Here is a 250,491-nt window from a genome sequence, read left to right as displayed (position 1 = left end):
ACAATTGACATTGTCGCAGAGCAGCTTTATGGCTCCCAGTGTCATGAGAAAAAAAAGTGACGTCAAACGCTTTCCTTTGTGCAGTCCTACTCCTTGCTGAAAAAAAGAGAAAGAAGCCTCATAAATAACTTTTATGTCCGACTCTGAGCAAAGAATATATATTTAGTAAACTTTGAGCGTGATTCCTATGAGTGATTATTAAATACTGACCCAGATACTAGAATTAGACCAGATTAGTAGTGGAGCTTTAAAGTAACACACTACAGTCATGAGGAAACAGAATGTACACCCTCCTTCAGTTCTACTGTATGTGTTTATTTCAGAAACCACAATGCTATTTCTGTTCCACTGAGCGCTGCTGCAGTCAGTAACACTTCTACAAATGTGTTAAGAGGATTTTTACACTCGGCCAGAACACTTCAAACCCTCTTCATGGTATTGCATGTAGGAAATGTTTGTGGAAACCAACCGAGACAAGACGTCTATGCCTTTTTGTTTTTTTATTATTATTATTTTGTGTATGTGTGTTGTTTATCATACATCCCTGCTTTAATAGGCAATAAATGTAACAAGATGAATTTGTATAGCACATGAAGTGATTGTACTGTAATATACATCTTACTAACATTAAGGCAGATATCCTTATACACGGGGACCTACATTTTTATCTCCCTATACATCTGTGTGGTTGAGGTTTAAAGGACTCGTTCAAGGGCACAACAGTGGCAAGTTTATGGCTGTGGGGTTTGAACCTGGGACCTTCTGGTCAATAGTCCTACATACTGTACATGTGTATGCATGTGCACACACTCCTGCTGGCACCTTTGTTTACTGAAGGCAAGTTCTTAAACACATAGTTCTTTTATGTATTTTCTCATTTGGCAGCAGAAATCACTAAAAAATGTCAATGCTGGCCATGATAGAAGTGTATCAGAACACCAAGTGCATCACAGAGCTCAAGGTTGTTGACTCATGGAATGTACCGGATAAACAAGCCCGATCCACAGAGGCTCCGCCCCACAACCCACAGCACTCAAAGGATCCATCTCTAATGTCCTGGGGCCAGACATCACATTTTGCCCTGAGGAGCCAAAAATGCCCGGGAGGCACAAGGGGAACCTACACAATACTGAGCATTATGTTTTGTGTTATAATGAAAGGGGCTGATTGGTGTTTATTAAACTGCTGGAACTTAGTCACAGTATTTACGCACTCGATATCGCTTCTTGCTCACTCCTCACTCAATAGATTGTTGGCTTCCGTTTTTGCAGGTGTGCAAAGGAGCGGGGCCACGGAATTAGGCACAGCTGATGAGGCATCGCCGCTAATGGTCCCGGGCTTCTCCCTGTGCTATAAAACACAGCAGGGAGTGTAGCTTAGGCTCTGTTGAGCTACTGGACTTTACTACACGGTGTAAGTGCGATGCGCGATAAAGCCAGAAGAGAGGCATGCAAGCAGGGCAATGGAACAAGCCCCAGGTTCCTCAAAGAGGTGCGCACGCCCTTGATCGCCGCGATGAGGACAGCCGCGAGATTAGGGTGACTTTGCTGCCAAAGAGGAAAAGGCCGCAAGGAGGATCACGTCATGGCCCATTTTCCCAGCCGGGAAAAGCTGCCAAGTCGCCGGACGTCAGAGAGGACTCCCGCCTGAGGCCAGTAATAATAATAATTATTTGGTAAGCTTTTCTGGTGCCAGGAGAGACTCATTTAAACACACACACACGTTGTCTGTCAGAAAGGTTTCTGTTTATTAACAGCAAAAGATGGGATTTTTATATGTTTGACCAAACGCCTGTGCCATCGACATATGTTACTACAAAGAACATGAACCATTGTAAATGTCCTGGTGAGATCCTGAAAAATCAAAGGAGAGGAAGACAGAGGGGTGTCTGTCCAGAGACGAATCACGAGATGTTGGCTTGAGTTAGGAGGAGAGAGGGAAGGAGAAAGAGGGAGAGAGAAAGAGAGAGAGGGGGAGAGACATAAAGAGTGTATGGAAAGGTGAGTGTGGTAGCGTTCACACCTTTTAAGTACAGATGCAAGAGGAGACAGGAAGATAGCAGCAGGAAAGATTTCACACGTTAATATCAGATCTATAAGGTAGAGAGCAAAAGATTAGAATTAACTCCTTTATACAAGGTGACACAGAATAACAGGAATTTTTGAAAAGCTTATTGGTGTCAAGAACTAACCTGAGGTGACCAGAAGACCTAGCTTTAGCGGTTAGCCCTTTGTAGCGTGAATGGTAAACCCAAATGCGGAAGAACACGAGTAGGCAGGATAATCACGCTATTTAATCTAAGGACTCTCACAAATGGGGAGCGAGGGAAAGACACAATCTAACCCGCGTCCTATAAATGCACACTCAATCAGAAAGCAAGACCAGTAAAGTGAGTACTCACGATTCGACGAACGATTCCGACGAGACATGGGCCAAACTCAATGACTGAGCAAGATGCTATGGTTTGTTTACTCCTTTTATACTTCCTGGTTCGCGACCGCTTCACTTCCGGGTCCTAGTGCCGGTCGCGTTCCGAGTGTGCATGACAATTGGTAGCCATTAGCATGTGGTAGCACTGCGGGTTAGTGACATTTAGAAAGTAAACACTCCGCCATTTTAGTAATCATGGATCAGTGGAACGGGCAATAAAATTTATTTTTTTTTATCACTTCTAGTTTTATTGGATTGTAAAAAAGTTCCCGTTTTTTGTGTCACCCTGTATATATAAAATAATTCTAACAATATATTAACTCAAATGACCATAAAATTAAAACATTGTCAGGACATTCGTCAGGAGATGTCGATGTCATTCAGCCCTGCTTGTGTTTTTGCGTTATTATAAGAATGAAATACAGTAGGCTGTTATGATCATCATAATTTCGGAAGGTTTTGCCAGGAGTGATACAGAGCAACAGGGGTTATTATTCTAAAATACAAGTTAAACATAAAATGAATTTACAATCACAGTACTAAAATTACAGTACAGATTTAGAATTTAAATTAAATATAGGCATTTATTATTTGCATCAAATTTAAGCGAAGTAAATGTATACCTTTATATCTAGCCTTTAGATTATATCATGTGTAACACTAGCGTATAGGCAGAAAACTGACTCTGGGTGTGTATCAAAAAAAGTTTGCCAGATTCATGTTCGAAAAAGATGTAAAACTATATAATTTACTGTACATAGCCTTTATAAGACTCCACTTTTATTCAAATGCACTCAATGACACAAACACAAATAAAAAAAATGATTTTGTAAAATAATGAAGGCAAACAGGGTGCGCTATTCTGTATTGTCAATCTGGACTCTCTGACCTATCCATCCTTGTCACTCCCAAAGGGAACCTCAACATCTTCAGCTTTGCTACCTCCAGCACTGCCTCCTGTTTTTTCTTCAGTTCCACTATCTCGAAGCTGTAGAGCATTGCTGGTCTCACCACTGTCCTGTACACCTTTTCTTTCATTCTCGCTAATACTCTTTTATCGCACAACACACCTGACACTTTTCTCCACCCTTTCCAACCTGCCTGTACCTGCCTTTTCACCCTCTACTCTTGACCGTTGACCCTAAGTACTTAAAATCCTGCAGCTTCTTTACCTCTGCTCCCTGTAGCCTTACCGTTCCTCTCGGGTTCCTCTTATTCACACACATGTATTCCATCTTGCTGCGGCTAACCTTCATTCCTCTGCTTTCCAGAGCATACCTCCACCTCTCCAAATTTTCTTCCACCTGTTCCCTGCTCTCGCTACAAAGCACAATGTCATCTGCAAACATCATAGTCCATGGAGACTCCTGTCTAAACTCATTTGTCATCCTGTCCATCACCAGAGCAAACAAGAAGGGGCTTAGAGTCGATCCTTGATGCAGACCCACCTCGACCTTGAACTCACACCTACAGCACATCTCACCACTGTCTTACAGCTCTCATACATGTCCTGCACCACTCTAACATACTTCTCTGCCACGCCAGACTTCCTCCTACAACACCACAGCTCCTCTCTCGGCACCCTATCGTATGCTTTCTCTAAATCTACAAAGACACAATGCAACTCTTTATTACCTTCTCTGTACTTCTCCACCAGCATCCTCAAAGCAAATACTTTGTTCTCTTTCGTTTTCCTCATTCATCAACTCTTTAAAATACTTCTTCCATTTTCCCATCATCCTCCTGGCATCTGTCATTTCCATCACTATCTTTAATCGGTCTAACCTGCTGCACATCCTTCCCATCTCTATCTCTCTGCATCGCAAACCTGTACAGATCCACCTCTCCCTCCTTACTTTCCAGCCTAGCATACAAGTCCTCATATACTCTTTGCCACCTCTACCTTCACCTTACGCATCTCCCTGTACTCCTGTCTACTACTAGACTAGCCTCTTTTCATTTATACACTTCTGGACTTCCTCATTTCATCACCAAGACTCCTTGTCCACTTTTCCCTTACCTGATAATACACTAAGTACCCTCCTACCTGTCTCCCTGATCACATTGTTGTCCAGTCAACTAAAAGCACCTCCTGACCACCCATAGCCTGTCTCAACTCCTCCCTAAAGACTACACAACATTCTTCCTTTCTCAGCTTCCACCACTTTGTCCTCTGCTCTGCCTTTGTCCTCTTCACCTTCCTCACCACCAGGGTTATTTTACACACCACCATTCTGTGTTGTCTGGTTACACTCTCCCCTACCAACACTTTGCAGTCACTGATCTCTTTCAGATTACAACGTCGACACAAGATGTAGTCCACCTGAGTGCTTCTGCCTCCACTCTTATATGTCACCCTATGTTCCTGCCTCTTCTGGAAGAAAGTATTTACTACTGCCCAGTGGGGAAAATTTTTCCTGGTGGGGCTGATGTGACAAAATATTTCTTTCCTTAGTCCAATATAAGAATTAAAATCAACAGTCAGACGATGATTACAATTAACAGTAATGATTTAATCTCCTCCTCAAAATCACCAGTTTCACAGATAAAGTAAATGAACAAATTTCCATTGTATAATACGCCATGCATGCTTAAGAGAGTATCAAATAAAATAATCAACATCAAAGGGTATGATCAGCTGGATCACCTTTCAAGCAAAGTTGCATCTCAAAGTGGTTCACACAAAGAAAAACAGTTTTAAAAATGCAATTTAACACAACAGTCTAAAACGGGTATATTAATAAGGATCTCACCGAATTTGGTGGAAACTGCTCTTCACTCGTTAAGTTCGCCATCATTACTCTGATTGACCGCGCCTCAAAAGAAAAAAAACTTAAATCTCGCAGTATTTTCTGCTGCTTGGGCGGAATTTTCAGCGCCCCAAGACCATAAAATTCTGAGAAACTGATTGACCGCATATTTATTAATTTACCCTAGCAACAGTACATGACGGGCTATTTGGCTGCACTCAGGGGCGCTTTTTCTCAGCGCCCCATGACAGAAACGATACAAGTCTGTCTTTGGAAATTCACTGGTGAATGAATGTCATTAGGTGGGAAATATTGTATATGTTATTCATATCGCATGTAGGCACATACTGGTGGGTAAACCGAATTTAAAAACTTAATTTGTAAAAATATATTTTACATTTTTAGCCCCTCTTATCAGGGAGGGCGGTGCCCCAGCGCCCCCTATGGGCCGGCCGCCACTGCTACTGCCATTTCCATCCTCTTTGCAAAGTCCACCAAAGTCCTTCTACATTCCTGTCAACCTTATGAAATACAAGTTAAACATTTACAATCATAGTACTAAAATTACAGTACAGATTTAGAATTTAAATTAAATATAGGTGTTTCTTATTTGCATTAAATTTAAGCAAAGTAAATGTATACCTTTATATCTAGCCTTTAGATTATATCATGTGTAACACTAGCGTATAGGCAGAAAACTGACTCTGGGTTTGTATAAGAAAAAGTTTGCCGGGATAATTGGTCAAAAACGATATAATAAAACTATATACGCTACATAGCCTTTAAAAGATGCCACTTTTATTAAAGCACTCTCACAATGATGCCCAAACATTATGATTTTGTAAAATAATGAAAGTAAACCGGGTGCGCTATTCTGCTCTATACAAGGCTGTATTTAGTTTGTTTATATTCAGAGTAACACCTTCCAACCACCTCTCATAGTCTATTGTTAGTTTTAATGATTTAGCAGAGACTAATTCTATACATGCAACAGAAAATGTAGATGCAGATTCCAAATGTATAAGGATGCATGCTATATATATATATATATATATATATATATATATATATATATATATATATATATATTAGTGCTGTCAAAATTAGTGCGTTAACGCATGCGATTAATTTGAAATATTTAACGCATAAAAAAAAATTAACGCAATTAACGCGGTTGTAGTTTTTTTATTTCCTGTTGTGGCCGACGTGTGTTCAACGTGCAAAGAAGTATGGATAAGACCAAGGAAGGACTTTTAGACGGAAAGTTTCAGTATAAAACTCTGCCGGATGGTTCTGTGGATAAAACAAAAGTAATCTGTACATTTTGCAAAGCCGAATTTAAATACCAGAGAAGTAATTCGTCTTTGACATATCACTTAAAAGCAAAACACCCCATCGAAACAATCTCTACAGGGCCTCGCCAATGTTAATTGCATTGATTGTTTTGAAATTCAAATGACACAAATGGCACATACCTGTGTTTTTATTTCTGTAATAAATATGGCTTTCAAGCCAACAGTTAATTTGGAGAATATTGATGGTTTATTGCAGGTATGTTGTTTACATGAGAAAATCTGTGTTACAAGTTAAACAAAAATTCCAATAAACAATCATATTTGAATTTAAATAGTTTAATTGTCTTGAGTTTACATTAATTATTTACATTTAAATATCCAAAAAGTTTCAGTCTTTTAATTGTGATTAATCGCGATTAATTGCAAAAAATTGTGCGATTAATTAGTTAATTTTTTTTAATCGATTGACAGCACTAATATATATATATATATATATATATATATATATATATATATATATATATGTGTGTGTGTGTGTGTATTCGATGCATGCTATATATATGTGTGTGTAATCGAGGCTGGCTCTATTCAGGGGCAAGAGGGGCAGCGCCCCCTCAACTAAATGTCTGCACATGTTAATATATTCCTAAACTTAATATATTACAAGTTGATAAACTGATCTGCGGTAGCAGAGAAATTCGCTGAAAAAGGGACACTACACAATAAGGTATTAGATGTCCCTCATGTCTCTGTCCCTCTGCTGTGCGTATTCATTCACAGGCTGCAGCGCGCTCACACACACACACAAACACACACCTCCCCTGAAGCAGTTGCAGCGTTTTTCAGTTACAACAAGCACAGCGATGAGTATAAGAATAAAATAAGGTAACAGTTTGGTCTGTGTAGTTCGTGCCCTTGTATAGAATAAATAAATGAATAACACTCCAACCACCTCTCAAGAGAGTGCCATAGTTTTGCAAAAATACTTGCAAAACATCAGCATACATTGGAGGGAACTTCTGAGGTGGTCAGTGATTGGTGGTCAGAGTCTGCCAAATGCCTAAATGTAAATGTAAATGTAAATGTGATTGATGGCACGGTCGTTCGGAGGGGGTTGTGATCACACCTACAGTTCTTTTTTTCTAAGCTGTCGGTCAAATATCTCTCCACTTGAAATGGAAGCACAAAATAGAGGGGCAACATGCAAGGGATTTCAGCATCTCGACGCACAGTATAAGCTGTTTATAAAGAAGACAGTTTTTTTCATTTTGGAATCTTTTTCGTGTTTACCTTGTACTGTACAATGCATATTATTTTTTTAATGAATTGCTGTACTACATATGCAGTTGATTTACCAGAAAGGACTTTTCAGTTTTTTTGTGTGCTAAACTAAACTTCAGGGTCAAGTAATAGCGATTTTATTTGATATATATATATATATGAGAGAGAGATTAAGAAACACACTGAAGCGGAATCTGAACGAAACAATGTTGATAAGTTCAAGCTTAGATTAATATATAAACTGCTTTAAAGTCTTTTCACTCTGTGACCGCTGAGTGTGGATACAGACAAAAAAATATATATATAGATGTAGGGAAGATGTAATATTGTCTTCCACACACTAGAGGGAGCTGTGTTTATTTTTTGTAAGTAAATGTGTGATGAGGCCCCTTCTCTAAATTGTTGAGCTTGTTTAGCCTCAGTTGTTTTTGTTCTTATGAGAAGGTGAGATGGCAGTTCTTTTTGTGCTCATAATAATCTGTATCTTTGTGCTATCTAGGGTATCCATCTACATTATTTAAAGTAATTATTTTGATGATGGAATGTTTATTGAAAGAGATGTAGCATTATTTTTATCATTTTGAGAGATCTGTGTGGTTTAATTTGAATTAGTATAGTTGTGGCTGTATTTGTGGTATTTTGTTTTACTATTTTGTTGTACTTGCATTCTATGCTTAATTGAAAGAAAATTGCTTCAGTTGTTTTGTTCTTATGTGAGTTGTTTTTGTTCTTATGAGAAGATTGCCTGTTTGTCAACCGAGGCCTGGTGTGGGGAAAAAGCAACTAAATAAAAAGAGAGAGCTGCCCTGCTGTCGATCCAGCCACAAATGGTGTCCTCCCTTCTTCTTAATACACCTAACACAACGCAGAGACTCGTTTGGGAGCACATAAAGAGGGTTACATATATATATATATATATATATATATATATATATTGTGGCGTGGGCGGGGCGGCGGCTGACGACCAGCATGCCTTGCGGGAATGTCGGTGTGTTCACCATGATGGGGAAAGGTGTTTGGGTTGGTGGCTTCGGCCCTGTTTGTGTGTGCGGGGGTGTGACGTGTGAAATGTGCTCCAGTTCAAGCTAGTGCTGAATTGGATGTAGGCTCCTGAGTGAAGGTGCTGCTCATGCCTTACATGCTGTGTGCTTAATAAAGTACTTCCAGCCATTGCATTGGGTAGCAAATAAGCTCACTCGTCTCTCCAGCATTCTTCCCGGCGTAAAAACGCTACATTGGTGTCAGAAGTGGGATGGAGAATAACGTTTCGCGGCGAGGCGACGGCGCGGGTGACCGTAAGGAGGCGCTGCGCGAGGTCGAGCGCGCTGAGCCCATAATGGCGGCACATCACGGCGAAAGAGCCGAGCGACCGCCCGCAGCTCAGTGGCGCTTGGTAGGTGAACCTAGCCGGGGACAGGGCTACCCGTTGCGGCTAGGCCTCGACACCGCTTCCGAGATTCCGCGACGACGCCGAGGCCAGGGACCGCCGGACTACCACTGCAACCTTCTCAGGCCTGAGGGACAGCCGGACTACCGCTTCAACGTTCTCAGGCCTGAGGGACAGCGTACACCAGCAGCCGCTAAACTAGCGCCGGGTGGACGGTTGGGGAGCCCCGCGGGGCTTTACATCGACTGTGTGCCGGACGGCGTCTTACTGCGGGCGCTCGTGGACACTGGCTCCACTGTTTCCCACGGGTTGTGGAACTGTGAACCGCTTATCGCCAGGCAGAAGGGCTCCACCCAGCGCTCGCGGGCACCGCTGCAAGACTTTTGGGTGGGGGCATCTATGGGTCGAATGGGCGTGGACACTCACAGCCAGCTCGGCTCTCCGATGTCATCTACCGGGTGCGGTTGGCAGGGCGGGCACGAGTTTTGCTCCACCGGGACCGTCTTGCGCCTTACCAGCCGCACGCCGGGGAAACATCGAACTATGTGAAGGCCGGACCGCCTCAGGACTACATTCGCGTTCATCCCTCACCTGCCAAAGGACGCCGGCATTCCCACCGCCAGCGCTGACCGCCTCCACGCCTCCAAGGCAAAGTTCGTCATGGTGACCAGGGACGGTCACAGCTCGGGTGGGGGCAGTGTGGCGTGGGCGGGGCGGCGGCTGACGACCAGCATGCCTTGCGGGAATGTCGGTGTGTTCACCATGATGGGGAAAGGTGTTTGGGTTGGTGGCTTCGGCCCTGTTTGTGTGTGTGGGGGTGTGACGTGTGAAATGTGCTCCAGTTCAAGCTAGTGCTGAATTGGATGTAGGCTCCTGAGTGAAGGTGCTGCTCATGCCTTACATGCTGTGTGCTTAATAAAGTACTCCCAGCCATTGCATTGGGTAGCAAATAAGCTCACTCGTCTCTCCAGCATTCTTCCCGGCGTAAAAACGCTACAATATATATATATATATATATATATATATATATATATATATATATATATATATATATATATAGCATGCATCTTTATACATTTGGAATCTGCATCTACATTTTCTGTTGCATGTATAGAATTAGTTTCAGCTGAAACTCATGATTAATGGTGTTGGGGTACTTATGTAGTGATAATTAGTTTCTGCCAAATCATTAAAACTAACAATAGACTATGAGAGGTGGTTGGAAGGTGTTACTCTGAATATAAACAAACAAAATACAGCTTTTTTCTCAGAGGTAAACGAAAAAGTGAAGTTGTTCAGCTGTTTATTGTCACTATGTCATAAACAGTGAAACAACGTGGACTCATCGCTGTGCTTGTTGTAACTGAAAAACGCTGCAACTGCTTCAAAGTCTTTCCTCTCCGTGACCGCTGAAATCCGACACGACACCACGTTAGGCTACGTCTTGACTCATTTGCATATCGACGGTCATTAAGTGTTGACCGAGGGCTCAGGGGAGTGTGTGTGTGTGTGTGTGCGCGCGCGCGCCTACTTCGTGTACTTTTATAAACATATTGTAGCGTTTTTTACGCCCGAAAGGATGGTGGAGAGACGAGTTAGTTCACTTGCTGCCCAATGCAAATGGCTGGGAGTATTTTATTCAACTCACACAGGTGAACCAGCAGCATAACAACACACACACATCACACATATCCTGGCTGAAGCCACTAAACCAAATACCTTCTCCCAACAGGGTGAACACATAACAGCCCCTCCCGCAAAGCATGATGGTTCCCAAGCGAAACCCCGCCCCCGTCACACTGCCCCCACCCGAGCTGTGACCGTCCCCGGTCACCATGGCGCACTCAGTCCAACAGGCGTGACGGTGGTCGGCGCCGGCGTTGGGAACGCCGGAGTCTGGTTGCGGAGGAAGGGGGCCCGTCGCCCTCCTCCTGAGGCGGACTGGCCTCCACAGAATCCGACGATGCCCTGGCGTGGGGCTGATAAGGAGCCAGACGATCCCGGTGGAGCACGACCAGTCGCGACCGCCCCGCCAACCGCACCCGGTAGACCACATCAGAGAGCTGTGCGACGACCGTGCAGGGGCCCACCCAGTGCGACATAAGCTTAGGTGAGAGCCCCCTTTTCCTTCCGGGGGAATACACCCAAACCTGCTCCCCAGCAACAAAGTCTCGCCCCCGGCTGTGCGTATCGTACACGCGGCGCTGCTTAACCCCGGCGTCCGCCAAGTGTCTACGCGCCAATTCGTGGACACGGAACAGTTTGTCTTTTAATGAACAAAAATACTCCACACCTGGTTTCGTGGGTAAATCCACTTGTGGAGGGGACCCGAACACTAGATCCACAGGCGTGCGCAACTCGCGACCGAACATCAACGCAGCTGGCGTCAGTTGCGAGGACTCCTGCACCGCTGTACGATACGCCCAAAGCATGAGAGGCAAATGCTCGTCCCAATCTTTTTGCCGGTCGCTGGTAAGCACGGCGAGTTGGGTGGTGAGTGTTCGGTTGAACCGTTCCACGAGGCCGTCACTTTGTGGATGCAGGGGCGTGGTGCGGGTCTTTTTCACCCCGAGGCGCTCGCACACCGCCGCAAACACCTCCGCCTCGAAGTTACGCCCCTGATCGCTGTGCAACTGCTCCGGGGCGCCGAATCGGCTGAACACCTCATCCACCAGCACTCGAGCCGTGGTGGAAGCGCTCTGATCCGGAACAGCGAACGCCTCCGGCCACTTCGTGAAATAATCCATGGCCACCAGCACATAACGATTCCCGCGATCAGAGATGGGAAACGGCCCCAGAATGTCCACGCCCATACGTTCCATGGGCGCCCCCACCCGAAAGTCTTGCAAGGGTGCTCGTGAGCGCTGGGTAGGGCCCTTCTTTGCCGTGCAGACATCGCATCTGTGAACAAAAAGTTCGCTATCAGTATGACAACCCGGCCAGTAGAACCGAGCACGCAACCGCCGCAGTGTCTTAGTTACCCCAAAGTGTCCCGAACCTGCGTGCCCATGAACCATCCCCAGCACACATGCCCGCAAAGTCCGCGGCACCAGCAGCTGAAAAGATTCGCCAGCGCCACACGGCCGTTCCCACTGGCGGTAGAGTAAACCCCCCCGCAACGCTAGTCGGTGAAACTGCGAGTGGAGAGCTTTTTCTTCTGGTCCCAGGTGGGCAATGGCGGCAAAATCCGGTCTCTGGCCCGCGTTAACCCAACCTAATACCCGCTGCAGCGCCGGGTCCTTCTCCTGCTCGACCATTAGCTGATCGCAGTCCATCCGAAACGACCACCGGCGATGGTTTAGGTGCCGCAGTGACTCGGCTGCACGCCGGCTCGGACGGCCGATTACCGACGGGGGCTTCGGAAGACTGCGCAGGGAGAATGTTCTGGTTCCCGGGGGTCGGGGTGTGTTCGATGTCGTGACCACCCACACGCTCTTCAACCCGCTCGCAGTGTCGACAACCCTTTTTGCTGCACGGCCGGCGGGATAACGCATCGGCGTTAGCATGCAATTTTCCCGCTCGGTGCTGAACGGTAAAATGATAGTCCTGCAACCGCTCGAGCCAACGCGCTAACTGCCCCTCGGGCTCTTTAAAACTAAGCAGCCACACTAGCGAAGCGTGATCGGTCCGCAGCAAGAAGGATTGCCCGTATAAATACGGCCTAAAATGCTTAAGGGCCGCGACGACCGCTAGCAGCTCGCGCCGCGTGACGCAGTAATTCTTCTCCGGCCCAGACAACGCGCGGCTGAAGTAAGCGACAACATGCTCTTTGCCCCCGGCAACCTGAGACAGGACGGCCCCCAGCCCTACATCGCTCGCGTCCGTGTCGAGAATAAACGTACGAGCTATATCAGGATATTCGAGAACGGACGACGTAACCAGAGCTTCCCGTAACCGAGTAAACGCACGCGCGTGCTCCGGGCTGGCGATCGTAGCAAAATCCCTCACGAACCGGCGATAGTACGACGCTAACCCGAGAAAAGTGCGTAGCTGCGACACATTTGACGGCTCAGGCCAATTCTGTACCGCGGCAATTTTGGCTGGATCGGTGGCAATCCCTCGAGCGCTAATGACGTGTCCCAGAAAGACAGTTTCTTGCCGCAACAACTGGCACTTTTTGGGATTGGGCCGCAAATTCGCCCACCGGATAGCTAGAAACACCTCCCGTAGGTTAGCTAGCGCGACCGCAAAATCCTTGCCGTGCACCAATAAATCGTCTAAGTAGACGACACAACGGTTGCGAGGGATCTCTGCCAATACTCTCTCCATCAACCGTTCGAACGTAGCTGGAGCGTTGCAGAGGCCGAACGGCATGCGCCGAAATTGCCATAGCCCTTGTCCGATCGAAAACGCGGTTTTGGGTCGTGCTTCCGGGGCGAGCTCTACTTGCCAGTACCCGCTACGCAGATCCAACGAGCTAAACCACGCCGAGCCCGCAACGTGTTCCAGCGCATCATCTATCCGCGGCAACGGATAAGAATCTTTACGCGTCACCTCGTTTAACCGCCGGTAGTCCACACAAAACCGCCACGATTCGTCCTTTTTACGCACAAGTACAACGGGTGAAGACCACGGTCCGGATGCTGGCTCTATGACGCCCGAGTCGGCCATCTCACGCAGCTGCTGCTCGGCTATAGCTCGTTTAGCTAACGGGAGGCGTCTCGGATGTAACCGAACAGGAGCGGCGTTACCTGTATCGATATTGTGCTGCACCAAATCGGTATGCGTGCACTCGCGCTCATCTACTGCGAAAATATCTGCGAACTCGTGCAAAAGGGACTTCACGGCGTCGGTCTGCGTCTGATTTAGCCCCACACTGCTACGCTGCATCAGCTCGGCCATTATTCTCGCTCGGACATCTACCGGATGTTTACATGGCGCGTCCACCGGAAGTTCCGCCCCCCTGGTGCGTGCTACTAACCCGTCCGGCTGCGCTTTGGGCACTAGCAACCTAGCTAAACCGAAACTACCACGCAGAGTCCCGTCCGCGAGAATCAGTACCGCACCCCACCTTTCCAAAATGTCTAATCCCAAGATACAATCATCCTCGATATCCGCCACAAAGAATGGGTGAAAAAGAATGATTGCACCTACTTGTATTCGCACTGTGCGACAGGCCCGTATCCTCAGATAACTCCCCGACACGGTGCGAATGTTCACGGCCGGGTCCGGCAGCACACGACCGCGCTCTCCACGCTCCAACAATCCCCCGCGCAGCAGCGAAACTGTAGAGCCGGTGTCCACGAGCGCCCGCAGCGAAACGTTGTCCAGGCCGCAGTCCACATAGACCCCCGCGCGATTTCCGACACGTCCCGACCGGAAGTTAAATCCGGCAGTTGGGGAAACAAAGATGGCTGTGGGAGGCGGTTTCCCCTCGGCGCCCCCCGAAGCTAGTTTAACGGCTGCTGGGGTACGCTGTCCTCCGGCCGGAGAACGTTGCAGCGGTGGTCTGGCGGTCCCTGGCCTCGGCATCGTCGCGGAAACTCGGAGGCTGGGTCGAGGCCTAGCCGTGACGGGTAGCCCTGTCCCCGGCTAGGTTCACCTACCCAGCGGCCGCGAGCCACCGAAGATCGGGGTGCGCTCAGGTAGACTTGTAAGAAGTTCCAGTCCTGAACTATCGAACTGTCAAGTCCCCAGAGAAACAGTTGCCAACACCAGTCAAGGCCAGAACCATTTTCTAGGTAGAGAGAGAATTATCCCCAGACACCAGACGCATCCCAGAGAAACACACGGGGCATCCATGTGACGAGATCTTCAGCCAGAAGCGGGGCACCAGGATGGGTCAGACAGGTCCGGAGGGCAGAGGGAGTCTGGATCACTGGCAGCTCAGGAACGACATGTGTAGCTCGACAGAGAGAGAGAAAGAGTGAAAGGGGGAGACAGGAGGAGAGAGGAAAGAGAAAGAGGGGGGAAAGAGAAGAAGAGGAGAGATGGCAGTTAGGTATGGTCACAGTCACACAATGTATAATGTGAATGTATATTAACTGTAGAGTGCAAGCAGAGACTCCGGCAGGACTAACTATGACATCATAACTAAAAGGGAGAGCCAGAAGGAAACACAAACATGAGGGCTTCCTAAGATGTAAAGCAAACAATCACCTCACCGTCAGCAAACCTGAGTGATCAATGAGAGTGAGGAACACAGCATCCAAACATACCAGTTCACCATAATACTCTACGTCCATGAGTCCCCCAGATCTGCTCCTTTACCTATGGCAAATCTATTTATAAGAATGCTTGGCTAAATAAATAGGTTTTTGGCCTGGACACTGAGACTGTGTCTGAGTCCTGAACACTATTTGGAAGACTATTCCATAATTTCGGGGCTTTGTAAGAAAAAGCTCTGCCCCCAGCTGTAGTTTTCATAATACGCGGTACTGACAAGCAGCCTGCATCCTTTGATCGAAGTAGGCGTGGCGGATCGTAAGACACTAGCAGTTCACTCAGGTACTGTGGCGCGAGACCATTTAATGCTTTATATGTCAAGAGTAGTATTTTAAAATCAACGCGAAATTTCACACGGAGCCAATGCAGTGAAGATAAGATAGGGGTGATGTGCTCATATCTTCTGGTTCTAGTGAGGACTCTCGCTGCTGCATTCTGGACTAGCTGAAGCTTATTTATGCATCCAGCTGAACAACCAGACAGTAAGGCATTACAATAATCCAACCTAGAGGTAATAAAAGCATGAACTAGTTTTCCTGCATCGTTGAGCGACAATAAATTTCTTATCCTGGCAATATTTCTGAGGTGAAAAAATGCTATCCTGGTAATATTATCTACATGTGCTTCAAATGAAAGGCTTGAATCTATTACACCGAGGTCTTTTACTGTTGCACTTGATGGAACAGAAAGGCCATTTAAAATCACAGTGTGATCAGAAAGCTTACTTCTAGCTGCTTATGGTCCTATAACTAGAACTTCTGTCTTATCAGGATTAAGCAGAAGGAAATTAATTAACTACCAATCTCTTACGTCCTGCACACATTGCTCAACTTTAGTAAGCTGTTTTTTTCTCATCTGGTTTTGCTGAAACGTATAACTGTGTATCGTCAGCATAACAATGAAAACTAATACCATGTTTACGAATTATGTTGCCTAGAGGAAGCATGTAAAGGGAAAAAAGCAGTGGACCTAAAACTGAACCCTGCGGAATGCCAAACTCCACTAGAGAACATGCAGAATAATCACCATTTAAGTCTACATACTGATAACGATGGGTCAGATAGGATCTGAGCCAGGAGAGGGCTGTACCCTTAATTCCTACTACATTTTCTAATCTGTGAAGAAGAATAGTGTGATCAACGGTGTCAAAAGCTGCACTGAGGTCGAGTAATACAAGCATAATTACACAACCCTGATCAGAGGCCAATAGGATGTCATTTACTACTTTAACGAGTGCTGTCTCTGTGCTGTGATGAGGCCTAAATCTTGACTGATACAGTTCATGTATGCCATTTCTATGAAGATATGAGCATAGCTGCTCCGCTACTATCTTTTCCAGAATCTTAGAGATAAAGGGGAGGTTTGATATTGGCCTGTAACTGGACAGCTGACAGGGGTCGAGGTCAGGTTTCTTAATTATTGGTTTGATAACTGCTAATTTAAAAGATTTTGAAACATAACCAATGCTGAGTGAAGAATTAATTATTCTCAACAGGGGTTCTGTTATTGCTGGTACTATCTGTTTAAGAAAATGTGTCGGTACAGGATCTAATATACAGGTTGATGAATTTGAAGAAGAGATGAGTAAAATTAGTTCATTCTCTTCAAGGGGAGTAAAGTATTCTAGGTTCTGATCTGACATGACTAGATTAACATCTGCATCTATTACATTGTTCGGTTTCAAAACCTCAATTTTATGCCTAATATTTACAATTTTATTATTAAAAAAAGTTCATGAAGTCCTCACTATTGCATGATGTTGTTGTGGAGATTTCTGCAGTGGTCTTATTTCTGGTTAATTTGGCTACAGCATTAAATAAGAATCTAGGATTATTTTTGTTATTTTCTATAAGAGTGGAGAGATATGTTGATCTAGCTACACTAAGAGCTTTTCTATAGTTCAGGATGCTCTCCTTCCATGCTATTTGAAATACTAGTAATTTAGTTTGACGCCATTTACGTTCTAATTTCCGAGCGGTCTGTTTTAAAGTGCGCGTGTGATCGTTATACCAGGGAGCAAGTTTCTTATCTCTAATAATTTTTCTTTTGACTGGAGCTACATTATCTAAGGTATAACAAAATGTCGACTCTAAATATTCAGTCGCCTGATCGAGTTCTGTGGGGTCAGACGGTGATCTAATCGAAGTTGGGAACTCTGGGAGATTACTGATAAAACTCTGTTTGGTAGTTGATGTGAATGTACGTTTCATACGGTAGCGCAGCGCTGTGTGTACATTATTATTGTGACACACTTGAATTGAGACAAGATAGTGCTTTGAGATAACTTCAGATAGTGGTATTGTGAATAAATTTCTTATACTTAATCCAAATAATATTATTAAATCTAAAGTGTGACCTGCTTTATAAGTGGGTCCTACTACACACTGATTTACTCCTATCGAGTCCAGTATAGACATAAATGCAGTTCTCAGAGGGTCTTCTGAGTTTTCAAAATGAATATTAAAATCTCCAGCAATTAACACTTTGTCTACAGAAACGACTAGATTTGAAAGGAAATCTGGAAATTCACTAAGAAATTCAGAGTACGGCCCTGGAGGTCTGTAAATGACAATTAGCGGGATCGACTGAGCTGACTTAATATAGTTAAATACACTTATGTTACTATAAAGAATTTCAAATGAATTAAATTTGTGTCCGTGTTTTTGTACAATAGTCAAATTATCATTGTGAATAACTGCGAATATCTACAATAGACATGTGAGACTCCACACTGGACCATGGAGCAATAGAAGGTCTCTGATAAATTATATTTTTTACATTGTGGTTGCTGAGTGCATGCAAGTCAATAATCTGTACAAGAGACGGGACCAGGATGCATTATGGGAAGTAAGACAGTGTTTCTTAGTCAACACATCTCAGCTGTCACAGGTGTAGGTTCAGGACAGGACTTTCAGTTTAAACACACTTCAGTAACTGAAGCTTTAACCAGAAATGTTCTAATCACTGGATTTATAACAGTCTAACATCTCTTACAGCCCTGATAAAGAAAGAATCAAACTCTTTAGTTTATATCTCTCACTTTAAACCACAGTGCTGTTTCCATTAACACTGGCACACACTCTCTGGTGTGAGATGGAAACTAGAGGACACACGTCTTAAACCAAACAGCAGTGTGAGGACATTAAGGTTTTTACCACATCAAAGGAGCTGAAACTGTCGGACTCATAGACTGCAGCAGCACTTTGTCTAAATGCTTTATATAAATACTTCTGAATCTGTTTTATACAGGTTAATCAAAAAAATATATATTTATTAAAAGGTGTGAGATTATACTTTAATGCCCATTATTTCTCTGTTGTTGTGTTCTTTATGGTGGATAACAGGCCTCACACAGATAGAGCACAGTCTCTAGTACAGTTTGAATAAATAGTCTCTCAACATTCTACATGATATTTTTAGAGACATTTTCATTAATGAACTCCAGCTCTTTTGTGTTTTAGTCTGAGATTCTAACATAAAGACATTCAGACTGTTGAAGTGACCCAGAATAAGTCAGTGTGAGCTGCTGATTAAACACTCAGTCTCAGAAACTCAGAAACCACAATGTTATTTCTGTTCATCTGAAACAACTGCATGATGTGAGAGAGCGCTGCTGCAGTCAGTAACACTTCTACACATGTGTTAAGAGCGTTTGCACACTGGGCCTGAAGACTCGAGTCCACTCTCATGACTACTTCTAGCCTTTTTTGGGGGCGGAGCTTATAACCACAGATTTGTTTTCACACAGAGGATTTAATCCGGAGCCATGGATCACTTACAGGGTCAATTCCATACATCACGTATGTGTACGCAACATGGTGGGAAGCTCATCCTTTTAATTATATATTTATATATTTGTTTTTAATTTAGTTCCAGCACTCAAGCAGCATGTCATCAGGAATACAAGTAAACGAGGTGTAAGAAGATTTTAGCCCAGCATGAGAAAGTCTGTTTTTATTTATCAGTAAAGATCCACAACCTCAAACACGGTCTGAAATTTACTGTAAAACCCTTTATTTAATATTTCTAACTTAGACAAATGATTAGTGAAAGGTCCGTACTGAAACTGTACAGCACCCCTCCCCCACAGCAGGATTCCACATTATTCCTCTTTGGGGTTGTTAGATCTGCTGACCTAAAAGCACTTCATTAAACTTCTTCTATCAGAGAGGTTCCAGCACACAGGACTGATAGAGCTCCAGTAGATCATATCTGTAAAGTCATGTGACTCATCACAGCATCAGAATAGACAAGAATTCACTGTGAGCTTCACATCTCATTACAGCTAATGGACCAATCAAATCAGTCCACAGCTTCAAAACATCCAATCAGGTGTGAGTCTGGACCTGGTTTTCTACTGAACACACAAGTTCATTACCTCACTATCACTTTGTCTAAACAGGAACGATGATCACACTCTTTGTGGCTCTTTACTCTCTGCTTTGTCTCTGCACAACTGGTGAGGAACATTTTAAACTTTAATCTAAAATAGTAATTTTCCACATTTCTATATTTACTGACATCATTAAACATTGAATATGAAACACTTTATTACAGGAAACACTTCTGACATCAAGGAGCCTCACGTAAAAACAGTAAAGCTGGGAGAAAATGTAACAATGGAGTGTAACGTTAGTGGGAATAAAGATAATGTATTTTGGTACAGACAGAGATTCGGAGAAATGCCTCAGTTTATGGCGAGAACATACAATAACCCTCAGGGCTACACATTTGCAGAGGAATTTAATGATAGACGCTTCAGTGTTTCTGTAAATGGCAGTAAATTTGATCTCAACATTAATGGAACAAATAAAAGTGACAGAGGAGACTATCTCTGTGTAAATCTTGACGGAACTACACCAAAGTTCACATCTGGAACACGTCTGCAGTTTGAAGGTAAACAGTTTTACTCTGATAACCTGCTAATTCCAGATCAACACTTTAACCAGAATTATGTGTACATGTGCATTAAATGTTGAATATTTCACATTATTCATATTTAGTATCATTTCTGTTTATTTGCTGCTTTTCCAATTTATTTGTAAAGGTGAAGAGATGAAACCCTGTCCTACACCTGGAACACTTAACAAGAACACACACTCTGTTACACACCAGGGTTCAAACAGCAGAGATGAAAAAGGTAATAACAGGATTTTAATAAATTGTCTTTAATTTCCTCAGGGGTGGACGATGTACACAAATCCTTAAATGCTTAAGTACAAGTACTCGCTTTTATTTTTTTCACTTATTAAAAGTTTATTGTAAATAATTATGGCTCTAATTGTATATTATTATTTTGATTGATTATTCTCTTGTTCTCTTTGATGAATATAAATCAGTGTTTCATGTGTTTGGTGTGTAATAGATGGACTGAGACACTGGAGTGTTTGATAGTTTAGCAGAGGTTATGATCACAGCCAGTGGAAGCTGAATCTCAGTTGGTTAAAGTAGAACTCCACTCCACCTGCTAACTGTTTTAAACATTTTAAGCATTTTATTTGTCACATACACAGTATTTTATGCAGTGATATGCTTATGTGAACACTGATGACCAAAAAATAAAATATTTTCAAATAAGAATGTAAATAAGAATATAAATGTACAAATATAGAAATATAGAAAGGGTGGCACGGTGGTGTAGTGGTTAGCACTGTCGCCCTGCACCTCCAGGGTCTAGGTTTGATTCCCGTGTGTGTGTGTGTGTGTGTGTGTGTGTGTGTGTGTGTGAAGGCAAGAAAAACCGTTGGCTCTGTTGTGATCACGTGACGCTTGGCATCAAAACAAGAAGCGCATGTGTGATACATGATACTCGCAAACCGTGTTACTTGCAATCCGAGGTTCCACTGTAAACCCTTATTGGCGAGCTTCCTGTGTTTTAACTTTACCCATCAGTAAGAAGGAACGACATGTTAGTGGAGTATAAATTATAATATTTTAAATGGACTGAAGTTAAAATAAAAGGAATTACTCCTGTGAAGTAGAGATACTTTAATCATTACTTAAGTACAGTAGGGGATTTACATTTACTTTGTTCCTGTCCACCACAGCACATTGTATAACAGAATTTTCTATTAAATAATCATTATTCTGTGAATAAATCTTTTTAATTCTAAAGGTAAAGAGATGAAACCCTGTTCTACACCTGGAACACATGACACCACACCTACTGGTGAGAGTTTTAGTCAAATAAGCTTCTTATCTCTTCTATGTCAGGATTTCCCACTGGTAAAACCTTTATAAATAAATTGTGGTAATAATTTAATAAAAGGTTAATAATTTTTAAGTGTTTTAGCTTTTGATATTTAATTAAAAACATGTTTTCCATACAGGTTACAGCTCTACTGATCAGATGCGTGTGCTGTTCTGGCTCTCTGTTTCTAGAGTTGGAGTTCTTGTCTTTATTATTTTTCCAACGATGCTGATTGTTTACAAATTAAAATACAAATTTTTATAAAATGGAAGAAATACTGATAGTCTGTTAGATTTAACTAAATCATATCACTTTAATTGGGTGGATGTGTGTTCTCTATATATGATTTGATAATCTGGTGTTTACAATAGACTTAAAAATACAAGACTTCAGTGTGAACCTGCAGAATACCTGTGATTTATTTATCTTTTTTATTTTTTAATAAAACCTTTTAAGCCTTTTTTTTTTATTAAGCAGCAGTATGATTTTGTGTCTTAAGCATATTAAAAATAATAATTCAACTTTAATGAGTTGATAATGTGCACTTCATGTGAAAAAAGTCATTTATATACTTTACTGCATCATCCAGAAACAAGTATTTGACATTTTTTTTTTTAAATCTCCATTAATTGATACAAAGGGATGTCTGAATTACAAAATAAACATTTCTTCATTAATAACTTGTACAGTTGTAGAGGATAGCAGCCAAGTTATCTCACAGGAACATAATAACCCACATGGAAAGAACCTATATGAGGATATATGTGCATATATGAAACCTATATGCAGTATATATGCGCATTTATCCTCACCTATATGAGGATATATGAAGCCTTTATGCAGTATATATGCATATTTATGATAATATATATGCTGCATATAGGCAAAATTGAGGTGCATATATGTGCATATACAGGCCATATAGGTCTCCTGTATTGCTTCTTTATATCCACATATAAGCCCTATATGTACATACAAGATATGTCTCCTATACAGCTCATGGCAGGATCTGGTCATTTTAGCTCATATCTCACTTTGGCAACTGTCATACATGATGCGCTCATATTTTCTATTATCAAGGCAATAACTAAGAACTAACAAAAAAAAAGCAAAAAACTTATGTGCAAACACGTGAAATTGGTATCACATGTAATTGGCATGTTATGGAATTTAACTATAGTTATACACATTTTAGAATTTCTGTCGCACTTCATTATCTGCTAATGACCCGAGGCAGGACACGCCCACACGCCAATCACACGGAAATCAGTCCGGCTAATTTACATACTAGGCCACGCCCCCGGACACCGGCATGAAACACACACACACAAAGACAGGCTTGAGTTTACACACAGATTCAGTTTTCTGCACGTTTGGAAGATGACACGCGCTACTACACATCCAAGGAAACTCTTCAGAATGTTCTGGAAAGTGGGAGGAGTTTACATTTACCTCAGAAGAAGACTGTGTGGCCCTGACGACGAACGGGAGCATTTTGAAGAGAGAATCCAGGAGGACACACTGGGTAAGTTATTAAGTCTTATATAACTCTTATTCTGATAATATTAAACTAATATTAGTAAATATTTCCCTCACTTCAGCTAGCTCTTGTCAGCTTGTGTGACACATTGGCTTTCAATGCATTTACATAGTTTAGGTAAATCATGCTAACATGCTGTCTGTAGCACAAACATGATATTTCCCGGTGGCTAAGCTAATGCCTTATGGAGTTTACAGATGTTTATAAATGTTCTAATGTATTTCACCTTGTTTTGGATAGCTTTAGATTATGGTTGCTAATGTCACGATTCGGGTGTATCGGGCTGTTGGTACGCCGTGGGCTTACAAAGGGCAGGCATAAATGCAGAGGGTTCTTTTCAAAATAAAGAGTTTTTATTGACAAACAAACTAATCACATGAAAACTAAACAAACAAAACACTGGCTCTGGAAAACATCACACTGAGGTATTTAGAAAACATACACAGACTCAATAACTCAAACTCACTTGAGGATTCCATAAAACAAATCACATAGGGATACGAGAAACCTTTAACACTCCACATTAGCCCAGAGTGGGGACAGAGACTCTCACAGTCAGGCTCTAATACCCGAGACATACACACACTCGCTCCGTGTTGTGAGACAGGCTCGAATACACACAGGCTCTAATACCCGAGACATACACACACTCGCTCTAGGCTAGACATTTTACCCTAATAGGGCTGTGATAAAGGCTTAAAAAAAACACATCTTATATACACGTAACCCAGGCCCTTGCCGGTGGAATAAAACCTCGTCTGCTACTAAGAGCGCCACACAACACAACCCGCGCTCCTACGAGCGGCGCACACACCCCGCGCTCCTACGAGCGGCGCACACACCCCGCGCTCCTACGAGCGGCGCACACACCCCGCGCTCCTACGAGCGGCGCACACACCCCGCGCTCCTACGAGCGGCGCACACAACCCGCGCTCCTACGAGCGGCGCACACACACACACACACTCCTGCACATCCTACCTACCTCGAAGAGCTATACACACACCTCCACACACACCCGCGGACTCGTAGAGCAGACCCAGGCTTTAGAGCTTAGATTAAACACAGGGAAAACTTCCAAAGAAACCGGGTAAAGACACTAAATACATACAGACGAAATAACTAGGACTGACTGAAAACAAAAGGACACCAGTCACATAATTAACACTCACAAACGACAGCAAAACCAAAAATACACTTAATCACATTTAACATAAACATGCCCTCAGAGCCAGTTCAACCCAAAAACTGAATTCAAACAAAATAAAACAAAAGCCCACTAGACATTATTAATGCTCAACCCAGTTTCCCAGAACTAACAGCTTTTTATAATGTCCCTAATGAGCCACCTCGGTTCAGGTGAACTTCGTCAACACCTGACCGAGGTGCCTTCTGGGAAACTGGGTCTTCTAACAAAACTACACACAAAAAACAAACATAGCCACAGTGCCCCCTAGGGGCAGTCCCTTACAGCTAATATGTATTTGGCTCCGTTTTGGTTAGCTTATAACACTGTTTCATATCTTTATCATTAATCTGCATTTATGCATAAAATCCTATTAACTATTGGGAAGCAAGAATCAGTATAAAACATGAAAAAGTTTCTAAAAGTTGCCAATAAATTAATATTGTGATGTGAAATTATTTTTCAGATTGAAAGGGCTCTGGGGTGTTTTGCCAGGCAGAAGCGTGGAGAGCAGCCCGCCTTGCCACCTCTGCTACTGCCATGGTGCGGAATCTGCTGCTGGGCACCTTCGACTCGGAGACTTTGCTGCAACCTGAATGGTACAAAACATGTTCCTAATCTCTTCTGTCCTTGAAAAGAAAAAAAAAAAACAAGTCAGTCATATTCTGTGGAATAAATTATGTTTGTGTGCGGGCCATCGCTTTTTTACTTGCCATTTTTGTATTTTCTTGGACCTCAAGAAAACGTGATGTGTATATAAAAAAACTCTTGCTTTCTCCACCTTCATTTTACCCCCTTTAATAATAATTTTGAAATATTACTTTAAGGTGGAAAGCCAACCAAAGGGGATGGGGAGCAGCTGGTCGCGTTTATTAGGCATTGGAGACTGCATAAGGTAGGGCACCCATTATTGTTACTGTATCTGCTTGGAACCTATATACTAATTCATCGCTTGCTCACTTCTTAATCCTACTTTTCCTCTTCTAAAGTCACATTTCTGGGGTATTCCGGCAGTCACCCGAGGGCAGACAGGCACATCTATCAATTTAAAGCTCACGGAGCTGAGAAGGTCCTCAAAATATATTTTTTTCTTCCTGTTGAGTTTTTTGTCTTATTTTTGTTCTTGTACTATATTTTTTGTTCTTTAACTATTTGATTGTTCTTAAGAAAATAAATAAATTAAATTTCTACATTTTGGGCTTTTATTTATGTTGTCTAGCAGCTATGGATTTTACTAATTTTACTAATATATAGGTAAAACATATAGGTGAATATATACACATAGGTACATGTATGCATGTATATATGTGTGCATATATGCACCTATATGTTTACCTAGATTTCAGTAATGCGTACATATATGTGTACATATATGCATACATATATACGTGCATATATGTACCTATATAGGTACATATATGCACGTATATATGAACACATATATGTACACATATATGTACATATAATATAGGAAAACGGCACATATATTAAAAACCTATATCAAAACCTATATTAAAACATATATGTTTATATAGGTTTTTTCCGTGTGGAAAAGACTGTTGTGGTGAAGTATTCATCACTACCTGAATGAAACATGCTCAAAAACATTGCTAACAGCTTCTGACACATGTTAGAAAGCATGAAGCGAATACCCCTGTTAGCCTGTTCATATCTGCTAATTCAGTGAAGCACATGGATGTTAGCTCCTTTTAAGCTAACATCAGTTTTATTTAGAAAAAAGATATGTACATTTTAGCTTGTGATATAGTTAGCTGTATGTTAGCCAGCTAGCTAGCTGGGATTGGTGCATGTGATGATGATTTAATACAGGACACTAAAGTGTAATATGATCCAAATTTAACAAACTGTACAATGTTCGGAAACATGTGGAGATTTTAATACCCAGGGTCATTCCCTGTAAATATTCATTAACTTTTTCCAAAAAAACATTAAGAGAACCGCTGTAACCCTCAAATCACATCAATGCCAAGTTTGGATGCCACAGTGTCTCATGTCATCATTTTACATCATTTTTTTTTTTTTTAAGTTTGAACAATGTTTATATGAATATGATGTAATTTGGTTCTTTAGTAATCATGGGCTACTTGTATTTATGAGTTTTACAGAAAATAACTTGTATGTCAACTTATCCAAAGAGGACGATGGTCAGTGTAGTCCTGCATGTGCATGTCAGTGGCTTCACAGGTGCTTTGGGAATAAGATCCATTTCTTTTTCAACCTTTTACTTTTTGCACGATTCTTGTCATGAGCTGCATCTCAAGTAATAAACCCATCACTGTATGTTAAAAATATATTTATTAAATCCAGAAGTGTGGCACATTCTAGAATATTACATAATATACATAATAAAAGAAAATTGTTAATGTTATCACTTAGTAATGGTCTAGAATAGTACAGAAGTATGTAATTTAAAACATAGTTTATTTGTTAAATTTTTTACCACACTGTCACATGTTCCTACACTGTCACTCCTGTCTTTATGGTCTTTTCACACCAAGTGCACATGTCATGTTAGTTGTTGAGTAAAGCCTTCGCACCAAATAACTGTAGGATAAATATAGCAGTTTGGGCTGCTGTCAGGGTTGCCAGATCACAGTGACATAATCCCACCTATGCAATGCTTAATACCAACCAAACTTGGGGTTTTATGAGCAGAGCGTTTGGTGTGAGTGAGTATTATAGCCGCAGAGTTTTGAATATATTGTAATCTGGAGATGGAGCTGGCAGGTAGACCAATAAAAGGCCATTACAAATATTAATGCATGATGATATGAATGGATTTATGCGTAGTTAAAAAAAAAAGAAGTCCCTCAAATAAGGCCACAAAACACATTTATAACATATATATACAAGACTTTTGTGACCTGGATCTTGTAACCTGGAGTTTTATTTCAAAATGACGTGACCATATGTGAGGAGGTGTGAATGATAACGACTGTGTAGCGATTCACAGTTCAAATCACATCATCAAGTTTGCTGATGACACGACCGAGGTGGGTCTCATTAGCAAGAACGACGAGTCAGCATACAAAGAGGAAGTGCAAAGGCTAATGGACTGGTGTAAAGACAACAACCTGTCTCTGAATGTCGACAAGACAAAGGAGATGGTTGTTGGCTTTAGGAAGACACGGAGCGACCATTCTCTGAGCATTAATGGCTCCTCATCGACAGCACCAAATTCCTGGGTGTCCATCTGGAGGAGAATCTTCCCTGGTCCCTCAACACCAGCTCTTTGCACAAGAAAGCCCAACAGCGTCTTTTTTTCCTGAGAAGGCTGAGGAAGGTCCAGCTTCCACCACCGATCCTCACCACCTCCCACAGAGGGACTATCGAGAGCATCCTGAGTGGCGGCATCACTGTCTGGTTTAGGAATTGTGTCATATGTACAAGTTTTATAAAGCTGCCGATCTCCGTTTCCAGCCGGACTTCCTTCCTAAGTCTCTCCAAGTGAAGCACATGTAGAAAAGTATAACCCTTTAACTATTCCTGTACTGTGTCTGGGAAATATGGAGCAGTAATGAATATCTAGAGGGTTGGTCTAGAGGGTTTAAATTCAGCAGCACCTTAAGTAAATAAGTTAAACATTGGCAGTCCTGGTTGCTGGATGCTGTGTGTGTGTGTTTATGTGTGTGTGTGTGTGTGTGTGTGTGTGTGTGTGTGAGAGAGAGAGAGAGAGAGAGAGACACACATTGGTTGTGTCATTTATAGCAGCGCTGCTGAGTTGCTTTACACAGATGTGTGTTGAAGATTACCTCTTTCTGGAAGCGGCTCGTATTCCACAACACTCGTAAACCAAATTCAATTTTCCCATAAGAAATAATGGAAACTTAATTTATTCGTTCTACAGCCCAAAAAAAAGAATATATCAAAATAATTAATACAAAATATAAAGTGAAAATTAAACAAATTAACCTGCACTTTACCTTTCAAAAAAGTAAAAAATAAATGCCGACAGATAAGTGTTTCCGTTTGTGAACGCAGGCGCTGTGTATGTGTGTGTGTGTGTGTTACAGTAGGTTAAAGTAATTGAAGATTCTTGCTTTCAGCCCCTCCTGTCTCCCCCTTCTCATCTTACACATTAAAACCTTCTACTCTCATTTAAACACACACACACACTCATTAACGGAAAGACTATTTTTCTCTTCTAAATTATTAAAGCTTCTCCGCTTTATTTTAATGTTGCTCGCGACAGCGTAACAGCCTGTTAATCCATGCTCGTGTAATGATGAGATGGACAAACTGGTCGATGCCTGTTCTTTTATTTGCTGCATTGTCAGGTTATAGTACAAACTTTCGGGTGGATCCTGCACTTAAATCCAACAAAAAACCACTGAAGAACAAAACTCTATATTCTAGCTTACATCGCGTTCACACACTGCATTACCCACAATGCATCTCCCGCACTGGACTACACCTCCGTAAACAGTGGTCATAAATCAACGTCTCTCTCCCGCTAAACTGTTTTATCTGAAAATTAGCAATAAACATCGCTAATGACACTCGTGTGAGTGCAAACTAACAGAATCACTGCTGTAAAGTAAAACAAACAAACAAATGACCCAGCACCTTAACTCTGAAAAGATTTGTGACAGAGCAGAGTTTCTTTGGAGAGCAGAGTGTGTGTCTCTCGCCTCAATTTCTGTTCACGTGTGTGTGTTTATGAACGGGGCTTCACACACTCACATAGCCGGCAGAGTGTCAAATTACGCTTGCGCGCACACACACACCACGATAAGGAAGAAAATAGATTTTTAACCTCTGTATTGACAATTTATTTTGCTTTACTCGCGCGCACACACGTGTGTTATAAGATACAGTACACGTGCTGTACACACGCGCTTCCAAACACTACATAAAATATGTTTTGCACACACACACACGGGGTCACAGTGTTATAGTAAACAGCACACGCGAGCACGGATGTTGATTATACCAGTAAGAGACAAGCACTAAGACCCAGCGGGGGAGACGATTCCGCAGCGCAGGAGAGAGAAAAAACGTTGCCTCAGTTGTAATCACGTGACACTTGGCGTGAAAACAAGAAGCGCATGCGTGAAACATGATACTCGGTGCTCGTAAACCAAGACAATGCTCGTTTTTCAAGTCAAAATTTAAAAATACAGTATTTGCTCATCTTGCAGAACACTCGTAAACCGCATTACTCGTATACCACAGGACCACAGCCTAAATCCTGTTTACATGGAATAAACCTGATTCTGAGCAAGTTTAAGCTTACGTACCTATTCCTATGACAAGATCAGGATAAATCCACAACAATCAAATCCAGCTAACTGAGTTAGCGACGTATGAAGAACAGACCCCAGGGACTGGGATGAGGTTTACACAAAGACAGTAATAAACCACAGCTGTAAACAAAAAGACTAGACAGTGAAACAGGATATGACAAATATCACAATTAATGTCCTAATTAAAACACTCATACATCATTGTCTATACTGCTTTATCCTGTATTCAGGGTCGTGGGGGGCCTGGAGCCAATCCTAGGAGACGTGGTACACGTGGTACACCCTGGATAGGGTGCCAATCCATCTCAGGGTACACACACACACACACTGACTGGGAATCAAACCCAGACCCTGGAGGTGCAAGGTAACAGTGCTAACCAACTACACCAACATGCCACCTCCCAATTCAAAAACAAAAATCAACACCACCACAAAACACTCTGCCACAGAGCGCGCTCCAAGGGTTATTCCTGACAATACCATGTAATGCTTTTCACCTGTGGCTTGAGAAGCGACACCACACATGTAAGGTCTCAAATTGCTTTACTATTCACATGACACAGGACTAATGGTACATTTCAAGAAGGACAGCAGAGAAGCAACTTTTCTCCAGGAAAAACATTATGGGAATATATATTTTCTTTTGGTATTGGATGGCTGAGGACTGGAGTAAAGTCATTTTCTCTGATGAGTCCCCTTTTCGTTTGTTTGGGGCATCTGGAAAAAAATCAGTCCTGTGTCATGCCAACAGTAAAGCATTCTGAGACCATTCATGTGTGGAGTTGCTACTCTACCAAGGAGGCGGGCTCACCCAACTACTAATGCTTCATTTGAATATCTTATGATGGACATCACTGAGCTGAATGTAACTCAGGGTTACCAGAACTTTCTTGTTGTTCTGGATCTGGTAAATATGTTGAATGTTTTCCTAGCAGAGGACAAGGTGCACTTACCGTGGCAAAAGACCAGAACAGAGAGGCTGAGGAAAACATCGAACTTACAAGTTGTCAGTCAACTGAACATATTTTGTCAACAGAGTCATCACTTATGTAATCATTCTTTTTTGACAAAACTCAACATCTGCCTAAACAATCTGAATTCACAGGAGCTGTGGATCTGCCTAAATGAGACAACAAGACGGCCACATAAGAGTGAGCAGGGGCGAGAAATGCAAGAACCCACATGACACACCATGAGGAGACTAGTGGAGGAGAGTCTCATTAATAAGCAGTAATGAGAGTAGATTTAAGTGTCCAGGCCAAGATTAAGAACACTCTTACCGCATTTGTAGTTAAGAGTGTAACTGGTTTCAGCAAGGCTCTCTTACCCTCCCCCGATCTTTCCTGCCCTACTTCATCAATTGCAATACACTCACAGCAGGTTAGAATGGGTCCATGTATACAGAAGACACATCTTCATGACATTACTATGGATGTTACTTATTATGTGAATTATTGAACAGATAATAATTGCAACACAAGAGACTTTACATTAAAACTGGAATGAATTCTAAGTACAGACTCAGCGAGCAACCTTTTGGCTGTAGAGAGCTGAACACTAGCAGCACAACACACCCGTCACACAGTTAGGGGCAGTGAGTATGATCACATCATCATATTCACACACACACACACACACACACACTGATTGCTGTTATTACTTTTCTGTTCAATAGTTTGCACGTGTCACTTTATTTTTGACTGCGGAGCTAAATGTCTGTATTTTATGTGTCTATATTTTTCTCAGTTTTTATGACTTTTAGCTGCTTCTATTTTGATCTATACATTTCTGTTATTCTTCTGACTTATCCCTGAGCTTTGGCTATACAGATGTAAATATCTCATGTCAATAAAGCACCACTGATTCTTACATCTTGAATTCAGAAATGACTGACTGAATGCTGATATTCATAAACTCTTCATCAGCTCATAATTTCCTGTTAACACAACTGCACATTATAGTATAGTACAGGTCTAGATGAGAAGGTATTTATAATCACACTTATTTATATCTGTTGACACCCAGATGAGGATGACCTCTATTCTGAGTCTGCTTCCTCTCAACACATCACTGGCCACAGTGTCCGGGGACCACAAGGATGTTACGCCCCTGGATTAGTGATCAGGATGTAACATATTTATAAACATATTTATTAATTGAATATAAAAACCATGTCCACAATTTTAAAGATAAATACTAAAAAAAACATCCAAATGTTAGACATTTAAGGGAAAAAACAGGGTGTAGAACATTGAGTACAATCAAAGGTTGAAAAAGAAATAAAACAATCAAACAATAAAGATCTATCAGGTAGAGCAAATTAATACAAGAAAACAGTTTGGAAATAATAATGAACGTTTCAATAATGAAAATGTTTTTGTCCGAATAACACATCTGTGTACAAACTGGGATGATTACATTCATATTGTTTTTCAGTTCTGACTTGATTTCTCTTTATTTATTTTATTTTAACTTGTGCATAAACGTCTTGATGGCTCGTGTCTCTGGATGTTCTGGAGGATGAAGGTTTCTTAGCAAAACTCACAGCTGCATAGTTCAAGACATCTTCATCATCAGCCTGATAAAGAACAAGAGACGTTTAAAAAAACAAAGTGGATTAAAATAGGAAAGATAATGATTACATTGATATTCTGTAAATAGTTATCTATTAAAATTCTCTGTACATTGTGGATTGTAGGTCAGATGTGTATTTATTTAACAGAACAAGAATCACAATGAATAGAAGACTGGATTACCTGATTGGTGGGAGTTTGATGGTTGTTTGATGAAACACCTGAACAATAATACACACAAGTAAAGTTTAAATGAAGAAAGCATTTACATTTTAGTGGCAAAATTATACAGTAACTCTATAAATAATAAAAAACAACAACAATAATAATAATGATGATGATAAAAGTAAACAAACCTTTTCCTTGCAGTTTAAGTAAAATTCCAACCAGAGCCACAATTACAATAACAGATATTATATTGGTGGCTATTAAGGCAAAAATCTGACTTGTAACTCCTGAAATAATAATAAATGAAACAAATAACGCTTATAAAAATATTGGATTACACAGGGAAGGTTTAAAAAAAAATTCTAAAAGCAAGTTTATTTCATTAAAACTCTTACTATTTCCATTACCTGAAGCAGGATGTGTGATGTCCTGTGCTCCAGGTGTAGAACAGGGTTCCATCTCTTTACCTTTAGAAATTATATTATAATATTGATTTATTCACAGAAGAAGGTTTAATTTATAGAAAATTCTGTTATACAAGTGCAGTGGTGGACAGTAACAGAGTAACCTGTTACTGTACTTAACTACAGTTAAACCTTAGATTGCGAGCATTATTTGTCCCAGAAATGTGAAAATTTTAATCCAAAGCACTCATATATCAAAGTGTATATCACATTTACCCCATAAGGAATAATGCAAACTCTGATGACCCAAAAATATTCATATAAAAATAATTAATACAAAAATATGAAGTAAAAATAGAACAGATTACCCTGCACTTTATTTTTGAAAAGAATTGGCCTGACGTTAGGGAGAAGAGACGAGAAGGAGGAGAAGGAGGGGGTTAATGTATAGGACGCCTTTCACACACACACTAACTAATCGTTCTACACAATAACCTCCTTCTCCTCATCCTCTTCTCTCTCTCTCTCTCTCCTTTTTGTGTGACTTAAACAGTGAAACTCTTAAATGACCCTCGCGTTTGCCTCCTTTTGAGGGTTTGGTGGAAATGTGACGTTGTGTGTTGTCGTTAAACAGAATCATCTCCCGCACTCCTACAGACTTATTAACCTTTTACTTTACGGGGATCGTTATTGCAGTACGGTTACTAAAGAACAGTCACACGTGGTCACAGTGTTATAGTAAACAGTACACACACACTAATGTTGACTATACCAGTGACTCACGCACAATGAGACCGCACATGGGAGATGATTACCCACAATCTCACAGCCAAGAGAGAAAAGAACCATTAGCTCAGTTGTGATCACGTGACACTCGGGAGATGAAGCGTGTATGTACTACTCATATTGTAAGACCTCACTTGCTTTTCAAGTTAAAATTTATTTTTGATTTTGCAAAAAACTTGCGGACCAAGTTACTCGCAATCCAAGGTTCCACTGTACCTTTTTTTAAGTATCTGTTCTTTAGTTAAGTATTTTTATTTTGGGGGACTGTAAGGGCCATATTTCATTCTTGTGATTTGTTGTTATGTTTATCTTATTTCAGTTTATTAGTTAAGCATTAAGCATTAAGTATCATACATATAATTTGTATTGTGACATCATTTCATGTGTTGTTCTGTGACATCACCCCACAGTTATGCAGTTCCATGTCTATCACGCATGTTAGTTGTAGTTGTTGTTAAGACACGGAAGGATACAGAAAGGTGTGGAGCACACAAGCTTTTGACCGTGATAACGTGAGACAGTAAGCAAAAAGGAATACAGTAAAATAAGTTGTTGTAACTGTAATCTATCGAAGCTACAGAACACAGCAAGCGACTTGTCGTGACTACAGTGGATTTATGCAAGAAACTGTAACAACCGTTGTTTTTGATGTTGAAAATAAACAAGAGACAAAGAAATCAACGAAACGTCTGATGTCGTCAGTGACACTGTGTAACTAAAGACACGCGTCAGAACTTGTGAATAATATGCACCTACATTAAAGTCAAAAGCTTGGCTCCACCGCAGAAATGAAGATAAGTGATTTAAGATTGTGAAGAGCGCGCGTGCGACTTCAAAAACGCGCATCAACCGAAACCGAAAGCGAGAAGAGGACTTGCCTGCCTTAAACTTCACCATGTCACACGGCGAGGACAACGCCGCTATCGCCGAATCTGAGCAGGTGATGGTGCTCGACGAACTGAAGAGCGCCAGAGAAGGCAAGTGGAGTCAGTTGACTGTATTATACAATGAACTAGAGGCGCTTATGGACAATGCTTGTAATTTGCATGACGTTAAAGCCAAGCGCCGCCAATACAAAGCGCTGCTAAATGACTTTATTGAAAGTAATGTAACAGTGCGATCGTGCGCAAAGGATGAAGAGCGTGAAACCGATCAGCACCACTGGTATCACCCTAGATTAACGCGCTGCACAGAATTCATGATAAGAGTGGAGTCGTGGATCGCGGACACTAGTAATCGCTTTAAGCTGTCTCAAACAGTTGACGATGGAGTTTCGCCAAACGACAGTGTGTCAATGGCGGAGCGTAAGACGCCCGCCCCCCAAAGGCAAGGAAGCGTAACGTCAGCGGCATCTAAGAGGTCCTTAACGTCAGCAGCATCCGAAGCTCGACTAAAAAAGGCAGAAGCCAACAGAGCAGCTTTGCTGGCTAAAGCAGCAACTTTGAGAGATCGGCAGGCGCTGGAGCTGGAGGAAGCACAATTAAAGGCTGAGGAAGAGCAATTGAAAGCAAGACTAAAGGTTGAGGAAGCACAACTAAAGGCTAAACAAGCACAATTAAAGGCACAAAAGGAAAGGCTGGAAATGGAAACGGCGCTTGCAATGGCCGATGCTGAACTAAATTCTTACCAGAACCGCAAAAAACAACATCCTGCCAGACGGAGCGTGGTCGTCGAAACGAGTGGTGCACGCCCCTCGGAACCAGAGCAAAACGACCACTGCAACCACAGTTCGGCAACGGAATACCTCGAGCTGCCATCACGCCTCCGAGCAACCCACTTAAGCATCCCAGTGAGTGCCAAACCCATAATGTCAAGCACCCTAATGGAACGGCCCACCCAAGGTAACGAACACTCACTTTACAACACTGACATAGTGGAGCCTCAGGGTAGGATGCCACTTCAGGCAGATCTTACAGAAATGTTTGCAAAGAGTCAGAGGCAACATTCCTTACCCTCGCGCAACGTTTCTCCATTCTATGGTGACCCTCTTGAGTTCACGTCCTTCGTAAGAGCCTTTAAACACGCCATCGAAACCAACACTGATAGCAATCATGATAGGCTGTTCTTTCTCGAGCAGTATACTGAAGGACAGCCTAAGAACCTAGTGAGAAGCTGCCTGCTCATGCCAGAACATCGTGGCTACGCAGAGGCTATGAAACTGTTACATGACAATTTCGGAAATAGACAAATAATCGCTACAACGCTGATGCAAAAGGCACTCAACTGGCCGGAAATAAAGTCAGATGACGGAAAGTCGCTAAAAACTTTCTCCCTGTTCCTAGTAGAATGTTACAATACCATGTCAAGCATTAACTACATGGATGAGCTAGACAATGCTACCAACTTGAGAGGTGTTGCCTCAAAACTGCCCTACAAATTGCGTGAAAAATGGAGAAGCCACGTATACGAGTACGAAGAGCGCAATGAAGAAACAGCTAAGTTCGTGCAGCTGATGAAATTCGTAGAACGGGAAGCAAAGGCAATGTCTAACCCACTTTTTGGAGACCTGAATGTTTCGACTAGTGGTACAACGACTAGTGGTAAAAAGCACAGCAGCAAATCCTCTCAAGGATTCAAGCCAAAAACTGAAGAAAAGAGGGGCAGCAGCTTTGCGACCGGCGTAAAACAGGTTGGTAAAAATCATAGAGACTCAATCACAGTAAAGAGTAGTGGTGCATTAGTTATTAGTGCCTTCACTAAACCTTGTGCATCCTGTGAGCAAGATCATACCCTAGACGAATGCCACAAGTTTAACAATGAGACATATAAGGTCAAATTGGACTTTCTAAAAAAGAATGGATTCTGCTTTGGCTGTTTAGTAAAAGGACATTTAAGCAAAGACTGCACGAAGAAAATTACATGTCAGTTGTGCTCAAAGAAACATCCTCGCATGCTACACATTGCAGCAAAGGACACAGCTCAAGCGATCGTAAAGGCTGACGAAACCGAACCAGTTCAAACATTGCCCGTTGCAGCGAGTCACGAAACGAGTGCGTGTATCGGGGCTGGAGATGACTGTATTCTCTCCATAGTACCTGTTAAAATAAAGTCCAAAAAAGGCAACAAGACAGTAAAAGTATACGCCTTTATGGACCCAGGTAGCTCTGCTACATTTTGTACAGAGTCACTAGCAAGGCGATTAAACGTACAAGGTAAAAAAATTGACATCATGTTAAGCACCCTGAACGCGAAGAAACAAGTAAAAAGCTATGTGCTTACTGATCTAGAGGTTAGCAGTCTGGAAGAAAACACCTTTGTTGAACTCCCCAAAGTGTTCACACAAAAGAGTATCCCAGTCTCAGTGGAAAATATTCCACAACAGCACGACATTGATAAGTGGCCATACCTCAGCGAAGTAAAACTGCCTTACATTAATGCTGGAGTTGAAATTCTCATAGGTAACAAAGAGCACAGGCTCCTAGAACCATGGCGAGTAATTAACAGCAGGCACAATGGGCCATATGCAGTAAAGACTGCTCTTGGATGGACCATAAATGGACCTCTTCGAGAGTCGGTCGAGGAAGGCACATGTGACAATGAGCAAGTGAGCGTTGCAGTCAACAGAGTCTCCATCGAAAGTGTGGAACAAATGCTGATACAACAGTACAACCATGATTTTCCTGAACGGAACTGTGATGACAAAGCTGAGTTGTCACAAGAGGACTATCAGTTTTTAGACTCTGTAACTAACTCCCTGCAATTTACCGATAATCACTTCTACATCGGTCTCCCATTTAAGAAAGCAGCTATTCAAATGCCCAATAACCGAAGCGCAGCCATGCAGCGCGCACTGAACCTCAAACGGAAGTTTAAGCATAACCTCTCCTTTCACAAAGAGTATTTAAACTTCATGAATGACATGTTTGAGAAGGGTCATGCAGTCAAGGTCCCCACACCCCACCTAAGTCGACAAGACGGGCAGGTGTGGTACATACCTCACCATGGTGTGTACCATCCTCAAAAGAAAAAGCTAAGGGTAGTCTTTGACTGTGCTGCCAGCTATCAGGGAATATCATTAAATAGCGAGCTTCTGCAGGGACCCGACCTGACAAACTCACTCATTGGGGTGCTCGCACGCTTTAGACAAGAAGAAGTTGCCATGATGGCAGATGTGGAAGCCATGTACTATCAGGTCAGAGTTCCGGAAAAGGACACAGACTTGTTGCGTTTCCTGTGGTGGCCGAACGGAGACGTGAGTCAGGACTTGGTTGAGTATAAAATGGTTGTTCATTTGTTTGGTGCAAAATCATCTCCAAGTGTAGCTAACTTCGCCCTTAGGAAAACAGCAGAAGAAAACCGCAGCAATGCATCTGCCGAGGCAGTCAACACAGTACTTAAAAACTTTTATGTAGACGACTGCTTGAAGTCTGTCTCTAGTCATAGTCAAGCAGTTGCGCTATATAGTAATCTCACCAAACTGTGCGCAAGTGGAGGGTTTCACCTCACCAAGTGGGCAAGTAATAGTCGTACATTGCTAGCTTCCATCCCTGAGGGTGAGAGAATTAAAGACATGAGGGACTTAGATCTGAGTAAAGACGTACTCCCTGTTGAGAGGGCTCTAGGGGTGCTGTGGTGTATTAATTCAGACACGCTCAAGTTCAAGATTAGTTTAAAAGAGCGGCCTGTGACTAGAAGAGGAATCTTGTCAGTCACTAGTTCAATTTATGACCCCTTAGGCTTCCTTGCACCAGTCATACTGCCAGCTAAGATCTTAATGCAGCAGTTATGTAAAGAGAGACTCGCTTGGGACGATGACATTCCCGAACAATTTATAAAAAGATGGAGGGCCTGGCTACACGAGTTGCATCAATTGTCTGAGTTTAGTGTAGCAAGATGCGTAAAACCAGTTGACTTTGGAGTCACAAATACAGCACAACTTCACCACTTCTCAGATGCAAGTGAAATGGGATATGGAGTTGTCTCATATATTAGGTTAGTAAATGCTGATGGACTTACACACTGTGCATTCATGATGGGGAATTCTCGCGTAGCGCCCTTGAAACAAACTACTATCCCCCGAATGGAATTGACAGCGGCAGTGGTCGCCGTAAACAACGACAAAATGCTGAAAGGTCAACTGGAAATAGAACTGCTGGACTCTGTGTTTTGGACCGACAGCACAACTGTTTTGAGATACATTGTTAATGAAAAACTTCGCTTCAAAACCTTTGTCGCTAACAGAATCTCCATCATACGAGAGTCAACCAAGCCACAGCAGTGGAGGTACGTCAACACTTTAAAAAACCCAGCCGACGCTGCTTCCAGAGGAGTTTCCTGTGAAAAATTCATGAAAACCAACAATTGGATCCATGGTCCGCCCTTTCTTAAAACACCAGAGAGTAAATGGCCTGAAAACATTCACGATCTGTCGACGAAAGAGGATGACATTGAGATTAAACACTCAGCCTCAGCGAATCTCGTAAAAACTACAGAGAGCACAGATGCCGTGAGTAAACTGATTAACTATCACTCCGACTGGTATAAGTTAAAAAGATCCGTTGCCTGGATTCTTTGCGTTAAAGACATGCTTAAACAGAGAACGAAAAGGATTAAGGGACAGGCAAACAACTCAATAATAGAAAACCATAAGTCTCTATCAATTAAGGACTTAACAAGGGCAGAAAACGAAGTCATTAAGTTCGTTCAAAACCAAAAATTCAAAGACGAAATTTCCATGTTACAAAAGGGTAATGCTTCCGTAAAAAGAAACAGTTGTCTCTCCAAACTAGATCCAGTACTGCAGGATGGAGTGCTAAGAGTAGGAGGACGTCTTGGTAGGTCTGCAATGCCTGAGCATGCAAAACACCCTGTCATTATACCCAAAGACTCACACATTACAACTTTAATCTTAAGAAACACTCACGAACAGGTCGGACATTGTGGAAGGAATTATATGCTTTCAAAATTGCGGCAGAAATACTGGATTCCGACAGCAAATTCCCTTGTGAGAAAGTTTCTGTCCAGTTGTGTGACATGCAGAAAGATCAGAGCGAAGAATAGTGAACAAAAAATGTCAGAACTGCCACGCGATAGAATAACACCAGATCACCCACCGTTCACTAACGTAGGGGTAGACTATTTTGGACCCTTCGAGGTCAAACGGGGTAGAAGTAATGTTAAAAGATATGGCGTATTGTTTACTTGTCTGACAACAAGAGCCGTGCACATTGAAGTCGCGCAGTCATTAGATACAGACTCCTGCTTAAATGCTATTCGACGCTTCATGTGCAGAAGAGGCCAGGTGTCAGTTATGAGAAGTGATAATGGAACAAACTTCATAGGCGCTGAGACTGAATTGCGTAAAGCTATCCAACAGTGGAATCAGTCAAAAATTGAAGGCGTCCTCATGCAAAAGGGGATACAATGGATATTTAATCCTCCTGCTGGGTCTCACTTCGGTGGAATATGGGAAAGGCAGATAAGGTCAGTTAAAAAAATCTTGAGGTCTGTACTAAAAGAACAAACACTAAACGATGAGAGCTTGCACACATTCCTGTGTGAGGTGGAAGCTATAATAAATGACCGTCCCCTTACCACCGCTACAGACGATCCCACAGACCTGGAGCCCCTGACACCTAACCACCTGCTGCTGATGAAAAAACAGCCAAACTTGCCTCCTGGTCTTTTCAAAAAAGAGGACACTTACGCACGTCGCAAGTGGAAGCAAATTCAGTACCTTGCCGACCTATTCTGGAAGCGATGGGTGCGTGAATACTTGCCCTCGCTTCAGGAGCGCCAAAAATGGTCTCAAGTGAGAAAAAACCTCTCGATTGGAGACGTAGTTCTAATAATTGATGAGTCTTCTCCAAGAAATTCATGGGTCGTCGGACGGATCACGAAAGTGTTCCCTGATAAAAAAGGTCTTGTGAGACGTGTACTGGTCAAAACTAAAACCAGTACCCTGGAAAGACCCATCGATAAGCTGTGCCTGATATGTGAAATGGACTGTTAATTACCTTATAAAGTAGTCATGTTCCTTTCATTTGGTACGCAGCAATATGAATACCTTAAGTTAAACCGTTAAAAAATGTTTAAAGTGTTAAGAAAGTTAATTCTAAAGTGTTAAGAAAGTTAATTCAAATTTTAATCCAATAGTAAATGTTGTGGCCCAATTGTAAAAAAAAAAGAAAAAACAACAAAACAAAAAATGTGTGTAATTGTCAGTCCTCCTGCCTGTCAATTAGGGGCTGGAAATGTAAGGGCCATATTTCATTCTTGTGATTTGTTGTTATGTTTATCTTATTTCAGTTTATTAGTTAAGCATTAAGCATTAAGTATCATACATATAATTTGTATTGTGACATCATTTCATGTGTTGTTCTGTGACATCACCCCACAGTTATGCAGTTCCATGTCTATCACGCATGTTAGTTGTAGTTGTTGTTAAGACACGGAAGGATACAGAAAGGTGTGGAGCACACAAGCTTTTGACCGTGATAACGTGAGACAGTAAGCAAAAAGGAATACAGTAAAATAAGTTGTTGTAACTGTAATCTATCGAAGCTACAGAACACAGCAAGCGACTTGTCGTGACTACAGTGGATTTATGCAAGAAACTGTAACAACCGTTGTTTTTGATGTTGAAAATAAACAAGAGACAAAGAAATCAACGAAACGTCTGATGTCGTCAGTGACACTGTGTAACTAAAGACACGCGTCAGAACTTGTGAATAACATGCACCTACAGGGACTTTTTACTTTAACTCCACTACATTTAAAATTAAAATAGTAGACTTTCTACTTCACTACATTATGTTACATGTCCTTTCTTCATACTCATGAGTGGGAAAAACATGTGTAAATTGAAGCAGAGTAAACACACCAATTAGGATACAATGTGCTGTATTGTTATGATCTGATTTGCTTTGACCTGTTGGTTTCACCTATTAGACGTATCTAATTAACAAACACAGAACATTATTGTGATGAGATCAGTGTAACAGCCTACAATACTGAGCTTCTGGGAACATGAACAAAGGACATCCTGACTCCAACTCACCACTTTAACACTCATGGGCTTATTAGAAAAATTCAAGAAGAAAGAGTCTTTCCAAGCCAACACATAGACAGAAGCTTATTTTTGTGATGGTGATCATTTTCTTTAATGAGTAATCTAATGTTAGTGTGGTCGAGTGGATAAGTTCCCACTCCTGATTTAGAATGACAACCTGTCACAGCTTAGTGTCTGTTATATAACGACTGCAGTCTGTCTACCTGGGATGCGTCATTGCTAGCTCCGCCCTTGGTGTTTGTAATCAGTGGTGTATCGAGCTGTGGTTGTTTAGCTTATCAACACTATATTTTATTTGGTTATTATAAATTCAATAAACAGTTTTGTATACTGATTCCATGTCTCTGCCTCTGTGGTAACAAACTTGTGTGCCTGATTTCGATTAAGTATTTAGTTCCCCTTATTGTAAAGGTGTGGAATAATCAGCATTTACATATTTTCCTTAACGGTTTGGGTATTTATAGTGAGATTTGATCTGTGCACACAGCGCCTCGCCACATTAGCTCACTACAGTGAAATATTTCTTTGTGTCTGTGTCTTAATCCATCATTACCATGATTATGTTGTGACTCGCCAGTCAGTTAAGTAATTGGTAACTCTTACACAGTAAAACATCACTACACCACAACCCAATACAGTAACACAGGCTGGAGCTAATAATCAGTTAAAGTCTTATCCATTTCCATTAGCTAGCGAGCTGTACTACCTTAGTGTGTAGTGTTTAAAACTAATCAACCAATCTCATAGGATAAAACTGTTAACATTCAGTGGTAACACTTGGACTTGGGTAAATATTAATTAATTGTTAAATGTTATATTAAGAGATGTGTCCAGAGTGGCATAAGAGCCGTCTCAATGAGAAGATCAGGGAAAAGTCCACTTGTACTTAAATACAAATTTAAATAGAGGACTTCTACTTTTCTGGAGAAAAAAATACCTTAAATATCTAAGTACAGGATTTGTGTACATCGTCCACCACTGACAAAATTAAAGAGAGTTTATTTAATTAAAACCTTCTCCATCTCTCCTGTTTGAACCCTGGTGTGTAACAGAGTGTGTGTTCTTGTTAAGTGTTCCAGGTGTAGGACAGGGTTTCATCTCTTCACCTTTACAAATAAATTGGAAAAGCAGCAAATAAACAGAAATGATACTAAATATGAATAATGTGAAATATTCAACATTTAATGCACATGTACACATAATTCTGGTTAAAGTGTTGATCTGGAATTAGCAGGTTATCAGAGTAAAACTGTTTACCTTCAAACTGCAGACGTGTTCCAGATGTGAACTTTACTGTACTTCCCTCCACATATCCACAGAAATATTCTCCTCCATCATCTTCTCTTACTCCATTAATGTTGAGATCAAACTTTTGGTCCTTTACAGTAACACTGAAGCGGTTATCATTAAATCCCTCAGCCAATATGTAGCCAGGAGAGCCAGCGTACAGTCTCGCAAAAAACTGAGGCACTTTTCCAAAACTCTGTCTGTACAAAGCTAAACTATTATTGTTTCTGACCTCACTAATGTTACACTCCATAGTTACAGCTTCTCCATGCTTTACTGTTTTCACATTAAGCTCCTTGATGTCAGAAGTGTTTCCTGTAAAAAAGTGTTTAATATTTCATTTTAATGAATTAGTTAAACATGTAACATTACTATTATACATTAAAGTTTAAAATGTTCCTCACCAGTTGTGCAGAGACAAAGCAGAGAGTAAAGAGCCACAAAGAGTGTGATCATCGTTCCTGTTTAGACAAAGTGATAGTGAGGTAATGAACTTGTGTGTTCAGTAGAAAACCAGGTCCAGACTCACGCCTGATTGGATGTTTTGAAGCTGTGGACTGATTTGATTGGTCCATTAGCTGTAATGAGATGTGAAGCTCACAGTGAATTCTTGTCTATTCTGATGCTGTGATGAGTCACATGACTTTACAGATATGATCTACTGGAGCTCTATCAGTCCTGTGTGCTGGAACCTCTCTGATAGAAGAAGTTTAATGAAGTGCTTTTAGGTCAGCAGATCTAACAACCCCAAAGAGGAATAATGTGGAATCCTGCTGTGTGTGTGTGTGTGTGTGTGTGTGTGTGTGTGTGTGTGTGTGTGTGTGTGTTTGGGTGTCCTATAATACAAAGAATTACCTTTTTCCTTAAAGTGCATGCTCATTACTGTAAACTACTGTACACACACACACACACAATAGTTTTTAACACATTAAGCTTGACTATTAAATTTGATAATTATTAATTTGTTCTTCAAATCTATCAGAGCCAGATGTTTAATCTGTTAAATAACTTTCTAACGACAACAATTCACTTCCTTTAAGTTATTTGTTCAGTGTTGTTTCATGACATTAACAGCATTTGACATAGAAATTAGACACAGCAGTTAAGTACTTAGCATTTCTAGCTACATCACAGCATTTGCAATTTTTTACAAAGCTAAACATTAGACCCAGTATTGTGTAGGTTCCCCTTGTGTCACCAGGGCAGGTCCGTCTCCTTGGGGTGTGACTGCACAAGACCTCTGGGGTGTCCGGTGGTGTCTGGCATCGTGATGTTAGCGGTGAATCCTTTGTGTGTGTGTTGTGGGGTGAAGACTCAGTGTATTAGCTTGTTTGCCCAGCGTATCCCCTCTCCATGGGTCAGATGGAATTTAAAGACCGGATTACCATCTTAAACTCTTTCTTTGCTAAGCCCCAAACACGGGAGGCTGTGATGCACTGGGTGTTCTGATACCTTTCTACTGTGACCAACATTGACTGTTTTTTCCTGGGATTGGACCCATCAGCTGGCTAGTTGTCCCCATGAGTATAAGTGAGCTGTTCTTTGGGGTCACATGACCGTCTCTCCAGTTTGTGTGTATAGTTGGTGCTCAATGTTATTCACTTCACCTGTCAGTGCTCATAATGTTATGGCCATGTATTTATAAAAGCACATCATTTTGTTTTTTAATATCAGTGTTAGCAACATTATAAAGAACAGTTATGGAGGGAGGAGACTTTGGGGAAAAATAAATAAATCTTAACTAAACTACCACTAGAGCAGGAAATTCAAATTAAATCTGACTTCAGGCAAATGGAAGATCTAGAGCTGCGTATGGAGAGGAAGAAAGGAGGGATTCTGATGTCCACACTGAGTGGCTAACTGCTAACGCTAAACTTCAGCTGTTGTTTTGTTGTTGTTTTCTCAAATATATTTCACTGCACATGTTAGTTTACTGTAGTGGTTGTTTCACTCTGGTTGTTTACACACTTGACCTGCATTTGGTCTGGTTTTAAATTTTTAAAGTGTGGAAAATCTGTGTTTGTTAAGGTCATATAACAGCTGTTATTTTACATGAGAGTGGACTCACGTGTTCAGGCCCAGTGTGAGAACGCTCTTAACACATGTGTAGAAGTGTTACTGACTGCAGCAGCGCTCTCTCACATCATGCAGTTGTTTCAGTTGAACAGAAATAACATTTTTGTGGTTTCTGAGTTTCTGCAACAAAATGTTTAATCAGCAGCTCTGACGACTCTGATAAACATCCCATCATGATACTCCTGAGACACCAGTGATTTGGACCCTTCTGCTCTCTGGACCTGCCTGATCCATGACATTACTGTAGATGGAAGCAGATAGAAACCATAAACATGGCTGTAAGAACCTCAGGACTGCAAATCATACAAACTACTTTAACTCATGATAACTGCAACACCACAGACTTTAAGACTCTAATGAGTTCAGAAATGACTGACTGAATTCTGATGTTCATAAGTTCCTCATAAACTCGTAAGTTCCTGTTAACACAACTGCACTTTTTAACATTATAATGTACAGTTCTGGATGAGATGTTATTTATAATCTGCTGACACCCAGATGAGGATGAGTTCTCTTCTCAGTCTGCTTCCTCTCAAGGTTTCTCCCTCATATCTGCTTTATGACACTTTTTATCATTAAAATAATAATAATAATTAAAAGAGACTATACAAATCAAATTTTATTACTGAAGTAAAAATAATGAAGTTTTTGGAATGGCCAAGTCAAACAAGTCAAAGTGTTTGTGGTTATTTAAACAATATGGTGGAACCTGGAACTTAAAGTACCAGTGTGGGGGAGGAGGGGAGGACTGCAGAACTTCCTGTTAATGAGAAACAGGAAGTAGCAGTGTGAAGAAAGTGTCTATCTTTAAGTATCTGCTAAAGTGAAATATGAGGAACATTTATTAACTTTAGACTCGACTCTCAGTTTAAACTCCATGTTTCTCATTTCACTTTCTGCAGAACTTTTCACATCATTTCACACAATACAGACATTTCAGTGTTTAGGAAGAGCATATGTGTTTGAATGTTTCTTGTGTTGGCTTCATGAATGATCAACCTGGTATTTTCTCTGTAAAAGTCACTCTGTAATCTGATTAGATCAGACCTGGTAACATTTACAGATCAGTTTTAATCTCAACACAACTCTGATCTGCATGCAGTCACATTAACAAATAGTCACACACATAATAATGACTAGTGACACAGGATGGAGGTGTGTATAGTGGGCCTACTGGTCACGACACTCTAGGAAGTGAAGCTTTAAATGTTGGTCTTGTGGGACATTATTTGGAAGCCCCCAGTATGAATGTAGGGATGAATTGTTTTCTTGGACCCCTGAGCAAAAGCAAACACCAATTGATCTGTTAATTGATCCGATGTATTATACATTATACATCACTTGATGTACTGTAGGTTAGTACAGCAGATATCTTGTGTCCTGTTCTTAGCTGACAGGAGCAGCACCCAGTCTGGTCTTCTGCTGCTGTAGCCCATCTGCTTCAAATAGAAATGTCTTGTACATTCAGAGCACCTTCTTCAGCATAACTTGATTGTAATGTTATTTACCGTAAGGTACTGTTTCCTTTGTATAATTATGCACATGTGTGAATGCACCAAGTTGCTCCATGTGATTTGCTGATTAGATTTTTGTGTCATTGAGCAGTTGAACAGGTGTACCTTTTAAAGTATATATTATATATGAAGTATATATAATCCTTATGTTATTCAATGTGTTGAGGTGATAAACTGTATAAAACCTTAAATTATTATTACACTCAATACTGACGTCAATAGTAAAATGTGGCTCTGTAAAATTTAGAGTGTTATCAATATGTAAAGTCTTTCTGTCATTCAGACACTTTAGATTTATGTAAATGTTCCTCATGACTTCATTCAAACATTCCAACATCATGTGGGAGAAAGTACAGTACAAAACCTTTCCCTACAGTACATCACATGACGTTTAATATAACACAGGGTTGCCAGATCAGCAAAATCCCAGATTTTCTAACATAAAGACATTCAGACTGTTGAAGTGACCCAGAATAAGTCAGTGTGAGCTGCTGATTAAACACTCAGTCTCAGAAACTCAGAAACCACAATGTGATTTCTGTTCAACTGAAACAACTGCATGATGTGAGAGAGCGCTGCTGCAGTCAGTAACACTTCTACACATGTGTTAAGAGCGTTCTCACACTGGGCCTGGACACGTGAGTCCACTCTCATGTAAAAAACAACTGTTATATGACCCTAACAAACACAAATATTTTCCACACTTTAAAATTTAAAACCAGACCTAATGCAGGTCAAGTGTGTAAACAACCAGAGTGAAACAACCACTACAGTAAACTAACATGTGCAGTGAAATATAGTTTAATATTTGAGAAAACAACAATAAAACAACAGCTGAAGTTTAGCGCTAGCACTTAGCCACTCAGTGTGGACATCAGAATCCCACCTTTCTTCCTCTCCATACGCAGCTCTAGATCTTCCATTTGCCTGAAGTCAGATTTAATTTGAATTTCCTTCTCTAGTGGTAGTTTAGTTATGATTTATTTATTTTCCCCAAAGTCTCCTCCCTCCATAACTGTTCTTTATAATGTTGCTAACAGTGATATTGAAAACAAAATGATGTGCGTTTATAAATACATGGCCATAACATTATGAGCACTGACAGGTGAAGTGAATAACATTGAGCACCAACTATACACACAAACTGGAGAGACGGTCATGTGACCCCAAAGAACAGCTCACTTATACCCATGGGGACGACTAACCAGCTGATGGGTCCAATGCCAGGAAAAAACAGTCAATGTTGGTCACAGTAGAAAGGTATCAGAACACCCAGTGCATCACAGCCTCCCGTGTTTGGGGCTTAAATACAAAAGTTCAAGATGGTGATCCGGCCTTTAAATTCTCTCACACACACACACACACACGCTAAAAACTAAAACACACTGTCTTCTGTCACTATCCGTTATCACCCTGATGAGGATGGGTTCCTTGTTGAGTCTGGTTCCTCTCAAGGTTTCTTCCTACAGTATTACCATCTCAGGGAGTTTTTCCCTCAGCACCGTCGCCCTCGACTTGTTCATCAGGGACTATCTGATTATTTTGATTCATACACGTTTACATCTCATACAAACCCAAAAATTTTTTTGATTGTGTAAAACTGCTTTGCGACAACGTCACTTGTTAAAAGCGCTATAAGAATAAAAGTTAATTGAATTGAATTAAATACAGTCTGATCAGAGACGGACACGTGCAGGTCTAATTGGTCTATAACTTAAAGTATTAGATAATTAAAGCTGCCGTGTTGATTCGAGTAGTTACACAGAGACTCTGAGAACAGAAAGTTACAGAGGAGTTTACTGGAAGTGTGTTAAGATTTAGGAATAAAACCATTAACAACAGTAAATTCTACACTGTAAACTCTGTATTTAATAACAAACTACACATTTACATTATACTGATAATAATAATAATAATAATAATAATAATAATAATATAAACTAACACGTGATGAAGTTCTGTAGTTGTCTGAGTGTCATATTATTCGTATGTATTATTGTTATTTAGGGTCTAAAGCACTATAGGGTCCCAGGACCCTCTTGTTTTCTTAAGGATGTTTTTACCACACTTTTGGTCTTTTTGGGGCCTTAACATGCTCAAAATCATGCTCATCATACTCATGAAAATTGCCAGACAGGTTGGAATCTGCCTGACTTTGGGCCATGGGTGTGGCCCGAGGCCCTCAGGGGCCCTCACAAGAGATTTTTTTGCATAGCTCATACACACGTGGATGTATGCACATGAAACCCGGTACACATTTAGAGCTCAAACTGGGTCGATGGGATCTAAAGACATTGACACTGTAAAATTATAGAGAGATTTTTGATCTTAAACAGGTGAGACGTGATAATGTCTTAAATTTATGCTGAAAAGTGATTAATAACTTTCTGTGTGACATCATATTGAGTGACACATTCAGTGACATCACAGTCAGTGACATCATAGTACAGAGGAACATCATAGTGTGACTGCAACCTATTGTACACACGTACACCTCACACACACAAACACATACACACACACACACACACACACACACACACTTACATGCACGCACACATTAACACTTATATATCACACACATTACAAATGTTAACACTCACATCTCTCTCTCTCTCTTACACACACACACACAGGGTTGCTGACAAATATTTAGGGCCCGAGCTGACATCAGCCCCATTACATCATAGTGTGTGAAGTGTGTAAGTTGTGGCGCAGGGTGCTTGGGCCCGCTCATCGTTGCTTGCAACTATATTATTCTATTTGTGTTTAACAACTTTTGACTTTAATTACATTAAAATAGAAATAGGTGACTTTTATTGTAATACAGAAGAGTTAAATGTCCTGAGACAACACTTTCTATCTTTAATGTAATTAAAGTATTTTGTTGGAAGAAAAAAACGTGAATCGTGTGAGAGTGTCGTGATCTGAATTCCCACGGAGAAAAATCCTAAATTCACATTTTGTCAAGAATCGAGCAGCCCTAGACTAACTGATCATTTCACTCTCACAACTGTTTATATATATATATATATATATAACGAGATAAATGTTACACAAATATAAATGAGTTCTGAAGATCTGTAAGTAAATCCTGTGTTAATGTGAATGCGCTTCCTATTGGTTACGCCGGGGGCGCTGTTTCCCACCGTGTTGAACGGTCTGCAGCAGAGCTATGGAGAACTGCTGTGGGTAAGTTGCAATCTGTTGTAGCTCCACAATAAAAGTTAAAAATATAATTTAAGAAGAAATGTCAGGCACTGTTTGCAAGGTATTCAACAGCATAGGTACTGATTTGTCTGTCAAGTGTGTTTCCGTTCGATATATGTGGTATTTTGATACTTTTATTTCCGTTTTGATGTACCTGGTTTTGCCGTGTGCTAATGAAAGGCAACATGTTCTGAATAGGTGGAGCCATGGCTGGACTGGCCATAGGGCATACCGGGCATTTGCCCGGTGGGCCGATGGTGATTTTCGTCTTTTGTGGGCCGGCCGCCGATGTTTTTTTTTTGTTTTTTTTTGTAACGTTATAAACTATTAAAGGTGGCGGATTGGCCAATTGGTCATGATCGACTCTGGGCTGGACCAATTACAGCCGAGGAGGTCAGATGCACCCTCCCCCTTGCAACAACTCAGCAATCACATATCATTGTTGAACAAAAATGGAGAACAAAAAACGCAAAGCAGCAGGAGGAGCCGAAAAAATTAGCGCCAAAAAGAAACTAGCCCTTCAGGCAGATGCTGCCAAATGTGCTAAAATATCACAGTTGTTTGGTAGCTATAGTGGAGCTTCCACTTCAGTAAAATTAGCAAGTGATGGAGGCCAACAGCCGCAGGTTGAAGAGTAAAAGGGGAGGCAGGAGGAGGAGGAGAGACCCGAGGCGGCCGCCGGTCCAAGTGGCAGAACTGAACCTGAGGTAGCCTAAGTAAAACCAAGTAAAACCATAAAAAAAAAAACTTATAAACCAAGTAGGTGTAGCTTATTTTCGTTGTGCTTGCTAACTTTTTACAGTCAGTTACAATAACTCCTACTGTGTACTAGTTAGCATGATGACAGAGTTTCTATGCTGGTGCTATGATGTTACTGAGAGTGAATTATTGATAAGGTTAGTTAGTATGGGTTGCCAAACGTAAAAAACGTAATCGTCCCGTATTCAGAGAAAATATTACGCGTTACGTATTGAGGTGAAAAGGAGCGCGATTTGTCCTGTATTTCAGTTAGAATGAAAAAACAAACAAACAAAAAAAACACACATAAAGCTGGAGTTATCCTGTGTCTTTACGCTGCGCAGCAGCCTCGGCTTCTCTCATTCTCTCCCCCTCCTTCTCCTGTTGATCAGCTGATCGGTTTATCAGCTGTTTGCTGGAGCCACAGCCATAAAAGCTGCTAGTCATGATCGGTGTGGATATGTGAGAGAGAGAAACATAAAGGTGAAACCAGGAGATGTCCTTATTGAATCATCAGAGTTGAACAGGTGATGGAGAAACAGGTTTATCTTTTAGGTGACATGAATGAGTTGAAGGGAAGTTATGAACTGTTTCTGAGAGACAAATAACACCAGGATCCTTTTCTACATAGCTGACAGCTGGTAACTGTGCAGGGGCGGGTCTAGCAAAGTTTTGCCAGGGGGCCAGGTAGGGCATTAACAAGGAAAAGGGGGGGGGGGGGGGGCCCAAATAAATACTTTTCTTTCTTATTCTCATTTTAAATGTCTAGCTTTTAAATAATTATCTGAATCTTACAACCAAAGTGGTCATTTGATGTTAAATGTATAGAAATCCATTATCGTTTATAGTAAATATTAGGTCTAAAAATATTAAGTCTCTGTAAGCCCAGTAATCTTACCATCTGTGCAGTCTGAAATTATGTCGAAGAAAGATGTCGAATCTATTTAATTATTGTAGAAAAATAATTGATTTCTGTGCATTTGTGTTACGATTTAGCTGGTTGTGGCAGCTTCTTAACTTTCTTTCTCTGTCTCCTTTCACTTTTTAAAGGTTGCCATGTTTAAAAAAATATTTTGTGCTGCCATGCTGTTTGTTGATGTGGTAAATAAATCTTCTTCTTTGTCTTTCGGCTGTTCCCTTTCAGGGGTCGCCACAGCGAATCATTTGCCTCCATCTTACCCTATCCTCTGCATCCTCTTCTCTCACACCAACTAACTTCATGTCCTCTCTCACTGCATCCATAAATCTCCTCTTTGGTCTTGCTCTAGACCTCCTGCCTGGCAGTTCCAACCTCAGCATCCTTCTACTGATATATTCACCATCTCTCCTCTGAACATGTCCAAACCACCTCAATCTGGCCTCTCTGACTTCATCTTCAAAACAACCCAAAACATGGGTTGTCCCTCTGATAAACTCATTCTTGATCCTATCCATCCTAGTCACTCCCAAGGAGAACCTCAACATCTTCAGCTCTGCTACCTCCAACTCTGCCTCGTGTCTTTTCTCTGCCTCCTGTCTTTTCTCGCATCATTGATTTGGCAAATGTTTTACGTCGGATGCCCTTTCTGACACAACCCTCTGCATTTATCCAGACTTGGGACTGGCACAAGAAGACAGTGGATTGCAATAATACCTAGTGGGCCGGTCTCTAGTCAAAATGCCCGGGCCGATTTTTTGTCCCAGTCCAGCCCTGGGTGGAGCTGTAACATTTTCGAGCTTGCCATTTTGTCTCCTACTGCTTTGTGTGCAGGTAATTATTTCTTAATTATATAATATGCATAAAGTTTCTTTGCAGTATTCTGTGCATTTTCTTTGCAGTATTCTGTGGTTAAGCAAATGTTTGGTGCTATTAGTTTTTTTTTAAAGTACTTAAGAAATGTTATGTTAATTCTTATGCATACAGAGTTCTACAAAATAGATGATGTAAGCTGTGTAATTTATGTAGCATGCTCTACTTTATATTCAGATTTTTATTTTATTCCTGCATGATTTAAAATGTCTTATACGATCACAAAGCAATATTGAGAAAAGAGACTATGTTGAATTGGTTAGACAAAACTGTCCTGAAGAAAGTCACATTTCAGATTATTGTTTTATGTCTATTTATTTTGGTAATGTTAAGAGCAAAGCTATGGAGAACTGCTGTGGGTGGAGTTATAACATTTTCGAGCTTGCCATTTTGTCTCCTACTGCTTTGTGTGCAGAACTGCTGTGGAAATCAAATAAATTGCGACATCATCCAAGTCCTGAGTGTGTGTGCTGATGACGGGGTGGGACAAACCGGGTCAGGGAAAGAAAAATCAAGAAGGTCACATATTTATATAAGATTTATATAAGATTTATTAAAAACATTTAACATTTTTAAATATTGCTATAAAAGGGAAAATAAGCTTATTTTATTAAAACATTTTTTATCACTGCTGTTTGAACCCTGGAGTGTAACAGAGTGTGTGTTCTTGTTAAGTGTTTTAGAGGACAGGGTTTCGTCTCTGATGTAGTGGGTAATGCACTGTTGCCTTACACCTCCAGGGTCCGGGTTCGATTCCGGGTTCGTGTATATATATATATATATATATATATATATACAGTATATTCTTTCAGGTGTTCCCTTTCAGGCGTCGCCACAGTGAATCATCTGCCTCCATCTAACCCTGTCCTCTGCATCCTCTTCTCTCACACCAACTAACTTCATGTCCTCTCTCACTGCATCCATAAATCTCCTCTCTGGTCTTCCTCTAGACCTCCTGCCTGGCAGTTCCAACCTCAGCATCCTTCTACCGATATATTCACAATCCCTCCTCTGAACATGTCCAAACCACCTTAATCTGGCCTCTCTGACTTTATCTCCAAAACATCTAACATGGGTTGTCCCTCTGATGAACTCATTCTTGATTCTATTCATCCTTGTCACTCCCAAAGAGAACCTCAACATCTTCAGCTCTGCTACCTCCAACTCTGCCTCCTGTCTTTTCTTCAGCGCCACTGTCTCTAAGCCGTAGAGCATCGCTGGTCTCACCACTGTCCTGTACACCTTTCCTTTCATTTTCGCTAATACTCCTTTATCGCACAACACACCTGACACTTTTCTTCACCCATTCCAACCTGCCTGTACCCTCCTCTTCACCTCCTTTGAACAATCTCCGTTGCTCTGGACCGTTGACCCTAAGTACTTAAAATCCTGTACCTTCTTTACCTCTGCTCCCTGTAGCCTTACCGATCCTCTTGGGTCCCTCTCATTCACATAAATGTATTCCGTCTTGCTGCGGCTAACCTTCATTCCTCTGCTTTCCAGAGCATACCTCCACCTCTCCAAATTTTCCTCCACCTGTTCCCTGCTCTCGCTACAAAGTCAAAATGTCACTGAATATGACATATATGAATAAATTTAAACAAGACATTATAATTTAATAAGAAGATTCCTAACAGTAAGCGAGGAAAAGAATTAAGTGCAGAAGAAATTGTTGAGAAACATTACAAATGTAAGACTTTTACCACAAGAAAAAATGCAGGATGTAAGATTTTGATAAACACCTTTTAATCTAAATATATCAAATGAAACAAATCAGTACATGAATGATGTTGTCACCATGGAATCGTTAATAACACACAGCAATAAAAATGTTTTAGTCTGTCAAAGAAAAATACAGTACAGTTGTGTCCAAACTCTGTGAATAATTACATGTTGGTTGTTTATAAATCTCTTGATGGTTGGATGAAGGTTTCTCAGCAAAACTCACAGCTGTATAGTTCAAAACATCTTCATCATCAACCTGATAAAGAACAAGAGTCATTTATAAACCAAAGCAGATTAAAAGACTAAACATTACACTGTAAAATGTAACTGATGATCTAACTAATAAAATTAAGTGAAATTAACTTATTTTGATTAAGTTTGTTGACCTTACTAAGTTTAACCAAGTAATCTCAACTTTTTTGACCTAAATAGATACAAGTACTCTCTCTTTAAATAAAGGAGTATGTTTAAGTTTTCAAAATCGAGTTTCCTTTCAAAGGCTACACTCGATGCTACGTGAAAACGCTTTGGGAAATATCTTTTCATGTTGCCGGTTGTGAAGCATGTGTGTACCAAACATGCCAAATTTTACCTTATATAACCCCGGTCAGGTGACGTCATCTGATTAGATGCACCTGCAGGTTATAAATAGGAGTGAACCGGCAACATTCCTCAGATCTTTTTCTTCACCGCATTGTGCGTGTATGTGTGTCAGCAAAAGCAAACAGACTAAACAGACAGACCGTGCGATCGGCCGTTCTATGGCCTCCTTGGTGACCGCTGAAAGACACCTGTGGTTGAATCTGACAGGCATCAAGGACAAGGATCGAACATTCCTCCTTGATGCCCCTGTCTCACCTTCCGGCCTATTTGGCAACGCTCTGAATTCCGTCGCCACGAGGTCCCGAGAAGCTAAGCTGTATGAACAGGCTATTGGAAAATTTCTCCCACGCCATGCTCAAGAGTCGAGGCCCTCGGCCACCCAGCCTCGACCAGATCTGATTCTCGCCAGGCGAGAGGCGCAGAAGGAGAGCGTCAGCAGCCGGGCACCCCCCCGTAAGGAATGGTGTACGGCTCGTTGCCCCTCACAGGCTGCCTCCAAAAGATCAGATCGCCGCACTGTCTTCTTTCCAAGGACTAAGTCCTGAAAGCCTACGCGCCCAGGACTGTGGGGGTGATCCCGGGGAGCGGCACGCAACGCTCTTTCCTATAAGAGCATGCCCCTACCGGGCACCCCCAGGGGGTTGGTGTTCAGTTTCTGCCGCCTCTGGTGTTTCGGACGACACCGACCTCCAAAGATACAGTGGTGTGAAAAACTATTTGCCCCCTTCCTGATTTCTTATGCTTTTGCATGTTTGTCACACAAAATGTTTCTGATCATCAAACACATTTAACTATTAGTCAAAGATAACACAAGTAAACACAAAATGCAGTTCTTAAATGAGGGATTTATTATTTAGGGAGAAAAAAAATCCAAACCTACATGGCCCTGTGTGAAAAAGTAATTGCCCCCTGAACCTATTAACTGGTTTGGCCACCCTTAGCACCAATACAGATGTGGTCATTAAGACTGCGCGTGTTTTCCCGCGGGATGCCTCAATTTAGCGCGCGGCGCGCCGCGACTTGCCGTAAGCAACATTCGGGAATTTAAATAAATGTGTTGTGCTTCACTGAATATCCGCCAGATGGCGCATGGAAGGACTTTATTTAAACGCCGGACCAAGTACTGTACAACGAAGAATTGTGTATAATTACTTAGTCTAAAACAATATTGTTCCCAATGCTGAAGCAAACATGAATTTTATTTTGCTTTACAACAGATCTTTCATGATAAATTTGTGTATATGTGCTTCATATTATTTTCATAATGATAAAATGAGATGCCCAAATTCGTGCTTTAAAATTCCTAATAAGTTTCTTATATAGTTTTTATAATGTTTTAACAGGGACAAAACAGTAAAAGACATGGCAATGTCTCGGTTTACATGGTGTTGAAATTAATTAAATTTCCTGATAGTAGGTTATCTGATAGTCTTAACTATGCGAATGTCCTGATTCGTGAATATGCCAACATATCTTATTTAAAACGTAAAAAATGTGTCGACATCATCAGAAAACATGAATAAACTATATATATTATATTATTAAGTAAATATTATTTTTTGACCACGAGCTTCTTCTGGCTTTTTATAATAATCATCATATTTGCTGTTTGTAATTATTTCATACATTATTTAACCACGGCTGGAAATAATAGCTGGAATGTGATGTGATTGTGAATTCATGACTGAAATAAAGCAGTTTGTCTTTTGTAAAGTACTTTCACTTTACAAAAGGGAGCGTTTTTTCAAAAGGTTGATAAACGTGTGTTGTACAGTATATACACCGCGACAGCGTGCGTAGTTACTCACTTCTCACCTTTCATGTAGGTCTGCTCGGACTAATTTGTTTTAAACCCCTCAAAAATGTGTGTGTATACAGCCCCAAACCTCCATCAGTTATTAACAATAGCATCTATTTAGAAAAAATGCCCCAGTGATTTCGGAGCTTCAGGAAATCTCCCGGCTCTCTGCGCATAACACCGGACCAACTCATGTCGGAAAGAATTTATAAACGGTTTCTAAACGTGGGCTATTGTTTTTTTACTTATAGTATTTGTTAATTTAATTTAAATGAGGTTTGGGCTCAGGACTTCGATTCGGCATCGTGATTCTCCTCTTTAATTTACTCCATAGTTTTAATCAGCGCTCAGCCGCACGCATGGAGTTTTCCAGAGCTTCCAGTTTTCCAGAGCTTCCAGGCAGAAGTAGACTAATGATTATGAACGCGTCGGGAAAACAACAAGCAGACTGACTCTGACCATTTAAAAAAACGTTTGCGTTCATTTTCTGACGCGCTCAAGTTCACCAAAAACAATACAGAACAGCGCAGCTTATTTGCTTTCAAACATTTATAAAGACACGTTTTTTCGTTATTGTGAGTGCGCTTAAATAAAAGTTAAGTTTTATAAAGGCATGTAGTCTTATATAGTTTTATTATATAGTTTTTGCACATTAATCAGAGTCCTCATCTGTTACATTTTTGAGGACAATAGTTTTTTTTCAGCCTGTCACGGCGTGCGCCCAAATCAATATCGCTCCTCGCTCACTAGTTAGGCGGCCTCTCCTTCAGATATGCGAAGAAGCAGGGCTGCAGAATTAGCCACGAATGGTGAAGAAGAGCTCTCCTTGCTAAAGATCACGGGCTTCCAATCTGCGCTATAAAATACTCGGGGTTTGTTGGTTTACAGTGGATTTTACTACGCGGTGTGAATGAGACGCGCGCGCACAACGCGGAAGTGCGGCATGCAAACGGGGCAAATGGAACGCGCCCCAGGGACTTCAAAGAAGAGCAAGCGCAAGCGGACGGAGGCAGGAGCTGCTGTGCGCGAATGGCCGTTGTACTCGTATTTTATAGCGCAGGGTGCAAACCCGGGATCATTGGCATGGATGAGCTATGTCCAGCTCTGTACCAGCATGTCATGTGGGCATTATAAGACTAAAAAGTGGCAGCTGGCACGCCTAAAAATAGACGCAGGTTAATTTTTTTATAGTCTAAATTAAAATCCTCCTCTTTAGTGCCTCCTATTCCTATTAATCCTATTGTTTTTTTAGTGTCACTGCGTGTGCTTACAATGCCAGACAACATTCAAATGCAAATTATTCACTCTCCCCAAGTGTGAATCAGCTGTTCTCACCTATACATATTAACCTATACGTTCTCACCTAAAGTGTTTAGGTGAAATTCCACCTATACAAGTGTGACAAATATGAAAAGAAAAAAAAAATAGGAAGGGGCAAATACTTTTTCATGGCACTTCACATGTAGTCAGATTGTTCCACTGGGCTGAAACTGTGGCAGGTGAAGTTATAGCACTTTTCAAATCACACTTACTATACACTGATATAAATAACTTTGAATGATGAATGCTACGTTAATATGATCTCTGGCTTGCTCCACATTATAAAAGCAAAGCGCGGAGATGGAGATCAGGGAAGTACGTGATGTGGTGGAAAATAGGCAGTGGCGGTTCTACACTAAATTGCTCCGCGGGCGAGACTCCCTCCCGCCCCCCCGTCAGCGCCACTTCTAACCAACCAAACCCCCTGTCTGAAGTCTGCTCGGTCTTGTTAATTTGTTTTAAAACCCCCAATTCCTCGAATTCCTCCAGCAGCGAAACCGGTTTGATGACTTCACACCTGTTGTAAAGGTGAGATGGGGGATTACAGTAACTGTGGGTGCGCTTCACCTCGGAGCGCGCTGTCGCGTTGTATTCAATGAATAGACTAAAACTAAATCATGTTTGCTTCAGCATTGGAAACAATATTGTATTAGATTAACTTTATTAAAGATTATACACTTTTGTAGTCTTTGTCCACACACGTGGGCATCTTTAAATGTTTAGATATTGATCCTTTCTCGATGCAGCGAATTTTCTGAGCAAATTAATAATAATTTCCATGAATGAAAAGCAGGAAGAAGAAAAGATTACACGAAAATAAGAAAAAGCTTTAGAGGTAAATGCTGTGAAATGCTTCAAATGAACAGATACTGCCTATAACAGGTCAGGGACAATGAGGCTGGATCCAGCAGCGCACCACATCCCACATCATAATACATGCTGATGATGACCAACACGTCTCCCCTCATCTACCAGAGCCAAGTAAAAAGAATGGCAATCAAACAGAATAAAATTAGTAGCAGCATTAACTTGTGCTAGTTATTATGATGGTGGTCAATATAAATTGAAATAATGTTTCTCAGCATTATTTCGTGTTAATATTGACTACCATAATAATTAAAATAAGTAACAAGTTTACTAGTGTGAGCTACTGCTGCTACTGATTTTATTTCAGCTTACCTGTTCAGTTTTATTGCCATTCCTTTTAAAATATTGTCTTTATAGATTTATATGTTGTTTGTCTTGATGTTCCTTTTTTTCGTTTCTTTGACCCAATATATGTTCAGTGATGCTTCAAATAACATGTTTAAATAGTATTGATTTCTGTATTGTGTTATATTTTTATACTAGTAACTGGTGTTAAAAATGTATCTCTACATTAATGAGCCATTGTATTATGGTGTGGGCTGCTGTGGGCCAGGAAGTCCAGGGACACTTTTTGGTCCCAGTCCGCCCCTGTAATAACAAATGGAGAAAGCGCAGGGGATTCTGCGTTCCGCGAGGGCCAGTCATGAATAGCTGACACTCAGTGACAGCCAATGAAATTGAAGCATTTTTGCCGCTTTCCATGTGGTGTGGCGTTGCTTAAATAATATCCGTATAATATCCGTATATCCTATAAAATCGTCCAGACCCTGGTTCGAAACCCGCTCTGGGTGAAAATGTAATAAATGTGAATCCTTTGTTTTACACTTTTGGCTTATGATAATCATTAAATTATAGCAACTGTGAGGTGAGTGCTAATGTGTTTCATAGCTTAAGAAAAAAAAATTCTTAATTGCAAACATGTATTTAGTACTGAAGCATAACTTGATAATGTAATGGCTATATCGTGGCATTTTAGCAAATAACACCGGAATTTTGAGCACTGGCTGGGAATCGAACCCAGGTCTCCCGCATGGCGGGCGAATCACCTACCACTGAGCCACCAGTAACCATCTGCGTTTAAAGCGCATACATATAGGCTAACGTCATACATCTTTGTATTCCTTTTGCACACGCGCGGGTGCGTTACAATAATATTAATAATAATAATAAATTCTGAGAACTACTACTACTAATAATAATAATTCTGAATGAAAATGATGAATACATACATAACAGTTTGACCGTCAATGGGCGCCTAAGAGACATAAAATTTTTCGGCTTCAGTAGACACACAATACTTTAGACTGAAACACGACTGCCCCCTACAGGTATTGAAGGGGCATTTTCACAGCTTGCCGCGCGTAGTCGCGGCAAGTCGTGGGATCCCTTTTCCGAAAACGTGCGTTTTTAAAGGCCAGATCTGTAACTGCAATCAAGCGTTTGCGATAACTTGCAACGAGTCTTTTACAGCACTCTGGAGGAATTTTGGCCCACTCATCTTTGCAGAATTGTTGTAATTCAGCTTTATTTGAGGGTTTTCTAGCATGAACCGCCTTTTTAAGGTCATGCCACAACATCTCAATAGGATTCAGGTCAGGACTTTGACTAGGTCACTCCAAAGTCTTCATTTTGTTTTTCTTCAGCCATTCAGAGGTGGATTTGCTGGTGTGTTTTGGGTCTTTGTCCTGCTTTAGCACCCAAGATCGCTTTAGCTTGAGTTGACGAACAGATGGCCGGACATTCTCCTTCAGGATTTTTTGGTAGACAGTAGAATTCATGGTTCCATGTATCACAGCAAGCCTTCCAGGTCCTGAAGCAGCAAAACAACCCCAGACCATCACACTACCACCACCATATTTTACTGTTGGTATGATGTTCTTTTTTCTGAAATGCTGTGTTACTTTTACACCAGATGTAACGGGACAAGCACCTTCCAAAAAGTTCAACTTTTGTCTCGTCAGTCCACAAGGTATTTTCCCAAAAGTCTTGGCAATCATTAAGATGTTTTTTAGCAAAATTGAGACGAGCCTTTGCTTAAAAGTGGTTTGCGCCTTGGAAATCTGCCATGCAGGCCGTTTTTGCCCAGTCTCTTTCTTATGGTGGAGTCGTGAACACTGACTTTAATTGAGGCAAGTGAGGCCTGCAGTTCTTTAGATGTTGTCCTGGGGTCTTTTGTGGTCTCTCGGATGAGTTGTCTCTTGGGGTAATTTTGGTCGGCCGGCCACTCCTGGGAAGGTTTACCACTGTTCCATGTTTTTGCCATTTGTAGATAATGGCTCTTACTGTGGTTCGCTGGAGTCCCAAAGCTTTAGAAATGGCTTTATAACCTTTACCAGACTGATAGATCTCAATTACTTTTGCTCTCATTTGTTCCTGAATTTCTTTGGATCTTGGCGTGATGTCTAGCTTTTGAGGTGCTTTTTGTCTACTTCTCTGTGTCAGGTAACTCTATTTCTTGATTGAAACAGGTGTGGCATTAATCAGGCCTGGGGGTGACTACAGAAATTGAACTCAGGTGTGATAAACCACAGTTAAGTTATTTTTTTAACATGGGGGGCAATCATTTTTTCACACAGGGCCATGTAGATTTGGAGTTTTTTTCTCCCTTAATAACGTAAACCTAAAGATTGGTTTGTGACAATAGACTTAAAGGATGCATACTTTCACATAAAAGTTTTGCCACAACACAGGAAGTTCCTGAGGTTCGCTTTCCAGGGGAAAAGCTTACCAGTATCGGGTCCTTCCATTCGGTCTAGCTCTGTCAACCCGCACATATACAAAATGTATGGATACAGTCCTGGCTCCCTTGCAACTCCAGGGCATCCGTATTCTCGACTAATCCTGGCCCAGTCTCAGCAGCTAGCGCTCCGACATCACAATGTCGTCCTAGCTCATCTCCATTCGCTGGGTTTGAGACTCAACGCTACCAAAAGCGTTCTTGTTCCAGCTCACAGGACAACATACTTGGGTGTCAGATGGGATTCGATCAGTATGCGGGCACAATTGTCTCCCGCTCGTGTCGAATCCATCCTCAGCGCCCTCAAGGAAATCAGACTAGACCAGGAAGTGACTGTATATCACTTTCAAAAATGTTTAGGCCTCATGGCAGCTGCATCCACGGTAATACCTTTGGGCCTTCTGCACATGAGAGCTTTTCAGTTGTGGCTAAGAGCCAAGGGATTTCATACAAGGGGCAAATCCCCGAAGGCAAATAAGGGTTACGCGCGAAGGACGTTGTACCCTTTCTATGTGGTTCAGACCCCAGTTTCTCACCTTGGGTCCCACTCTAGGTCCGTCTTGTCGTCGCAAAATGCTAACGACAGACGCTTCCCTTACCGGCTGGGGCGCGGTCTTGGATGGTCGTCCTGCCCAAGGGCGCTGGAGTGGTCATCTTCTCGCATGGCAAATCAATTGCCTTGAAATGATAGCTCTATTTTTGGCCCTACAGCACTTCCTCCAGCAGCTAAGAAGCTACCATGTTCTAGTGCGGGTGGACAACACATCGGTAGTCTCCTATATAAATCGCCAAGGTAAATCGCTTGAATGAGCTATCGCATCAGGTTCTGCTCTGGGCACAGGACAAGTTCCTGTCCCTCAGGGCGATTTGCATTCCAGGGCACATAAATGTGGGAGCAGATTTACTGTCCAGACAAGCTGTGACACACGGGGAATGGACACTCCACCCCGACGTAGTCAGCCAAATCTGGGAAAGATTCTTTACAGCAGAGGTGGACCTCTTTGCCTCCCAAGAGACAGCACAATGTCCCCCCTACTACTCTCTGACTCATCCAGCTCCCCTGGGTCTGGACGCGATTGGCCATATGTGGCCCAATTTACGCCTTTATGCGTTTCCTCCACACTGAAAAAAGTAAACTGCTGTGTCATTGATACAAAGTAAGTTTTCTACATTGATCTGATGGGAAAAAAATAATTTCCTGCAGATGTGTCTAATCAGATGACGTCACCTGACGGAGGTTATATAAGCCAAAATTTGGCGTGTTTGGTACACACATGCTTCACAACCGGCAACATAAAAAGATATTTCCCATAGCATTTTAACGCAGCATTTCCTTCCCGCCTTTTCAGGGAACAGGGTTACAGCAAAGTAACCCAAGACGTTTTATGTAATTCGTTTGTAAAGCTGCTCTGACCTAAAATTTCAGATTTATGGAGGTATTAGAGCACTGTCATTATTGCATTATTAAAATACATTTATTCAGAATAATTTAATTCTATGTTTTAACTCCTTTTTCTAGAGCACTGTCATCACTGCTAAGCTCACAGCAGTTCTTCTTGGCCTCCCTCTCATCCTTGAAGAAGAAGCCTCTGACTTTTTCAAAACAATGTTGGCGAGTACCTTTTCCTGTGTCATTCAAAGATCTCAAACAAATCACATATAGACTGTGAGTTACACTTCTATTCAAGTTTTATCTTGGACCAAACTAGCAAAATCCAATTAATTAAAAATGATTTATTTAATTTTTATGTCATTACTTTGTATATTTGGTTATATGCATGTTCTGCCATAATTGGACTGTTCATTTTGTCCAATTTCTTTTCAATTTTAATCAACATTATTTATGTCTGTTATTTGTACATACAGCATAATATATTGGTTTCTATCATATTACATCTGTTAAATTTGTTGGTTTATTAGAAATGTAACCAGAATTGTAATCTTGCTGTTTTTTTTTTCATACCCCAGATATCTACCCCAGAATTCTGACTGTGTTGGCAGAGGACAGCCAGGAATCTTAACAAGCTGCATTTAGATGGTTTGCACTCAGCAATTATTCTTAAAGGAGTCGTTGTGATGGAGATTTATTTATTACATTAATAATAGCTTTAAATGAAAAAAAAACAGAAAAGAGTCTCTCAGGTTTCATTAAAGCCGTGGTTCTCAAAGTGTGGGGCGCCCCACTAGTGGGAAATACAGACATGACAGGTGGGGCACAATGACTGGGAGGGAATTAGTGAAAAATAATAGGAAAGTACCAATTCTAATTCATGCTTTTTTTTAATTGACAATAAAGATCGGACACTTAAAACTAAACAATTACACGCAAATAAATGGATCATTAATATAAGTAAATTAAAATAACATCAGAGAAAAAGTGGAACCATAGTGCAACAATAACGGTTTAACGTCGGCATGTTAATTGCAAAGTAACAATATATAAGGAAACATTCGGTATTATATATGTCATTTCATTTATTCCAATGTGTATTCTGATGTTTCTGTGTTTTTGTTAAACATTAATATTTTATCAGGCAGTACTAGTCTGGCATTTCTAGTTTCCAGTGTGGCAACAAAGTTGCTTTTTGATCCTTTAGGCGCTGAACAGAAGGGAAGATCAATATCGTTCTACACTTTTTGTTGGTGTGCGGCATTTTGCGATGATCCCTAAATCATTTGTTGTGCCGTAGAGAATAATGGTGTTTATGCTTTTAAACATGTATAATTTAAGGTGGATGTAGCTTAAACACACTGTAGAGAGGAAATATATGTGGGTATCTTATTTGCGGGTTTATTTACACAGCTATTGAATTCGGAGATGCGAATATCAAACTAACTTTACCGCGGACACAAACCGGGTCAGTAGCGTACTGTATGTAGTGAGCGTAATAACATCAATGGATACATTTGTTACATGGACCACAAAAAGCAGGTGATTCAGCATCATCAGTCTAATCAACCAAAAAGCCAGCCGAAAGAAAAACATGCTGAAGCCTATGTTGTGTTAGGATTCATGGGGGGTGGGAGGGATGGTGAGGGCAGAGGAGAGACCTGTGTGTGTTTTGTGTCTTAAACCGCTGGCAGCAGACAGCTTGAGACCGAACAAAGTATGAAGACACTCAGACACAACACACCCCAGTCACGTTAATACGCCACACGACTTCTTTGAAATAAAGCTCTAGATAAGTGACAAAGTTAGCCTGTGATAACAATTGCACGTGTATTTTATCTGTTTTGAACTTGGTGTTATTTGATCTCATTGGTTTAGAAATTAATATTTCAATGAATAGTAAACTTGGCTGATTTCGTTATCATTTTGTTGACAAGTGAGGCTTGAAAATTCACCCACCTTCTTAAATGGGGAATGACAGAAAATATTTGAGAACCACTGCATTAAAGGAATCTTTGTCTTACAAAGTCTAATCTTGTGGGTTTACAATGACATGATTGAGAGTAAATGATAATAGAATTTTCAGTTTGGGGTTAACTATCCTTTGAAGCTTGTGGTTGCACAAACATTTTTAAATTATTTTATTCGAAGTAATACATTGTTAAACCTTGGTTGAAACTTTTTTTTACAACTTTGATAGATTTTTTTTAAATAAAGTTTTGCATGAAGCTGATATTGATTTTTAAACTCAGTAAGTTTAAAAAGTCAACTTTTCAGTTATTTGCCACTTAAAGATTGTCACACCGCCTCTGAGTGGCGCATTGGTAAAGTGCTCGCCCTATCATCCTGGGAGCGCTGGTTCGAACCCTGGGTGATGCTGTTTTCCTCTCACAGCCGGAGGCACAGAGAGAGCTGATTGGCCGAGCTCTCTCAGGGGGGGGACGAGAGGTACTTGCACTTCCACATTAATCACGGCTCTACAGCCAATCAGGGGCGTCTGTGAGCTCGCGCACGCGGAAGGAGCGGCTAGCGCTTTCCTCCGAGTGTGTTACTCCGCCCCTAACGGTGTGTGAGCGAGCAGTTCGAAAAGATGCGGTCGGCTCGCGTCACGTGGTTCGGAGGAAACACGGGATAGCTTTCGCCCTCCCGACTGAGTGGTAGTAGTAGCCTTAATGTGGGAGCCTCCTAGTGACGGGGGCTACACGACTAGATTGGGTAGAAAATCAGGGAAAAAGAATTGGACAGGACTAAATAAAAAAAAAAAAAAAAAGATTGTCACACAGTCATTGACCAAGTTCCTTTTATATAGTTGCACTGGCATTGCACATTTTTGGTGCTTTTTCTGCTCCAAAAAGTATTAATCCTATGTTTGACAAACAGTATTAAGAATTTAGCAGCGCTCGGATGACATTCTTTGCTACAGTATACTGTTATAATAAAAAAATGTTTTGCAAAAGATCAGTTGTTGCTTTTTGTTCTTGCTTAACGTGTTTAGTTTAATTTTAAGGCAATCAGTTTTCCAATGTCTAGATACATCTAATATTTCTAGTAACATAAACAATAATAAGAAGTTAACACAACTAATTATTTTGAGATAACAGTACTTTTGCATACTTTATTAAAACGTTTCTGTACAAACTGTTTTAGGTAAACTTCAGTTGTGGGAAACAATCAGTTTCCTCAATTTTCTAACTAAACTATTAAAGCTATTACACTTCACAGTGGATGATTACATGAATATGTTGTAAATAATAATAATAATAATAATGATATTCTCTGTACATTGTGGATTGTAGGTCAGATGTGTATTTATTTAACAGAACAGAATCACAATAAATAAAAGACTGGATTACCTGATTGGTGGGAGTTTGATGGTTGCTTGATGATGAACCTGAACAATAATACACACAAGTAAAGTTTAAATGTAGAAAGGATTAAATTTTTTGTGACAGCTTTATATAGTAACTATGAAAAACAATAATAATAATCATCCTCAAAGTAAACAAACCTTTTCTTTGTTGTTTAAATAAAACTCCAACCAGAGCCACGATTACAATAACAGAGATTATATTAGAGGCTATTAAGGCAATAATCTGATATCCTGAAATAATAAAAACAAACAACGTGTAAACATATTGGATTTTTCTTACCTGGAGAAAGTTTTAATTACATTTTTATTACAAGGTGAAAGAAAGTGTATTTAATTAAAACTCTTATCATGTTTACCTCCACTGTTTGAACCCTGGTGTGTAACAGATTGTGTGTTGTTGTTAAGTGTTCCAGCTGTAGGACAGGGTTTCATCTCTTCACCTTTACAAATAAATTGGAAAAGCAGCAAATAAACAGAAATGATACTAAATATGAATAATGTGAAATATTCAACATTTAATGCACATGTACACATAATTCTGGTTAAAGTGTTGATCTGGAATTAGCAGGTTATCAGAGTAAAACTGTTTACCTTCAAACTGCAGACGTGTTCCAGATGTGAACTTTACTGTACTTCCCTCCACATATCCACAGAAATATTCTCCTCCATCATCTTCTCTTATTTCATTAATGTTGAGATCAAACTTATCGCCATTTACAGTAACACTGAAGCGGCTATTATTAAATCCCTCAACATATAAGTAGCCAGGAGAGCCAACGTACTGTCTCACAAAAAACTGAGGCACTTTTCCAAAACTCTGTCTGTACCAAGCTAAACTCTTTTTGTCTTTAACCGCAGTAATGTTACACTCCATAGTTACAGCTTCTCCAGGCTTTACTGTTTTTACATGAAACTCCTTGATGTCAGAAGTGTTTCCTGTAAAAAGTGTTCAATATTTAATTTTAATGAATTAGTAAAACATGTAAAGTTACTATTTTAAATAAAAGTTTAAAATGTTCCTCACCAGTTGTGCAGAGACAAAGCAGAAAGTAAAGAGCCACAAAGAGTGTGATCATCGTTCCTGTTTAGACAAAGTGATAGTGAGGTAATGAACTTGTGTGTTCAGTAGAAAACCAGGTCCAGACTCACGCCTGATTGGATGTTTTGAAGCTGTGGACTGATTTGATTGGTCCATTAGCTGTAATGAGATGTGAAGCTCACAGTGAATTCTTGTCTATTCTGATGCTGTGATGAGTCACATGACTTTACAGATATGATCTACTGGAGCTCTATCAGTCCTGTGTGCTGGAACCTCTCTGATAGAAGAAGTTTAATGAAGTGCTTTTAGGTCAGCAGATCTAACAACCCCAAAGAGGAGTAATGTGGAATCCTGCTGTGTGTGTGTGTGTGTGTGTGTGTGTGTGTGTGTGTGTGTGTGTGTGTGTGTGTGTGTGTGTGTGTCTGAGGGGGAGAGAAACAGAGAAAATAGAAACTGGAGTAAATTTATGTTTTACAAAAAACACATGACGCATGAGTTAAAGCTCATCTGTAATATTTAAGATATAAACATTAGAAAGCCATACACACACACACACACACAATAGTTTTTAACACATTAAGCTTGACTATTCAATTTGATGATTATTATGTTCTTTAAATCTTTTAAAGCCAGATGTTTAATTTGTTAATTAACTTTCTAATGACAACAATTTACTTCCTTTAAGTTATTTGTTCAGTGTTGTTTCATGACATTAACAGCATTTGACACAGAAATTAGACACAGCAGTTAAGTACTTAGCATTTCTAGCTACATCAAAGCATTTGCAATTTTTTACAAAGCTAAACATTAGACCCAGTATTGTGTCAGTTCCCCTTGTGTCACCAGGGCAGGTCCGTCTCCTTGGGGTGTGACTGCACAAGACCTCTGGGGTGTCCGGTGGTGTCTGGCATCGTGATGTTAGCGGTGAATCCTTTGTGTGTGTTGTGGGGTGAAGACTCAGTGTATTAGCTTGTTTGCCCAGCGTATCCCCTCTACATCGGTCAGAAGGAGATCTAGAGAATTTAAAGGCCGGATCACCATCTTGGACTCTTTCTCTGCTAAGCCCCAAACACGGGAGGCTGTGATGCACTGGGTGTTCTGATACCTTTCTACTGTGACCAACATTGACCCTTTTCCTGGGATTGGACCCATCAGCTGGCTAGTCGTCCCCATGGGTATAAGTGAGCTGTTCTTTGGGGTCACATGACCGTCTCTCCAGTTTGTGTGTATAGTTGGTGCTCAATGTTATTCACTTCACCTGTCAGTGCTCATAATGTTTTGACCATGTATTTATAAAAGCACATAATTTTGTTTTCAAAATCACTGTTAGCAACATTATAAAGAACAGTTATGGAGGGAGGAGACTTTGGGGAAAATAAATAAATCTTAACTAAACTACCACTAGAGCAGGAAATTCAAATTAAATCTGACTTCAGGCAAATGGAAGATCTAGAGCTGCGTATGGAGAGGAAGAAAGGTGGGATTCTGATGTCCACACTGAGTGGCTAACTGTTAGCGCTAAACTTCAGCTGTTGTTTTGTTGTTGTTTTCTCAAATATTAAACTATATTTCACTGCACATGTTACTTTACTGTAGTGGTTGTTTCACTCTGGTTGTTTACACACTTGACCTGCATTTTGTCTGGTTTTAAATTTTAAAGTGTGGAAAATATTTGTGTTTGTTAAGGTCATATAACAGCTGTTTTTTTTTTGCATGAGAGTGGACTCACGTGTCCAGGCCCAGTGTGAGAACGCTCTTAACACACGTGTAGAAGTGTTACTGACTGCAGCCGCGCTCTCTCACATCGTGCAGTTGTTTCAGTTGAACAGAAATAACATTGTGGTTTCTGAGTTTCTGTAACAAAGTGTTTAATCAGCAGCTCTGACGACTCTGATAAACATCCCATCATGATACTCCTGAGACACCAGTGATTTGGACCCTTCTGCTCTCTGGACCTGCCTGATCCATGACATTACTGGAGATGGAAGCAGATAGAAACCATAAACATGGCTGTGAGAACCTCAGGACTGCAAATCATACAAACTACTTTAACTCATGATAACTGCAACACCACAGACTTTAAGACTCTAATGAATTCAGAAATGACTGACTGAAAGTTCCTCATGAACTCGTAAGTTCCTGTTAACACAACTGCACTTTTTAACATTATAATGTACAGTTCTGGATGAGATGTTATTTATAATCTGCTGACACCCAGATGAGGATGAGTTCTCTTCTCAGTCTGCTTCCTCTCAAGGTTTCTTCCTCAGATCATCTCAGGGAGCTTTTCCCCACCACCATCACCTCTCATCTTCTCATTAGACATAAACTTAATAAACTTTATTTATTTATGTAAAACTGCTTTATGACACATTTTATCATTAAAATAATTATAAGAAACTATATAAATCTAATTTTATTATTGACTTCAAAGTCCAGACATCAACCTCTAGAAGTGTGTTTGTGTTTATCTCAGGGGAACAGACACAGTCTCAATATGGTGGAACCTGGAACTTAAAATACCAGTGTGGGGGGAGGAGGGGAGGACTGCAGAACTTCCTGTTAATGAGAAACAGGAAGTAGCAGTGTGAAGAAAGTGTCTATCTTTAAGTATCTGCTAAAGTGAAATATGAGGAACATTTATTAACTTTAGACTCGACTCTCAGTTTAAACTCCATGTTTCTCATTTCACTTTCTGTAGAACTTTTTACATCATTCCACACAATACACACATTTCAGTGTTTAGGAAGAGCATATGTGTTTGAATGTTTCTTGTGTTGGCTTCATGAATGATCAACCTGGTATTTTCTCTGTAAAAGTCACTCTGTAATCTGATTAGATCAGACCTGGTAACATTTACAGATCAGTTTTAATCTCAACACAACTCTAATCTGCATGCAGTCACATTAACAAATAGTCACACACATAATAATAACTAGTGACACAGGATGTAGGTGTGTATAGTGGGCCTACTGGTCATGACACTCTAGGAAGTGAAGCTTTAAATGTTGGGCTTGTGGGACATTATTTGGAAGCCCCCAGTATGAATGTAGGGATGAATTGTTTTCTTGGACTCCTGAGCAAAAGCAAACACCAAAGTGTCTGTTAATTGATCTGATGTATTATACATTATACATCACTTGATGTACTGTAGGTTAGTACAGCAGATATCTTGTGTCCTGTTCTTAGCTGACAGGAGCAGCACCCAGTCTGGTCTTCTGCTGCTGTAGGTCATCTGCTTCAAATATAAATGTCTTGTGTATTCAGATCATTCCTTCTTTAGCATAACTGGGTTGTAATGTTATTTACCGTAAGGTACTGTTGCCTTTGTATAATCATGTACATGCGTCAATGCACCAAGTTGCTGCCATGTGATTGGCTGATTAGATTTTTGTGTCATTGAGCAATTAAACAGGTACACCTTTTAAATTATATATAGAGTATATATTCTATATAAAGTATATATAATCCTAATGTTATTCAATGTGTTGAGGTGATAAACTGTATAAAACCTTAAATTATTATTACACTCAGTACTGACGTCAATAGTAAAATGTGGCTCTGTAAAATTTTGAGTGTCATCAATATGTAAAGTTTTTCTGTCATTCAGATACTTCAGATTTATGTAAATGTTCCTCATGACTTCATTCAAACATTCCAACATCATGTGGGAGAAAGTACAGTACAAAATCTGCCCTACAGTACATCACATGGCGTTTAATATAACACAGGGTTGCCAGATCAGCAAAAATCCCAGAGTTTCTAACATAAAGACATTCAGACTGTTGAAGTGACCCAGAATAAGTCAGTGTGAGCTGCTGATTAAACACTCAGTCTCAGAACCTCAGAAACCACAATGTTATTTCTGTTGAACTGAAACAACCACATGATGTGAGAGAGCGCTGCTGCAGTCAGTAACACTTCTACACATGTGTTAAGAGCGTTTTCACACTCGGCCTAAAGACTCGAGTCCACTCTCATGACTGCTTCTAGGTTTGTTTGGGGGCGGGGCTTATAATCAGAGGCCTGCCTTCACACAGAGGAATTAATCCTGAGCCATGGGTCACTTCTGCACTTCCACACATCACTGTGTATGTTTCTGCAACTTTGTTTGAAGTTCGTCTTTTTATTGTTTTAAATTGACATAATTTGGTTCCGGCTCTTAAGCAGCATGTCATCATGAAGGAATAACTGTGCCTGAGGAGCTGACATGAGACGTGTGTATTAGTGATGCGCGGGTCGTCTGGTAACCCGCGGGTCGGGTTGGGGCGGGTAAAAAAATTGTCAATTTATTTGCGGGGCGGGTTGGGGCGGGTCATTAAAAACAAAATTAAATAAAAAATCCATGTATGTTGCGCGCAATTCCCTATAGTCTATATTAAATATATGAGAATATCTATTTTTAGATTTTATTAAGTTCTTTGATAAGGTTACGTCACGTGACAAGTCACAAACACGCCAAGCAGCTAACGCTGCCAGTCACAACAAAAACAATATAGAAAATTAAATAATAGTGAAGATGGAAGACGAGGCGCGGGAGAAATTAAGGTCGGGAATTTACATCATAAAAAGAAAAAAAGGTCAGGCTGCTAATTCTAATGTTTTAGAATTCTTTTTTTGCACAGCGAACGTAAAAGCGCTAAATGAACATTTACGTGTGATAAATGAAAAAAAAAAGGTCAGTGGTTATTTAGCGTAGGCTGTAAACTGTAGGCCTGCCGTATACAAATCTAAAATAAAAAATAGTTTAGCCTAGGTTACAAACGCTGCTTTATAAATGTTTAAAATGTGTTTTATTATCTTGTTATTAATATGACCTGATTAATCGTTCATATTCATAATCATATGTTGTTGCCAGGTTACGGGGCGATGTTTGCAAGCATTTCAGGCTGAAATAAAAGCTGTTTTCATTTGAATAACAATGCCCAGTATGTCTATTTAATGGTTGCGGGGACGGGGCGGGGCGGGTTGTAAAAATAGATACAGTGGTGCGGGGCGGGCTGGGGCGGGCCAAATGATTTCATAAAAGCGGGACCCGTAAGTTGAAAAATACCCGACCCACGCATCACTAGTGTGTATTGTTCAGTGTTCTCAGTACAAACAGTCGCACCACAAGGGTGAGCTCATTACAGTAACGTTGCTCCAGGCATGGATTTTACAGAACCACATTTTACTACTGACATCTGTAACGAATGTAATAATGATTTAAGGTTTAATACAGTTTATCACCTCATCACACTGAATAACCTTAGTTCTAGTGTTTACGTCTTAATAACACAGACAAATTTTCTCCTGTCTGACTGTTAGTGTAAACTGGAACCCCCCACAGCAGGATTCCACATTATTCCTCTTTGGGGTTGTTAGATCTGCTGACCTAAAAGCACTTCATTAAACTTCTTCTATCAGAGAGGTTCCAGCACACAGGACTGATAGAGCTCCAGTAGATCATATCTGTAAAGTCATGTGACTCATCACAGCATCAGAATAGACAAGAATTCACTGTGAGCTTCACATCTCATTACAGCTAATGGACCAATCAAATCAGTCCACAGCTTCAAAACATCCAATCAGGCGTGAGTCTGGACCTGGTTTTCTACTGAACACACAAGTTCATTACCTCACTATCACTTTGTCTAAACAGGAACGATGATCACACTCTTTGTGGCTCTTTACTCTCTGCTTTGTCTCTGCACAACTGGTGAGAAACATTTTAAACACTTTAACTTAAAATAGTCATTTTACATGTTTAACTAATTCATTAAAATTAAATATTAAACACTTTTTACAGGAAACACTTCTGACATCAGGGAGCTTCAAGTGGAAACAGTAAAGCCTGGAGAAGCTGTAACTATGGAGTGTAACGTTAAAAACAAAAGTAGTTTAGCTTGGTACAGACAGAGTTTTGGAAAAGTGCCTCAGTTTTTTGCGAGACCGTACGCTAGCCCTCCTGGCTACATATTTGCTGAGGAAGTTAAAAATAGTCGCTTCAGTGTTACTCTAAAGGACCAAAAGTTTGATCTCAACATTAATGAAATAAGAGAAGATGATGGAGGAGAATATTTCTGTGGATATGTGGATGGATGGATACTAAAGTTCACATCTGGAACACGTCTGCAGTTTGAAGGTAAACAGTTTTACTCTGATAACCTGCTAATTCCAGATCAACACTTTAACCAGAATTATGTGTACATGTGCATTAAATGTTGAATATTTCACATTATTCATATTTAGTATCATTTCTGTTTATTTGCTGCTTTTCCAATTTATTTGTAAAGGTGAAGAGATGAAACCCTGTCCTACACCTGGAACACTTAACAAGAACACACACTCTGTTACACACCAGGGTTCAAACAGCAGAGATGGAGAAGGTCAGAGTTTTAATCATTTTTCTTTCACTTTGTCAGTGGTGGACGATGTACACAAATCCCTAAATGCTTAAGTACAAGTACTCGCTTTTATTTTTTTTTTTACATATTAAACGTTTATCGTGAGTAATTATATCTCTAATGTTATATGATTATCTCTGTGATTAGTCTCTTGTTCTCTTTGATGAATATAAATCAGTGTTTCATGTGTTTGGTGTGTAATAGATGGACTGAGACACTGGAGTGTTTGATAGTTTAGCAGAGGTTATGATCACAGCCAGTGGAAGCTGAATCTCAGTTGGTTAAAGTAGAATATTTATCATTTCACCAGAGAGCGTTCAGACCAGCTGATGAGTTATAAACACTACACACTGAGGTGAAACAGCTCGCTAATGGAAATGGATAAAACTTCATTAGTGATTATTAGCTCCAGTTTGCGCTGCTGTTGTTGTATTGGGTTGTGGTGTAGAGACGCTTCACTGCTCAAGAGTTATTAGTTACTTAGTTAACTACTAATCTACTGAAACTATCTGGTGAATCACACAACAGTATCATAAATTAATTTAAAACATAAACACAAAGAAAGATTTTGCTGCTGCAAGCTAACATTAGATAAACACTAGCACAAACAATGGGGTCACTGCTACGAGTTGCTCAGATTTAATGGATAATTCTTGTAAGAATTCAGTATTGTAGGCTGTTACACTGATCTTGTCACAGTAATGTTCTGTGTTTGCTAGTTAGATACGTCTAATAGGTGAAACCAACAGGTCAAAGCAAATCATCCTAATTATCATGGTTATTGTGCTTCAATTTACACTTTATATTCGTATATATACACTCCTGAACAAAATCTTAAGACCAGGGAAAATATTACACGTATTCACACTTCGCACTGGTGGATCGTAATCAGGTTGTAAGAACTTCTTCAAAATGCCAAAAGAAGAAACAAGAGCAAGAGACAAAAATAGAGAGGAGACAATTTATTGCAAACTGCATCATTTAAACTCAAACTCGCTGTTCATCAGCTGATCAAATGTTTAAGACCATAGACTTTAAAAGTTAAAATCTGTACAAAATGATGTCTTTAATGTCCTTGTCCTTCAGACAGTCACACTGTCATGATCTCCAGATGGCAAAAGCAAAAAGACTTTCTGTTTTTGAACGTGGCAGGATTGCTGAGCTGCACAAGCAAGAGCTCTCACAACACACCACTGATGCAGAGGTTGGACGCAGTAAGACTGTCATTTAAATTTATTAAAAGATCCTGAGAATTATGGGACAAAAACAATCAAGTGGTCGACCCAAAACAAGTGTCACCTGCACCGTGCGGAGGATCCGAGGGGCTGTCCATGATGACCCAGGCCGATCCTCGACCCAAATTAAAGCCCTAACTGATGCTGACCTCAGCCCAAAAACCATAGGACGGCGTCTGCAAGAGAAGGGCTTAAAGAACAAAAACGTCTTCAGAAGTCTTATTGAACACTTTTAGTTATGTTGTGGGTATTTTTGAAACTAAAGTATTAAACATTTGATCAGCTGATGAACAGCCTGTTTGAGTTAAATGCAGTTTTCAACAAAATGTTGCTTCTTTTATCATTTTGAAGCAGTTTTAGCCTTCAGACAGAGAGATTCCTCCTCTCCTCTCACTTTAGCTTCATACACAAACACACACACTAGAACCTTGGATTACGAGCATAATTTGTCCTGGAAGCGAGCTCGTATTTCAAAACACTTATAAAACAAATCTAAGTTTTTCATAAGAAATAATGAAAACTCGATGAATTAACAAAAAATTATAAAGTGTTGCCGTTTATGCGCGCAGTGTGTGTATGTGTATGTGTGTGTGTATACACGCGCTGTACACACACACATACAGACACAAAATATGTTTTACAATAAAAGACGTTTTACACACACACGTGGTCACAGTGTTATAGTAAACAGTACACGTGTGCAGGAATGTTGATTATACCAGTAAGAGACGAGCACTAAGACCCAGCAGGGAAGACGATTACCCACAATTCCACAGCACAAGAGAGAGAAAAAATGTTTTATATATTTTTTTTTTTTCTCCCCACTTCACTGAGTAAGAAAGAACGACAGACGCCATAAAGTAGTGGAATATAAAGTATGATGTTTTACTTTTGAAATGGAGTTGAAGTTGAAGTCCAAAAAAATGGAATTACTTAAAAACAGTAACAGATTTATATTTTCTTTGTTACTGTCAATTACTGCAATTTGTATAAAAGAAATTTAAATAAGTTAAAACTTCTTATGTTAATTAATGATTTTAATTTTATAAAGGTGAAGAGATAAAACCCTGTCCTACACCTGGAACACTTAACAACACACCTCCTGCTCCAGGTGATGGAAATAGTAAAAAAAAAAAAAAAAATTTAAATTTTCTTTCAAGTGTTTAAGCTTTTGATATTTATTAAAAACATGTTTTCCATACAGGTTCCAGCTCTACTGATCAGATGCGTGTGCTGTTCTGGCTCTCTGTTTCTAGAGTTGGAGTTCTCGTCTTCATTATTTTTCCAACGATGCTGATTGTTTACAAATTAAAATACAAATTGTAATAAAATACTTTAATGACTGTCAGATTTGACTATCATGACACTATAAATGGGTTAAAATGTTTTTTTTATATATGATTTGATATATACAGTGGTGTGAAAAACTATTTGCCCCCTTCCTGATTTCTTATTCTTTTGCATGCTTGTCACACTTAAATGTTTCTGCTCATCAAAAACCGTTAACTATTAGTCAAAGATAACATAATTGAACACACAATGCAGTTTTTAAATGAAGGTTTATGTTATTAAGGGAAAAAAATAATTCAAACCTACATGGCCCTGTGTGAAAAAGTGATTGCCCCACTTGTTAAAAAATAACTTAACTGTGGTTTATCACACCTGAGTTCAATTTCTGTAGTCACCCCCAGGCCTGATTACTGCCACACCTGTTTCAATCAAGAAATCACTTAAATAGGAGCTACCTGACACAGAGAAGTAGACCAATAGCACCTCAAAAGCTAGACATCATGCCAAGATCCAAAGAAATTTAGGAACAAATGAGAACAAAAGTAATTGAGATCTATCAGTCTGGTAAAGGTTATAAAGCCATTTCTAAAGCTTTGGGACTCCAGCAAACCACAGTGAGAGCCATTATCCACAAATGGCAAAAACATGGAACAGTGGTGAACCTTCCCAGGAGTGGCCGGCCGACCAAAATTACCCCAAGAGCGCAGAGACGACTCATCCGAGAGGCCACAAAAGACCCCAGGACAACATCTAAAGAACTGCAGGCCTCACACAGAGAGACTGGGCAAAAACGGCCTGCATGGCAGATTTCCAAGGCGCAAACCACTTTTAAGCAAGAAGAACATTAAGGCTCGTCTCAATTTTGCTAAAAAACATCTCAATGATTGCCAAGACTTTTGGGAAAATACCTTGTGGCCCGACGAGACAAAAGTTGAACTTTTTGAAAGGTGCGTGTCCCGTTACAAAAACAAAATGAAGACTTTGGAGTGGCCTAGTCAAAGTCACACTGATTCCATGTCTCTGCCCTCTGTGTGTAGTGTTTAAAACTAATCAACCATCTCATAGGATAAAAATGTTAACATTTAGTGTTAACACATGGACCTGGGTAAATATTAATTAATTGTTAAATGTTATATTAAGAGATGTGTCCAGTGTGGCATAAGAGCCGTCTCAATGAGAAGATCAGGGAAAAGTCCACTTGTACTAAAATACAAATTTAAATAGAGGACTTCTACTTTTCTGGAGAAAAAAAATAAATAAATCCAGGATTTGTGTACATCGTCCACCACTGAGGAAATAAATTAAATTTTATTTGATTAAAACTTTGACCTTCTCCATCACTGCTGTTTGAACCCTGGTGTGTAACAGAGTGTGTGTTCTTGTTAAGTGTTCCAGGTGTAGGACAGGGTTTCATCTCTTCACTTTTACAAACCTTACAAAGTCTATCAAAGCCACGTGTTTAATCTGTTAATTAACTTTCTAAGAACAACAATTCACTTCCTTTAAGTTATTTGTTCAGTGTTGTTTCATGACATTAACAGCATTTGACATAGAAATTAGACACAGCAGTTAAGTACTTGGCATTTCTAGCTACATCACAGCATTTGCAATTTTTTACAAAGCTAAACATTACACCCAGTATTGTGTAGGTTCCCCTTGTGTCACCAGGGCAGGTCCGTCTCTTTGGGGTGTGACTGCACAAGACCTCTGGGGTGTCCGGTGGTGTCTGGCGTCGTGATGTTAGCGGTGAATCCTGTGTGTGTGTGTTGTGGGGTAAAGACTGAGTGTATTAGCTTGTTTGCCCAGCGTATCCCCTCTACATCGGTCAGATGAAGATCTGGAGAATTTAAAGGCCGGATCACCATCTTGAACTCTTTCTCTGCTAAGCCCCAAACACGGGAGGCTGTGATGCACTGGGTGTTCTGATACCTTTCTACTGTGACCAACATTGACTGTTTTATATACAGATACAGAGAATGATCTGAAAAAGAGACAATGTCCTGTGAGCAGCAGTCCTCTGGTCAAACATGCCTTGTTGATGCCAGAGGTGAGTGGGCAAACTTTAAACATTACTACATTGAATGTGTTTATGGAACTAGAACTGATCAGATACTAGAATTAGACCAAATGATTAATGAAACTCCAAATGAACAGACTACAGTCATGAGGGAAAAGAAAATAAAGGGCCTAAATAATAAATGTGTGGTCATATCACATATCAAATATGGCATATCAAAGGAGACTTAGGGCATGAGGTGGGGTACAACCCAGATAGGTGCCAATCCATCACAGGGCACACACACACATACATACTGTAGTGTGTGAATGAAATGTCTTATTCAAACAATACAGGCAATTTGGAAATTCAGTCTAATCTGCATATCTTTGAACTGTGGGAGGAAACCAGAGCACCCAGTGGAAACCCACCAAGCACAGAGAGAACATGCCAAATCCATGCACACAGACCTGAGGTAGGAATCAAACCCGGACCCTGGAAGTGCAGGGGCAAACCACTAACCCATCATGCTGCTAGGTGTGGTCCTCACCAGCTTCTTTAAACAAACACATGATCCCAGGAGACACAAAAACGCAACAGATTTCAATATGTACTCATTTTGCCCAGCAAGTAAACCTTTTTTTAGATAAACCTGTCACGAGCCAGCCACCTCCTGCTAACACCTCACAATCCTAACTCCACCCCGGAGTGTTCAGCACGCCCAGCGTTCATCACGGCACACCTGGATCTGATTACGGATCACCCCTAGGCTTTAAAAGCAAGCTGAGCGCACCTGTTGGTGCCGCAGTGTCTCGCTCGTGTGCCTTACGTCTTGTGAGTATTATTTGATTTCTTGGATTTTGTCTCGTTGCCGACCCAGCTCCCCTTTGGACTCCTCTTTCGTCTCGTCCCTTCTGCTTATCTTGCCTGATTCTCGGACTGATTCCCGTGTATGACCCTGCCTGTAGTAGTTTCCTGATTTCTGTCTCGCCCTTTGGATTTGTTTTGTTCACGCGGCTGGATTTACTGGTTATCGACTCTTACCTGGTTAAAGACGCCGATTGTGTTCTTCGGTCCACGGCCAGTGACGCACCCCGCCGCGGCGCAAGAAGACTTCCGCTTCTTCGGAGGACCCCCCTCGACGCGCGCCGTGCTCATACTTCCCACGGACGTAAGTCGGAGCCCCCTGCACCTCTATCCTCGACCGCAACGCGGACCCACGTCAGGAATCCGCATAGCGCTTGGCCCCTCTCTGCGCTACATCCGAGGATAATTCGTGCGCTCCCACTTCCGGGTTCACGGAGGATCCCCTGACGTCGTTGCCCGGACTCCCGCTACGTCACAAGGTATTTCCCAAAGCATCTTGTGCACGCCTTGAATGACTCTCTCTCACACACACACACACACACACACACACGCGCCGCCCCCTGCTGCGCGCTTGCTCTCTCTCTCACACACACACACACACACACATACTCGTGCCGCCCCCTGCTGCGCGCTGACTCTCACACACACACACGCACTTCCCCTGTGGCTGTAACTTAACCCTTTAATCCCCTAATAAAATCCCTTGAGAGTATCTGTGTCTGCTATTGGGTCTTTTTCCCTCTCCTGCCTTTTCCCCCTCCGTGACAGTACACTGCGGCCATGGCAGACCCAGCAGACACTTCTTCCCCCAGGGCGGGCCTCCGCACCAGACTCCAGTCCAGGACGAGTAACCGATCCGAGGCTAGGCTTCGCCAGACCGTCGCCCAACAGGGTGCTCTTATTAATTCTCAGCAGCAAAGCCTCCAACAGATGTCACAAAGTCTGTCACAGTTGTCAGCCCAGTTTCAGCAGGTCTGTTCGGTTCTCCCAGCTACACTCGCACCCCTGGCTCAGCATGACCGCCCAGCACGGCACGAACCTCGCCTACCGAACCCTCAACCCTACGGCGGAGACCCTGGCACCTGCCGCTCATTTTTATCACAATGCTCTCTGCTACTTGAACTCCAACCCTCGGCTTTTCCTACGGAGCGCTCTAAGGTGGCATACATAATCACCTTGCTTACGGAGAGAGCCCGGGAGTGGGGAACGGCCATCTGGGACGCTAACGACCCTTGCTGCGCCACCTTCAGCGCCTTCACAGAGGAGATGAAGAGAGTGTTCGACCGCTCCCATGTGGGAAGGGAGGCCGCTAGGCAGCTCTTGGAGCTTCGTCAGGGTCCCCGATCTGCTTATGACTACGCCATTGAGTTCCGAACCCTGGCAGCCGCCGCTCAGTGGGACACTCAGGCGCTTTACGATACCTTCCTGAACGGGCTCTCTGAACCAGTTAAGGACCAGCTGGTGTCACAGCAACTTCCTGGAGACCTGAATGGGTTAATGGACCTAGCAGGGCGAGTGGACTCACGCCTCCGACGTAGGCACCGCACTTTTAGCCAGACCGGGCAACGGGTTGGAACTTCCTCACTGACCATGCCAGTTGCCGCCCCTGCGGAGCCCATGCAGATCGGACGTACCCGGATCTCACCAGAGGAACGGCAACGCCGTATGCAGGCGGGAGCATGCCTCTACTGCGGTCAGGTTGGGCACTTGCGTCTGCAATGCCCGGTAAAAGCCAGGCCCCCCCAGTGAACCTAGGCACACTGGAGGGGCGCACCCAAGAGCAGCTGCCTAGAGGCCGTCCAGTCCTGCCCGTCACACTTTTCCTGGGCAATCAGCCCCGCGTAGCCCATGCCCTCGTCGACTCCGGTTCCGACCAGAATATGATCAGCGCCACAAGGGTCAAGGAACTATGCATTCCTACTCTTCCCCTGAACATCCCATTGTCCGTCCACGCTCTTGATGGAACGCCACTTCCTCCTATTACCCGACGCACCACTCCGGTAACCCTAAGGACCTCTGGGAATCACTCGGAAGAGATCTCCTTTCTCGTTATGGACAGAGCTCAGTGCCAGTTGGTGCTTGGTCGTCCGTGGCTTGTTCGTCACAACCCGCGCGTGGACTGGAGGAACAATACCATACTCGAATAGAGCCCTCTCTGCCTGGCCTCTTGCCTGAGATCTGCTCTTTGCCCCACTGTAACATCAGGACCTCCTGAGGACTTTCCCGACCTTTCCGTGCTCCCTCATGACTACATCGACCTCAAGGCTGTGTTCAGTAAATCCCGGGCCGTCTCTCTTCCACCTCATCGTCCGTACGACTGCGCAATTGACCTCCTGCCTGGCACTACCCCGCCCCGGGGCCGTCTCTTCTCACTTTCACATACTGAAAGGAGGGCCATGGACCAATACATCTCTGAGTCATTAGCCGCCGGCATCATTAGACCATCTTCATCACCCGCTGGGGCGGGGTTTTTCTTTGTGGCCAAAAAAGATGGTACCCTCCGTCCTTGCATAGACTACAGGGGGCTGAATGACATCACCGTAAAGAATCGGTACCCCCTGCCACTGATGTCCACAGCCTTCGACCTCCTGCAGGGGGCCCAATTCTTCACGAAATTGGATCTTCGCAGCGCCTATCACCTGGTCAGGATAAGAGAAGGGGATGAGTGGAAGACCGCCTTTAACACCCCGTCGGGTCATTACGAATATCTGGTCATGCCGTTTGGGTTAGCCAACGCCCCGGCCGTGTTCCAAGCTCTAGTCAATGACATCCTTAGGGATTTTATAAACGTCTTTGTCTTTGTATACCTAGACGACATCCTTATCTTCTCGCGTTCCCTGGAGGAACACAAGATACATGTCCGTCAGGTTCTCCAGAGGCTGCTTGAGAATCAGCTGTTCGTCAAGGTCGAAAAATGCGAGTTTCATAGTAGCACAGTCTCCTTCCTGGGCTTCATTGTTGCCCCGTCTAGGATACAAATGGACCCTGCCAAGCTGAAGGCAGTCACGGGCTGGCCTGCCCCAACAACACGCAAGGAACTTCAGCGCTTCCTGGGGTTCGCAAATTTTTATAGGCGGTTCATCCGCAATTATAGCTCAGTAGCCGCTCCACTCATCTCGCTAACTTCAGCCAAGGCCCCATTCATCTGGTCGGAGGAAGCGGCTAGGTCCTTTCAGGATCTGAAGAGGCGATTCACTTCGGCTCCTGTTCTACTTCAACCGGACCCACGCCTTCAGTTTGTGGTTGAAGTGGATGCCTCCGACTCGGGTGTTGGAGCAGCCCTGTCTCAGAGGTCGCCCAAGGATAATAAACTGCATCCGTGCTGCTTTCTCTCCCACCGACTTTCTCCGACCGAGAGGAACTACAGTATTGGCGACCGGGAGCTGCTGGCGGTGAAACTCGCTCTGGAAGAATGGAGGCACTGGCTAGAGGGCAGTGAAGTTCCATTCCTGGTTTGGACGGATCATAGGAATTTGGAATACCTCCGTACCGCCAAACGCCTAAACTCTCGTCAAGCAAGGTGGTCCTTGTTTTTTTCACGTTTTAACTTCTCCCTATCCTACCGTCCGGGATCTAAGAACACGAAGCCGGATGCCCTCTCTCGCCAGTTCTCTCCTGCCAACGATCTGGCACCTGAAGCCACCATCCTGCCCCCTCATTGCCTCGTGGGAGCGGCGCTACTGGAGGTTGAATCGCGGGTCAAGAACGCGCTTTATCAACAGCCGGGCCCTTCACAGACACCAGAAGGCAAACTCTTCGTTCCAGAGGCAGAACGGTCCCACGTCCTGGAGTGGGGACATAGCTCGAGACTGGCCTGCCACCCCGGCGCGGCACGCACGCTGGCCCTGGTTCAGCAACGATTTTGGTGGCCCACCATGAGAGAGGACACTCGTCAATTCGTTAACGCCTGCGACTCTTGCGCCAGAAGCAAGACCAGCAATAAACCCCCCGCTGGCTTCCTTAGACCCCTTCCGATTCCTCGCAGGCCCTGGTCCCACATCGCCCTCGATTTCGTCACGGGACTCCCTGACTCGGAGGGTAACACCTGCGTGCTCACGGTGGTGGATCGCTTTTCCAAGGCAGCCCATTTCATCCCACTATCTGGACTCCCTACAGCCAAGGAGACAGCCGAGCTCCTAATCATGCACGTTTTCCGGCTTCATGGACTCCCCACAGACATCACGTCGGATCGGGGCTCCCAGTTCACCGCCCGGTTTTGGTCTGCTTTCTGCAGATTAATTGGCGCTACCCCCAGTCTATCTTCGGGCTATCACCCACAGACCAACGGCCAGGCGGAGCGAGCCAACCAGGATCTTGAAACAGCCATTCGGTGCATGGTCACAAAGGAACCCCATTCCTGGAGCCGGATGTTACCATGGATCGAGTACGCCCACAACTCCCTACCCACATCAGCCACGGGTCTTTCCCCCTTTCAGTGCTGCCTCGGTTATCAGCCTCCTCTGTTCCCGTCCCAGGAGGTGGAGGTGGAGGTTCCTTCAGCCCAAGCCTTTATTCGTCGGTGTCGGAGAACGTGGCTAAAGGCGAGATCTAGGATTCGCCGGACCGTTTCAGCCGTCAAACAACAGACCGACCGGCGCCGCTCCGGGGCACCGTTATACCGCGTGGGTCAAAGAGTGATGCTGTCATCCCACTACATTCCCCTTAAGACGACCTCGCACAAACTGTCTCCTCGATTCATCGGCCCATTCACTATCACCAGAATCATCAACCCCTGCACCGTCAGACTTCATCTGCCTTCCACCATGCGTCGGATAAACCCTTCCTTTCATGTATCCCAGATAAAACCCCTGGCCTCATGCCCACTGAATCCACCCACCCGCCCGGCTCCTCCTCCCCGTCTTATCGATGGTGGTGAGGCCTTCACTGTGAGCAAGCTTATGAAGGCCAGACGACGAGGCAGAGGCCTCCAGTACCTGGTAGATTGGGAGGGATATGGCCCTGAGGAGAGGAGCTGGATTCCTTCCAGATTCATCTTGGATCAGTCCCTTATTGATGACTTCCACCGCCAACACCCCAACGCACCGGCCATTCCGCCAGGTGGCGTCCGTAGGAGGGGGGGTACTGTCACGAGCCAGCCACCTCCTGCTAACACCTCACAATCCTAACTCCACCCCGGAGTGTTCAGCACGCCCAGCGTTCATCACGGCACACCTGGATCTGATTACGGATCACCCCTAGGCTTTAAAAGCAAGCTGAGCGCACCTGTTGGTGCCGCAGTGTCTCGCTCGTGTGCCTTACGTCTTGTGAGTATTATTTGATTTCTTGGATTTTGTCTCGTTGCCGACCCAGCTCCCCTTTGGACTCCTCTTTCGTCTCGTCCCTTCTGCTTATCTTGCCTGATTCTCGGACTGATTCCCGTGTATGACCCTGCCTGTAGTAGTTTCCTGATTTCTGTCTCGCCCTTTGGATTTGTTTTGTTCACGCGGCTGGATTTACTGGTTATCGACTCTTACCTGGTTAAAGACGCCGATTGTGTTCTTCGGTCCACGGCCAGTGACGCACCCCGCCGCGGCGCAAGAAGACTTCCGCTTCTTTGGAGGACCCCCCTCGACGCGCGCCGTGCTCATACTTCCCACGGACGTAAGTCGGAACCCCCTGCACCTCTATCCTCGACCGCAACGCGGACCCACGTCAGGAATCCGCATAGCGCTTGGCCCCTCTCTGCGCTACATCCGAGGATAATTCGTGCGCTCCCACTTCCGGGTTCACGGAGGATCCCCTGACGTCGTTGCCCGGACTCCCGCTACGTCACAAGGTATTTCCCAAAGCATCTTGTGCACGCCTTGAATGACTCTCTCTCACACACACACACACACACACACGCGCCGCCCCCTGCTGCGCGCTTGCTCTCTCTCTCACACACACACACACACACACACATACTCGTGCCGCCCCCTGCTGCGCGCTGACTCTCACACACACACACGCACTTCCCCTGTGGCTGTAACTTAACCCTTTAATCCCCTAATAAAATCCCTTGAGAGTATCTGTGTCTGCTATTGGGTCTTTTTCCCTCTCCTGCCTTTTCCCCCTCCGTGACAAAACCTAGGAAAAAAAATTATCCCCGATAATTCAGTCAAATGTAGAATGACATTTAACTTAAAGTAAACTTTTCTGCAGCTGTTTATTAGTCTCTCAGATTGGTTTAGAGAAATTTTGTCCTACTCTACAACACAGCTCTTATGAAGTCCTCCTATGGCATATCACTGGGGTTGAGGTCTGGACTTTGACTTGACTATTTTAACAAATTAATCTGTTTTAGTTCAATAAGTACTAATTTTATTTGTAAATTGTTTTTAACAATTGTTATGACCTAATGGTCAAACCAGAGGTGTTGGTGGTAGGGAAAAGTTCCTGTGATCATATGGGGAAGAAGTCTTGAGAGGAAGCAGACTCAGAAGAGAACAAATCCTCATCTAGGGGTCAGGAATTATAATAACCTCTCATCTACAACTTCATACAACAATGTCCAAAAGTACAGTTGTGTTAACAGGAACTCATGAGCTTACATGAATGCTGCAGTCAGTAAAACGTCTATAAATGGCTTAAAAGCATTTTTACACTTGCCCAGAATATGTAGTCATTTAAGGGAAAAAAAGCTGTCCAAAAGTGCCTGACCCTGTGTGAAAAAGTAATTGTCCTGTAAACCTAATAATTGGTTGTGCCACTCCTGAACTTGAACGTGCGTAAGTGATCAATCTAAGTTTGAGAACGCGTGTAGAAGTGTTACTGACTGCAGCAGCGCTCTCTCACATCATGCAGTTGTTTCAGTTAAACAGAAATAACATTGTGGTTTCTGAGACATCAGCAGGGTGAACTGACAGCCAACATCCAGCTTTAACTTAAATTATTAAACAGATGATGTTTTTGTTAGAAGTCAAAAATCATTTAATATTACACTATAAATCAATGTAGTATTTATTTGAAATGAATTAAGGTGTTTTAATTATTGAAATGAAATTCAGACTTCAACCCCATTGGATACCCTGGAGGAATCTTAAATAACTGTGGAAAAATAATAAATAAATAAATAAATAAATAAATGCCCACGACTTCAGTAAAGGGAACTTGTAATGTAAAAAGTGGACAATTTCTCCAAACCAATAAACAAAAAAAAAAAAAAGTGTTTACTTCAAGCTATTTTTGCTGTGCTTCAAAAAAAAGACAACATACTGAAATCAGTTTTTGTTGTCTGAGGTCAGGTGTTTTATTTATAGAAGCTGGTAAGAATCACACAATTATTATTTAGGGCCTGATAAATAAAACATAAAAATGAAGGAGGGTCTAATTGTTTTTTTCTCATGACTGCAGTGTGTTCGTTTAGTGCTCCACTATTCATACTTGCAACACTTGTTTTGGTGTAAAACGATTTTATCCACAAGGTTAGACTCTATAATTTTCAATGTTCTCAGTACAATCGGTCATAGCACAAGGGTGAGCTCATTACAGTAACATTGCTCCAGTCCCAGCATATGTGGTTTTATTCATTAATAAAGCATTCTGTCTTCTCCAATGACAATAACAATGCTTTTCCCACATCAGCAAACTTAAAAATGGAAGTGTTCTGTTCTCACTCCTCCACATAATAACCCCTGGACCACGACGTGATGTTATAGTCTTTAATTTGCATGAAAAGAGTAAGACATACATACAGAAGCATCAGTAAGTAATTGGAGCACAATCATAATTCACCCACTACATTCATGTATGTTCATGTTTGAAATGCTCGGTCTTAACTACCGTGAATAATTTACATAACAAATTCTGTTAATGTCATTAAATAACACTGAACATGAAACTTAAAAGGAAAAGTGCATTGCTGTTATTAGAAAATTAACACATTAAACATGGCTTTGACAAGAACAAGCTATTTAATTTAGCTTTAGAATTACTGATCACGCACATTGTATAGAAACTCTGGTCCTGTATGTGTGCGTGTGTGTGTATGTGTGTGTGTATATACACACATCATGTATATATAAATATATTTAGTTTTAATCAAATTAAAATTGCACTTCCAATTTTACCTTGTATAACAGACTTTTGCAATTGTAAAACCTTTTACTTTCAACAAATCATAAAAGTTTGTTTTATTTTCCTACTAGTGTACACTATTGTACATTGTGTGTGTGTGTTTAAATATACATGTTTAACATACAGGTAACAGCTGTACTGGTTAAATGCGCGTGCTGTTCTATCTCTCTGTTACTAGAATTGGAGGACACGCCTTCATTATTTTTCCGATGATCAGGATTGTTTTAAAATTAAGACGAAAATAGGAATTAAAATGAAAATACTATTAATTTAAAGAGAAAATGAAATGTGTTAGATGTAATAAAAGCTAACTGCTAGAAAAGGGAAAATGTAAATTTTTGTATTTTGATATGTTTCGATACACAGTGTGTTATGTGATAGGAGTTTAAAATATAATACAATGAAACATTTGATGATAATTCTGTTTAGCGGCAGAACACCGTTTTCGTTTTTTTTTTTTTACAGACACTGACTTAAATATGCAAAGAACCACACATGCAACAGAGGAAAAATATAATTAAATTGTGGTATGAAATGGATGGTTATCATTTAGTGTACATTTGCTTATTTCTAGTCAAGAGAATAAAAGCAATGAAACAAAAAATCTCACCTGCGCTGCTCATGTCCTCAACTCCTCTACTGCCTGTTACTGTCAGTAGGTGTACACCTGAAGTACCCTGCAAAATGCACTACACAGAGTCTTCGGCCATGTTACGTGTTATTCCAAATCACAGGGAGTGAAAATGTTCAGTTTAAAGGGAACTGAGGACGGTGTAGGGAACAAGTGAACAACAGGTCTTCACCTCAGCAGAAAAAGGAATTAAAAAATTCCCATCATTCCATCTTACTGGAGCGTGAATAAAATGGAGCTTATTTTTTTAAATTATTATTATTATTAATAATAATAATAATAATAATAATAATATTACTGAGGTTGACGTATTAATAGGACAAAATAATTTATAGCCCATTTTAATTTAATCCAGACATTTGCAATATTATATAAGCTAATAAAAATCTGTACATCTTTAATCGATTATTATTATTAATTAATAATGTATTTACAAGTTATACACATTTCAATAGTATGTTTTATAATGGTAATCAGTTTTTGTTTTAATAAATATTTAATGTTTAATGTCTGTAGTGTGACAGACACTGTAGTGTGAATGTCCAGCAGCAGGAACAGGTATCTGAGGTGCTTATTGTCACGATTGGAGTGTAATGGTGGATGTTGATCGCCGTGGCCGGAGAGAGCAGGCATAAAGGCAGAGGGGTTGTGTAACCAAAAGAGTCTTTTAAAAAAAATGACAGTCACAGAAATAATAAAGACACAAAACAAACAAAGGAACAAACTCAAATAATACTCAATAACATGGGGTTAAACATGGACTTTCTGGCAGGACACAGACTAAGGGACACCAACAGGCTCTAATACCTGTTACACTACGTTTAAGCTCTGTAGCGAAACACAGGCTGTAGGACGAAACACGTGACAGGACACACAAACTACGCGTGGAGCTGAAACCCGACCAGACAGGAGACAAGGAGAGACAGGACTAGGGCTAAAGACATGGCAATCAGCTAGACATGGCTATTAGCTAAACATGGTTAATAGCTAACCATGGCAGTTAGCTACACATTTATCCAGCTAAACATGTCTTTAGCCCAACATGCACTAAGCTACACTTACCCAATAGCTCAACACAACACTAGGGAATCGGGGCACAGAAACGAGGGATACCCAGTGGCTAGGCTAGGGGACACGCAAAGGCTAGGCTCACTGGGAAACTAGGGAGGCAGGAAACACAGAACAGCTAGAGACACAAAGGGGCTATGGCTAGAAGCATGACAGTTAGCTTAACATAGATTTTAGCTAAACACGCTCTTAGCCAAACACACACCTATCTACTTACCTGCTCTAGCTAAACACACAAGAAAACAGGGAGACAAGAACCATAATACTCACATACATATGAACTTCACCACACTTAACATGACTGAATCCACGAACATAGACACACAGAACATATACAGAAAATATTGCCAATATGAGAGCCCAACTCAACATAATATCAAAATACAAACTGAACAAAAACAACACAAAACACCCACATAAATGACAGCAGTGTAACTGATAATGCTCGACCCAGTTTCCCAGACTAAACAGCTATTTATAGATTGATTGATGGCTACCTCGGCTCAGGTGTGTACTCGCATCACCTGACCGAGGTGCCTTCTGGGAAACTGAGTCAGCCAACAAAAACTACAAAATGACAAACAGCGACCTCTAGTGGTGGTCCCTTACACTTGTGTTAGCATGGAAATGCACGGAGGAAGTCACGTCAGCGCTGGTGACTTTGCAGGGTGTTTCCAATGGTGGAGTTTTGTCATTCTCTCATGCAGTGGAGAGAATAGCAAAGAGACACACATTTCACCCTGAGTTTAGGTGTTATTTAAATAGCTCCTGTGGTCCAGTGACACGGTTATTAATTTAACCTTATAATTATTTAAAATAGATGGAGCTCTCTGTGAATAGCCCCGCCCCCTGTGATGCCCACGCTCATGAACATACAACAGTTTGTCAAGTTAAATAGTCAGGTTTTAGAAAGTTTTAAACAACACCAATTAGTTTTGTTACAAAGTTTTGTTGCTATAAAAATGCATGGGGTGGAAGGCTGCCCTAGTAAAAAAAAAGTATGCTAAGTATACTAAATCCTAGCATGCCAAAGCATACGTAAATGTACTTGCAGCCAGACTAATGACTATTATACTTGAAGTTTGCTATTTTGGAACAACTAATGTGTATTTAAGTTGTAATTAAATTGTAGAAAAGCACAATTTTACGTGTATTAAGTATACTTTTATGTGCTAAAGTGGAACAACTTTAAGTATACTTAGTACACTTAAAGTATATGGCTGTGTGTGTACTAGTGTACATACCTGAAAGTATTTAATGAAACTAAAGTATATCTTTAATGTATTCTAAGTACATTGTGCTACAAATACACAAGTAATATACCATTAATATATTATTACTGCCAAAGTACCATGTTGTTATACTTCTGTCCAATTACAAATACTAAAAAAGTACATTTTGTAGTTAATAAAAATATACTTTGTTACATCATGTAGTAGACACAACCTTCTATACTACTGTACTACAAATGTGTTACCGGTACACTAAAGGGTTTTAGGACCTTTTACACATCCTAAATTAATTTTCTAGACTATAACACATTTATTAAGCCATTGAAACACATTAAATCAATAATGACGAAGGAGATTTTATTGGAGGTAATTTTTTTTTTTTTATTAAACGCCACATGGTTTAAACAAGAAAAAATTAGGTGACCACGTTCCTAAACAAGATAACTTGTTGCAATTAACCTTCACATGAGTTGCACATTGCCTAAAAATTTAAACAAACGTTTATCACACAATGATTTGTTCTAACGTTCCATAAACAACTGGCCCCTTAAACACACACTCTACACATTAGTAGCATTTTTTTGGATAAACTGCTCATTATTACACTTGAGTCTGATGGCTGCACGTACATCAGAGGCACTTGTCAGTGGAAACTCCTGAAGAACAGCATCTGTTAACAAAATGCATAAGAGATCATGTCACAGGGTATATTCATGCAACATTTTCTTCCATTTTGACTACATTAAAGGAAAACAGTGGACATTTTCTAAATGAATATTTTTTTCATACATTTGCTAAATCCAGCAATAATTACTCACAATTTGAAGTCTGTAAGCCTGCAACCTGGATTAGTTTATTCATCTTTTCTGATTAATATTCTAAAAACAATTCTTAACCACATGCTTTGAAATGAGGGAACATGTCACCCAGTGAAGCAGGGCTTTTGGGAATAATGGCGGTCTATGGCACAGATGGATTAGCCATTCCAGGTTGCGGACTAATAGACTTTAAACTGTGACTACAAGGAGATTATTGTTGGTCTCATTGTCAAGATTTTGAATATAAAGTTAATCTATAAAAAGTAAATCTTTAAAGAACAAACTTTAAGAGAAGTACAAGGATTAAACAGTACAGTGCTATCCAAAAATTGTAATGTTTTTTCTTTTGTTATTTAATTTAAAAAGTTAAACTTTTAAGTATAATGAAATATTTCAAAATTCAAAATTACGATAATTAAAATATTATGAAATTTCTTATAGTGAATAAAAATGTATTTACAATACAGAAACTTGAAAAATGATGTTCATTTAAATGCACTGCACTCATTTTTAATTGTCAAAATTATAGGAATTATAACAATTGCTGGTGATTTGTTTCCCATGTGTATGTAATCCAACTTTTTCTATTAAAACCAATGGGGCTTTTTAAGTAGACAAAATGTAACATAACAAGTACCTACCTGTTATGGCCTGCACTTTGGCAACGTCCAGCTGTCTTTGTCGGGCTCCCCCCTCCCCAGATTTGCCAGTTAAAGTGGACTGCGCAAGGACCTCCTTTGTGAACACCAACACAGACAGCTCTTGGGCAAAAATTGTCATGCGTGTGCGGTTCAGACACAAAAAGTCCCTTTTAGGAACTGTAACTGTGCTGCCAGCCAAGTGGTGCTGAATATGAGAGAGAGATAGTCAATTAAATTCATATCAACATGGGTGCTTTCCACCTACCTATGAGAAACAGACATTATCCAACAATAGAAATAAAGTAATAAAGTCACAATGGTGGGATATACAGTATGTAGGTGTAAGATATGTGATACACATAACCTATTAAACCATATAACTTTAATACTGACCTATTTTACAGTGCAAAGCACCAAGCTATGACACCAAAGTGATGTAAATTCATAGTTCTATGCAGTACATACATGAATGAACAATGACTAATAATAAATAGATGGTTTTATCAGTTAAACATACCATTTTAGTTTCATAGTTCACTGATAAAGATGACATTGAGGGTGTGGATGAAGGGGTGCCTCTGGGTGAAGGCATCAGTCCCCTAACACACTCTAAACACTCCTTCATTAATTTCATCAGTTCTAAGTTAATGTAACAAGGGAAAAGAGCAAACATTGATTGATTTTATTATTGTGTATGTTTCATGGCACAAATGAATCAAATAAACTGTAAACTGGCCAGTGGCAGAGAGATAATGGTACTTGAGTTTGTGTACAGTATATTGTGAAAAAAACCTAAATAGTTAAATGAACACACTGTATTTTAATGTCATCCCACCCATGCCCAACTGACCACCTACAGTACCATGAAGGGACAGCCTGATCTCATCTCCTTGAGGTGGCATGCCATGACCAGTATTATCATCTAACTCCTGCAACATAAAGAACAATGGAATACCAGGCTTTTCTTTATAAATAAGATTAGTTACATTAAACCATAATAACATGTATGTTATAACACACAGCGCCAAACAGTGGGACTAATGATCAAACAAATGTTTAAAATAAAAACAATCATTTAAAATCTGCAACATGATATTTTACAGTAAATCCCCCACAAACAAAGAGCTCTGTTCCGAGCACAAAAAACATTGTCTAGGAAACTAGGTACTAGGAAACTAAAACAACTGGCTATTCAGTTTAATACAAAAAAAGTATGAGCGAGAAAAAAAAGAACAAGCATCGTCTAAAAAGTAAAAGCAATGCCTGCCACCTTTTCACCTCGCTCCATTCTATCAATTATTTTCACTTTTGTCTCCATCATTATTGCTCGGCGCTTCTTAGCAGTACCAGCTTCATCACCGCATCTTAGGACGAACAACAGTGTTCTCTGAACATGTGATCTAACTTCAGCAATTAAACACTCGCAAGTGCATGTTTGTATCTTCAAAAGTTTTATCTTGAATGTTCCTGTGTAGGGGACTTACTGTATTATGACTTGAAGGAAACACTTTATGAAATTGTGTGACAACCTTTACACAGTTGGATGCAATATAATGACGTGAGAACTTTATTTGACCTATCAGCCATCACCTATTAACGATATAAAAGTACTTGCCAATCATTGGGTTGAGGGTAAATGTAACTCTTCATCCCAGTCTTTTCCCTGAAATAAAAAAAAAATAAAAAGAAAATAGAGCTGTGAATGACAATAAAACAAAAAGGAAACATGGCACGGTTATATGAGTGTTACCCATGGAGATGATGCCATGAGTAACACAACTTTTCTAGCTGCTGTTGCGTGCAATGCCTAGATAAAAATATAAAAAAGTAAAAAGAGGGAAATTTTTGGCAATATCCTAAAATAATTGAAAACTGTTTCTTTCATCCTGGTCTCAATATACCACACCTGTTGATATCTGCATTTTTAAAAAGTACAACATAAAATTTACAATTTTTTATTGTCAGAACATAAAATTTAGCCAACTGCTCAGGAAAGCATTCTCATCCTATTATCATGTTGTGGCCTTTTATTCTCAGAACTGGTGCAGTGATCTTGTGTGGATATGGCCCTCTTCTTTGAAAGGGAAGTCTTTAGGTTTTGTATCGCCTGGTCCTTAGCTGCCTCTTTCATTCTGACTTGCACTCCCTGCTAGAAAATTTGTATAGATTAAAAAAATGGAGCGAGAGAGAGAGAGAAAAAAAAATATGAACAAGCATATATTCACAAAGTAAAAGAAATCCGCATGCATTTTGGAAAGGCGTGCTTGGTGGGTGTGATTATTCAAAATTCTCATCTCATGGTCCCACAGAGAAAAATGCCTTACTCACAGTGGACTCCAACTACAGAGGTCTAGATTACAAGAAAGCATAAACTTTTTGCTAGCTAACCTTACCTGCATTTCCTAGCATACATGGACTGAACATGTGGTACATAAAACATATCTAAATCTGGACTGTCAAGTTGAAAACATGGCGTTTGTCAAAATTATTCATATCCACCCACCAGTTTGGCTCTTTTAGCCTCCACCATGTTGTTCTGCGCTTGGTCCATTTTTTGTTTTTTCATGCGAGCACCTCTGCTTTCTTCCTCGGTCCAAATATCTTTACCCAGAATATACAAATTCTTCTTTGCGACGAGTTCTCTGAAAGAATCTTAAATAAAAGAGCAAAACAACCATTATACAAACTTTTTTTTTAAAAATAAACATTAATTGCTAATAAGTTAGCTTAAAACAATAACCCCCAAATAGCAGGACTTTAGCAGGAACTGTCTTCTCCAGTTCTTTTCTGCTAGGCCATTTTATTTCAAGCCAATTATCCTCGCTGTCAAGGTCTGGCTCGGACGTCACTTGGTTAATGTGTTGGTCAGAATAACCTACAATGAGCGATGTACTTTTCACCTTTACTGTTTTATTAAAGAGATAATAAATAGCGAACTGGAACGACATTTCGACCGATAGAACTGCGCACCTGCACTACAGTGAATGAGCAAGCGCGTGCGGGCACGGTATAAAAATGGTCCCCAGCTCTGATTGGCTAATAAGGCAATCTGAACACACTTGATTGGTCAAAGGACCGAGAAATTTAAAATTTTAATTTATTTTAGAGTCATAAGCAACAGAAATTTTCAAGTCGAACGTCGCCATGGCATCAAAATGAAAACTGAAGAATCATTAAAATGATAATGACCCACAACCGACTCCTAGAACAACAAAATACAGAAGACTCCAGCAAAAACAGGTTAGATGGCTGTTATCCTGTTAATGTCATATATTATTTAAGAGATTTGTAAAGGATTTAAAATTACATATTTTTTTATACATTTTATAAAATTTTTTGATTATTGTCATAATTTCTTCTAAATTGTTTAGTCTGTAAAAAATAAAAATCAGGAAATGCTTGTTTAATTGCAAGGTTTGTTTTGTCCAAACAATATAATAAAAAATTATATACAGTATATATAAAACCTCATATTTGAGAATCTGAATCCCCCAAATAGTTTACATATGAAGGTAATCTACTTAATTTCAGCTACTTGTGGGCAGGGATGTGTTGGTGGTGGGGGTGGGGTATGTGGGGAGTTTAAGCAATACTGATTGCAGTATATTAGGAAGTCTAATTATTACCAGAACCTCATATCTGATAAGTTGTTCACAACCTGTTCATGTACAATTTTCTCCATAAAAAAAAAAACAGAAGCTTTCTGAAAAAATGTAGTGGTGTAAAAAGCATTAGGATATTTCCCTCTGAGTTGTAATTCAGTTTTCATTTTTGCACTGTAAGTTACTAACTAAACGTTTAATTAGTTATGATCAACTACTGTAATTATGCAATAAGATCTCTTACTTAGGTTTTTTTTCTTTGGTTAATGCTAGAAAAAGACCTTAAAAATTTTAAGGATAGCCCTCTCATTTAAGTGCCACAAATAAACTTTAATAAACCTTTTTCCTGAGCTTAAGACCCCTACTTTAGTGACCCTACTTGTAGTGACCTGACAGTCATAAGGCCACAAGTATCCATAAAGGATTCATTGAAAAATATTACTTTAAAAACACAAATTTAAATTTTAATAGTATCAATCTTCATTTTCATTATACTGTATTGTCATATAACTTGTTGGTTAAAAAAAAAAAACACATTTTGCTAATGGATAGATCATTGTTTTACTGTTTTTTTCAATGCGCTGTATGTGCCGAAATTGAGAAGGTCGTTCTACAAGCAATTTCTTTTGTCATCTTCAGTTCCTAGAATATCTGATTACAGGAGAAAGATTTTTGAGTTATGTTTAGAAAAAAATGCTAAGGTCTTTTTTAATAAACTAGTCAAGTTCCATTAAAAGTTTTAACCTGCTCCTACATGTTTACAAAAGTGAACTTCCAGTTACTGCTTTGCTGTAGGCTAAAGCAGGACTTCTCAAAAGACTATATTGAGTGGTCTGTCTTTTTTAGGATGGTACTTATTATTTGCTGTACGTTTGTCTCAGATTCCTCAGGACAGGAGTCACCCAAATTGTGATGAAGTGAGCAGGTAGAGCTGGAGGAAAGGAGACAAGATGCAACACCAGAACAGGAAATAAGCCTTAAAGAACATCCATGCAATGAAGTTGATGGAAATGGATCCCAGGAAGGAGAGGACGATAACAGAAAGAGACAGAGGGGAAGATGATAGAGACAGACAAGAGGATGGAGGAGAAGATGGCGAAAGTGGACATGAGGAGGGAGGTGAAGATGATGGAAATGAACAAAAGGATGTAGGAGAAGATAATGGAAATGAATAAGAGGATGAAGAAGAAGATGACAGAAGTGGACAAGAACTGACAGCAGGAAATGAGAGGAGCAAGGACAACATCCAAGGAAATCAAATTTCTAACCAAGAGAAGGTACAACAACGCATTTCCAGAATATTTTTACATGGTGTTTTTTCAAGTTGACTTTGTGAGCAACACTGTCAGTGCTATTTCTGGTTATGTTTTAGTTTCATATTGTATTGTAAGTGTTATGATTGCTTTTATATTTTATTACAGAAACAACATGTCTATGATCCTGTGTACCCTGGTGCTCCCCTCACAAAACGACAGAGTGTGCTCTTGCTCATGTCATATGTGCTGAGGCACAATTTGACAGGAACAGCTCTACAGGATCTTCTTACAATGTTCAATGAACATTTACTTCCAACAACCTCATATGTTTTTCAAAAAGAATATTGACAATTTGGCCAATATGTGCCCCATTTTTATTGCATCAACTGTGAAAGCTACAGTACATGGGACCCAGTGAGTCAGCTCCAAAAACCTGCTCTTAATGTAAATCTGAATTTGACATTGCAAATAACCTAAGAATTGGCTCATATTTTCTTGTTCTTAGTCTGTCAGCTTAAATAGTGGCGATTTTGGAGACACTGGAAATACATTTAAGTAAAAAGGAACCAACTCCAGGCATTGTTTCAGATATACAGTGTGGTGCAGAATATTAGAAATTCAAGCAGGAAGTAGGGGCACTTGTGGAACTGTGATGGAGTTCCAGTTTTCAAAAGTTAAACAGGACGAGTATGTAGCTCTAAATAAAGCTAGTCCTCCTGGATACAGCTACATACACCAGCCTCGGTTAACTGGTAGAGGAGGAGGCGTCGCAGTTATTTACAACGATAATCTGGCTATCGTACAAAAACACAGATTTAAATTTAATGCATTTGAAATTCTCTTTAGTAACATAAAGTCAGCTTAGACGATTCCGCTAATCATCATTTACAGACCTCCAGGGCCGTACTCTGAATTTCTCTGTGAATTTGCAGATTTCCTTTCAAACCTTGTCGTTTCCGTAGACAAAGCGTTAATTGCTGGAGATTTTAATATTCATATTGAGAATCCAGAAGACCCTCTGAGAGCAGCATTTATGTCCCTACTGGACTCAGTAGGAGTAAATCAGTGTGTAGTAGGACCCACTCATAAAGCAGGTCACACTTTGGACTTAATATTATCCTTCGGATTGAGTATAAGAAACATAATTACAATTCCACAGTCTGAAGTTATATCAGATCACTGTCTTGTCTTGATTAAAGTATCTCATAGTAATAATGTACGCACAGCACCGCGCTACCGCCTTAAACGTACATTCACATCAAATACCACACAGAGCTTTATCGATAATCTTCCAGAGTTATCAACTTTGATTGGATGCCATCTGATTTCACAGAACTCGTTTAAGCGACCGAATATCTAGAGTCAACACTTCGTCATAGCTTAGATAATGTAGCTCCAGTTAAAAGAAAAATGATTAGAGATAAGAAACTTGCTCCTTGGTATAACGATCACACACGCACTTTAAAATAGACCGCTCGGAAATTAGAATGCAAATGGCGTCAAACTAAATTGTTAGTTTTCCAAATAGCATGGAAGGAGAGCATCCTGAACTATAGAAGAGCTCTCAGTGCTGCTAGGTCAATGTATCTCTCCACTCTTACAGAAAATAACAAAAATAATCCTAGATTTTTATTTAATACCATAGCTAAATTAACTAAAAACAAGACCACTGCAGAAATCTCCACAACAACAACATACAGTAGTGAGGATTTCATGAACTTTTTCAATAACAAAATCATAAATATTAGGCAAAAAATTCAGGCTTTAAAACCAGACAATTTAAGTGATACAGATGATAAATTAATCACATCACATCAGAACCTAGAATACTTTACTCCCCTTGAAGCGAGTGAACTAATTTCACTCATCTCCTCTTCAAAATCGTCAACCTGTGAATTAGATCCGATACCGACACATTTTCTCAAGCAGATAGTTCCAGCAATAACAGAACCCCTGTTAAAAGTAATTAACTGTTCACTCAGCAGTGGGTATGTCCCTAAATCCCTTAAATTAGCAGTTATTAAACCACTAATCAAAAAACCTGACCTTGACCCCTGTCAGCTTTCCAATTACAGGCCGATATCAAACCTCCCGTTTATCTCAAAAATTCTGGAAAAGGTAGTATCACAACAGCTATGTTCATATCTACATAGGAATAGCATACATGAATTGTATCAGTCAGGATTTAGGCCTCATCACAGCACAGAGACAGCACTCGTTAAAGTAGTAAATGACCTCCTAGTGGCCTCTGATCAGGGTTGTGTCACTATACTTGTGTTACTCGACCTCAGTGCAGCTTTTGACACTATTGATCATAATATTCTCCTTTACAGATTAGAAAATGTAGTAGGAATTAAGGGAACGGCCCTCTTATGGCTCAGATCCTATTTGACTGATCGTTATCAGTTTGGAGATTTAGATGGTGACCATTCCTCATGTTCTCAAGTTGAGTTTGGTGTTCCACAGGGTTCTGTTTTAGGCCCACTGCTTTTTTCCCTTTACATGCTTCCTCTAGGCAACATAATTCGTAAACATGGTATTAGTTTTCATTGTTATGCTGATGACACACAAGTATACGTTTCAGCAAAACCAGATGAGAAAAACCAGCTTACTAAAGTTGAGCAATGTGTGCAGGACATAAGAGATTGGATGCTAATTAATTTCCTTCTGCTTAATCCTGATAAGACAGAAGTTCTAGTCATAGGACCACAAGCAGCTAGAAGTAAGCTTTCTGATCACAATGTGATTTTAAATGGCCTTTCTGTTCCATCAAGTGCAACAGTAAAAGACCTCGGTGTGATTATAGATTCAAGCCTTTCATTTGAAGCACATGTAGATAATATTACCAGGATAGCATTCTTTCACCTCAGAAATATTGCCAAGATAAGAAATATATTGTCCCTAAACGATGCAGAAAAACTAGTTCATGCTTTTATCACGTCTAGGTTGGATTATTGTAATGCCTTACTGTCTGGTTGTTCAACTAGGTGCTTAAACAAGCTTCAATTGGTCCAGAATGCAGCAGCGAGAGTCCTCACTCGAACCAGAAGATATGAGCACATAACCCCTATCTTATCTACATTGCATTGGCTTCCTGTGAAATTTCGCATCGATTTTAAAATACTACTCTTGACGTATAAAGCATTAAATGGTCTCGCGCCGCAGTATCTGAGTGAACTGCTAGTGTCTTACAATCCGCCACGCCTACTTCGATCAAAGGATGCAGGCTGCTTGTCAGTACCGCGTATTATTAAAACTACAGCAGGGGGCAGAGCTTTTTCTTACAAAGCCCCAAAGTTATGGAATAGTCTTCCAAATAGGGTTCGGGACTCAGACACAGTCTCAGTGTTTAAGTCCAGGCTAAAAACCTATTTATTTAGCCAAGCATTTTAATAAATAGATTAGCCTTAGGTAAAGGAGCAGATCTGGGGGACTTATGGACGTAGAGTATTAGGTGAACTGGTATGTTTGGATGCTGTCTTCCCCACGCTCATTGATCACTCAGGTTTGTTGACGGTGAGGTGATTGGTTACCTTACATCTCTGGAAGCCCTCATGTTTGTGTTTCCTTCTGGCTCTCCCTTTTTAGTTATGCTGTCATAGTTAGTCCTGCCGGAGTCTCTGCTTGCACTCTGCACTAAATATACATTCACTTTTTACATTGTTCGACTGTGACCATACCTAACTGTTATTTCTCCATCTCTTTGCTCTCTCCTTTTCTGCTCTCTCCTCTCTCTCTCTCCCTCTGTCCTTTTTCCTCTACCTATCTCTCTGTCGAGCTATACATGTCGCTCCTGAGCTGCCAGTGATCCAGACCCCCTCTGCCCGCTGGACCTCTCTAACTCATCCTGGAGCCATGCTTCTGGTTGGAGATCTCATCACATGGATGCCCCCGTGTGGTCTGCCTGGAATGCGTGTGGTGACTGGGGTTGGTTCCACTTTTCCATGAAGGTGGTCCTGTCCTCGAATGATGCAGACAGCTGTTCTCTGAGGACCTGTGACTTCAGTCGCTCAATAGTTCAGGACTGAAATTTTTTTTTTTTTTACAGTCTACCTGAGCCTCCAGGAACAAACTGGACTTTAATCTTACACATCTCCTCTTATATTGAACTTCCAGTCTCGCATATTATTATGCACATCAATCCCTGCTATCTGTTTTCACCCAGATGAGGATGGGTTCCCTGTTGAGTCTGGTTCCTCTCAAGGTTTCTTCCTATTACCATCTCAGGGAGTTTTTCCTTGCCACTGTCGCCGTCGTCCTAGGCTTGCTCATCAGGGACAGTCAGGGACAATCATATCATTTTGATTCATACACATTCACATTTCATACAAACTTAGTTCTTTTGATTGTGTAAAGCTGCTTTGTGATGATGTAAATCGTTAAAAGCGCTATACAAATAAAATTGAATTGAATTGAATTGAAAAGTAATAATGTCCGAATATGGGCGATTCGGTGTCAAATCATAGAGCTTTCACCAAAAGATCATCAGGGCAAAATATGTATACCATGCTTATGGTTTGGTAACAGCAAGCCAAATATGATTACATTTTTAACTGCATTTGTGTCACAACTCAAAGAACTGGAGCAGGTTGGAATTAAATGGAAGGACTCCGGTGTGACGTCGCTCTAATACCTCTATGAATCCGAAATTTTAGGTCAGAGCAGCTTTAGAAACAAATTACATAAAACTCGGTTTCGAAAACTTAAACATACTGGTGTGATTTCTGCCTCCATACAGGTGGTGGCGCATATGTCTGGGAAACCCCAGAACCTCCTTTAAGGACGGACGCAGATCATCTTCAACATGCTAGTTGAAGCAACCCCAGCTGCACTAGTAATGGGAGTGAAAGGCCCATCTCCTTTGATGGAACTTGAGCATTTCAGCATGGTCACTAGATTTATTCCTGAATACCAGCACAGTGTCTGCTTAGGAGTAACTAAACAGATGACATCTCCCTGGCTAGACAGTAAGCACCATAATGAAGACTGGTACTTAGGCTTAAAAGTCAGTGACATAGACCAGGAATTGCTAGCCATTAAGCCACCTGTAAAAGTCACAAGGGCACCAAGATCAGTGAAGGACAGAAAATTCTGGAAAGCATCTGAATGGAGGTCATTTTTATTGTTTTATGCATTGCCTGTTTTTAATGGCATTTTGAAAAGGAAGTACTGGAATCATCTTTTTTGTTAGTTTTTGCAATGCATACTCTTCTTCAGGATGCCATTAATATCAGCCATGTCGATATGGCAGAAAAAGCTATTTGAAAGTTTGTGTTTAATTTTGAGAAACTATACTGTATGGTCCTACTAATGTTTCTTTCAACATGCATTTGTTAATGCACTTGGCAGCAAGTGTTCGCAGCTGGGGACCACTGTGGGCAACCTCCACATTTCCTTTCGAGTCTTTCAATGGGACCTTGCTTAGGTTTGTCAATGGGACTACGCATGTCCAAACTCAAATAGTAAAGAAATTCCTTAAGTGGAGGGGTCTCTCAGCAAAAGCAGGCACTACAATGGCAAACACAAATGACAGTGTAAGGCAATTATTTAAAAGCCTTCAAGGTAGCTCTGGCTTAACAAAAAGGTCAAGGGGGTTTTACAGTAATGTCAGAGTTTTTGGCTGAAAGATAAATAGCAAGATAGATAGAAAGATAGGACATCTGTGTTGCATAAGGATGGTTATAAAAGATTTCACAGGACTGACAATTTGTTCAGGTTTATTTTATGATCGTTTTATTTGTAGCAGTGTTGTTTATCATTCATATAAATACACAGCTCTTAAAAAGAGAAATAATTCAGTTGTGCAGTTAAATGATGGAACGTTCTGTGAAATCATGACCCTGGTGGCTTTTACACCAGAGGATAGGAGCTCTTTTGCATCCACCACAAATGATTTCTGTGTTTTAGTTAAAGAGCTTACAAAGAGCAGAGGAAAGCTTTGTAGAGATATTCAATTAAATATATTCTCTACATTTATAAATGAAGTATATAAAACGAATAATGTATTTGTTGTTCATCCTCAGTCACTCAAACAAACATGTGTAATGGTGAGGTCCAAAGAAAAAATGTATGTCATTCCACTTCCAAAAAATGTTGAACGAGACTAAAACCTTACTGATTCTTGGAAAGCTTTATGGCAACAACACTTTGTTTTCCAAATATTTAAACAATGATTACAGTTGTGATGCCATAATTCAGTAGTGAACTTCAAAGTTATTTGTACAGTATGTTGCCACAGTGTATTTGTATGTTTGCTGTTTTCATGCAAGTGAACAGTTCCATTACAATGTAATAATAACATAATAATTACAAATAATTCTTTTGATTGTGTAAATCTGCTTTGGGACAATGCTAATTGTTAAAAGCGCTATACAAATAAAATTGAATTGAATTGAATTGAATTAATAACCCATGTACTTGTCTGGAGATGACTGCTCCAACTGTCTTAACTGCTTGTACTAGCACCAAAGTGTGATTTAAGTGTTGACTTAGCTTGGGTTTAAGATTTTGTAACATAATTGTCTGCCAGTTACAATGTGTAATATAAACTGAATAAAGATTACATGACAACAAGAATATCCATGTGCACACATATTTACACCTTTTGAAAACATTAAATGAAGTTACAAACCCGGCTTTCAGTGCATTATTGCAGGATATTTTTGCGCTTAAGACATGCACAAGTAGTGCACTAAATATATGCATGAATAAGTACATTCAAAATTTACTGAAAATATACTGAGACTAAGGTATATTAAAATCTGTATTCTAATGTATGCTTTCATTACATTGTTACAATTATTATTTCGAGCATATTTAAAAAAAATATACCAAAATACATTGAAAAACAATGTTAAAATAAGTATACTTTGTAAATTAGACTAACTTTTCACTTAAAGTATATTTTCCAATAATATATTTTTGGAAAGTGTACTATAATACAATTATTTTAAAGTATGTTTAAAGTTTAATTCCAAAATTTGTAAAAGCATGATGTTAGTATACTTTTTTATATATTAACTGATGGTACAATTTTTTGTTAGTATATTTGCGATGTACTATCGAGGATTTCAATATATTTGTAATACGCTAAAGTGTATTTTTTTTTCACTGGGACGACCAATTCTGGAGTTCACAAAAGTAATCGTGGAGACCCAGCTCTGCATATATGTTAGTAGGAAGCATGTTATGGGTCTGTCTAGTAACAGGACATAAGGTAGGGTTAGCATATCAGGGGAAGGCTGAGGAGAGACGCTGCTTTTCCGAGCTCCGCCAGACTGACCAATTTTTCAACTTTTTCGTCCCCTTAAGAAGAGTAACATATAACAGATAAGTATTTCATACTACCTTATAATATATTCACTCGAAACGCATGTTATATCGTTTTCGTATAAGTTTATATCGTATAAGTTTAAATTGTTTTGCAGCATGCTGGCACGAACGACATCAGGCTGAGGCAGACGGAGATCCTAAAGAAGGACTTCAGGAGCCTGGTTGAGAAGGTCCGCAGCACATCACCCACGACAAAGATCGACGTATCTGGACCACTTCCGACATTTCAGCGAGGAATCGAGAAGTTCAGTAGATTATTTGCCTTTAACGAATGGTTACAATCTTGGTGTCAACAACAGAGATTACCCTTTGTTGATAACTGGAATGTTTTCTGGGAGTGTCCTAGGCTCTACCACACAGATGGCCTGCACCCTAGCAGAGCTGGAGCAGCGGTCCTCTCTGACAACATCTCCAGGACACTACAAACCATCTGACTGGTTCTGATAGGTTCCAAGATGGCGCCGGTGAGGTCGGCTGCCGTCACGACTGCTCCGACCACCTTTTCTTTGTTTTTGTTCTTTAAGTTAGTTTACAGCGTTTTAAAACCAGCAAAATTACCACCATGGGGTACATTAGTTATGATAGAGACACTCTTGTTTCTATTGGTATACAATGTACTCACAATTCGACGTTTTTAACTCCGGATCCGAGCTGGCCGAGTGAGATCCTGAGGGACAACAAAGGACGCGACGCGAAGCGGCGGCCCCGAGGGAAACGAGCCGGCGTCAGGAACAGGCTGAGAGCCCGTGCACACCGCACACCTCTGCCTAGCATCCTGCTCGCCAACGTCCAGTCACTGGAAAACAAGCTCGATGACCTCAGGGCCAGGATAAAGTTCCAGAGAGACATTCGGGACTGCAATCTCCTCTGCTTCACCGAGACATGGCTGAACCCAGCGGTGCCGGACCACGCCATCCAGCCGGCCGAGTTCTTCTCGGTTCATCGCATGGACAGGACGCGGGACTCGGGGAAGTCAAGGGGAGGCGGCGTGTGTTTAATGGTGAACAGCAGCTGGTGCAACAGCGCGAGCGTTGTTCCTCTCACACGCTCCTGCACACCAAACCTGGAACTACTGTCCATCATGTGTCGTCCTTTTTACCTTCCTCGGGAGTTTACATCGGTCATAATCAGCGCCGTTTATATTCCACCACAAGCGGACACGGACACTGCCTTATGCGAGCTGCATGAGGCACTCACACAGCACCAGACACAACACCGGGACGCTGCGCTTATTGTGGCGGGGGACTTTAATAGTGCCAACCTCAAACGCGCAGCGCCAAACTTTTATCAGCACATCACCTGCCCCACCAGGGGCGAAAGGACACTGGATCATTGCTACACCACAGTCAAGGACGGTTACAAGGCACAATCTTGTCCACCGTTTGGTAAATCCGACCATGCCGCCATCTTCCTCATGCCAAAATACAAACAAAGGCTGAAACAGGAAGTTCCGGTTCAGAGGGAGGTCGCGCGCTGGACGGACCAATCGGTGGCCGCGTTACAGGACGCACTCGATGACGCAGACTGGGACATGTTCAGAAACAGCTCCGATGGTGACGTCAGCGTGTTTACGGAAGCGGTTGTGGGATTCATCGGGAAATTAGCGGACGATACCGTAGAAAAAAAGACTATTAAAACGTTTCCCAACCAGAAGCCGTGGGTGGATAAAACCATCCGCGACGCTCTGAGATCTCGCACCGCTGCCTACAACACGGGACTCGCGTCGGGGGACATGGAACCGTACAAGGCTGCGTCATACAGCGTCCGGAAGGCGGTGAAAGAGGCGAAGCAGCGCTACGGGAGGAAACTAGAGTCACAACTCCAACAGAGCGACTCTAGGAGCCTGTGGCAGGGACTAAGGACAATAACGGATTATAAAGCACCAACATCCGGTATGATAAACGCAGACGTGTCTCTGGCAGACGAGCTGAACACTTTCTATGCTCGCTTCGAGGCTGCAGCTAAGGACGCTAGCGATGCTAATGCTAGCGGCGCTAATGGCTGCAGACAGGAAGTCACTGCCAGCACCGGAAGCGCGTTCATCATCACCGAGCATGACGTGAGGAGAGCCTTCAAGAGAGTGAACACCAGGAAAGCAGCAGGACCAGACGGAATCTCAGGCCGTATTCTCAGAGCCTGCGCAGACCAGCTAGCACCTGTGTTCACTGAGATATTTAACATCTCTTTATCTCAGTCGGTGATCCCCACATGCTTCAAAGAGTCCATCATTGTTCCTGTCCCAAAGAAACCTCATCCTGCTTCCCTCAATGATTATCGCCCTGTAGCCCTCACTTCAGTAGTGATGAAGTGCTTTGAACGCCTGGTCAGAGACTTCATCATCTCTTCACTACCAGACACACTCGACCCACTACAGTTTGCTTATCGTCCAAACTGTTCCACGGACGATGCAATCTCTCATCTCCTCCATACATCTCTCACTCACCTGGACACTCGGAGGGGGAATTATGTGAAAATGCTCTTCATCGACTACAGTTCTGCATTTAATACCATAATTCCCTCCACACTTACCACCAAGCTGGAGCACCTGGGACTCAGCTCATCTATGTGTCAGTGGATCTCCAACTTCCTAACTGGCAGACCACAGGCAGTAAGGATGGGCGGACATGTCTCAGCCTCCCTCACTCTCAGTACTGGAGCCCCCCAGGGTTGTGTTCTGAGCCCCCTGCTGTACTCTCTGTACACCCACGACTGCGTGGCCACTACCAGCTCCACCACCATCATCAAGTTTGCTGACGACACTGTTGTGGTGGGCCTGATCACGAACAACGATGAGACGGCCTATCTGGAGGAGGTTGGAAATCTGGAGAACTGGTGCCAGAGAAACGTCTCGGGTTACTTTGTTGTAACCCTGTTCCCTGAAAAGGCGGGAACGAGATGCTGCGTGAAAACGCTATGGGAATATCTTTTCGTGTTGCCGGTTGTGAAGCATGTGTGTACCAAACACGCCAAATTTTGGCTTATATAACCTCGGTCAGGTGACGTCATCTGATTAGATGCACCTGCAGGTTATAAATAGGAGTGAGCCGGCAACATTCCTCAGATTGATTGTCTGAACGGACGTCCGGTCACGTGGGCAGTGCGGCATTGGGACGCAGCATCTCGTTCCCGCCTTTTCAGGGAACAGGGTTACAACAAAGTAACCCGAGACGTTCCCTTTCAAAGGCTACACTCGATGCTGCGTGAAAACGCTATGGGAACGAGAGTACCAACGTCGCCGCACTGCGAGTGTCTGGACCCCGCATTGTGTAGCGTGTGCGCACAAGGCTGAGAGGTCTCAGAACTATGTCTGGGAAGCTGACTCGAGGACTCGTGAGCCCGGAGTAACAGGAACATCCAGATTATAAAATCTAATAAATGTGTGCGGAGAGGACCAGCCCGCCGCGTCACACACTTGTTGCAGGGGAATACCTCTTGCTAGTGCAATGGATGAAGCAATCCCCCTGGTTGAATGAGCCCTGATTCCTAGAGGCGAAGTGAGCCCACGCGCCTCATAGGAGAGAGCAATAGCATCTCTCACCCAATGTGACATGGTCTGCGTAGTAGCGGCCGCCCCCCGGTTGCGGCCTCCATAGCAAATAAAGAGCTGCTCTGATCTACGCCACTGGCAGGTGCGGTGGACGTAAATCCGAAGAGCACGTACTGGACATAATAGGTGAAGTTTCTCCTGCTCCGAAGCTGTAAAAGGCGGAGGACAGAAGGCTTCAAGAACAACAGGGTGCATGTTTGAAAATGGAACTTTCGGAAGATAGTTCGGGTGAGGATGCAGAATGGCCTTGACTAGCCCAGGGGCAAAGTCCAGGCAGGATGGGGAGACTGACAAGGCGCGCAGATCCCCAATCCTCTTGAGAGAGGTAATGGCCATAAGAAAAACCATCTTAAGAGTCAGAAGCCTGTCCGGCGCTGACTCTAGTGGTTCGAAAGGAGTGTCAATTAGACCTTCGAGCACGATAGATAAATCCCATGAAGGGGTCGTGGCTCTAGTGGGTGGCCTCAACCGTTTAGCTCCACGAATAAAACGGGCAACTAAAGGGTGTTTTCCCACAGTAATCCCCTCGATTGGAGCGTGGCAGGCTGAGATAGCGGCCACGTACGTCCTAAGGGTACTAGGGCACAGGCCCGAGGACAGCTTATCTTGCAGGAACTTCAGCACTGAAACGATTTGGCAGTGGACTGGGTCTACCTGCTTCGTCATGCACCAACTTTCAAAAACATTCCATTTGAGGGCATAAGCTTTTCTAGTGGAGGGAGCTCTAGCGGCTAGAATAGTGTCAATAACGCTGGCTGGGAGACCAGCTTGACTTAGTTGGTCCCGTTCAGGGGCCAAACGTGAAGGTTCCAAAGCTCGGGTCGGGGATGAAATATTGTCCCCTGCGCCTGAGACAGAAGATCCCTCCTCACTGGAATCATCCAAGGTGAGCCATCGAGGAGAGATATTAGATCCGAGAACCATACTCTGGCCGGCCAACGGGGCGCTATCAGTAAGAGGCGCAAACCGTGTTGACGGACCCTCGCCAGGACTCCCGGGAGCAGAGATATTGGTGGAAACGCATAAAGGCGTAAATTGGGCCACGTATGGGCCATCGCGTCCAGACCCAGGGGAGCTGGATGAGTCAGAGAGTAGTAGAGAGGACATTGTGCTGTCTCTTGGGAGGCAAAGAGGTCCACCTCTGCTGTAAAGAATCTTTCCCAGATTTGGCTGACTATGTCGGAGTGGAGTTTCCATTCCCCGTTTGTCACAGCTTGTCTGGACAGCAAATCTGCTCCCACATTCATGTGCCCTGGAATGTAAATCGCCCTGAGGGACAGGAACTTGTCCTGTGCCCAGAGCAGAACCTGATGCGCTAGCTCGTTCAAGCGGCGCGAGTGCAGTCCGCCCTGGCGATTTATGTAGGAGACTACCGATGTATTGTCCACCCGCACTAGGACATGGTAGCCTCTCAGCTGCTGGAGGAAGTGCTGTAGGGCCAAAAATAAAGCCATCATTTCGAGGCAATTGATGTGCCATGCGAGAAGATGACCTCTCCAGCGCCCTTGAGCTGGACGGCCATCCAAGACCGCACCCCAGCCGGTAAGGGAAGCGTCTGTCGTTAGCATTTTGCGACGACAAGACGAACCTAGAGTGGGACCCAAGGTGAGAAACTGGGGTCTGAGCCACATAGAAAGGGTACGAAGTCCTTCGAGCGTAACCCTTATTAGCCTTCGGGGATTGGCCCTTGTATGAAATCCCCTGGCTCTTAGCCACAACTGAAAAGCTCTCATGTGCAGAAGGCCCAAAGGTATCACCGTGGATGCAGCTGCAATGAGGCCTAAACATTTTTGAAAGTGATAAATAGTCACTTCCTGGTCTAGTCTGATTTCCTTGAGGGCGCTGAGGATGGATTCGACACGAGCGGGAGACAATTGTGCCCGCATAGTGATCGAATCCCATCTGACACCCAAGTATGTTGTCCTCTGAGCCGGAACGAGAACGCTTTTGGTAGCGTTGAGTCTCAATCCCAGCGAATGAAGATGAGCTAGGACGACATCGCGATGTCGGAGCGCTAGCTGCTGAGACTGGGCCAGGATTAGCCAGTCGTCTATGTAATTGAGAATACGGATGCCCTGGAGTCGCAAGGGAGCCAGGACAGCATCCATACATTTTGTATATGTGCGGGGTGACAGAGCTAGACCGAATGGAAGGACCTGATACTGGTAAGCTTCTCCCCCGAAAGCGAACCTCAGGAACTTCCTGTGTTGTGGCAAAACTTTTATGTGGAAGTATGCGTCCTTTAAATCTATTGTCACGAACCAATCTTCTGGTTGGATTTGCGAGACAATCATATTGATGGTTAACATCTTGAATCTGTACTTTTTGAGATAGAGGTTCAAACCGCGAAGATCCAAAATCGGACGCAACCCCCCGCCTTTCTTGGGAACCAGAAAGTAGCGGCTGTAGAAGCCTGACTCCCTGTCTGGAGGAGGAACCTGTTCTATGGCTCCCTTCTCCAGCAACACCTGGAGTTCGGAGTTTAGCAGATGCGCTCTCTCCGGTATCACGGAAGTGTAGACCACGCCGTTGAAACGCGGAGGACGATGAGCAAACTGAATCCTGTAGCCTTTCTCTACAGTCTTTAGCACCCAGGGAGATATGCCTGGCAGTAGCTTCCACGCTGCCAGTTTCTCCGAAAGGGGTACAAGTTTTAGTGCGCGGGGGGGTGTTAGTGGTTCGGCATCCTGGAATATAGCAGGATAAAACCGAGGCACTAACATATCTCTGGAGGTCGGTGAGGTCCGAAACACCAGAGGCGGCGGAAACTGAACACCGACCCCCTGGGGGTGTCCGGGGGGGCATGCTCTTATAGGAAAGAGAGTTGAGTGCCGTTCCCCGGGGGGGATCACCCCCACAGTCCTGGGCATGTAGGCTTCAGGACTTAGTCTTTGAAAAGAAGACAGTGCGGCGATCTGATCTTTTGGAGGCAGCCTTTTGGGGGCGATGAGCCGTACCCCAGTCCTTACGGGGGGGTGCCCGGCTGCTGACGCTCTCTTTTTGTGCCTCTCGCCTGGTGAGATTTAGATCTGGCCGAGGCTGGGTGGCCGAGGGCCTCGACTCTTGAGCACGGCGTGGGAGAAATTTCCCAAAAGCCTGTTCATATAATTTAGCTTCTCGGAACCTAGTGGCGACGGAATTCACAGCGTCACCAAAAAGGCCGGAAGGTGAGACAGGGGCATCAAGGAGGAATGTTCTATCCTTGTCCTTGATGCCTGTCAGATTTAACCACAGGTGCCTTTCAGCGGTCACCAAGGAGGCCATGGAACGGCCGATTGCACGGGCTGTCTGTTTAGTCGCACGCAGGGATAAATCAGTAGCCCGGCGTAATTCATTGAATGCGTCTTGATTCAGTGTGCCGCTCGTGCTCAAATCTTTGAGCAGATCAGCCTGATACGCCTGCAAAACCGCCATGGTGTGCAAGGAAGCGCCGGCCTGACCTGCTGCTTGGAACGCTTTCCCTACCAGGGTAGAAGAAGTTCTACACGGCTTGGAGGGAAGTGTTGGTTTCTTTAATGAGGATGATGTTCCAGGAGAGAGATAGCCCGCAAGCGTCTCTTCTATCTGGGGCATTACCACATAACCTCGTGCTTTTGCATCAACGATGTTCGAATAAAACGAAGTCGATTGTACAAAAATACGGGAAGAAAAAGGATTTCTCCAAGAACGAGACAACTCGTTGTGGAGGTCATCAAAAAATGGGAGAGAGCGGTGTTTTGGCTCCATCTCCTGGCCACCCGACAGAAATCTGTCGTCTAATTTGGATTGTTTTGGGTGAGCCTGCTCCTGTGGCCAGTCAATATGCAGTCGTTCGACTGCACGCGTTATGACTTCGAGCAATTCCTCATATTCTCTTTCATCTTTTGAGGAGCGTTCTGAGGAAGCAACTTCCATTTCCACAGAAGCAGGAGAACGTGTCTCTTCAACACACCCGCGAGAAGCACCGGAGTGCGCTCGTGAAGTGGAAGGAGAGACATCGGGATCGGGGGAGAGGGCGAGAGAAAGGAGGGACTCCGTCTCTCGCGCCTCGGCCAGATCTGCTTGTGATCCCCATGAGTGCAGCGCGGCTCGTGGTTCCCTAAAGAACGCGAGACGCGCGCGAAGCAGCTTCATGGGGAGAAGATCACAGTGCTCACACTCTCCATTAAGCCCTTCGAGAGCGTGCTTTTCACCCAAACATTCGAAGCAGAATGTGTGCATATCGCCCTCCGAAAGGAAATTTTCACAAGGAGGGGGACATCTAGTTCTAAACTCCGCCATAATGACTGGTGAGTTTTATAGATTTAATTCTGCTTATTTTTGTTATGCTTGCTGACACACACACGCGCACAATGCGGTGAAGAAAAAGATCTGAGGAATGTTGCCGGCTCACTCCTATTTATAACCTGCAGGTGCATCTAATCAGATGACGTCACCTGACCGAGGTTATATAAGCCAAAATTTGGCGTGTTTGGTACACACATGCTTCACAACCGGCAACACGAAAAGATATTCCCATAGCGTTTTCACGCAGCATCGAGTGTAGCCTTTGAAAGGGAACAATCTCCTCCTGAACGTCAGTAAGACAAAGGAGCTGATAGTGGACTTTAGTACAAAGCAGATGAGGAACTACCAGACCCCCGTCATCAACAGGAGCCCAGTGGAGAGAGTGGACAGCTTCAGATACCTCGGTGTTCACATCACGCAGGACCTGGCATGGTCCTGTCACATCAACACCGTGGTAAAAAAGGCCCGGCAGCGTCTCTACCACCTCAGACGCTTGAGAGACTTTAGACTGCCCTCCAAGGTGCTCAGGAATTTCTACTCCTGCACCATCGAGAGCATCCTGACGGGAAATATCACGACCTGGTTCGGGAACAGCACCATGCAGGACAGACGAGCTCTACAGAGGGTGCGATCAGCTGAGCGCATCATCCGCATCGAGCTCCCTGACCTGCAATCGATTTACAGCAAGCGGTGCTTGACCAAGGCCAGGAAGATCGTGAAGGACCTCAGCCACCCCAATAATGGACTGTTTACTCTGTTGCGGTCTGGGAAGCGATTCCGCTCCTTGAAGGCCAACACAGAGAGACTGAGGAGGAGCTTCTTCCCGCAGGCGATAAGGTCTCTCAACCACAACCACACCACTATGCAGAACTACACAATATTTTCATAATTGGTCAAATCTATCAATCTTCTTACATCCATGAACACTATGGACAATTACACGCTCACCTTCCTTCATATATACACTACATGTCGTACGTTACATCCTGGACCATTGCACAAAGACACTTTAATAACTTTGCACACCTACCTTCACAACTACACTACATTTTACAGTTTTACGTTTACATCCTGGACCAGTGCACAAAGACACTTTAATAACCTCTGCACTAAGACACTTTGCTCTATGCATATTTGCACACACCGTACAGTATACTTCAATTTGCACAGTATATTTCTATTTTGTACATCATATTTCTATTTTTATTTTTAGTTCTATTTCTTCCTAGCACATTTCTATTTTTATTTTTAGTTCTATTTTTCCTAGTTTAATTTAATTTTTTTATTTAATTTCTATCGTATTTCTTTTATTCATATTTATTTCTTATTTGTAAAATTTAACTCTCTTTTAGGGTCATTGGCAGTCGTATAATGCATTTCACTACATTTCGTACTGTGTATGTTTGTGTATGTGACAAATAAAATTTGAATTTGACTGGCGGTAAGTCATACCTTAGATTCTTTAGATATCAGCCACAATACAACCCACCATACTAATAGACGCACACACATAGCTTGTACTATAGAAACTGTGTCTGTTCCCCGAATAGTGAGAAAAAAGAATAAATTCGTTAAATCCAGCCGAAACAATCTGGTAACCATTAAACCAGAAAGAGGCCAAATAAGTAATCGAAATCTACCTCTAAAGTTTGGACTTCTCAACATTAGATCCCTTGCGCCTAAAGCACTTATTGTTAATGAAATGATATCAGATTATTGCCTTGACGCACTCTGCCTCACCTAAACCTGGCTTAAACCAAATGAATATATTGGTCTAAATGAGTCTACTTCGTCAGGATATTTTTATAAGCACGAGCCCCGTCTAACCAGTCGCGGTGGTGGTGTCGCCACTATCTACAATGATGTACTCACTGTTACTCAGAAATTGATGCCCAGGTTTAACTCATTTGAAGTGCTCGTCATTAATGTTGCACTTAATGAAATACATAATAAACCCGCGCTATATTTTACAATGGCCACCGTGTACAGACCCCCAGGGCCATATGTCGATTTTCTTAAAGAATTTTGACATCTGCTATCAGACCTATTGGTTAACTCTGACAAAGTGTTGATAGTAGGAGACTTTAACATTCATGTAGATGATGCTAACGACACTTTAGCCCTCGCATTTATGGACTTACTAAATTCCTTTGGGGTTAAACAAAATATAAATGGATCAACTCACCACTGTAATCATACGCTAGATTTAATTATATCTCATGGTATAGATGTCTCTAATATAGAGATTTTACCTCAAAGTAATGATATAACAGATCATCACCTCCTGATATATACTCTACCCGTAGAACAGATTAGCTGTCTCTCCCCAGGTTATCGATTTGTTAGAAATATGAATCCGACTACTAAAGACAGATTCACAAGTAATCTGCCGGATCTGTCCCAAATTCTTGTTAGACCCCTAAATGCAGACGATCTGGATGAAGTGACTAGCAGCATGGGTACTACAGTGGGAGCCACGTCAAACAGCCGCTTGGAGCATGATAGGTCCATGACAGGACCGTGACAGGACCATGATCGATCCGTGCACGGAATGTTATCCCCCGCGATGACGTGGTTAACGATGCCCCGCCCCATAAACGCCCCCATGCGCTTTCTAAAAAGATGGTTGTAATGCTGTATAATTCCGCCAGATGGAGCATTGACTGCTTCAGTTAACTGCAGTGTCCAAGCAGCCGATTACTATATTTGATATATATATAACATAACTTAAGTCAACATAGTTTCATAAATAGATCATGTGGTAAAGAAGAGGGATAAAAAACGATTCATAAAACAGATTTAAATCCCTCAATACACAATCCATGATGCTTATGCTATTTTTAATTAATGATTAAATTAATTAATAAAACTACTTATTGCAATATTTTTCACGACATCCTTAATAATACTTAAAGACACGGTAACATCTGTAATTTATCTATACCGGTCGTTGTAGGTACGGAATACAAATGCGGGCTATGTACAGTATTTTACATTACGGTGTATTTTATCTATTTCCGTTTAATACACTGGTAGATAATATTTTACTGCAAAGTAAAGCTTGAAATTTAACTTCTGCTTGAGTTTGTTTTCGTTATATTTTTGACAATACTAACAGAACTAAACAGTTCCAGAGGGTCAGCGCCTGTTATCAGGACAGGGATCACCTACAGGATACTACTGTAATTTTTACTGCTTATATATTTTTTGCGATAGTTTCATTTGGTTTTACGCGATTTCATGTTTTATTTGTTTGTGTGTACGTGTGTGTGTGTGTGTGTGTGTGTGTGAGAGAGAGAGAGAGAGAGAGAGAGAGAGAGCGTGCGCGCGGGAGAGGGCTTATATTGTGATTTATTCAAGGTTACTAAAGCCTGGCTTACTACTAATAATAAAATATTTCAATGTAACCCATGGGTCTCAATCACAAAATCAGCCAACGCTGTAAACAGATGACAAGACAAATTATATAGGCTACTCTGAAACGTTAATTTGAACATTAAAAAAAAAATATATATATATATATATATATATATATATATATATATATATATATATATTACGGGGGCTTATATTACGGGGCTTCTCAGTCTTTCGTTAATTTTACTACTGACTGGAAACCAATGTGGCTTATTAAAGATGCACTGTTCTATTGGACATGGCTGTTTTTTAATGTTCTGCAAAATAAACACTGTCTACGGTTTGAATATACTGTGAACGTCTCAAAGTCACGTCTCTAGATCCTTCTGCAGTAATGTTATCGTGGTGTAAATTATTAACGTATCGATGTATTTCACTTGCAGACAAAATAGTCTAGTAACGAAAGTAACGAATTCGTCACTACTCTTCTCTTACGCAGCACGGCTAAAAAGATAATAAAAATGACACCAATCCTGCCATGATGCTACCCTGTCCATACACAACACTGACTGGGGAGATGAACTCAGACTTTACAAAACTTACTATTATTTCATGAGATGAAATTAAGCTAGGATGAAGAGAACAGAAGTGAACTCCCCTCTGTGTAATATCTAAGTAGAGTGTAACTGGATCAGCCACAAAATGCCCCCCGTGTAACTCTGATTAGGAAAAGCTCACAGACACCAAACCTGCAGCACTTTGGTGTAATTTTTATTATCTTTTTAGCCGTGCTGCATGAGAGAAGAGTAGTGACAAATTCGTTACTTTTAATAACTTGATGTTTGATTGAATATTATATAATTTCCAAGTTTGATAGTGTCGATTTTAGAGTGCATTATACGATGCGAAAAGGAAGTAAATAAACACGTAGCAATGCAAAGAGGACACAGCTGTGAAATATTTAAGCAATATAAATTCAACAAAGTGTGATTATAATGGTTGTTGTTGCTGCTGTTTATGTAATTGGTTCCACCGTGTTACTGAACGCAACTGTGTTCACAAAACCGAGCGTAGGGAAAGAAAAACACTCGCTAACGCGTTTGAATGAAAAGGGGCGGCGGCTTTTCTTTGAAGATAGCGATTGCGTAATGGGCGGCAATCCGTGGCAGGGGGGTATAACACACCTCTGAACGTCCTTTGTCTTGTACATGATTATATTCGTTCACCTTCCAATCCCCCACAGCGCACACACTGTTGCTATGTCTGTTGGAGCACTTGGTTATACACAGCACCTTAATGTATGAAACACTTACTTCCTGGTTTGTTTTATTTTAAATATTGCTTATTACCTTTTCCCGCAAAATAAACATTAAACATAAACAACATGTTATCATTGTGTAAATTAACATATTGGTGTCTTTTAATTAAGGACAAAAACAGACCCTGCGCTTGTGTTTAGGACTGATGCTGAACAGCTGTGTTCATAGGTTTAATCAATGATTTACAAGACAACAGTTAAAGCGGTTGTGGATGAGAGGTGTGTGTGTGTGCGCGCGCGCTCCTGCATTTCTCCGTTGGTTTAACACAAACATTTTGCGCACAGACAAGTAAGTCTGAAGTACCCCTCCCCCCGCCAAAAACACACACACAGAGCAATTAGCACCATGTCATAGTCAGTATTCTCCACTGAGGTTTCTTACCTTCCAAGTTTGTCTTTGCTCTTTTAATGGATTCTTAAAACCCCCCCAAAACATTATACTGAGAAAAAAAATGATTATGGGTCACAATCACAAACACAAACTAGCACAGATAGATATGATCAAGTGTTTAACTGTTGTTTTCATTCGTTTCTATAACCAGTAATAATAATAATTATTATTATTATCATTATTATTAGCCCAACTCTTTGACTATTTAAAACAACGTCGGGTCCCATTTTTTGCACATTGAAGTTGTTGGTTTAAGTAAATGTATTTTTAAATACACAAACAATCCCCCAACAATTAAAACACGCACACATGACTTTAAAAATAAAATTTATTCTTTCAAAACTAGTCAAAAGTAAAAGTAAAAACAAATAATTTGTATAAAACAGGTGAAAACATGTTTAATTTTTGCTTAAAGGTCATTAAAATACCCGGATAACACCAGCTGCTTATCAGTCTCTATCTGGTTCTTGTATATATTAAAATATCATTTTTTAAAAATATTAAAGATGGAACTGTTTAATTCTTTGTTTCCCCCCTAAAGTATTAGACGTTTTGCAATTCTATGTTCAGAATATACAGTAGACCTGACCAAACATCATTCTAAAGCTGTTGCACTGTGACGTCATCCCTCCTACAGCTCCCTTTAACAGCTTGTTCAGGCTCCTCCAGTATCTCCAAAAGGCCAACCGTCATCCGTCTGACCCCCCAATCCTCCACAGCGGAGCTCTGATTAAAGAAAACAGGAGAATTTAGTGAAGACAAAGATAAATAAACTTTACAGAATATCTAGTTGTAATAAATATAAAAGATATTAGTAAACCTACACCACAGAGTGTGTAAAATACTGTTTTGTGGAATTCTGGAATGTAAATAAACTGGGATAACTTTAACCATTGAATTTTGTTAGTGTTAACCCCGGTCTGTCTGTATTATCGTCTGCATTAAATTAAAATGCGCTTTTCATACAAATAAGTTAGGCGATATAACACTCGTATATATTAGTTCATCTCTGAAGCCAAACTATAACTACCCGAGTACTGAAGCCCCCCACACCTCCTCCCACACACACCTCCCCCCACACAAACACACACACACCTCCCCCCCCCCCCCACACTCCTTAACTGATAAACACTTCAGAGTTTTATCCAGTTCGGTAACTAAGCGCTCGCGCTACCGCGCAAAGTCACGGCCAAATTGAGAAAAATATAAACCCGGTTATGAGCGTTTAGCTCGCGAGCTCTTGTACATCTATCCTCAGCTTGTGTCCTTCATGAACTGCATCACATTATATTCACAGATATAACTTGCAGATTAACTCTTACCCAAAGAATAAATAAATGCTAAATTTATCCAGACAACACGCGGTCAGACTCTAAAGGCATTTTTATAAAACACAAACACTCTTCATTCGGTAGTGCAGCCTTTGTATTAGGGACATTAATAGTATTTTCGAAGCTTTATTGTCTTTTTTAGTTAAAGATGAGTGACATTGTGAGTTTGTGACACTGACAGTAAACTGTAATGTTAACTCCAGACTTGGTAAACAGATCATTAACTTATCTAAAGTTACATCTGACCGCTGCTGGTGCTGCCAGTGATTTTCAAAACGGCCGGTAAAAAAACTAAACTGGAAAATAAACTGTAAACTAATCCCAAACAAATTTTATAAATAAAAACACCACTTACCGCGAATAGTCCATTAAGCCGCCATCTTCATCTCTAGTGCAGTTTGGCAGCGTCAGTTCGGTGGGGGTGGGTTGTTAAAATCACGTGATTGCAACTCAGCGCAACTAAATTGCTGGCTTGTGTTAACGGGTCCTTGAGAACGAAGCGCCATCTAGTGGTGGAACCAGGTAAATGCATAAATAGGGCTTGAATGGGCGTGTTTACTGTGAAATCTTGACACGCCTTTCTCGAAGAAAAAGGAGGGGGGACTACGGCGTGCATAAGGCAGCCGTACGCCATTCGTACGCAATTCACACTTCCGCGGCTATTTGGCGTGGCTCCATCTGTATTTTTACCAGAACATTAGACACTGTTGCTCTCATCAGATTAAAAAAAGTTAGAGATAAAACACTTGCTCCTTGGTACAATAGTCATACTCGCGCCCTAAAGAGAGCAACCCGTAACCTTGAGCGAAAATGGAGAAAAACTAAATTAGAAATTTTTCGAATTGCGTTTAAAGACAGTATTTACAGCTATAGACAGGCTCTAAAAACTGCTAGGACCGAGCATCTTAGCCAACTGATAGCAAGAAACCAAAACAATCCCAAGTTCTTATTTAGTACAGTAGCCCGCCTAACAAAACCTAAGATGCCTGCAGAGAGTACTCCACAACATTTTAGTAGTGAAGATTTTATGGACTTCTTTAATGAAAAAATCGATAGCATAAGGAAGAAAATAACGGAAGTTCAACCTCTAATAGCATCTCATGATCTAGTTCAGCCTAAAGTTTCACATTTAGTTTTTCAGTGCTTTACAGGTGTAGGACAGGAAGAGCTTTATAAACTTATCACCTCAGCTAATTCAGCAACGTGCCTGTTAGACCCAATCCCAACCAGATTTTTGAAAGAAGTGATGCATACGGTTGGAGAGCCACTTTTAAACATTATTAATTCTTCATTATATCTAGGTCACGGTCCTAAACCTTTCAAGTTGGCAGCTATTAAGCTGCTTCTTAAAAAATCTAATTTGGACGCAAATGAAATAAATTATAGACCGATTTAAAACCTCCCCTTTATATCAAAAATATTAGAAAAAGTAGTATCAGCTCAAATATGCACATTTTTTCAGGAAAACAACATCCTTGAAGAATTTCAATCAGGTTTCAGGCCCCATCATAGTACAGAAACTGCACTAGTTAAGATTGCAAACGACTTGTTTTTAGCTTCGGACCAAGGCTGCACCTCAATTCTAGTCTTGCTTGATCTTAGTGCTGCATTCGACACTATAGATCATAACATTCTCATAGATCGCTTACAAAATCACATAGGTATTCAGGGACAGGCATTAAAATGGTTTAGATCATACCTGTCTGATCGATACCATTTTGTAGACCTAAATGGAGAACTGTCTGGTGTAATGCCAGTGAAATATGGGGTCCCACAAAGGTCAGTTTTAGGACCTCTGCTGTTCTCAATATACATGCTTCCCCTGGGTAACGTCATTAGAAGACATGGGATTAGTTTCCATTGTTATGCTGATGATACCCAATTATATATCTCAACAAAACCAGACGAAATACCTAAATTGTCTAGATTAACCGAGTGTGTCCAGGACATAAAAGATTGGATGACCAATAACTTCCTTTTACTAAACTCAGACAAGACAGAGATATTACTCATCGGCCCAAAAACCAGCACACAACAGCTTTCACAATTCAGCCTGCATTTAGAAAGATGTACTGTTACTACTAGCTCAACAGTAAAAGACCTGGGCGTAATATTACAGTTTTTACCAATTGCTTAAACACTATTGACAGATGCTAAAACCAAAGGAACCCAACTTGAAGTTGTTGTGGCTGTTCCTTAAACAAAGTGTAACCATACCTTAAACAAAAGTGCTGCTTTGCACTTTGGTTGCACTTCTGCAAAACACTAGCTCCTTTCTACAACACACTTGCTCCTGCTCACAACACACTATTTTATACATAAGACACTTTGTTCAAAAATGAAATCTCGCAGTACCATTGGGAAAACACATCTATTTAAAATACAAAACACAGTCTGTCATTGAAAACAATTAGACACACACCTGAAAACATTTACTAACAAAACTGAACACCAATCAGTCAGCTACAAAAAGGCCTTAGCTAAGCCATTTTGGAGAACTTGCCAGCATGGAGGGAGGGAGAGCTTAGAGGCAGAGGCAGAGGAGGACGTGGACGAAGAGGCCGTGCAAGGACCATCATTTCTGATGACATTAGGGCAACTTTGGTGGACCATGTCATAAACCATGGTCTGACTATGAGGGAAGCTGGACAGAGAGTCCACCCCAATCTTAGCCGTTTCACGGTCGCATCCATCATAAGGACATTCCGACAGGAAAACAGGTATGTCTTCAATTTCTCTACTACAGTAATGTAGCTTGAGTATTTACAGTACTGTCTCATCTTACATGTATATGTTATGTACATGTACTGTTACACCAGTACTGTACTGAAGGGTGGCTCCTTGTTTTGTGAAACATATAATCATGTCTTGAGATGTTTTACAGTACTGTAATACAAGTACAGTAAATACAGTAAAATACAGTTTGTACAGTACTGAAAAATAGAAGAAAACAATTACAAATTCTGGTTGCATTTTTTCTACAGAATGATTAGAAGACCTACTGGTGGTAGACGTCAACGCCTATTTACTGAACAACAAGAACTTGTATTAGTGGACATGGTCAGGGCAAATAATGCGATCCGTCTCCACCAGCTACAGAGTCATATAATTGCAGATAGACAGGTTTTTGGCAATATAACTACAGTAAGCATTACCACCATTAGACGCATCTTGACAAAGCACCACATTACAATGAAACAACTGTACAGGGTTCCATTTCAGAGGAACAATGCCAGAGTGAAGGAACTTCAACGTGAATACGTACAGGTAAGTGTTTCAGTCCTCTACATTTACAATACAAAAGAGGAGCAGTCAAATAGCTCAGTCTGTACCATTGGATCAGTACCACATTGACACTGTATATTCAGAAAACTAAACAGGCCCCTGTGTGATGAGGTGGTTCAATTCTGTATGTGTATCAGTGTAGTTGTGTACTTTGAGTAATGCCATCCATACAGTACTGTATAGTACAATAATATGTACTTTTTCTTGCAGAGAATGCTCGCCATGGATGGAGCTGCTCAGCCTCATGAGTGTATTTACATCGATGAGGCTGGATTCAATCTGACAAAAAACAGACGACGGGGGCGTAATCTTATTGGCCAAAGGGCAATTGTGCACGTCCCTGGGCAACGTGGAGGAAATATTACATTGTGTGCTGCCATTAGCCTTCAAGGGCTACTGCACCATCATGCCAAATTGGGGCCCTATAATACACAGGAAATACTCACATTTCTTGATGGTCTTCATGACATAGTCATACAGAATAGACCAGAGCAGCCCAGGTTTGTTGTTGTGTGGGATAATGTTAGTTTCCACCGGGCTGCTCTGGTCCAAGACTGGTTTACTAATCATGAAGGATTTGAAGTGGTGTACTTGCCCCCTTACTCCCCATTTTTTAATCCTATAGAGGAGTTTTTTTCAGCATGGAGATGGCGCGTATATGACCGCCAACCCCACGCCCGAATGCCACTTTTACAAGCAATGGAACAGGCCTGCGGAGATATTGAAATCAGGTCAATTCAGGGATGGATTAGACACACAAGGGGATTTTTTCCCCGATGTTTAGCCAGAGAAAATATTGCTTGCGATGTGGACGAGGTCCTGTGGCCCGACCCCGACAGACGGCAGGATCCATACATGTAACTTCTTTTGTGTGAAGTTCAGTTTGTTTTATTTTTGCTTTAACTGAATTTCCTGTCATATAAATTTCACTACTGTAATGTAATTGCAGTATTTTGATTTCAGTATTTTATTTTTGGAATTATGTGAAACATTTGGAATTGTAACTGAATAAAAACAGTAAAAGTGAAAGACTGCAGTGTTTTATATAAAGTAGACTAGTGTGTTGCCGCTGATATGAGAGTGTATTGACATGTGAAAGTGGGCATCATTTAGTCATCAAAGTAAGGTTTTGACAAAGGATTGTTCAGTTTTGATGGCAGAGTTTGTATTTGGCATAGATGTGAATGGTTTATTTCCCAGTGTTTTTCCTTACTTCCTTGTGTGTAGAGTTTTGGCACCATAAGCCAAGTTTTGCAAAATGTGTTCAAGCAATGGACAAAAACTGTAAACAGTAACTTGTCCTTTAAAAATCATATTTCCAATATCACAAAAACAGCCTTTTTCCATCTTAGAAATATCGCCAAATTTAGGAGCATCTTATCCGTATCTGATGCAGAAAAGCTAGTTCATGCATTCATGACCTCCAGACTGGACTATTGTAATGCATTACTAGGTATTTTTTTCCCCTTAAATTTTCTTAAAGACTGTTAAAAAGGCCAGGACACTGGATACTGAATATGACATATATGAATAAGTTTAAGGCATCATCACGGCTGGACATGTCTTTCTGGTGCGCCGGGGCGGTGATGACACAGGTGCTAATCAGCCCAAGCACCTGTGTCATCGCCAGCTGTCCACAACGCACAACCTGTGTGCCTTTTGTTAAGACCTTCAAAAAGTCTCAGTTGCCAATGTCACTCATTGATTATGAAGGATGTGTAGGGTGTGCGCGCGTGTGTGTGTGTGTGTATTTAATATTGCTAATGTTATAAATGTGCGTTTTGCTAATGACTCAAAAATGTCTGACCTTCTGTTGAGTTGAGCCCATGACATGCATAGTAAAAAAATGTTTAGATTAATGAGATCTAGAAGTGAACCTCCTGTGAAGGCCCTGAGCCACCCAGATAATTGTGTGACTTCAACACTATTAAAACAGCATCATAAGAGTGATGGCTATGATGTCATAGCCATGATGTCATCATGCAGATGTCATAGTGCTTGGGCCCTAAATATAGGGAATGATGCACCTGTGCCATCGCCACCACGCAACCTGTGTGCCTTTTGAGCACGACCTCTAGAGTGATGCAGTGGTGCCTCAATCAGTTAAGGCTGTTACTATTATTATTGGGTTACTGATTGTAAGGTTGGTGGTTTAAACCCCAGCACCACCTAGTTGCCACTGTTGAGCCCTTGAGAAAAGTCTATCTGCTCCAGGAAGCTGTATTCTGGCTGACCCTGCGCTGACCCTGGGGCCGGTCATTGTGTGTATAGGATGTATTGTGTGTGTGTGTGTGTGTGTGTGTAGGATGTATAGTGTGTGTGTGTGTGTGTGTGTGTTTGCAGTGTGCGTGCAGTATGTGTGTGTGTGTGTGTGTGTGTGTGTGTGTGTGTATAGGATGTATTGTGTGTGTGTGTGTGTGTGTGTGTGTGTGTATAGGATGTATAGTGTGTGTGTGTGTGTGTGTGTGTGTGTGTGTGTGTGTGTGTGTGTGGTTGTGTGTGTGTGTGTGTGTGTTTGCAGTGTGAGTGCAGTATGTGTGTGTGTGTGTGTGTGTGTGTATAGGGTGTGCGTGCGTGCGTGTAGGATGTGCGTGCGTGCGTGTGTGTGTAGGATGTGCGTGTGTGTCAGGTTTTAAAATATTGTAGGACATTATAATTTAATAAGAAGATTCCTAACAGTAAGTGAGAGAACCGTTAATAAAACACTGCAATAAAAATGTTTTAATCTGTCAGAGCAAAATACAGTACAGTTGTGTCCAAACTCTGTGAATAATTACATGTTGGTTGTCCATAAATCTCGTGATGGTTGGATGAAGGTTTCTCAGCAAAACTCACAGCTGTATAGTTCAAAACATCTTCATCATCAACCTGATAAAGAAAAAGAGACGTTTATAAACCAGAGGGGATTAAAAGACTAAATATATCACTGTAAAATGTAACTGATGATCTACTAATAAAATGATGTGAAATTATCTTATTTTGAGTAAGTTTGTTTAACCAAGTAATCTCAACTTTTTTGCACAGAACTAAATAGATACAAGTTCTCTCTACTTAAATAAAGGAGTATGTTTAAGTTTTCGAAACCGAGTTTTATGTAATTTGTTTGTAAAGCTGCTCTGATATAAAATTTCTGATTCATAGAAGTATTAGAGCACCGTCATTATTGCATTATTAAAATACATTTATTCAGAATAATTTACACTATTTTGTAAATAGAATTCTCTGTGCATTGTGGATTGTAGGTCAGATTAGGTAGGTATTTATTTAACAGAATTACTATGAATAGTAGACTGGATTACCTGATTGGTGGAAGTTTGATGGTTGCCTGAACAATAATACACATATGTAAAGTTTAAATGTAGAAAGGACTACATTTTTTTGTGACAACTTTATACAGTTACTATGAATAATAATCAGTAAACAAGTAAACAAACCTTTTCTTCGCTGTTTAAATAAAACTCCAACCAGAGCCACGATTACAATAACAGATTTTATATTGGACGCTATTAAGGCAATAATCCAATAGAAATCTCCTGAAATGATAACAATTTGTAAACATATTGATTGTTTATTAGCTAAAGAATGTTTTAATTACATTTTTATTACAAGAAATGTAAAAGAAAGTGAAAGTGTATTTAATTAAAAATCTTACCTTGTTTACTGCCACTGTTTGAACCCTGGTGTGTTCCAGGTGTAATACAGGGTTTCATCTTTTCACCTTTACCAGTGGAAATTTATATAGTGATAAACATTAACAGAACATTTTGTTATACAAAGTATATATATATATATATATATATATATATATATATATATATATATATATATATATATATATATATATATATATACTTCTCTGAAATGTGCAGTGTGATCACACAGCACAATGCCACAGATGTTGCCACCATTTGCCTTACTCAGTGCAACACATCTCCGTCGCATAGAGTTGATCAGGTTGTTGATTGTGGGCAGTGGAATGTTGGTCCACTTCTCTTCAATAGCTGTGCAAAGTTGCTGAATATTGGCAGGAAGTGGAACACGCTGTCGTATACGCCGATCCAGAACATCCCAAACATGCTCAATGGGTGACATTGTCCAGTGAGTATGCTGGCCATGCAAGAACCAGGATGTTTTCAGCTTCCAGAAATTGTGTACAGATCCTTGCAATATGGGGCCATGCATTATCATGCTGCAACATGAGGTGATGGTCGTGGATGAATGGCACAACAATGGGCCTCATGGATCTCGTCACAACACATCTTATATGTCACATACAGTGGTGTGAAAAACTATTTGCCCCCTTCCTGATTTCTTATTCTTTTGCATGTTTGTCACACTTAAATGTTTCTGATCATCAAAAACCGTTAACTATTAGTCAAAGATAACATAATTGAACACAAAATGCAGTTTTTAAATGAAGATTATGTTATTAAGGGAGAAAAAAAACTCCAAATCTACATGGCCCTGTGTGAAAAAGTAATTGCCCCCCCTTGTTAAAAAATAACTTAACTGTGGTTTATCACAGTTAAAAGTTCAATTTCTGTAGTCACCCCCAGGCCTGATTACTGCCACACCTGTTTCAATCAAAAAATCACTTAAATAGGAGCTACCTGACACAGAGAAGTAGACCAAAAGCACCTCAAAAGCTAGACATTATGCCAAGATCCAAAGAAATTCAGAAAAAAATGAGAACAAAAGTAATTGAGATCTATCAGGCTGGTAAAGGTTATAAAGCCATTTCCAAAGCCTTGGGACTTCAGCGAACCACAGTGAGAGCCATCATCCACAAATGGCAAAAACATGGAACAGTGGTGAACCTTCCCAGGAGTGGCCAGCCGATCAAAATTACCCCAAGAGCGCAGAGACAACTCATCCGAGAGGCCACAAAAGACCCCAGGACAACAACTAAAGAACTGCCGGCCTCACTTGCCTCAATTAAGGTCAGTGTTCACGACTCCACCATAAGAAAGAGACTGGGCAAAAATGGCCTGCATGGCAGATTTCCAAGGAGCAAACCACTTAAGCAAAAAGAACATCAAGGCTCGTCTCAATTTTGCTAAAAAACATCTCAATTATTGCCAAGACTTTTGGGAAAATACCTTGTGGACCGACGAGACAAAAGTTTAACTTTTTGGAAGGTGCGTGTCCCGTTACATCTGGCGTAAAAGTAACACAGCATTTCAGAAAAAGAACACCATACCAACAGTAAAATATGGGGGTGGTAGTGTGATGGTCTGGGGTTGTTTTGCTGCTTCAGGACCTGGATGGCTTGCTGTGATAGATGGAACCATGAATTCTACTGTCTACCAAAAAATCCTGAAGGAGAATGTCCGGCCATCTGTTCGTCAACTCAAGCTGAAGCGATCTTGGGTGCTGCAGCAGGACAATGACCCAAAACACACCAGCAAATCCACCTCTGAATGGCTGAAGAAAAACAAAATGAAGACTTTGGAGTGGCCCAGTCAAAGTCCTGACCTGAATCCTATTGAGATGTTGTGGCATGACCTTAAAAAGGCGGTTCATGCTAGAAAACTCTCAAATAAAGCTGAATTACAACAATTCTGCAAAGATGAGTGGGCCAAAATTCCTCCAGAGCTCTGTAAAAGACTCCTTGCAAGTTATCGCAAACGCTTGATTGCAGTTATTGCTGCTAAGGGTGGCCCAATCAGTTATTAGGTTCAGGGGGCAATTACTTTTTCACACAGGGCCATGTAAGTTTGGATTTTTTTTCTCCCTAAATAATAAAAACCATCATTTAAAAACTGCATTTTGTGTTTACTTGTGTTATCTTTGACTAATAGTTAAATGTGTTTGATGATCAGAAACATTTAAGTGTGACAAACATGCAAAAGAATAAGAAATCAGGAAGGGGGCAAATAGTTTTTCACACCACTGTATATCTCACAATATGTGAATTCACAATGCCATCAATAAAATGCACCTGTGTTCGTTGTCCATAACATATCCCTGCCCATACCATAACCCCACCGCCACCATGGGTCACTCGATCCACAACACTGACATCAGCAAACCGCTCACCCACATGATGCCACACTTGCTGTCTGCCATCTGCCCTAAACAGTGAAAACAGGGACTCATCCGTGAACAGAACACCTCTCCAATGTGCGAGACACCATTGAATATGACCATTTGCCCACTCAAAACGGTTACGACGACAAACTGCATTCAGGTCCAGACCTCGATGAGGACGACGAGCATGCAGATGAGCTACCCTGAGACAGTTTGTGCAGAAATTCTTCGATCATGCAAACCGATTGTTGCTGCATCTGTCCGGGTGGCTGGTTTCAGACGATCATGGAGGTGAACAAGCTGGATGTGGAGGTCCTGGGCTGGTGTGGTTACACATGACCTGCGGTTGTGAGGCCGGTTGGATGTACTGCCAAATTCTCTAAAATGCCTTTGAAGATGGCTTATGGTAGAGAAAACAATTTCATGAGCAGCTCTGGTAGACATTCCTGCAGTCAGCATGCCAATTGCACGCTCCCTCAAAGGTTGCGACATCTGTGGCATTGTGCTGTGTGATCACACTGCACATTTCAGAGTGGCCTTTTATTGTGGACAGTCTAAGGCACACCTGTGCAATATTCATGCTGTCCAATCAGCACCTTAAAATGCCACACCTGTGAGGTGGGAAGGATTATCTTGGCAAAAGAGAAGTGCTCACCAACACAGATTTAGACAGATTTGTAAACAATATTTAAGAGTAATCGGTCTCTTGTGTATGTAGAAAATGTAACAGATCTTTGAGTTTAGCTCATGAAAAATGGGGGCAAAAATAAAAGTGTTGCGTTTATATTTTTGTTCAGTGTATATACTCACCTAAAAAATATTAGTAACACCATACTAATACGGTGTTTGACCCCCTTTCACCTTCAGAACTGCCTTAATTCTACGTGGCATTGATTCAACAAGGTGCGGAAAGCATTCTTTAGAAATGTCGGCCCATATTGATAGGATAGCCTCTTGCAGTTGATGAAGATTTGTGGGATGCACATCCAGGGCACGAAGCTCCCGTTCCACCACATCCCAAAGATGCTCTATTGGGTTGAGATCTGGTGACTGTGGGGGCCATTTTAGTACAGTGAACTCATTGTCATGTTCAAGAAACCAATTTGAAATGATTCGAGCTTTGTGACATGGTGCATTATCCTGCTGAAAGTCATCAGAGGATGGGTACATGGTGGTCATAAAGGGATGGACATGGTCAGGAACAATGCTCAGGTAGCCCGTAGCATTTAAACGATGCCCAATTGGCACTACACCCCACTACTGCCCCACACCATTACACCACCACCACCAGCCTGCACAGTGGTAACAAGGCATAATGGATCCATGTTCTGTTTATGCCAAATTCTGACTCTACCATTTGAATGTCTCAACAGAAATCGAGACTCATCAGACCAGGCAACATTTTTCCAGTCTTCAAATGTCCAATTTTGGTGAGCTTGTGCAAATTGTAGCCTCTTTTTCCTATTTGTAGTGGAGATGAGTGGTACCCGGTGGGGTCTTCTGCTGTTGTAGCCCATCCGCCTCAAGGTTGTGCATGTTTTGTCTTCACAAATGCTTTGCTGCATACCTCGGTTGTAACGAGTGGTTATTTCAGTCAAAGTTGCTCTTCTATCAGCTTAAATCAGTCGGCCCATTCACCTCTAGCATCGACAAGGCATTTTCGCCCACAGGACTGCCGCATACTGGATGTTTTTCCCTTTTTACACCATTCTTTGTAAACTCTAGAAATGGTTGTGTGTAAAAATCCCAGTAACTGAGCAGATTGTGAAATACTCAGACCGGCCCGTCTGGCACCAACAACCATGCCACGCTCAAAATTGCTTAAACGTGATTAGTAAAAAAGTAAATGTAAATCTGTTACTAACCTTAAGTACATTTTTCAGTTTGCTTTAATATTTTCATTTTGGGGACTTTTTACTTTAACTTCACTACATTTCAAAGAAAAAAAAACATAATTTCTACTCTACTACATTATGTGGCATCTGTTGTTCCTTTTTACTTATAAGTAAAAAAAAAAATAGCAAATTGAAGCCCAATAAGCACAACAATTAGGGTACAGCATGGACTTTATTTCTAATGATTTGGTTTGACCTGTTGGTTACACCTGTGACAAGATACTTAGGCTACTTTTACTCAAGTACAGGATTTGTACAAGTATATCGTCCACCAAGGACCAAATTAAAGGAATTGTATTTATTTAAAACTCTGACCTTCTCCATCTCTGCTGTTTGAACCCTGGTGTGTAACAAAGTGTGTGTTCTTGTTAAGTGTTCCAGGTGTAGGACAGGGTTTCATCTCTTCACCTTTACAAATAAATTGGAAAAGCAGCAAATAAACAGAAATGATACTAAATATGAATAATGTGAAATATTCAACATTTAATGCACATGTACACATAATTCTGGTTAAAGTGTTGATCTGGAATTAGCAGGTTATCAGAGTAAAACTGTTTACCTTCAAACTGCAGACGTTTTCCAGATGTGAACTTTACTGTACTTCCCTCCACATATCCACAGAAATATTCTCCTTCATCATCTTCTCTTGTTTCATTAATGTTGAGATCAAACTTTTGGTCTTTTACAGTAACACTGAAGCGACTATCATTAAATCCCTCAACATATAAGTAGCCAGGAGAGCCAACGTACTGTCTCGCAAAAAACTGAGGCACTTTCTCAAAACTCTGTCTGTACCAAGCTAAATTACTTCTGCTTTTGACGTTACACTCCATAGTTACAGTTTCTCCACGCTTTACTATTTTCACATAAAGCTCCTTGATGTCTGAAGTGTTTACTGTAAAAAAAGTGTTTAATATTTAATTTTAATGAATTAGTAAAACATGTAAAATTACTATTTTACATTAAAGTTTAAAATGTTCCTCACCAGTTGTGCAGAGACAAAGCAGAGAGTAAAGAGCCACAAAGAGTGTGATCATCGTTCCTGTTTAGACAAAGTGATAGTGAGGTAATGAACTTGTGTGTTCAGTAGAAAACCAGGTCCAGACTCACGCCTGATTGGATGTTTTGAAGCTGTGGACTGATTTGATTGGTCCATTAGCTGTAATGAGATGTGAAGCTCACAGTGAATTCTTGTCTATTCTGATGCTGTGATGAGTCACATGACTTTACAGATATGATCTACTGGAGCTCTATCAGTCCTGTGTGCTGGAACCTCTCTGATAGAAGAAGTTTAATCAAGTGCTTTTAGGTCAGCAGATCTAACAACCCCAAAGAGGAATAATGTGGAATCCTGCTGTGTGTGTGTGTGTGTGTGTGTGTGTGTGTGTGTTATAATACAAAGAATTACCTTTTTCCTCAAAGTGCATGCTCATCACTGTAAACCCCTGTACACACACACACACACACACACACACACAATAGTTTTTAACACATTAAGCTTGACTATTCAATTTGATGATTATTATGTTCTTTAAATCTTTTAAAGCCAGATGTTTAATTTGTTAATTAACTTTCTAATGACAACAATTCACTTCCTTTAAGTTATTTGTTCAGTGTTATTTCATGACATTAACAGCATTTGACACAGAAATTAGACACAGCATTTAAGTACTCAGCATTTCTAGCTACATCACAGCATTTGCAATTTTTTACAAAGCTAAACATTAGACCCAGTATTGTGTAGGTTCCCCTTGTGTCACCAGGGCAGGTCCGTCTCCTTGGGGTGTGACTGCACAAGACCTCTGGGGTGTCCGGCGGTGTCTGGCATCGTGATGTTAGCGGTGAATCCTTTGTGTGTGTGTTGTGGGGTAAAGACTCAGTGTATTAGCTTGTTTGCCCAGCGTATCCCCTCCCCATGGGTCAGATGGAGATCTGGAAAATTTAAAGGCCGAATCACCATCTTGAACTCTTTCTCTGCTAAGCCCCAAACACGGGAGGCTGTGATGCACTGGGTGTTCTGATACCTTTCTACTGTGACCAACATTGCCTTTTTTTTTCTGAGATTGGACCCATCAGCTGGCTAGTCGTCCCCATGGGTATAAGTGAGCTGTTCTTTGGGGTCACATGACCGTCTCTCCAGTTTGTGTGTATAGTTGGTGCTCAATGTTATTTACTTCACCTGTCAGTGCTCATAATGTTATGGCCATGTATTTATAAAAGCAGGTCATTTTGTTTTCAATATCACTGTTAGCAACATTATAAAGAACAGTTATGGAGGGAGGAGACTTTGGGGAAAATAAATAAATCTTAATTAAACTACCACTAGAGCAGGAAATTCAAATTAAATCTGACTTCAGGCAAATGGAAGATCTAGAGCTGCGTATGGAGAGGAAGAAAGGTGGGATTCTGATGTCCACACTGAGTGGCTAACTGCTAGCGCTAAACTTCAGCTGTTGTTTTGTTGTTGTTTTTTCAAATATTAAACTATATTTCACTGCACATGTTAGTTTACTGTAGTGGTTGTTTCACTTTGGTTGTTTACACACTTGACCTGCATTTGGTCTGGTTTTAAATTTTTTTAAAATGCGGAAAATATTTGTGTTTGTTAAGGTCATATAACAGCTGTTGTTTTGCATAAGAGTGGACTCACGTGTTCAGGCCCAGTGTGAGAACGCTCTTAACACACGTGTAGAAGTGTTACTGACTGCAGCAGCGCTCTCTCACATCATGCAGTTGTTTCAGTTGAACAGAAATAACATTGTGGTTTCTGAGTTTCTGCAACAAAGTGTTTAATCAGCAGCTCTGATGACTCTGATAAACATCCCATCATGATACTCCTAAGACACCAGTGATTTGGACCCTTCTGCTCTCTGGACCTGCCTGATCCATGACATTACTGTAGATGGAAGCAGATAAAAACCATAAACATGGCTGTGAGAACCTCAGAACTGCAAATCATACAAACTACTGTTACACTTGTCTCTGGTCTAGGGTCAGAGAGGAGGTAACAAAGAAATCGACAAAAGCAAACTCTTAGGGAAAAAAAAACAATATCAAACAAATTAACTGTTTCTCCCCAGTCCCAGCTCTCCAGAAAAAGACCACACTAACTTGGTAATTAACAAAAAAGAGTTTTATTTAAGAAGTTCAATGATGAAGGGGAGCGAATCATACTTCAGGAGGGGAACCAGGCCAAAATAACAAACATAACAGAGCTAACTTAACAGAGGGACACTATCTAGTCTCACAAAGAAATTAAAACAAACAACAGAAGTCTTACCTTACTCCCTTTCTAACCAAAAACAGGAGAAAACTTGGGTCAAAAACAAATGGCGTCCACCTCCCTACTGCTCCAACAAAGTAAACCAGTTTAATATTATAAAGAGAAGTCTTAGATTTTTGGCAATCTTTGGTAAGGTCATACAAATGAAATTACAACAAGGACACTGCAACACCTCTAGAAGTCCCAACGCAGGGGAACACACAAACAACAAACCAACCAATAGCACGCACACTAAGCTCAGGGGCAGGAGAAGAAACAGTCTCTGGTGGCGGGGTGGCACAGAGTAGGCAGCAGAGAGCGCTTCACACAAAGTCTCCAGCTTTATTTCCAAAGTCTCTTCTTCAGTAGCCATTCAGGAATCAGGACAAGCCAGAAGAAATGTTTTACAATTCGTTGAAACGTTTATGTGACACCCAGGTGACCAGCAAGAACATTTTCGTGTGCCAACTTCAACACATGAGATCGGTAACTGAAAGGCAAAACAATTTGAAATACGGTTTGCCAGTCATCACCTTCTTTTGGCTGCCACTTGCGCATCAGAATTCCATCATCCCAAAAATATCCCACCTTTGCCAACGAATGGTTACGACTGGCCTCAGCAGCATTACGACAGTTTGTCAGTGTTGGGTCTAACTTCTGGGCAGCACCCAGATGTTCCTTACTCACAAGGGACTCACTTTCAAAAGGAAGCATGGAATTCTCCTCAGGGACCACATCATTCTCAATAGACAGTCTGCACTCTACCTGCTTAAGTGGCACATTCAGAAAAGAATCAGACAAATCAACAACATCTTGAAAACTTTTTGACTGCGACCGTGTAACAGCACAGGCTGGAAAAGCTAGAGGAAACATGACAGAGAGATCAGGGACATCGAAGGCTACAGGCTTGCTTACCACTAACGGACTGGGAAAAACTGCACCACCAGCAAGATCATTTCCCAGTATTATACTGACATTATCAACGGGCAATTTCTTACAGACACCCATTTGGACTAGGCCTGTAACCAGGTCTGACTTTATTTTGAGGGTGTGTAGTGGAATGCTAATGCAGCCCATCTCAATACCACGTACCAGAGCATTTGCTCCTGCATATGATGCATCAGAAAAAGGCAAAACATCCTCCAACACGAGGGACTGGGCCGACCCAGTGTCCCTTAAAATCTGTACGCACCTATCTGCAGAGTCTCCTGCCAGTGACACATAACCTGATAGTAGAAAAGGACTATAGGAGGAAGTGTCAACCGTGAACAAATCAAGAACAGCTTGTACAGCCACAACGCTTTTAGGTTTTGTGTACGTGGCCTTTCACTTCCACGCCTTACAGTAAGAAATCATATGACCAGGATCAAGGCAGTAGAAACAAACCCTCCTTTTCTCTGTGCCCTTCAAAACAGACTTCCCACCACCACCAGACATACTGACATTAGCTTTAGGCACAATGCGAGCGGCAGTTTCTGTAACGAGAGGAGTTTTAGACGGACGCACAGAGGAGAAGACAGTTCGGTGAGTAAGTGCAAATTCGTCTGCAAGCACTGCCGCATCAGTAAGCTTTAATACTTTTTGTTCATTTAGATGGACAACAACGTTTTCCGGTAAGCAAGTTTTCAAATCTTCAAGTAAAATTAACTCCTGCAATTCTTCATACGTGGTAACCTTACTAGCAAGACACCACTTCTCAAAGAGTTTTTTTTTCTCTTGCGAACTCCACATGTGTTTATTTGGCTTGCTTTAAACACGCTCGAAACTTTTGTCGATAGGCTTCTGGGACTAACTCGTATGCCCTCAACACGACTGCTTTCACAGCATCATAGTCCAATGACTCCTCAATTGGTAAGGCAGCACATACCTCCTGTGCCTTGCCAACAAGGTTACACTGCAGCAATAAGGCCCACATGTCCTTTGGCCAATTTAATTTCGCGGCAACACGCTCAAAAGCAACAAAATAGGAGTCTACCTCAGACTCACGAAAGGGTGGCACTAACTTGACATATTTGCTAGCATCAAACTCAGACCCTGATAACACACCATCACCAGAAGAGGGCGGCCTCACACGAGGCACCGGAATTGGGCGACTACGCAGCGTTTGCACCTCTAACTCAAGCTTGCGCAATTTAATATCACGATCAGCTTGAATTTCAAGAGCTTTCAGCCGAAGCACTTGTGTCTCATACTCCTGCTTCTTTAATGCAAGATCAAGCTCTTTTAATTTCAAAGCTACCTGAGGATCTACAGAAGCTACACTTTTACCGCTAGTAACCGAATTTGAGTCACTTTCTGCGCCAACATCTGCCTCATCCCTTTGCTCTAATGTTTGTTCTGGAAAGATGCCAGCCTCTACTAACTTAATATATATCTCATCTTTAATTGCGTGTTTCCGTGCACTTCTAGAAACTGAAATGTTGTAAAAATCTGCTATTAACAGGAGATCTACTTTTCGACAATTATTAAATTCTTCAAAAGAAGGAGACAGAGTAAACTTTAATAAGTCGAAGTCCATATTTTCACTAATATAGGAATCCCTTACCTACCAAAGTTTAAAGCAGCCAAACAAACTTTGTATTTTAAACAATAAGGGAAAAAACTTTTTTTTTTGTGATTTTGTAATAAAGAAAAATCACAAAGCGGACGAGCCCCCAATTGTTACACCAGCTCTCCAGAAAAAGACCACACTAACTTGGTAATTAACAAAAGAGAGTTTTATTTAAGAAGTTAGTGTGGTCTTTTTCTGGAGAGCTGGGACTGGGGAGAAACAGTTAATTTGTTTGATATTGTTTTTTTTTCCCTAAGAGTTTGCTTTTGTCGATTTCTTTGTTACCTCCTCTCTGTCCAAATTCATTGGCCAAAGGACATGTGGGCCTTATTGCTGCAGTGTAACCTTGTTGGCAAGGCACAGGAGGTATGTGCTGCTTTACCAATTGAGGAGTCATTGGACTATGATGCTGTGAAAGCAGTCATGTTGAGGGCATACGAGTTAGTCCCAGAAGCCTATCGACAGAAAAACAGTGCAGCGCAGTTTTCAGCCGGGTGAATCTGTTCTTGTCCTTCTCCCTGTTCCTGGCTCACCACTACAAGCTAAATTTTCAGGGCCTTATGTTATTAAACAGAAACTTAGTGAAACCGGTTACGTTGTAGCTACTCCCGAGCGCAGGCGTAAGAAGAGGGTATGTCATATTAACATGTTAAAGCCCTATGTTGTACGTGAAGTGCCTGCCTCTGCAATCTCTGTGTCTCAGTGTAAACCCTGTGTTACAGTAGACTGTGTTCCTGTTGGTGGAGATGTGATACTGGAAGAACCTCAGTCTCCTGGTGTGCGTCTGAACAATTCTGCTATTTTAGGTAATATATACTCGCATTTGTCCTACTTGCCCAAAGATCAGCTGAAAGATGTTGTGAAGCTGATACAAAGCTATCCGGCATTGTTCTCTGATGTTCCAGGAAGAACAACAATGTTGTTTCATGATATTGACGTAGGTAACTCTCTCCCTATCAAACAACACCCGTACAGAGTAAATCCTGTAAAGCGGGAGATCATGAAGTCTGAGGTTGATTACTTGCTCCAAAATCACCTTGCGGTACACAGCCAAAGTCCTTGGAGTTCACCATGCCTGCTAGTCCCAAAGCCTGATTCCACTTTTCGTTTTTGCACTGATAATAGGAAGGTAAACAGTGTCACCAAGCCTGATTCCTTTCCCTTACCCAGAATGGAAGATTGCGTGGATAAGGTTGGTGCTTCAAAGTTTGTGACAAAGTTAGACCTATTAAAAGGTTATTGGCAGGTCCCTCTAACTGCACGTGAGTGTGAAATCTCTGCATTTGTCACCCCAGATAACTTCCTCCAATACAACTGTATGGCGTTTGGGATGCAGAATGCCCCAGCGACCTTCCAAAGGCTTATGCAGAAAGTTTTGTCCGGGTTGGGTGGCTGTGACGCTTATTTGGATGACATTGTGGTCTACTCACATGATTGGGAAGGCCACCTAAACAACTTAGAGAGGGTATTTGACAGACTGAGCAATGCTAATTTAATTCTCAATCTAGCGAAGTGTGAGTTTGCTAAAGCGGTAGTAACTTACCTTGGAAAAAAGGTGGGCCAAGGCTGTAAAAGGCCTGTGACAGCCAAGGTGGCTGCTGTTATTGAATTCCCAACTCCCCTTACCAAACGTCAGTTGCGCCGGTTTTTGGGAATGGCGGGGTACTATCGGGGTTTTTGTAAAAACTTTGCAACAGTAGTGTCTCCCTTAACTGACCTCCTTAACACTGTGAAAAAATTTGTCTGGAGCCCTCAGTGTGAGAGTGCTTTTCTTGCTGCCAAAGACCTTCTCTGCAATGCTCCAGTTCTCTCTGCCCCTAACTTTTCTTCTGGCCTGGAGTAAAAACTGAGGTTTCCCGGTTTTGTCGATCATGTGACATCTGTCAACGTGCTGGAAAGCCCAACCAAACTATTCCAAAGGCCCCGCTTCACCCGATTCCTGTTGTTGGGGAGCCTTTTGAAAGGCTGGTGATTGACTATGTAGGTCCCCTCCCTAAGTCGAAACATGGGCACCAGTATATTTTGACAATTATGTGTGCTGCTACCCGTTACCCTGAAGCCATACCACTCCACACATTAAAAGCACAGGTAGTACTAAAGGAGATTGTGAAGTTTTGCACCACATTTGGCCTGCCCAGAGTTATTCAAACCGACCAGGGGTCAAATTTCACCTCTAAGGTGTTTGGGCAAATGTTAAAAGAGTTGCACAAGATGTCTAGTGCCTACCATCCAGAGTCGCAGGGCGTACTGGAGCGTTTTCATCAGACCCTGAAAACTTCGCTTCGCACCTTCTGTAGTGAGACTGGAAGAGACTGGGTAGATGGTTTGCCTGTAGCCTTCGATGTCCCTGATCTCTCTGTCATGTTTCCTCTAGCTTTTCCAGCCTGTGCTGTTACACGGTCGCAGTCAAAAAGTTTTCAAGATGTTGTTGATTTGTCTGATTCTTTTCTGAATGTGCCACTTAAGCAGGTAGAGTGCAGACTGTCTATTGAGAATGATGTGGTCCCTGAGGAGAATTCCATCGTCCCAAAAATATCCCACCTTTGCCAACGAATGGTTACGACTGGCCTCAGCAGCATTATGACAGTTTGTCAGTGTTGGGTCTAACTTCTGGGCAGCACCCAGATGTTCCTTACCCACAAGGGACTCACTTTCAAAAGGAAGCATGGAATTCTCCTCAGGGACCACATCATTCTCAATAGACAATTCTCCTCAGGGACCACATCATTCTCAATAGACAGTTTTTAACTTATGATAACTGCAACACCACAGACTTTAAGACTCTAATGAGTTCAGAAATGACTGACTGAATGCTGATGTTCATAAGTTTCTCATAAACTCGTAAGTTCCTGTTAACACAACTGCATTTTTAAAATTATAATGTTCAGTTCTAGATGAGATGTTATTTATAATCTGCTGACACCCAGATAAGAATGTTCTGTTCTCAGTCTGCTTCCCCTCAAAGTTTCTTCCTTAGATCATCTCAGGGAGCGAAATAACCCAGGACTTAAATAACAATAAACAGATACAGAGATACGCTATATAAGCGTTTATACTTATAAAATTGTCAGCTAGTGAACTTGATCTAAACAACATTTAACCAATGTTTTTTTCTTCTTTTGACTTATTATTGTACAGTAAATATCAGTAGCTCTGGTTTAGATTTTTAATGCTTGTTGTGTAAAGTACTCATGTGGAAATTACCATCACTATTGTATTTCTTCGATACAACATTTTTAATGACTAAATTTTATTTTAAATCTGTGTAGGGAATATTTGATTTTTAGTATGTTTCATTGTATTCTGTGTGCATGAGAACAGAGTGATTTTCTTCCTGTTCTCACGACACAAGCTGTACTTTCAATAAACACATCCTATGGAAGTTTATGTTAAAGGTTGTAAAACTGTTAAACGCTCGTAAATTGAGAGCTACTCCTAAATTTATGTTCTTCCTTACCTTATCTGTTAAAAGCATTCCAGACTGGATGTAAACACTCCTGCATCCACCTTTTCTTTGGTTCTTTGTGTGTGTGCGTATATATACTCCTGTCTCCCACAATAAACTTTGAACGTCTCACTGAGCACTGACTTGTGTGTATCATTGAGGGGTTCCCTGGTACCAGGCGGGACAAGCAGAATACAGGCTGAGCACTGAGTAGACAAAAGGAGGTCTACCAAAATTCAAGAAATCCTTACAATTTGGGGGCTCGTCCGGGATACCTCTAATCAGGTGAGTGCTGCTTTTAAATTTTTTTCTCTATAAGCATAGAGTAAGCACGCTCCCTGGTTTTTGGTATCTGGACCATATACAGTACGGGGGAGGATTGTCTTGGGGCTTTTACGCCTGTTTAGCGCGCACTCGCTTCTGAAAGGTTCCTTGAACTGAAGCATAGTGTGGAAGCTGTATTCTGTTGCCCGCTCTTTGTTATTGTCTTTGTTGAGCTCTTTGTTGTTGTCTTTGTTGAAGTATTGTGTGTTGTTTGTTCAAGATATTGTTTTTTTCTGTCGCGGGTTAATTCACATTTATAAAATGGGTAATAAGAACACAACTACTTATCCAAAGCCGGACCCAGAAGAGGTTCCGCGTGACTGGATGAATAGGTGTGGACTTACTTACTTTACCACACCTTGGCTTGATAATTTATCAGGGTGGACTGAACCACAATCTCAATTTTTAACCTATCCACGAGGAGGTACTTTTAAGCCTGAATATCTAGCCTCTGCTTACTTTCAGATATATGAGGGTATGGGTGATCCAGGTTGGGATTATCCTTATATGGGTTCATGTTATCAAAAATGGGTAGAAATGAAAGCTCTTTGGGATAAATATTTAGACATAAAAGAAACTAAAATACAGAAGAAAAAGATTCCAAAGGTTACGTCTGAAACTAAATTCAAGCCGCCTGTTCACTCAACCTTTCCGATCCCTCCTCCATATCATGCTGACATAGTAACGTCAGCATCTAACCAACTAATTATTGAGAAAATCTATCCTAATTTGAATCCCACTAATCCTTTTGTGAGCTGCCCATCTGTGCCTGTCTCCCCTGTACCCACAAAACCGTGCTCACCTTCGTCGGAAGTGTGTGCCTCAGGAAAGGGAAAGACTCCCAAGAAGGTGTCAGGACGAACTTCTGACAGCCCTCTATCGGATGATCCCGAGGATACTGATGGTGAGGATGATGATAATTCGGACGATGAAGGTCCGGATAAGAGGTCTCGCCCCAAACCTCGACAAGAAAACACTGCGTTTGTTTTCTCTATGGGACCAAAGGGTCCAAAAATCCTTCCACCATCCGTAAGCACGCTGAAGGACATTATTAAGATGCTCCCTTCTCCCAACAAACCTTTGCATTTTGTTGATATGCTGATAAAGGCTTCTAGGCACTGTCAGCTCGTGGGTGCGGATTACCGCTTTATTTTGCAATCGGTTTTGGGAGATGGGTACGATGAGGCTGATTTGATAAAAACAGTAAAATGCTTAGACCCTGAAAAAGACACATGGACTGTAGTGGTGAAACAGGAAGATGTAGAGGGTGGGGGAAGACGGAAAAAGAAGGAATATGACTTTCATTGGGGTAATTCTAATGAGGCTATGAAACTTTTAAAAGATGAGCTAACTACTTATCTTCTTGCACGTCAACAAGCTAGTCAAGATCTGTCACAGGTAACTAATTGTAGACAAGAAAAGAATGAGACTACATCCAGGTTTCTGGAGCGGTTTCGAGAGACCTGGACCCTTTTGGGTGGTATGCCCCTCCCTGAAGAAAACCCTAACCCACTTTTCCTTACAACCTTCTTGAATAATTGTCGACCAGAAATCGTGAAAATTTTAAAGTTTCAATTGTCAGATCGTTCTACAATGACTATCAAAAAATAAGGTGAGCGTGTGAGAACACTAGAAGGAGATGGTATTTTAGAAAATAAACAAGTGGCATGTTTGTTTGTGGAAAGTGAAGGATACAGAGGTGGAAAAAAGGGAGTTAGAGGAGGTCTGCAGGGTCAGAGTGTACCCCGTAGATCTGGTTATTGTTATTATTGTTATCATTGGGCTCGTGAATGTCACACGAAGGCCCGAGATGAGGGACGTAGTGGACAAAATGTGTATAATCAATTGAATGATGCTAATGAGGTGTTTTCTCCTAATCCTTCCCAGCAGCCACCACAGCGAGTACAACAACAACAACAGCAATATAGACCCAATCCCTTCTCAGGGATGCAGGTAGGAGCATATGATGCATAGGGATGCCCGCAGAGTTCCAGCCCCGCAATGTTACTTTGTACTTTCGAGTCACCTCAGGTTAATGAGTTGCCCTTTATAGAATTATGTATAGATGGTTCCGTATTCTCTTTCTTGGTTGATACGGGAGCCACAATGTCGTCTTTGGGTCGTGATTACGAGGGGCCGCTCTCGAATAAAAGTATCAGCTCTGTTGGAATTGAAGGGGTTGCTCAACGGAATTATTTTACTCCCCAGTTAACTGTAACATGTCCTTTAGATAAGGGAATTCATCTTTCTCATCGTTTTGTTTGCATGCCTGATTGTCCTTTTAATCTGTTAGGTCGTGATTTAATGAGCAGGCTACACATGTCCCTGACTTTTTCTGAAGCGAAACTCACTGTTGAAGTGCCTGATTCAGTTTCTTTCTCCCACCTTACAAATATGCGTGTAAATAATTGTTTCCTTTCTTCACAGAACAGCTCTCTTCCTGCTGCCCTTGAATGTGTGCCAAGCAGTCTGTGGGCTGAACATAAGGATGAGGTGGGGTTAGTTCACTGTGTGCCTTATAAAGCTAAATTAAAACACTTGCAACCTGTGTACATCAAACAATATCCACTCTCCGAGGCCAAGGCTTCAGGAATAGATGAGATTTTAAGCTCACTGCTCAAGCAGGGTGTTGTTAAACCATGTGTAAGTTCTTATAACACACCTGTTAACCCAGTCTTGAAACCTGATGGTACGTGGAGATTTACACAAGATCTGAGAAAAATAAATGACATAATTATTCCTGTAGCACCTGTTGTGCCTGATGTGCTTTCTTATCTAAAATTTTAGATGCTGTGGCACAAGGTTTGCCTGCCTGTCTCAGGGCTGTGGCCGCCTGTGCGGTGATGGTACAAGATGCTGAGAAGATTGTTCTCTCTCATCCTTTAATTTTGTATTCTCTACATCAGGTTAAACAAGTGCTACAGAACCTTCAAACACAACATATGACGGCTCAGAGAAGGTCTGGGTATGAGATTATCCTTTGTTCTACAAGTAACTTAGAGATAAAATCCACCTCTTCTTTTGACACCCTTGGATATGCTCTGGCACGCTTGATCAATGCACAGGACGACACGTTAGTAGATACAGATCATGACTGCTGTTCAGAGATCATTCACTCCACTAGTATACGCCCTGATCTGTCTTCTACTCCATTAGCAACTGGTGACACTCTGTTTGTAGATGGTTCTTGTTCAAAACCGTATGATGGGAAATTTCTTTGTGGTTATGCTGTGTGTGCATTGCCAGATATAACCATTGAAGCTTACTCTCTCCCTTTCTCATCTGCTCAGGCAGCTGAACTTTTTGCTCTAACTCGTGCGTGTGTTCTTTCTGAGGGAAAAGATGTTACTATATACACTGATTCTCGTTACGCTTTTGGTATCGCTCATGACTTTGGCCGCATCTGGCAATCCAGAGGTTTTCGTTCTGCTGAGGGTAAGCCAATTTCTCATTCTTCTCTAGTTCAGGATTTGATAGACGCATGCCATCTACCTAGTACTCTCGCTATTGTAAAAACTAAGGGTCATTCTTCTGGGGACTCTATGGAAGTGCGAGGTAATTCTCTAGCTGATTGTATTGCTAAAAAAGCAGCTCAAAAACAGATTTTCTTTCCTGACTCTGGTTCTGATTTGATCAATACATCCTTTCTTGCTAGCTCTTTGATTCCTGATGTAGATTTATGGTCTTTGCAAGCTTCAGCCACGCCAAATGATTCCTCTTTTTGGCAAGCTCAAGGTGCCTATGTTGCTTCTGATGGTTTATGGTATTGTGCTGATGGTCGTTTGTGCCTGCCATCTCATTGTCTTCCGTTCCTCGTGCGCGAGCTCCACGGTGTTACACATCGCGCGCGAAGGGGGGTTAAGGAAGATATGAAAAAACTCTTTTGCATAGCCAACATGCTTGGAACAATTGATTCATTAATATCTAGATGTTTGGTGTGTGCTCAGAATAATGTGACAAAGGGTTTAGGTAAACACGAAAGTCTTCCATTACCTACTGCCCCGTTTGCAGAGTGGCAAATTGATTTTACGCATATGCCTGCATGTGGCACATTCAAATATCTTCTGGTTTTGGTAGACAAGTTTTCTAGGTGGGTGGAAGCTTTCCCGTGTGCTCATGAGAATGCAAAGGTGGTGACCCGAGTTTTAGCGAAAGAAATAATACCTCGTTATGGCGTGCCTCATGCTATTGACTCAGATAAAGGAACACCTTTTACATCTCAGGTAACACAGAATTTGTGTAAATATCTTTCACTGTCCTGGTATTTTCACATTCCTTATCATCCACAGTCATCAGGTATAGTAGAAAGAACAAATAGGACACTGAAAGAAAAATTGACTAAAGCAATGCAAACTATGGGAAGTAAAAACTGGGTTGATCTGTTACCTGCTGTTCTAGCTGAAATGAGAATGACACCAAGAAAAGACGTGCACATGTCCCCACATGAAATTATATTTGGCAGACCCTTTCCCGTGCCATGGAGGAAAGGTAAACCCGCGATAGGAACAACTGATCTTGATGTACATATTGCTGAATATTCTGCTGCTCTGATAGATACTCTAACTGAACATTATGAACAAATTGCTGATGTGACTCCAATACCCTCAACAAAACCCACACATCCTTTTAATGTGGGAGATACTGTTCTGGTAAAATCTTTGACCCCCAGAAAACTGGGAGATTGTAAATATGATGGACCAGCAGAAATAATCGCAATTACTCGTACTGCTGTCTTAACTGATCTTTTTCCACAGTGGATCCATGCTACTAGGCTGAAGAGATGTCTTGTCGGCGTGAGACCAAAGAATGAATAAATGCGTGTGTATTATTATCTTTCTGTCTCTGTGATTTTTGTTTCCTAAACTAAAGACGTGCTGCAGTGATGTCCAACCCGTGATGTGACATAGAGAGAGTGACGTGACACAGAGGGATTGTCTGGGGTTGCCACTGAACGACTTTACTTCTGCTATTAGTGTAGCATTTCTGGTGGTGTCTTAGCGCCTCGTAAGGTGGGACGAGTGCAGATTGGGCGTGCCCGCACTCTGAGCACTGTATCGTCAAGAAAGGCAATAGTTCACCACTAGTAGTTATTTATGAGTTTGCACTCAACTTGTTATATTTCTGTGTATTCTTTTGGTCACACTCATCCTGTAGAGTTTGTATTAGTTCCTACTGTCGAAATGGTACTCAGTATATTAACTCTAACCTGACACATAGCTTATTTTTGAATCAAACAGGGTCTGACTGGTGGTGCAGACTGATGCACTACGATCATAATTTCTCAAACCCTTGTGACTATTCACTTACTGCTTTAGATATTAACTTCCTCCGCTTCAGCACGAGAAAAAGAGCTCTCGTCACTGCTTTCCAGGTCTTCACTTTGCCCAATTTTAAATATCCTTACTGCTTTATAGGAAATGGCTCTGTATTTCTTGGAAACATGCATCTAGATATGTGTAGTGAAGCATATTTTCCCTATTCTCCAGATCGTTCTTGTCCTGAAGGTAATTGCTCAGTAATCCACCCTGGCCCACGTGGGACCATTAATCACTATTCAGATTGGTATTGGGTTTGTGATAAGGCTGTTTACATTTTCCTCCCTGCTAACTGGGCTGGAATTTGTGCCCCTTCTCAATTTAGAGGCTCTTTTACACTGGTTACACGAAACCCACGTGGAACCCAACATCATGCTCGCCTTAAGCGAGATAGTGATCCATTCCCTCCCCCTGATCATCAGTTACAGATTAAGGCAGTTAAATTTTGGCATGCTTTTTTCCCTCAGTATGGTGTGACTCAGTTATGGAATCAGATTGAGGTAACACATTACAGGTTAGCTACTTTTGTTAATGCCACTAATATTGCTGTAGAAGGTATTAAAGGGGAATTAACTGCTCTTCGACTGACCACGGTACAGAATAGAATGGCCCTTGATTTAATCCTCGCAGAGAAGGGGGGTGTTTGTGCTATGGTAGGTGATAGTTGTTGTACATACATTCCAGCTAATGATGATGAACATGGAAAGATTTCTACTGCTTTGGAAAAGATGCGCGAGGTTGCTTCTCAGTTAAAGGATGATGAAAAGGGTCAAGTAGGTTGGGGAGTTTGGTATACTTTGTTTGGTCAATGGGCTCCTTATCTCTCCCTTGTCGTACCGGTTTTGTTTATTTTATTGTTGTTATGTCTTTTAGGTCCATGCATTTTTCGCTGTGTGCAAAATCTTTTGTACAAGTATGTTTCAGGTTATGTTCCTGCGCCGCGTCCGATGACCTATTATCCGCCAGCGACTTCTTGAAAGCTCTGAGTTTTATTCAACAATATTTCTTATGAATAAAAGGGGGGAATTGTAGGGAATATTTGATTTTTAGTATGTTTCATTGTATTCTGTGTGCATGAGAACAGAGTGATTTTCTTCCTGTTCTCACGACACAAGCTGTACTTTCAATAAACACATCCTATGGAAGTTTATGTTAAAGGTCGTAAAACTGTTAAACGCTCGTAAATTGAGAGCTACTCCTAAATTTATGTTCTTCCTTACCTTAACTGTTAAAAGCATTCCAGACTGGATGTAAACACTCCTGCATCCACCTTTTCTTTGGTTCTTTGTGTGTGTGCGTATATATACTCCTGTCTCCCACAATAAACTTTGAACGTCTCACTGAGCACTGACTTGTGTGTATCATTGAGGGGTTCCCTGGTACCAGGCGGGACAAGCAGAATACAGGCTGAGCACTGAGTAGACAAAAGGAGGTCTACCAAAATTCAAGAAATCCTTACAATCTGCGACGAGTAAAAATGTCACTTTGCGCCAACGGCAGTCATTTCAGGAATGACTTTGAAATGCAACTGATTTATTTTGGCCGCTTTAGTTTTTGCGCAGCGGTGAGCGCGGCACTAATAACTATTCCGATTGGGTACCTACTGTTTCACATTCGAGAACTTTTAAAGGATGTTGCAGAGGTAAAACAACCTGAGGTGGCTAATGTACCTGTAGCTGTGTTGTCTTGTGGTGTGACTCCTGATAGTAAGGATTATGGAGTGATAATCCGACACACATACCAATAGTGTGCTAGGTCTAAAAACTAGCTGATTTGGATTTTCTTCTGTCTTATCTGTCTGACTTTCAGAGGTGTGATATCAAAGAGTTAATTAGCACATTTCCCTAACTTTTCCATGATGTTCCTTCTCGTACCACTGTACTTGAACATGGTATAGATGTTGGTCATGCTGTCCCAGTGAAACAGCATGCATACAGGGTTAACACTACTTCAATTTTTATCACAGAACGTTTCATAAAGTATTTGCTTGAAAATGGGTTGGCAAAGCCAAGTTGTAGTCTGTAAAGTTCACCATGCTCACTTGTGACTAACAGTGACGGATCAGCTCGATTTTGTATGGATTACAGAAAGTGAATGCACTAACCGTACCTGATGGAGCCACGCATGGAGGATTGCATGGATACTTTTGGTTCTGCTTAATTTGTCAGTAAGTTAGATTTATTAAAAAGGTACTGGCAAGTTACGGCAGCTTGTGCATCAGACATTTCTGCATTTGTAACCGCAGACGACTTTGCGCAATATTGTGTAATGGCTTTTGGGATGCGCAATGTGCCATGTTTCAGAGGCTTATTAACATAGTACCTGCAAGAGTTTTTAAATGTAATGCTTACTTGGATGACCTTGTGACTTACTCTACTGATTGGTCAGAACACATTTTAACACTTCGGGAAGTGATAGCTTGCCTAGAGAATGCGTCTTTAACATTCTTGCCAAATGTAAGTTCGGACGAGCTACAATCACATATTTGGGCAGAGAAGTGGGGCAGGGCCGAGTGAGACCTGTAGAGGTGAAGGTTATTGTAAAATTCTCAGTTCCTACTTCTCAAAAAAAACTTCGTAGTTTCCTGGGGATGGCTGGGTATTACTGAATTTTTTGTAGAAATTGTTCTTGTCATTAGTCCCCTAACATCACTCTTAAGCCCATCACACAAGTTTGTATGGTCTGACGAATGTCAAAATGCTTTTGAGAATGTTAAAGCTCTACTGTGTAGTGGTCCTGTTTTAGCAGCACCAGTGTATGAAAAGGCCTTTAAACTCCTGTTCCACTAGTCTTTCTGGGTCTGTTTTACACCCTGCTGCAATTGTCTCTCATGAATGTTGCGGTTCTCGTCCAATTTAACATCAAGTATGTAACACCTATATCACGCTCAGTCCAGTTTCTCCGTTAGACAAATGATTAGTGAAAGGTCCGTACTGAAACTGTACAGCGCCCCTCCCCCCAACAGGATTCCACATTATTCCTCTTTGGGGTTGTTAGATCTGCTGACCTAAGAGCACTTTATTAGGCTTCTTCTATCAGGAAGGTTCCAGCACACAGGACTGATAGTGTCAGAGGCAGTTCCGAGGTGGCTGAACAGAGATAAACCCAATAGCAGACAAACAGTGATTAAATGGTAGAAGATAGTGTTTTATTTTTTTTTATTGGATATGCTAAGGCTTGGGTAAACAGGCACAGCAGGAGCAGGGAAGAGGAGCAGTAACTGTGTGCTTAGTGACTGGGAGAGTGGGGAAGCCCTTAGTGATGAAGGAGGAGATGGGGCTATGATGCAAGGGAATCTCCACAAACTCGTAAGCTGAACGCGGAGAATCCTCTCGAGTTGTTGCGAGCGATTTTCCACTGTCAATCCGCTTAGCACGCAGTGGTTGGAGGGTAGAATGCAGCGGCTGGTTCTCTCCAGCGAAAGCAGAGAATGTTCTTTCTAAAGATCCGTGAAGACGGGAGAGCTCTAATGAGGAAGTGCTCGCGTCGGAGGAAGAGCTGTCTGGTGAAGAAGGAGAAGTGGTGGCTAGGAGAATCGTCTTTTGTTCAGACGAGGGTCGATATCCGGAAATCATAGCAGCGAGAGCGAACGAATCCAAATCGTGAGTACAATTCCGAAGTCCTGAGAGCATGCAAAGTCATACACATTGATCAGTCTAACAACAACAGAAGTAGACGAGGGAGAAATCCAAAAAACAGCCAGGGACGATAAGAGGCTAGGTTAAACCAAAAACTGCTTGACAAGATAAACGTGAGGCACACGTGTGAGATACTGCGGCACTGAATGGTTCCTTCAGCGTGCTTAAAAAACCTAGAGATGATTACATAATCAAGTTCAGGTGTGCGTGAGTGGCAGGTGAGCTTGCAGGGAGAAAAACCTGGAGTGGAGTTTAGGGTCTGGAGGTGCTGGGTTTATTTGGCTGGTGTGTGACAGATAGAGCTTCAGTAGATCATATCTGTAAAGTCATGTGACTCATCACAGCATCAGAATAGACAAGAATTTACACAAGTTCGTTACCTCACTATCACTTTGTCTAAACAGGAACGATGATCACACTCTTTGTGTCTCTTTACTCTCTGCTTTGTCTCTGCACAACTGGTGAGGAACATTTTAAACTTTAACTTAAATAGTAGTTTTACATGTTTTACTAATTCATTAAAATTAAATATTAAACACTTTTTTTACAGGAAACACTTCAGACATCAAGGAGCTTCAAGTGAAAATGGTAAAGGGTGGAAAAGCTGTAACTATGGAGTGTAACATTAGTGGGGTCAAAGACAAAAAGATTTTAGCTTGGTACAGACAGAGTTTTGGAGAAGTGCCTCAGTTTTTGGCGAGACCCTACGCTGGCACTTCTGGCTACATATTTCCTGAGGGATTTAATGATAGCCGCTTCAGTGTCACTGTAAATGACCAAAAGTTTGATCTCAACATTAATGAAATAAGAGAAGATGATGGAGGAAAATATTTCTGTGGATATGTGGAGGGAAGTTCGCTAAAGTTCACATCTGGAACAATTCTGCTAAACTCTCTGCTTTGTCTCTGCACAACTGGTGAGTAATATTTTTAACACTTTAATTTAAAATAGTAATTTTATTCATTTAACTAATTAACTGACATCATTAAATGTAAAATATTAAACAGGAAAACTTTCTGAGATCAGGGCTTTCCTGGCTACATATTTTCTGAGGGACTTAATGATACCCGCTTCAGTGTTACTGTAAATGACCAAAAGTTTGATCTCAACATTAATGAAACAAGAAAAGATGATGGAGGAGAATATTTCTGTGGATATGTGGAGGCAAGTACAGTAAAGTTCACATCTGGAACACGTCTGCAGTTTGAAGGTAAACAGTTTTACTCTGATAACCTGCTAATTCCAGATCAACACTTTAACCAGAATTATGTGTACATGTGCATTAAATGTTGAATATTTCACAATATTCATATTTAGTATCATTTCTGTTTATTTGCTGCTTTTCCAATTTATTTGTAAAGGTGAAGAGATGAAACCCTGTCCTACACCTGGAACACTTAACAAGAACAACAGCAGTAAGAATTTCCACATTTTTTTCCTCCCCACATACTCCACTGTACATTTCATCTTCTTCTAATGTGTGTGTGTGTGTGTCTGTGTGTGTGTGTGTGTGTGTGTGTGTGTGTGTGTGTGTGTGTGTGTTTGCTTGAACTTGTACAGGTTTCATCTGTACTGATCAGATGCGTGTGCTGTTCTGGCTCTCTGTTACTAGAGTTGGAGTTCTTGTCTTCATTATTTTTCCGGTGATCCTGATTGTTTTCAAATATAAATAAAATAAATACTGACTGAAAGATAAAATAAAATGTGTTTTATTGGAAAGTTTTTATTTTTTATTACAGACACTGGTTTGCTTGAATATGTAAAGAACACCCTTACAGTACATGCAACAAAGTGCAAACAACATTTTTTAAAAGCATGGAACCTCGGTTTTTTCTTATTTGGTTTTAATGTTATTGTTGATTTCTGTATCTCTTAGACAGATGAGAGAGACAGACACAAGTGAAAAAGTGTGTGTGTGTGTGTGTGCATGTGTGCGTGTGTGTGTGTGTGCATGTGTGTGTGTGTGCGTGTGTGTGTGTGTGTATGTGTGTGTGTGTGAGAGAGAGACTAAGAGAATAAAAAGGGCAAAAAGCCAGTGAAAGAGCCATGAAAAGTTAAAAAAGTATGTGAGAGGGAAGAAAAATAGACAGACTGAAAAGAAAAAAAGATAGTGAGAAACGAGTGACCACACACACATCTCTCACACACACAAATATGTACTGATCACTATTATTATTATTATTATTATTTTTATAATTATGAACATATAATGTCTCACGGTAAATCGCGGTGTGGAAATTGATGAATATCATACAGTGTACATTTGCTTATCACCAGTAATGAGAATAAACGCAATGGATCAGAAAATATTACCTGCACATTTTCATGTCTTCACCTCCTCAACTGTTAGTGTCAGTGACTGGTGATACACACACTCAGGCAGAAGAGAGAATAAAAAATAAAATCTCACAATCTGAATGAAGCATGTTGTAACCTATGCCGTGTCGTCAGCACAGATCCAGGCCGCTTAAGTGTTAAAACCCAAGATATTGTCATACTTTTAACATAATAAATAGTCTCATTGATTAGTTTACTAATACATGTTCATTTAAGTTAAATTCTCAAGTGCATGCAGTCCACTAGACCGGAAGTTGCAATGCTAGTTTGTAATGTACATACACACTGTGCCGTGAAAAAGTATTCCCCCCTCCCTCCTTAATATTACACAAAGATAACCAGAGTAAATACGGGAATACAGTTTTCCAAACATGAGCCAGAGCCTGGAATTGGATTTACTGACCCCCGGATCAACCAAACAGACTCAGAGCTCAAATAGGTCAGTGATGGTGACAAGTACACCACTGTAACTGAGAAAATGACTGACCAAATGCTGATGATTACAAGTTTTTCATAAACTCCTGAGTTCCTGTTAACACAACTGCACTTTCTAACATTATAATGTACAGTTCTAGATGAGATGTTATTTATAATCTGCTGACACCCAGATGAGGATGAGTTCTCTTCTCAGTCTGCTTCCTCTCAAGGTTTCTCCCTCATATCTGCTTTATGACACATTTTATCATTAAAATAATAATAATTAAAATAGACTATACAAATCAAATTATTACTGAAGTAAATATAATGAAGTTTTTGGAATGGCCAAGTCAAACAAGTTAAAGTGTTTGTGTTTATCTTAACAATATGGTGGAACCTGGAACTTAAAGTACCAGTGTGGGGGGAGGAGGGGAGGACTGCAGAACTTCCTGTTAATGAGAAACAGGAAGTAGCAGTGTGAAGAAAGTGTCTGTCTTTAAGTATCTGCTAAAGTGAAATATGAGGAACATTTATTAACTTTAGACTCGACTCTCAGTTTAAACTCCATGTTTCTCATTTCACTTTCTGCAGCACTTTTCACATCATTTCACACAATACACACATTTCAGTGTTTAGGAAGAGCATATGTGTTTGAGTGTGTGTGTGTTTGTGTGTGTGTGTCACATAGTCTTGTTGGATTCTGCAAGCTCAGCACTATTTAGTAAAGAACTCTGCGGTGCTCTGGTCACTACAACACACTCATTACACAACACTGAAACTTAGACCCCTTTTACACACACACACACACACACACACACACACACACACACACACACACACACACACACACCATAAAGATATAATAGCATGTTTCAATAGCAATATGTTTCTTGTGTTGGCTTCATGAATGATCATCCTGGTATTTTCTCTGTAAAAGTCACTCTGTAATCTGATTAGATCAGACCTGGTAACATTTACAAATCATTTTTAATCTCAACACAACTCTGATCTGCATGCAGTCACATTAACAAATAGTCACACACATAATAATGACTAGTGACACAGGATGTAGGTGTGTATAGTGGGCCTACTGGTCATGACACTCTAGGAAGTGATGCTTTAAATGTTGGTCTTGTGGGACATTATTTGGAAGCCCCCAGTATGAATGTAGGGATGAATTGTTTTCTTGGACTCCTGAGCAAAAGCAAACACCAAAGTGTCTGTTAATTGATCTGATGTATTATACATTATACATCACTTGATGTACTGTAGGTTAGTACAGCAGATATCTTGTGTCCTGTTCTTAGCTGACAGGAGCAGCACCCAGTCTGGTCTTCTGCTGCTGTAGGTCATCTGCTTTAAATATAAATGTCTTGTGTATTCAGATCATTCCTTCTTTAGCATAACTGGGTTGTAATGTTATTTAAGTTACTGTTGCCTTGTACAAGTAAATCTTGTCGAAGTTTGTCCACTCACCTCTGACCTCTGGCATCAACAAGGCATGTTTGACCAGAGGACAGCTGCTCACAGGACATTGTTGTTGTTGTTTTTTTCAGATCATTCTCTGTTTCTGTAAAACCTTCATATAGATCAGCAGTTTTGGAAATTCTCAGTCCAGCCCATCTGAAAGCAACAAGCATGGAACATTCAAAGTCAGTTTCTTATTCATTCTGGTGCTCGGTTTAACTTCAGCAGATCATGTTGATCAGGTCTACATGCGTCAATGCACCAAGTTGCTGCCATGTGATTGGCTGATTAGATTTTGTGTCATTGAGCAGTTGAACAGGTGTATCTATTAAAGTATATATAAAGTATATATTCTATATAAAGTATATAATCCTAATGTTATTCAATGTGTTGAGGTGATAAACTGTATAAAACCTTAAATTATTATTACACTCAGTACTGACATTAATAGTAAAATGTGGCTCTGTAAAATTTTGAGGGTCATCAATATGTAAAGTCTTTCTGTCATTCAGACACTTTAGATTTATGTAAATGTTCCTCATGACTTCATTCAAACATTTCAACATCATGTGGAAGAAAGTACAGTACAAAATCTGCCCTACAGTACATCACACAACGTTTAATATGACACAGGGTTGCCAGATCAGCAAAATCCCAGAGTTTCTAACATAAAGACATTCAGACTGTTGAAGTGACCCAGAATAACTCAGTGTGAGCTGCTGATTAAACACTTTATTGCAGAACCTCAAAAACCACAATGTTATTTCTGTTGAACTGAAACAACCACATGATGTGAGAGAGCGCTGCTGCAGTCAGTAACACTTCTACACACGTGTTAAGAGCATTCTCACACTTGGCCTGAAGATTCAAGTCTACTCTCATGACTGCTTCTAGGTTTGTTTGGGGGCGGGGCTTATAATCAGAGGCCTGCCTTTACACAGAGGAATTAATCCTGAGCCATGGGTCACTTCTGCACTTCCATACATCACTGTGTATGTTTCTGCAACTTTGTTTGAAGTTCGTCTTTTTAATGTTTTAAATTGACATAATTTGGTTCCGGCTCTCAAGCAGCATGTCATCATGAAGGAATAACTGTGCCTGAGGAGATGACATGAGACGTGTGTATTAGTGATGCATGGGTCGTCTGGTAACCCGCGGGTCGGGTTGGGGCGGGTAAAGAAATTGTCAATTTATTTGCGGGGCGGGTTGGGGCGGGTCATTAAAAACAAAATTAAATAAAAAAATCCATGTATGTTGCGTGCAATTTCCTATAGTCTATATTAAATATATGAGAATATCTATTTTTAGATTTTATTAAGTTCTTTGATAAGGTTACGTCATGTGACAAGTCACAAACACGCCAAGCAGCTACCGCTGCCAGTCACAACAAAAACAATATATAAAATTAAATAAAAGTGAAGATGGAAGACAAGGCGCAAGAGAAATTGAGGTTGGGAATTTACAACATTAAAAAAAAAGGTCAGGCTGCTAAATCTAATGTTTTAGAATTCTTTTTTTGCACAGCGAACGTAAAAGCGCTAAATGAACATTTCCGTGTGATAAATGAAAAAAAAAAGTCAGTGGTTATTTAGCGTAGGCTGTAAACTGTAGGCCTGCCCTATACAAATCTAAAATAAAATATTGTTTAGCCTAGATTACAAACGCTGCTTTATAAATGTTTTAAATGTGTATCATTGTCTTGTTATTAATATGACCTGATTAATCGTTCATATTCATAATCATATGTTGTTGCCAGGTTACAGGGCGATGTTTCCAAGCATTTCAGGCTGAAATAAAGGCTGTTTTCATTTAAATAACAATGCCCAGTATGTCTATTTAATGGTCGCGGGGGCGGGGCGGGTTGTAAAAATAGAATACAGTAGTGCGGGGCGAGCTGGGGCGGGCCAAATGATTTCATAAAAGCGGGACCCGTAAGTTGAAAAATACCCAACCCACGCATCACTAGTGTGTATTGTTCAGTGTTCTCAGTACAAACAGTCGCACCACAAGGGTGAGCTCATTACAGTAATGTTGCTCCAGGCATGGATTTTACAGAACCACATTTTACTACTGACATCTGTAACGAATGTAATAATGATTTAAGGTTTAATACAGTTTATCACCTCATCACACTGAATAACCTTAGTTCTAGTGTTTACGTCTTAATAACACAGACATATTTTCTCCTGTCTGACTGTTAGTGTAAACTGGAACCCCCCACAGCAGGATTCCACATTATTCCTCTTTGGGGTTGTTAGATCTGCTGACCTAAAAGCACTTCATTAAACTTCTTCTATCAGAAAGGTTCCAGCACACAGGACTGATAGACCAGTAGATCATATCTGTAAAGTCATGTGACTCATCACAGCATCAGAATAGACAAGAATTCACTGTGAGCTTCACATCTCATTACAGCTAATGGACCAATCAAATCAGTCCACAGCTTCAAAACATCCAATCAGGCGTGAGTCTGGACCTGGTTTTCTACTGAACACACAAGTTCATTACCTCACTATCACTTTGTCTAAACAGGAACGATGATCACACTCTTTGTGGCTCTTTACTCTCTGCTTTGTCTCTGCACAACTGGTGAGGAACATTTTAAACTTTAACTTAAAATAGTCACTTTTCACGTTTCTATATTTACTGACATCATTAAACATTGAATATGAAACACTTTATTACAGGAAACACTTTTGACATCAAGGAGTTTCAAGTGAAAACAGTAAAGCCTGGAGAAGCTGTAACTATGGAGTGTAACATTAGTGAGGTCAGAAACAAAAATACTTTAGCTTGGTACAGACAGAGTTTTGGAAAAGTGCCTCAGGTTTTTGCGAGACAGTACGGTGGCTCTCCTGGCTACATATTTCCTGATGGATTTAATGATAACCGCTTCAGTGTTACTGTAAATAACCAAAAGTTTGATATCAACATTAATGAAACAAGAGAAGATGATGGAGGAGAATATTTCTGTGGATATGTGGAGGGAAGTACAGTAAAGTTCACATCTGGAACACGTCTGCAGTTTGAAGGTAAACAGTTTTACTCTGATAACCTGCTAATTCCAGATCAACACTTTAACCAGAATTATGTGTACATGTGCATTAAATGTTGAATATTTCACATTATTCATATTTAGTATCATTTCTGTTAATTTGCATGCGATAACTCATTAGTGCAAGAGGTAAAGCATTAACCCAGTTAAGTTTTGTACTAGCACAAATCTTGTTAAGTTTAGCTTTGAGTGGTCCATTTATTCTATCTACCATACCTTGGGACTGCGGATGATAGACACACCCAAATCTTTGCTTTATTCTCAACTGTTGTAATACCTGCTTTACTGTTTTCTGAATGAACGCGAATCCGTTGTCTGAACTGATTTCTGATGAAATTCCAAACCTAGGTATCACCTCTCTTGTGAGGAATTTCACAACTGTTCCTGCCCCTTCATCAGCAGATGGCATTGCTTTTACCCATCTACTAAATCTGTCAATTACTACAAGCATATATCTCTTGCCTCGAGCACACTTTATCATGTCCACATAATCAATAACCAAATGCTTAAAAGGTCCCTCTGGTACTGGTATATGGCCAATAGGTGTCGCTGTTCCCTTTCTAACGTTATGCTTAGCACATATCTCACATGAAGCTAGAAACTTATCAACCATAGGATGCAGATATGGAGACCAATATCCTTGTTGCTAGATTTTCCTCACAACCTCTCCTCTAGCACAATGGTCAAATCCATGAGCATCTGAAATCAAAATGTTCAACAACGCTGTAGGAGCTATGATCAGACCTTCATGTGAACGCCAAATACTCTGTGCATCCTTCTGAGCTCCCCTCTTGAGCCACATAGAATGCTCATATGGTCCTGCTTGCTGTTGAATCCGAATAACATCCTCCAACTGAGGCTGCGGTTCTATAAGGACTATTGGCACTTGTACAGCTAGTTGACACTTAGATGCTTGCTTTGCTTCTAAGTCTGCTATGTTGTTACCCTTAGTGATATAATAATTTCCCTTTTTATGGGCTTGACATTTAATGATAGCCAATCTTTTTGGTAGCATCATAGCAGACATTAGCTTACTTATTTGCTCAGCATGCTGAATGGGAGTTCCATCGCTTCTTTTAAACCCTCTTTGTTTCCACACTGCTCCAAACAGATGACATACACCATGCGAATAGGCTAAATCTGTAAAAATATTTGCCACTAGTCCTTTGGCTAATTGGCAAGCAGTGGTGAGTGCTTTTAGCTCGGCTAACTGTGCCGAACACGGTTGTGAACAGTGCTGAGACAAGATAGGTTTAAAATCTTCTCCATCCTTCATTACTACTGAATACCCAGTGTGACTTCCTACATGGTCTCTAAAACTAGATCCATCAACGTGACTTCTGCTTCAGCTATAGGTTTAGACTTAAGATCAGGCCGTAACCTGGTAAATGACAATGAATTCGTCACACAATCATGAGCCACTCCTTCAAAAGATAAAGGAATCAATTCAGCTGGATTAACTGTGTCACACCTCTTTATAGTAATGTCAGGATATGTGAGCAGTGAAGAATATGCTAGAATGCGAGCTTGAGTAAGAACAAATTTCCCTTGTTCTATTAATTCTACCACCTTATGATGCATTTATCATACCACCTCATACATTTTTTTTTTTATCTCATTATACATCTGAGCAGTTGAGGGTTAACACTAGAAGCGCCGCGCCAGTGTCACCTACTAAAAGCGCGGTTCAGCGGTCATTTGACCGCCTATTGTTTTGAATGGGAAGCTGCTGCTGACACACAATGATCGCTAGATGGCGCTTTCACCCAAAGCAAATAGTTTAGCTCCAAGATCAACTTGCACTTGGACAATGCGCCATTCATTCCCGCTTTGATAATAAGCGGTATCTTTTTTTCATATTGAACTGAGAAAACCTACTACAGAGTCTCTAAGGGGACAAACGAAGAGGGAAAAAACAAGTCATGTTTGGAATTATAACCCAAAGTTTTTGACTTTTTTCTGCCGTTTTTTCTCCTCCTTTGTCCATCTAGGGGCTTCGTACTATAACAAAAAGGAAAGCTCTACTTAATGGTATATCGTATGGAGAAAATGTTACTAGTTTGTTCATTCTATTTGAAGCTTCTGAACGTCTCGGAGCAGCGATTTAGTTCTGAACTCGCTTCCGTGAAATTGTCGCTAAAACGATATTAAATTAGAATAAATCAGATCTACTACAGCAAATAATGAACTATGCTATGTCATAACCGAAGCAAACACAACGAATATGTCTCGTTTCGTTCAGTGTTGCTAGGCAACGGACCACGCGCCTAATCGGTTCACTTTGCCGCGGTGTATTATAAACCTGCGGGATGTTTCACTGCTTATGTTCATGTAATAAAAGCGAGGGAAATGTGGAGGTGATGTGTGGCCACTGAATGAGAACTAAATCAAAGATTTCAGTAACTACACTGAGTGTAACATCTGCATAGTGACACTAAACAGCTGAACACCTTCACTTTCCCGTTTACCTCTGAGAAAAAAAAGCTGTATGTTGTTTGTTTATATGTTTATAAAAGTACACGAAGTAGGCGCGCGTGCGCGCGCGCACACACACACACACACACACACACACACACACCTCCCCTGAGCCCTCGGTCAACATCTAATGACCGTCGATATGCAAATGAGTCAAGACGTAGCCTAACGTGGTGTCGTGTCGGATTTCAGCGGTCAAAGAAAGTGGAAAGACTTTGAAGTAGTTGCAGCGTTTTTTTTCAGTTACAACAAGCACAGCGATGAGTCCACGTTGTTTCACTGGTTATGACATAGTGACACCAAACAGCTGAACAACTTCACTTTTCTGTTTACCTCTGAGAAAAAAAAGCTGTATTTAGTTTGTTTATATTCAGAGTAACACCTTCCAACCACCTCTCATAGTCTATTGTTAGTTTTAATGATTTGGCTGAAACTAATTATCACTACATAAGTACTCCAACACCCCTGATCATGAGTTTCAGCTGAAACTAATTCTATACATGCAACAGAAAATGTAGATGCAGATTCCAAATATATAAAGATACATGCTATATATATATATATATATATATATATATATATATATATATATATATATATATATATGTGTGTATTCGATGCATGCTATATATATGTGTGTGTGTATGTGTGTGTAATCGAGGCTGGCTCTATTCAGGGGCAAGAGGGGCAGCGCTCAACTAAATGTCTGCACATGTTAATATATTCCTAAAATTAATATATTACAAGTTGATAAACTGATCTGCGGTAGCAGAGAAATCCGCTGAAAAAGGGACACTACACAATAAGGTATTAGATGTCCCTCATGTCTCTGTCCCTCTGCTGTGCGTATTCATTCACAGGCTGCAGCGCGCGCGCGCGCGCTCACACACACACACACACACACACACACACACACACACCTCCCCTGAAGCAGTTGCGGCGTTTTTCAGTTACAACAAGCACAGCGATGAGTATAAGAATAAAATAAGGTATCAGTTTGGTCTGTGTAGTTAGTGCCCTACAGAATAGAATAAATGAATAAATAACACATTCCAACCACCCCTCAAAAGAGTGCCATAGTTTTGCAAAAATACTTGCAAAACATCAGTATACATTGGAGGGAACGTCTGAGGTGGTCAGTGATTGATGGCATGGTCGTTCGGAGGGGGTTGTGATCACACCTACAGTTCTTTTGTTCTAAGCTGTTGGTCAAATATCTCTCCACTTGAAATGGAAGCACAAAATTGAGGGGCAACATGCAAGGGATTTCAGCATCTCGACGCACAGTATAAGCTGTTTGTAAAGAAGACACTCTTTGTTTTTTTATTTTGTAATCTTTCTCTGTACAATGTATATTCATTTTATTAATGAATTGCTGTGAATAAACTACATATGCAGTTGATTTACCAGAAAGGACTTTTCAGTTTTTGTGTGCTAAACTAAATTTCAGGGTCAAGTAATAGCGATTTTATTTGAAAAGTATATATATATATATATATATATATATATATATATATAATTATATAAATATATATATATAGGGAAAGATTAAGAAACACGCTGAAGCGGAATATATATATATATATAGCATGTATCTTTATACATTTGGAATCTGCATCTACATTTTCTGTTGCATGTATAGAATTAGTTTCAGCTGAAACTCATGATCAGGGGTGTTGGGGTACTTATGTAGTGATAATTAGTTTCAGCCAAATCATTAAAACTAACAATAGACTATGAGAGGTGGTTGGAAGGTGTTACTCTGAATATAAACAAACTAAATACAGCTTTTTTTTCTCAGAGGTAAACAGAAAAGTGAAGTTGTTCAGCTGTTTAGTGTCACTATGTCATAACCAGTGAAACAACATGGACTCATCGCTGTGCTTGTTGTAACTGAAAAAAAACGCTGAAACTGTTTCAAAGTCTTTCCACTTTCTTTGACCGCTGAAATCCGACACGACACCACGTTAGGCTACGTCTTGACTCATTTGCATATCGACGGTCATTAGATGTTGACCGAGGGCTCAGGGGAGGTGTGTGTGTGTGTCTGTGCGCGCGCGCGCGCGCCTACTTCTTGTACTTTTATAAACATTCTACATATAAACAAACAACATACAGCTTTTTTTTCTCAGAGGTAAACGGGAAAGTGAAGTTGTTTAGCTGTTTAGTGTCACTATGCAGATGTTACACTCAGTGTAGTTACCGAAATCTTTGATTTAGTTCTCATTCAGTGGCCACGCATCACTTCCACATTTCCCTCGCTTTTATGCATAAGCAGTGAAACATCCCGCAGGTTTATAATACACTGCGGCCAAGTGAACCACGTTCCCGCCGATTAGGCGCGTGGTCCGTTGCCTAGCAAGATTGAACGAAACGAGCCATAATCGTGGTGTTTGCTTCGGTTATGACATAGCATAGTTTATTATCTGCTGTGGTAGATCTGATTCATTTACATTCAATAATGAGGCTTTATATCATCAGGAGGGGTCATTACATATGTAATATGTAAAACAATATTGTTTTAGAGATAATTTCACGGAAGCTTCTAACAGAACGAACAAACTAATAAATTTTCTCAAAACCTTATAAAATTAAGTAAAGCGAAATTCCCTAAATGTCCTTATGAAATATCGCTGATTATCAACGCCAGAACGAATGGCGAATTGTCGATTATTTACGGAAGCATATATATATATATATATATATATATATATATATATATATATATAAACTGCATATATGGAATGAAACCTGAGATAGTTACACATACGCACTGAATTCACATACCATATTTAAAATACGGTATTAAAAATATTAAAAATACAACTACTGCAATACTACTTCCCGAGAAAATATGTAATACAAGATCTCACACAATAATACAATATTACATAAACAATACTAGGTTACTGTGCAATACTTACAAGTGGCCCTGAGTCATATTCTTATGGTACTTACTGTTTTAAGAGTTTTTTTTTTTTTTATTATTATTATTATTATTTATTACCTTTATTCTTTATTACCTTTCTTAGTTAACAACTGTGAGCACCTGTAACCGAGCATAAGCAATTTCCCTCTGGGATTAATAAAGTTATTTGAATCTTGAATCTTGAATCTTTGAATGACGCATAGATAGTATGCGCGATTCCTTGCGCCATCTGCTGAGAGAAATGAGAATCGCGGGTTGGAAAAGACAGGAAACGTCACGCCGCCGCGCAGTTGTCAGCGATTTCACGTAAATAAGAGCAAAATAGCTTTATACTGGCTTTTACTGGTGCGATTTTAAAAATTTAAGCATACAGGGTGATTAAGCTCACAGAACTAGGAAAAGTCATGAAAGGAGGGTCCTGGAAATTGATCGAGTGTGAAGTATTATTTTTTTTTTACCCCCTTGCGGTCAAATGACCGCTGCTCGGCGCTTCTAGTGTTAAGGGCCTTGCTCAAGGGCCCAACAGTGGCAACTTGGTGGTTGTGGGGTTTGAACCTGAGATCTTCTGAACCATAGTCCAATGCCTTAACCACTGAGCTACCCCTGACCATTATCTAGGTTTGTGCTGTAATAAGCTAGGGACTGTTTTCTCCTACCACTGCAGGTTTCCTGCATCAACACAGCTGAGGCATATCCATCAGCTCGGTTAGCCACATACAGATAGAACGGTTTGGTATAATTAGGTATACCTAAGGTAGGTGCTGTCTGCATTTCTTTTTTGATGGATTCGAAAGTTAACAGTGCATCTGTGTTCCACTTTAAGGGAGCACTTAGATTTTGCACTCCTTTTTCTTTCATTATCTCCCTCAGTGGAGCTGTTTTCACTGCATACTCCTCAATCTAGTCAGCCCTGAAACCTGTTAAGCCTAGGAAGGTCATCAACTGTTTAACTGTTTGTGGTAACGGTGCTTTACTTATGCCTTCTAACTGGGTAGGCGCTATGGCCATTGAACCATGAGAAATTTGCCGCCCTAAATATTCAACTTGGGGCTTGCAGTATTGCAACTTAGCTTTAGACACTTTATGACCTCCCTGTGCAAGCTTGTTGAGCACTTTAATGGAATCTCTATGGCATGCTTCTAAAGAGGATGAGCAGATTACGAGATCATCCATATATTGCAGCAGGTTACTCTCCATTATTAAATCTGATAAATCAGCTTTTAACACCTGATTAAAGATATTTGGCGAGTGTTTGAATCCTTGTGCCATCCTACAATATGTATATTGTTTACTCGCATATGTAAACGCAAACAAATACCTACTCTCTTCCGCCACTGGAATACTGAAAAAAGCAGAACAAAGATCAATCACAGTAAAGTACTTGGCATCGGGAGGGACATTAGTCAGCAGTGTGTGTGGATTTGGAACATCAGCTGAGTAATCCTCAGTTATATTTTTAATTGCACGCAAATCATGCACAAGACGCCATTTATTTGTATTTATTTGTATTTGTACATTTATTTGGAAAATTGCAGTATTACAACAACGCGTTGTCTCTTCTAGCACAGATGCTTTTACAAGGCCTTCAATAGTGTTCTTTATGCCAGCTTCTGCCTCAGGTCGCAAAGGATATTGTATTATCCTGGGCAGTTTTACATTTGGTTTAAGTTGTACTTGAATTGGGCTGGCTGACTTAATTAGACCTACATCTGTATCATGCCGAGACCATAATTCAGGTGGGACCTGACTCTCCATGTCCCTATACAATTCCTCCTCGGCAGTATCAACTACTTCAGATGCTGATGTCATTTGAGTTTGTGAGTTGCTGCTAATTACCACTTCCTGAGGAGTACCAATCAAGTTATTACCACACAAGATTTTCATATAGTTTTTATCTGCAGAATGAAAAATCAACGGGTTTGTGGTTGATTCCCACTGGACCTCTTTAGCTTTTTTCATCATTGGTCCTAAGTCCTTTGAGCTGTAGTTTTTTCCTACATACAACGTCACATGAGGAACAGAATCAGTTACATTAAACCACCTTTTTACAAAATCACAATCATCTACACTGATAGCTGCTTCTCGCTGGCCTATGATGATGTACTGTGTGATTAACTCAACCTTGTTCTCCCTTGTCTCTTTCTGCCATGTCTGTTCTAAGGCAGTGTCCTTAGCTGGGTCATAAATCATTGTGCAGTGGAAAGTCGAACAAGGTAGCTGTGCTTCAGGAATTTGTGCTTCAATGAACTTTCCCCATTTATGGATTATTTGACTAAAGTCTTTTTCCAGCTGTCCTACCTAATACACATTTGCTTGTGGCTCAAGCATTACCATTTGATTTTTAATACCTTTCATGTCAACATACACACCTTCTGGGGAACACAATATTTGCAGTCCTAATTTACATAAAGCATCTCTTCCTAATAAATTTACCGGTGTCTGACTTGAAACTAATACAGGTAGGGTCACACTTTTGTTGTTAGTTTGTAGACGGACTGGAGCGGTCATAGGAATTAACTGCTTTTTTCCCGAGAATCCTACTGTCTTGGCAAATTTTCCAGACATGGGGAGATGTGAGGCATGACTTAAGTTTAAGCATGTATAAACCGCTCCTGTATCAACTAACATGGGTGTACTTTTACCGTCTACCTCAATGTGTAACATGGGTTCTTGTTCTGCACTAGTTGTTAAAATAGGTAACTGATTCTCCCCTGTAGGATTCTCTGGGCACCCCTAATATCCCAGTTTTGGACCCCCCCATGGGTTTACTGGGCCTTGAACCTGATCTCGAGGAGGCTGTTGCCACCCCCTTCCCACCGCACTCCTTTGGGCTTGGGGCCATGGATGGGAAAGGCAGTGTGATCGGTTGTGTCCAGCTTGTCCACACCCCCAATATACGCCTGGGGGAAAGCTAGACTGAGGGTTCCTTTGTCCTCTCTGTTGTTGATTGGCTCTCCACTCCCTCTGCCCTGGCTTTTGAGTGAAAACGTTAATGACAGGCACAGGCATCTGGTTTGAGTTTGGAGAGAATGCGGCTGGTGCTGTCATCGCAGTAACTGCAGCTGGCTGGACTGTGGGTGATGGATTGCTTGGGGCCCTCATGGACATTTGCTCTGCTTCCTCTGTTCTTAGAGTAGCTTGGACTTCAACAATGCATCTCCTTCTGGATCACTTTCAGTCTCTTGCTTCCATCTCTTTAGCTGCTTCTGGATGTACAGAGTTGGATTCTTTGTTTCTTCCAACTCTTCTCCCTTTAAAGCTTTTGGGTCCATTCTAGTTGGATATTCAGTACGCAAGGCTTGCCACACAGAAGGACGATAAGCATCAAACACACATTCCATCCATATGGTATGTATCTATGGCCTCGCTCAGGTCAGAAGCCTGGAAGATCTCCACCAATTTTCCTCCGCCTAAAATCTTTGCCAACAGAGCTTTCATGTCCCCCACCGACAAAAGCTTGCCTGAGGTCTCCTCTTCTAAGACCTTAATCCATTTCCCTGCACCCTCATGAATGTTAGGGAGGCGGTTGACAAGCCCCTCGAGATCCTGAGTTGCCCATGGTACATATTGTCACTGTGCATCTTTAATTAAAATTGGAAATTGTGGAGCCAGGTCCCTAAGTCTCCCAGTGTCCCTTCCCAGTTTCCAACTACCCATATTAACTGACAAATCCTCTTCGCCCCCTTCCTCTCCACTGCACAAAGGCCCACGCCCAGTCCTTAATGTTGTATCTACCTGTATCTGACTTTTTACTGGTGTTTTAGCACTCCTGTCTGTTCTCTCTCCACTTGCTTGCACCTTTTCCTATTCTTCTAACTTATCTTCCTTCCCATACAACCTTTTCACTTTCTGTAGATCTGCCCTTACTTCCTTGTAACAATCTAATGGTGTGCTTTCTTCTCTATCCGTTTTCCTATCCTGCCTCTTTCTTGACTTCACACACGACTCTCTTAAGTCTCTGTCTAAATCTACATGACCTTCCATTTGCATCTCACCAGACACTTCCACCATGCCTTTAAGCATAGGGAATTGACCTTCAGTCTGCACATAGGGGGGAGGGGTGACTAAAATTTCCCCTCCATTACTCTGGGCCTCACTTCCTAATTTTCTAGACTTTTTTCTAGCTTGCTTTTTCTGCTTTACCACTTACTCCCCCTCCTTCTTAAACAACGCTAGGACCTCTCTCTCCTGCTATCTTTTCAACTCTCTCTGTACACGCTTTTTCTCTCTTGATGCCGTTTTATAATTTCTGATCAAAACTTCCATTTCCAAACACAGAGTCACATCAAATGACCCTCCCTTTGGCCATTTAGTAATCAGATCTTTAGTCCGCTTCTGCCATTTATTAGAGACCTTAGTTATGAGATCTGCACACAAAGGATGTTTCAGCACTAATATCTCCTCTGGAGAGGCTGCCATTATGCTTTATAGCCTACTTCACCACAACTTAGTCGTACGTTAACTTGTGCCTATGCACTTATTTTAATGAATAAACTTTACTTACAACAACATCCAATATTGTATACTGCCAAAAATATCCATCTTCCTTAACAAGCTTAAAAATGATAATCACTTCTTAATGTACAATATTGCCAAAATCACAGTATTTTTATACACAGTAAACACTTTTATCAATAACCGAGTAATGGCACAGTATTAATATGGGGTTCAAACACACTCACCACTTCAAACTATTTATTTATTTATTTATTCAGTCATAGGCTTAAGCATTCATACTTTGTCCCTCTTTTCCTGGAAAATAGGGCTTATTCTTTGCATACTTGTCCCCTTTACTAATTGGGGCTCATTAATACACTCACACGTGTCCCTTTTATTGAGTAATGTTTAACTATTTAACTCTTTATTTAGTTATTAAACTAATAAGGGCTCATACTGTCGTGGAAATTAATTGAAGACTCAGGCTATGGTTTTCAGAAGATAACGACCTTTATTTATCATGCAATAACGGCCGGGGGAGACTGCAGTGTCACACTGAACTCTGAACACTTTTCGTTTAAATACCCTCTGATACAATGGAGTATTCAGTATACAGTGATGTCCCACAACAGCTGAGTTTCTTTAAATTCCCCCGTTCTATGTATACCTCACCTTCCTGGGCAAGCACATTCCAGGAGGCCTTATATGGTTAGCTTTTGCACGTACAATTCCCCATCCTATGTATAGCTTGGATTCCTAGGCAAGCACTTCTCAAATTGACTACAGAAAATGACTGCCAGACTGACCAATTTTTCTACTTTTTCGTCCCCTTACGAAGAGTAAACATATAACAGATAAGTATTTCATACTACCTTATAATATATTCACTCGAAACGCGTGTTATATCGTTTTCGTATAAGTTTATATCGTATAAGTTTTAATAGTTTTGCAGCACACCGCTTCTAGCCGGCTTTTCATTAGCATCGCTAGCCCGTTAGCCCGGCTATCACAAGTTTGTTTACGCTCTTTCGCACCGGTTATTTCTATTTTTAGACACCATGTCGGTTGGGTCTCTGCCCCTGTGTGCAGGTGAGGAGACATTGGAGCTGCACTCGGTGGACTTGGAGATGGAGGCCGTGGAGAAGCTGATCCGCGACCTACAGGTGAAGCTGGCCCGGCTACAGCAGCGGAAAGCCACGCTGGAATCGTCGCGGACCGACGCTCACCTGTCCCAGGTAAATTCTCGGCATGAGAATTCTCCGACAACCTCTACTCCGCGTGCTTCTCTGCCCAGGTCCAACGCACCGAGAACGCAGCCTGCCCAGCTTTCCTTCAACCCGGCGCCGGGATACCACGAGGCCTGGAAACTTCAGCAGCGGAAGACGCGCGCCAAGCCCCGGGCGAGGACCTCTCCTCCTCCGCCACCACCCGTCTTCGAGATCTCAACCCGAAACCGCTTCGCTCCTCTCCGTGAGACGGCACACGACGCGCTGGTCATCGGAGACTCCATTGTCCGGCACGTGCGTGCTACCACAGCTAAAGGTAAGGCGTACACGCGCTGTTTACCTGGTGCACGTGTTCTTGATGTTGCTGCACAGGTGCCTGCGGCCCTGAGGAAGAACATTCGAGCTGTGGTTCTCCATGCTGGCACCAACGACATCAGGCTGAGGCAGACGGAGATCCTAAAGAAGGACTTCAGGAGCCTGGTTGAGAAGGTCCGCAGCACATCACCCACGACAAAGATCGTCGTATCTGGACCACTTCCGACATTTCAGAGAGGAATCGAGAGGTTCAGTAGATTATTTGCCTTCAATGAATGGTTACAATCTTGGTGTCAACAACAGAGATTACCCTTTGTTGATAACTGGAATGTTTTCTGGGAGCGTCCTAGGCTCTACCGCACAGATGGCCTGCACCCTAGCAGAGCTGGAGCAGCGGTCCTCTCTGACAACATCTCCAGGACATTACGAACCATCTGACTTGCGGTAAGTCATACCTCAGATTCTTTAGATATCAGCCACAATACAACTCACCATACTAATAGACGCACACACATAGCTTGTACTATAGAAACTGTGTCTATTCCCCGATTAGTGAGAAAAAAGAATAAATTCGTTAAATCCAGCCGAAACAATCTGGTAACCATTAAACCAGAAAAAGCCCAAATAAGTAATCGAAGTCTACCTCTAAAGTTTGGACTTCTCAACATTAGATCCCTTACGCTAAACCAACCGTCTGCTAGCTGCATAGAGTCGTCACTCAGGGTTCACTCTATTGAGACTGTGTCTGTTCCCCGAGCTAAAAACAAATTTAGAAAGACTCAGAAAGTCTGTTTTAGTAATTTAATTAGCATAAAGACCACAAACTCGGATCAGACTGAATGCGCAGCCGGCACCTCTGATCTGAAGCTAGGACTGTTAAATATTAGATCTCTCGCATCTAAAGCAGTTATAGTTAATGAAATTATCACAGATCAGGAGTTTGATATACTCTGTTTAACAGAAACCTGGATTAAACAGGACGAGTATGTAGCTCTAAATGAAGCTAGTCCTCCTGGATACAGCTACATACACCAGCCTCGGTTAACTGGTAGAGGAGGAGGCGTCGCAGTTATTCACAATGATAATTTGACTATTGTACAAAAACACGGACACAAATTTAATTCATTTGAAATTCTTTATAGTAACATAAGTGTATTTAACTATATTAAGTCAGCTCAGTCGATCCCGCTAATTGTCATTTACAGACCTCCAGGGCCGTACTCGGAATTTCTTAGTGAATTTGCAGATTTCCTCTCAAACCTAGTCATTTCTGTAGACAAAGTGTTAATTGCTGGAGATTTTAATATTCATTTTGAAAACCCAGAAGACCCTCTGAGAACTGCATTTATGTCTATACTGGACTCGGTAGGAGTAAATCAGTGTGTAGTAGGACCCACTCATAAAGCAGGTCACACTTTAGATTTAATAATATTATTTGGATTAAGTATAAGAAATTTATTCACAATACCACTATCTGAAGTTATCTCAGATCACTATCTTGTCTCATTGCAAGTGTGTGCCACAATAATAATGTACACACAGCGCCGCGCTACCGTATGAAACGTACATTCACATCAACTACCAAACAGAGTTTTATCAGTAATCTCCCAGAGTTCCCAACTTCGATTAGATCACCGTCTGACCCCACAGAACTCGATCAGGCGACTGAATATTTAGAGTCGACATTTCGCTATACCCTAGATAATGTAGCTCCAGTCAAAAGAAAAATTATTAGAGATAAAAAACTTGCTCCCTGGTATAACGATCACACGCGCACTTTAAAACAGACCGCTCGGAAATTAGAACGTAAATGGCGTCAAACTAAATTACTAGTATTTCAAATAGCATGGAAGGAGAGCATCCTGAACTATAGAAAAGCTCTTAGTGTAGCTAGATCAACATATCTCTCCACTCTTATAGAAGAAAATAAAAATAATCCTAGATTCTTATTTAATGCTGTAGCCAAATTAACCAGAAATAAGACCACTGCAGAAATCTCCACAACAACATCATGCAATAGTGAGGACTTCATGAACTGTTTTAATAATAAAATTGTAAATATTAGGCATAAAATTGAGGTTTTGAAACCGAACAATGTAATTGATGCAGATGTTAATCTAGCCATGTCAGACCAGAACCTAGAATACTTTACTCCCCTTGAAGAGAATGAACTAATTTCACTCATCTCTTCTTCAAATTCATCAACCTGTATATTAGATCCTGTACCGACACATTTTCTTAAACAGATAGTACCAGCAATAATAGAACCCCTGTTGAGAATAATTAATTCTTCACTCAGCATTGGATATGTTCCAAAATCTTTTAAATTAGCAGTTATCAAACCAATAATTAAGAAACCTGACCTCGACCCCTGTCAGCTGTCCAGTTACAGACCAATATCAAACCTCCCCTTTATCTCTAAGATCCTGGAAAAGATAGTAGCGGAGCAGCTATGCTCATATATACATAGGAATGGCATACATGAACTGTATCAGTCAGGATTTAGGCCTCATCACAGTACAGAGACAGCGCTCGTTAAAGTAGTAAATGACATTCTATTGGCCTCTGATCAGGGTTGTGTAACTATGCTTGTATTACTTGACCTCAGTGCAGCTTTTGACACTGTTGATCACACTATTCTTCTTCACAGATTAGAAAATGTAGTGGGAATTAAGGGTACAGCCCTCTCCTGGCTCAGATCCTATCTGACCCATCGTTATCAGTATGTAGACTTAAATGGTGATTATTCTGCATGTTCTCTAGTGGAGTTTGGCGTTCCGCAGGGTTCAGTTTTAGGTCCACTGCTTTTTTCCCTTTACATGCTTCCTCTGGGCAACATAATCCGTAAGCATGGTATTAGTTTTCATTGTTATGCTGATGATACACAGTTATATGTCTCAGCAAAACCTGATGAGAAAAAACAGCTTACTAAAATTAAGCAATGTGTGCAGGACATAAGAAATTGGATGCTAACTAACTTCCTTCTGCTAAATCCGGATAAGACAGAAGTTCTAGTCATAGGACCGCATACAGCTAGGAGTAAAATTTTAGATCATACCGTAACTTTAGATGGCCTTTCTGTTCCATCAAATGCAACAGTGAAAGACCTTGGTGTGATTATTGATTCCAGCCTTTCATTTGAAGCACATGTAGATAATATTACCAGGATAGCATTCTTTCACCTCAGAAATATTGCCAGAATAAGAAATTTATTGTCGCTAAACGACGCAGAAAAACTAGTTCATGCTTTTATCACCTCTAGGTTGGACTATTGTAATGCCTTACTGTCTGGTTGTTCAGCTAGATGCATAAATAAGCTTCAGCTAGTCCAGAATGCAGCAGCGAGAGTCCTCACCAGAACCAGAAGATATGAGCACATCACCCCTATCTTATCTTCACTCCATTGGCTCCCTGTGAAATTTCGCATTGATTTTAAAATACTACTCTTGACATATAAAGCATTAAATGGTCTCGCGCCGCAGTACCTGAGCGAACTGCTAGTGTCTTACGATCCGCCACGCCTACTTCGATCAAAGGATGCAGGCTGCTTGTCAGTACCGCGTATTAGGAAAAATACAGCTGGGGGCAGAGCTTTTTCTTACAAAGCCCCAAAGTTATGGAATAGTCTTCCAAATAGTGTTCGGGACTCAGACACAGTCTCAGTGTTTAAGTCCAGGCTAAAAACCTATTTATTTAGCCGAGCATTTTTATAAATAGATTTGCCATAGGTAAAGGAGCAGATCTGGGGGACTCATGGACGTAGAGTATTATGGTGAACTGGTATGTTTGGATGCTGTCTTCCTCACTCTCATTGATCACTCAGGTTTGCTGACGGTGAGGGGATTGTTTGCTTTACATGTCAGGAAGCCCTCATGTTTGTGTTTCCTTCTGGCTCTCCCTTTTAGTTATGCTGTCATAGTTAGTCCTGCCGGAGTCTCTGCTTGCACTCTACAGTTAATATACATTCACATTATACATTGTGTGACTGTGACCATACCTAACTGCCATCTCTCCTCTTCTTCTCTTTCCCCCCCTCTTTCTTTTTCCTCTCTCCTCCTGTCCCCCCCTTTCACTCTTTCTCTCTCTCTCTGTCGAGCTACACATGTCATTCCTGAGCTGCCAGTGATCCAGACTCCCTCTGCCCTCCGGACCTGTCTGACCCATCCTGGTGCCCCGCTTCTGGCTGAAGATCTCGTCACATGGATGCCCCGTGTGTCTCTCTGGGATGCGTCTGGTGTCTGGGAATGATTCTCTCTACCTAGAAAATGGTTCTGGCCTTGACTGGTGTTGGCAACTGTTTCTCTGGGGACTTGACAGTTCGATAGTTCATGACTGGAACTTCTCACAAGTCTACCTGGGTCTTCAATAACTACCTGGACTCCATATTAACATCAATTAACATCAGCTATTATAGCTGAACTGCCTCCCACCCTACACACTGTATAAATGCAGATCATTTACTGCTTTTTGTTTTACCCAAATGAGGATGGGTTCCCTGTTGAGTCTGGTTCCTCTCAAGGTTTCTTCCTCTTACCATCTCAGGGAGTTTTTCCTTGCCACTGTCGCCCTCGGCTTGCTCACCAGGGACAAACTGACCATTTTGATTCATACAAATTCACATTTCATACAAACCTAAATAATTCTTTTGACTATGTAAAGCTGCTTTGCGGCAATGAAAATTGCTAAAAGCGCTATACAAATAAAATTGAATTGAATTGAACTATTATGTTCCAATGGGTACCTAAAAGTAAGTGAAATTACATAAAACCAAATAGAAATTACTACCATATATCCCCCCTTTGGGACTTACAAGTCCCACATTAATTGGTCAATCTAGAGTGCAAATCCATGTGTTAGTTGTCCTTACACTAATCTGGTGATTAAATCAAATCACTGGATTTTATCAATAACCAATCTATGTATTTGCACTTTAGGGGAGTATCAGCCAAACGTCTCTTTCCTTACTTTTGACGATTGGCACAAGAGTAAAAGACTGACCTCCATGACATTATATTTTCTATAACACAATTACATGACATACAATGCAATTAATACAGTGACTTTCTAGGATTACACTAGTTGGACAACGTTTACAATCTAAATTGAAACATGTATAAATTGAAATATGAAACCCACAGTACAATTTTAAAAAGTTGATAGGAATTTAACCGCCTTGTCATAATATATGAATCTTCAACCCAGATGCTTTGCACATCGTAGAGAGTCAGTTGGAGCCCACAAGAGAGGTTACTAGCACTTCATTATGGGCTCGTGTTTTCCATCCTTTGCCATTAGGGATACGCATCAACATATGAATTAGTGAAGTCTCAGATTAAAGTTACACATGGGTGAGGTAAGGATATTCTTGATGACGGTGTCCAAAAATCCATCTTTGTCTGTTGTTGCTAGAAAATGCTGTTTAAGTTAAAAGTCTTTGGTTACTGTAGATATAAATATAATTTATAACTTTAGACACAGTAAAGTCAACCATCAGCTGTTCCAATAAAATTTCTGTATCTGGAATTAAAGAGATCGTTGTTTAGTGGCATTACACATGGTCATAAGTTGTTTACAGCTTGCTTCCTTCTCGGGCACTTTTCCTGTTGAGGGAATTAAATTAATTGTCAATGCTGCTGCGTCATCTGTGAAAGTAATATAGGTTTGGTTAAACAGAATTGCATTTATACCACATAGTGGACATGAGTCATTGTCACATATAATCTGTACAACTGTTCGTCATGTCGGGTAAGTCAGGGGAAATACTGGTCAAAGTCAGTCAGTCAGTCTCATCTGTATGAGAAGCGGATGCTGCTTTCAAGCAGATTCTCATACTTAATTTGGAGCAGTGGAGTGTTTAACGCTGCGCAATTTGGTGTCCAACTTGTGCCAATAGTTGGTTATTTTTCCAATTAGGATTTAATTTCTTTGCACTTTGCTACTATAGGATGTTAGGTTCTCCTCTCTTTTTCCTTCTTTTCTGGTACTTCTTTTGGGGACTCTTGTGTAATGGTTCAAGGGATACCACGTGGTTTTGCCTTTCACTTGAATTGCAGTTGGAGTGGCTGCCAGAACTTCGTAGGGCCCCTCCCTCCTGGCCTTGTGCCACTTTCTCCTACACACTCACAGATAGATAGACCTGGTCTCCTGGATTGATGGGACATGGAATGTCTTTTCCTTCCTCCGCCTTTTTGCTCTTTTCCTGCACATAGATTGCTTTATATATGGCAGTTAGCTTCATCATATATAATCTAAGTTTCAATTGCAGTTGTTTTAGCGGTGGGCCTTTATATGGCCCCCTACAGAATTGCACAGGCATGAGTCGACCCGTTAGCATTTCATGCGGGGTTAAGTATGTATTTCTGTTAATTTGCATGCGATAGCTCACTAAGAGGTAATATATCAACCTAGTTAAGGTTTGTACTAGCAAAAATATTGTTAAGCTTGACTTTGAGAGTTCTGTTTATTCTTTCTACCATACCCTGGGACTGTGAATGATAGACACATCCAAAACTTTGTTTTATTCTCAACTGTTGTTAACAGTTTTCTGAATGAACACTGATCTATTATCTGAACTGATTTTTGACGGAATTCCAAACCTAGGCATCACTTCCCTTGTGAGGAATTTGATAACTGTTCCGGCCCCTTCATCTGCAGAAGGCATTGCTTCTACCCATCTACTAAATCTGTCTATTATTACAGGTATGTACCTTTTGCCTCGAGCATACATTATTATTTCCATATAATCCATAACCGAGTGCTTAAAAGGTCCTTCTGGTACCGGTATATGACCAACGGATGTCGCTGTTCCTTTTTGACATTATGCTTAGCACATATCTTACATGAAGCTAGACACTCATCATCTATAGTATACAGCTTGATTTTTCTCACAACCTCTTCTCTAGCACAATGGTCAAATCCAGAACATCTAAAACTAAATATGTTTAACCGTGCTGTGGGTGCTATGATCAGACTTTCATGTGAACGCCAAATACCTTGTGCATGTCACGAACTAACCGGAATGATCAGAAGACTTAGCACTTAGCGGTTAGCCCTTTGTAGCGTGGATGGTAAACCCAAACGCGGAAGCACGCGAGTAGGCAGGATAGCCACGCGATTTAGTCTAAGGACTCTCACGAAAGGGGAGCAAGGGAAAAACACAAATTTAACCCGCGTCCTATAAACACACACTCGAATCAGAAAGTAGACCCAAGAAAAGTGAGTACTCACAAAATGGCAGACAGGCGATCTGAACCGGCATCGGGCGAACTCAATGACTGAGTGATGTGAAGCGCCATCTTGTCTCCTTTTATGCTTCCTGTTTTAGTGACCGTTCTACTTCCGGGTCCTAGTGCCGGTCGCAAAACGGGTGTGTGTGACAGTACCCCCCTGTCCAGGACCGACTCCCGACGGTCCTGGGGTGGAGGATACCCGGTGACGGTAGTCCCTGATAAGTTCCGGGTCGAGAATAAACCGGTCCGGAATCCAAGATCGCTCCTCGGGGCCGTAGCCTTCCCAGTCTACCAGGTATTGGGTGCCTCGGCCCCTAGGGCGCGAATCAAGGATCCGACGTACGGTGTAAGCAGGACCACCGTCAATGATTCGGGGAGGAGGAGCAGGGGGGGAGGGTGGAACCATCGGAGAAGTGGTGAAGGGTTTCAGCTGTGACGTGTGGAAGACCGGATGGATTCGGAGCGCCGCAGGCAGCTGGAGCCGGTAGGTGACAGGGTTGATGCGGAGTGTAATGCGGTATGGGCCGATGAATCTGGGTGACAGTCTCTTTGATTCTGTGCGGAGATGCAAATTCTTTGTTGACAGCCATACCTTGTCACCTACATTATACATTCGTCCCGGTGGGTGTCGGCGGCGATGTTGCGTAGCGTAGCGGTGGTTGGCCCTTTGGATAGCTTGATTGGCTTGTCTCCACAGCCACCGACACCTGCGAACCAACTGTTGGGCCGACGGTACGTCAACCTCCGGTTCTTGGTGTTCGAACATCGAAGGCTGGAAACCGTGGCATACCTCGAATGGACTGAGATTTGTGGCCGAAGAAACATGGAGGTTGTGAGATAACTCAGCCCATAAGAGATAGCGGGCCCAGGAGCGCTGACGATCGGCAACAAAACATCTGAGATAGCGCTCCAGTTGTTGGTTGGTCCGCTCCGTCTGACCATTAGTCTGAGGGTGGTATCCTGATGACAGACTGCAGGTGGAATTGATCAGACGGCAGAAGGCCTTCCAGAATCGGGCAGTGAACTGGGGCCCCCTGTCCGAGACGATGTCTTTTGGGAACCCATGCAAACGGACTACGTGTTCTAGAATCAGCTCGGCTGTCTCTTTAGCTGACGGGAGTCCAGGGAGAGCCACCAGGTGCACAGCTTTGGAGAACCGATCTACGATGGTCATAATGGTCGTCTTTTCTTCTGAAGCCGGCAGGCCCGTGATGAAGTCGACGGCAATGTGCGTCCAGGGTCGGCGAGGGACCGGTAGTGGCTGGAGCTCACCAGGTGTCGGCTGGTTGGTGGTCTTGGCCCTGGCGCACACTGGGCACGCCTGAACGAACTCTTCGATGTCCTGGATCATGGAGGGCCACCAGAAGGCGCGTTGGACGAACTGGAGGGTGCGTCTGGTGCCGGGATGTCCAGAGATGGGTGATGAGTGGCCCCACTCCATGACGTCGCTCCTGACCGCTTGAGGCACGTAGAGTCGTCCAGGCGGCACACCTGCCGGTTCGGTCTCCGCTGCCTGTGCCTGGCGGACTCTGGTCTCTAGATCTCAGTGGAGAGGTGCGATGATTTTTTAAGAGGGGAGGACAGGCGCGGGTTCCGCCCGGGTGGCTTCCCCCTCATATTGTCTGGAGAGGGCGTCGGCCTTGGTGTTCTTGGACCCCGGGCGATAGGACAGATGGAAGTTATAATGTTCGAAAAACAGGGCCCACCGCGCCTGCCTCGGGTTGAGCTGCTTGATGTTCTGGATGGTGATCAGATTCTGGTGGTCGGTCCAGATGATGGACGGCTCGCTGGCGCCCTGGAGCCAGTGTCGCCATTCCTCCAATGCCCACTTTATGGACAACAGCTCGCGGTCCCCTACTCCGTATCGCTGGGGCGAGATGACAAAGCCCAGGAACGTGGTGGAGCGCTCGTGAAAAGCGCACTTCTCCAACTTACAATACAGTTGATGGGCGAGCAATCTATTAAGGACCGCCCTGACGTGTTGGGTATGTTCTTCAACTGTTCGTGAGTATATCAGGATGTCGTCCAGGTAGACGAATGCCCACCGCCCCAACATGTCTCGAAGGACATCATTTATGAAACTTTGAAAGGCGGCAGGGGCATTACAGAGTCCGAAGGGGATAACAAGACTTTCATAATGTCCAGTGGGAGTGATGAAGGCCGTCTTCCACTCATCACCCTCTCTGATACGCACCAAGTTGTAGGCGCTCCGAAGGTCCAACTTCGTGAAAATGGTGGCACCAGAGAGGGCGTCCAGGGCAGAGTTGGTAAGAGGCAGAGGGTGTCGGTTCTTGATGGTAATGTTGTTTAGCCCCCGATAATCGACACATGGGCGAAGTTCACCCCCTTTCTTCTTTACAAAGAAGAACCCCGCGGCGGCGGGCGAGGAGGAGGGCCTGATGGTACCTTGGCGAAGGGCATTCGACACGTATTCCTCCATCGCCCGTGTCTCGGTGGGTGTAAGAGAGTATAAATGGCCGCGGGGGGGAATTGAGCCCGGCTGAAGGTCAATCGCCAGGTCGTAGGGGCGATGAGGTGGAAGATGGATGGCGCGTCTCTTGCAGAACACTTCAGCCAGGTCTCGATAGGCTGGAGGGATGGCGTTGGTGTCGACGTCGGGGGCCTCGGACCCCCTAGAGCACGTCCCAGCCGATGCCGGTAGGCAAAGTTCGCTGCAGGCCGGTCCCCATTGTAGAATCCGGTTCTGAGTCCAGGATATGAGAGGGTCATGTTGTAACAGCCACGGATGTCCAAGGATGATGGGTGGTGATGAAACGGATGTGAGATGAAATTGAACCTGTTCGTGATGTTGCTGGATGATCAGGGTAATGGGTTCGGTCTGGGTGGTGATAGGGCTGGATGATAGGGGCCGGCCATCTACAGAAGTGATGCGAACGGGCTGGGATAATGCCTCAGTCTTTACCCCCAGTCCCCGGAGAGGACAGATGGCTCTGTGGTGGGCTCCTGACCCGCAGTAGGCACAGAGTCCCTCCCTGAATCGCCGTTCCCGTTCTGCAGCGGTCAAGGAGGCGCGTCCTAACTGCATGGGTTCCCCGGCTCCGGTGTCAACCACGGCAGGAGGTGGAGAACCGACAGGTCCATGAGTGGTGGAGGTGACTGTGGTTGGGGTTCGTGGAGTAGAAAACGCGAAGGCGGGTGTTGGCGGCAGGGTTCTCGGGGCCAGCTTCGGGCGAGATAGGAGACGTTGGTCAATTCGGAGGGCGAGTTGAATCAGACCCTCCAGGGTGGCAGGAAGCTCCCGCCCGGCTAGCTCGTCTTTTATCCTAGAAGCCAACCCCTCGTAATAGGTGGTCCAGAGCGCGGCGTCTCCCCAGGTGGCTTGTACGGCGAGAGTGCGGAAATCAGCCGTGTAGCGGCTCACGGACGAACTTCCCTGCCGCAGGTGGTACAGCTTGGTGTCGGTCTCCACCTCGCCCGCAGGGTGTTCGAATGTTAACTTCAGCTGACGGGTGAATTCATTGTAGGAATGGGCGGTATCCGAGTCAGCACGAAGAACTGCCGTGGCCCACTCAGCTGCCTGCCCCGACAGCAACGAGACAAGGAGAGCAATGCGCAATCGATCGGTGGAGTATTTGGTGGCATTGAACTCAAACACCAGATCGAGAGCAGTTAGGAAAACACTGCATCTCCCGTCCGTGCCATCCCACTTATCCGGTAGAGCAAGAAAGACATCAGAAGTAGGAGGGGGGAGGGGGGGCGGAGCTGCGGCCGCTGCGACGGGCGAACGGTTAGCCGCGCTAGCAACAGCCTCGCGAAGGGCCGCGTTTTCCTGCCGGAGCTCCGCCACCTCGCGGCACAAGGCCGCGACGTCTTGGACGCTCCGGCGAAGAGTAGCGAGCTCTCCGTTTAGCTTGTTGATTAGCTCGGCGTGCCGATCAACCACGTCGCAAAGGTGCGCATAATCCGCTGGGTTTACCGCGGAGGACTCAGTCATTCTGTCACGAACTAACCGGAATGATCAGAAGACTTAGCACTTAGCGGTTAGCCCTTTGTAGCGTGGATGGTAAACCCAAACGCGGAAGCACGCGAGTAGGCAGGATAGCCACGCGATTTAGTCTAAGGACTCTCACGAAAGGGGAGCAAGGGAAAAACACAAATTTAACCCGCGTCCTATTAACACACACTCAAATCAGAAAGTAGACCCAAGAAAAGTGAGTACTCACAAAATGGCAGACAGGCGATCTGAACCGGCATCGGGCGAACTCAATGACTGAGTGATGTGAAGCGCCATCTTGTCTCCTTTTATGCTTCCTGTTTTAGCGACCGTTCTACTTCCGGGTCCTAGTGCCGGTCGCAAAACGGGTGTGTGTGACAGTGCATCCTTCAACTTAGGCTGCGGTTCTAAGGACTATTGGCACCTGCACTGCCAGTTGACACTTTGAAGCTTGCTTTGATTCTAAGTCTGCTACGGTGTGTTGTTACCTTTAGTGACATAATAACCGTCTTGGTAGCATCTTAACAGACATTAGGTTACTTGTTTGTTCAACATGCTGAATGAGAGTTCTGTCACTCCTTTTAACCCATCCTTACGTTCACACTGCTCTAAACAGATGACCTACCCCATGCGGATAGGCTGTAACTGAGCAGAACATGGTTGTGAAGTATGCTAAGATAAGATGGGTTTGAAGTTTTCTCCATCTTTCCTTATTACTGCATATTCTGTGTGACTTCCTCCAAAGGGAGTCACACAGAAGTCTCTAAAAGGAAGGAAGTCTCTAAAACTAGAACCATCGACAAAGTAAGTGACTTCTGCTTCCGTTATCGGTTTAGACTCAAGATCAGGTTGTAACCTAGTAAATGGTAATGAATTTGCCACACAATCATGAGACACTCCTTCATAGGCTAAAGAAATTAATTTAGATGGGTTATCTGTGTTACACCTCTTTATAGTAAGGTCAGAGAATGAGAGCAGTGAAGAATATGCTAGAATGCAATCTTGAGTTGGAACAATTTCCCTTGCTCTATTAATTCTACAACCTTATGGTGTGCATAAATGGTTACTGGGTAACCCATAGTCAATGTAGATGCATAATGTACTGCTACAAGTCCCTGCTGATGGAATGGTGGGTAACCTTGCGCTACATTATCTAGCTTAGTGCTGTAGTAAGCTAGGGGCTGCTTCCTTCTTTCACTGCAGGTTTTCTGCATCAACACAGCAGAGGCATATCCATCCGCTCGGTTAGCCACATACATATAGAACATTTTGGTATAATCAGGTATACCTAAATTGGTGCTGTCTACTTTTCTTTTTGAGTGATTCAAATGCTAACCGTGTTTGTGTTCCATTTAACTGGAGCACAATCTTGCAGTTCTTCTTCTCTCATTACGTTTTTACTGCACACTTCCCAATTCAGTTAGGATTGAAGCCTATTAAGCCTAGAAAGGTCATCAACTGTTTTACTGTTTGTGGCAATAGTGCTTTACTTATTCCTTCTAATTGAGCATGCGCTATGGCTATTGTACCATGTGAAATTAGCCGCCCTAAATATTCAACTTAAGTTAAGTTGTAGTTAAGCTTTAGACACTTTATGCTACCTTTTGCTAACTTACTGAGTCTTTTGAATGAAATCCCTATGACATGTTTCTAATGATGACAAACATATTAAGCAATCATCCATAAACTGGAGAAGGTTACCATCTATCATTAAATCTGCTAAATCAGCTTTTAAAACCTGATGAAATATATGCAGTGAGTGTTTGAACCTCTGTGGCATTTTTGGTACATATAATGTTTACCAGCATATGTAAATGCAAATAAATATATACTCTCTTCTGCCACTGGAATACTGAAGAAGGCTGAACAAAGATAAATTACAGTAAAATATTTGGCTTCGGGTGGGACATTGGTTAGCAGTGTGTGGATCTGGAACATCTGCTGGATAATCCTCTATTATACTATTAATTGCTTACAAATTATGCACAAAACACCATTTATTTTTACCTGGCTTGATAACCGGGAAAATTGGAGCAGTGTTGCCAACTTAGCGACTTTGTCGCTATATTTAGCGACTTTTCAAATCCCTCTAGCGACAATTTTTTAAAAAAGCGACTAGCGACAAATCTGGCGACTTTTTCTTGGGTTACTGGAGACTTTTGGAGACTCTAATGTGTCTGTACTGACTCCTCTCAACTTGCCACAGCAGCTGCCGCCGCCGGCCCCTCCCCCGTCCCAAAGCACTCACAGACAGGGCTGTCCTCTCGCAGGAGCGCCCCCCTAGTGTTAACTAGTGTTAGTGTTGAGGGGGGTCTGGAAAAAACAAAAAAATTTGGACTACTCTGTTAAATTGTTAATGTAGATGGTATTTAAAAAATGTTACAATGTTATGGTTAAACTGTTTATGTTTTAAGGTTCTAAGTGGATTATAAGATTATAAAGATAAAAAAAAAACAGCAAAAAAAACAACAACAGTGTAAGGATTTCTTGAATTTTGGTAGACCCCCTTTGGTCTACTCAGTGCTCCGCCTGTATTCTGCTGTCCCGCCTGAGCTCAGGGAACCCCTCAATGAAGCACACAAGTCAGTGTTCAGTGAGACGTTCAAAGTTTATTGTGGGAGACAGGAGTATATATACGCACACACACAAAGAACCAAAGAAAAGGTGGATGTGGGAATGTTTACATCCAGTCTGGAATGCTTTTAACAGATAAGGTAAGGAAGAACATAAATTTAGGAGTAGCTCTGCATTTACGAGCGTTCAACAGTTTTACGACCTTTAACATAAACTACTATAGAATCTGTTTATTGAAAGTGCAGCTTGTGTCATGGTAAAAGAAAGACAATCTGTTCTCACGCACACAGAATATCATGAAACACACTAAGAATTAAATATTTCCTACAATTCCCCCCTTTTATTCATAAGAAACATTGTTGAATAAAACTCAGAGCTTTTAAGAAGTCGCCGCTAGACAATAGGCCATCGGACGCGGCGCAGGAACATTCCCTGAAACATACTCATACAAAGAATTTTGCACACAGCGAAAAATACACAGAAACATGACAGGTTGAGTGCAAACTCGTGTGTGTCAAAAACCTTGTTTACAATGTCAAATTCATAAATAACTACTAGTGGTGAACTATTGCCTTTCTTGACGCTACAGTGCTCAGAGTGCGGGCACGCCCAATCTGCACTCGTCCCACCTCACGAGGCGCTAAGACACCACCAGGAATGGTACACTAATAGCAGAAGTAAAAAGTCGACCCATGGCAATCCAATCCCTCTGTGTCAAGTCACTTCATCAAGGTCACGTCATGGGTTGGACATCACTGCAGCACGTCTTTAGTCTAGGAAACAAAAATCACAGAGACAGAAAGATAATAATACACACGCATTTATTTATCTTTTGGTCTCACGCCGACAGGACATCTCTTCAGCCTAGTAGCATGAATCCACTGTGGAAAAAGATCAGTTAGGATAGCAATACGAGTAATTGCGATTATTTCTGCTGGTCCGTAATATTTACAATCTCCCAGTTTTCTGGGGGTCAAAGATTTTACCAGAACAGTATCTCCCACATTAAAAGGATGTGTGGGTTTTGTTGAGGGTATTAAAGTCACATCAGCAATTTGTTCATAATGTTTAGTTAGAGTATCTATTAGAGCAGCAGAATATTCAGCAATATGTACATCAAGATCAGTTGTTCCTATCGCGGGTTTACCTTTCCTCCATGGCACGGGAAAGGGTCTGCCAAATATAATTTCATATGGTGACATGTGCACGTCTTTTAATGGTGTCATTCTTATTTCAGCTAGAACAGCAGGTAACAGATCAACCCAGTTTTTACTTCCCATGGTTTGCATTGCTTTAGTCAATTTTTCTTTCCAGTGTCCTATTTGTTCTTTCTACTATACCTGATCACTGTGGATGATAAGGAATGAGAAAATGCCAGGACAGTGAAAGATATTTACACAAATTTTGTGTTACCTGTGATGTAAAATGTGTTCCTTTATCTGAGTCAATAGCATAAGGCACGCCATAACGAGATATTATTTCTTTCACTAGGACTCCACCTTTGCATTCTCTCGAGCAAACGGAAAAGCTTCCACCCACCTAGAAAACTTGTCTACCAAAACCAGAAGATATTTAAACGTATTCTGAGCACACACCAAGCATCTAGATATTAATGAATCAATTGTTCCAAGCATGTTAGCTATGTAAAAGAGTTTTTTCATATCTTCCTTAACCCCCCTTCGCGCGCGATGTGTAACACCATAGAACTCACGCACGAGGAACGGATGACAATGAGACGGCAGGCACAAACAACCATCAGCACAATACCATAAACCATCAGAAGCAACGTAGGCACGTAGGCACTTTGCCGAAAAGAGGAATCATTCTGAAGCTTGTAAAGACAATAAATCTACATCAGGAATCAAAGAGCACCTAACGGTGTTAGGAGCGGAACCGGAAATGCTGTAGGTGACGTCAGACGCCGGAGACTTGGCGGAAAAACTGAATGAACAGCGAGGACAACGAGGAAGATTTAGAAACTCTCCTGGGTTACATCGACCTGTGCTACGATAGCATAGTCATGAAGAAAGCACAGTTAGTAGGTTCCCCAGCTAAAAGCGAGACGCCGTCTTCCAAAAGAATTCGGCCGGCAGACTCTCCTGAAACGGCATCGCCGACAGGGAAAAGTTTTACTGACATCTTGGATTCAATCGACAAGCGGTTGTCCAGCTTCGACGCGAGGTTGTCCCTGGTCGAGATCCTGCACCGTGAATTCCAGGCCCTGAAAGAATCACTGGAATTCAGCCAGCAGCAGGTTTCTACACTCGCTGCTGAAAACGCACTGCTGCGGGACTCGGTCAAGTCTCTAACTGATAATGTAACCCATCTGAACGAGGAAAATAAAAAAATAAAAGAGACCGTCATAAATCTTCAATCTCGCAGCATGAGAGAAAACTTGGTGTTTTCCGGTATCCCGGAATCTGCCGAAGAAAACGCAGAGGCTACGATTAAAACCTTCATGAAAACGTATCTGAAGCTTCCGGAAGACACCGTGGAAAACATCACCCTCGAAAGAGTCCATCGGCTGGGTGCGAAGAGACCTGGAGCTCCGAGGCCGCGTCCTATCGTGGCCAAATTTGGATTCTTCAAACAGAAAGAGCAGGTGAAAAGTCGCGGCAGGGAGCTAAAAGGAACGGACTTTAGCGTAAACGACCAGTTTCCCAAAGAGATCCTGGAACGGCGCAAAATTCTGTTTCCAATTCGACGCTCTCTAATCCAGAAGGGCTCCCGAGCGGTCATCGCCGTGGATCGTCTCTACGTGAACGGCCAGCTCTACCGCGACTCCAGTACAACTCCCTGGCTTTACTAACACCATTCCAGATAAGAATCCGCTTTATTTCTTATATTTCTTCGTTTTTCTTCTAGTAATCGAATTTGATATGTTACCACGATACCGTCAGTCTCTACAGCGTTTAAATGTGGTTATATAAATGTTTTTCTTTCTGTCAAGTTTCTTATTCTTTTTATTTATTTTTTTTTTTATTTATTTATTTTTTTTTTTTTTAGTATTTTTCATGCATCCCCTCCTGTTTTCTTCTTTCCCTCTTCTGCTGTCTTTCTTAATACTAACCTCTCTCACTGTACTGATCACCCGCCTTATTTACACACACACGCACACACAGCACTTTATATCTTTACACATCAGCGCGGCACGACCAAATATACATTCACTCAGCGTCAATACTACCACACCGTACTCTTAGCGCACACAGACATACAGGACATACTGTATTCACACACACACACACACACACACACACACACACACACACACGCTCGCTCATATTTCATTCATCTAAGCTTCACACACAGCAGGCAATACTAGCTACACACACACATCCATGGGTGCACTAAGGCTTGTCACATGGAATGTGAATGGAGCTGGCTCCAGAGAGAAGAGATTAAAAATACTCTACCAACTTAAAAGACTACAAGCAGACGTTGTTTTATTACAAGAGACTCATAGACCTGCCACAGCTATAGATGAACTTAAAACAGCTGAGTTCCCTAATGTGTTCGCAGCCTGCTATAACTCTAGGCAAAGGGGGGTAGCAATTTTATTACATAAAAATGTTACATTTACAGTACTCAACACAGTTATAGACCCGGAGGGTAGATATCTAATCACTAAATTATCTATATTTAATAAAAAGTTTTGTATTGCCAGTATATATGGTCCAAATGTTGATGACCCCTCCTTTTTCCACACTTTTTTTACTGCACTTTCTGAACATCTAGACTGTACACTGATTCTTGGTGGAGACTTCAACTTTGGACTAAATAAAGAAAGGGACAGGCTCAGCACAGCTGGAACTCAGCGTAATTGGGAATCCACTAATATAGTTAAACAGTACATGAGCGACTACGGACTTTGCGATGCATGGCGATCTCTTCACCCCAACTGTAGAGAATATACTTTTTTTTCAAAAGTCCATCACAGTCACTCTCGTCTGGATTATTTTTTAGTCAGCAGCTCACTGCTGAGTGACATTTCAGACACAGAAATACACACCATAGCTGTCAGCGACCATGCTCCTGTATCTTTAACTTTAAAAAACAAGAAGGACACTCCACCAAGTAAAAACTGGAGATTTAATACATCATTGCTTAAAGATGAAGATTTTATTAATTATTTTAAGAAAGAATGGGCTTTATATCTAGACTATAACGACCAGCCTGGAACTTCAGCATCTGTTCTCTGGGAAGCAGGCAAAGCTGTGATGAGAGGTAGAATAATCTCATTCTCATCACATAAAAAGAAAAGGGAGAATAAATATATTCAGGAATTAGAAGAAACAATCAAATCTCTAGAAGAAGCTTATGTATCCTCTCAAGAGAAGGAAATATTGAAGAAAATATGTAAAGCAAAACTAGAATTAAATGAAATTATTGATAAAAATACTCAGTTCTTAGCACAAAGACTCCGCTGGCAAAACTTTGAATATGGTAACAAATCTGGTAAATTCCTAGCTAACCAGTTAAAAATAAATAAAGAAAAAACAACTATATATGCTGTTAAAAACTCAACTGGGGACACAGTATATGACCCTGAAAGAATAAACAATACTTTCAGGGACTTTTATGAATCTCTTTATTCACCACAGATGAACCCGTCTAAAGAAGAAGTTGACCAGTTTCTTGATCATATAACTCTTCCGAAATTATCAGACAACCAAGCGATGGCATTGGATTCTCCACTGACATCAGATGAACTCCAGGAAGCCTTGAACAGTATGCCCAATAAAAAGGCTCCAGGTCCAGACGGCTTCCCAGCGGAATTCTATAAAGAATTCTGGACAATTCTGGCACCAACATTCAACAGAATGTTGCAGGAATCTAAGGAAAATGGTAGACTCCCGCCAAATATGAATTCTGCTAACATTAGTCTCTTACTAAAACCAGGTAAAGATCCGGTACTGCCTAACAGCTACCGTCCAATATCACTTATTAATGTTGACATTAAAATAATCTGCAAAGCGCTCTCAAAAAGAATAGAGAAGGTAACCCCTCTCATAATCCATCCAGACCAAACTGGTTTCATAAAAGGAAGGCACTCCTCAACAAATACGCGCAGATTACTTAACCTGATAGACTATTCATGTAATAAAAACCTTCAAATTACAATATTGTCTCTAGATGCAGAAAAGGCTTTTGATAGGGTTAATTGGAATTTTTTATTTGCAACCTTACACAAATTTGGTTTTGGAAACTCCTTCATAAACTGGTTAAAAATATTATATAATTCTCCAACAGCATGTGTCAGGACAAATGACCAAACATCCTCCAGCTTCCATCTTAAGAGGGGCACCAGGCAGGGATGCCCTCTCTCCCCTTCACTTTTTGCAATTTTTATTGAACCATTAGCAGCAGCTATTAGACAGACTATAGCGATTAAAGGCATTAAATGCAAGAATATAGAACATAAAGTTAGTCTTTACGCAGATGATGTGTTACTTTTTCTCCAGCATTCACAAACCACTCTCTCTGAGGTAATTACATTAATAAACTCTTTCTCAAGAATCTCAGATTATTCAATAAACTGGTTAAAATCTACTGTTCTTCCGATTAACTGCTCCTTTCAGTCCTCCTCCTCCACTCCACTACAATCTGGAAATATTAAGTATTTAGGTATTAATGTCTCACCTAGGCTCGCAGATTTAACAAAATTAAACCACATCCCACTGTTAAAGACGATAGAAGATGATCTAACCAGATGGAAGCCTCTACCCATATCACTCATGGGAAGGGTAGCTTCAATAAAAATGATGGTTTTGCCAAGAATTAATTACCTATTTGCAATGATCCCAAGCAAACCGTCAACTGACTGGTTTAGATCTCTAGACTCCTCCATCTCTAAATTCCTTTGGAAAGGTAAACCCCCGCGTATTAGCTTAAAAACACTACAAAAGACCAAGGACAAAGGAGGTCTAGATCTGCCGAACTTTCACCACTATTTCTTAGCCAACAGGCTTCAACACATATCAGGGTGGTTAAAACACACCCTTTTAGATGAGTCTTGGCTAGATGTAGTACAGGCACTATGCAATAATATAGAGATTTCAGATCTACCATTCATTAGCTCAAACATTAAACGACATGTTTGCTTCAAAAGTATCAGTATCAGCTCCTCTCTGACAGCATGGTGGGAGTTTCTTAAAATGACTGAGTCTTCACTAATCCCATGCAAACGCACTCCCATATGGAACAACCCTGACATAGTACAAAACAATAATATGATAAACTTCAGGGACTGGGGTGGTAAAGGTATTAAATATTTGGAACATATATTCGAAGGGTCAGATTTTATTCCTTTTGATATATTGGTCAATCAATATGGGATTAACAAGAATAGATTTTTAGAATATCAACAAGTTAAATCTATAATAAGAAAGAAATTTAATTCCGATCATATCAAATTACAAATGCCACCAAGAGTGGCAGAATTCCTTGACCTCAGGACCCCCAAATTATTATCTAAAATATACAGGACACTATCCAAAATAGATGAATCAGTATCGATTCCTATTGCAAAATGGGAGGCAGATTTATCAGTCAGCTGGGACCACAATTTCTGGTCTCAGATATGTTTAAAACCTTTTGAACTGATTAGAAATCCCAGTTTACAATTAATACAATACAAAATTCTGCATAGAGTGCACTACACAGGTCATCGGATGTTCCGGATGGGTCTTACAGCTTCTAACAACTGCTCATACTGCCAAAACAACACACCTGACAATTACATACATGCTCTATGGTTCTGTCCACCTGTTCAGAAATTCTGGTATGAGATTTGTGAAGACTTATCAAAGTGTCTTAAATGTTCCATTCTAGCCTCTCCTTCAGTTTGCTTGTTGGGTGACCTAGAGGGTGTCACTACAGAGGTCAACACAATCCACATGGCTTTCACCGCCTTATGCATTGCTAAGAAGACTGTCCTCATGAACTGGAAAAATAGAAATAATCTTAATATCAACCAATATAGAGATCGTTTGTTAGACTATATTAGTCTTGACACGGCGTCTGCTGCCACATTAGGTCAATCTCTCTGGGCTCCTTTGATCGGCTCCATTACCTAGTGTGGCTGGGGGCCGCAGTTCTGTCCGGTTTGGTCCTGGTTGCTGGTGCGGCGGGGGGCATGCTGGCCTGGGGCGTCTAGGCGTTCTTGCGGGGTGGGTTTCTTGGGGGGTCCGGCGCTGGGGCTGCGGTCCTGGCCTGGAGGGGGCGCGGGTGGCTCCTGGGCGGTGTTTTTTTTTTTTTTTTTTTTTTTTTTTTTTTTTTTTTTTTAAATTTATTTATTTATTTACGATAATTTTATTTTTATTTCTTTTTTGTCTTCCCCCCCCTACCGTCTGCACGCGGCGCTGCTGGGGAGGGCCGTGTCGGCGGACGTAGGTTGCCGGCCTGGCGGCCATACTGCTCCGAGATAGGTCCGGGGGGGGTTTGGGGTCCTGGGTGCGCTCTTCCTCTGGGCTGGGGTTCCGGCTGGGCCTGGGGGGCCTGGGTCCTGGCTGGTGTGCTGCCGTGGTGTGGGTTGGTGCTTGCCCTGGTGCCCGGCCCTGGGCGGGAACCTTCGACGCATCGGTGGAGCTGGGGGGCCTCTTCAGCTGGTGGGTGTGTTTTTACCATCTGCAAGTGTCCTCTTTGCAGGGGGGGTCCATTACAGGAGGAGGACGGGCCTAACTTGGGTGTCTATTGTTCTATGTAGTCTGGGAGTCGACTGAATGTGGGGGTGGGAGTAATTTTTTTTTTATTTTTTTTATTTTTTTTATTTATTAATTAATTTTTTTTTTTGTTTGTTTCCTTCTTCTTCCCCTCTGTTGTGGGGCCTGGTGGGCTCCCCCGGGCTCTGCGGTGGCCGGTGGGGCCGCTGCCATGGGCCCTGGTTTGGATGGGCCTGGGCCCCCGCCCCTGGGCGGTGGTTTTTTTTTTTTTTTTTTTTTTTGGGGCAACGGGGGTGCCTATGGGGGTCAGTAGGGGAGCTGGTCCCAAAGGGGGGGTACTTGCCTCCTCTGATTATTTTCTCCCCATCCCCGATGCTTCCCTCTTCCCGCTCCATCATAACACCATACAGGTAGGGCTTTGGGGTGCGGGGGTGTTGCTGGGATGCAGGGGAGGTTTTCCTTTCCTGTCTCCTTGTGACCACCTTCATCTCAATTTTATATCACATTTTAGACACTCTCATTACTTACTGTCATGTTACACATACATATAGGGCCTTGGGGGTGGGCACACTGAATGGCGTCCAGAGGGCGGGCTGTTTAATCAGCCTTACCTCTGGTGCCAGTGCCCACTTCCCAATTTTAAGTGACACGTAGACATTTAGGGTTCTTGTGAGGGGCAGAGCTGACACGAGCTGCCGGAGGGTGGTTAGTGTCTTGCCCCTCCCTTGTTTTAAAGCACTTTAGAACAACACACACCAACACTACATTAGAGCGGGAGGAGCGAAGCAGGGGTCTTCCTTTTTTCTACACCCCCGTTCTCTATCCGCGGTCCAGGGCCGGGGGCTGAGAGGAGGAGCTGGCCGTTCGGTCGGGGTCTGGGCTGGTGGTCCTTTCCGCTGCTGCGGGGACCGGGGGGGTCTTTCTGTCCCCACGGCGGAGGGAAGTGGGTATATGGGGAGTGTGAGTGTGTATATTGTCTATTTTTGTGTGTCTACATGTGTGAGTGTGTGAATATTTGTTTGTATGTATGAGGGTGGGAATATATGTTTGTGTATGTGTGTGTCTGGCTGTCTACGTTTAGGTGTCAGGTCAGGTCCTAGACTCCACCTCTCTCAACATCCCAGGCCCCCCCTGCTCTGCCACCACACACAGCTGTGGGGTGCCCCCGGCCGCTGGTGGGTTGTTGGTTTCTCGCTTCGGGGCGGGGCGCCCGGGTGAGCGCTGGCTCACTCGCGGCGGTCGCTGGGCGGGATCTGGCTCTCCTGGCTTGGCGAGGCACCAGCTTGTGGATGGGGGGGGCCCTGGGAGCTCTGAACCCAGGAACCGGACTGCCTCGGAGTGGATGACCACCGGCGGAGCCTGCGGTCCTGTCACCACGGCACCCTGGGGCGTCTGCACTGGGGCTGCTAGATGACCCCCCTCTGGGCTCTCCGCTGCCCCTTTCGGGGTGGGGGGGGCTGTCCCTGCGGTGGTTCTCCTGAGACTCCTGTGCTCTGGGGGGCCTCTGGATGTCTGGGACCCGTGTCTCCGCCGTATCTGCTCCATGCCTCGCGGGATGGGACTGTGGTCCCCCACACACACTATTAAACATTTACATGGAGGAACCCTATGAAAACAAGCGCGCTCACACATACAGGTGTGCACACAAACGTTCACACTGGTGTACAAACAGGTGCTCACACACACACTGTCTTTGCTGTTGCTTCAAAACAAAATGTTTATTTCAAAATATTTTATGTGCTCAACAGATTTAGGGACTTGTGGTTTGCCGCGAGTCGTGCAGGTGTTGGTTGTGGCTGCGGTTTTTCTGCTGTTGTTTTTTCTCTTTTTCTTCGGCAGGTGCGGAAGCGAGTTTTGACTATATTCTCTCCCCCCTCTCACCCCCCCCCCTTTCTTTTTTTTTTTTTTTTTTTTTTTTCTCTCCTTCCCCCCCCCTTTCTTTTTTTTTTTTTTTTTCTCTCCTTCCCCCCCCTTTTTTTTTTTTTTTTTTTTTTTTTTTTTTTTTTTAACTCTCTCTTCTCTTTTTTTGGTCCCCGGTCTTGTCTGTTATAATATGGGAAACAAACTAAATAAATAAATAAATAAATAAATATTTAAAAAAAAAAAAAAAAAAAAAAAAAAAAAAAAAATGGCTGTGAATGATGATAGAACAGCTACACATACTCTCTGCTATGTGTTATCTGTGATACTGACAGGCCGGGAAAAAAAAAAAAAAAAAAAAAAAAAAAAAGGAATCAAAGAGCTAGCAAGAAAGGATGTATTGATCAAATCAGAACCAGAGTCAGGAAAGAAAATCTCTTTTCAGGCTGCTTCTTTAGCAACACTATAAGCTAGCGTATTACCTTGGACATCCATAGATTCACCAGTTGTTGATGTAGAAGACATATCAGGACGTATACTAGTGGAATGAACAATCTCTAAGCAGCAGTTATGATCTCTTTCTACTAGCCTGCCATCCTGTGCATTGATTAAGCGTGCCAGAGCATATCTGAGGGTGTCAAAAGAAGAGGTGGATTTTATCTCTAAGTTACTTGTAGGACAAAGGATAATCTCATACCCAGATCCAAGCCTTCATATGTTGTGTTTGAAGGTTCTGTAGCACTTGTTTAACCTGATATAGAGAATACAAAATTAAAGGATGAGAGAGATCAATCTTCTCAGCATCTTGTACCATCACCCCACAGGTGGCCACAGCCCTGAGACAGGCAGGCAAATCTTGTGCCACAGCATCTAAAGTTTTAGATAAGAAAGCACATGGTCTCACTCCCCCCCATGTTCCTGTGCCAATACAGCAATAGTGGTGCCCCGTGCTCACAGACCTTTAGATGGAACGGTTTTTGATAGTTAGGCAGGCCCAGCGCTGGAGTAGAACATAGGGCCTTTTCCAGTTCAGCAGTCAATGTCAGAGGTTGTTGGAGCGGATCGTTGTGTGAGATGACACTCCTGATGCATTTATCGTAGAATGAGCAGTCAGAAATCCACTGACGACAGTAGTTGACCAGTCCCGGAAAAGCCATGAAAGCATGTTTAGTGCTCGGACGTTTAGTGTCGATGATAAGCTGAATTCGTTCCTTTAAGAGCCTTCTTTGACCTTGGGAGAGTTCAAAGCCCAGGTATTTTACAATGTCTCTGCAAAACTGTAATTTAGTCTTAGATACCTCGAAACCCTTCTTTGCCAGGTGTTTCAGGAGACAAGTGGTGGCTTCTTCGCAGCGGCGGACACCAGTAAAACATCTGCGTGCAATAGGACAACAGAATCAGTGGGGAGAGTTAGATCACCAAGTGCATCTCTTACTACAGCCGAAAAACCATTTGGGTAGTCAATTAACCCTGCAGAAGACGAGACCAGGTGAACTGACGCCCCCTGTGGGTGAAGGCGAACAATGGCTGTGTCTGCGCTTCCACAGGAACACTGTAGAAGGCAGAACAAAGGTTAATAACAGAAAAATGCAAATGATGACAAGGTCTAGAGAAAACAATGGACAGCACATCAGGCACAACAGGGATAATTATGCCATTTATTTTTCTCAGATATTTTGTAAATCTCCACATACCATCAGGTTTCAGTACTGGATTAACAGGTGTGTTATAAGAACTTACACATGGTTTAACAACACCCTGCTTGAGCAGTGAGCTTAAAATTTTATCTATTCCTGAGGTGACTCGAAAGTACGAAGTAACATCGCGGGGCTGGAACTCTGAGGGCATCCCTATGCATCATATGCTCCCACCTGCATCCCTGAGAAGGGAAATGGGTCTATATTGCTGTTGTTTTTGCACTCTCTACGGCGGCTGCTGGGATGGATTAGGAGAAAACACCTCATTAGCATCATGCCACTGACCATCATTCAATCGATTATACATATTTTGTCCACTACGTTCCTTATCTCAGGCCTTCATGCGACATTCACACGCCCAATGACCTTCTTTATGACAATAATAAAAATCACCAGACCTACGGGGTGTACTCTGACCCTGCAGACCTCCTCTACCTCTTTATCCTTCACTCTCCACAGACAAACATGCCACTTGTTAATTTTCTAAAATATCATCTCCTTTTTTTGTTCTCACATGCTCACCTAATTTTTTAATATACACTGTAGAACGATCTGACAATTGAAACTTTAAAATTTTCATGATTTCTGGTTGACAATTATTCAAGAAGGTGGTAAGGAAAAGTGAGTTAGGGTTTGCTTCAGGCAGGGTCATACCATCCAAAAGCGTCCAGGTCTCTCGAAACCTCTCAAGAAACTTTTTCTTTTCTTGTCTACAATTAGTTACCTGTGATCTTGACTAGCTTGCTGACATGCAAGAAGATAAGTAGTTGGCTCATCTTTTAAGAGTTTCATAGCCTCATTAGAATTACCTCAAAGAAAGTCAGATTTCTTCTTTTTCCACTACAGCCAATTTGTCTGTTTTAGAGTCTAAGCATTTTACCGTTTTTATCAAATCAGCCTCATCGTACCCATCTCCCAAAACCGATTGCAAAAGAAAGCGATAATCCGCACCCACGAGCTGACAGTGCCTAGAAGCCTTTATCAGCATATCAACAAAATTCAAAGGTTTGTTGGGAGAAGGGAGCATCTTAATAATGTCCTTCAGCGTGCTTACGGATGGTGGAAGGATTTTTGGACCCTTTGGTCCCATAGAGAAAACAAACGCAGTGCTTTCTTGTCGAGGTTTGGGGCGAGACCTCTCATCCGGACCTTCATCGTCCGAATTATCATCATCCTCACCATCAGTATCCTCGGGATCATCCGATAGAGGGCTGTCAGAAGTTCGTCCTGACACCTTCTTGGGAGTCTTTCCCTTTCCTGAGGCACACACTTCCGACGAAGGTGAGCACGGTTTTGTGGGTACGGGGAAGACAGGCACAGATGAGCAACTCACAAAAGGATTTCAGATAAATAGTTGTGGTCTTATTACCCATTTTATAAATGTGAATTAACCCGCGACAGAAATAACCAATATCTTCAACAAACAACACACAAAGACAAGTAGCAGGCAACAGAATACAGCTTCCACACTTATGCTTCAGTTCAAGGAACCTTTCAGAAGCGAGCGCGCGCTAAACAGGCGTAAAAGCCCCAAGACAATCCTCCCCCGTACTGTATATGGTCCAGATACCAAAAACCCAGGGAGTGTGCTTGCTCTATGCTTATAGAGAAAAAAATTTAAAGCAGCACTCACCTGATTAGAGGTATCCCGGACAGAGCCCCCAAATTGTAAGGATTTCTTGAATTTTGGTAGACCCCCTTTGGTCTACTCAGTGCTCCGCCTGTATTCTGCTGTCCCGCCTGAGCTCAGGGAACCCCTCAATGAAGCACACAAGTCAGTGTTCAGTGAGACGTTCAAAGTTTATTGTGGGAGACAGGAGTATATATACGCACACACACAAAGAACCAAAGAAAAGGTGGATGTGGGAATGTTTACATCCAGTCTGGAATGCTTTTAACAGATAAGGTAAGGAAGAACATAAATTTAGGAGTAGCTCTGCATTTACGAGCGTTCAACGGTTTTACGACCTTTAACATAAACTACTATAGAATCTGTTTATTGAAAGTGCAGCTTGTGTCATGGTAAAAGAAAGACAATCTGTTCTCACGCACACAGAATATCATGAAACACACTAAGAATTAAATATTTCCTACAAACAGAAAAACAAACAAACAACAACAAAAAAAAAAACTCCGCCAAAGTGTCTCATTTGGGTCACTTTTGCCGGTCCCAAGCCCGGGTAAAGGAGGAGGGTAGGAATTGTGACATTAAAAAAAAACTAAACTAATAACACTAGCTGTCCTGTTTTTTTATTTAGGCTATTATATATATTAAAAAAATAAAAACAGAGGCCTACCATAAGCGTGTATTATTCTTTTTCTATTCTATCATCAGCATTTGCTAAATGCACTGTGTATAAGCTAACTGAGACATGGCATAGCATTTGCATGTCTTTGCTCTTTTGATGATTTTAATTCCTTTAAATGTCCTCATTTATAAGTCCCCTTGGATAAAAACATCTGCTAAATATAAAAAAATGGTGATATATATAGTAATATATATTTATATATCTATGTATAAAAACTACGACGGTACGATGGAGCTTTAGTGCCACGTTAAAAATAAAAAAAAATGTAAATCTACAAGAATAAACTCAACATTATGAGATAAAAGTCGAAATGTTACAAATGGGATTGTCAGATACAAATACACATTCTTACCATATTTCAAGCTTCAAATAAGTGTCACGTAACTTTATGAAAGCCATATGACAGAATTGCATTATGCAAATTACGTGATGACGTCATCTAGCGACTTCTAGCGACTTCTACGACAGCCAATAGCTACTTTCCTTACTGACGAGTTGGCAACACTGAATTGGAGTATTACAGCATATGGTTGTTTCTTCTAGTACCGATGCTTTTACCAGGCCTTTAATAGTATGTTTTATGCCAGCTTCTGTTTCAGGGCGCAAAGGATATTATCTTATTCTGGGCAGTTTTACGTTTGGTTTAAGTTGTTCTTGAACCGGGCTGGCTGATTTAATTAGGTCTACATCTGTATCATAGCGAGACTATAAATCAGGTGGAATCTGACTCTTCATTTCCCTAAACAATTCATCTTCAACGGTCTCAACTACCTCGGATGCTGATGCCATTTATGTTTGTGATTTGTGGCTGACTACAACCTTCTAAGGAATACCAATCAAGTTATTACCCCACAAGATTTTGATACAGGTTTTCATCTGCAGGATGAAAATCAACAGGTTTATGGTTGACTTCCACTGGACTTCTTTGGCTTCCTTCATCCTTGGTTCTAAGTCCTTTGATCTGCCATTTTGTCCTACATATAATGTCACCTGAGGACCAGAATCAGTTACATCAAACCACCTCTTCCCAAAATCACTCATGTACACTGATTGCTGCTCCTTGTCGACCGATGATGATGTACAGTGTAACTAATTTAACCTTGTGCTCTTTTGTTTCTTCCTGCCATGTTTGTGCCAAGTCAGTATCCTCAGTTAAGTCATACATCATTGTGCAGTGAAAAGCCGCAGTGAGTACCTTCAGGATTTGTGATTTAATGAATCTTCCCCACTTATTAATTATTTGACTTAACTCCCTCTCTAGCTCCCCTATCCAATACACATTTACTTGTGGTTCTGCCATTGCCATTTGATTTTAATACTTTTCAGGTCAACATACAGTACACCTTTTAGAGAACACCATATTTGAAGTCCTAATTTACATAATGCATCTCTGCTTAATTAATTAACTGGTGTCTGACTCAAGCCTAATACAGATATGGTTACGCTTATTGTTAATTGTAGACGGACTTGAGTGGGCATCTTTTAAATTTAAGCAGGTATAAACTGCTCCTGTTTTAACTAACATGGGTGTATTTTTCTCATTTACCTCAATGTGTAACATGGGTTCTTGTTCAGCATTAGTTATTAAACTAGCTAACTGATTCTCCCCTGTAAGACTCTCTGGGAACCCCTAATACCCCTGTTTTGGATCCCCCCCTATGGGTTTATTGGGCCTTGAACTTGATCTCGAGGGGGTTGTTGCAACTCCCCTCCCATCACACCCCTCGAGAGCTGGGCCCTGGATGTCTTAGGCAAATGTATCGGTTATGTCCAGCCTGTCCACACCCCCAACATACTCCGGGGGCAAAGTTCGCATGAGTGTCAGGTTTAGGCATTTGGTGTGAGCTTGGGAAGTGCCGCTGATGCTGCCGTTGCTGTGACTGCTGCTGGCTGGATCATCAGTAAAGGGTTTGGGCCTCTCACAGACATTTGCCCTGCTTCTTTTGTTACCAGGGTATCTTGGACTTTTCCTTTATTTCTCTTCATTAGCTCCTCGAGCTGTAACTGAGTCAGTTTTCTGTACAGTTCATGTTCTTGAGTTTTTAACTCCTGCTCGTCTTCTATTTTGTTCAACAACATGTGAGACATGATTACAGAACTCTTTGTATGATTTAGAGATTAAGCCGACCACATCCTCCAGTTTACTTTTTACCAGTTGAGGCATGGCATTTCCTACAGTGTGTCGGAATAATGTAGACAACAGTGCATCTTCCTCAGGATCACTTTTCAGTTTCTTGCTCCACCTTTTTAACTGCTTCTGAATGTACAGTTTTGGGTATTCAGTCTCTTGCATTCATAGTTCCCACCAACAGAAGCTTGCCTGAGGTCTTCTCTTCTAAGATCATAATCCATTTTCCTGCCCCTTCATGAATGTTAGGGAGGCAGTTGACAAGTCCCTCGAGATCTTGAGTTGCCCACGGTACATAATATCTCTGTGTACCTTTAATTAAAATTGGGAATTGTGGAGCTAGGTGCCTAAGTCTCCCAGTATTCCTTCCCTGTTTTCCACTGCTCATATTAAATGACAAATCCTTTTTGCCATCATACTCTCCACTGTAGAAAGATCTATGCCGATTCCTTAATGTTGTATCCATTTTACTTCTTACTTGTCTGGGTTTTATAGTGCCCTTGACTAACCTCTCTTCACTTGCTTCCCATACCTTTTTTATTTTCTGTATCTGCCCTTATCTCCTCATAACAATCTAACAGTGTGCTTTCTTCTCTATCCATTTTCCTATACTTTCTCTTTCTTCTGTATCAACTCCTCTCCTTCTTTCTTAAACAGAGATCGGACTTCTCACTCCTGCTGTCTCTTTAACCCTCTTTGGACACATTTTTCTTCTTTTGCCGCCGTCTTATAATTTTTCCACAGTTTCTTTATCCACACAATGCCACATCAAATGCTCCCTCCTTTGGCCATTTTGTAATTTTCTGTTTAGTTCTCTTTTGCCCTTTATTTGCAATCTTAGTTACGGTATTTCCATGCAACGGATGCCTCAAAACTAATGTATTCACCTGGGAGACTGCCATTATGCTTGATAGTCTATGTCACCACAACTTAGATATTCTTGCTTTATTTTCTGATTATGCACTTACTTAGTGACTAAATTTACTTACAGCATACAATATTGTATAATCACAGATTTATCTTACCTTTCTTAACAAAACTCAACAATGATAACCATCCTCTAATATACAATATTTCACTATAGGACTTGCCAGCCAGTACAGTCTACTTTTAAACACAGTGACTACTTTTATCTATAACCGATTAATGCCACAGTATTAATATTGGTTCAGACACATTCACCACTCCTTTCACACAGTGCTATGTGTGGGATTTAGATAAGGTATATGTGCAGAGGTGAATGCTTTGGAAAAGTCTTTTAATAAAGGAAACAGAACATGAGCAACCAGAAGCTAACGTAACCCGAGCTAAACCAACCAGGAGCTGAACTAAATAAGGAGCTTAACCTACACAAGAACCTAAATATAACATGAGCTAACAAGACTAGGAGGGAAACATAAAATCCTAAACATAAGAGCTAACCATAACTTATAAGAGCTAACCAGAACAGACTATATCCAGAAACAAAGAGAATATGACACTAGAACAACCTAATATATGAAGCATATCATTCAATCAGTTTAAGTAGCTTAATTGAATGGGGTAGGAACAATGGAAATGGCATGAAACAGACAGACACAGAGAAAATTCAACAACCAATTAACTAACCAACACTTAAACACAACAGATACCCAACAACTAGAACACAATGTTATTTATAATCGACTGATAATACCTCAGCTCAGGTGAGCGCTCACCCAGCCGAGGTGCATTCTAAGAAATAAAGTTTTAGAACCGAAGAAACACAAAAGGAACCTAAACTTACAAAATGGAGCCTGGACGCATGGCACCTTCTGATGTTAACCGTGACAACTCCACAATATTTCTTTATTCATAGAACAGTGACAACTTCACTGTATATCTTTATTTATATTTTTATACTTCGTACTTTGTCCCTGTCTTCTCTAGAAAATAGGGCTAATTCATCCATACTTGTCTCTTATATTCTAATAAGGGCTCATTACTTTCTTGATTCCTTTATTTCTTTATTATTTTCTTCATTATTTTTACTTTTCTTTTTCTTTTTTCATTTATTTTATTTAAATTTTATTTATTTATTTACTATTTTTATTAGGCCTTCATACACACAGGCGTCTCCGGTCTGGCAGCAGCTGTCCCCCCTCTGCTCAGGGGTCAAGCCCTGTTCACTGGACACAGCTTATGATATCACTAAACCAGACTCTCTCTCTCTCTCTCACAGGCACACAAAGAGCTCCCTTGCATTCAGACAGATTTAGACCAACACAACATCAATTAGACACAACCAATTGCAATTGCCTTTAACTTTATGGCACACAGCGGTGCTCCTCATACTTAGATATTAATATAAATTCATATACATCTGTATATTGCTCATAAAAAGATATTCATATAAAATTTCACCACCAGCCTCATACAATAATTTTTCGGTGGCTACACATTATCGACATACATCTGTACGTTCCTCATAAAACGTTATTTATAAATATTTAGCTGCTGTGTACCCTTACACAAGCAGTTTAACTAATTAAGTGCAATTCCTTATTAACTGCTTCTTCCCCATTGCCATCCATCAAGGCCCTCTTGACAATGGGTACAGATTAATACCGAGCCACTCTCTCTTTAACACAAATAGATGCTCAAATGCGCTCTCTCATACTTGCCTTGTCATGCTGCCATCTATCAAAGCCCTCTTGACAACATAACACACCAATGCAATGCTTAATTTATCAACTTACTATCAGTATAACAGTTAGTACTGTAAGCTGATGCATGCATTCTTTCCTGAAAACAAAGCCCATCCAAAACTACTTTAATTTGGAGAGGTCTTTAAAGTCATTCTTACCAACACGGGTGATCCCAGCTAACAACACAGACTAAGTACATAAGCAAAAGTTGCTTACCTTTGTACGTGGCCACATGTTTGTGCTGCTCGCCAAGGAAGCCCATGCCGATCAGTCACCTTTGCTCCTTTTCCACCCTGCTCGCAGCGCCAAGATGTCGTGGAAATTAATTGAAGACTCAGGCTTTGGTTTTCAGAAGATAACGACCTTTATTTATCATGCAATACCGGCCGGGGGAGACTGCAGTGTCACACTGAACTCTGAACACTTTTCGTTTAAATACCCTCTGATACAATGGAGTATTCAGTATACAGTGATGTCCCACAACAGCTGAGTTTCTTTAAATTCCCCCGTTCTATGTATACCTCACCTTCCTGGGCAAGCACATTCCAGGAGGCCTTATATGGTTAGTGAAATTACATAAAACCAAATAGAAATTACTACCATAATACACACACATGACTCCGGTCTGGCAAGAAGCTGCCCCCCCTCTGAGGGTTGTACACACAATTCCCTCGGGAGGTCCAGGCCTGTTTGCTCGACACGAAGCTTATGGTTTCACTCAACCAGCCTCTCTCTCTCAGACACACTCAGGCACACATAGAGCTCTCACACACTCAAACAGTAATAAACAAACACAACATCAATTAGACACAAACAATTGCAATTGCATTCAACTTTATGGCACAAATAGTGCTCCACATAGGAAAAAAGATATAAAATAAAAGCCACAAAAACCCATACAATACCTTTTTTGGGTGGCTACACAATGCTTATGATGTACAACAGTACATTCCTCATAGAAAAAGATATCAATAAATGCCACAAAACCCCATACAATACAAAGTTTAAGGTGGCTACAAAATGCTTACGACACCAAAAAGTGTTCCTCATACGAAAGGGTATTCTTTTATTAATTGTTGCGTATCCTCACACAAACAATATTACTAATTAAGCGCAACTCCGTATTAACCTGCTTTCCCCTATTGCCATCCAATCAAGGCCCACTTGACAATGAGTACAAATTAATATCAAGACTATCTACCTTTTTATATTGCCCTCTTAGCAACTTAAATAAACACTCAAATGCGCTCTCTCATACCACCTGTTATTGCTGCCATCAATCAATGCCCTCTTGACAACAAAACAGACAAATGCAATGCTTATTTTATCAATTTACTATCAGTACAACAGTTAGTAAGCTGATGCATGCATTTCTTTCTGGAACCAAAGCCCATGTAGAGACTACTTAATTTGGAGAGGTCTTTATCAGGTGTCCTTACCCCCACGGGTTATCCCAGCAAACAACACAAACTAAGTATATAAGCGAAAGTTGCTTACCTTTTTTAGGTGGCCACCTGTTTGTGCTGCCCGCCAAGGATGCCCACGGTGATCAGCCACACCTTTGCCCCTTCACCACCCTTGCTCGCAGCGCCAAGATGTTGTGGAAATTGATTGAAGACCCAGGCTTCGGTTTCAGAAGATCAAGACCTTTATTTATCATGCAATAACGGCCGGGGGAGACTGCAGAATCGCTACACTGTCCCGTCGGCTCCCCACTTATATAGTCAACCAGGACAAAATAATTAATTCTACATGCAACGATGTCATCCTAAACATCTGGGGTTCATCAAGCTTCCCCAGTCTAGGGGCCTCAATGTATATATCAGATTGTTTATGCAAGCAGAATCTCAGGCCTATACGTGCAGCTTCGCACACACATTTTTGAGTACTTTCATATGGGCTACCATTTATTCCTTAAAATGAAGTAAAGTTACATAAAATCAAATAAAATCAAATAAAATTTACTTCCATACTCCATCAACTTCTCTTATTTCATTAATGTTAAGGTCAAACTTTTGGTCCTTTACAGTAACACCGAAGCGGCTATTATTAAATTCATCAACAAATATGTATCCAGGAGTGCCACTGTACTGTCTTGCAAAATGACTATTATACATTAAATTTTAAAATGTTCCTCACCAGTTGTGCAGAGACAAAGCAGAGAGTAAAGAGCCACAAAGAGTGTGATCATCATTCCTGTTTAGACAAAGTGATAGTGAGGTAATGAACTTGTGTGTTCAGTAGAAAACCAGGTCCAGACTCACGCCTGATTGGATGTTTTGAAGCTGTGGACTGATTTGATTGGTCCATTAGCTGTAATGAGATGTGAAGCTCACAGTGAATTCTTGTCTATTCTGATGCTGTGATGAGTCACATGACTTTACAGATATGATCTACTGGAGCTCTATCAGTCCTGTGTGCTGGAACCTCTCTGATAGAAGAAGTTTAATGAAGTGCTTTTAGGTCAGCAGATCTAACAACCCCAAAGAGGAATAATGTGGAATCCTGCTGTGTGTGTGTGTGTGTGTGTGTGTGTGTGAGAGAGGGAATAGAAACTGTAGTGAAAACCATAATGAAAACCATATGACACATAAGTGAAAATGTATCTGTAATATTTAAGATATAAACATTAGAAAGCCATACACACACACACACACACACACACACAATATTTTTTTAACCTATTAAGCTGGACTATAAAATTTGATAATTATTAATATGTTCTTTAAGTCTATCAAAGCCTCATGTTTAATCTGTTAATTAACTTTCTAACGACAACAATTCACTTCCTTTAAGTTATTTGTTTAGTGTTGTTTCATGACATTAACAGCATTTGACACAGAAATTAGACACAGCAGTTAAGTACTTAGCATTTCTAGCTACATCACAGCATTTGAAATTTTTTACAAAGCTAAACATTACACCCAGTATTGTGTAGGTTCCCCTTGTGTCACCAGGGCAGGTCCGTCTCTTTGGGGTGTGACTGCACAAGACCTCTGTGGTGTCCGGTGGTGTCTGGCATCGTGATGTTAGCGGTGAATCCTTTGTGTGTGTTGTGGGGTAAAGACTCAGTGTATTAGCTTGTTTGCCCAGGGTATCCCCTCTCCATGGGTCAGATAAAGATCTGGAGAATTTAAAGGCCGGATCACCATCTTGAACTCTTTCTCTGCTAAGCCCCAAACACGGGAGGCCGTGATGCACTGGGTGTTCTGATACCTTTCTACTCTGGCCAACATTGACCTGTTTTATAAACACATACAGAGAATGATCTGAAAAAGTCCTGTGAGCAGCAGTCCTCTGGTCAAACATGCCTTGTAGATGCCAGAGGTGAGTGGGCAAACTTTAAACATTACTACATTGAATGTGTTTATGGAACTAGAACTGATCAGATACTAGAATTAGACCAAATGATTAATGGAACTCCAAATGAACAGACTACAGTCATGAGGGAAAAGAAAATAAAGGGCCTAAATAATAAATGTGTGGTCCTCACTCACTCATTCTCTCTTAGAGTCTATACTGCTTTATCATGTGTACAGGATCTCAGGGGGCCTGGAGCATTTCAAAGGAGACTTAGGGCATGAGGTGGGGTACAACCCAAAATTTGTTTGGGATTAGTTTACAGTTTATTTTTCTGTTTAGTTTTTTATCTGCCGTTTTGAAAATCACTGGCAGCACCAGCAGTGGTCAGATGTAACTTTAGATAACTTACTGATCTGTTTACCAAGTCTGGAGTTAACATTACAGCTTACTGTCAGTGTCACAAACTCACAATGTCACTCCTCTTTAACTAAAAAAGACACAAAAGCTTCGAAAATACTATTTATGTCGCTATTACAAAAGCTGCACTACCGGATGAAGAGTGTTTGTGCTCTACAAAAATGACTTTAAAGTCTGACCGCGCATTGTCTGGATAAATTCAGCATTTATTTATTCTATATCTTTGGGTAAGAGTTAATCTGCAGGTTATATCTGTGAATATAATGTGATGCAGTTCATGAAGGACACAAGCTGAGGATAGATGTACAGGAGCTCGCGAGCTAAACACTCATAACCGGGTTTATATTTTTCTCAATTTGGCCGTGACTTTGCGCGGTAGCGCGAGCGCTTAGTTACCGAGCTGGATAAAAACTCTGAAGTGTTTATCAGTTAAGGAGTGGGGGGAGGGGGAGGTGTGTGTGTGTGAGGAGGTGTGTGGGGCTTCAGTACTCGGGAAGTTATGGTTTGGCTTCAGAGATGAACTAATATATATGAGTGTTATATCGCCTAACTTAATTGTATGAAAAGCGCATTAAGTAAATTCTCGGTTAATTTAATGCAGACGATAATACAGACAGACCGGGGTTAACACTAACAAAGTTCAATGGTTAAAGTTAGCCCAGTTTATTTACATTCCAGAATTCCCCAAAACAGTATTTTACACCCTCTGTGGTGTAGGTTTACTAATATCTTTTATATTTGTTACAACTAGATATTCTGTAAAGTTTATTTATCTTTGTCTTCACTAAATTCTCCTGTTGTCTTTAATCAGAGCTCCGCTGTGGGGGATTGGGGGGGTCAGACGGATGACGGTTGGCCTTTTGGAGCTACTGGAGGAGCCTGAACAAGCTGTTAAGGGAGCTGTAGGAGGGATGACGTCACAGTGCAACAGCTTTAGAATGATGTTTGGTCAGGTCTACTGTATATTCTGAACATAGAATTGCAAAACGTCCAATACTTTAGGGGGGAAACAAAGACTTAAACTGTTCCATCTTTAATATTTTTTAAAATTGATATTTTAATATAAAAGAACCAGATAGAAACTGATAAGCAGCTGGTGTTATCCGGGTATTTTAATGACCTTTAAGCTAAAATTAAACATGTTTTCACCTGTTTTATACAAATGATTGTTTTACCTTTGACTAGTTTTGGAAGAATAAATTTTATTTTATTAATTTTTATCTTATATTTATAAGTCATGTGTGCGTGTTTTAATTGTTGGGGGATTGTTTGTGCATTTAAAAATACATTAACTTAAACCAACAACTTCAATGTGCAAAAAATGGGACCCGACGTTGTTTTAAATAGTCAAAAAGTTGGGCTAATAATAATAATAATAATAATAATAATTATTATTATTATTATTATTATTATTACTGGTTATAGAAACAAATGAAAACAACAGTTAAACACTTGATCATATGTATCTGTGCTCGTTTGTGTTTGTAATTATGTGACCCATAATCATTTTTTTCTCAGTATAAAATTTTTGGGGGGTTTTAAGAACTCCATCAAAAGAGCAAAGACAAACTTTAGAAGGAGTGGAAGGTAAGAAACCTCAGTGGAGAATACTGACTATGACATGGTGCTAATTGCTCTGTGTGTGTGTGTGTGTTTGGCGGGGGGAGGGGTACTTCAGACTTACTTGTCTGTGCGCAAATGTTTGTGTTAAACCAACGGAGAAATGCAGGAGCGCACGCGCGCACACACACACACACACACACCTCTCATCCACAAACGCTTTAACTGTTGTCTTGTAAATCGTTGATTAAACCTATGAACACAGCTGTTCAGCATCAGTCCTAAACACAAGCGCAGGGTCTGTTTTTGTCCTTAATTAAAATACACCAATATGTTAATAATTTACACAATGATAACATGTTTATGTTTAATGTTTATTTTGCGGGAAAAGGTAATAAGCAATATTTAAAATAAAACAAACTAGGAAGTAAGTGTTTCATACATTAAAGTGCTTTGTATAACCAAGTGCCCCAACAGACTTTGCAACAGTATACAGAGTGTGTGCGCTGTGGGGAATTGGAAGGTGAGCGAAGATAATCATTTACAAGACAAAAGACGTTCAGAGGTGTGTTATGCCCTAAAACGTGGCTGATCCAGTTACACTCTACTTACAGTAGATATTGCACAGAGGAGAGTTCACTTCTGTTCTCTTCATCCTAGCCTAATTTCATCTCATGAAATAATAGTAAGTTTTGGAAAGTCTGAGATCATCTCCCCAGCCAGTGTTGTGTATGGGCAGGGTAGCATCATGGCAGGATTGGTGTCATTTTTATTATCTTTTTAGCCGTGCTGCGTAAGAGAAGAGTAGTGACAAATTCATTACTTTCGTTACTAGACTATTTTGTCTGCAATACATCGATACGTTAATAGTTTACACCACGATAACATTACTGCAGAAGGATCTAGAGACGTGACTTTGAGACGTTCACAGTATATTCGAACCGTAGACAGTGTTTATTCTGCTGAACATTACAAAACAGCCATGTCCAATAAAACAGTGCATCTTTAATAAGCCACATTGGTTTCGAGTCAGTAGTAAACTTAACGAAAGACTGAGAAGCCCCGTAAACTTGACCCTGACAAGAATAGTCGATTATTTTTATATTTATATATATATATTTTTTTAAATGTTCATATTAACGGTTCAGAGTAGCCTATATAATTTGTCCTGTCATCTGTTAACAGCGTTGGCTGATTTTGTGATTGAGACCCATGGGTTACATTGAAATATTTTTATTATTAGTAGTAACTCACACACACGTACACACAAACAAATAAAACATGAAATTGCGTAAAACCAAATGAAACTATGGCAAAAATATATAAGCAATAAAAATTACAGTAGTATCCTGTAGGTGATCCTGCGATAACAGGCGCTAACCCTCTGGAACTGTTTAGTTCTGTTAGTATTGTGTTCAAGTGTGACTGTTTATGGGGATTTAATCTGTCTCTGCTGCTGCATCTATTCACCGTAGTGATAAGTGATTAATGCCCTATCAGATCTTTGATGTGGGAACGTTATGCTGGTTAAATGACTAAAGACATACTGATCCGTAGGGACAAATATTTGTTCCAGATATTATGCGTTATTAATCGATTTGTTATGCCAATTTTTGACTATCAGCAGAAAAAAACAGCGAAAACATCAAAAAAATTAAGGAAAACAAACTCAAGCAGGAGTTAAAATTTAAGCTTTACTTTGCAGCAAAATATTATCTACCAGTGTATTAAACGGAAATAGATAAAATACAATAGATGTTTCCGTGTCTTTAAGTATTATTAAGGATGTTGTGAAAAATATTGCAATAAGTAGTTTTATTAATTAATTAATTAATTTAATCATTAATTGAAAATAGCATAAGCATCATGGGTTGTGTATTGAGTGATATAAATCTGTTTTATTAATCGTTTTTTAACCTTTTTTTTTTACCACATTATCTATTTATGAAACTATGTTGACGTAAGTTATGTTATATATATATATAGAATATAATAACCGGCTGCTTGGACACTGCAGTTAACTGAAGCAGTCAATGCTCCATCTGGCGGAATTATACAGCATTGCAACCATCTTTTTAGAAAGCGCATGGGGGTGTTTATGGGGCGGGGCATTGTTAACTGTGTCATCGCGGGGGATCACATTCCGTGCGCGGGGGATCATGGTTCTGTCGCGGTCCTGTCATGGACCGGTCATGCTCCAAGCGGCTGTTTGACGTGGCTCCCACTGTAACTACTGTAAATAATTTACATGGCAAATTCTGTAAATGTCATAAAATAACACTGAACATGAAACTTAAAAGGAAAAGTGCATTGTTGTTATTAGAAAGTTAACACATTAAACATGGCTTTGACAAGAACAAGCCATTTAATTTAGCTTTTGAATTACTGATCACGCACATTGTATAGAAACTCTGGTACTGTATGTGTGTGTATGTGTGTGTGTATATACACACATCATGAATATATAAATATATTTAGTTTTAATCAAATTAAAATTGCACTTCCAATTTTACTTTGTATAACAGACTTTTGCAATTGTCAGGATTAACTAACCTAGGCAACCAGATGACTTAGCTTTAGCGATTAGCCCAATGTAGCGTGGATGGTGAACCCAAACGCGGAAGAAAGCGAGTAGGTAGGATAACCACGCGATTTAGGTAAAGGACTCTCACAAAAGGGGAGCGAGGGAAAAACACAAATTTAACCCGCGTCCTATAAACACACACTCAATATCAGAAAGCGAAACCCAAGAAAGTGAGTACTCACGAATCGATGAATGGACAACCAGAACCGACATGGGCTGAACTCAATGACTGAGCGTTGAATCGTGGTTTGTTTACTCCTCTTATACTTCCTGGTTCGCGACCGCTTTACTTCCGGGTCCTAGTGCCGTCCGCCGATTAAGTGTGCATGACAGTACCCCCTGGACAGGACCGGCTCCTGACGGTCCTAGGGGGGAGGATACCGGACGGCGATGGCGAGGTTGGCTTGGTTCTATAACCGCCGACACCGATGGACCAACTGTTGGGCCGTTGGTACGTCAACCTCCGGTTCTTGATGGTTAAACATCGGAGGTTGGAAACCATAACATACCTCAAATGGACTTAGGTTGGTGGCCGAGGAGACGTGGAGGTTTTGGGACAGCTCGGCCCATTTAAGGTAGCGGGCCCAGGAGCGCTGGCGATCCGTAACAAAACACCTCACGTAGCGCTCCAGTTGTTGGTTGGCCCGTTCCGTCTGACCATTAGTCTGGGGGTGATAACCGGAGGACAGACTGCAGGTGGAATTGATCAGACGGGAGAAGGCCTTCCAGAACCGGACGGTGAACTGGGGCCCCCTGTCCGAGACGATGTCCTTGGGGAACCCATGCAGGCGGAATACGTGTTCCAATATCAGCTCGGCGGTGTCTTTGGCTGATGGGAGTCCGGTGAGGGCCACCAGGTGCACGGCTTTGGAGAACCGGTCGATGATGGTTAAAATGGTGTTCTTTCCTTCGGAAACCGGCAGGCCCGTGATGAAATCTAAGGCGATGTGCATTCAGGGCCGTCGGGGAACGGGCAGTGGCTGGAGCTCCCCGGGGGTAGGTTGAGTCCTTGGCCCTGGCGCACACCGGGCACGCCTCAACGTCTTTCCTCATGGTGGGCCACCAGAAGGAGGAGTGGCCCCACTGGAGGACTTCGGGGATCAGACGCTGGGGTACAAAGAGTCGTCCAGGTGGCGCACCTGCCGGCCCAGCCTCCGCAGCCTGTGCCTGGCGAACCATGGTTTCTATGTCGCAGTGGAGAGTTGCGATGATCCGTGAGGTGGGGATGACAGGCACGGGGTCTGCTCGGGGCATCTCCTCTTCTTGTTGGCGGGAGAGGGCGTCGGCCTTGGTGTTCTGTACCCTGGGCGGTATGACAGATGGAATTTAAAGTGTTCAAAAAACAATGCCCACCGTACCTGTCGTGAATTGAGTTGTTTTAAATTTCGGATGGTGATGCGGTTCTGATGATCCGTCCAGACCATGAACGGCTCACTGGCGCCCTGGAGCCAGTGACGCCATTCCTCCAAGGCCCACTTTATGGCCAACAGCTCGCGGTCCCCTACCCCGTATCGCTGCTGAGTGGGGTCAAATTTCTTGGAGAAGAAGCCACAGGGATGTAGCTTCTGGTCTGGACCTCGCTGAGAGAGGACAGCGGCAGCGCCCACCTCTGACGCGTCCATCTCTACAACGAACGGTTGGTGAGATGGAAGGGACGAGAGGAGGGCCTGGTCAGACTGGTTAGTGATGCCGCAACTGTACTGTAGCCCCGAATAAAGCGACGATAGAAGTTCGCAAACCAGAGAAACCGTTAAAGCTGTTTGAGAGTCCTGGGTAGAAGCCAATGACGAACAGCTTCCAGTTTCTGCGGATCTATGGCCACACCCTGGGACAAGATGACAAAACCCAGGAACGTGGTGGAGTGCTAGTGAAAGGCTTTTCCAACTTACAGTACAGTTGGTGAGCGAGCAATTTCTTAAGAACCGCCCGTACATGTTGAATATGTTCTTCTGTGGTACGAGAGTAGATGAGGATGTCGTCCAAGTATACAAACACCCAACGGCCTAACATGTCTCTCAGGACATCGTTTATGAATTGTTGGAAGGCCGAGGGTGCATTGCATAGTCCAAAGGGGATGACCAGGCTCTCGTAATGTCCCGTGGGAGTGATGAAGGCTGTTTTCCACTCATCGCCTCTCTGATGCGCACCAAGTTGTAGGCGCTCTGGAGGTTCAACTTTGTGAACACGGTGGCACCAGAGAGGGCGTCCAGGGCTGAGTTGGTGAGTTGATAGTGATTATTCAACCCCCGATAGTCGACACATGGGCGAAGTTCACCCCCTTTCTTCTTTACGAAAAAGAAGCCAGCGGCCGCTGGTGATGAGGAGAGCCGGATGGTTCCATGGCGGAGAGCACTGGTGACGTATTCCTCCATCGCCCGTGTCTCAGCGGCCGACAGCGAGTACAGATGGCCAAAAAACTACAGCCAGGTCACGGTAGGCAGGAGGAATGGCGTTGGTGTCGACATCGGGGGCCTCGGACTCCATAGAACACGTCCCAGCTGGGTCCCGTATTCACAGCTCAGTGCAGGTCGGCCCCCACTGGAGGATTCTATTTCTGGTCCAGGAGATGAGAGGGTCGTGATGTAACAGCCAGGGGTATCCGAGGATGATGGGCGGTGAGGAGACGGATGTAATGTGAAATTGAATTGAATTGTTCGTGGTGTTGATTTATGATGTGGGTGATGGGGCTGGATGACAGGGGTCGACCATCGACAGAAGTGATTTGCACTGGCTGGGATAACGCCTCGATTTTCACCAACATTTCTCTGGCATAAGTTGAGTCAATGAAGTTGCCGGTGGCACCGGAGTCAATGAACGCTGCACTTCTGACTCGTTTGTGGCCAAATTGGAGAATTACCTGAATAGTGAGACGAGAGGTGGTGGTGTCAGTTGTGCTGGAGATTTGGTGAGTCTCTCCTCCGGCTCACTGGGGCTGCGCGTTTCCCGTGTAAATTCATTGTATGAGTGGGCGGTGTCCGAGTCTGATTTAATAACTGCCGTGGCCCACTCTGCTGCCTGCCCAGTAAGCAACGAAACAAGGAGAGCAATGCGTAGCCGATCGGTGGAGTATTTGGTGGAATTAAACTCAAACACCAGATCGAGCGCTGTTAGGAACACACTACACTTCCCGTCCGTGCCATTCCATTTCTCTGGTAATAAGAGAAAAACATCAGAAGAAGGGGGGGGGGGGGGTGATGCGGCGCCGTGACCGCCGTAGTGGTAGGCCGGCTCGCCGCGCCAGCAACAGCCGCCCGGAGATCTGCGTTCTCCTGCCTGAGCTCCGCAACCTCGCGGCGCAAGGCCGCGACGTCTAGGACAGCCTGGCGCAGAGTAGTGATCTCCCCGATTAGCTTATTGATTAGTGCGCCATGCTGGTCAACCACGTTGCAGAGATGCGCGTTATCCGCGACCGCTTTACTTCCAGGTCCTAGTGCCGGTCGCAGCTTGAGTGTGCATGACAGCAATTGTAAAACCTTTTACTTTCAACAAATCATAAAAGTTTTTTTTTTATTTTCCTACTAGTGTACACTATTGTACAATGTGTGTGTGTTTAAATATACATGTTTAACATACAGGTAACAGCTGTACTGGTTAAATGCGCGTGCTGTTCTATCTCTCTGTTACTAGAATTGGAGGACACGCCTTCATTATTCTTCCTAAGTTCAGGATTGTTTTAAAATTAAGACGAAAATAGGAATTAAAATGAAAATACTATTAATTTAAAGAGAAAATAAAATGTGTTAGATGTAATAAAAGCTAACTGCTAGAAAGGGGAAAATGTATGTTGTTTTTGTATCTTGATATGTTTCAATACACAGTGTGTTATGTGATAGGAGTTTAAAATATAATACAATGAAACATTTGATGATAATTCTGTTTAGCGGCAGAACACCGTTTTCGTTTTTTTTTTACAGACACTGATTGGCTTAAATATGCAAATAACAACCACACATGCAACAAAGGAAAAATTAAATTAAATTGTGGTATAAAATAGATGGTTATCATTCAGTGTACAGTTGCCTATCTCTAGTCAAGAGAATAAAAGCAATGGAACAGAAAATCTCACCTGCGCTGCTCATGTCCTCATCTCCTCTACTGCCTGTTACTGTCAGTAGGTGTACACCTGAAGTACCCTGCAAAGTGCACTACACAGGGTGTTCGCCTCAGCAGAAAAGGGAATTAAAAAATTCACATCATTCCATTTTACTGGAGCGTGAATAAAATGGAGCGTATTTTTTAAAATTTTATTATTATTATTATTTTTATTTTTTTATTGTTCGTGCATGTTATTCACAAGTTCTGACGCGTGTCTTTTTGTTACAGTGTCACTGACGACTCCAGACGTTCGTTGATTTCTTTGTCCCTTGTTTTATTTTCAACATCAAAGTACAACGGTTGTTACAGTTTCTTGCATAAATCCACTGTAGTCACGACAAGTCGTTTGCTGTGTTCTGTAGCTTCGATAGATTACAGTTACAACAACTTATTTTACTGTATCTTTTAGCTTACAGTCTCACGTGGCTTACGTGGCTCACGATATCACGGTCAAAAGCTTGTGTACTCCAAACCTTTTTGTATCCTTCCGTGTCTTAACAGCAACTTAACAACTAATATGCGTGATAGACATCCAGCTACATAACTGTGGGATGATGTCACAGAACAACTTATGAAATGATGTCACAATACAACTTACGAGTATAATACTAAATGCTTAATCTAATACACTTAATAGACTTAATGCTTAACTAACAGACTTAATGCTTAATGCTTAACTAATAAATTTAAATGAAATAAACATAACAACAAATTACAAGAATGAAATATGGCCCTTAGATTCATAACAATATTATTATTGAGGTTGACGTATTAATAGGACAAAATAATTTACATTTTAATTAAATCCAGACATTTACAATATTATATAGGCTAATAAAAAAACTGTACATTTGTAATCGATTATTAATATTATTAATCAATAATGTATTTACAAGTTATACACGTTTCAATAGTATGTTTTATAATATTAATCAGTTTTTGTTTTAATAAATATTCAATATTTAATGTCTGTAGTGTGACAGACACTGTAGTGTGAATGTCCAGCAGCAGCAACAGGTATCTGGGCGGCTTATGTTATCATGGTAATGCACGGAGGAAGTCATGTCAGTGCTGGTGACTTTGCAGGGTGTTTCCAATGGTGGAGTTTTGTTATTCTCTAATGCAGTGGAGAGAATAGCAAAGAGACACACATTTCACCCTGAGTTTAGGTGTTATTTAAATAGCTCCTGTGGTCCAGTGACACAAATCAATTTAACCTTATAATTATTTAAAATGTATGGAGCTCTCTGTCAATAGCCCCGCCCCCCTGTGATGCCCACGCTCATACACATACAACAGTTTGTCAAGTTAAATAGTCAGTTTTTAGAAAGTTTTAAACAACACCAATTAGTTTTTGTTACAAAGTTTTGTTGCTTTAAAAATGCATGGGGTGGAAGTCCGACTCATTCTGGAGTTCACAAAAGTAATCGTGGAGACCCAGCTCTGCATATATGTTAGTAGGAAGCATGTTATGAGTCTGTCTAGTAACAGGAGATAAGCTAGGGTTAGCATATGGCTGGATAGTGGAGTTTGTACATAGCTGATGCACAAGAAGACACATTCTGTTATCTCAGTGGTTGAGACTAAATTCTATGAAATCTCAACATGCTTACATTTCTGCATCATAACTTGACCTGATAAAAAATCAAGAAGGACACACTGTTATAAAACCCTAATATCAGGAGACTAGTAGTAACAAATCAGTCCTGCACTTTTTTCTCTTCTATTTATTGTCAAAAAGAGATTTTTTTCCCTTAAATTTCCTGTGTGCCTTTTGAGCACACTAAGACTGTTAAAAAGGCCAGGACACTGGATACTGAATATGACATATATGAATAAGTTTAAGGCATCATCACGGCTGGACATGTCTTTCTGGTGCACCGGGGCGGTGATGACACAGGTGCTTGGGGTAATCGTTCGGTTGCTTGCAGCAAGCAATGCTAATCAGCCCAAGCACCTGTGTCATCGCCAGCTGTCCGCAACACACAACCTGCCTTTTGGCACAAGCGTGCCTTTTGTTAAGACCTTCAAAAAGTCTCAGTTGCCAATTTCACACAATGTGTGCCGGGGTTTCGTGGCGATTGTAATAGCGAAGGTGCTTGGGCCGGTCATTGATTATGGAGGATGTGTAGGGTGTGTGTGTGTGTGTGTGTGTGTGTGTGTGTGTGTGTGTGTGTGTATTTAATATTGCTAATGTTATAAATGTGCGTTTTTCTAATGACCCAAAATGTCTGACCTTGTGTTGAGTTGAGCCCATGACATGCATAATGAAAAATGTTTAGATTAATGAGATCTGGACGTGTACCTTCTGTGAAGGCCCTGAGCCACCCAGAATAAAATTGGGTGATTTTAGCACTATTAAAACAGCATCATCAAAATGATGGCGATGATGTCATAGCCATGATGTCATCATGCAGATGTCATAGTGCTTTGGCCCTAAATATAGGGAATGATGCACTTGTGCCATCGCCACCACACAACCTGTGTGCCTTTTGAGCACGACCTCTAGAGTGATGCAGTGGTGCCTTAATGAGTTAAGGCTGTTACTATTATTATTGGGTTACTGATTGTAAGGTTGGTGGTTTAAACCCCAGCACCACCTGGTTGCCACTGTTGAGCCCTTGAGAAAAGTCTTAACCCTATCTGCTCCAGGGCGCTGTGTTCTGGCTGACCCTGCGCTGACCCCAGCCCCCTAATTAGGATATGTGAAAGAAAAAAAAAATACTATGATGTAAGGTACATGTGACCGAAAAATAGAATCTTAGTCTTAAAACGTGCCTGAACGTTTCTTTCTGGTGCACTTGGCCCAATTAGCCTGTGTGCCTTTGAACATGTTAAGTCCTGGATGCTGACGTCTCTCAATGTGATGTCATTTACAGTATTTCTGAATTGCTAAAACACATTTTTTGAATGTTTCTCTCACTTTCTCAAAACCTTAAACACAAATCACCAAACTTAAGCTACACTGTCAAAACCTTTGACTTGTCTTGCTATATCAAACAATTGATTCAGAACTATGTTATCTTTACCCAAAACCAAACACTGTTTTCAGATAACACACACATCCAGCTAATGCATAAACACTACACAGCAGTCATTACACACTACAGAGATAAATACAAAACACTGCACTCAGGGCAGAGCAGGGGAAAAATGTATTTATTATGAAGTATTTGCACAATCCTGCACACATATAAATGTAGTCACAAACAAAAAATGCAGCAGATCGATAGCAAGCAATGTCTTGGAATCATTCTACCTCAGCATCATGCCTCTGGGCATGGTCAGGCCACAGGATCTCATCAACGTCACAGGCAATCCTGTCCCCTGCTAAACAACGTGGAAATAATCCTTTAGCAATCCTTGAATCGCTTCCACTCCAACGTCGTCACATGCTGCATCCATTGACTGAATGAGATTTTCCTGTGCATAAGGATTTCTGTCATAGACCTTCCACCTCCATGCAGAAAAAAATTCTTCAATGGGATTAAGGAAGGGCGAGTATGGTGGGAGGCACACATTTATAAAATGTGGCTTATTTTCAAACCACTCACAGATTCTAGGACCACGGTGAAAGTTCACATTGTCCCAGATTACCACATACATGGGGTGCTCTGCCTGCTCATCACCTCTCTCTTCACGTCTCAGTAATGCTTCCTGTAGAGCATACAGAAACGTTAGAAGCTGGGCAGTGTTGTAAGGCCCTAAAGACACATGGCGGTGAATAACCCTGTAGCTGCTGATGGCAGCACATATGGTCACGTTGCCACTACGCTGCCCTGGCAACTCTACAATGGCACGTTGACCAATAATGTTGCGGCCTCTCCGTCTCCTCTTGGTGAGATTGAAGCCAGCTTCATCCAAGAAGATGCACTCATGAGGCCTCTCCATGGAATCCAGTTGAAACATTCTCTATAGAAAAGAACAAAAATTTATTTTTAAAGTAACGTAAATTACATAGCATTCCAGGCTTCATGCCTCTACATACATGTGCTGCATTACATTCAACACAGTAAAGATGTAGAGTAACTCAATAGTGCTGTGTAATCTCTGGACATGATTACTTACTTGTACATATTGATATCGTAGCTCTTTTACCCTTTCAGAATTTCTCTCAAATGCTACTCTGTAGGCTTGTTTGAGACTTATTAGGTTGCGTTTCAGGACACTCACACGTTGTCTTCCTCAGCTCGCTGTTGTATTTCACGCAGACGAATGAGATTATTTTAAAGGACCATATTTACAATAATGGTCTCCTCCTTGTGAGAACATACCCCTCCTTCCACCGGCATGTGGCAGTCTTTTAATTCTAGCAAATAAAACCTCTTGTTAGAATTGTACAGACAGGCCTAATGCATTGAAATGTCACCAAATATGTACAATATATAAAATACTATTATTTATAGTACTACTATTAGTTTTACTGTAATGCTGCTAGAAAAGGGCCAATTTTTAGAGATATGTTACAGTAATTTACTGAGACTTTCCACAACTGTACCTACTCTACTGTAAGTTTGAGGGACCACAAATGATAGTACACTTACCTGTTCTCTTCTTTGAATGTCCTGACAATGGAGGCCACAGAGAACCTGCTTATATTTGGTTGAACACGTAGTCCTGCTTCCCTCATACTCATTCCATGAACCAGAACATGGTGTATGATTGTTGCTCTAATTTCATTGGAAATTATGGCTCTTCTTCTTCCTCCTCATCTGTCTCTTCCTCCTCCTCCTCTGTCTCCTCCTCCTCCTCTGTCTCCTCCTTCTCTGTTTCCTCTGTCTCTTCCTCCTCTGTCTCCTCTGTCTCTTCCTCCTCTGTCTCCTCTGTCTCTTCCTCCTTTGGCCCTTCCTGCTCTGTTTCCTCCTCTGTCTCTTCCTCCTCCTCCTCCTCCTCCTCATCCTTGTCCACTTCCACTTCCTCCTTCTTTCCTGCCCTCCATTGTGAAAATCACACATGCCATTTGGATTTGACATGGCTTTATATCCTGATTATTGATTAGGTGCAACACATTACTGATTTGAAACAGATGTGTTAAATTTTAAGTGCTTGTGTGTTACCGATGACAACAGTGTGTTGCTTGTGTTTCACTTTTGGGGCTGTGTCGTGCCATTCTGAGTTGAAGTGCACCACAATGCTACATGTGCCTTGTCAATGACAGTGTGTTTACAGTTTTGCACAAAGACTGATTCCGATTTGCTAGTTGTGTCTAACCGCATGAGAAGTGTTTAAAGTTCTGCAAACTGTGTGATTCAATCAATAAAGTGGTTTGTACACTTGCAACTTTGGTTTTGCAAATGGATTTTAGTGTTTTAGCAATTCAGAAATACTGTAATATGATGTCACCTAAGTACTTGAGCATAAGTTTAAGGCATCGCCATGACTGAACCGCTTGAGGTTTTAAAAAATCCCTTTTCCAAATTTTGCATCTTCAATGTTTAGAGATTATATGAGTTGAGTGTGGCGGCTTGGGCCGGTCATTGTGTTATAGAATGTATAGTGTGTGTGTGTGTGTGTGTGTGTGTGTGTGTGTGTGTGTGTGTGTGTATAGGATGTGCGTGCGCGTGCGTGTGTGCATAGGATGTGCGTGCGCGTGTGTGTGTGTGTGTGTGTGTGCCAGGTTCTATAATATTGTAAGACATTATTATTATTATTACATTAAGAAGATTCCTAACAGTAAGTGAGAGAACCGTTAATAAAACACTGCAATACAAATGTTTTAATCTGTCAGAGCAAAATACAGTACAGTTGTGTCCAAACTCTGTGAATAATTACATGTTGGTTGTCCATAAATCTCGTGATGGTTGGATGAAGGTTTCTCAGCAAAACGCACAGCTGTATAGTTCAAAACATCTTCATCATCAACCTGATAAAGAACAAGAGACGTTTATAAACCAGAGCGGATTAAAAGACTAAATATATCACTGTAAAATGTAACTGACGATCTACTAATAAAATTATGTGAAATTAACTTATTTTGAGTAAGTTTGTTTAACCAATTAATCTCAACTTTTTTTTACACAAAACTATTTAGATACAAGTACTCTCTACTTAAATAAAGGAGTATGTTTAAGTTTTCGAAACCGAGTTTTATGTAATTCGTTTGTAAAGCTGCTCTGACCTAAAATTTCAGATTCATAGAGGTATTAGAGCGACGTCATTATTGCATTATTAAAATACATTTATACAGAATAATTTAATTCAATGTTTTAACTCCTTTTCTAGAGCACTGACATCACTGCTAAGCTCACAGCAGTTCTTCGTGGCCTTCCTCTCATTCTTGAAGAAGAAGCCTCTGACTTTTTCAAAACAATGTTCGTAAGTAGCTTTTTCTGTCATTCAAAAATCTCAAACAAATCACATAAAGACTCTGGGTTACAGTTTTATTCAAGTTTTATCCTGGACCAAACTAGCAATATCCAAATCTATTTCATTTTTTATATGAAAAGTTAAAAACTTGAGTTTTTAAGTCAAGTCATATTTGGTTATATGCATGTTCTGCCATAATTGGACTGTTCATTTTGTCTAATTTATTTACAATATTAATCACCATTATTTATGTCTTTTATTTGTACATACAGCATAAGATATTAGTCCAGTTCCTATTAAATTACATGTACATTTGTTGGATTATTCGAAATGTAACCAGAGTTGTAATCTCGCTGTTTTTTTTTTTCATTCCCCAGATATCTACCCCAGGATTCTGACTGTGTTGGCAGAGGACAGCCAGGAATCTCAACAAGCTGCATTTAGATGGTTCACACACAGCAATTATCTTTAAAGGAGTTGTAATGGAGATTTATTTATTACATTAATAATAACTTTAAATGAAGAAACAGGAGTCTCTCAGGTTTCATTAAATGAATCTTTGTCTTAAAAAGTCTAATCCTGTGGGTTTGGAATAACATGAGCGAAAGTAAATGATAAGAAAATTGTTTTGTCTGTGGTTAACTATTCTTTGAAGCTTGTGGTTGCACAAACATTTAAAAACTCTTTTAATTGAAGTAATACATTGTTGAACCTTGGTTGAAACTGTTTTACATAACTGCAGAAATAACTTTTTTTTTATTCAAAATTAAGTTTTGCATGAAGCTGTTAATGTCACGGCTAAACACCAGAGGGCGCCATGCGCAGCGACTCCGTTTTGAGTTCATTTGTGTGTTTGTGTTTTGAACTTCAATTCCCAGAGTGCACCTCGGTCAGGTGATGGGAGCGCTCACCAGAACCAAGGTGGCTGATTAGTTTAATTATAAATAGCCTTTTGTTCAGTTGCTCTGCGTCTGGTATCTGTTTAGTTAAGTGGGTGTGAATGTTCCTAGTTTTTGGTGTCATGCCATTTCCCGTATCTCCTGGTTTGTTCTACCCTTGATTCTGTTTTGTTTATGTGCTGTTATGGTAAAGTGCTGTTTTTAGTTCCATTGTGGTTTGTGTTTCTCCTGATTGGTGTTTCTAATGTTGTTTATCTCCTAGTTTTGTGTATCTCCTAAGTCTTGTTTAGCTCATGTTTAGCATAGCTCGTCATTTGGTTTAACTCCAGTTGAATAATCTTTCGTTTGTGTTTTCCTTATTAAAAGACTTCCTAGTTATTTTCACCTCTGCGTATATGCCTCCTCTAAAGCCCATGCACAGCAAGACAACTGTTCAGTTATTTGACACTCAAAGATTGTCACACAGTCATTGACCAAGTTTTTTTTATATAGTTGCATTTGCATTGCACGTTTTTAGTGCTTTTTTTTTGCTTCAGAAAGTATTAATCCTATGTTTACAAAACAGTGTCTAAAATTTAGCTGCGCTCAGATGACATTATTTGGTACAGTATACTAACTGTAAAGAATAAAAAAAAAAGTTCAGTTGTTGCTTTTCATCCTTTTTCTAATGTCTAAAAATATTTCTGCTAACATGAACAATAATACGTTAACACAGCTACTTATCTTGATGTAACAGTACTTCTGCATACTTTAAGGCGTTTTCTGTACAAACTAAGTAAAATTTGGTTGTGGGAAACAATCTGTTTCCTAAATTTAAGTAAACTATTATAACTATTAAAGTTATTACACTTCACACTGGACGATTACACTATTTTGTAAATAATATTCTCTGTGCATTGTGGATTGTAGGTCAGATTAGGAAGGTATTTATTTAACAGAATTACTATGAATAGAAGACTGGATTACCTGATTGGTGGAAGTTTGATGGTTGCCTGAACAATAATACACATATGTTAACTGTAAATGTGGAAAGGACTACATTTTTTTGTGAGAACTTTATACAGTTATTATAAATAATAATCAGTAAACAAGTAAACAAACCTTTTCTTTGCTGTTTAAATAAAACTCTAACCAGAGGCACGATGACAATAACAGATTATATTGGAGGCTATTAAGGCAATAATCCAATAGAAATCCCCTGAAATTATAAAAACAATTTGTAAACATATTGATTGTTTATTAGCTGAAGAATGTTTCAATTACATTTTAATTACAAGAAATGTAAAATAAAGTGAAAGTGTATTTAATTAAAAATCATACCTTGTTTACTGCCACTGTTTGAACCACTGTCCTAGTGTTCGGTGCTCTATAGCGTCGACCCAACGGCAAAAGTTCAAATAAAAGGTGGCCTGGGTGTAAGGGGTCCAAAGTGATATTCCGAGCCCTTTTCCTTACTCTGGATGTATACAGTTCTTGCGGCGTGGGCAGGGCAGTGCCAATAATTCTTTCAGCAGTCCGAACCGTACTTTGTAGTCTTCTGATGTCTGTTTTCGTAGCTGAGCCAAACCAGACAGTTATTTAAGTGTACAGGACGGATTCAATGACGGCTGAGTAGAACTGTGTGAGCAGCTCCTGTGGCAGGTTAAATTTCTTTAGCTGGCGAAGGAAATACAACCTCTGGTGGGCCTTTTTAACAATGGAGTCAATGTGTATGTCCCACTTCAGGTCCTGAGAGATGGTCGTGCCCAGGAACCGGAATGACTCCACTGCTGTCACAGTGCTGTTCATGATGGTGAGTGGGGGAAGTGCAGGTGGGTTCCTCCTGAAGTCCACAATCATCCCCACTGTTTTGAGCGTGTTCAGCTCCAGGTTGTTGAGACTGCACCAGACAGCCAGCTGCTCGACCTGACTTCTGTAAGCAGACTCGTCACCGTCCTGAATGAGGCCAATGATTGTGGTGTCATCTGCAAATTTCAGGAGCTTGACAGTGGGGTCTGTAGAGGTGCAGTCATTGGTGTAGAGGGAGAAGAGCAGTGGGGAGAGAACGCATCCCTGAGGGGCTCCAGTATTAGTGGTGTGGCTGTTGGACATGAATTCCCCCAGTCTCACTAGCTGCTGCCTGTCTGTCAGAAAGCTGGTGATCCAGTGACAGATAGAGCTAGGAACAGAGAGCTGGTTTAGTTTGGTCTGAAGCAGTGCTGGGATGATCGTATTAAAAGCTGATGAAAAGTCTATAAACAAGACCCTTGCATAAGCCCCTGGTTTGTCCAGATGTTGAAGGATGAAGTGCAGTCCCATGTTGACTGCATCATCAACAGACCTGTTTGCTCTATAGGCAAACTGCAGGGGGTCCAGTAAGGGTCCTGTTATGTCCCTCAGATAGGCCAACACCAGTCTTTCAAATGACTTCATGACCACAGATGTTAGGGCGACTGGTCTGTAGTCATTAAGTCCTGTGATTTTAGTTTTTTTTGGAATGGGGATGATTATGGAACGTTTAAAGCACAAAGGCACTTCACATTGTTCCAGTGATCTGTTGAAGATCTGTGTGAAGATGGGAGCCAGCTGGTCAGCACAGGATTTCAGACAGGCTGGTGTCACGCCGTCTGGGCCTGGAGCTTTCCTTCTCTTTTGTTTTAGAAAGATCTGGCGAACATCCTTTTCACAGACCTGGAGTGCAGGGGGGAAGAGAGGGTGGTTGCCAAAGGTGATAATGGTGGTGTAGAAAGAGGGTCAGGACATGGGTGTGGTGTGAGACTGGGTGTTTCAAATTTACAATAAAACTCATTCAGGTCATCAACCAGTTGTTGATTCCCTACAGAGCTAGGGGATGGCGTCTTGTAGTTAGTGATGGTTTTCAGGCCTTTCCACACTGAAGCAGGGTCGTTTACAGGAAACAGATTTTCCAGTTTTTCAGAGTAGCTTCTCTTAGCCGCTCTGATCGCCCTTGTTAGTGTGTTCCTGGCCTGTTTGTACAAGATCCTGTCCCCACTCCTGTAGGCATCCTCTTTGGCCTGACGAAGCTGTCTGAGTTTTGCTGTAAACCATGGTTTGTCATTGTTATATGTTAAAAAAGTCCTGGTAGGGATGCACATGTCCTCACAGAAACTGATGTAGGATGTTACAGAATCTGTGAGCTCGTCCAGATTGGTGGCCCCAGCTTCAAAAACACTTCAATCAGTGCACTCAAAACAGACTTGTAATTCCTGCTCTGCTTCACTGGTCCATCTCTTTACTGTCCTTACTACAGGCTTAGCAGATTTAAGTTTTTTGCCTATAGGTCGGGAGAAGATGAACCAGGCAGTGGTCAGAAAGTCCTAAAGCTGCTCTGGGGACGGAGCGATATGCATCCTTTATTGTGGTGTAGCAGTGATCCAAAGTATTTTTGCCTCTGGTGGGGCATGTAATGTGCTGTTTGTATTTAGGCAGTTCACGTTTAAGGTTTGCTTTGTTAAAATCCCCAAGCATAATTAAAACCGAGTCTGGGTGTTGTTGCTCCGTGTCTGTGATGTGAGCAGCCAGCTGTTGCAATGCTGCATTCACACACGCTTGTGGAGGGATGTACACACTCACAAGAATGAACGAGGTAAACTCCCGCGGCGAATAGAAAGGCTTGCAGTTGATGAAATATGCCTCTAGATCAGGACAGCACATCTAGAGAGCGGAGATTCGCCAGATGTATACTCGGCAGCGCAGTTCTAAAGCCGCACTGTCTGAGCTTGACGAGCGCGCCGGCTCTCTCCCCCCGCCTGCGCTTCTTAAAGCATTTTAACAGTGCCGCTGCTCCGCCAGTTACAATGTTCAAAAAAACGTTTGAAAAATCAAAAAACTGGTTGAAAATTGTGATGTGTCCTGCTGAATGTTCAGCAGTTCATCCCTGGTAAAAGTGATAACATTTGAGAAACAAAAAACAGGACAAACTAACAAAAACAGTAAGACAGATAGAGAGCTCCACACCGAGGCAGCCATCCGCGGCGCCATCTCAGGTATATATATATATATATATATATATATATATATATATATATATATGACCCCCTTTCGCCTTCAGAACTGCCTTAATTCTACGTGGCATCGATTCAACAAGTTGCTGAAACGTTCCACCACATCCCAAAGATGCTCTATTGGGTTGAGATCTGGTGAATGTGGGGGCCATTTTAGTACAGTGAACTCATTGTCATGTTCAAGAAACCAATTTGAAATGATTCGAGCTTTGTGACAGGTGCATTATCCTGCTGAAAGCCATCAGAGGATGGGTTCATGGTGGTCATAAAGGGATGGACATAGTCAGGAACAATGCTCAGGTAGCCCGTGGCATTTAAACAATGCCCAATTGGCACTAAGGGGCCTGAAGTGTTCCAAGAAAACATCCTCCACACCATTACACCACCACCACAAGCCTGCACAGTGGTAACAAGGCATAATAGATCCATGTTCTCATTTTGTTTACGCCAAATTTTGACTCTACCATTTGAATGTCTCAACAGAAATCGAGACTCATTAGACCAGGCAACATTTTTCCAGTCTTCAACTGTCCAATTTTGGTGAGCTTGTGCAAATTGTAGCCTCTTTTTCCTATTTGTAGTGGAGATGAGTGGTACCCGGTGGGGTCTTCTGCTGTTGTAGCCCATCCGCCTCAAGGTTGTGCGTGTTGTGGCTTTACAAATGCTTTGCTGCATACCTTGGTTGTAACGAGTGGTTATTTCAGTGAAAGTTGCTCTTCTATCAGCTTGAATCAGTCAGCCCATTCTCCTCTGACCTCTAGCATCAACAAGGCATTTTCACTTACAAGACTGCCGCATACTGGATGTTTTTCCCTTTTCACACCATTTTATGTAAACCCTAGAAATGGTTGTGCGTGAAAATCCCAGTAACTGAGCAGATTGTGAAATACTCAGACCGGCCCGTCTGGCACCAACAACCATGCCATGCTCAAAATTGCTTAAACGTGATAAGTAAAAAAGTAAATGTAAATCTGTTACTGTCCTTAAGTAAATTTTTTTAGTTTGCTCTAATATTTTTATTTTGGGAACTTTTTACTTCAACTTCAGTACAATTCAAAGAAAAAAAATCATAATTTCTACTCTACTACATTATGTGGCATCTTTTGTTCCTTTTTACTTATAAGTGGAAAAAATAGCAAATTGAAGCACAATGAGAATAACAATTAGCGTACAGCATGGGCTTTATTTTCAATTATTTGGTTTGACCTGTTGGTTACACCTGTGACAAGATACTTAAGCTACTTTTACTCAAGTACAGGATTTGTACAAGTATATCATCCACCAAGGACCAAATAAAAGGAATTTTATTTAATTAAAACTCTTAACTTCTCCATCACTGCTGTTTGAACCCTGGTGTGTAACAGAGTGTGTGTTCTTGTTAAGTGTTCCAGGTGTAGGACAGGGTTTCATCTCTTCACCTTTACAAATAAATTGGAAAAGCAGCAAATAAACAGAAATGATACTTAATATGAATAATGTGAAATATTCAACATTTAATGCACATGTACACATAATTCTGGTTAAAGTGTTGATCTGGAATTAGCAGGTTATCAGAGTAAAACTGTTTACCTTCAAACTGCAGACGTGTTCCAGATGTAAACTTTAGCGAACTTCCCTCCACATATCCACAGAAATATTCTCCTCCATCATCTTCTCTTATTTCATTAATGTTGAGATCAAACTTTTGGTCATTTACAGTAACACTGAAGCGGTTATCATTAAATCCTTCGGCAAATATGTAACCAGGAGTGCCACTGTACTGTCTCGCAAAAAACTGAGGCACTTTTTTAAAACTCTGTCTGTACCAAGCAAAACTATTTTTGTATTTTTCCCCACTTATGTTACACTCCATAGTTACAGCTTCTCCACGGTTTACTGTTTTAACTTGAAACTCCTTGATGTCAGAAGTGTTTCCTGTAAAAAAGTGTTTAATATTTCATTTTAATGAATTAGTTAAACATGTAACATTACTATTATACATTAAAGTTTAAAATGTTCCTCACCAGTTGTGCAGAGACAAAGCAGAGAGTAAAGAGCCACAAAGAGTGTGATCATCGTTCCTGTTTAGACAAAGTGATAGTGAGGTAATGAACTTGTGTGTTCAGTAGAAAACCAGGTCCAGACTCACGCCTGATTGGATGTTTTGAAGCTGTGGACTGATTTGATTGGTCCATTAGCTGTAATGAGATGTGAAGCTCACAGTGAATTCTTGTCTATTCTGATGCTGTGATGAGTCACATGACTTTACAGATATGATCTACTGGAGCTCTATCAGTCCTGTGTGCTGGAACCTCTCTGATAGAAGAAGTTTAATGAAGTGCTTTTAGGTCAGCAGATCTAACAACCCCAAAGAGGAATAATGTGGAATCCTGCTGTGTGTGTGTGTGTGTGTGTGTGTGTGTGTGTGTGTGTGTGTGTGTGTGTGTCTTATAATACAAAGAATTACCTTTTTTCCTAAAGTGCATGCTCATCACTGTAAACCACTGTACACACACACACACACACACACAATATTTTTTAACACATTAAGCTTGACTATTCAATTTGATAATTATTATGTTCTTTAAATCTTTTAAAGCCAGATGTTTAATTTGTTAATTAACTTTCTAATGACAACAATTCACTTCCTTTAAGTTATTTGTTCAGTGTTGTTTCATGACATTAACAGCATTTGACATATAAATTAGACACAGCAGTTAAGTACTTAGCATTTCTAGCTACATCACAGCATTTGCAATTTTTTACAAAGCTAAACATTAGACCCAGTATTGTGTTGGTTCCCCTTGTGTCACCAGGGCAGGTCCGTCTCCTTGGGGTGTGACTGCTCAAGACCTCTGGGGTGTCCGGTTGTGTCTGGCATCGTGATGTTAGTGGTGAAGCTTTTGTGTGTGTTGTGGGGTGAAGACTCAGTGTATTAGCTTGTTTGCCCAGCGTATCCTCTCTTCATCAGTCAGATAGAGATCTGGAGAATTTAAAGGCCGGTTCACCATCTTGAACTCTTTCTCTGCTAAGCCCCAAACACGGGAGGCTGTGATGCACTTAGTGTTCTGATACCTGGGATTGGACCCATCAGCTGGTTAGTCATCCCCATGGGTATAAGTGAGCTGTTCTTTGGGGTCACATGACCGTCTCTCCAGTTTGTGTGTATAGTTGGTGCTCAATGTTATTCACTTCACCTGTCAGTGTTCATAATGTTATGGCAATGTGTTTACAAAAGCACGTCATTTTGTTTTTCAATATCACTGTTAGCAACATTATAAAGAACAGTTATGGAGGGAGGAGACTTTGGGGAAAATAAATAAATCTTAACTAAACTACCACTAGAGCAGGAAATTCAAATTAAATCTGACTTCAGGCAAATGGAAGATCTAGAGCTGCGTATGGAGAGGAAGAAAGGTGGGATTCTGATGTCCACACTGAGTGGCTAACTGCTAGCGCTAAACTTCAGCTGGTGTTTTTTCAAATATTAAAATATATTTCACTGCACATGTTAGTTTACTGTAGTGGTTGTTTCACTCTGGTTGTTTACACACTTGACCTGCATTTGGTCTGGTTTTAAATTTTTAAAGTGTGGAAAATCTGTGTTTGTTAAGGTCATATAACAGCTGTTATTTTACATGAGAGTGGACTCACGTGTTCAGGCCCAGTGTGAGAACGCTCTTAACACATGTGTAGAAGTGTTACTGACTGCAGCAGCGCTCTCTCACATCATGCAGTTGTTTCAGTTGAACAGAAATAACATTGTGGTTTCTGAGTTTCTGCAACAAAGTGTTTAATCAGCAGCTCTGACGACTCTGATAAACATCCCATCATGATACTCCTGAGACACCAGTGATTTGGACCCTTCTGCTCTCTGGACCTGCCTGATCCATGACATGACTGTAGATAGAAGCAGATAGAAACCATAAACATGGCTGTGAGAACCTCAGGACTGCAAATCATACAAACTACTTTAACTCATGATAACTGCAACACCACAGACTTTAAGACTCTAATGAGTTCAGAAATGACTGACTGAATGCTGATGTTCGTAAGTTCCTCATAAACTCGTAAGTTCCTGTTAACACAACCGCACTTTTTAACATTATAATGTACAGTTCTAGATGAGATGTTATTTATAATCTGCTGACACCCAGATGAGAATGTTCTGTTCTCAGTCTGCTTCCTCTCAAGGTTTCTTCCTCAGATCATCTCAGGGAGCGAAATAACCCAGGACTTAAATAACAATAAACAGATACAGAGATACGCTATATAACCGTTTATACTAATAAAATTGTCAGCTAGTGAACTTGATCTAAACAACATTTAACCAATGTTTTTTTCTTCTTTTGACTCATTATTTTACAGTAAATATCAGTAGCTCTTGTTTAGATTTTTCATGTTTGTTGTGTAAAGTACTCATGTGGAAATTACCATCACTATTGTATTTCTTCGATACAACATTTTTAATGACTAAATTTTATCTTAAATCTGCGACGAGTAAAAATGTCACCTTGCGCCAATGGCAGTCATTTCAGGAATGACTTTGAAATGCAACTGATTTATTTTGGCCGCTTTAGTTTTTACGCAGCAGTGAGCGCAACGGTAATAACTATTCCGATTGGGTAACTACTGTTTCCCATTCGAGAACTTTTGAAGGATGTTGCAGAGGTAAAACAACCTGAGGTGGCTAATGCAAAGTCATACACATTGATCAGTCTAACAACAACAGAAGTAGACGAGGGAGAAATCCAAAAAAACAGGCAGGGTCGATAACAGGCTAGGTTAAACCAAACACTGCTTAACAAGATAAACGTGAGGCACACGAATGAGATACTGTGGCACTGAATGGTTCCTTCAGCGTGCTTAAAAAACCTAGAGATGATTATATAATTAAGTTCAGGTGTGCGTGAGTGGCAGGTGAGCATGCAGGGAGAAAAACCTGGAGTGGAGTTTAGGGTCTGGTGGTGCTGGGTTGATCTGGCTGGTGTGTGACAGATAGAGCTTCAGTAGATCATATGTGTAAAGTCATGTGACTCAGAATAGCATCAGAATAGACAAGAATTTACACAAGTTCATTACCTCACTATCACTTTGTCTAAACAGGAACGATGATCACACTCTTTGTGGCTCTTTACTCTCTGCTTTGTCTCTGCACAACTGGTGAGGAACATTTTAAACTTTAATCTAAAATAGTAATGTTACATGTTTAACTAATTCATTAAAATGAAATATTAAACACTTTTTTACAGGAAAAACTTCTGACATCAAGGAGCTTCAAGTGAAAATGGTAAAGCGTGGACAAGCTGTAACTATGGAGTGTAACATTAGTGGGGACAAAAACAAAAATAGTTTAGCTTGGTACAGACAGAGTTTTGTAGAAGTGCCTCAGGTTTTGGCGAGACCGTACCCTGGCACTCCTGGCTACATATTTCCTGAGGGATTTAATGATAGCCGCTTCAGTGTCACTGTAAATGACCAAAAGTTTGATCTCAACATTAATGAAATAAGAGAAGATGATGGAGGAGAATATTTCTGTGGATATGTGGAGGGAAGTTCGCTAAAGTTCACATCTGGAACAATTCTGCTAAACTCTCTGCTTTGTCTCTGCACAACTGGTGAGTAACATTTTTAACACTTTCATTTAAAATAGTAATTTTATTCATTTAACTAATTAACTGACATCATTAAATGTAAAATATTAAACAGGAAATCCTTCTGAGATCAAGGAGCTTCACATGAAAACAGTAAAGCTTGGAGAAGCTGTAACTATGGAGTGTAACATTAGCGGAGTCAGAAACAAAAATAGTTTAGCTTGGTACAGACAGAGTTTTGGAGAAGTGCCTCAGGTTTTTGTAAGACAGTACGGGCAGAGTTACATATTTTTTGATGGATCTTATGATAGCCGCTTCAGTGTTACTGTAAAGGACCAAAAGTTTGATCTCAATATTAATAAAACAAGAGAAGATGATGGAGGAGAATATTTCTGTGGATATGTGGAGGGAAGTACAGTAAAGTTCACATCTGGAACACGTCTGCAGTTTGAAGGTAAACAGTCTTACTCTGATAACCTGCTAATTCCAGATCAACACTTTAACCAGAATTATGTGTACATGTGCATTAAATGTTGAATATTTCACATTATTCATATTTAGTATCATTTCTGTTTATTTGCTGCTTTTCCAATTTATTTGTAAAGGTGAAGAGATGAAACCCTGTCCTACACCTGGAACACTTAACAAGAACAACAGCAGTAAGAACTTTCACATCCCCCCCCCCCCCACACACACACACACACATACTCCACTGTACATTTCATCTTCTTCTAATGTGTGTGTGTGTGTGTGTGTGTGTGTTTGTTTGTTTGAACTTGTATAGGTTTCATCTGTACTGATCAGATGTGTGTGCTGTTCTGGCTCTCTGTTACTAGAGTTGGAGTTCTTGTCTTCCTTATTTTTCCGGTGATCCTGATTGTTTTTAAATATAAATAGAATAAATACTAACTTAAAGATAAAATAAAATGTGTTTTATTGGTAAGTTTTTATTTCTTATTACAGACACTGGTTTACTTGAATATATAAACAACTTATATAATACAACAAAGTGCAAACAACATTTTTCAAAAGCATGGCACCTCTTATTTTTTTTCTTATTTGGTTTTAATGTTATTGTTAATTGCTGTATCTCTTAGACAGGTGAGAGAGACAGACACAAGTGAAAAAGTGTGTGTGTGTGTGTGTGTGTGTGTGTGTGTGTGTGTGTGTGAGAGAGAGAGAGAGAGAGAGAGACTAAGAGAATAAAAAGGGCAAAAAGCCAGTGAAAGAGCCATGAAAAGGTGAAAAGTATGTAAGAGAGAAGAAAAATAGACAGACTGAAAAGAAAAAAAGATAGTGAGAAACAAACCAGTGATGAAGCAAGAAAAAAAAGGGAGAAAAGGGGAAAAAAGCAACACAATAAAGTGGCAGGAAAGAAAAAAAAAGACAGACAGACAGGGCGAAACACATACCTGCCACCAAGTGAGGGGCAGCGAGTGACCACACACACATCTCTCACACACACAAATATGCACTGATCACTATTATTATTATTATTATTATTATTATGTACATAATGTCTCACGGTAAATCGCGGTGTGGAAATTGATGAATATCATACAGTGTACATTTGCTTATCACCAGTAATGAGAATAAACACAATGGATCAGAAAATATTACCTGCACATTTTCATGTCCTCACCTCCTCAGCTGTTAGTGTCAGTGACTGGTGATACACACACTCAGGCAGGAGAGAGAACGGCAAAGAGACACACACTTCAACTTTAAGATTTATTTAAACAGTTCCAGTGCCACGTTTTACAAGTTATTATTTAAAATAGATAAAAACCTATTTATTGCAGGCAACAAGCCTCTCTCTCCCACACAGAAACACACAGAAGTGTGTGTGAATAGCCCCGCCCCTCTGCGCTGTGTGAAGCACTCATGATTCCCTTCAGTCAGGAAGGCATGAGTTCATGTCCCAGCCCACTGCACAAACACAGCCACCAGTGTTACAGCACAGACTTAGTGCTCGTCCCAAACCTGGATAAAAAAGGCGGGTTATGTCAGGACAGGCAGGTCTCAAGGTCATAAGGGTCAGAATTACTGTTAATCCAGGGTTGCCATGTGTAACAGTTAGATATGCTTCCTCTTCTGTAATGGATAAGATAATGTAGATTTTGTGCTTTTTGAAAGCAGGAACTCCAGCAGAACTAGTTATGATAGCGTAACTCAAATGGAGATCCAGGAGGAAAGACGGACATGAGAGGCCCCTGGGAAGGCAGTCAGTCACTATCAACAAAGCTGAGTGAAGTCATAGGAGTGGAGGAAGACAGCATCCAAATATACCAAATTATCATAACACATCCAATAAATCATCCAGATCTGCAGCGTTAACTACAAGAAGAATGTTCACAAAAGGCTTGACTCAACAAATAGTATTTATCATCCGTACATTAAACACGGAGTGTGGCCGAGTCCCCAACAGTAATTGGCTAGCTATTTCATAATTTGGGTTTTGGTAGGAAAAAGCTTCTGGTTATAGTAAGACTGAAAAAAATATTATATAAAACCCTGCCTACTGTTATTTAATACATTATTGCAGATATGGTTAATTATAATATTAGTGTTTCTGTGCCTTGACCTCAACATTTCCATATGAATGCAAATAATATGTACCTGTCTCATGGTACCACATCAGCTTGGCAATATTCTTCATTTAGGTACCTGTTATAGACGGCAGAAGCTAGGTAAAGGATTCAGATTTAAAATCATTCAGGAATATTATAAAAAAACAACAACAACAACTATATCCAAACTTCAACAATAAAATATTTGACCTCAAATGATGTTGATATTGTACGAATTGTTGTAAAAATTTTTTTTAAATAGAATAAAAATAAAAATGAAAAAATATTTTGCTAAATTATGTCACGAGAAATTTTACCCGTTACTATATCTTTAAGAAACAAGTATTTTGATTGTATTCATGTCTCATATCTCCATGAATAAATAGAACAGAATGTCTGGCTTACAGAAAAACCTTTACAAAATAACCTATGCCGTGTCGTCAGCACACATCCAGGCCGCTTAAGTGTTAAACCCAAGATACTGTCATACTTTTAACATAATAAATAGTCTAATTGATTAGTTTACTAATACATGTCCATTTAAGTTAAATTCTTAAGCGCATGCAGTCCACTAGACCGGAAGTTGCAATGCTAGTTTGTAATGTACATACACACTGTGCCGTGAAAAAGTATTCCCCCCCTTCCTCCTTAATATTACACAAAGATAACCAGAGTAAATACGGGAATACAGTTTTCCAAACGTTCCTGGCTCTATGTGAAAAAGTAATTGCCCCCAGGACAACCAGCAGGAGAACACAGGTGAGCCACAGCCTGGAGTTGGATTTACTGACCCCCAGAGCAACCAAACAGACTCAGAGGTCAAATAGGTCAGTGATGGTGACAAGTACACCAATGTAACTGATAAAATGACTGACTAAATGCTGATGATTACAAGTTCCTCATAAACTCGTAAATTCCTGTTAACACAACTGCACTTTTTAACATTATAATGTACAGTTCTAGATGAGATGTTATTTATAATCTGCTGACACCCAGATGAGGATGAGTTCTCTTCTCAGTCTGCTTCCTCTCAAGGTTTCTCCCTCATATCTGCTTTATGACACTTTTTATCATTAAAATAATAATAATAATTACAAGAGACTATACAAATCAAATTTTATTACTGAAGTAAATATAATGAAGTTTTTGGAATGGCCAAGTCAAAGTGTTTGTGGTTATCTTAACAATATGGTGGAACCTGGAACTTAAAGTACCAGTGTGGGGGGAGGAGGGGAGGACTGCAGAACTTCCTGTTAATGAGAAACAGGAAGTAGCAGTGTGAAGAAAGTGTCTATCTTTAAGTATCTGCTAAAGTGAAATATGAGGAGCATTTATTAACTTTAGACTCGACTCTCAGTTTAAACTCCATGTTTCTCATTTCACTTTCTGCAGCACTTTTCACATCATTTCACACAATACACACATTTCAGTGTTTAGGAAGAGAATATGTGTTTGAATGCGTGTGTGTGTGTCACATAGTCTTGTTGGATTCTGCAAGCTCAGCACTGTTTAGTAAAGAACTCTGCGATGCTCTGTTCACTACAACACACTTATTACACAACACTGAAACTTAGACCCCTTTTACACATACACACATACACACACGCACACACACACACACACACACACACACACACACACACACACCTCATTCATAAAGATATAATAGCAATTTTCTTGTGTTGGGCTCATGAATGATCAACCTGGTATTTTCTCTGTAAAAGTCACTCTGTAATCTGATTAGATCAGACCTGGTAACATTTACAGATCAGTTTTAATCTCAACACAACTCTGATCTGCATGCAGTCACATTAACAAATAGTCACACACATAATAATGACTAGTGACACAGGATGGAGGTGTGTATAGTGGGCCTACTGGTCATGACACTCTAGGAAGTGATGCTTTAAATGTTGGGCTTGTGGGACATTATTTGGAAGCCCCCAGTATGAATGTAGGGATGAATTGTTTTCTTGGACTCCTGAGCAAAAGCAAACACCAAAGTGTTTGTTAATTGATCTGATGTATTATACATTATACATCACTTGATGTACTGTAGGTTAGTACAGCAGATATCTTGTGTCCTGTTCTTAGCTGACAGGAGCAGCACCCAGTCTGGTCTTCTGCTGCTGTAGCCCATCTGCTTCAAATAGAAATGTCTTGTACATTCAGAGCACCTTCTTCAGCATAACTGGGTTGTAATGTTATTTAAGTTACTGTTGCCTTTGTATAATATTGTACCAGTTTGTCCACTCACCTCTGACCTCTGGCATCAACAAGGCATGTTTGACCAGAGGACTGCTGCTCACAGGACATTGTTTTTTTTTTTTTTTTTCAGATCATTCTCTGTTTCTGTAAAACCTTCATATAGATCAGCAGTTTTGGAAATTCTCAGTCCAGCCCATCTGAAAGCAACAAGCATGGAACATTCAAAGTCAGTTTTTTATTTATTCTGGTGCTCGGTTTAACTTCAGCAGATCATGTTGATCAGGTCTACATGCGTCAATGCACCAAGTTGCTGCCATGTGATTGGCTGATTAGATTTTGTGTCATTGAGCAGTTGAACAGGTGTATCTATTAAAGTATAGATAAAGTATATATTCTATATAAAGTATATATAATCCTAATGTTATTCAATGTGTTGAGGTGATAAACTGTATAAAACCTTAAATTATTATTACACTCAGTACTGACATTAATAGTAAAATGTGGCTCTGTAAAATTTTGAGGGTCATCAATATGTAAAGTCTTTCTGTCATTCAGACACTTTAGATTTATGTAAATGTTCCTCATGACTTCATTCAAACATTTCAACATCATGTGGAAGAAAGTACAGTACAAAATCTGCCCTACAGTACATCACATGACATTTAATATAACACAGGGTTTCCAGATCAGCAAAATCCCAGAGTTTCTAACAGAAAGACATTCAGACTGTTGAAGTGACCCAGAATAAGTCAGTGTGAGCTGCTGATTAAACACTCAGTCTCAGAAACTCAGAAACCACAATGTTATTTCTGTTCAACTGAAACAACCACATGATGTGAGAGAGCGCTGCTGCAGTCAGTAACACTTCTACACGTGTGTTAAGAGCGTTTTCACACTTGGCCTGAAGACTCGAGTCCACTCTCATGACTGCTTCTGGGTTTGTTTGGGGGCGGGGCTTATAATCAGAGGCCTGCCTTCACACAGAGGAATTAATCCTGAGCCATGGGTCACTTCTGCACTTCCATACATCACTGTGTATGTTTCTGCAACTTTGTTTGAAGTTCGTCTTTTATTGTTTTAAATTGACATAATTTGGTTCCGGCTCTTAAGCAGCACGTCATCATGGAGGAATAACTGTGCCTGAGGAGCTGACATGAGACGTGTGTATTAGTGATGCGCGGGTCGTCTGGTAACCAGCGGGTCGGGTTGGGGCGGGTAAAGAAACTGTCACTTTATTTGCGGGGCGGGTTGGGGCGGGTCATTAAAAACAAAATTAAATAAAAAAATCCATGTATGTTGCGTGCAATTCCCTATAGTCTATATTAAATATATGGGAATATCTATTTTTATATTTTATTAAGTTTTTTGATAAGGTTACCTCACGTGACAAGTCACAAACACGCCAAGCAGCTACCGCTGCCAGTCACAACAAAAACAATATATAAAAAATAAAATAAAAGTGAAGATGGAAGACGAGGTGCGAGAGAAATTGAGGTTGGGAATTTACATCATAAAAAGAAAAAAAGGTCAGGCTGCTAAATCTAATGTTTTAGAATTCTTTTTTTGCACAGCGAACGTAAAGGCGCTAAATGAACATTTCCGTGTGATAAATGAAAAAAAAAAAAGGTCAGTGGTTATTTAGCGTAGGCTGTAAACTGTAGGCCTGCCCTATACAAATCTAAAATAAAATATTGTTTAGCCTAGATTACAAACGCTGCTTTATAAATGTTTAAAATGTGTATCATTATCTTGTTATTAATATGACCTGATTTATCGTTCATATTCATAATCATATGTTGTTGCCAGTTCACAGGTCGATGTTTCCAAGCATTTCAGGCTGAAATAAAGGCTGTTTTCATTTGAATAACAATGCCCAGTATGTCTATTTAATGCTCGGGGGGGCGGGGCGGGTTGTAAAAATAGATACAGTAGTGCGGGGCGAGCTGGGGCGGGCCAAATGATTTCATAAAAGCGGGACCCGTAAGTTGAAAAATACCTGACCCACGCATCACTAGTGTGTATTGTTCAGTGTTCTCAGTACAAACAGTCGCACCACAAGGGTGAGCTCATTACAGTAATGTTGCTCCAGGCATGGATTTTACAGAACCACATTTTACTACTGACATCTGTAACGAATGTAATAATGATTTAAGGTTTAATACAGTTTATCACCTCAACACACTGAATAACCTTAGTTCTAGTGTTTACGTCTTAATAACACAGACGAATTTTCTCCTGTCTGACTGTTAGTGTAAACTGGAACCCCCCACAGCAGGATTCCACATTATTCCTCTTTGGGGTTGTTAGATCTGCTGACCTAAAAGCACTTCATTAAACTTCTTCTATCAGAGAGGTTCCAGCACACAGGACTGATAGAGCTCCAGTAGATCATATCTGTAAAGTCATGTGACTCATCACAGCATCAGAATAGACAAGAATTCACTGTGAGCTTCACATCTCATTACAGCTAATGGACCAATCAAATCAGTCCACAGCTTCAAAACATCCAATCAGGCGTGAGTCTGGACCTGGTTTTCTACTGAACACACAAGTTCATTACCTCACTATCACTTTGTCTAAACAGGAACGATGATCACACTCTTTGTGGCTCTTTACTCTCTGCTTTGTCTCTGCACAACTGGTGAGGAACATTTTAAACTTTTATTTAAATAGTCATTTTACATGTTTAACTAATTCATTAAAATGAAATATTAAACACTTTTTTGATTTTACAGGAAACCCGACTGACATCAAGGAGTTTCAAGTGAAAACAAAGCCTGGAGAAGCTGTAACTATGGAGTGCAACTTTAGCGGGGACAAAAACAAAAAGAGTTTTGCTTGGTACAGACAGAGTTTTGGAAAAGTGCCTCAGGTTTTTGCCAGAGAGTACGGTGGCACTCCTGGCTACACATTTTTCGAGGGATTTAAAGATAGCCGCTTCACTGTTACTGTAAAGGACCAAAAGTTTGATCTCAACATTAATGAAACAAGAGAAGATGATGGAGGAGAATATTTCTGTGGATATGTGGAGGGAAGTACAGTAAAGTTCACATCTGGAACACGTCTGCAGTTTGAAGGTAAACAGTTTTACTCTGATAACCTGCTAATTCCAGATCAACACTTTAACCAGAATTATGTGTACATGTGCATTAAATGTTGAATATTTCACATTATTCATATTTAGTATCATTTCTGTTTATTTGCTGCTTTTCCAATTTATTTGTAAAGGTGAAGAGATGAAACCCTGTCCTACACCTGGAACACTTAACAAGAACACACACTCTGTTACACACCAGGGTTCAAACAGCAGAGATGGAGAAGGTAATAACAGGATTTTAATCAATTTTCTTTCACTTTGTCAGGGGTGGACGATCTACACAAATCCCTAAATGCTTAAGTACAAGTACTCGCTTTTATTTTTTTTTTACATATTAAACGTTTATCGTGAGTAATTATATCTCTAATGTTATATTATTATCTGTGTGTTTATTCTCTTGTTCTCTTTGATGAATATAAATCAGTGTGTTTGGTGTGTAATAGATGGACTGAGACACTGGAGTGTTTGATAGTTTAGCAGAGGTTATGATCACAGCCAGTGGAAGCTGAATCTCAGTTGGTTAAAGTAGAATATTTATCATTTCACCAGAGAGCGTTCAGACCAGCTGATGAGTTTTAAACACTACACACTGAGGTGAAACAGCTCGCTAATGGAAATGGATAAAACTTCATTAGTGATTATTAGCTCCAGTCTGCGCTGCTGTTGTTGTATTGGGTTGTGGTGTAGAGACGCTTCACTGCTCAAGAGTTATTAGTTACTTAGTTAACTACTAATCTACTAAAACTATCTGGTGAATCACACAACATAATAATGAATTAATTTAAAGCACAAACACAATGAAAGATATTGCTGCTGCAAGCTAACATTAAATAAACACTAGCACAAACAATGGGGTCACTGCTACGAGTTGTTCAGATTTAATGGATAATTCTTGTAAGAATTCAGTATTGTAGGCTGTTACACTGATCTTGTCACAGTAATGTTCTGTGTTTGCTAGTTAGAGGCGTCTAATAGGTGAAACCAACAGGTCAAAGCAAATCATCCTAATTATCATGGTTATTGTGCTTTAATTTACGCTTTATATACGTATATATACACTCCTGAACAAAATTTTAAGACCAGGGAAAATATTACAAGTATTCACACTTTGCACTGGTGGATCGTAACCAGGTTGTAAGAACTTCTTCAAAATGCCAAAAGAAGAAACAAGAGCAAGAGACAAAAATAGAGAGGAGACAATTTATTGCAAACTGCATAATTTAAACTCAAACTCGCTGTTCATCAGCTGATCAAATGTTTAAGACCATAGAGTTTAAAAGTTAAAATCTGTGCAAAGTATTGTCTTTAATGTCCTTGTCCTTCAGACAGTCACACTGTCATGATCTTCTGATGGCAAAAGCAAAAAGACTTTCTGTTTTTGAACGTGGCAGGATTGCTGAGCTGCACAAGCAAGAGCTCTCACAACACACCACTGATGCAGAGGCTGGACGCAGTAAGACTGTCATTTAAATTTCCTTAAACGGTCATTAAAAGATCCTGAGAATTATGGGACAAAAACAATCAAGTGGTCGACCCAAAACAAGTGTCACCTGCACTGAGCCGGAGGATCTGAGGGGCTGTCCGTGATGACCCAGGCCGATCCTTGACCCAAATTAAAGCCCTAACTGATGCTGACTGCAGCCCAAAAACCATAAGACGGCGTCTGCAAGAGAAGGGCTTAAAGAACAAAAACGTCTTCAGAAGTCTTATTGAACACTTTTAGTTCTGTTGTGGGTATTTTTGAAACTAAAGTATTAAACATTTGATCAGCTGATGAACAGCCTGTTTGAGTTAAATGCAGTTTTCAACAAAATGTTGCTTCTTTTATCATTTTGAAGCAGTTTCAGCATTCAGACAGAGATTCCTCCTCTCCTCTCACTTTAGCTTCATACACAAACACACACACTGGAACCTTGGATTACGAGCATAATTTGTCCTGGAAGCGAGCTCGTATTTGAAACACTTATAAAACAAATCTAAATTTTCCATAAGAAATAATGAAAACTCGATGAATTAACATAAAATTATAAAGTGTTGCCGTTTATGCGCGCAGTGTGTGTGTGTGTATGTGTGTGTGTATACACGCGCTGTACACACACACATACAGACACAAAATATGTTTTACAATAAAAGACGTTTTACACACACACACACACACACACACACACACACACACACGTGGTTACAGTGTTATAGTAAACAGTACACGTGTGCAGGGATGTTGATCATACCAGTAAGAGACGAGCACTAAGACCCAGCAGGGAAGACGATTACCCACAATTCCACAGCACAAGAGAGAGAATTTTTTTTTTATATATATATATATATATATATATATATATATATATATATATTTTCTTCCCACTTCACTGAGTAAGAAGGAACGACAGACGCCATAAAGTAGTGGAATATAAAGTATGATGTTTTACTTTTGAAATGGAGTTGAGGTTAAAATGGAATTACTTAAGAACAGTAAGAGATTTATATTTTCTTTGTTACTGTCAATTACTGCAATTTGTATAAAAGAAATTTAAATTAGTTAAAACTTCTTATGTTAATTAATGATTTTAATTTTATAAAGGTGAAGAGATGAAACCCTGTCCTACACCTGGAACACTTAACACCACACCTCCTGCTCCAGGTGATGAAAATAGTAAAAGTTTAAAAAAAAAAAAAAAAAGTAAATTTTCTTTAAAGTGTTTCAGCTTTTGATATTTATTAAAAACATGTTTTCCATACAGGTTCCAGCTCTACTGATCAGATGTGTGTGATGTTCTGGCTCTCTGTTTCTAGAGTTGGAGTTCTTGTCTTTATTATTTTTCCAACGATGCTGATTGTTTACAAATTAAAATACAAATTGTAATAAAATACTTTAATGTCTGTCAGATTTGACTATCATGACACTATAAATGGGTTAAAATGTTTTTTGTATATATGATTTGATATATACAGTGGTGTGAAAAACTATTTGCCCCCTTCCTGATTTCTTATTCTTTTGCATGTTTGTCACACTTAAATGTTTCTGCTCATCAAAAACCGTTAACTATTAGTCAAAGATAACATAATTGAACACAAAATGCAGTTTTTAAATGAAGGTTTATGTTATTAAGGGAAAAAAAAACTCCAAATCTACATGGCCCTGTGTGAAAAAGTGATTGCCCCACTTGTAAAAAAATAACGTAACTGTGGTTTATCACACCTGAGTTCAATTTCTGTAGTCACCCCCAGGCCTGATTACTGCCACACCTGTTTCAATCAAGAAATCACTTAAATAGGAGCTACCTGACACAGAGAAGTAGACCAAAAGCACCTCAAAAGCTAGACATCATGCCAAGATCCAAAGAAATTCAGGAACAAATGAGAACAAAAGTAATTGAGATCTATCAGTCTGGTAAAGGTTATAAAGCCATTTCTAAAGCTTTGGGACTTCAGCGAACCACAGTGAGAGCCATTATCCACAAATGGCAAAAACATGGAACAGTGGTGAACCTTCCCAGGAGTGGCCGGCCGACCAAAATTACCCCAAGAGCGCAGAGACAACTCATCCGAGAGGCCACAAAAGACCCCAGGACAACATCTAAAGAACTGCAGGCCTCACTTGCCTCAATTAAGGTCAGTGTTCACGACTCCACCATAAGAAAGAGACTGGGCAAAAACGGCCTGCATGGCAGATTTCCAAGGCGCAAACCACTTTTAAGCAAAAAGAACATTAAGGCTCGTCTCAATTTTGCTAAAAAAACATCTCAATGATTGCCAAGACTTTTGGGAAAATAACTTGTGGACCGTCGAGACAAAAGTTGAACTTTTTGGAAGGTGCGTGTCCTGTTACAAAAACAAAATGAAGACTTTGGAGTGGCCTAGTCAAAGTCACACTGATTCCATGTCTCTGCCCTCTGTGTGTAGTGTTTAAAACTAATCAACCATCTCACAGAATAAAAATGTTAACATTTAGTGTTAACACATGGACTTGGGTAAATATTAATTAATTGTTAAATGTTATATTAAGAGATGTGTCCAGTGTGGCATAAGAGCCGTCTCAATGAGAAGATCAGGGAAAAGTCCACTTGTACTTAAATACAAATTTAAATAGAGGACTTCTACTTTTCTGGAGAAAAAAAATAAATAAATCCAGGATTTGTGTACATCGTCCACCACTGAGGAAATAAATTAAATTTTATTTGATTAAAACTCTGACCTTCTCCATCTCTGCTGTTTGAACCCTGGTGTGTAACAGAGTGTGTGTTCTTGTTAAGTGTTCCAGGTGTAGGACAGGGTTTCATCTCTTCACCTTTACAAACCTTACAAAGTCTATCAAAGCCACGTGTTTAATCTGTTAATTAACTTTCTAACAACAACAGTTGACTTCCTTTAAGTTATTTGTTCAGTGTTGTTTCATGACATTAACAGCATTTGACATAGAAATTAGACGCAGCAGTTAAGTACTTAGCATTTCTAGCTACATCACAGCATTTGCAATTTTTTTACAAAGCTAAACATTAGACCCAGTATTGTGTCGGTTCCCCTTGTGTCACCAGGGCAGGTCCGTCTCCTTGGGGTGTGACTGCACAAGACCTCTGGGGTGTCCGGTGGTGTCTGGCGTCGTGATGTTAGCGGTGAATCCTTTGTGTGTGTGTTGTGGGGTGAAGACTCAGTGTATTAGCTTGTTTGCCCAGCGTATCCCCTCTACATCGGTCAGATGGAGATCTGGAGAATTTAAAGGCCGGATCACCATCTTGAACTCTTTCTCTGCTAAGCCCCAAACACGGGAGGCTGTGATGCACTGGGTGTTCTGATACCTTTCTACTCTGGCCAACATTGACTGTTTTATATACAGATACAGAGAATGATCTGAAAAAGAGACAATGTCCTGTGAGCAGCAGTCCTCTGGTCAAACATGCCTTGTTGATGCCAGAGGTGAGTGGGCAAACTTTAAACATTACTATATTGAATGTGTTTATGGAACTAGAACTGATCAGAAACTAGAATTAGACCAAATGATTAATGAAACTCCAAATGAACAGACTACAGTCATGAGGGAAAAGAAAATAAAGGGCCTAAATAATAAATGTGTGGTCATATCACATATCAAATATGGCATATCAAAGGAGACTTAGGGCATGAGGTGGGGTACAGCCCAGAATGGGTGCCAATCCATCACAGGGCACACACACACATACATACTGTAGTGTGTGAATGAAATGTCTTATTCAAACAATACAGGCAATTTGGAAATTCAGTCTAATCTGCATATCTTTGAACTGTGGGAGGAAACCAGAGCACCCAGTGGAAACCCACCAAGCACAGACAGAACATGCCAAATCCATGCACACAGACCTGAGGTGGGAATCAAACCTGGACCCTGGAAGTGCAAGGGCAAACCAATAACCCATCATGCTGCTAGGTGTGGTCCTCACCAGCTTCTTTAAACAAACACATGATCTCAGGAGACACAAAAACGCAACAGATTTCAATATGTACTCATTTTCCCCAGCAAGTAAACCTTCTTTTAGATAAACCTAGAAAAAATTAATTATCCCCGATAATTCAGTAAAATGTAGAATGACATTTAACTTAAAGTAAACTTTTCTGCAGCTGTTTATTAGTCTCTTAGATTGGTTTATAGAAATTTTGTCCTACTCTACAACACAGCTCTTGAAGTCCTCCTATGGCATATTACTGGGGTTGAGGTCTGGACTTTGACTTGACTATTTTAACACATTAATCTGTTTTAGTTCAATAAGTACTAATTTTATTCGTAAATTGTTTTTAACAATTGTTATGACCTAATGGTCAAACCAGAGGTGTTAGTGGTAGGGAAAAGTTTCTGTGATCATATGGGGAAGAAGTCTTGAGAGGAAGCAGACTCAGAAGAGAACAAATCTTCATCTAGGGGTCAGGAATTATAATAACCTCTCATCTACAACTTCATACAACAATGTCCAAAAGTACAGTTGTGTTAACAGGAACTCTTAAGCTTACATGAATGCTGCAGTCAGTAAAACGTCTATAAATGGTTTAAAAGCATTTTCACACTTTCCCAGAACATGAAGTCATTTAAGGGAAAAAAAGCTGTCCAAAAGTGCCTGCCCTATGTGAAAAAGTAATGGTCCTGTAAACCTAATAATTGGTTGTGCCACTCCTGAACTTGAACATGCGTAAGTGATCAATCTAAGTGTAAGAACGCTCTTAACACATGTGTAGAAGTGTTACTGACTGCAGCAGCGCTCTCTCACATCATGCAGTTGTTTCAGTTGAACAGAAATAACATTGTGGTTTCTGAGACATCAGCAGGGTGAACTGACAGCCAACATCCAGCTTTAACTTAAATTATTAAACAGATGATGTTTTTGTTAGAAGTGCTATAAGAGTCCATAAATCATTTAAGATTACACTATAAATAAATGTAGTATTTATTTGAAATGAATTAAGGTGTTTTAATTATTGAAATGAAATTCAGACTTCAACCCCATTGGATACCCTGGAGGAATCTTAAAGAACTGTGGAAAAATAATAAATAAATAAATAAATAAATGCCCACGACTTCAGTAAAGGGAACTAGTAATGTAAAAAGTGGACAATTTCTCCAAACCAATGTACCAATAAACAAAAAAAAAAAGTGTTTACTTCAAGCTATTGTTGCTGTGCTCCAACCTAAAATAAAAAGACTACATACTGAAATCAGTTTTTGTTGTCTGAGGTCAGGTGTTTTATTTATAGAAGCTGGTAAGAATCACACAATTATTATTTAGGCCGTGATAAATAAAACATAAAAATAAAGGAGGGTCTAATTGTTTTTTTCTCATGACTGCAGTGTGTTTGTTTAGAGCTCCACTATTCATACTTGCAACACTTGTTTTGGTGTAAGAAGATTTTATCCACAAGGTGAGACTCTATAATTTCAATGTTCTCAGTACAACTGGTCATACCACAAGGGTGAGCTCATTACAGTAACATTGCTCCAGTCCCAGCATATGTGGTTTTATTCATTAATAAAGCATTCTGTCTCCTCCAATGACAATAACAATGCTTTTCCCACATCAGCAAATTTAAAAATGTAAGTGTTCTGTTCTCACTCCTCCACATAATAACCCCTGGACCACGACGTGATGTTAAAGTCTTTAATTTGCATAAAAAGAGTAAGACATACATACAGAAGCATCAGTAAGTAATTGGAGCACAATCATAATTCACCCACAACATTCATGTATGTTCATGTTTGAAATGCTCGGACTTAACTACCGTGTATAATTTATATGACAAATCCTGTTAATGTCATGAAATAACACTGAACATGAAACTTAAAAGGAAAAGTGCATTGCTGTTATTAGAAAGTTAACACATTAAACATGGCTTTGACAAGAACAAGCCATTTAATTTAGCTTTTAATTACTGATTACTGATTACTGATCACGCACATTGTATAGAAACTCTGGTACTGTATGTGTGCGTGTGTGTGTATGTGTGTGTGTATATACACACAGCATGTATATATAAATATATTTAGTTTTAATCAAATTAAAATTACACTTCCAATTTTACTTTGTGTAACAGACTTTTGCAGATGTAAAACCTTTTACTTTTAACAAATCGTAAACAATTGTTTTATTTTCCTACTAGAAATGTAAAAATTCCCATCAGTTATTGCATCTTACTGGAGCGTGAATAAAATGGAGTGTATTTTAAAAATTTTTTTATTATTATTATTATTATTATTATTATTATTATTCATAATAATATTATTACTGAGGTTGACGTATTAATAGGACAAAATAATTTATATTTTAATTTAATCCAGACATTTGCAATATTATATAGGCTAATAAAAAACTGTACATCTGTAATCTATTATTATTATCATTAATCAATAATGTATTTACAAGTTATACACATTTCAATTGTATGTTTTATATTGTTTTAATAAATATTCAATATTTAATGTCTGTAGTGTGACAGACACTGTGGTGTGAATGTCCAGCAGCAGCAACAGGTATCTGAGGGGCTTATGTTAGCATGGTAATGCACGGAGGAAGTCACGTCAGCGCTGGTGACTTTGCAGGGTGTTTTCAATGGTGGAGTTTTGTTATTCTCTAATGCAGTGGAGACACACATTTCACCCTGAGTTTAGGTGTTATTTAAATAGCTCCTGTGGTCCAGTGACACATATTAATTTAACCTTATAATTATTTAAAATAGATGGAGCTCTCTGTGAATAGCCCCGCCCCCTGTGATGCCCACGCTCATGAACATACAACAGTTTGTCATGTTAAATAGTAAGTTTTCAGAAAGTTTTAAACAACACCAATGAGTTTTTTTACAAAGTTTTGTTGCTATACAAATGCATGGGGTGGAAGGCCGACTCATTCTGGAGTTCACAAAAGTAATCGTGGAGACACAGCTCTGCATATATGTTAGAAGGAAGCATGTTATGAGTCTGTCTAGTAACAGGAGATAAGCTAGGGTTAGCATATGGCTGGATAGTGGAGTTTGTACATAGCTGATGCACAAGCAGACACATTCTGTTCCCTTTCAAAGGCTACACTCGATGCTGCGTGAAAACGCTATGGGAACATCTTGTCATGTTGCCGGTTGTGAAGCATGTGTGTACCAAACACGCCAAATTTTTGGCTTTTATAACCTCGGTCAGGTGACGTCATCTGATAGGACGCACCTGCAGGTTATAAATAGGAGTGAACCGGAAACATTCCTCAGATTGATTTGTCTGAACGGACGTCCGGTCACATAGGCAGTGCGGCATTGGGACGCAGAACCTCGTTCCCGCCTTTTCAGGGAACAGGGTTACAGCAAAGTAACCCGAGACATTCCCTTTCAAAGGCTACACTCGATGCTGCGTATCATCAGCATAACAATGAAAACTAATACCATGCTTACGAATTATGTTGCCCAGAGGAAGCATGTAAAGGGAAAAAAGCAGTGGACCTAAAACTGAACCCTGCGGAACGCCAAACTCGACTAGAGAAGATGCAGAATAATCACCATTTAAGTCTACATACTGATAACGATGGGTCAGATAGGATCTGAGCCAGGAAATGTTATGCTGACGATACACAGTTATATGTCTCAGCAAAACCTGATGAGAAAAAACAGCTTACTAAAATTGAGCAATGTGTGCAGGACATAAGAAATTGGATGCTAATTAACTTCCTTCTGCTAAATCTGGATAAGACAGAAGTTCTAGTCATAGGACCGCATACAGCTAGGAGTAAAATTTTAGATCACACCGTAACTTTGGATGGCCTTTCTGTTCCATCAAATGCAACAGTGAAAGACCTTGGTGTGATTATTGATTCCAGCCTTTCATTTGAAGCTCATGTTGATAATATTACCAGGATAGCATTCTTTCACCTCAGAAATATTGCCAGGATAAGAAATTTATTGTCGCTAAACGATGCAGAAAAACTAGTTCATGCTTTTATTACCTCTAGGTTGGACTATTGTAATGCCTTACTGTCTGGTTGTTCAGCTAGATGCATAAATAAGCTTCAGCTAGTCCAGAATGCAGCAGCGAGAGTCCTCACTAGAACCAGAAGATATGAGCACATCACCCCTATCTTATCTTCACTGCATTGGCTCCCTGTGAAATTTCGCATTGATTTTAAAATACTACTCTTGACATATAAAGCATTAAATGGTCTCGCGCCGCAGTACCTGAGCGACCCGCTAGTGTCTTACGATCCGCCACGCCTACTTCGATCAAAGGATGCAGGCTGCTTGTCAGTACCGCGTATTATGAAACATACAGCTGGGGGCAGAGCTTTTTCGTACAAAGCCCCAAAATTATGGAATAGTCTTCCAAATAGTGTTCGGGACTCAGACACAGTCTCAGTATTTAAGTCCAGGCTAAAAACCTATTTATTTAGCCAAGCATTTTTATAAATAGATTTGCCTTAGGCAAAGGAGCAGATCTGGGGGACTCATGGACGTAGAGTATTATGGTGATTTGGTATGTTTGGATGCTGTCTTCCTCACTCTCATTGATCACTTAGGTTTGCTGACGGTGAGGTGATTGTTTGCTTTACATCTCAGGAAGCCCTCATGTTTGTGTTTCCTTCTGGCTCTCCCTTTTTAGTTATGCTGTCATAGTTAGTCCTGCCGGAGTCTCTGCTTGCACTCTACAGTTAATATACATTCACATTATACATTGTGTGACTGTGACCATACCTAACTGCCATCTCTCCTCTTCTTCTCTTCCCCCCCCCCTCTTTCTCTTTCCTCTCTCCTCCTGTCTCCCCCTTTCACTCTTTCTCTCTCTCTGTCGAGCTACACATGTCGTTCCTGAGCTGCCAGTGATCCAGACTCCATCTGCCCTCCGGACCTGTCTGACCCATCCTGGTGCCCCGCTTCTGGCTGAAGATCTCGTCACATGGATGTCCCGTGTCTCTCTCTGGGATGCGTCTGGTGTCTGGGGATGATTCTCTCTACCTAGAAAATGGTTCTGGCCTTGACTGGTGTTGGCAACTGTTTCTCTGGGGACTTGACAGTTCGATAGTTCAGGACTGGAACTTCTTACTACCTGGGTCTTCTATAACTACCTGGACTCCATATTAACATCAATTAACATCAGCTATTATAGCTGAACTGCCTCCCACCCTACACACTGTAAAAATGCAGATCATTTACTGCTTTCTGTTTCACCCAGATGAGAATGGGTACCTGTTGAGTCTGGTTCCTCTAAAGGTTTCTTCCTATTACCATCTCAGGGAGTTTTTTTCCTTGCCACTGTCGCCCTCGGCTTGCTCACCAGGGACAAACTGACCATTTTGATTCATACACATTAACATTCCATACAAACTTAAATAATTCTTTTGATTGTGTAGAGCTGCTTTGTGGCAATGATAATTGCTAAAAGCGCTATACAAATAAAATTGAATTGAATTGAATTGAATCAACCTGTGTGACTTTGAACATGGATGCTGACATCTTTTAATGTGATGTCACTTAATATGATGTCACCTACAGTAGGAAGTACTTCAGCATAAGTTTAAGGCATCGCCTTGGCTGAACCGCTTAAGATAAAAAAAAAAAATCCCTTTTTCAAATTTTGCATCTTCAATGTTTAGAGATTATATGAGTTGAGTGTGGTGGTGATCCTAAAGGCGCAGGTGCTTGGGACGGTCATTGTGTGTATAGGATGTATTGTGTGTGTGTGTGTGTGTGTGTGTATGTGTGTGTGTGTGTGTGTGTGTGTGTGTGTGTGTGGTTGTGTGTGTGTATGTGTGTGTGTGCAAGTGTCAGGTTTTATAATATTGTAAGACATTATAATTTAATAAGAAGATTTCTAACAGTAAGCGAGAGAATCGTTAATAAAACACTGCAATACAAATGTTTTAATCTGTCAGAGCAAAATACAGTACAGTTGTGTCCAAACTCTGTGAATAATTACATGTTGGTTGTCCATCAATCTCTTGATGGTTGGATGAAGGTTTCTCAGCAAAACTCACAGCTGTATAGTTCAAAACATCTTCATCATCAACCTGATAAAGAACAAGAGACGTTTATAAACCAGAGGGGATTAAAAGACTAAATATATCACTGTAAAATGTAACTGATGATCTACTAATAAAATTATGTGAAATTAACTTATTTTGAGTAAGTTTGTTTAACCAAGTAGTCTCAACTTTTTTACACAAAACTAATTAGATACAAGTCCTCTCTACTTAAATAAAGGAGTATGTTTAAGTTTTCGAAACCGAGTTTTATGTAATTTGTTTGTAAAGCTGCTCTGATATAAAATTTCTGATTCATAGAGGTATTAGAGCGACGTCATTATTGCATTATTAAAATACATTTATTCAGAATAATTTAATTCAATGTTTTAACTTCTTTTCTAAAGCACTGACATCACTGCTAAGCTCACAGCAGTTCTTCGTGGCCTCCCTCTCATCTTTGAAGAAGAAGCCTCTGACTTTTTCAAAACAATATTGGTGAGTAGCTTTTCTGTCATTCAAAAATCTCAAACAAATCACAGTCAGACTATCAGTTACAGTTTTATTCAAGTGTTATCTTCGACCAAACTAGCAATATCCAAATCTATTTCATTTTTTAAGTCAAGCCCTTGTATACTTTGTTATATGCATGTTCTGCCGTAACTGGACTGTTCATTTTGTCTAATTTATTTACAATATTATTCACCATTATTTATGTCTGTTATTTGTACATACAGCATAAGATATTGGTCCAGTTCCTATCTAATTACATGTACATTTGTTGGGTTAATTGAAATGTAACCAGAGTTATAATCTTGCTGTTTTTTTCATTTCCCAGATTACTACCCCGGGATTCTGACTGTGTTGGCAGAGGACAGCCAGGGATCTCAACAAGCTGCATTTAGATGGTTCGCACACAGAAATTATCCTTAAAGGAGTCATTGTGATGGAGATTTATTTATTACATTAATAATAACTTTAAATAAATCTCTCAAGTTTTATTAAAGAAATCTTTGTCTTACAATGTCTAATCCTGTGGGTTTGGAATGACATAAGTGAGAGTAAACGATAACTGAATTTTTTTGTTTGTGGTTAACTATAGCTTATAGTTGCACACACATTTAAAAATTCTTTTAATTGAAGTAATACATTGTTGAACCTTGGTTGAAACTGTTTTAAAACTTTGATAACTTTTCTTTTCAAAATTAAGTTTTGCATTAAGCTGTTAATGTCACGGCTAAACACCAGAGGGCGCCATGCGCAGCGACTCCGTTTTAAGTTCATTTGTGTTTTGAACTTCAATTCCCAGAGTGCACCCGGGTCAGGTGATGGGAGCGCTCACCAGAACCAAGGTGGCTAATTAGTTTAATTATAAATAGCCTTTTGTTCAGTTGCTCTGCATCTGGCATCTGTTTAGTTAAGTGGGTGTGAATGTTCCTAGTTTTTGGTGTCATGCCATTTCCCGTAGCTCCTGGTTTGTTCTACTCTTGATTCTGTTTTGTTTATGTACTGTTATGTTTAAGTGCTGTTTTTAGTTTCATTGTGGTTTGTGTTTCTCCTGGTTGGTGTTTCTAATGTTCTGATTATCTCCTAGTCTTCTGTATCTCCTAAGTCTTGTTTACCTCATGTTTAGCCTAGCTCTTGTTTTGGTTTAACTCTTAAGTTAACTCCAGTTGAATAATACTTTTATTGTGTTTTCCCTATTAAAAGACTTCCTAGTTATTTTCACCTCTGTGTACAGTGGTGTAAAAAAAAATATTTGCCCCTTCCTGATTTCTTATTCTTTTGCATGTTTGTCACACAAAATATTATTGATCATCAAACACATTTAACTATTAGTCAAAGATAACACAAGTAAACACAAAATGCAGTTTTTAAATGATGGTTTTTATTATTTAGGGAGAAAAAAAATCCAAACCTACATGGCCCTGTGTGAAAAAGTAATTGCCCCCTGAACCTAATAACTGGTTGGGCCACTCTTAGCAGCAATAACTGCAATCAAGCATTTGCGATAACTTGCAACGAGTCTTTTACAGCGCTCTGGAGGAATTTTGGCCCACTTATCTTTGCAGAATTGTTGTAATTCAGCTTAATTTGAGGGTTTTCTAGCATTAACCGCCTTTTTAAGGTCATGCCACAACATCTCAATAGGATTCAGGTCAGGACTTTGACTAGGCCACTTCAAAGTCTTCATTTTGCTTTTCTTCAGCCATTCAGAGGTGGATTTGCTGGTGTGTTTTGGGTCATTGTCCTGCTGCAGCACCCAAGATCGCTTCAGCTTGAGTTGATGAACAGATGGCCGGACATTCTCCTTCAGGATTTTTTGGTAGACAGTAGAATTTATGGTTCCATCTATCACAGCAAGCCTTCCAGGTCCTGAAGCAGCAAAACAACCCCAGACCATCACACTACCACCACTATATTTTACTGTTGGTATGATGTTCTTTTTCTGAAATGCTGTGTTACTTTTACGCCAGATGTAACGGGACACGCACCTTCCAAAAAGTTCAACTTTTGTCTCGTCGGTCCACAAGGTATTTTCCCAAAAGTCTTGGCAATCATTGAGATGTTTTTTAGCAAAATTGAGACGAGCCTTAATGTTCTTTTTGCTTAAAAGTGGTTTGCGCCTTGGAAATCTGCCATGCAGGCCGTTTTTGCCCAGTCTCTTTCTTATGGTGGAGTCGTGAACACTGACCTTAATTGAGGCAAGTGAGGCCTGCAGTTCTTTAGATGTTGTCCTGGGGTCTTTTGTGGCCTCTTGGATGAGTTGTCTCTGCGCTCTTGGGGTAATTTTGGTCGGCCGGCCACTCCTGGGAAGGTTCACCACTGTTCCATGTTTTTGCCATTTGTGGATAATGGCTCTCACTGTGGTTCGCTGGAGTCCCAAAGCTTTAGAAATGGCTTTATAATCTTTACCAGACTGATAGATCTCAATTACTTTTGTTTTCATTTGTTCCTGAATTTCTTTGGATCTTGGCATGATGTCTAGCTTTTGAGGTGCTTTTGGTCTACTTCTTTGTGTCAGGTAGCTCCTATTTAAATGATTTTTGATTGAAACAGGTGTGGCAGTAATCAGGCCTGGGGGTGACTACAGAAATTGAACTCAGGTGTGATAAACCACAGTTAAGTTTTTTTTTAACAAGGGGGGCAATTTCACACAGGGCCATGTAGGTTTGGATTTTTTTTCTCCCTAAATAATAAAAACCATCATTTAAAAACTGCATTTTGTGTTTACTTGTGTTATCTTTGACTAATAGTTAAATGTGTTTGATGATCAGAAACATTTTGTGTGACAAACATGCAAAAGAATAAGAAATCAGGAAGGGGGCAAATAGTTTTTCACACCACTGTATATGCCTTCTCTAAAGCCCATGCACAGCACCTGTTACAGATATTGATTTTAAACTTTAAGTTTAAAAAGTCAACTGTTCAGTTATTTGCCACTTAAAGATTGTCACACAGTCATTGACCGAGTTTCTTTTATATAGTCGCACTGGCATTCCACATTTTTGTTGCTTTTTGTGCTCCAAAAGGATTAAACAGTGTTTAGAATTTAGCTGTGCAAGGATGACATTATTTGGTACGGTATACTAACTGTAAAGAATAAATGTTTTACAAAAGTTCAGTTGTTGCTTTTCGTCCTTGCTTAATGTGTTTAGTTCAACTAATTTTAAGGCAGTCGGTTTTCTAATGTCTAAAAATATTTCTAGTAACATGAACTAACATGAATGAGTTAGGACCACTACTTATCTTGAGGTAACAGTACTTCTGCATACTTTAAGACGTTTTCTGTACAAACTGTTTTAACTTAAATTCAGTTGTGGGAAACAATCTGTTTCCTCAATTTTCTAAGTAAACTATTAAAGTTATTACACTTTACAGTGGATAATTACTCTAATATTTGGTTAATAATAATATTCTCTGTGCATTGTGAATTGTAGGTCAGATTATGTAGGTATTCATTTAACAATCACAATAAATAGAAGACTGGATTACCTGATTGGTGGAAGTTTGATGGTTGCCTAAACAATAATACACATAAGTAAAGTTTAAATGTAAAAAGGACTACTTTTTTTGTGACAACTTTACACAGTTACTATGAATAATAATAATAATCAAAGTAAACAAACCTTTTCTTCGCTGTTTAAATAAAACTCCAACCAGAGCCACGATTACAATAACAGATATTATATTGGAGGCTATTAAGGCAATAATCCAATAGAAATCCACTGAAATTATAAAAACAAACAACTTGTAAACATATTGATTTTTTATTACCTGGAGAATCTTTTAATTACATTTTTATTACAAGGTGAACGTTTTTTTTATTAAAACTCTGACCTTCTCCATCTCTGCTGTTTGAACCTTGGTGTGTAACAGAGTGTGTGTTCTTGTTAAGTGTTCCAGGTGTAGGACAGGGTTTCATCTCTTCA

The 250,491-nt window shown here is 41.0% G+C and overlaps 2 protein-coding genes and 3 gene segments (V, D, J or C); 4 read left to right on the top strand and 1 right to left on the bottom strand.

The window, feature by feature from the left end:
• Positions 1-19,715: 19,715 nt before the first annotated feature.
• LOC128514874 (T cell receptor beta variable 7-9-like) lies at positions 19,716-21,741 on the top strand (the record flags this gene model as incomplete). The annotated part of the segment is given in 4 exon segments: positions 19,716-19,767; positions 19,866-20,204; positions 20,356-20,448; positions 21,638-21,741. Coding segments are annotated over 4 exon segments (588 nt in total), but the record flags the coding sequence as incomplete, so codon positions are not given.
• Positions 21,742-31,725: 9,984 nt separating this feature from the next.
• Positions 31,726-67,060, bottom strand: LOC128514928 (uncharacterized). The gene is made up of 7 exons (XM_053488843.1): positions 66,880-67,060; positions 66,400-66,791; positions 66,212-66,227; positions 65,994-66,086; positions 65,839-65,876; positions 44,842-44,853; positions 31,726-32,067 (listed from the first exon to the last, which is right to left on the bottom strand). The coding sequence occupies exons 1-7, from the start codon at positions 66,929-66,931 to the stop codon at positions 31,948-31,950; spliced, it is 723 nt and encodes a 240-aa protein (XP_053344818.1). The 5' UTR covers positions 66,932-67,060; the 3' UTR covers positions 31,726-31,947.
• Positions 67,061-72,739: 5,679 nt separating this feature from the next.
• On the top strand, positions 72,740-167,242 carry LOC128514842 (uncharacterized). The gene is made up of 3 exons (XM_053488736.1): positions 72,740-73,018; positions 73,170-73,262; positions 165,465-167,242. Exons 1-3 carry the CDS (start codon positions 72,745-72,747, stop codon positions 166,352-166,354), a joined length of 1,257 nt encoding a protein of 418 aa, XP_053344711.1. The 5' UTR covers positions 72,740-72,744; the 3' UTR covers positions 166,355-167,242.
• Positions 147,437-149,071, top strand: LOC128514873 (T cell receptor beta variable 5-4-like). The segment is given in 5 exon segments: positions 147,437-147,719; positions 147,809-148,121; positions 148,428-148,468; positions 148,620-148,673; positions 148,819-149,071. Coding segments are annotated over 5 exon segments (573 nt in total).
• Positions 167,243-234,106: 66,864 nt separating the features above from the next.
• LOC128514870 (immunoglobulin kappa chain variable 12-41-like) lies at positions 234,107-237,625 on the top strand. The segment is given in 4 exon segments: positions 234,107-234,158; positions 234,253-234,594; positions 234,746-234,838; positions 237,356-237,625. Coding segments are annotated over 4 exon segments (609 nt in total).
• Positions 237,626-250,491: the final 12,866 nt, after the last annotated feature.

Source organism: Clarias gariepinus, chromosome 27 (genome assembly GCF_024256425.1).
Source record: "Clarias gariepinus isolate MV-2021 ecotype Netherlands chromosome 27, CGAR_prim_01v2, whole genome shotgun sequence".
NCBI lineage: Eukaryota > Metazoa > Chordata > Actinopteri > Siluriformes > Clariidae > Clarias > Clarias gariepinus.
This window is presented reverse-complemented; position numbering and strand designations above follow the sequence as displayed.

Excerpts from the sequence above, each read along its gene's own strand:
- LOC128514842 (XM_053488736.1), top strand. The coding sequence starts at position 72,745 with ATGGAGTGTAACGTTAAAAACAAAAGTAGTTTAGCTTGGTACAGACAG. Across the intron at positions 73,019-73,169 it reads AACACGTCTGCAGTTTGAAG|GTGAAGAGATGAAACCCTGT; the intron begins GTAAACAGTTTT and ends TTATTTGTAAAG. Across the intron at positions 73,263-165,464 it reads AAACAGCAGAGATGGAGAAG|GTGAGGAGACATTGGAGCTG; the intron begins GTCAGAGTTTTA and ends CCCTGTGTGCAG.
- LOC128514928 (XM_053488843.1), bottom strand. The coding sequence starts at position 66,931 with ATGATCACACTCTTTGTGGCTCTTTACTTTCTGCTTTGTCTCTGCACA. Across the intron at positions 66,792-66,879 it reads GCTTTGTCTCTGCACAACTG|GAAACACTTCTGACATCAAG; the intron begins GTGAGGAACATT and ends CACTTTTTACAG. Across the intron at positions 65,877-65,993 it reads ATTTAAACAACAAAGAAAAG|GTTCATCATCAAGCAACCAT; the intron begins GTTTGTTTACTT and ends ATTATTGTTCAG.